This window comes from Suillus discolor (assembly GCF_016758755.1).
Source record: "Suillus discolor strain FC423 chromosome Unknown F5147scaffold_1, whole genome shotgun sequence".
NCBI classification, from domain to species: Eukaryota; Fungi; Basidiomycota; class Agaricomycetes; order Boletales; family Suillaceae; genus Suillus; species Suillus discolor.
Window position 1 is genome coordinate 1 of NW_024541248.1, and position 215,954 is coordinate 215,954.

At 46.1% G+C, this 215,954-nt stretch overlaps 63 protein-coding genes and 2 non-coding genes across 65 annotated transcripts; 36 read left to right on the plus strand and 29 right to left on the minus strand.

The window, feature by feature from the left end:
- The first annotated feature begins 989 nt into the window (after positions 1 to 989).
- F5147DRAFT_661921 (uncharacterized protein) lies at positions 990 to 2,279 on the plus strand. Its single transcript, XM_041434741.1, has 5 exons — positions 990 to 1,254; positions 1,335 to 1,475; positions 1,573 to 1,633; positions 1,688 to 1,780; positions 1,839 to 2,279. Exons 1-5 carry the CDS (start codon positions 1,141 to 1,143, stop codon positions 1,883 to 1,885), a joined length of 456 nt encoding a protein of 151 aa, XP_041299774.1. The 5' UTR covers positions 990 to 1,140; the 3' UTR covers positions 1,886 to 2,279.
- A 1,552-nt stretch (positions 2,280 to 3,831) lies between these two features.
- F5147DRAFT_661929 (uncharacterized protein) lies at positions 3,832 to 4,229 on the minus strand. Its single transcript, XM_041434742.1, has 2 exons — positions 3,923 to 4,229; positions 3,832 to 3,857 (listed from the first exon to the last, which is right to left on the minus strand). The coding sequence occupies exon 1, from the start codon at positions 4,170 to 4,172 to the stop codon at positions 3,951 to 3,953; it is 222 nt and encodes a 73-aa protein (XP_041299775.1). The 5' UTR covers positions 4,173 to 4,229; the 3' UTR covers positions 3,832 to 3,857; positions 3,923 to 3,950.
- A 237-nt stretch (positions 4,230 to 4,466) lies between these two features.
- F5147DRAFT_749560 (metallophosphoesterase domain-containing protein 1) lies at positions 4,467 to 7,293 on the plus strand (the record flags this gene model as incomplete). The annotated part of the gene is made up of 2 exons (XM_041440138.1): positions 4,467 to 5,248; positions 7,248 to 7,293. The coding sequence occupies exons 1-2, from the start codon at positions 4,488 to 4,490 to the stop codon at positions 7,291 to 7,293; spliced, it is 807 nt and encodes a 268-aa protein (XP_041299776.1). The 5' UTR covers positions 4,467 to 4,487.
- Positions 7,294 to 9,780: 2,487 nt separating this feature from the next.
- On the plus strand, positions 9,781 to 9,863 carry F5147DRAFT_t1. The gene has a single exon. It is a non-coding gene; the product is annotated as a tRNA-Val (tRNA).
- A 19-nt stretch (positions 9,864 to 9,882) lies between these two features.
- Positions 9,883 to 11,745, plus strand: F5147DRAFT_661937 (glycosyltransferase family 4 protein). Its single transcript, XM_041434743.1, has 8 exons — positions 9,883 to 9,987; positions 10,038 to 10,128; positions 10,196 to 10,563; positions 10,622 to 10,770; positions 10,823 to 10,930; positions 10,980 to 11,086; positions 11,145 to 11,313; positions 11,382 to 11,745. The coding sequence occupies exons 1-8, from the start codon at positions 9,962 to 9,964 to the stop codon at positions 11,564 to 11,566; spliced, it is 1,203 nt and encodes a 400-aa protein (XP_041299777.1). The 5' UTR covers positions 9,883 to 9,961; the 3' UTR covers positions 11,567 to 11,745.
- On the minus strand, positions 11,746 to 13,231 carry F5147DRAFT_661940 (uncharacterized protein). The gene is made up of 3 exons (XM_041434744.1): positions 13,069 to 13,231; positions 12,919 to 13,014; positions 11,746 to 12,867 (listed from the first exon to the last, which is right to left on the minus strand). Exons 1-3 carry the CDS (start codon positions 13,111 to 13,113, stop codon positions 11,965 to 11,967), a joined length of 1,044 nt encoding a protein of 347 aa, XP_041299778.1. The 5' UTR covers positions 13,114 to 13,231; the 3' UTR covers positions 11,746 to 11,964.
- Positions 13,232 to 15,411: 2,180 nt separating this feature from the next.
- Positions 15,412 to 16,065, minus strand: F5147DRAFT_562539 (uncharacterized protein; the record flags this gene model as incomplete). The annotated part of the gene is made up of 1 exon (XM_041430626.1): positions 15,412 to 16,065. A coding segment is annotated over one exon (654 nt), but the record flags the coding sequence as incomplete, so codon positions are not given.
- A 1,280-nt stretch (positions 16,066 to 17,345) lies between these two features.
- Positions 17,346 to 18,754, plus strand: F5147DRAFT_661953 (UNC-50). Its single transcript, XM_041434745.1, has 8 exons — positions 17,346 to 17,581; positions 17,641 to 17,696; positions 17,753 to 17,778; positions 17,829 to 17,894; positions 17,952 to 18,072; positions 18,128 to 18,337; positions 18,396 to 18,436; positions 18,493 to 18,754. Exons 1-8 carry the CDS (start codon positions 17,456 to 17,458, stop codon positions 18,618 to 18,620), a joined length of 774 nt encoding a protein of 257 aa, XP_041299780.1. The 5' UTR covers positions 17,346 to 17,455; the 3' UTR covers positions 18,621 to 18,754.
- On the plus strand, positions 18,755 to 21,482 carry F5147DRAFT_661957 (Metallo-dependent phosphatase-like protein). The gene is made up of 12 exons (XM_041434746.1): positions 18,755 to 18,986; positions 19,043 to 19,247; positions 19,305 to 19,330; positions 19,384 to 19,482; positions 19,533 to 19,644; positions 19,700 to 19,845; positions 19,900 to 20,039; positions 20,090 to 20,167; positions 20,219 to 20,439; positions 20,495 to 20,672; positions 20,723 to 20,842; positions 20,901 to 21,482. The coding sequence occupies exons 1-12, from the start codon at positions 18,849 to 18,851 to the stop codon at positions 21,331 to 21,333; spliced, it is 1,896 nt and encodes a 631-aa protein (XP_041299781.1). The 5' UTR covers positions 18,755 to 18,848; the 3' UTR covers positions 21,334 to 21,482.
- A 1,195-nt stretch (positions 21,483 to 22,677) lies between these two features.
- On the minus strand, positions 22,678 to 23,641 carry F5147DRAFT_646924 (uncharacterized protein; the record flags this gene model as incomplete). Its single annotated transcript, XM_041433159.1, has 6 exons — positions 22,678 to 22,741; positions 22,768 to 22,974; positions 23,069 to 23,088; positions 23,300 to 23,376; positions 23,433 to 23,570; positions 23,620 to 23,641. 6 exons carry the CDS (start codon positions 23,639 to 23,641, stop codon positions 22,678 to 22,680), a joined length of 528 nt encoding a protein of 175 aa, XP_041299782.1.
- An 8,565-nt stretch (positions 23,642 to 32,206) lies between these two features.
- On the minus strand, positions 32,207 to 32,458 carry F5147DRAFT_766324 (uncharacterized protein; the record flags this gene model as incomplete). The annotated part of the gene is made up of 2 exons (XM_041440756.1): positions 32,207 to 32,327; positions 32,376 to 32,458. The coding sequence occupies 2 exons, from the start codon at positions 32,456 to 32,458 to the stop codon at positions 32,207 to 32,209; spliced, it is 204 nt and encodes a 67-aa protein (XP_041299783.1).
- A 3,724-nt stretch (positions 32,459 to 36,182) lies between these two features.
- Positions 36,183 to 36,910, minus strand: F5147DRAFT_562698 (uncharacterized protein; the record flags this gene model as incomplete). The annotated part of the gene is made up of 2 exons (XM_041430633.1): positions 36,183 to 36,502; positions 36,556 to 36,910. 2 exons carry the CDS (start codon positions 36,908 to 36,910, stop codon positions 36,183 to 36,185), a joined length of 675 nt encoding a protein of 224 aa, XP_041299784.1.
- Positions 36,911 to 43,630: 6,720 nt separating this feature from the next.
- F5147DRAFT_785142 (uncharacterized protein) lies at positions 43,631 to 45,335 on the minus strand (the record flags this gene model as incomplete). Its single annotated transcript, XM_041442906.1, has 3 exons — positions 43,631 to 44,799; positions 44,847 to 45,027; positions 45,069 to 45,335. 3 exons carry the CDS (start codon positions 45,333 to 45,335, stop codon positions 43,820 to 43,822), a joined length of 1,428 nt encoding a protein of 475 aa, XP_041299785.1. The 3' UTR covers positions 43,631 to 43,819.
- Positions 45,336 to 47,358: 2,023 nt separating this feature from the next.
- On the minus strand, positions 47,359 to 49,560 carry F5147DRAFT_766328 (uncharacterized protein; the record flags this gene model as incomplete). Its single annotated transcript, XM_041440757.1, has 9 exons — positions 47,359 to 47,640; positions 47,687 to 48,121; positions 48,170 to 48,421; positions 48,470 to 48,673; positions 48,721 to 48,792; positions 48,841 to 49,026; positions 49,078 to 49,185; positions 49,238 to 49,345; positions 49,393 to 49,560. The coding sequence occupies 9 exons, from the start codon at positions 49,558 to 49,560 to the stop codon at positions 47,359 to 47,361; spliced, it is 1,815 nt and encodes a 604-aa protein (XP_041299786.1).
- Positions 49,561 to 50,306: 746 nt separating this feature from the next.
- F5147DRAFT_562702 (uncharacterized protein) lies at positions 50,307 to 50,582 on the plus strand (the record flags this gene model as incomplete). The annotated part of the gene is made up of 1 exon (XM_041430635.1): positions 50,307 to 50,582. A coding segment is annotated over one exon (276 nt), but the record flags the coding sequence as incomplete, so codon positions are not given.
- A 1,852-nt stretch (positions 50,583 to 52,434) lies between these two features.
- F5147DRAFT_562976 (uncharacterized protein) lies at positions 52,435 to 53,289 on the minus strand (the record flags this gene model as incomplete). Its single annotated transcript, XM_041430649.1, has 2 exons — positions 52,435 to 52,881; positions 53,152 to 53,289. Coding segments are annotated over 2 exons (585 nt in total), but the record flags the coding sequence as incomplete, so codon positions are not given.
- A 1,004-nt stretch (positions 53,290 to 54,293) lies between these two features.
- Positions 54,294 to 55,291, minus strand: F5147DRAFT_646928 (uncharacterized protein; the record flags this gene model as incomplete). The annotated part of the gene is made up of 5 exons (XM_041433160.1): positions 54,294 to 54,338; positions 54,429 to 54,578; positions 54,632 to 54,724; positions 54,777 to 55,079; positions 55,127 to 55,291. 5 exons carry the CDS (start codon positions 55,289 to 55,291, stop codon positions 54,294 to 54,296), a joined length of 756 nt encoding a protein of 251 aa, XP_041299789.1.
- A 621-nt stretch (positions 55,292 to 55,912) lies between these two features.
- On the plus strand, positions 55,913 to 56,858 carry F5147DRAFT_562352 (uncharacterized protein; the record flags this gene model as incomplete). Its single annotated transcript, XM_041430613.1, has 3 exons — positions 55,913 to 56,101; positions 56,149 to 56,453; positions 56,504 to 56,858. Coding segments are annotated over 3 exons (849 nt in total), but the record flags the coding sequence as incomplete, so codon positions are not given.
- A 2,608-nt stretch (positions 56,859 to 59,466) lies between these two features.
- On the plus strand, positions 59,467 to 61,183 carry F5147DRAFT_646930 (uncharacterized protein; the record flags this gene model as incomplete). The annotated part of the gene is made up of 8 exons (XM_041433161.1): positions 59,467 to 59,563; positions 59,616 to 59,665; positions 59,776 to 59,926; positions 59,990 to 60,234; positions 60,313 to 60,400; positions 60,452 to 60,713; positions 60,817 to 60,970; positions 61,148 to 61,183. 8 exons carry the CDS (start codon positions 59,467 to 59,469, stop codon positions 61,181 to 61,183), a joined length of 1,083 nt encoding a protein of 360 aa, XP_041299791.1.
- Positions 61,184 to 61,741: 558 nt separating this feature from the next.
- Positions 61,742 to 62,844, plus strand: F5147DRAFT_766331 (uncharacterized protein; the record flags this gene model as incomplete). Its single annotated transcript, XM_041440758.1, has 3 exons — positions 61,742 to 61,873; positions 62,388 to 62,583; positions 62,639 to 62,844. The coding sequence occupies 3 exons, from the start codon at positions 61,742 to 61,744 to the stop codon at positions 62,842 to 62,844; spliced, it is 534 nt and encodes a 177-aa protein (XP_041299792.1).
- Positions 62,845 to 62,978: 134 nt separating this feature from the next.
- F5147DRAFT_785148 (uncharacterized protein) lies at positions 62,979 to 66,355 on the plus strand (the record flags this gene model as incomplete). The annotated part of the gene is made up of 10 exons (XM_041442907.1): positions 62,979 to 63,080; positions 63,221 to 63,337; positions 63,422 to 63,562; positions 63,618 to 63,979; positions 64,033 to 64,406; positions 64,460 to 64,679; positions 64,724 to 64,840; positions 64,862 to 65,061; positions 65,110 to 65,580; positions 65,963 to 66,355. The coding sequence occupies 10 exons, from the start codon at positions 62,979 to 62,981 to the stop codon at positions 66,208 to 66,210; spliced, it is 2,352 nt and encodes a 783-aa protein (XP_041299793.1). The 3' UTR covers positions 66,211 to 66,355.
- Positions 66,356 to 66,452: 97 nt separating this feature from the next.
- On the plus strand, positions 66,453 to 68,645 carry F5147DRAFT_766334 (uncharacterized protein; the record flags this gene model as incomplete). The annotated part of the gene is made up of 5 exons (XM_041440759.1): positions 66,453 to 66,563; positions 66,619 to 66,901; positions 66,956 to 67,158; positions 67,214 to 67,291; positions 68,394 to 68,645. 5 exons carry the CDS (start codon positions 66,453 to 66,455, stop codon positions 68,643 to 68,645), a joined length of 927 nt encoding a protein of 308 aa, XP_041299794.1.
- Positions 68,646 to 70,854: 2,209 nt separating this feature from the next.
- F5147DRAFT_563009 (uncharacterized protein) lies at positions 70,855 to 73,200 on the plus strand (the record flags this gene model as incomplete). The annotated part of the gene is made up of 4 exons (XM_041430650.1): positions 70,855 to 71,457; positions 72,504 to 72,825; positions 72,890 to 72,966; positions 73,021 to 73,200. The coding sequence occupies 4 exons, from the start codon at positions 70,855 to 70,857 to the stop codon at positions 73,198 to 73,200; spliced, it is 1,182 nt and encodes a 393-aa protein (XP_041299795.1).
- Positions 73,201 to 74,075: 875 nt separating this feature from the next.
- On the plus strand, positions 74,076 to 77,562 carry F5147DRAFT_785151 (uncharacterized protein; the record flags this gene model as incomplete). The annotated part of the gene is made up of 13 exons (XM_041442908.1): positions 74,076 to 74,244; positions 74,459 to 74,799; positions 74,856 to 75,065; positions 75,123 to 75,302; positions 75,361 to 75,557; positions 75,615 to 75,825; positions 75,880 to 75,951; positions 75,991 to 76,046; positions 76,098 to 76,194; positions 76,353 to 76,442; positions 76,497 to 76,697; positions 76,758 to 77,057; positions 77,110 to 77,562. 13 exons carry the CDS (start codon positions 74,076 to 74,078, stop codon positions 77,560 to 77,562), a joined length of 2,577 nt encoding a protein of 858 aa, XP_041299796.1.
- A 1,046-nt stretch (positions 77,563 to 78,608) lies between these two features.
- Positions 78,609 to 79,605, plus strand: F5147DRAFT_766337 (uncharacterized protein; the record flags this gene model as incomplete). The annotated part of the gene is made up of 6 exons (XM_041440760.1): positions 78,609 to 78,640; positions 78,702 to 78,820; positions 78,886 to 79,004; positions 79,067 to 79,165; positions 79,207 to 79,296; positions 79,495 to 79,605. The coding sequence occupies 6 exons, from the start codon at positions 78,609 to 78,611 to the stop codon at positions 79,603 to 79,605; spliced, it is 570 nt and encodes a 189-aa protein (XP_041299797.1).
- A 296-nt stretch (positions 79,606 to 79,901) lies between these two features.
- On the plus strand, positions 79,902 to 82,921 carry F5147DRAFT_785152 (uncharacterized protein; the record flags this gene model as incomplete). Its single annotated transcript, XM_041442909.1, has 8 exons — positions 79,902 to 80,078; positions 80,142 to 80,483; positions 80,547 to 80,804; positions 80,861 to 80,995; positions 81,061 to 81,612; positions 82,175 to 82,570; positions 82,624 to 82,738; positions 82,794 to 82,921. 8 exons carry the CDS (start codon positions 79,902 to 79,904, stop codon positions 82,919 to 82,921), a joined length of 2,103 nt encoding a protein of 700 aa, XP_041299798.1.
- Positions 82,922 to 84,500: 1,579 nt separating this feature from the next.
- On the plus strand, positions 84,501 to 85,254 carry F5147DRAFT_287 (uncharacterized protein). Its single transcript, XM_041429042.1, has 3 exons — positions 84,501 to 84,745; positions 84,802 to 84,898; positions 84,955 to 85,254. The coding sequence occupies exons 1-3, from the start codon at positions 84,665 to 84,667 to the stop codon at positions 85,107 to 85,109; spliced, it is 333 nt and encodes a 110-aa protein (XP_041299799.1). The 5' UTR covers positions 84,501 to 84,664; the 3' UTR covers positions 85,110 to 85,254.
- A 2,180-nt stretch (positions 85,255 to 87,434) lies between these two features.
- Positions 87,435 to 89,290, minus strand: F5147DRAFT_766341 (uncharacterized protein; the record flags this gene model as incomplete). Its single annotated transcript, XM_041440761.1, has 9 exons — positions 87,435 to 87,558; positions 87,608 to 88,068; positions 88,137 to 88,166; positions 88,219 to 88,332; positions 88,387 to 88,518; positions 88,574 to 88,657; positions 88,708 to 88,827; positions 88,881 to 89,149; positions 89,200 to 89,290. 9 exons carry the CDS (start codon positions 89,288 to 89,290, stop codon positions 87,435 to 87,437), a joined length of 1,425 nt encoding a protein of 474 aa, XP_041299800.1.
- Positions 89,291 to 90,004: 714 nt separating this feature from the next.
- Positions 90,005 to 93,976, minus strand: F5147DRAFT_562462 (uncharacterized protein; the record flags this gene model as incomplete). The annotated part of the gene is made up of 10 exons (XM_041430618.1): positions 90,005 to 90,778; positions 90,834 to 91,163; positions 91,247 to 91,651; positions 91,700 to 92,058; positions 92,105 to 92,408; positions 92,459 to 92,675; positions 92,727 to 93,103; positions 93,154 to 93,435; positions 93,497 to 93,730; positions 93,779 to 93,976. The coding sequence occupies 10 exons, from the start codon at positions 93,974 to 93,976 to the stop codon at positions 90,005 to 90,007; spliced, it is 3,480 nt and encodes a 1,159-aa protein (XP_041299801.1).
- Positions 93,977 to 95,531: 1,555 nt separating this feature from the next.
- F5147DRAFT_563314 (uncharacterized protein) lies at positions 95,532 to 96,354 on the plus strand (the record flags this gene model as incomplete). The annotated part of the gene is made up of 3 exons (XM_041430666.1): positions 95,532 to 95,699; positions 95,753 to 95,863; positions 95,911 to 96,354. The coding sequence occupies 3 exons, from the start codon at positions 95,532 to 95,534 to the stop codon at positions 96,352 to 96,354; spliced, it is 723 nt and encodes a 240-aa protein (XP_041299802.1).
- A 5,862-nt stretch (positions 96,355 to 102,216) lies between these two features.
- Positions 102,217 to 102,615, minus strand: F5147DRAFT_766345 (uncharacterized protein; the record flags this gene model as incomplete). Its single annotated transcript, XM_041440762.1, has 2 exons — positions 102,217 to 102,357; positions 102,424 to 102,615. 2 exons carry the CDS (start codon positions 102,613 to 102,615, stop codon positions 102,217 to 102,219), a joined length of 333 nt encoding a protein of 110 aa, XP_041299803.1.
- Positions 102,616 to 102,968: 353 nt separating this feature from the next.
- On the plus strand, positions 102,969 to 106,881 carry F5147DRAFT_741483 (uncharacterized protein; the record flags this gene model as incomplete). Its single annotated transcript, XM_041439476.1, has 13 exons — positions 102,969 to 103,305; positions 103,354 to 103,529; positions 103,584 to 103,955; positions 104,115 to 104,308; positions 104,373 to 104,538; positions 104,593 to 104,715; positions 104,775 to 104,954; positions 104,979 to 105,192; positions 105,283 to 105,634; positions 105,688 to 106,115; positions 106,155 to 106,385; positions 106,439 to 106,707; positions 106,822 to 106,881. 13 exons carry the CDS (start codon positions 102,969 to 102,971, stop codon positions 106,879 to 106,881), a joined length of 3,102 nt encoding a protein of 1,033 aa, XP_041299804.1.
- A 964-nt stretch (positions 106,882 to 107,845) lies between these two features.
- Positions 107,846 to 108,325, plus strand: F5147DRAFT_552245 (uncharacterized protein; the record flags this gene model as incomplete). The annotated part of the gene is made up of 1 exon (XM_041430426.1): positions 107,846 to 108,325. A coding segment is annotated over one exon (480 nt), but the record flags the coding sequence as incomplete, so codon positions are not given.
- A 4,242-nt stretch (positions 108,326 to 112,567) lies between these two features.
- Positions 112,568 to 113,112, plus strand: F5147DRAFT_766350 (uncharacterized protein; the record flags this gene model as incomplete). The annotated part of the gene is made up of 3 exons (XM_041440763.1): positions 112,568 to 112,762; positions 112,816 to 112,912; positions 112,967 to 113,112. 3 exons carry the CDS (start codon positions 112,568 to 112,570, stop codon positions 113,110 to 113,112), a joined length of 438 nt encoding a protein of 145 aa, XP_041299806.1.
- Positions 113,113 to 114,311: 1,199 nt separating this feature from the next.
- Positions 114,312 to 115,444, plus strand: F5147DRAFT_831747 (uncharacterized protein). The gene is made up of 4 exons (XM_041443776.1): positions 114,312 to 114,702; positions 114,765 to 114,953; positions 115,005 to 115,101; positions 115,158 to 115,444. The coding sequence occupies exons 1-4, from the start codon at positions 114,475 to 114,477 to the stop codon at positions 115,310 to 115,312; spliced, it is 669 nt and encodes a 222-aa protein (XP_041299807.1). The 5' UTR covers positions 114,312 to 114,474; the 3' UTR covers positions 115,313 to 115,444.
- Positions 115,445 to 115,746: 302 nt separating this feature from the next.
- Positions 115,747 to 116,268, plus strand: F5147DRAFT_646941 (uncharacterized protein; the record flags this gene model as incomplete). Its single annotated transcript, XM_041433162.1, has 3 exons — positions 115,747 to 115,812; positions 115,861 to 115,939; positions 115,994 to 116,268. 3 exons carry the CDS (start codon positions 115,747 to 115,749, stop codon positions 116,266 to 116,268), a joined length of 420 nt encoding a protein of 139 aa, XP_041299808.1.
- An 851-nt stretch (positions 116,269 to 117,119) lies between these two features.
- Positions 117,120 to 117,847, plus strand: F5147DRAFT_661970 (uncharacterized protein). The gene has a single exon (XM_041434747.1). The coding sequence runs from the start codon at positions 117,215 to 117,217 to the stop codon at positions 117,710 to 117,712; it is 498 nt and encodes a 165-aa protein (XP_041299809.1). The 5' UTR covers positions 117,120 to 117,214; the 3' UTR covers positions 117,713 to 117,847.
- A 381-nt stretch (positions 117,848 to 118,228) lies between these two features.
- Positions 118,229 to 118,546, minus strand: F5147DRAFT_562362 (uncharacterized protein; the record flags this gene model as incomplete). Its single annotated transcript, XM_041430614.1, has 1 exon — positions 118,229 to 118,546. One exon carries the CDS (start codon positions 118,544 to 118,546, stop codon positions 118,229 to 118,231), a length of 318 nt encoding a protein of 105 aa, XP_041299810.1.
- Positions 118,547 to 120,581: 2,035 nt separating this feature from the next.
- On the plus strand, positions 120,582 to 120,917 carry F5147DRAFT_537031 (uncharacterized protein; the record flags this gene model as incomplete). Its single annotated transcript, XM_041430175.1, has 1 exon — positions 120,582 to 120,917. A coding segment is annotated over one exon (336 nt), but the record flags the coding sequence as incomplete, so codon positions are not given.
- Positions 120,918 to 121,860: 943 nt separating this feature from the next.
- F5147DRAFT_766355 (uncharacterized protein) lies at positions 121,861 to 122,750 on the plus strand (the record flags this gene model as incomplete). The annotated part of the gene is made up of 5 exons (XM_041440764.1): positions 121,861 to 121,884; positions 121,944 to 122,144; positions 122,207 to 122,395; positions 122,452 to 122,548; positions 122,605 to 122,750. 5 exons carry the CDS (start codon positions 121,861 to 121,863, stop codon positions 122,748 to 122,750), a joined length of 657 nt encoding a protein of 218 aa, XP_041299812.1.
- Positions 122,751 to 123,905: 1,155 nt separating this feature from the next.
- On the minus strand, positions 123,906 to 125,705 carry F5147DRAFT_326 (phospholipase C/P1 nuclease domain-containing protein). Its single transcript, XM_041429234.1, has 3 exons — positions 125,475 to 125,705; positions 124,964 to 125,428; positions 123,906 to 124,914 (listed from the first exon to the last, which is right to left on the minus strand). The coding sequence occupies exons 1-3, from the start codon at positions 125,551 to 125,553 to the stop codon at positions 124,238 to 124,240; spliced, it is 1,221 nt and encodes a 406-aa protein (XP_041299813.1). The 5' UTR covers positions 125,554 to 125,705; the 3' UTR covers positions 123,906 to 124,237.
- Positions 125,706 to 125,828: 123 nt separating this feature from the next.
- Positions 125,829 to 127,112, plus strand: F5147DRAFT_661981 (uncharacterized protein). Its single transcript, XM_041434748.1, has 4 exons — positions 125,829 to 125,971; positions 126,031 to 126,351; positions 126,411 to 126,561; positions 126,612 to 127,112. The coding sequence occupies exons 1-4, from the start codon at positions 125,834 to 125,836 to the stop codon at positions 127,058 to 127,060; spliced, it is 1,059 nt and encodes a 352-aa protein (XP_041299814.1). The 5' UTR covers positions 125,829 to 125,833; the 3' UTR covers positions 127,061 to 127,112.
- Positions 127,113 to 127,172: 60 nt separating this feature from the next.
- Positions 127,173 to 127,256, minus strand: F5147DRAFT_t5. Its single transcript has one exon. It is a non-coding gene; the product is annotated as a tRNA-Ala (tRNA).
- A 3,146-nt stretch (positions 127,257 to 130,402) lies between these two features.
- F5147DRAFT_661996 (uncharacterized protein) lies at positions 130,403 to 131,554 on the minus strand. Its single transcript, XM_041434749.1, has 2 exons — positions 131,114 to 131,554; positions 130,403 to 131,059 (listed from the first exon to the last, which is right to left on the minus strand). Exon 2 carries the CDS (start codon positions 131,052 to 131,054, stop codon positions 130,482 to 130,484), a length of 573 nt encoding a protein of 190 aa, XP_041299815.1. The 5' UTR covers positions 131,055 to 131,059; positions 131,114 to 131,554; the 3' UTR covers positions 130,403 to 130,481.
- A 294-nt stretch (positions 131,555 to 131,848) lies between these two features.
- F5147DRAFT_646948 (uncharacterized protein) lies at positions 131,849 to 132,215 on the plus strand (the record flags this gene model as incomplete). Its single annotated transcript, XM_041433163.1, has 2 exons — positions 131,849 to 131,995; positions 132,036 to 132,215. 2 exons carry the CDS (start codon positions 131,849 to 131,851, stop codon positions 132,213 to 132,215), a joined length of 327 nt encoding a protein of 108 aa, XP_041299816.1.
- A 2,043-nt stretch (positions 132,216 to 134,258) lies between these two features.
- On the plus strand, positions 134,259 to 137,269 carry F5147DRAFT_493 (Chs5p-Arf1p-binding proteins-domain-containing protein). The gene is made up of 12 exons (XM_041429924.1): positions 134,259 to 134,390; positions 134,443 to 134,485; positions 134,540 to 134,613; positions 134,663 to 134,811; positions 134,863 to 134,955; positions 135,011 to 135,186; positions 135,260 to 135,445; positions 135,505 to 135,722; positions 135,771 to 135,917; positions 135,964 to 136,569; positions 136,626 to 136,919; positions 136,968 to 137,269. The coding sequence occupies exons 1-12, from the start codon at positions 134,343 to 134,345 to the stop codon at positions 137,133 to 137,135; spliced, it is 2,202 nt and encodes a 733-aa protein (XP_041299817.1). The 5' UTR covers positions 134,259 to 134,342; the 3' UTR covers positions 137,136 to 137,269.
- Positions 137,270 to 137,423: 154 nt separating this feature from the next.
- On the plus strand, positions 137,424 to 140,634 carry F5147DRAFT_785194 (uncharacterized protein; the record flags this gene model as incomplete). The annotated part of the gene is made up of 6 exons (XM_041442910.1): positions 137,424 to 137,558; positions 137,615 to 137,956; positions 138,016 to 138,694; positions 139,137 to 139,761; positions 139,818 to 140,112; positions 140,169 to 140,634. 6 exons carry the CDS (start codon positions 137,424 to 137,426, stop codon positions 140,271 to 140,273), a joined length of 2,181 nt encoding a protein of 726 aa, XP_041299818.1. The 3' UTR covers positions 140,274 to 140,634.
- Positions 140,635 to 140,922: 288 nt separating this feature from the next.
- Positions 140,923 to 142,476, plus strand: F5147DRAFT_623808 (uncharacterized protein). Its single transcript, XM_041432640.1, has 3 exons — positions 140,923 to 141,113; positions 141,164 to 141,464; positions 141,516 to 142,476. Exons 1-3 carry the CDS (start codon positions 140,941 to 140,943, stop codon positions 142,311 to 142,313), a joined length of 1,272 nt encoding a protein of 423 aa, XP_041299819.1. The 5' UTR covers positions 140,923 to 140,940; the 3' UTR covers positions 142,314 to 142,476.
- A 2,155-nt stretch (positions 142,477 to 144,631) lies between these two features.
- F5147DRAFT_785200 (GH3 auxin-responsive promoter) lies at positions 144,632 to 146,722 on the plus strand (the record flags this gene model as incomplete). The annotated part of the gene is made up of 7 exons (XM_041442911.1): positions 144,632 to 145,259; positions 145,315 to 145,556; positions 145,607 to 145,753; positions 145,806 to 145,991; positions 146,042 to 146,187; positions 146,243 to 146,415; positions 146,469 to 146,722. 7 exons carry the CDS (start codon positions 144,632 to 144,634, stop codon positions 146,720 to 146,722), a joined length of 1,776 nt encoding a protein of 591 aa, XP_041299820.1.
- Positions 146,723 to 150,138: 3,416 nt separating this feature from the next.
- On the minus strand, positions 150,139 to 150,687 carry F5147DRAFT_563542 (uncharacterized protein; the record flags this gene model as incomplete). Its single annotated transcript, XM_041430683.1, has 1 exon — positions 150,139 to 150,687. The coding sequence occupies one exon, from the start codon at positions 150,685 to 150,687 to the stop codon at positions 150,139 to 150,141; it is 549 nt and encodes a 182-aa protein (XP_041299821.1).
- Positions 150,688 to 150,948: 261 nt separating this feature from the next.
- F5147DRAFT_557594 (uncharacterized protein) lies at positions 150,949 to 151,119 on the minus strand (the record flags this gene model as incomplete). The annotated part of the gene is made up of 1 exon (XM_041430533.1): positions 150,949 to 151,119. A coding segment is annotated over one exon (171 nt), but the record flags the coding sequence as incomplete, so codon positions are not given.
- Positions 151,120 to 152,118: 999 nt separating this feature from the next.
- On the minus strand, positions 152,119 to 152,379 carry F5147DRAFT_562521 (uncharacterized protein; the record flags this gene model as incomplete). The annotated part of the gene is made up of 1 exon (XM_041430624.1): positions 152,119 to 152,379. One exon carries the CDS (start codon positions 152,377 to 152,379, stop codon positions 152,119 to 152,121), a length of 261 nt encoding a protein of 86 aa, XP_041299823.1.
- A 241-nt stretch (positions 152,380 to 152,620) lies between these two features.
- On the minus strand, positions 152,621 to 152,848 carry F5147DRAFT_563369 (uncharacterized protein; the record flags this gene model as incomplete). Its single annotated transcript, XM_041430668.1, has 1 exon — positions 152,621 to 152,848. A coding segment is annotated over one exon (228 nt), but the record flags the coding sequence as incomplete, so codon positions are not given.
- Positions 152,849 to 153,993: 1,145 nt separating this feature from the next.
- Positions 153,994 to 154,689, minus strand: F5147DRAFT_646953 (uncharacterized protein; the record flags this gene model as incomplete). The annotated part of the gene is made up of 1 exon (XM_041433164.1): positions 153,994 to 154,689. One exon carries the CDS (start codon positions 154,687 to 154,689, stop codon positions 153,994 to 153,996), a length of 696 nt encoding a protein of 231 aa, XP_041299825.1.
- Positions 154,690 to 155,546: 857 nt separating this feature from the next.
- Positions 155,547 to 157,641, minus strand: F5147DRAFT_741488 (cytochrome P450; the record flags this gene model as incomplete). The annotated part of the gene is made up of 11 exons (XM_041439477.1): positions 155,547 to 155,628; positions 155,681 to 155,810; positions 155,969 to 156,081; positions 156,134 to 156,240; positions 156,285 to 156,461; positions 156,521 to 156,643; positions 156,695 to 156,810; positions 156,866 to 156,960; positions 156,994 to 157,014; positions 157,089 to 157,392; positions 157,443 to 157,641. 11 exons carry the CDS (start codon positions 157,639 to 157,641, stop codon positions 155,547 to 155,549), a joined length of 1,467 nt encoding a protein of 488 aa, XP_041299826.1.
- Positions 157,642 to 160,109: 2,468 nt separating this feature from the next.
- On the plus strand, positions 160,110 to 162,627 carry F5147DRAFT_628 (dihydroxy-acid/6-phosphogluconate dehydratase). The gene is made up of 11 exons (XM_041432730.1): positions 160,110 to 160,348; positions 160,401 to 160,477; positions 160,533 to 160,547; positions 160,597 to 160,850; positions 160,911 to 161,116; positions 161,167 to 161,361; positions 161,413 to 161,602; positions 161,662 to 161,836; positions 161,885 to 162,078; positions 162,132 to 162,225; positions 162,279 to 162,627. The coding sequence occupies exons 1-11, from the start codon at positions 160,205 to 160,207 to the stop codon at positions 162,529 to 162,531; spliced, it is 1,797 nt and encodes a 598-aa protein (XP_041299827.1). The 5' UTR covers positions 160,110 to 160,204; the 3' UTR covers positions 162,532 to 162,627.
- A 2,645-nt stretch (positions 162,628 to 165,272) lies between these two features.
- On the plus strand, positions 165,273 to 167,502 carry F5147DRAFT_756503 (GH3 auxin-responsive promoter; the record flags this gene model as incomplete). Its single annotated transcript, XM_041440346.1, has 7 exons — positions 165,273 to 165,879; positions 165,939 to 166,183; positions 166,298 to 166,396; positions 166,428 to 166,613; positions 166,664 to 166,809; positions 166,866 to 167,038; positions 167,093 to 167,502. 7 exons carry the CDS (start codon positions 165,273 to 165,275, stop codon positions 167,344 to 167,346), a joined length of 1,710 nt encoding a protein of 569 aa, XP_041299828.1. The 3' UTR covers positions 167,347 to 167,502.
- Positions 167,503 to 167,563: 61 nt separating this feature from the next.
- Positions 167,564 to 169,408, minus strand: F5147DRAFT_662035 (uncharacterized protein). Its single transcript, XM_041434750.1, has 2 exons — positions 169,219 to 169,408; positions 167,564 to 169,169 (listed from the first exon to the last, which is right to left on the minus strand). Exon 2 carries the CDS (start codon positions 169,059 to 169,061, stop codon positions 167,763 to 167,765), a length of 1,299 nt encoding a protein of 432 aa, XP_041299829.1. The 5' UTR covers positions 169,062 to 169,169; positions 169,219 to 169,408; the 3' UTR covers positions 167,564 to 167,762.
- A 29-nt stretch (positions 169,409 to 169,437) lies between these two features.
- On the minus strand, positions 169,438 to 171,428 carry F5147DRAFT_766371 (Alpha/Beta hydrolase protein; the record flags this gene model as incomplete). Its single annotated transcript, XM_041440765.1, has 8 exons — positions 169,438 to 169,524; positions 169,574 to 169,610; positions 169,668 to 169,843; positions 169,896 to 169,915; positions 169,968 to 170,243; positions 170,300 to 170,982; positions 171,055 to 171,184; positions 171,233 to 171,428. The coding sequence occupies 8 exons, from the start codon at positions 171,426 to 171,428 to the stop codon at positions 169,438 to 169,440; spliced, it is 1,605 nt and encodes a 534-aa protein (XP_041299830.1).
- A 396-nt stretch (positions 171,429 to 171,824) lies between these two features.
- Positions 171,825 to 174,637, minus strand: F5147DRAFT_623817 (guanine nucleotide binding protein, alpha subunit). The gene is made up of 13 exons (XM_041432641.1): positions 174,076 to 174,637; positions 174,011 to 174,025; positions 173,935 to 173,955; positions 173,849 to 173,874; positions 173,250 to 173,794; positions 173,150 to 173,202; positions 173,039 to 173,104; positions 172,923 to 172,987; positions 172,765 to 172,872; positions 172,537 to 172,717; positions 172,405 to 172,484; positions 172,312 to 172,345; positions 171,825 to 172,264 (listed from the first exon to the last, which is right to left on the minus strand). Exons 1-13 carry the CDS (start codon positions 174,374 to 174,376, stop codon positions 172,212 to 172,214), a joined length of 1,548 nt encoding a protein of 515 aa, XP_041299831.1. The 5' UTR covers positions 174,377 to 174,637; the 3' UTR covers positions 171,825 to 172,211.
- Positions 174,638 to 176,485: 1,848 nt separating this feature from the next.
- Positions 176,486 to 178,666, plus strand: F5147DRAFT_662047 (uncharacterized protein). The gene is made up of 7 exons (XM_041434751.1): positions 176,486 to 176,907; positions 176,959 to 177,053; positions 177,118 to 177,381; positions 177,435 to 177,668; positions 177,722 to 177,848; positions 177,901 to 178,076; positions 178,131 to 178,666. The coding sequence occupies exons 1-7, from the start codon at positions 176,553 to 176,555 to the stop codon at positions 178,296 to 178,298; spliced, it is 1,419 nt and encodes a 472-aa protein (XP_041299832.1). The 5' UTR covers positions 176,486 to 176,552; the 3' UTR covers positions 178,299 to 178,666.
- A 3,212-nt stretch (positions 178,667 to 181,878) lies between these two features.
- Positions 181,879 to 182,160, minus strand: F5147DRAFT_560863 (uncharacterized protein; the record flags this gene model as incomplete). Its single annotated transcript, XM_041430585.1, has 1 exon — positions 181,879 to 182,160. A coding segment is annotated over one exon (282 nt), but the record flags the coding sequence as incomplete, so codon positions are not given.
- Positions 182,161 to 186,268: 4,108 nt separating this feature from the next.
- Positions 186,269 to 188,174, minus strand: F5147DRAFT_646961 (uncharacterized protein; the record flags this gene model as incomplete). The annotated part of the gene is made up of 9 exons (XM_041433165.1): positions 186,269 to 186,350; positions 186,403 to 186,584; positions 186,643 to 186,698; positions 186,750 to 186,822; positions 186,878 to 187,027; positions 187,177 to 187,289; positions 187,546 to 187,677; positions 187,820 to 188,009; positions 188,079 to 188,174. The coding sequence occupies 9 exons, from the start codon at positions 188,172 to 188,174 to the stop codon at positions 186,269 to 186,271; spliced, it is 1,074 nt and encodes a 357-aa protein (XP_041299834.1).
- Positions 188,175 to 188,810: 636 nt separating this feature from the next.
- On the plus strand, positions 188,811 to 191,862 carry F5147DRAFT_741494 (uncharacterized protein; the record flags this gene model as incomplete). The annotated part of the gene is made up of 9 exons (XM_041439478.1): positions 188,811 to 189,201; positions 189,274 to 189,383; positions 189,437 to 189,727; positions 189,785 to 190,199; positions 190,224 to 190,414; positions 190,436 to 190,673; positions 190,803 to 191,035; positions 191,095 to 191,452; positions 191,510 to 191,862. The coding sequence occupies 9 exons, from the start codon at positions 188,811 to 188,813 to the stop codon at positions 191,860 to 191,862; spliced, it is 2,580 nt and encodes an 859-aa protein (XP_041299835.1).
- An 8,572-nt stretch (positions 191,863 to 200,434) lies between these two features.
- Positions 200,435 to 200,932, minus strand: F5147DRAFT_562689 (Endonuclease/exonuclease/phosphatase; the record flags this gene model as incomplete). The annotated part of the gene is made up of 1 exon (XM_041430632.1): positions 200,435 to 200,932. The coding sequence occupies one exon, from the start codon at positions 200,930 to 200,932 to the stop codon at positions 200,435 to 200,437; it is 498 nt and encodes a 165-aa protein (XP_041299836.1).
- Positions 200,933 to 215,954: the final 15,022 nt, after the last annotated feature.

Here is a 215,954-nt window from a genome sequence, read left to right on the forward strand (position 1 = left end):
GTAATTGGCAACTCGCATTCCCGACTTCCTGATCGATCAGGCCGCAGGATGATAACCACATTCTCAGGTTCCAGGAAACATAAATACAATTCTTCTACACAGCCCAACGATTGCGTATGCGTAGTACTGAGCACGTCTGTCCGAACAGATATAAAGGTGACTTGAGGTCGACAATTATAAGGAGTTTGTTAACTGATACATTGTAAGCAAGTTTGTACGTATGGTACCCTCGAGCTCTTTGGCTACTGGAATGTTCTCCGATCATACTGTGCCTCGACTTCTCATATAACTACTAAGAGTTGGAACTAGTGCATGATATGTCCGAACGACGATGACGGGCCTCCGAGGATGTCCAGGCGATGCCTATCGATGCCAGAAAGATACTCGTACCAGGTCCAGGATGCACATTGCAGGTCCAACTGGATCTTTCCGCGAGCCAAGTACTAGGATCCGGAACACCGTGACATCCGACTCAGTTCTTCCTTTTCTAGTGCCACGTAACGTTCCTCCATGATTTTGGGTACATAACTCTGAAATCTTGAGATCAGAGTGAACAATAATATTTTCATAGATTCAAAGACATCATCACGTGAGGGTACTGGTGCAGGCAAGCAGCAGAGTGCATGCATTCGTACCCTCGTTGCCAAAAAGCAATTTCACACCCGCGAGCGACGAGATTGTCTTGTAAGCTGTAAATCGAACATGTGGTGCCGAGGCAAGAAATAGATTGCACGAGTGCGCTCTGTTTGAGTTTCGAAAAAGTGCTTGACTCATTCTGAAGATTTGAAGTGGAGTCATTCTACCACCGATGACAGAGCTGAAAGTTTAGACTGCCATCATACATTGGTTCTCGGCGCTCGGCTGGGTAAACCTTGTTGTACCACATGCATTGTAACAGATTTATTCTGTACTACGTACCCCTCTGGTACTAGTTGTGCGAAGTTTTGTTCGCCGGCAATTGCCAGAGCGGCAACACCACGTGATTTTAACTTTTCTCTCATCGCGCGCGCCCAAACGAAGTCTCAGATTGCATGTTCTGATCACAAGTTTCCGTTCCCTGTTGTCACGGTGTTGGAGGCGTCTATTATGTTCCCACTAATGCACCATCATCGTGATAGGGCCCTGAGGTGATGCTCTTCAATGTGTTTGGTTGCTAGTCGACCCATCTGCCCTCAACCACCCATCTTATGGAATGGCCTCTGCGGTGGGTTGACAGCAAGGTGGTATCAATACATCTCACCAACACAACTCGTGGTTCGTCGTGCCTTGGGCTGCAGTCATCTTACGTTACCTTACTAACTTTGGATATCGACCCCATGCATCATGGTGGCTAGTCCCGCTCTATCATCCAAATGAAGTTAACTTACACATTTAGCGCTATGTGTTCGCGGCAGCAGTCGCGCGCTTGTATTTCGCACTTCTCGGGACATATTTGGGAAAGATATGATCGTTGCGACAAGATCACCGCGGTGATCGTTTGCGGATTAGAGTGAGCTACGAACTTACCTCATGTCATTTTTACCAGTTCTTTGGTAAGGACGTGCACACAAATTCTTACTATTCATTCCACAGTATTTCCGTGTGCCTCAAACTGATATGGGCAAGATCAACTGCCACTTGGATTACCGATATAGTACGAACTATTTTTGCTGCATCTGCATGTTGTGACTGATGCCTTGTCATGGAGCATCCAAGATATCGAACAGTTTTACTTCTCTCATTCGCCCTCTCGTTGGATTTACGCCAAGGGTGTATGGGTCTAATAAATACAAGCTACAAGGTAGGTGATTCTGTAAAAGTAATAGATCATGGATACTACAAGTACTCAAAACATTCAGGGATTCCTCAAATTCCGACGTACAACCTAATTTACTACCCTTTCTAAGTAGTATGGGACTCGATCTACGTTCGAGTGAATGAGCGACATGTCATTCCACTGCCCGGGGAACGAATTGTGTCGAAATTGCGAAGGGGTTGGTTGGACCAAATTCCAGTTGCCCTCACCACCGACAATATGGTGGATCTCCGTCTGAGGGTGGCCTTCATACTCTAGAATCGAGCTCATCACCGATGTGTCTGACATTGGGCTACTGTTTCTTGCCCTTGATGCAATGGCGTTTGTCCACGTCTCGTTGTTGGGAATTACAAGAGGTTCTAGGGATTTCTGAGATCCTGTCATCGACGAGCTGAAAACGCGTACCATAAGCCGTACGAGACCCCTGGTCAGTTTCATAGGCTGATGTTGACGAGTATTTCAAGGGCGGGAGCGGCTCATGCCTAGAAATTTCCCCATGTTCTCTCGATAAATCCCGCAGGAGTTCTGCAGCTGCGAAAGGAATAAGTGATCATGCAAGCAGAACGTGTACAAAGCAAGTATACCTTTCTTCAAGGTTTCGCACCTGGTCTGGGGAGTCTCCCCTGTCACTAAGCGAATCACGTCTTTGAGTTCTTGGAACCCGTCGCCCTCTTTGACCCGATACTGCCTCTGCGATGCAATTTTGTTTTGCTTCGCGGGGTGTTGGTAGCTTTGCGCACCGCAGTAGAGGTTCATAGTCGCAATCACGTGGTTGGTGAGTCTACCAGTGGGCTTAGAAGCCCACTTTTATAACATCCTCTACCCCGCCACGCAAGTTTCGTAAACTTGGTTTTTTTGGACTATCAAGCAAAGTCCGAACTTGGGTATCTCATTTCAACCTTACAGCGCGGTTCCCGATCTAGATGTCTTACTTTTTCAGGCGGCTCACCGATTTTATAACCAGTGCAAGGTTTGATTCAATTTGAATCGGACAGTGCTGATTCAATTGATGCTTAATGACAACCTGGACCATCAAGTACTTTTATGAACTACACATCAGCGCTACACGTTGTACACGTTTAAACGTGTTCGTGTTAGCACGATCCTCTCAAAACTTGCAATCCGCGTGTGTGTGTATAGCACAATTCATCCAACTCGGAGTCGGTAACACACCGAAATATGACGTCATAGGTGAGAAGCATTAATTCCAGCATAGTCACTCCTGCATTTTACTACAGCAAAAATGCATTAATGGAGTCGCCGACTCGGAAGTTACTTGGTAGAAATATCAACTGACACGTATATTGTTGATGGGAGGATCATCATGAAAAAGGGCAGTTGTGGTGACAAATGTGTCGCGTCCGAAGTTATGCAGTTGGTTGATTGGTCACCAGTTATGCACATTGGACGATCAAGTATGCACGAACGTTACTTAGATGAAGCTTCGGAGCCCTAAGACCTGATATAGATAGGTTAGCCCGGATAATTCTCAGAGTCCGCAGTACCGCTCACATTCGAACCCCGAATGTTAAGTCTTGTTTCGTCGATCGTTTGGTTATCCACATTCATTTTTGAGATACACACTTCGGGACTTTGCTTGCTCCAAACTGTTCTGAGTAAGTCGAACTTAGGCAGGCACATATGGACTTTCAAAACTCCGTGATGCTATGCCCATATTAATTAGCACGTAAGTGTCTTTGATAATTGATCCAAAGCACATGGACTTACAACCACAAACAAAACAAATCTCGAAAGCAATGTCCGATTTATTCCTGGAATAGGCAGCAGTGATCGAGCAGTCTGGTTAGAGAAGGGTCAACAATGATACGATGGCCGCCGATGGTAAATGTGATTTTGACTGAGACCTTTGGAACATTGTGATTGGTTTTGTCTCGGGAAGTTCAAGTGTGCTCTTGTAGTCAAAATTCAGTGATAGTGAGTAAGGTCAAATGTCTACTTAGCTCACGTCACAATTGGCCGATGGCGTCGCTGCCAAATTATGACGAGCAAAGCTGTGCCGTGACTAGCAAAGCTGCGCCATGACTAGCACTCACAAGTAAAGGTACTCTCGGCTCTAACAGTCAAAAAATATTAGATGCTCACCACAACGATGCAAAAAAATTGAAGGACATCAGGCAGCTCCATCACTGTGCAGTTATTTTTTGATCCTTGGGGGTCTACTTGTCCTCACTTGTCTCGTTGGGACGCAGATAACGAGGATATAGCCAACAGATAAGGGACCCCACCACGAGCACGGAAGGACCTCATGGAATTTAGGAGACAAAACAACAAGGACGTAGTTACCAACAGGGGAAGTAAATAACAACAGTGTACCTAGCGAGACGAGAAACTCGAGTGAGAAAAGGCATAGAACCATTTCGAATCCGTCTCGCTAGACATAGACTGCTATCTCCACTAAACGAGGTCAGACTTAAGCCCAAGTCGTTCATTAATTTATCAAGTTAGAGTCATCTCCATCAAATTTAATTCAGCATATTGCAATTCGAGCATTGATATGGGCTCCAGGTCAAGGAACGCAGCGCGAGCATCTGCCTGAGGACACTGTATCATGATTTTGGGACGACCAAACGATTCAACCTAATTTCAAAATTTATGTATATATCCCGCTTACTAAGCCAGCATTTCGGCGCTTTTCCTCACGGGCGTATGGATTGATCCTTATCGAACGAGCATGTCTGGCTTGGATGCAATCATTAATCGCAAGCCTCCTAGTCTATGGGAGCTGTTCAAGACGAATCCCAGCCTTTATATAGCCTCAAAGCTATATAATACTCTCAGCCAACAACTGCTACGTCCTTTGTCTTCTCCCGTCCGCACCATATGCATATCAGACACTCACAACGCCGACATATCTGCCCTGATACCACCCGGTGATATCCTCATTCACGCAGGTGATCTCACGCATTCTGGCACTCCAAGTGAGCTCCAGGTCACCTTTGACTGGCTAGTCTCCCTTCCACACGAACACAAAATCGTTATAGCCGGTAATCACGACACATACCTTCAGACAGTCGAGGGTCGTTCATGGGTCCACACATGGCGAGAGCGTGGCATCATCTATCTGGAGGATGAGGCTCACACTATCCAAGTGCGTGGTCGCACATTCAAAATCTTTGGCAGCCCATTCACTCCGCAGCACGGCAATGGCGCTTTCCAATACCCACGTACGGGTGTCACTGGCACATCCAGCCGTTGGTCTGTCATTCCAAACGACACAGACATTCTCATCACTCATGGTCCTCCTCACGGTCATCTCGATCTCTCTGGACTTGGTTGCAGAGCCCTGCTTGCACGTATATGGGAGCTCTGTAGGACACACCCGCCAGTGCTTCATGTGTTCGGACACATTCATGGCGGTCGTGGAATCGAGAATATGCCCTGGAACTCTGCTCAGTCAATATGGGAGGACATTGTGCTCAAGAAAGGGGGTTGGTTCCGCACTATGCATTTGCTATGGGCGATGCTTTGGGGTGGCCGGGATAATAGTATAAGGACGGTTGCTGTTAATGCATCTGTGGTAGGAGGTCCGCGGGACCGTGATATACGGCCTCCTGTCGTCATTGATATATAAGAAATCGAAATCCACACCCACTGACTAGTAACGTGTTCATGCCGCTAGCTCCTCTACCCACTTACAAGTTTAGGTCAACACGTCGTACACATATCCTTGTACTATCATACACTTGTACTACAGGAAAGTGTGTGCTTGTCGCTAAACTGACTCATCCCTCTATATACCCTCCACACAAAGCCTTTAACTCCTTGATCTGCGCTTCCTGGATTTCTGCCCCATACGCGATCGCTTTCGCCTCAATGTCTGCGACCTTGATTTTCGCCCCCCTCCTCTTGGATTCTTGGATGAGGTATTGCGCTGCATCGGACATATCATAGGACTTTGCGTTCCCTCGCTTTCCGGCCTTCTCCAATTTGGCTACCAGACAGTACATCCAGGGCGCAGCGAGCACCTTAAGCCCAGGCTCATCAAAGATGACTACACCATCGCTAATTGCTTCATTGTAGAGGTTGGTTTTAGTGTTGGGAGCGATGAAAAGTGCAGTGTGGTTGTTCATCCACCCTTCACCAAGCTGCATGGTCTTGGCTGCGCTTTTAATACCATCTCGCAAGACGGGATTGTTTGCAGCATCAATGCTGAAGAAATCTACATCCGCTGTAGAGGCACGGGAGCCTGTACGAGATTGTCAGTTGCATCGTCATTAGGAGATCGTAGAACGAATACGCACGAAGAAGAATCGTGTTGATAGCGCCTCCAACAGCAACGACGGTGATCTGTTTTTTCTTGCTTTTCAGGTGTGTGGCCGTTAGGCCTAAGCCACGCTTGATATCTTCAGCGGTGAGCTGCTTGTCTTCGACACCTGGAGAGTACTGTTTAATCACTCGCGAGACGCATCATGGAATATATTTCTGACCTGGCCTGTTGACAAAGTCGGTGAGGCTTGCTGTATCGCTGAAACACTGACCCATCGTGATTTGACTTGGTGGAAGAATGTAAGATGTGTTTGACGCTCCAACACTTCGGAGCGCCAAAGCTTCCACCTTCGTCACATGCGTCTAGCTGCAGTTCTCGCCTCCTCCAGGCTCCACTCGTGACCCGTCATTCCACCGGTCTCTACTCTAACACCCGGAATACGAGGGTTTACCGTATGCTCGTGTTTGGTTCCTGTAACATCAGATGTACACACATTAACAAAAGGCAAGCTTTTCCCATTGCACTCATTATCTAGCCATATTCTCGACTTGGATTTTTGTCAGATCTTCTAAAGGGCATGAAAAACTGCATAACCACCGATCCATTATTTAACAACGAAAACACAAACATGAAGCGTCGATTACAGTGTACAACATCACGATTCGGGACTAAGAATGAACAAAACGAAAACTACTGTCGACATCTAGCGTGATTTGAGGCCCTTCGCATATTTCCACATGAATTCCATGAATATTGCCCCGATGTTGACAACGTATGTGACCAGCCAGAGCGTAGTAACGGTGCGGAAGACCATGTTTTGAGAGGAACACCCTGCTATCAATATCGCTGAGGGTGAAATGCATGAGGAACCGGGGAAAGCACCAAACGACGAAACAACTAACCAAACATGAAACAATTTAGGGACAAGACAACGAAGAATACAGGCGTGACTATTGACAATAGGTAGGACCAAATGAAGTAATCGCCTTCCATGAGTTGCTGATCGTTATAATTAGGTTCGGTGTAATCCGATGGTGAGAATAAAGCTTACTTCTTGAGTCCACTGCCGATCGGTGTGTAGCCAGCGTATCATACTTGAGCCAGATATCAACATCGCAATCATGGCGAGCATGAGAGACATAAAGAGTAGACAATAGGGTGCAGGTGATGAATAGTCAAAGTATGGCACAGGAGAGCCCGTACTGACGAAAACACCACTTGTAGCGAGGAGGACAGTTGCCTTTTTTGGAGTATATCAGCGTCGGCTTGAGTTCACGCGGAGTTGGACAACTTACTGTGGTGATAGTGTTGGTCAGGATAGAGCATGACCTGCTCCTAACGGTTTCGAAGGCTATATCTGATTGCAGAGACTTCCAATGATCATCAAGATCTGGGCGTCCAAGTGCCAAAAAACAGAGTACCCTCGTTAAGAGGGACATGCGACGAAGGGTTTCGGGGAGGGGTTGTTCTTCAGCAAGTGCTCCGTGGTGAGCAGTCACATATAACTGGAAAGGCCAGCTTAGTGAAGTCATGCGGCAAGAATTCATAATTTATAAAGCGCACCTCTGCAGTGGGATAGAGTGGAACCATGGTGTCCAATGAAAGATGGAAATATTAGACCAATGCTCATACTGAGAACAGCAAGATGCGACCTATTATACGAATGAATGATGCAGGTTAAGGGACAGTTTACAGGACTTGAACGGTTGATCACGATCGAAACCGCAAATGGATGGTCTGGACGTGTGCACTAAATATAGTATCAGGAAGCCCGAAGTTAGCGCCACTGCGGCAAGTCAACCGTGCACCGTGACCGTGTTTACAGTTATACTTTTCTGCTCCCTTGGAAGCTTCATGAGATCTAGTGATCATGAGACCTGAAATGCGAAAATTGAACTTTTGCAGGCCAGCAGGATGGTCACCGTGCAGTTCGGCCGCGCTCCTCAGCTCCTTCCTGATCTCGAACTTCATCTGCAACTCGAATGAATGACTTATATTAGTCTCCTTTATTCCGAACTGGACACTGTGCAGTCAGTTGTTCTCGAATGAAATATTAATACTTACTACTACGTCAGCAACACCGTACAGCAGTGACACGTCGAAATGTCAAGACGCCACAGCTGGGTGCTTCCCGGCTTCGGACTTATTATCCCACGACTCCTCGATCGGATCTTTGGCTTTACCATTTGGTGTTCATGCTTTTCCACGCCGCCAGGCGCCTCAGATCCTTGGTTTCACCAGGTACGCCCCTTCCCTGCTTCTTTGTATAAGCTGTTGTTTTACCAGGTACGCCCCTTCCCTGCTTCTTTGTATAAGCTGTTGTTTTACCAGGTACGCTTTTACCTCCCTTCCTGGCCTCTGAACGAGGATCGAGATTCGGCACTTACTATACTCACTGCGGAAACGATATTTTAACTCCAACGTAATCAGAAGGTGTTTAGGTCCATAACCCGACGTGGTACAGACGTAAGACCTTTGCCAGACTCAAACTCGACGTGGACGGAATTCGAGCGTCTGGGAGTTGCGAGAACAATAAACGGATGCCACAAACCAAATTAGCCTACCTTTCAAATTTCAGATCCGGCTGGCCCAAACATCTCGAATCTCTCACACTTGACAGCTGCAGCAAAGAAGTGTTTCAGTATGGCAGCACCAACAAAAACACCCAACAACCATCCTTGTCGTAATGTCCCTGTCGCCATGTGTAGACTGCATCCACCGGAACAAGGACACAGGTTGGCGGACAGCCATCTGGCGCTACAATCTTCAGGTCCATCTTACCAAGGAAGGTAGAGCTCTAGCAGAGCGCGCATAAGGCAGTCAGACGAATTGCTTCCGCGGGATCAAATATTTCGTTCTTCCATATGTTAGAGCATGCACAGGCGCTAGTCACAGTTAAAACAAGAATGGATCACCTCGATAAACTCAACCATTATAGTCTGCGGTATCGCAAGCCCAGAAACTTTCTTCTGACAAAGTACACAGGGCCATCAAAACAAGAAGAAAACAAAGTCGGAAACTACGCACTGGCGATATCTAGCGCTTGTCACATACTTCCGCTTAAATTCGTCCCAATGTTAGCGACGTATGTGACCAACTAGAGCGCAGTGAGGGCGCGACAGACTGCTTTGGAAGTAAAAGCCCGCTATTGACATGGCTGGGGGGTGAAATGCATGAGAGACCAGAGGGTACCAAATGACTGAACAACCCACCAAATACTTATGAAACAATGTCGGTATGGATCCAGCGTAACATGCTCGAGCCAGAATATCAACATCGCAATCATGGCGAGCATGAACGATATGAAGAGCAGAAAATAGGGAATAGACGATGAAAAGTAAGGATAGGGATAGGTTACAGGAGTGCCCGTACTAGTGACGATAACGCCACTTGTAGCGAGCAGGACGCCCACCTTGTGGGGAGTATGTAAGTTAGCGCAGGCTTCAGCTTGTAAGGAGTCGGATAACTTACTTTGGTGATAACGTTGTCCAAGATAGAGGACGCCTCAGTCCCAACGGTTTCGAGTGCTTCCTCAAATTGTAGCGACTTCTAATGGTTTTCAAGATCAAGACGCCCCAGGACACAATGACAGAGTATCTTGTCATTAGAAGGGACACCTTGAAAACCAGTCATAAAGTGAGTCTTCTACGTTTTCCAAGCTCACCTCGGTGAAATTGAGAATGAATTGCTCATCACTGAGTAAGTATAATTACATTATGCCACGCTTATTAATACACAGTGACCATCATCCTTGTATGGTTCGATGGTCTAATGGTTATGATTTCTGTCTCACATCACGTTGTTCACAGAAGGTTCCCAGTTCGATCCTGGGTCGAGCCACTTTTTTCTCTTTTTCACAACGAAGCTCTTTTCGAGGCTCGGGTGTATTACATTTACCAGACGCGCGGCAGAACTGTTCGCTCGATCGTTGCCACGAAATGAAGCATGAGCCTCTCGCCATTGCGTATGTATTCTGTATTGAGGGAAACAAGTTCTAAATGCTACACCATTCAGGATGATATCTGATTTCTTCCACCCGAACGTGGGAGGAGTAGAAAACCACATATTCATGCTCAGTGCAAATCTTATCCGTCGTGGTCACAAGGCATGATTTTTCAAACTTCCTTTGACCTTCTCTACAATGTCGTTTATCTTGCATCCAACATTCTCAGGTCATCGTAATCACACACAGTCATCCTCCAGACCGAGTGGGCGTTCGCTGGCTTCTGCCAGGCTTGAAGGTATACTACATACCATTTCCTGCCATCGCCTCCTCCGCCACTCTTCCGAATTATTTTACGTTTTTGCCATATTTCCGCGTCATCATTGCACGCGAGCATATTCACCTTATTCATGCGCACGCGAGTCTATCGTCTCTGGGCCAGGAGGCTATTCTACATGCGCACCATCTTGGCGTCCGCACGGTGTTCACCGATCACAGTCTTTTCGGGTTTGAAGATGCAGCGAGCATATTAACCAACAAACTCCTTGCGGCGGCTCTTAAAAATGTCGACGCTGTAATCTGTGTCTCGCATACTGGGTGGGTGGTCAACTATTACAATCGATGTCGCTCTTATTTTCTCGTGACCGTGAATCAGGAGGGAAAATACAGTCCTGCGTGGACAGTTGTTTGAGATTTCTGAAGATTCCTCTGCACTTGTCGTCCGACCAAATGTTTATGTGATTCCAAATGCTTTGGTTGCGGAGCAGTTTACTCCAGCTACCAAGCCTGTGTCGTCAGAAACTAGTAAGTGCTTCCATGTCGTTGTGGCAGAAAGGGACAACTCATTTTTCTCCAGTCTATATCGTGGTTTTGTCTCGTCTGGCGTATCGTAAAGGCATCGACTTACTGGTAGCCACTGCCCCCCGAATATGTTCCGCCTTTCCTAACGTCAATTTCATCGTAGGCAAGTCGCTCCATCTCCAGTATCATCCAACCCTAATTCGCTGGCGTAGGGGGAGACGGACCCAAGCTGAATGACCTGTTACAAGTAAGAGAACGACATCTCCTCCAAGACCGCATAGAGCTCCTCGGTCCAGTTCGACATCGCGACGTGCGAGACGTAAGTAGACATGAGCGAATTCGACTCTCATGATCATGATTCATACACGTCTCTGCAGGTTCTCGTGCGAGGATCTATATTTCTGAACACCTCACTGACGGAATCGTTTGGGATCGCTATTTTGGAAGCTGCGTGCGCAGGTCTTTATGTGGTCTCGACACGAGTAGGCGGAGTCCCGGAGATTCTCCCTCATGACATGATCTCGTTTGCGAAGCCAGAGGAGGATGGTACGTGTGGGACCCTGCGCAAGTTGTATATATCATTTTAGACCGTTTTTCATTGTCATTTTTTTTAGATTTGATCCGTGCCCTGTCAGAGGCGGTTGCGATTGTTTCGAAAGGCCAGCATGACCCCATAGAAGCTCATCAGAAGGTAAAAAACTTTTACAACTGGGGAGAAGTCGCGGAACGGACCGAGATTGTGTACGATGCTGTCGTCAAGTCTGAACAGAAGGATCTCTGGACTCGGATGCAAAGGTAACTTTGCACACAGTGCTGATAGACCCTGGCTCAAATGTCATAGAACTATGGAACTGGGGCCATTTGCAGGACCGATCTACACAATCATCCTTGTGGTGGATTGCCTATTCTTCCTATTTCTGGAATGGTTGATGCCGCGACATGATCTGGACTTTGTTCAAATGCATTGGGAACACCACAATTTTAGACATGTGGTACAGTAGCTTCATATCAACTGACTAATACATATCTAATCTCTCGAGAATAAGCTGCAAAAAATGCCGAACCAAGAGACAATTAACCATAATCACTAGACACGACCAGATGAGATTGTAATGCCAATACTCTGTCCAATGGGGATGCATCATCGAAAGCAGACCAAAAGGTTGAACAAAAAGAACAAAATTGGATACTAGGATATCATACCACACGCCTCGGCCTCTTGGGCTTTCCCCCTCGCCTCCTGCTCCGCTTGGAGCCATCGTGCCCATCGTCTACATCCATCAACGCGTCGTTCACAGTAAGTTCATCTGAAGGCCGCTTCATAGGAACTTTCACGCGATCTCTCAATGAAAAGGACGATTGTCCGCCGTCAACACCCAACCGATCGATTAGAGAGCTACCGTGGTTGTTAGACGACCGATCGAAGCGATCTCCATGGAAGGAAGTCTCCTCGAAGTGCTGATTGAAACGTGAACCAGAGGGGGCCCCCCAAGGCGCTGAGCCATGACGGGGACGAGTTGAACGTGGACGTCTTGGTTCTGTATCGGGGCGAGGAGGTAGAGAGTGCGGAAGGTGACTCTGCAGAAGTCGTGCACGTTCTGGATGCATAGCCAGCGGAAGAGATTGATGCGACCCTTCACCGTTCGCGGCATGCTGACCAGAGGGCGACGACTCTGCGTTGACATGGCGCAAGGACTCGTGCGGAGGTAAATCCCGTGTTTTAGACCACTTCGAATTTTTTGAGTCATCTACATGCCATTCCTGATTATGATCCAGTGAAGGCGGACCATGGTCACGACGATCATTGCGACTGCTGCTACGTGGGTGTTCAGGAAGATCGTTTGTCTCCTTTCTTTCAGGACCGTGAGGCCGCGATTCCTGCGGCCCGTGACTACGAAGAGAGATGTCCCCGTCATGCTTGGATTGTTGTGACGGATGAACGGCATCACGTGCCGACGTCGTGGAAGAGTTCCTGGAAAGCGGAGGGGAGGTTGCATGATCATCGTGATGATGAGAATGAGGACTCTCGGGCGTCTGGTCACGTCTGCTGTTGAGGTGCGGTTTCCCCTCAAGTTCCGGAACTGGAGGTCCGAAACGAGTCTACAGTGCTAGCGTCAGTCAAACTCTAACGGCTATGCTCAGAAGACCCACTCTTGCTGCACGTGCGCCTAATCGTAATGGTGAATCTGTATTGGTAGGCGCATTCGCAGGTGGGTCTGGCACAGAGAGAGGCTTACGCGGAAGGAGCTGTGATGTAAACTTGTGAGGACTCAATTTATTTCCACACAAAAGAGAGCGTACAGGTGAAACTATGCGCTCTGTTTGCCGACGTTGATCGACAAGCATCTTCGTTGAACGCTCTCTGTCGTGGAAATCATCCAGACGAGGCTATGGATATAAATAAGGAACATGGGTCGCAATGATATGCATGTGAAACATACTAATCGATCGTGATTGTCCATCGCACCAGTAGGTGGACGAACAGGACGAGAAACCACAGGCTGCGCGTTGCTTCCAGACACATGAACGCCTCGGCGTGAAGCGGAACTCGCCGGAGGTAGGAAAGACGCAGGCGGTACTGGTGGATGCGGTGAAATTGAAGCGGAACCACCAAAGCGGTTGCCTCTGCCACCAATTGGCATACTGTTTGTTCCAGAAAGCTTTGGCGTTGGAGCACTAGGAGGCGGCCTTGACATATCAACATGACGACGAGAAGTATCGCGCTGTGAATCAAAATGTAAAAACTCGACAGAAGACATCGAAAAGGTACCAACCGAAATCCGAGTCGATGATTCAACAGGCGCACGCCTTTCATCCCGCGAGGGCGCAGCTCGGGAGACATCCTCGTGTGCTGTGCGATGAGGCTCTTTCCATTCAGAACGCGATAGTTTGGGAGAGCGATCTGTGTCCGGTTTACCTCACGTAAATGAATGAAGCGGGGTAAGTGCCTACCTGGAGATCTCCGTCGTGCAGGTATCTCGGCATCGTCCATCATTGCCCGAGGGCGTTTGGGAGCGGAGCCGTCACGATCCTCGCGATAGCGCTGACTATTCACAAGCTGTCGAGAAGGTTCAGTGGACTTGGCGATACTGGCTGGAGGGTCCTCAACATCCATCTGATCTTGGCCTCGTTTGTCCCTAGACTCATTATGAGCATAGGTATCTGTCTGAGAGTTTGAATGAAGCGCAGAACTGGAATGCGCTTGTCGAGATCCTCTGGCGTCGGAGGATCTGGTGTCTCTTGAGGCCTCCAAAGGAGACAAGCGCGGGCCCGACGGAATGCGTGCATCGTTGGTAATCAACCGAGAAGCCGGGGCACTATCACGAGTGGCAGACGGTGGCGAGCGGTACCCGACATCCGCTCTTCCACGTGAACCTTCCTGAAAACTGTCACGTTGCGGTGGCAAAGGCACCCGTTTTCGAGAGCCTGAACAAGCGAGAGATGCACGCGAATGGCAGACGACGTTGGCATGAGGAAGAGTGGATGGGTGAAGAATACGTACGTTCGATTGGGGGGGATGGGGTGGGGGGTACCAACTGCTCCTGCGGTGCTTGGGGCGACGTCTGGTGCGCCATGACTGGGTGTTCGTGAGCTCTTGCATCAGCTTTGTGGCGATCACTTGTTCGATGACGAGACCGAGTGCCATCTGCACTAAGTGACCTGGCTCGGCCGCGCGTTTCTCGCGAGGGCTTGTCAGGTAGATCTGGAATTCGTTGGTCCACTTGAGCAGAAGGCGCTTGAATGAAGCGACTGTTCTGCCTCGCTGCGGACGACAACTCATCACGCAAGGTGTCGGGGTCGTTCGAGGACGGCAATGTAGGCGGATACTGAACGTCATGACCGTGACTGACAGGCGATCTGGGTCCTAGAGAATAACAAAGGAGAAAAAAAAGAAAAAGAAGAGGATAAATATAAGGATAGGGGGAAAAGGAGGAAGAAGATAGGGATCCATGATGAGCGTCCGTGTGTCCATGCGAGGAAGAAGTCGAATACAAAAGAACGAAATATGGTACTACGCAGCTCAACTCTCGAGGTTGTGCGGGACGCAGCAAAGGCCTTGCGCCCTGTACCCCAGGAGGAGCAGATACGCCGACGAGGGATGAGGATAGGGGATGATGTAGATAACGTACTTATTGTCGACATTCTGTCGGCATCGCGAGAGCTCTCGCGACGCTCGCGTTCTTTGTGAGGAGGTTGCTCGACTTCACGGTGTTTCCCTTCGTGTGACACTGACCGATCAACAGGCGACGGAACTCGAGGTGCTACCCAAACGCGGTCTACATCTGCTATAGGTGAGCCGGGACGCACAGAGTCCTTTGTGGATGCTCTGCCCCTATTCTGGTCCCCGTTGGCTGAAGGCGACCACTGGCGACGGGAAGACAGAACGCGGTCATCTGCGCGGTGGCGCAGTGGCGGTGAAAGGGACCGTTCTCCATTGGCTCTGTTGGATGCCAAAAAAGAATCATTTTGACTACCATAGGATTGTATTGACGGTCGCTCATCCCGTCGAGCACTTTCTCCAGGGCGGTAATGGCGATCATCATAAGACAAAATGGTACCAGCATCTGACCGGCCTATACGGGAGGTCAGGGGATCATCAGTCTTGCTGATAACAACGATATCCCGGGTTTCGTCAGCAACGCGCCGATCACGAGCAGGCGGGGAGCTGCCAGGACGCGTCCAAGTCGATTCCTTGGTGCGAGAATTATAATAATAGACACCGCGGCCATTTCTTGGGTGTCTAACCTCCCAATCTGGGGGAAGTACATCCCCTGATTCAAATGTCGTGGGCTTGGAGACAACGGCAATGCCATTTTTCTTGTCCCGGTCGACGCGAGCTGCCATAGCTGTAGCTTCAATGATGGACGGATGAGAAGGATGCATAAATGGAACTGAAGACACTATTGGTTTGGGAGGAAGAGCATGAGTAAGTTTCCCAAACGACAACTGGCGATTGAGAACTGGAGATGATTCGGGAACCGTATGTGGTTCCTGGGGAGTCCTTACTGGCGTTTTGGGCCTATCATGCTCAGGAGCCTTGCCCCGAGCGTTGGCGCCAGAAACTGGTATCTCCAGATTTTTTTCCGAGTGATTGACCGTCTTTGAAGGAGACTGTGTGCGCTGAGCACCGCCCTGTGAAACGCAAGGCTGGTAGGTCAGGAATTCGTCGTCCTCGTCACCTCCAAGCGACACAGCATCTTCTGCATCCTCAGCAGCGAGACTTGGATCTTGCTCCGAAGTTCCCCGGTCTTCCTCCTCATTTCCCCAGTCTAGGACTTCTGTTTCATCTTCCACCATGGTGCGGACGAGAGGAGTGATAAACTAACGACAGAAATGCGTTCCCAAGTTGGCCGAGGAGAACCTCCTAACTCCGACCCAAAATTTAATTCCCGCCCGCTCCCTGCCGAGGTCTGAGACCCCGTGTATGTACATTGATCAAGGATTTCAGTGGCAAAATCAATCATTCCATCATGCTCTCAGGTGTCGTGGCACATGAACATTATGATTCGACCACCTGGAGGGTTTGCAGAGACTTGCCACAAAAATTGTTTAGCCTTTCGTTGAAATTGTTGATGTCAAGACTTGACGATCACAATGCGTTATTATAACGGGTATGATTTCATTTGAAGCGCAGAGATCTGAAAGCTCTTATATATACAGTCACTTCACCGCCTTGTCCAAGTCTGGGGCGTGCACAATTTAACACGTCTTTAGCCACTCGATTTAGGAAATTGAAAAGCTGCAACGTCCCATAACATGGCGGTCATTTCGCGCATTGGAAGCTGAACAACTATGACTCTGCTTCTGCAGCAATCACGAATGCAATGCAACTGTGACGCACCCCGATAAATATATGGGCCGCAATGCCCTACAACAGCCTGTTTATAGCATCACAAAGCGCGATATTGATCATGCTCTCCGCTACCACTGGCTTGCTCATAACGCAAGCTCAAGGGGTAAAGACACCGGATACGAGAGCCTTGTTCATGTCTTGGATGCTCGTTACCATCAAAAAACTTCGTTGTGATCTTGGAATCCGTGCTTGGCGCCGGGCACCGCCGAGTGCTGAGGGCCGGTGACTTAATTTGAAGCCATTCCTGAAAGGTATCATAGGTTCTGTTCCACGAGCCCACATTTTTATTCGATTGCGCTTCATCCAACTCAAGATGCTCCGACCCTTCCATTGGGCGTTTTGCCGTCGGATCAGCATCTGGACGCGTCGATTATAAGCAACTAAAATCGTTCGGAATAATGTCCTCTCAAAGAGACCCCTTCCCATGCGCAACATTCGTTCCTGCAACGGCCTCACATTCTGTAATGCCAACTACTTAGTTATTGGACTCGACGAAGATATCAATCTATGGAAGCTGCTTAGACGGTAGCAGCACAACTCAATTCACTGTTTCGGCATAGGTGCAAGACAGCAGTTTTATTTTTTGCTAGATACGTCGGTGTGTGTCGAAAAACATTAATATTGTAAACATACGCATAACTCTTGGATCGAATATTATTATTAATATTGCAGTTGGAAATGCGCTTACAAATCATCAACGAGTAGTTGTTCCGAACCCGATTCCGATCAGCCCTTGTTGGTCATCATCACCTCTCAGTCGCCGCCATTCATCAAATTCTGTTCAAAGTGTCTTCATCTCGCACTCTTTTTCGACGCCCTCGAGTTGGCACAGACATGTCCATGCCTATACTTCCCTTAACATCTCCATCATATCCTAATCACAATTTATCTGGCACTCCCATGTCTGTCTCCAATCGCGTGCCATTAATATTTCGACGGTTGCATAGGTTCCAGCAAATGGTGTGAAGTGCATGCTGTTAGGTTCTGAGTAGAGGTTCTGAGATAGATTGGCTCTGCAGGATTTTGAACTGGCCTTTTGGCAGCTGTCTTATCTCTGCCTGGCACCCAAAAGAGTGTGAGCCAACTCCCGAAATATCACACAATTATGATCCATTGACGCCTAACTAATAGTTATCGAAACGTGTACTACCACAAGCGTAGGTCAATAGATCTTGGTCTGAATCAAACATTTATGTGTTTACTGTAGAGACCAAGAACACCTGGGCAAGAGATGACCCAGCAATCTTAATTTTGCTATTTGCGAGCCTCTTTGGTGAGATCCATCTATGCAACTATTCAGAAGTTATTCACAACGTATGATGTCATTCAGTTGCTGCAGTAGCATGGTCTATTGTGTATTCGTATTCTCCACTTCAGGCTGTACGATTAGCCTTTGTGATGATACTGCGAGATTACCTCCTCGTCGGTGCACTGAGTGCGACTCTTCTTTGGTTCGTCATTCTCCTTTTCTAAGGCGTGATGCTAACTGATCATTTTCCTTCATAGGTTCTTCGCCAACCGGGCGTTGGTATCACCTTCCTCTCATTCATCACCTACAGACTCTTCAGTCGAATGGGCATATGCTTTCGACGTTCATACGAATGCATTTTTCCCCTTGTATCTGACACTCTATTTAGCGCAATTGTTCCTCCTTCCCGTAGTGTTAAAGGATAACTGGGTTTGCCTCCTTATTGGCAATACCCTATATCTTGCAGGGCAAGTCTTGGAGGTCACGCCACCTAAATTGTCCTTTGATCATTGATTTCGCCAACAGGTTTGCCCAGTATGTCTACGGAGTGTACCTCGGACTAAGCGGTATGCAAACCAACCTTCTCTTCTATCTCGCCGCTAATTTTTTTCTTCACATTCAGCTCTGCCATTCTTGATACGTTCCGAAATATTGCTGGCCCCACTATTGCCGCTATTTGCGAGCTATGTTGTCTCGTTATTGGGTTTCCACGTTGCAAAACATGTTCTGAGCGTGTACTTCGGTTCATAATACACTGCATGATACAGGAGCTGGACGATAAGCGTGAACTGTCATTGATTACTCTAGCTATTTCCGCAGTAGTGTGCTGTAGCTTGATTACAATAATAATAGACACTTTGTGTGTTACAACCTTGAAGCTGTGGGCCCAGGGGTATTTTCAAGTTCTCCAGTCACCGCCACTGAGCGTCTCTCGCACTCCCTTCTGTGCGACTGATATCTTCTTCAATCTCCGTCATCATGCACATCGCACAAGCTCATGTTGACCGTGCAATTGAACAGATCCAACACAAGAAGCCGCTTCCCGATATCGACTTCACTCAGCATGTACTTGAAGATGGGAATACAATCAGCACACAAGAGCGGGTTGTCAAAGATGTACGCTCGCGTCATCGGCTACTCATCTTAATCTGCCTGTTGAGCTCTCATTGCAGGTGCAAGCGCCAGCTATGAACGTCCCCACGGATGCCCAGTTTTTCTCCAAACAAGATCCCACCAAACCTGACGTAGCGTTCCTCAAGAACCACTTTTACCGCGAAGGCCGGGTCACCGAGGATCAGGCGATATGGATTTTGGAAAAGGCAACTGCGCTCCTTCGTGCGGAGTCCAACGTCTTGCAGGTCGACGCGCCAATCACAGGTGAGTGTGCTTGTCGTCTCCCGTAGTCACCCCATGCCAACAAACCATCTCACTTAGTGTGTGGCGATATCCATGGTCAATATGTATGCGCCCTCGATTGTTGGTCAGGATGATACATTACTGATCATCTCTCCAGTACGACCTCATGAAACTGTTCGAAGTTGGCGGCAGTCCAGCGGACACACGGTACCTTTTCCTCGGAGATTACGTTGATCGGGGTTACTTCAGTATAGAGGTGTGTCCTGCATTAATACTCGACCTTCTCCAACTCATCCCATCCCATAGTGCGTTTTGTATCTGTGGTCCCTCAAGATCTGGTATCCCGACACCCTCTTCCTTCTCCGTGGCAATCATGAATGCCGGCATCTCACAGATTATTTCACTTTCAAGCTCGAATGTATGTATCAATCACTTCATCATCTTTGAATGAATACTCCACTAACGTCACTCAGGCAAGCACAAATACTCGGAGCGCATCTACGACGCTTGCATGGAATCCTTCTGTGCACTTCCCCTTGCTGCCGTCATGAACAAGCAATTCCTATGCATCCACGGCGGTCTTTCACCAGAGTTGAACACTTTGGATGATATCAGAGCGGTACGTCCATTCGCGGATCTTCCATGACACAACGTTCATTTATATTCCTTTTAGATCGATCGGTTCCGCGAGCCTCCGACACACGGCCTGATGTGCGATATTCTATGGTCGGATCCTGTTGAAGACTTTGGGCAAGAGAAGATGAATGAAAGCTTCGTTCATAATCACGTCCGAGGTTGTTCTTACTTCTTCACGTGAGTGGTTTCAGGTGTCCGATGTATTTTGATTGATCGTCGGCATATAGTTACCAAGCTGCCTGTCAGTTCTTAGAGCGAAATAATCTTCTTTCGATCATTCGCGCACACGAAGCTCAAGATGCTGGGTATGTTTCAATTGTACAGCTGTCTATTTTACTCATGCGGTCGCTCGAAAGCTATCGTATGTACCGGAAGACAAAAAGCACGGGCTTTCCTTCTGTCATGACGATCTTTTCTGCTCCCAACTACCTCGACGTCTACAACAACAAAGCCGCCGTCTTGAAGTACGAGAGCAACGTGATGAACATTCGGCAGTTCAACTGCACGCCTCATCCGTACTGGCTACCTAACTTCATGGACGTGTTTACTTGGAGTTTACCCTTTGTGGGCGAGAAAAGTACGTTCACGGAGTCTATTTAGAGCGTCTATTCAGAACTGAGCGGCGACTCTAGTCACAGATATGCTTGTTGCTGTGCTAAACACTTGCAGTAAAGAAGAGCTCGAGGAGTCTGACGAGGAACAGGTTGTTTCACGAGTAGCCCACCCCGAAGAGGTGGTGGAGAGGCGAAAGATCATCAAAAACAAGATCCTTGCAGTTGGACGGATGGCGCGTGTGTTTGCTTTGCTCCGGTACGGGATCCTTGTCTACACGTTGTACTAGTTTGACGGATCTGTCGCAGAGAGGAGTCGGAGAAGGTTTCAGAGCTCAAGAGTATATCTGGTTCTAGCAAGTTGCCGTACGGCACGCTAGCCTTAGGTACAGAAGGCATCAAAGATGCCATTTCTGGCTTCGAGGACGCGTACGTTCAACTTTTCCCACCTGCATGCGCTCTCGGTATTCATTACATCTTCATGCAGACGGAAGTCAGATATCGAAAACGAGCGTCTGCCTCCAGAACTTTTCGATGCCGAAGAGGCAAAGGCCTACCTGGCTCAAGCACAATCTGGGTCGTTACCGACGACCCCAGCAGACACCATCGAGTCCCCTGTGTCTCCGAGTGGAGTCAACGTTGGAGTGGAGCCTTCCATGTCGTCGGGATCGCTGACGTCCTTACCCAGTCTCCCGAGCGGCGGACAGATGGGGTCTCCGCGCACCCCGTTCAAGGGCAGACATGGCCGGCAGGCTTCGCTTGGGACGACGATGACGAGTCCCTCTACGAGGCGCCGGAGTTTGGAGAGCACGATTTCGATGATCCAGGAAGCGCTAGACGGGAAAGATTTAGAGACTCATGGGCTTCCTGGAAACGGTTCGCCTTATGGAGGCGGGGGCGGTAGTTCTTCCCATAGTTGATTGGGATCGAAGCGATACTGTATATCCATAGTCATTTTTTCTAGTCGCTTTGATGGATCGCAACCTTGTGATGAAAAGAACGAGTATAAGTATGATTATTAATGGACAACTTTATTGATGGGTTAGCAGACTGAATGCCACTCTCGTCCACCGACCTGCGCTAAGCTCTTCGACTGATTAGGCTCAGGCAATCGTAATAGGTTCGAAGTCATTAACCGTCAGGCCCACTAGGCTACCTCAGGGGTTATGTCCGGCGATCTTCATTCCGGCCCAGCAAATAGCTTGTAGTCGTGTAATCTCATGACGGAGGGCATCAGTGACATCATATTCTCAAGATTCCTATATCATGACTTGCAATTGGAAGGTAAGAATGAGTGCAAATGTATGAATGGTACCGGTGCTTTCTGATGCCGTGCGCTTTTGTGAAAAGCGTGTGCACATCCTGCACTTGAGCTTGAGCGCTGACTACATACTACATATACTCTCGTCTACATTCTGACCACCTTTGTGCGGAGCTCGAGGCCATATAAAACATACTTATACAAATCTGCATGCACCAAAGCCGAGATTTCGGTACATGTCATCCGGTCGCGCGTTGACTCTTGTGCGGCGCACATCAAGATAAGCCTCTTCTCTTTATACATTCTAACAATTACGATAACACTGGAATATGATGCAGTGACGGGCTAATACGTCTCGGCACCTGTGGAATGTTTGTTGATGGCTAGGAATCGGAGTTCGAATTTTATCTAGCTATCATCAAATCCCACACCAGGATCATAGCGCACATTCCCTAGGGCCACCCTTGGCAGCACTTTGAAGATGTTCCCACGTACTGTCAGACCCTATTACTTTGTAGGAATTATATGGTCTGAGAGACCCCCTCCTCCAGGAGGCTGCTCCCTAGTTTTGCAGGGCTGAGTAGATCTCCCTTGAGAGGATAAATGCCGACGCTCGTGGAAGAGGGTGAGTGCAGTCTCCTGGATGTTTCTTATCGAGCCTCAACACGACCATCATCTTCTCCAGATGCTTGCCACCTGACAAGGGTCCCTATGTCATCATCTCCATATGTTGCCCCACAATGTTAGCGAGTGTGATTGCGATTCGCGGATGTGTTTGGGAGCCTCTGGAGTTCATATGTTTCTCAGCATGTCCAGGTCCATATGTTTTTTTCCGCGATCCTTCCAATCGAATGTTTTTCTTTCTTTTTTTTCTGCCTGAATCCGAGCCTTAGGCTCATCCATGATACAAAACAACATAATTTGATCAGACTCGCGTGGTAAGTACAATGGCAACAACTAAACATCAATGGCAAGAAACATAAGATGTGAGGTGTGTGATGATCTATGAGATGATGCTGGTATCTCGAACTGATTGCGACCGCCTCAGACAGCACATGGTATACAGTCTGAAATTATATGTCGCAGTACGCACTGCGAAGCAGCATCCCATACATACCATCTTCCTGTGGTCATGATGGAGAGCCTCCACGATGGTTTGAGAATATATCCCGTAGTGCTCTCGTTGATAGTCGACAGAGTCGAATTCCACAGGTTTGAATCATTGCAGGTCATCTGAGGAAGCGCAGCTGAGTGTGAATATAAGACTGCAGCGAGGTGCATGAGGGAGGCGTTGCTGGACCTGTAGGTGATTGCATCAATAAGTAATCTTGAGCACAAGCGTAGAGTGTGTGGCACATCCCTGGTGAAGATGTGAGAGTGTATAGATAACTCACCTCAAGCTTGGGGTGTTAGCCTATGCGAGATAAGCAAGCTGCACGTGTAGAATCCAAGTCCAAACTCACTTTTTCCTCTTTGAGCATGACGACAGCGTCATGACAATGAGTATGTCAGCACCACTTGTGTGCTGATTCTCGTCTAATTGATGGTCTATCATCCGTTCTCCGTTTCGCTTTGGAGTCACAACTTGATAGGGTGTCTTGGCTGCTGGTTGCACAGGGACCAACCGTGTCAGAACCACCACCGTGTACAGATACAGCAAACCATTTCACAGTGTAATCCTCTTCCGCAGACAAGGTACGGCCTAGAGGGAATGCCAGCAACCTGTCAAATTCAAACTTCAAGCCATATTCGCCATACTAAACATGTTGGTCACCATCTGATCCTTGATGAACTTATAGGGTGCAGAAGCCATCTCTTCGGGAGTGTCGCACCACTCGCGTGCTAGGCGCTTGAAGCCAGCGCCAGGGAGCCACTCGGGGACCTTGGCTAGTGCCACTAAAATGGTAAGGCCATCGGACGCAAATATCAAAATGCTATAGCTTACGGTATGGTGTGGAATCAGCCATGAAGACACCGGAAGAGGTGGAACGGGAGAATTTGTCGAAAGTGTGGCCTGCAAGGGTCAACAAAGGGATCGTTGTTTTCTTTCACTTCATAGCCATAAGAGATGCGCAGAATGATAGCGCCAGCAGTGCCAGCAATGTACAGGACCTTTATACCTGTACCCCGTACCGTCAACTCAAGGTCGAAACAGCCAATGGTATGGGTACGATGAACAGCCCTAGGAAGCATAAATAAATGATCAGCTATAGTTATAAATGTGAAAAAATCATACCTATTGTGCAAGACGCCGGACGCAGACAGTGCACAACACATGCGACACAGTGACCTTGGCTAGCACCCTCGACAATTCCAGGAAGATCGAGCAGTTGTATACGTGTCCCCTGGTACTCAATCACTCCATGTATCATCCAAGTATTCCGTACAAGTCAGTCATCAATGACTGAGAACAGTACAAGCTGAGTGAACAAGTCAGTATTGTTATTCAGTAGTACAATAGGCTCCTTACAGTCCTCAGAACATCTACCAGCTATAATGCAACATTCAGGACAATGATAGAGGGGATAGAGCGGGAACAAAGCGCACTCTTGATATTCATAAGTGTGCATAGTTGGATCTTGCTAGGGTCATGATTCTGACAATGGATGCTACTTGCGTGGAAGGAAAAATAAAATGGAATTGAGTGGGGCTAGTTGTTCACTTTCCATAGGGCCCATCTCGGAGATGTGTAGATGTTAGAACAAGGGCGATGAGACGAGCTGAATGATAGTAAGCTTCAAGTTGAATTTGGAGGTACATAAGGTCATGTGACAAGATACGTCGTGTCACGAATGTATCAACAGAGACACGTGTGTGCCCAATTCAAGAGCTCGTCTCGCCTTGTGAATCCTCCTCGGTACTGAGTCTTTGAGAATCGCCATGTAATGGCATGACAACATGACGTGAATCACCTGTAGAACACTGGATGTGGATCAACTTCAGGTGCCTGGGCCTGTGCTATGGCTCTTGAGGGCATCTCACGAGCCTCGTGAGATGCTCTCGAGAGGTTTAAGCAGCCAATCAAGTAATGAATAAAACTCCAACTAAAACATAAAACATTGATTATGGACTGAGTACTGATGATAACAGCATCTGGAATGGTCTGGAATAACAGCACAGCAGTCCCTACATATAATAAGACCACCATTAAGTACTATTGTAAGGCAAATGACCCACAACGCTGCACTTTGCACGAAAAGTGCAGTGCAATGGGTCATTTACTTTACATGATTCTACTAAGAAGGTTAGTCACATACAGTTGGACCGAAACTGATCTTATGCTCGCAACTTTACTATCTGCTTCAATTTATTTGTTGTCCGGCTTTCTGTCGCATACAACAACTGTAGTACAGACTGTTCACATACTGTAATATTTCAGCTACTAGTAGGGATTGGTGCAAGTATAAATCATTGTCAAAGTTACTTATTTCTAAGTACATGAGAAGATGATAAAGCGAAGGGACACTCCATCATTTCTGACATTGCCACTACACTCGCTGCACTCCAACCTCCGTGCAAGCACTATACGGCATACTTTTCTACTCCTTCAGCCAATGCAGACATGCTTGGTAAAGGAGGAAAGGATCTGTACGATTTTCTCGGCAGCTATGTCTACATGAAGAGCGGCAATTGGGATGGAAATGATGCACACCCTCTACCTTCTGCATCTTCACCTTCACCGAGCATTAGTGAGCTGACAAGGGATCTTGCTACTCTGCCAGAGTACTACATCATGCCACTGCACGAAAGTATGCCAGACAGTGTATCCAGTACGTCTGGGAGTCGACTAGTCAGGGTTGAGTGGCGCTGATCTATCAAGTAAGTATGTCATGTCTCAGTGTCTGGATCAGAACTCTATATTGATGATGTACCTATCAAGTAAGTATGCTGCATCGCAATTATTTTGGCTAGGGATTGGTGCAAGTATAGATCATTGTAAAAGTTACTTATTTCTACAACTTAAGCCTAGATGTGAACAGACACGGACAACGTCAGCAGGACACAGTTCAGCATCCTACCCTCCAGGCAGCCCGTGAATGATCAGTGGATCTCGACTTGGGCCTACAGTCAATGAATACATATGCGGGTCACAAAGGATCACCAATTTAATGTCCATAACAAATGGTTTGTATGGACCAGCGCTTCCCTGTAGCCGGCGATGAGAATGATCAATACGACCATCAGCATACCCTCTGTGATTGCGCTTGGCCTTGAGTTCTGATGATATGCAAGGAAGGCACAGAGACAGATCTTCCAGATGTCCATCCTGACAAACACGAGTTGAACACACCTCTGAGGGCAGGTGCCTGTACCTGTAGAGGAAGTAATAGTTGTAGCGGAAATAGAAAAGGAGGATAATGTATATAAATACCTGAATCAGCAATCGTCCCAGCGAGCTCGCATTACTTGGCATGCAATGAAGAAATTTGATGCTTGAGGCAAATATCAAGCCCAGAGACTTGGTATTGAACTGGGGTTGTGGAGGAGTGATAAGATGATGCCCGATGACAACTTCTGGGTGCAGGAGTGTGCAGGATGATACCAGCAGGCGAACATGCCAGTTGCTCACAGAAGGTACGAAATGGCAACTTTGAGTAAAGAAAGATGAAAAGGTTTAGAAAAACTTACTAAAATAATGAGAGAAGTGCCGCATGAGAACACCATAGCGCAGCCGTAGTGTCATCATTACTGAGATGGTCAGGGCACAGGGTATGGGTGCTGGAGAGCGCAGTTGGGCATGGTTTGATTGCGAGGATGCAAGAGATGCGCTGGGGGGTGTAAGGAAGGGCTGGAAGTATGCGGGAGAGCAGCACACTGTCTGGGCGCCAGCCTTGCAAGACTGATCTCCCGTGCTAAGCTCTGGAATGCAACAGTGAGAGTCTCAACTCTCGAGCATCTCGTCCGTCGTGGTCTTCTGCACTGCTTGTTGCGACCTGTGCTTTCTTCGGTTCTTGGTCGGGCTGATAGTCTGAGTCATTTGCCATGAAGTCGTCCTCATCGTAAGAATAATTCATGGTGTCTTTGATGTTTGTTGGTGTTTCGGATCAAACAGGCGAACTAGAACTGGGGGTATCAGTAATAGTTAGTACTTGTGGCTGCATTAGAGCAGCCATCTGGTCAAGAATGTGCTGGTGTTTAGAGTTAACGCCAGGAATATGAACAAGCGTCTGTGTTTTTTTGGCGTCCCGAGTCTTCTTGGGGCTAATAAAGTGGTGTCCGAGTCCCGTAGATATTGGCTGAGCACCACGCGTAGGGCGGATGGGTGCCATGGTGGTGGATGTAGTAGTGTTGAACAAGAAAAACAGACTTAGCGACTGAAAGCAGCATCGAAGATGCTAGTAGAGCACAGAGGCTCTGTACCTGGTATGCACGCCATAGGCTCTATCCATAGGCTCGATGAAGGGGAAGGTGGTATTGGCGAGGATCTTACGAGGTTGTATTGGAGGTATGGGGCATCCAGGGAGGGCTACGAGGATCCAGGGAGGCACTGGGGAGGAAGCAAGGTATATTTGGCACGTACTATAATTAGATCATCCCCGAGACTGGGTCTCACAGACCATATAATCCTAACATAATAATACCGTCTCACAGACCTTTAATACCACCGAAAAGTGCTGCCTGAGGTGGTTCACCGACTTAATCAAACACTGACAAACATGACATGAACCCATTTTTGAAAGAGTAAGACAGCTTCGAAAACACTAGAATTAGTAAACATTGTCAAAAATGCAGAATATTTCGATCCTAGGATATCCGACCATCCGACCCTATCCAGCATTTGCCCCGGATATGACTCAGTGTGACATCTACAAATAAACAATACCAAGCACACCACCTTGAACTATGTCACTCTTTCCCCGCCCCCACCCTTTGTGTCTCTTTCCCCGCCCTCACCCTTTGTGTCATGGTGAATGTTGGAGGTGGGCCAGTAGGAGCTGATGATGCAGCTGCTGCAGCACCTCAAGGGCTGATGGTATTGGTGTAGTCATTGAGTGCGGTGCAGGGAGGTAAGCATGTAGCGGCGCTGTTAGGTAGTGGCTTGGCTAAATGTAGTAATATTCCTGACGTTGTGCACAAGGTGGCTGACAGCGAGGACGTGTGGGAAACAGCGAGCTTAATCTTAAGAAGAAAGGGAGAATGGTTTTGGGAGGAGTCGCGCGCTCGCGTGGTTTGCGCTTGCGCCATGTAGGGCCATGTGGTTTTCACCTAGATACACTTAGATACACTTAGATGCGCTTAAGGCCACATGGTTTTCGCTTACCTCACTTGAACTTCTATTTGGAAACTCGTGTGGTTTTCTCGCGTCGCTAAGAGTAAGACTAAGACTAAGTAAGAAGAGTGAGTGTGAATGAACAAATTGAGTGAAATTTCTATGAAGTCCGAAAATACTGCCAAACACGATATAGTGGACAGTATTCCTCACACCTACTGTGCTGTGGGAACGCAACGGACAAACAACACACTTTTCCTACTATATGGGAAAGGCATCGAGAATAAAACAAAAGCAATGATAGAAATTTGATTACACTTTTGGTTACACAAATCATTACACAACTTGGCTGCTGCTTTTGAATAGAATTCTCGAGTTAAATTGCCTTTCCCTGCAGCCAAGTGTAATAAAGTGTGATACACTTTTTGTGGGTGTTATTTCTTATCAATGATGATAGAAATGACTTATTGATAAGTCCAGGCAAATTTTGCACTTGCTAAACAACCATTTGAATTTTTAACAACCATGGATGGACATATACCTATTCTGTGAGTTGCTGATATTATTGCTATGCATAAGGTGCATGATGCTAATGTCTGCACGTACCATTTAGAAACCAAGATCAAATCACCCCTGAACGCGACCGTCACTCACAACGTGAATGCGATAGACTCAATTGACTTCAGATGACATCTCCTACAAGGCGCAATCGTCGCCATGCTGCCCATGATAATCAGAATAGACCTCCACCTCCTGTACCCCAGCCTAATTTTGTGCCAGCTAATGAGCCCCAAGCAGGGCCCGTTCCACAACCTTTTGTGGAGCAACCTCCTCCCTACTTTTGATATCAACCACTACCAGTTGAGCAGTATCCTGGCTTGCCACAAAATGCAATTGCACATGTGCAGCGTGCTCATCATCATCCACCAGTGGATTATAATGCACGCTTGAATGAGCAAATGAATGCAGCTCATAATGATAGACACCGTTGACGTAATATTTGTCAGCAACAGGACAGAGATGAGATAAGACAGCAGGCACAGGCAGAACTCATGCAGCCTCCACAGGTGCTTCCAATTCCTAACCAGCACATCCAACCTGCTCCTCCCGCTCCTCCTGCATATGGCCCTATTCATTATGAGGGTGCTGTTGGTCCTCACAACCTTGATAATCCCCTGCACTACTTTGCACTCAATCATGCACCACCTATGCTTGCGCTACCAGAACCAGATTATCAGCAGTTTAATCTTCGATTTCAAAATCATATCAATGCAGAGCAAAGGGAACACGAGCACATTAGAAATGACTTGCTTCAAAGGCAAGCACAGGAGGAATTCCATCGAAATCAAGTGCAGCTACAATTGCAGCAGCAAGAGGCTGAGAGGGTCCGTAGACAGGCTCAATTGCAGCAGGAGGAGGCTCTTTACCTCCAGCAGCAAGAAGCTGAAAGGATCCAAAGACAGGCTCAATTGCAGCAGCAAGAAGCTGGAGGATCCAGAGACTGGCTCAATTACAGCAGCAGCAGGCTCTTCACCTACAGCAACAAGAAGCTGAAAGGATTCAAAGACATGCTCAATTGCAGCAGCAGGAGGCTCTTCGCTTGCAGCAACAAGAAGCTGAAAGGATCCAAAGATATGCTCAATTGCAGCAGCAGGAGGCTCTTCGCCTACAGCAGCAGCAAGCTCTTCACCTGCAGCAACAGCAAGCTGAGCAGCTCAATAGAGAAGCTCAATATGCTTTTGAAATGCAGCAGGAGGAAGAGGAACAGCATAACAGATAGGATCAGGATGGTCTCCGAGCAGCTCAACAACAAGAGGACCAGCACAATAGAGAACTGCAGGATGCTCAGCGGGTACATCAACAGGAAGAGGAGGCTCAATGCCGGCGGGAACAAAGTATTCATGAACAGGATGAGCATCTTGAAGAGGCTTTCCATGAATACAATGATCCAGCATCTCAGGAGCAGCATGCTGACGATGAAGAAAGAATAAGAACCCAGCAGCAGGAACACCGCCAGCAGCGTGAGGCAGAGGATGACCAGCATATCAATCAGGTGGTTCCTATTCCTGATGGAGCCTTACCTTATAGGGAACCAATTGACCACAACACTCTTGGTCCTCTTAATGTAGAGTGTCATAACTGTCATGCACTGCACTTTGCATCCAAAAGACTCTCCAACTCCTCTCTATGAAATCCACACTTTGGTATGTGCTGCTTGCAGGGCCAAGTCAGCCTTCCGCCCTTTTCAGAATGGCCACCTGTATCTCTGCAAGCTCATTGCTTCAAAAATCCGTGCTGAAGGCAAGATTGTCCTATGTGTGGCTTCCTTTGGAATTGCCTCTCTCCTCCTGCCAGGTGGACGCACAGCTCATTCACAATTAAAAATCCCTATTCCCATTAATGAGGACAGCTCCTGCAACATCAAGAAAGGAGATGTTGTCCACAAGCTTCTCAAGGCCACCTCTCTCATCATCTGCGATGAAATCCCTATGCTGCATCGTTATATTTTGGAATGCCTTGACCGCACATTGCGTGACCTTCTGGATGTAGATGCTGATTTTGGAGGAATGACAATGCTCTTTGGAGGAGACTTCAGACAGACCCTGCCAGTGGTGCCTCATGGATCCAGGGAGCAGATAGTGGGTGCTACCTTTTGCAGATCTTGCATATGGCCAAAGCTTCGCATCTTCCACCTCAAGACAAATATGCGGCTTGGTCAAGATCCCGCCTCTGATGAATTTGCAAAGTGGCTCTTTGAGATTGGAGCTGGCAAGGGCACAGATAGAAATGGAACCATGACCCTCCCAATTCAAATGCGATGCACCAACAATGATGTCCAGTCTCTTATCAATGCCCTATACTCTCCAGTTCTGCTCCCTGGGCATCCTCCCCCAGATGATAGCTTCTTCCTGGAACGGACCATCCTCTCTGCAAAGAATACAGATGTGGATGAAATCAATACGACCATTCTTGAATCCTTCCCCGGAGATAAAGCAGTCTTTACCAGCGCAGACTCAGTTGCTGAGAGGGACTACGACTATATTCCCATAGAGTTCCTTCACACTCTCACCCCATCAGGCTTCCCTTTGCACAAATTGGAGGTCAAAGCAGGTGTCCCTCTCATGCTCTTGCACAATTTGAACCCCACTGAAGGCCTCTATAATGGAACTTGCATGATCCTCCTGTTTTGGACCATGCACGTTCTCAGGTGTCACATTCTTGGAGATGGAGTTGATGCAGCCCACCAAGAGAATCAGAACACAGTCCTCATCCCTCGCATGACCCTGGATGCCACTTCCGAAGACAACCCAATCCCTCTCAAGTGTCGCCAATTCCCTGTTTGTCTTGCATTTGCCATGACAATCAACAAGGCGCAAGGTCAAAGTGTCAAGTGGGTTGGCCTTAATTTGCAGACTCCTGTCTTCAGTCATGGACAGCTCTATGTGGCTTTGTCTCGATGCACTCACCCAGAGAGAGTGTATGCAATATTTCCAGAGCATGAAGAAGGTTCAAACACAACCAATGTAGTATATACAGAAGTGCTTAGAGGACTCACAGATCATATCAATGATTGGTGTACTTTTATATATATAGAACTGACTGATCTTATGTACTATGTACTTTTATGTGGTGTGGTAGATTGTACTTTTAGTTTTTTGAAATGCTGCTCATAAATTTACCTCTTTTTTTCAAAATCCACTATCAATGCATGATCTTATTCAAAATGCACTATTTATTAGGATGAAGCTGAGGCCAGGAAGCAAAAAAAAAAGAGCACGAAGCACTCTTTTTTTGCTTCCTGTGCCGAAGGCAGAATGGGTGTGGACTCATCTTAAGAAGAAAGGGAGAATGGTTTCGGGAATGCTCGGGCGCTCGCATGGTTTGTGCTTGCACCGTGTAGGGCCATGTGGTTTTCGCCTAGATACACTTAGATGCGCTTAAGGCCACATGGTTTTCACTTACCTTGCTTAAACCTTTTTTTGGAAACTCGCATGGCTTTGTCACGTGTTTTTGAGCGTCGACTGAATCGCCACTGCCTGCGCACTACTCAACACAAGTATTTTCCCTATTGTAATTGTTTATGGTACATACATACAGTGAATAACAAAAATGAAAATGGTCACCGCTCGCACTCAACCATGGTGCATTGTTCTCTCACTCGTCTACTTACTCTACCCTTTCTTATATACCTACTGTACCTCTTTCTTATATCACCACCCACACAATCACTCACAAATGTCTACTTACTCTCGATCGAATTCTTTTTTATCACCTACACAATCGCCCATACACAAATGTCTACTTACTCTTTCTATATATTTCACTCATCCTCGTCTTTGATATCCACGTCCACATTCTTGTCCCCATCGTTTTTGTTTTTGTTTTTGTTTTTGTTTTTGTTTTTGTTTTCCTCCTCCTCCTCCTCCTCCTCCTCTCCATCTCTGTCCTCACCATCACCATACTCACCATCACCATACAGTGTCACCCACCTTCGGATTTTTGATGTGGCGCACTTCACAGTGGCAACCCACATGGCCTTGGTAATGTTTTCTGCCTGCTTGAAGGTGCTCATGTGTTTGTACATGTCTTGGATCATGCCCGGCTGGAAGCCTGAGCAGTTCACAAGTCTCACCACTTTCTCTTCGAAGCCAAACTGTGTGAACTGTGCAATATCCACAGTGTGGATTTGAGGGTCTATGTGAGGAATCCTGGTTTTGGCCTCCAAGCTGCTGTTGGTTGTGACAGCTTTATCGGTATTTTTGATCTTGCTTGTCTAGCCAGCGCCAGCACCCATTTTCGAGGAAGTATGCAAGTGTGGGGTTATTGAGTATATTACTGTGTACTAGCTCTCATTAGCTTGAATTTGCTTCCCTGAATGAACAATAGCTAGGAAAATTAAATGTTCTCAACCCACCAATTAGAAAATGAAATCAAATGGCAATTTAGTGTGGCAGTTAACACAAAATTGAATATTGGCAGCATGGTGGTTGAAGTAGTTAAGGTAAAAGAATCCTGACCCCTAAAACACGTTGTCATTCCATCCCCGCCACCCAAGTACACACAATTTGATCATTGCACTCATGTCGGTCTTCGAACTGAAAACAATCCTTACTCTTCTCAAGAACTCGACAGCCGTCTCTCCTCTCAAGAAAAATACCTTCGAGAAGAATTGGAGGGTTAGTGTGAGTTTATTCTCTTGAACGGCTTGAAGCATGCGCACTTGGTACCTCCTTCAACTAACCAAAAAAAAGGTAGATATACGTGTCAGCACATGGAATGAGGCACGCAGCCATATGAACAACTCACGTCTGCAGTTTCAGCTACAGTGGGAGTCTGAGATTGTCGAGTACATCCAGTTCCTGTGGGAGAAGATGAGAAGACAGTCAAAGAAAGGCGAGACCAACAAGCTGGGAGTCAACATACTGTTGCTTGAGCCTCGGTTTATACCTCCATCCTACCTGCACATCCAGAAGCGGTCAGGTGGTGGAGCCGTTGATCTGACAATACAGTACCTCAAGCCACTCAATATTGTGCACCCACTCTACTACCCACAGCTTGCATGGTGTCCGAGATGTGGGTCTGACAAGGACACGACTTGGGAGGGATGAACGAGCAAAGGACCTCAAGAACTCCACAGTATACTCTATGAAGAGATGGCTCTCAGTGCACAACTGCGGTGCAACCGCTGCAAGGAGACATCAAAGTCAAAGCCGAAAACCAGAAACAGCACCACTCACCATTCGGACTTGGTGGACTCAAGCATCGAGGGCTATTGCTTCACGATGACCAGTGCCATGTATTGGAAGTCCTGGGAGCACTGGAGAATACTGCGTGAGTCTTGTGCACCAGCAGAAGACCTTTGTCAGTTGATCTGACGTATTCAGACCTTGGCAGGGGGCATACCGATCTTTTTCTACCAATGTGCATTGACACGGGACTTGTTCAACCTGCTCGTCGAGTTACAGCCATCTTTGACATCTGCAGGTCTCGAAGAACGCATCCAACATAAGTATCGTGCTATGTCATTGATGCAGCAGCTCAACACACTTATAGAGCTGCATCTATTTGAATATAAGCGCCAAATGCTGGAATATCTTGAAGCAGTCAGCACTTATGAATCTTCAAACAGCTCAGACTCACACATGCTTGGACTCGGACATTACTTTAACCATGGCGCTGCTGGTGGCATGACCACAGGATCTGGGCTTCAAGCATTCTCAGAACCAGATGACCAGCTCGGCTACGATAACAAGTCAATCTCAAATGAAATAATAACCAAGGTCTTCATTGATTTTTCGACTTGCACCAGGCAGAATGAGAGCACACTGTATTTGAAGTCACTATCTGGTAAGTACAAGACCAAATACACAAATAGACTTATGCACTCACTGTTTGTTTGTCAGCAATATGTGGTTCTCTCAACAACACTTTCAAAGCATCAAACAAGGCCACACTTACAAACAAGGACGGGCAAAAGACAAGGGAGATCAAGGGCGGGATACTCACTGTGTTGAATGAAAGCAACAATATCATTGCTTGGGTGAGTACTTCCATCTGACTTTGAAAAAGTTGACGCTGATATGCCCTGTTTGTAAGTGTTTCTGTCAGACACGCGCGAATGCCGAGATCACAGAGCTACTGCATGGCCTCAAGCGGCGCCATGATGTCCTCAACCTCCCACAACCAAAGATGATGGTCACCGACAACTGCTGCCACATACATGGCGCGGTGGCTTCTGCCATGCCTGAGACAGAGGCTGAGCTGGATGTCTGGCATTTTAGTGCAAGGTATGTAACTTCAGCATGAGCTATACTACTCTTGCTAACAGGAACCCTCACCAAACGAAGATATGTTGCTGCAATCTTGAACACCAGCAAGAGCCCATTCTGTAGTGCCATCGCTGCCAATATTTTGGGTGCGATCCTCAAGAAACACGCAGAACATGGTCGTTGTAGAGATACAACAATTGCTGGGCACTACACAAAGTAAGTAGCCAGCAATATAAAAATTTGTTGTGGTCATGCACAGCCTAGTCTGCTATACTTGCAAGACAAGTGTGTTCGACCTGAGGGGCTTGCTGTATGGTATTAGAATAATCAGTTATATGAAAACAAAGATAGTCCGAAGCGTGGGAAACAAAGTCCGAAGGTATAATTATGAGTCTGAAGTCAAAAACGTTGGGTCCGATGTTTTCGGGTTTCGGGTTAGCGGGTTTTGTTGGGTTAGCGTCAGGAATATAGCAAATGTCGGGGATAGCGAATGGCGGGTTACTGTCAGATGTTTCAGATAAAGAAAGGATGATATTTGCGGAATTCAACTAAGAACTACTGAATATCAGATGACCTCCTCCTACTCGGAGGTAGAAAGGTAAAGTAAATAGGTAGGAGGTATGCGAAATATATAGTGTCTATGTAGAATTTCAGAGTGCTACAGGCGAAAGTAGTAGCGCTGATTTTCGGGTCCGATGTCCTATGTAATAAGACACGATGTACTGTGGACATGTAATAACGTGTTCTACAATGTTAGCAATGTGAAAACAAGTAACTGAGCACCTAGTGGGGATAAATATGACAGGACAAGACATAGAGAGGACAAGTGCGCGGGAAAACACACTACAGGGCCCGCAATATTTAAGACAGGTCTGAATGTCGTGTGAAATGTCAAGGCAATACTTAGTATTTAGCTTGTCGTGTAAGCAGATATAAAATTTCAAATGTTAAAGAGATTTTGCATGACAAGAAAAACATAAAGCATTAGCGAACATTTTGTTGCCGGCTGAATGTCATCGACAATAAGAAATATAAATATATCTTTAATGCTGGCCTATACTTCGAAATGAAACTTCACGTTTAAGACTTCAAAAAACTTTAACCATTGCATGTGACCAAATGCCTGCTCATAATACGAAGTTTGGACCACCACTTAGACGGGCGTTAAAATTTAAAATACCTCTTGACAATAAAACGTGTACATAAAACATCAAGTTTTGGCTCCAGATAAAATTAATCGCCCAACGATCGCCCACTCATCACCCACTTATGAGTACATGAGTAGATTTTCTGTCCGTTTGAAGAAAACTTGTATTATTATTTTTGCATCAGATTGAGTCCTTTGGGGTCGCAGACCCCATATTGGACATGTTTCATCATATGCTTTCCCCCATATCCATGTATTCTAATAGTACATACATATTGAGTCCTTTGGGCCGCTTTCCCCGTGTCCATGTATTCTAATAGTACAGTAAAGTAAAGTAATGACACAAAATGATCTAAGTGTCTGTGAATGCTAAGAGGATATCAGAGACGCACATTAAACGACAAAAAAGATAGCTTACCACTTGCTTTGGTAGTGAGAAAGTCAGAACATGCTGCGTCAAGATTCTTCTTGAACTTTTTTGTCGCTCCATTGAATTTCAGTCCATGTTTCCAATGCGTGTTGTTCACTGGACCATTGTTGTCGGATGAATTGCGGCGACGAGAAACACCTTGTCGGATGTTTTCAAGGCGTGTCTGGAACCAGCTTTCGCATCGAGCAGACCAGAACCCCACATCCAACCCTGACCCAGCCCAGGCCTGAGGCCTAGGCCACCAAGACAACTTCTCTATGCATCCGTTATCTAATGATTCAAATATGAGCGCACTGCGGGTCAATGTGAATAGGGAAACTTACTTGTGTATACATAATACGTCCCACAAATGAAATCGACCTCCTCTTCCAATAACTCGTCGTCAAAGTGAGTCTCGCCATTGATGGTGAGCGATTGTCCAAATGGGACAGCATCCCGTGAAATGCCAGTCAGGGCCGAGGGGAGATTATCGAAGCCAAGGCTATGTAATGCTAGCCGCCATAAGATTCCACCGTGAAGCAGAGCAGCTCGTGCACAATCTTCATTCATGAACTCGTGATGGTACTGCTCATATGTGATATAATCAGCATAAACGGCCTTGAAGGGGGGCCGGAAGTATCCGAGCGAGAATGTACGAAGTTTGCTGAGCGGGCGCCTAGCCTCAGGAGAAACTGCCATGGGCTGCAGTGTCTTGAATGCAATGCCTTTTTGCAGGAGCTTGAGGGCAATGGTCGAGATGTCGGACCCCCAGTCACGACGGAGGCACATCACAGCTGTAGCAGCGTCAGGAACCACAAGTTTCCACGGGACGAGACTTCTTGATTGACTTGGCTGGATTACGTAGAGTCGCTCCTGGCCGGGGATGTCGAGATGAGAAACTCGAATGAATGCATTCGACGTCGACAAAGAAGTCCCAGGTGCCAGGTCCCAGTGATCGGCTGGGATCTCAGACAACTGCGATGTGGGGAGAGTGACAAGATAACCCACGAAGCATGTAATAACGTGCTTTTGCACGTCTGAAATCGAGTCGACATCCTTGCCTGAATCCCCGACAATGTTACAAACGTGGTTGAACTTCTGCTTCTCGACCCAACTTTCAAAAGTGGCAGATACAGCATTGGATCTGGTGGTCCCACCATTGGATCTGGTGGTTCCACCATTGGATCTGATGGCTCCACCATTGGTGCTGGCACTGTCATTCTGCGCACCACTGGAGGTTCCACCACTGGGTCTGGAGGTTCCACCAATGGATCTGGTGCTTGATGCCGTCAGATGGAAGCCGAGGTGAAATCGTAAGTGGGTTATGAAGCGTTCAATACCCTCGGTGTAATCGGATGAGGCTGCAACCTCATGACGTCCGAAGTAAGTGCAAATATCCTGCAAGAAGCTGGATAACGAGGGAGGTGCAGGGGGAGGTGGCGGCACAGGATCTGGGATGGGGTCCGGGAAATTGAACTGGTCTTCTTCCCACACATATTACAGTGACCTATCTCCGTATAATATGAGGGAACGGACGTGCATAATATCCCATATGATACGGGCCAGTGGACCATGGGCCCATGATAAAAATATCCTCGACTATGACAGATGGGCCGGGAGGCAAATTATTCCCGATGGAGGTGGGTGGGCCCATGCAGGGAATATATAGAGTAGATGAGTGGGCCGATGTACATGAATATTAGGTAGACGGGTGGGCCAAGGTAGTTGGATATTATGCAGATGGGTGTATTAAGGTAGATGTGTATGAGATAGATGGGTAGGTACTTGTTATCACATTCACGGGTGGGCCCAGACACATATTAAATTAGACAGGTGGGCCCAGACACATATTAATTAGACGGGTGGGCCGAGGGTGGTATAAAATATAGATGGGTGGGCCCATGTGTATCATAATTGTAGACATGATGGAGCTGAGGTAGTTGTACATCAACCAAATCAGAGGAGGTAATAAATCAAACTTACCAAGTTCCCGGAGCAGCAGGTGATCTCCTGACATGGCCTTTGATGGTGCACAGGTTGTCTTGCAAAATTTGGAATCCGGGGTGCGAAGCTTGTGTTGCCCTATGAGAAGCCAAGTTCTGATTATCAACCTTTGGGTCAACCATACTCAGAGGAGGTAATAAATCAAAGTTACCGAGTTCCCGGAGCAGCAGGTGATCTCCTGACATGGCCTTTGATGGTGCACAGGTTGTCTTGCAGAATTTGGAATCCAGGGTGCGAAGCTTGTGTTGCCCTATGAGATGCCAAGTTCCAACCACCCAAATTTGGGTCAACCGTACCGACTTCTGAGTTCCGGGACCCGGGAGTTGACAAATGAATATCTGATAACCAGCACACTTCCAATCAGGTAGTATTTCATTGAGCAATGGATCATCCAAGGGGTCCCTTATTGGACTCGGTAGTCAATATAGGCAAATGATAATGAAAACATGAAAGTTGTTATTATGCTATTTTTCAAACTCGAGACCCTGAAACCCATTGTTCAACATGTCCATTTTTCACTCACTGCACAAATCACCAAGTTTCGAGTGCCGAAACCCAAAACTCGAAACCCAGTGTGCAACACGTCGATTGTTCATTTACATTACACAGATCATCGAGTTCCGAGTGCTGAGTGCTGAAACCCGAAGCCCAAAACCCGAAAATATGTATGGAACATGTCCATTTCTTACTCATTGCACATATCACTGAGTTTCGAGTGCCGAAACCCGAAACTCGAAACCCAGTGTGCATCATGTCCATTGTTCAATTATATTACACAAGTCATTGAGTTCCGAGAGCCGAGAGCCGAAATCCGAACCCCGAAAATATGTGCGCAACATGTCCATTTTTCACTCACTGCACAAATCACCGAGTTTCGAGTGCCAAAGCATGAAACTTGAAACCCAGTGTGCAACATGTTGATTTTTCATTTATATCACACAAATAACCAAGTGCCAAGTGCCAAGTGCTGAAACCCGAAGCCCGAGACCCGAAAATATGTATGCAACATTTCCATTTTTCACTTGTTGCACAAATCACTGAGTTTCAAGTGGCAAAACCCGAAACTCAAAACTGGGTGTGCAAAATGTTCATTGTTCATTTACATTACACAGATCATCGAGTTCCGAGTGCCGAGGGGCGAGACCCGAACCCTGAACCCCGAAAATATGTGCACAACATGTCCATTTTTCACTCACTGCATAAATCACCAAGTTTCGAGTGCCAAAACCTGAAACTCAATCCCCAGTGTGCAACATGTCCATTTTTCATTTACATTACATGGATCATCGAGTTCTGAGTGCCAAGGGCCGAGACCCGAAGCCCGAAACCCAAAATCATGTACACAACATGTCCATTTTTCACTTGTTGCACAAATCACCAAGTGTCGAGTGTCGAAACCTGAAACCCAGTACTTCACATGGACACGAATTGTATTTGTATGTATTATCCATTGGTGTAGGGTTCAAATAACTTGGTAATTGTATTTGTCAGTACTCGGTACTTGGTACTTGGTGATCGGTGGTCAGTGGTCGGTACTCGAGACTCGGTAGTCAATATATGCAAATGATAATGAAAAATGACAGTTGTAGTCCATGTCAAGGTGAGTGTCTTGGTAGTCTTTCCTTGTCATTCGGCAAAACATCAGCAATAATGAAAAAATGAAAGTTGTTATTATGCTTAACTTCCTTACCGAAGGTTGTAGTCCAAGTCCAGGTGAGTGTAGTGGTAGTCTTTTCTTGTCAATTGGTTATCTTGTTACTCATTATGCAGTACTCGGTACATGGTAATTGGTACTCAGTATTTGGTTTTGATACTCGGTACCCGGGAATCAGTAGTCAGCTTAATGAAGGTTGTAGTCCGAGTCTAGGTGAGTTTATTTGTAGTCTTTTCTCATCCATTGGTTACCATGTGACCGAGATATAAGCTAAAGAAATCCGAAACATCAATAATGACAAATGAAATACATGTGTGCAGTAAGTGAGTGTAAAGATAAAAGAATGAATATTAATAGCGAGACTTGCACATTATGTCGAGATATCCAACATAACAAGCCTGTGATGTGATGAGAGACCTGGAATAACACCCATATACATCCATTATAATAGCTTAAAAGCCTAGAAAGATTCATGAAGGATTGATGTAATGATAGGCAAAATGACATATGTGTGGAGAGTGACAATAGACATCTTTTATACAAAGTCACATTTATATATGATTCAGGCCGAAAATATCATTACAAATATGTAGGATAGATCGTAAACTACCCAAGGAACCCATACTGCCTACTGCCCTGAGGGTAGGGGGTGGGTAGAAGGGATATAGTGAAAATATGAGTTGACCCAGCATTAAAATCCTACCACTGCTCAACTAACCATTTTCGATGCTTTGGGTCTTTGAAGTTTCCCACACTCAATTTCTTACCCATTTCACTTCCTCATAATAATAACTTTCATTTTTCATTATCGCTGATGTTTCAGATTTCTTTAGCTTATATCTCGGTTAAATGATAACTGATGGACAAGAAAAGACTACCAATACACTCCCCTAGACTCGGACTACAACCTTCAGTAAGGAAGTTAAGCGTAATAACAACTTTCATTTTTCATTATCATTTGCCTATATTGACTACCAACCACCAACTACCAACTACCAACTACCAACTACCAACTACCAACTACCAACTACTGAGCACTGACAAATACAATTCCCAAGTTATTTCAACCCTACACCAATGGATAATACATACAAAGACAGAATTCATGTCCATTTGAAGTACCGCGTTTCGGGTTTCGGCACTCGACACTTGGTGATTTGTGCAATGAGTAGATGGGCATGTGGCATACATGTTTTCGGGCTTCGGGTTTCAGTATTCGGCCCTTGGCACTCAGAACTCGATGATCCATGTAATGTAAATGAAAAATGGACATGTTGCACACTGGGGATTGAGTTTCGGGTTTCGGCACTTGAAACTCGGTGATTTGTGCAACAAGTGAAAAATGGAAATGTTATATACATATTTTCGGGTCTCAGGCTTCGGGTCTTGGCACTGGAGGACATCTCGATCCTGGGATATCCGACCGTCCGACCTCATCCGACCGTCCGACCGCATCCGTGCCAGTATAATAATCATCGTTCCCACGCATACATAATATACTACATTCAATGTTAAAATATAATTATGTATTAAGCTCACTGTTTCCCACACGTCCTCACCTCTGCGCACGTCGGGGATATTACTACATTTGGCCAAGCCGCTACTCAACAGCGCCGCCACATGCTTACCTCCCTGCATCGCACTCAATGACTACGCCAATACCATCAGCCCTTGAGGACTTGAGGTGCTGCAGTTACTGCATCATCAGCACATCAGCTCCCTACTGGCTCATCTTCAACATTGACCATGACACAGAGGGCGCCGGCGAGGGCGGGGAAAGAGACACAAAGGGCGGGGGGCAGGGAAAGGGTGATGTAAAGTTCAAGTTCAAGGTGGCGTGCTTGGTGTTGTTTGTTTGTAGATGATGGTGGCTGGCACACTGAGTCATATCTGGGGCGGATGTTGGAAAGGGTCGGACGGTCGGATATCCTAGGATCGAAATATTCTGCGGCACTGGGCACTCGGAACTCGATGATTTGTGTGATATAAATGAAAAATCAACATGTTGCACACTGGGTTTCAAGTTTCACGCTTTGGCAGAACTCGAATCTGTTGTGATTTAGATATCACCCGAAACCTGAACACCCGAATGTCAAATTTTCAGTGCCGAACCCCGAGTGCTGGGTGCCGAGTCCCGAAACCCGGAACTCAGGATTTGACATTTGAGATGAATGAAAATTTTCAGACATGTTTGAATTAACCTATGTATATCTATAAACATTTCACTAACCCCCGAACCCCGAAAGATATTTTTGTTGTCTTACATACCGAGTTCTGAGTTCTGAGACCCCCGAACCCCGAAACCCAGCAGTCCACAATTTCAGGGTTCGGGGGTTGGTAAAATGTGTATGGATATATGAAAGGTTGATTTAAACATTTTTGAAAGATGTCTCATATCAAATGTCAAGTCCTGAGTTTTGTATATCCATAGACATTTTACCAACCCCCGAACCCCAAAATTGTGGACTGCCGGGTCTTGGGGGTCGGCACTCAGGACTTGGGAAATTTGGGGAGATCAATAAAATTTGATCTACAATAAATTTGATTTACAAACTTTTGAAAGATCTGTGTCGTCTCACATATTGAGTCCTGAGTTCCGGGACCCCCGAACCCCGAAACCTGAGACCCGGCAGTCCATAATTTCGGGGTTCAGGGGCTGGTAAAATGTCTATGGATATACAAAAGGTTGATTCAAACATGTTTGAAAGATGTCTTACCCGGAACACGGGACTCGATTTTTGAGATGAAAGACATCTTTCAAACATGTTTGAATCAACCTTTCGTATATCCATAAACATTTTACCAACCCCCGAACCCTGAAATTGTGGACTGCTGGGTCTCGGGGGTCCCAGAACTCGGGACTCAATATGTGAGACAACACAGATATCTTTCAAAAGTTTGTAAATCAAATTTATTGTAGATCAAATTTTATTGATCTCCCCAAATTTCCCAAGTCCCAAGTGCCGACCCCCGACCCCTGAGACCCAGCAGTCCACAATTTTTGGGTTCGGGAGTTGGTAAAATCTCAGGGTTCGGGGTTCGGCACTGTGAAAATTTGACATTTATATTTTTGCGAGTGTTGTGCTTCTGGTGTCTGTGTGTAGAAATAGGATATATTGCACACCAGGGTTCAGGTGTGGGGTTTTCCCACTTCAGTACTCGATTATTGGTCAATGCCACACATGGTCGATTCATGTTTTCGTGCTTACGGGTTTAGATTTCGGTGGTTGATGGTAGGTATATGCACTCATAGTGTGCATGTATCCTACATGTTTGATTCACTGGTGGCTACATCAGCTGTATGTCTTGATGAAACGTATCTAGGCTCACCCATATATGTACCCATCTATGTACAATTCCCCCACGTCAGCCCACCCATCTATGTAATATCCCCCACGTCGGCCCACCCGTCTATGTAATACATCCTATGTTGGCGTCTATATAATTATACCCCACCTCGGCCCACCTGTCTATGTAATAAATATTTTATCACACCCTCGGCCCACCCGTCTAATTAATATCCCTTATGTTGGCCCACCCGTATATGTGATATTCCACCACCTCGGCCCACCTGTCTATGTAATAAATATTTTATTGCACCCTCGGCCCACCCGTATATGTAATACTCCCCATGTCGGCCCACCCGTATATGTAATATGCCCCACGTCAGCCCACCCGTTTATGTAATATTCCCCTACCCCGGCCCACCCGTATATGTAATACACCCCTGTTGGCCCACCCGTCTATATAACAATATTTGCCTTACATCTCTCTTCAGCCCAGCTGTCTATAATATCCTACTCTACATATTACCCAGATGGGCCCACCCATCTCCATGAATGATCATATTCCCCCGGCCCATCCGTCAACATCAAGGATATATATATCATTGGCATGCATGGGCCCACCCGTCTCCATCAGAAATAATATGTTACCCGGCCCATCCGTTGTCATCGAGGATATACACAACATGGGCCCATGGTCCGCTGGCCCATCTGATACGGGATATTATGTAGGTCGGGTGGCCCGTATAATACAGAATTTGTCACTGAAGGGGCTCCTTCCCAGTCGCTGTTGGGGGTGCTGGTGGGATCCAGCTGGTCACACAAGTCCCACTCATTTCTGAATGAGTCATACAGCCTGGTAGAGTTGCTGTAGTTCCCCCAAGTTCCCGGTACCTCAGCCTTCGTGAGGCGGATGCATAATAAAAAGCCCTCAAACTTGTCTTGAGGTTGCCATTTGAATACCGTGGCCGTACTGGACTTTCCAGGAAGACTGTGATTCTTCACTGCCCATTCCTGACTCTCACGCGATTGCCGTTGAGCAGGGGATTCTTTTTCCTCCTTCTTCCAATTTTCCTCGCGGCACCGCGTAAAGAAAGTCTTCCAATCTTCTCCCGACTTTTGGCCACTGAGTCGTTGAGGGGCCGGAAAGCGAGGATCCACTTGAGGAGCCTCAGGTGCGGTTCCCCATCCAAGGGCGGGCTGAGTTGCATTGGCATCCCACCCAAGGGCACTCCCGCTCTGAGTTCCATCATCCCGCTTACCCCACGCGTCATCATTCTGACCCCAGGTGTTGTTACTTACGCGCTGCACCTCAATTGCACGTGTGACAGCTTCTTTGGGCGGGTGATAATGACGCAGCTTCACGTCGAACACAGAGTTGTTCTGCTTGCAGTGAACCCAGACCGGGATTGAGAAGTGTTCGAATATAGGGAGCTGTAGCTCCCAAGGGCAATGAGAGGATGATATAAAGACGCTGGTGCGTGGAACTTTGGCCGATATATCTCCGACAAACGAACGCAATAATTCGTGAACCCATTCGGCTGGTATGGGGCATCTGGGGTTGTCGATTAGGAGAGCCATCCAAGGATGGTTCGACCTGTGATATAGACGGCTCATGATGTGCCATGAGCACGCAGCAGCAATTACTAGACATGCGTCAGTTACATTGAGATTGAAGATAGGGTTCACGTACGTAGGAATGCATTGCGCAATCTCAGTGTGACTTTCTTAGCGAGCTTCGCGTCTGAGTGAGACCTTAGGTACCCATATTGAGAGGGAGCGCGTGGAAGCACAGTGCCCCATGGAATTAGGAGTCCAGCTCCCAAAAGCTCCTGGCACCAGAGCAACTTCTGCTCTAGTTCGCGCCATTTTTCCTAATGTCGCGATGGAGGATGTGCTTCCCCTGGCTGTCGACCTCTGTGTAAAGGGAAAACATCGAGTGGTTCAGACACTCAAATATGGGACCATCAAAGTTAGGATTCAAGGGGACGAGAGGAAACCATGGACAAGCTGCATACGCCCAGCGAGTGGTGAGGGGTGAAGTGCTGTCGTCCGGAGATGAGTCATGATCGTCCCGGGGGTCCCAGACTGGCTCGTGAGGAATATTGTTGGGAAGGAAAGATGCGTTGAGGGAGGTATAGATCTTCTCCTCACGCACAAAGATGTTGAGTTTGGCGGTCATGACATTGATTGTAGACAGTATCACAGAGGTACAAACCAATGTGTTGAGAGCGAGGAAGAGTAAGCACTATCACAGAGGTACAAACCAATGTGTTAGAATGAGGAGTAGGAGTAGGACTATCACAAAGGTACAAATTGATGAGTTAGAGATGATGGAGAGAGGAAAGAAGACAGACAGACCGAGCTTAAGTACCAGACATGACAATAAAATTGTGTAATCATTCCACTAAACAGCTGTGGCCACCAAATATCGAACTTGGGGGTAACAATAGACCAAAAAAGCGGAGACTCCACAAAGCGTTGTGTCGGTTTCAAACCACTGTGGCCACCAAATGTCGAACTGCAGGGGTAACAATAGACAGGACAAGTGGAGAATCCACAAAGTGTTGTGTTGGTTTAGGAAATGACTCCCACAACAGTACAAACTGCTGTGTTAGTTTGCGAGGATGATACTACCACAACCGTACAAACAGTTGTAGTAGCAGACTATAGTAAAGGAGTAGCTTGAGACTTTGATGAAATTTCAGATGTGCGACAAATAGTTACAAATACAATTATGTCATCATTGTAATTGTCTTTGCTGATGTCATCACTGTACTTTGGTCGTGTATACAGAGTCTTATGTCATCATTCTAATCATTTTGGCATCAAGTCAGCGAAGACAATTACAATGATGACATAATTGTATTTGTAACTATTTGTCGCACATCTGAAATTTCATCAAAGTCTCAAGCTACTCCTTTACTATAGTCTGCTACTACAACTGTTTGTACGGTTGTGGTAGTATTATCCCCTTAAGTTTCCGAGCTTGATGGTTTGTACCATTGAGCTCATCGCCCCCCGATCTCTCCGAGCCCAATAGTTTGTACTATCAAGTTCATCCTAACATTGAGCGCTCCCCACTCCCCGCCCCCCGCCGCCTCATTTTAGGTGGGCGACTTGATCTCAAATTGGAATGCTGACATAATATTATTTGCAGCTGTTTGTCTCGTCATCTCAAATTTTGCCAAGGTTCGAAGTTACTCCTTTACTATAGTCTGCTACTACAACTGTTTTGTATGGTTGTGGTAGTATTATCCCCTTAAGTTTCCAAGCTCGATGGTTTTGTACCATCGAGATCATCGTTCCCCGATCTCTTCAAGTTCGATAGTTTGTACTATCAAGCTCACTCTCAATACGCTCTACATACAACTCAGTTCCAACGTTACTCCTTTGACAGATTCATAGCCGTTTGGATGGGCAAGCTCTGCTTGCGTGTCCACCCAGTCAACTTGATGCCCGACGATGCGGAGACATGTTCGGATTTGGATAATCCTTGAGAACACCCTCCGCTAGACCATACGTAGGTGCACACGTGAACGACCAATTGGTCACCCACTTAAGCGCAAGCCTGGGTAAAGAACAATATGGCCAATCGATTGATGTACACTTGGTTCTGTTAACTTCGAGCTCATTGTTCAACTCTATACTTTCGACTTTCGTCACTCTGAGCTCGACCATTTGTACTGCTGTTGAGCTCATCATCCATGGCCCAGGGAAGGGGTCATATATACACTGTGTAAGTATCACCCAGCACACCCATTAACTCACTGCTGAAGGGGTTATACACCGCATAGGTATCACCCAGCGCAATTCGACAAGTGCCCCGTAGGACACCATATCAAACACCACCTCTGTTTCCCCACGCTGCGATCCTCTGGATCATGCGGGTCCAGCCATATGCTCGTCTCAACTCCTCCACCATACATACAGCGGAGGGGGATAGCAACACAAATCACTCTCATTAGTGAGTACATTACTATCTACACATTGCAAGAAAATGACATCTTCCCCAGAATCTCGTCGTACCATCCAATGCTACGCAACCGCGACTTTCATCCACCTGAATTCCTCTTCCGAGATTGTCAATCTCTCGACTTGATGCTTGGTCAGACCAGCGAGCCACCCTTCGTTATACAAAACTTTAGGCAACCCATCGACTTATGCCCTGGAAGTTGTCAGATTCCCGGCTGCGCATATCCGCTTCATTGGTTTTGAGCCTTGAAGGGCGAAGATATCGTCGTCCACAAGTCTTTGGTGATCAACGATGTCATCTCCCGTTCTACCGCTTGGCGCCATATCATATTTTTGACATGAAGAACAGTTTCAATGTCATTTTCCACATCGCTTTCCTCCGAACTCATACCGCCTTCTCCCAACATCTTGATCAGTCGTTGAAGCCACCGCCAGGCTGGGAGGTCTTCTTCGTTTTCATCGGCTGTTTGTTTGACGAGATTGTCGACAACCACTACCCTACGACGATATTTCTGCAAAGTCTTCAGTACCAAAATTGTCTGGAGATTGCGGGCATACATTCCTCTGACGCATTGTTTGATGAGTCGCTTTCAGTGTTTCGTCCTTCTTCGTAATCAACCTTTTCTCCACCTCTACGGGGGTCTCCAATATACCTTTCGCTGTGACCTTGGGCTGTGCAGCTGTCCAGATCATATGCAAGCGCTTGTAACGGTTGTGAAGGATTTCCCTGAAATACACCTCTGACCTCTGGAATGGCCACTTCTCTTCATCACACCTTTTCTGTATTTCTTCGAGGAGCAAATCAACAATCTTACTATTCCAGGGGGTTTTGGATCCATTTTTGAGATCAAAGGCAAGATTTTTTAGATCAGGACCTGGACCATCTTCATATTCATATGAGAAGACATCCTCGCGACTCGCTGCCTCATGGACTATGAAATCGGTATCTTGAGCGATCTTGAAAACATCTTTGAACAAACGCCGCACTTCTCCCTACTTCAATGTAAGTGGAATCAAACTCAATACTATGCTGCGGCTTACCAGAAGAAAATCTCTTTCGCAGCTCAGTTCAGCAGCCTTCTCTCGCCGAATTTCTTCATCCTCTATCTTTTTCTTCCGGGGACTGCGTTTTTTGACGAGCGGGAACTCTTTCTCGATGAGAATGCGTTTCAGTGCAGCCTCCACACCTCTTGCAATCGCATCTTCCATACTGGCACTAGGTGAGGTGTCATGTTGTTGACGTGGTGCATCTTGCTCGAATGATCGTTCTTGATGGATTTCCTGTGTGTCTGCCTAGTATTATGAGTTTACATCACATCCAACAATACACCAGACACTCACCTCCACAGGTACTGATACAAGGCGAGTCCTGCGCGATATTCCACGAATTCTCTTTAACTTCTTGATGGTATCAAGGCATGGGGTACCTGACAATGGCTTTGCAGATGGACAGGGGCTGTCATCCATTTCTGTATCCCTATCCTGTAATCTGTAACTCCTGGAAAACTGCTGTTCCATGTTGGCCAGCTCGCTTTCTTTTTCCGCCTGGGGCATTTTCAGCATGCTCATCAGCCATGAATCAATATCCTCACCCTCAATTTATCAACTTCGGACTTCAGCCTCTGCTCCATCTCGCCGAATCTCGCATGCTCACGTTCTAGAAACTACATAGTTGTCATCAACCACTTTTCATGTCAAGTTATTCACCTTACCTCTTCTTCTTTCTTTCTGTTTAACTCTTCTTCACACTGAGCTAGTTCTTGCTCAAAGCGTTTGCGACTATCCTCTAGAATTTTCTGCATGCTGGTTTCTACCACCTCGCGATTCGCGTGGCCGACCGCTTCACGACTTCTTCTCATATAATCTTCAAGCTGTTGGTGCTGCTCGACACGGCTAGCCTTTCACTGTCATCAACGGGTGTCTGCCGTTTGAACGTCCAAATGATTTACCTTGAATTCTTTGGTGAGTTGCGCTTCCCGCTCTCTCAGAGCTACTTCCCACTGTTTTCTGATATCTTCCATGCTAGACATATGTGCTTGTTGTAGGTTTTGAGCTTCCTATACGGCCATGAGCCAGATATCCGTAATGTCTAGTGAGCTTACTACGAACCCTTTCCATCTCACGCCTCATGTGGTTGATCTGTTCCATTTGACTGTACACCATTTCATGCAGTTCTGCTGAGTAATCTACTTCCTTGATACGACACTTGTCTGATACCTGGACAGACACTAAGCTCAACATTAACCTTATACACCCAGACATACCCTCTTGAACCTTTCCTCCTTATCAAACCCAGTTGGGGGCTGTCCTGTGGCATCATCTAGGTCCATCCATGATGCCTCCCTCTTGTCCATCTGAATCATCCTTGCTAGACTGAAGTCCATATGATTTGCAGTTTGAAACGCAGCAGCATTTTCCATATCGTCTTCCATGTCATCATCAAACAAGTTCACATCATGGGATGTTGGATGTCTTCCTGCTCAAGCCGTGACATGTTAATAGGGTTATTGAGTAAGAGGAGTGTAGCGTCAACGTTAGTTTCTGAGCTCCACATGCATTATCCCACTTATATGTAACCCCAACAATCAAATTGTGATATCATTGCATCCGCTTTTTGGGTGTTCTGTATTGTGAACGACATTGCACGATTCTCACTTTTGAGGCTAGGCTGCGGATGTTCGGGGGCAATAGTGCCATTTTTTACAAACAAAAAAGTCAGTTCACAAAGTCTTAAGTCGATCAGGTGGGCTTACGATACTCTGCTAGATTTATTGTCCGTGGTTGCTTCATTCCATGAAACAAATAAAGATGACGAATTCAGTTTGTAGAATGCTCCGTGCAGAGTGTGCTCGGTTTGGGGTTAGTAAAATACTATAAGATCACCGCTCTCATCGCCCACTCTCATCGCCCACTCTTATCTCTCCAGTTATCTTCAGCGCTGGTCGCATACAGCTAATTTCATTGGTCATTCCTTCATTCCTTTATCACAATGGTCAACACTTGCACGTATATCTTACCCACATCGTCGGCAAGTTATCTTGATTTTCTCCTGGTCTTTTGCTTACAGCTTAATCAGACTCTTGAATTCCATGTGTGGTGTAGGCTATATTCTGCATTGTGGAGCAGACCTCGCCAGGTTACCATGCTTACATGATGTTCTGATCGCTCGCACAATGCGAAGCGCTTTCCCATTCCCGAGAGCCTCTTAAATGACGCTACTGTACAACCTTACGTACACAACTGTCTTGTCACCCTTCATGAAGGGAGACACATCTATCAATTCTGTATTTTTTTCAAGCGGCATTGTCATCTGAGAATCAACACCCTTCTCAGCAGCGATGACAATGTATTTCAAGGTGATGCAGCTATTACTAGGGTTGGCACAAGCGCCGGCTCTGTTGTAAACATGCGAGGAAAGGACAATGCGCTAGCCAACTTTATCATGCACAAGTGAGTAGTATACAGTGATATTCAGTCCCCCGCTGATTTAGAATCTATCAGCTTTATATGAAGCATTCGATATCATGGAAAACTGCCACGCACTCTCACGCTCGTGAAGCCCTTGAGCGCTCGCATCAATCATCGGCTGGCTGACAGGTTCATAGTTTGATGCTACTAGGCTAGACCGGCAGCTGATAATGTTGAGTAAATTTCTAGTTATTAAATTGCATAAGATGAATTTCTTGAGTCACCAAATTGAGTACCGAATATTGGTACGGTACGGTATATAGTATAGATTCAGATTTAGTCAAAATTAAGTACTGAATATCGCTACAAGTCCAAGGTTGACTAGTCACGACAATACAAATCGTCGTGCCCCAGAAGCTGAAATATGTAATGGGAGGATTCAGATCTGGAATCGAACATGTCAGAACTCTATTTATATAACCCGTATTACGGCCGTACAGATAGATAGGACACTTCATGGTAACCAAATAAGGAAATAATTTGAGTTGGTCGCAAATACCTGTCAATAGACACTTAAAAAACTTAAATGACTCCTAATATACCGCGCACTTTGTCAACTCCCACACCCACCATCACTCAGCGGTTTGTACAGCTGGAGGATGGTGTCTCAGGCGATGTCACTCTATGTCACTTTACAACGACTATTCACTGAGCAGTTTGTACTGCTAGGACAACGCTACCTTTCTCCCTCACTGCATCGCCAAGCCATTTGTACTGCTGGGATGCTACCTTTCCCCCTCTACTGCCGTTTGTACTAGGACGACACTATCTTTTGTCTTCACTGCACAATAACAATGGCATCTTGTGTTACCGAGCCGTTTGTACTGCTAGGACGCTACCTCATTGCATCCTTTACGGACCCATCAAAATACCTTTGTCAGCGTAGCCAGCGACAAATCCGTCGTGCACAGTTTATTCGAACATCATGATGCACGTAAACGTAAACTAAGTAAATCGTTACAAGCTCACTTCGACTTTAGTTCGCTTTGATGGAGCAGGTGTAACATCATTCTTCCCCTCCTTCCCATCACCCAACCTCTTGGCCTTCTTCAACAACTCATCAGAGTCCTCTTCGTCCGCAAGGGCATTGATGTGCTTGTCGAACAATAAGACCACTTCGTCAAACTCGATCTTCATCTTCTTCTCACTCATAAGGTCATACCACTCCTCTGCTAGAGGAACGAGCTTTTGAAAATAGGGGGTGAATTGTTCTGCGATGCACGGTTTCATCGAATCTCCCAGGAAAAAATAGTGCTTCGCTTCAGCTTTTTGAGTGACTTCTCCCGGCGTACCATGCCATCGCTCTGGTAGCCACATCTCCATTTTGTCAGGATCATGGTCCATGACATCCTCAAGGCAGCGCTCTTCACCCATAGGTCCCTTGAACATTATGCAAATCCAGGCGAAAACATAAAACATCGATTCAAGGTTGTCGTGGTATGTATGCTTGATTTTGGGCATCTTTTGGGGAGTCGAGTGGTCCATGGCTAGCTTGAGCTCTTTTACCAACTTCATACCCTGCGAGTATTGATAATTTAGCTTGCCCATTGCCCTAAGGGCGCTGACAGACATGAAGGGTATGGTTCCCTGAAAAATTAGTCATTCATTGCTCACTGAACAAATAAGGCGCCTACTGTTCCACCAGCAGAATACATATCGTCTGATGTGATGTGTGCCACGAATTCCCAGTCTATTAGCGCTCCTCGACTGCCACATTCAGTATCTTCTATCATGGAGTTATTTAGACTGCAGTCTCTGTGCAAAACCTGGTGCTCTTCAACTGCACGCTTTTGAACTGTGGCGGTGCAATCAGATGTACTAACTAATACGACAGAGGCTCACTTACTTAGCACAATATCACGTAACACTTTGACGAGCTCTTTTCTAGTGCGAAACTCGTGTAAAGGACGAGCCCGTGGTTTCAAGACGAGATGGACGTCTGTGCGATAGACACCTTGGGTGCTATTATAGATCTTCTGGCGATACATTTGTGTATCATCGACTTTGCCCAGCTCTACCTCCACAAGACAGTGTTCCACGTATTGGGGAACACCAGGGATATTCTTCAGAGCTTTCAGCATCTCCACCTCATTCAACACTACACTCTTGTCGCCTTTCACCCAATGATCCTTAATAATAAACTCCTCGCCATCTCTCCGAGCCAGGTAGCAAATGGTTCCGCGGCCTACAAGTCCTTGATTGCAGAAGATCACCTTCAACAAGTTGTATACATTTTCATTGACGGCGATCTGTCCTATCACATCGTCAACCTCAGCGTCTGTATTCTTGAGATCTGGCGAATCAACAAGGGGAGTGCAGTCTGCCTCAGGCTCATCTGCGAACTTGTTGGGAGATGGAAGATGGTCGGGAAGCGAATGAAACTTTGTCTGTGTGTCCAGTGTGTGAGATTGTGTCAGCACTATCTGCGCATCTAGTGAAGATAGCTTGCAGGGCTTCAGGTGGGCGGCTCAATTTCTTTGCTTGGGAAGACCTTTGATGTTTCAGGCCCAAAATGCCCCAGACAACAAGCTCGTCATCTTTGGGTTGATCATGACCGTGAGGTCAAATCCAATGCAGTCACGTCGACCAAAAATGATGCATGCCATGACGTATTTGAAAGCATCGGGATTCTCATGTATATTGATTTCTGGGGTCACGATGCCGCCCGAATGGTCATGTACATGTACATGGAGTTCATGGTAATTATTGGTGAAGGAAAGAGATAGTACGAAACACCTCCACGGTTGCTCTCTGAAAATGAGCCATGCCTTTGTATCAAGTGTCTTTCCGGCAGGTATTGAAGGGGTGTACGAGGTTGTGGTGAGCTCGGCAACTACCAGTATAGTGTTCCAACGTAACTCCGTGTGCTCAGATAAGCAGACATCGGGTTTTCATTGAACATGCTCACTTTCAACAGGCACGGTAGAACTCGAACTGTACCATAGTGGAGGAAACGTGCCTAACGAAGGAAATGATCGGAGGAGGGCTTCAGTGAGGCTGTTGAGGAAGAATGGGAATGTCTTCTCGATGGCCTCGCCCTTCCTAGGAAGCGCTAAGGGCCATTGTTTCGTGGTAGTGTCGTAGAGCGGCTTGTTGGTTGAATCTACGAGGGTATCTGTTGTGGGCAAGTTTGTCGGGTCGAACAAATTGAAGATCAAAGGTAATAGATGTCCCATATCATTGGCATCTCCTTCACGGCGGGTTTCTTGGGTGATCAGGCGATTGAGCTCACAAGATGTCAGTTTGTCCATGGAGGAGATGTCGGATTGGATGACACCCAGTGGGTGTAACAAGGCAATTTTTAGCCTGAGTTCAGATGAGAGAAAATGCTTTGACATGGCGGTTGCTGAAACATCGCTGTTCTCAAAGCCGCCTAACAAGGCTACTGCTATCACAGGAAGATAATAGGAAGATAATATTAGCATATCTGAATGCAGCATGTTTGACCCAAACGTATAACTTGGATATTACTGTTCAGAAGATCACTCGGGCTTGCATCCCATGTTTGAAATAAGGTAGTAAATGACTATATGGAAGTACTGCAAGTACTGCAGAGAGTGAAGCAACATGCAGTGACTGGGAGTATATATGTAATTGTCAATTTGAAAATTTCACACCTTCACTTGTCGGTCTTTAAATAACATGTGATATACCCACGGGATAATTAGACCAAGACAAAAGTGTGTACCTAACCAGCTCAGGGCTTTGTGATCATAAACATGGTAATGATAAGGGGATTCATCTAAGTTATGGGTATAGTAGGAATGAATGAATCAACTTTTCTGTAGGAGTCAATGTATTAGGGTCGACTTTTGGAGTAGAATGTACTGACCTTGGATGTATGTTTCTTACTCTTTCCCGTAACCATCCCTGCTTCTTTCTGCCTAGCACGACCCGATGTATATTTCAGGTGCATCATGATCATATCATTAACTGGCCAGAATTCGCTATAGTTTTCCAGATTGGGGAAAGCATCGACAGCCTAATAAACCATGAGGTCATGGATGGATAAACGAAGATCGAGTGTTTACTGACTTTGTCGCAGACAGTCTTCAGGAGGGTAGGACTTTGGGAGGAGGCACACTTTGTCGTATCGAGGTGCTCTTCGATGAGGTGATGCATAGAATTCTAGAGGTGTCGATAAATAAAAGGCATACATCAGTGGGAGTGTGTTACTAACCTTAAACTTGGTGTATGCCTTTGGACTCCAATCCAAAACCTCGTGGAGCGTGTATCCTCCATGCCCAGGACGACCGGGCTCACCAGCAGGCTTTGGAATCTTCGAGTCTTCTGATAAACTTGCAGCCGAAGTTGATGAGTCACTGTCTGATAGTGAATCAAAGGAGCCCGATGAATCTGAGGGAATGGGTGTCCGAGAACGAGAACGCTCGAGAGAGACTCTCTTCGGGTACGGTGAGGAAGGATGGGTATTCTTGGGTGGGCGTGCTGCAAGCTTGAACTCAGGTGCCAGCGTGTTCTTGGGCTGCAGATGCTCTCAGTACGAGGAGCAAGACAAAGGATGGTGCTAACCTTTGGCGGGAGAATCTCATCAGTAATGAACGTAGTTGAATGACGAGGACTGCCACGAGGACTGCCAAAAAGTTCGAGCTGGTCGGTAAGCATAGGCGGGAAGGGGGGTGGAGCACCAGGCTCTGGATCGTGAAAGGGAGAGACAGCTTTCAATGTGTTGCGCATGATCTGTCAGTCAGTAAGGTGGATCAAGCTGGCGATGTGAGCGGGTCAAGCTGGCGATATTAGTGGGTCAAGCTGGCGACGTGAGCGGCTGGATCTAGAGGATTTATGAGTTGACACATTAGGGCAACATTACGTTAAAACAATAAAGACCGGGATCAACAACACGAAGTTTCGAAGCAAATTACTATGAAAGTCGTAAAGATAGGTCGTAAAGATAAGTGTCGTAATTAGAATAAAAAAACGTCAAAAGACGAAGAATCAACAAAAAGCGAGGTTGTCTAGGAAAGGCTGACATGTCGCTCATAAAAGACGAATACAAACAGCCAGAAAGCACAAAGTCGCCATGGAATCACAAAAAAGCCCCCTAGTATAAAGATTGTTGAATTGAGCTAGTGAACTTGAAAACCTGACCTGAGCACACACCGATTAAGATCACCCCAGCGCGATGTATTTTTATTCCTGGTCTCTATTCAGGGAGTCAACCCAACACTTCCAACATCAAGCCCGCCTCACAACAAGCGGGTCTGTCCACGTGCTCGCAGTATCTAATGATGGCCAAGCTCTTGCATGCGGCGGTAAATCACATGCGTTCTAATTATCGGAGCGCTAACAAAATAAACAGGCACTGAGGGCATTAAAGTCTGGGATATCAAATCTCAGAAAGAACTCACATGCTCATCTCATAACTACGAGTCCCGAGGCACAGTCAGCTGCGCTGTCTGGATTACCACAAGACTGGCCATGACAGAAACCCTTTGCTATGGAACAGGGCTTGGTTACATCATGTTTTTGCGACGTAGCCCAGTGGATGTAAGGATATCCTGTTCATCATCAAGTTCTCGCCTAATGTCGAACAGATGCTTTTTCAGGAGACTTGCACCAGGAGGCTCGGATCGGGCTTCGAAATTACATGTCTGTCATGGGATATGTCCTCTGAAGGGAGTACTCGGATTGCAGTCGGGACAAGGGACAAGATAGTTCAGGTACTTGTTCTAAACACAAACTTGCATTTCGCGGTGCGACTAGACAACACTGTGCCAAAGTCTGTAGCATTTGCAGACGATGAAGGCGTTTATGTGTTTGGACTATATGACGGCAACTTCATCAAGCTGAAGGGGGATGACGGTGCAGTAGTGAAGGAATATAGTTGCCAATCGGTGATGTGAGGCTTCACTGCAAGCTGCTGAAGTATGACTGACACACTTCCTTCAGCGGACATGCGGCAGTCAACCAGAAGAGGGGTGTGTTCGTGGTAGACAACGCAACCGACGGGTTTACGTTGTACCGACTTGTCGGTGATGAGGAGCCGGTTCGAACTTTCATCACCGCTCCTCCCAGCATATCAGTCTCAAAGCAGGTGGCATTTGGTGCCGAAGGGAGGTTGGTGGTAGGTGGAAGTGACAATGGTTTAGTATATATATTCGAGAGGAAAACGGGGAAGTTACTGGAGACTCTTCATCACTCCAATGCCGGCCTGGTGCAGACGATAGCCGTAGGTGTTGACTTTATTCGGAGATGTGATGCTGATTGTATGTTCAGACACGTGATATTAACGGGCACTGCATAGTCGTCAGTGCATCACAAGCACTAAGGCATAAGGCTACAGTCAATTTATGGGTCTATGACTATGGCATGAAGAAGGAATCCATCACCTCAAAAGAATCCTGGTCTCTGTCGTGTGCACTAACGCGCATTTTCACAATCTTGATTCACGCAAGTGCCCTATTGGTGATCTTATGTTTCTTGATAAACTATGTGAACTATGTCAGTCACCATTAACTTAGCAATATAATTCACTAACTTACATCTCCAGGACACAATGGCGTTGCCAGCAGACCTTGCCCAGCGCATGAGACATACACGGGCATTCTTCGCTAATAATCTTGAAGCAAGTGTGGGCGAAGTACCGCATGCACAAGAAAAAGTGCACGAAAAGAGCGATATCCTGATGCTGCATGAATTGGCAGAAAGGCTTATAGAGGTCATTCGAGAGGCGGAAGGAGATGTAGGTGAAGAAAGCGCCATTGATGAAAAGGACGAGATCACTGCTGAAGCCGAGAGGGTATTTTATGAGACGCTGAGGGTATGATGTGTTGATATTAGGGAAGATAGTTCAGGGGGAAAGATGTTATTCTCATATAATGATAGACATACTGTAAACTTATGAAGAATTTGTGTTGCTATCCCCCTCCGCTGTATGTATGGTGGAGGAGTTGAGACGAGCATATGGCTGGACCCGCATGATCCAGAGGATCGCAGCGTGGGGAAACAGAGGTGGTGTTTGATATGGTGTCCTACGGGGCACTTGTCGAATTGCGCTGGGTGATACCTATGCGGTGTATAACCCCTTCAGCAGTGAGTTAATGGGTGTGCTGGGTGATACTTACACAGTGTATATATGACCCCTTCCCTGGGCCATGGATGATGAGCTCAACAGCAGTACAAATGGTCGAGCTCAGAGTGACGAAAGTCGAAAGTATAGAGTTGAACAATGAGCTCGAAGTTAACAGAACCAAGTGTACATCAATCGATTGGCCATATTGTTCTTTACCCAGGCTTGCGCTTAAGTGGGTGACCAATTGGTCGTTCACGTGTGCACCTACGTATGGTCTAGCGGAGGGTGTTCTCAAGGATTATCCAAATCCGAACATGTCTCCGCATCGTCGGGCATCAAGTTGACTGGGTGGACACGCAAGCAGAGCTTGCCCATCCAAACGGCTATGAATCTGTCAAAGGAGTAACGTTGGAACTGAGTTGTATGTAGAGCGTATTGAGAGTGAGCTTGATAGTACAAACTATCGAACTTGAAGAGATCGGGGAACGATGATCTCGATGGTACAAAACCATCGAGCTTGGAAACTTAAGGGGATAATACTACCACAACCATACAAAACAGTTGTAGTAGCAGACTATAGTAAAGGAGTAACTTCGAACCTTGGCAAAATTTGAGATGACGAGACAAACAGCTGCAAATAATATTATGTCAGCATTCCAATTTGAGATCAAGTCGCCCACCTAAAATGAGGCGGCGGGGGGCGGGGAGTGGGGAGCGCTCAATGTTAGGATGAACTTGATAGTACAAACTATTGGGCTCGGAGAGATCGGGGGGCGATGAGCTCAATGGTACAAACCATCAAGCTCGGAAACTTAAGGGGATAATACTACCACAACCGTACAAACAGTTGTAGTAGCAGACTATAGTAAAGGAGTAGCTTGAGACTTTGATGAAATTTCAGATGTGCGACAAATAGTTACAAATACAATTATGTCATCATTGTAATTGTCTTCGCTGATGTCATCACTGTAACTGTGGCCACTTTGGTCGTGTATACAGAGTCTTATGTCATCATTCTAATCATTTTGGCATCAAGTCCTCGCTTTCAACTTTGATCATAGATGAGCTCAACAGTTTGTACTGTCGAGATCATTGTTCCCTATCGAGCCTGATGGTTTGTACCATTGAGCTCATCGCCCCCCGATCTCTCCGAGCCCAATAGTTTGTACTATCAAGTTCATCCTAACATTGAGCGCTCCCCACTCCCCGCCCCCCGCCGCCTCATTTTAGGTGGGCGACTTGATCTCAAATTGGAATGCTGACATAATATTATTTGCAGCTGTTTGTCTCGTCATCTCAAATTTTGCCAAGGTTCGAAGTTACTCCTTTACTATAGTCTGCTACTACAACTGTTTTGTATGGTTGTGGTAGTATTATCCCCTTAAGTTTCCAAGCTCGATGGTTTTGTACCATCGAGATCATCGTTCCCCGATCTCTTCAAGTTCGATAGTTTGTACTATCAAGCTCACTCTCAATACGCTCTACATACAACTCAGTTCCAACGTTACTCCTTTGACAGATTCATAGCCGTTTGGATGGGCAAGCTCTGCTTGCGTGTCCACCCAGTCAACTTGATGCCCGACGATGCGGAGACATGTTCGGATTTGGATAATCCTTGAGAACACCCTCCGCTAGACCATACGTAGGTGCACACGTGAACGACCAATTGGTCACCCACTTAAGCGCAAGCCTGGGTAAAGAACAATATGGCCAATTGATTGATGTACACTTGGTTCTGTTAACTTCGAGCTCATTGTTCAACTCTATACTTTCAACTTTCGTCACTCTGAGCTCGATAGTTTGTACTGTCAAGCTTACCATTCCTCATTGACATTTGAAAATGTGGAATCTTCCCAATGATACGACCGGATTGCCCGACCACTTTGTTCACGGGCACTGGAATTCCGTTGCGATTGTCTCATCAGATCTAGATCACGGTATGTATTGTTCCATTGTTCCTTGTCATGCATCCGAATAGTGACCATATAGGCAATCACCTTGTACTTCATCATTGGCAATTGTCTCCGATGCCCTTGTTTGTGAGTTGCTCCATTCTTCCCTTGTTTTTTTTTTCATTCAAGTCCCGCTATACCAGGATCTACTTCCAATCACCCAGCCACCAACCTCCCTCAATTCTCAATGCCCGTAGCCCGTAGCCCGTGCAACGCTCAAACGATGTCTTTGCGAGGAGTGCATTGAGAAAGGCGGATATGACGAGAAAGACGCACCAAAAGGAGTGCTCATGGCCAAACGTTCAATTGTGTCTCATATCTTGCGTGTAAAAATGGACCGTGCCGCAGGTAACAGTGTGATTATTGACGTAGATTTTTCTGCCACTGACCTTTCCGCATGCACCATCACAGACAACACGTCATCAGTCGCCGTCATCGCCAATGATCTTCGTCGCTTGACCCTTGCTATGGATATACCGGTCAATATTTCTTCGAGCTCGACAGTTTGTACTGTTGAGCTCAAACCTGATGCAGTACCTGTCTCGAAAAAGGGATGCAATCGACGCACCATGAAGGCGTTAGTTGTCCTTGATAACATCAAGTCCCGGATCCAGCAATGCTTTCACTTGTTGCTGCATTCTTGTCGCATTGATCACGTTGGTCGCGAGCTACATTTACTTCGTAAAGCTATGCAAAACATCACTCGGCAGACCGATATCATAATTGCATGAAAGAAGGCGATCGGATCCCAGATAGACATATTGGCAACCCAGTTCAGCAGTTACGGGCCATCCGATGATACACCCATCGAGATCAATACCGGTAAGCAAGCGTGCAGATCATCATGACAGTTCTTTGCTTATCGTTCAGTAGATACCCTTCCGCAAGATCCAGTGAACGAGTTAGATGAAATCATTCAAATCGTTCTCTTCCTTGGCGTCACATGCAGAGTTATCATAGGGGTCAGCAGGAGTAGTTGTGATCTAATTATGAAGATCATTTCCATCATACTATTTCTTGCATTCCGGAGGCCAGATAATGGCCTCAACTCCTCCCACACAAATATCCTAAAGCAGATCCCAATGACCTCAGAAAGTGCCGAGGCCAGATTCCATCTCAAGGGAAAGACTGTCCTGTATGCTGTCTGCAGTTGCCATTGCACCTATCCACCAACTTATGCACCAGGCTCGACGACTCCAGTATATCCTGAATGGTGCACTCATTGTCCTATGCTCAAGTACGCTGACAGGAGAATTATTGTTTGCTGTACAGCGACATATCCCACTAGATCACCATATCATTGATCCCTTCTCAATGTACCCTGATTTTCCGGCAAAATTGTACTCGACGGACTTCAAAACCCGCCTTGAAAATGCCAAGGTGTCATGGGTCGTTAGTCACTTTGCGCGATGGAGGGTTTCTGACCGTCACACTGTGATCCTATCCTTATCTCGCGACTGAAACTACCTAGCCAACACTACTATCAATATCTATAACTCTCCTGACTCAACTTGCATTGTTATAGCTTTCAATATAAATATATTTATTTAATCTCTTGTGTTTTTGCAGGCGGGTGAGCGGGCGATGATTGGGCGATATATTTAATCTGAAGACAAAACTTGAAGTTTTGTCATCGCATTTTGTTGCCGCCATGAACTTGATATTTTCGGCAGGGTCTAATTGTTTGATACAACTTAACATAGTGACCATGGACCAAACTTCAAGTAATTGTCCCAAGTTGAATGTCATAATAAAACTTTAAATTCAAGCACACGCTCAAAATCTGACAATATTTCTTATTTTCGGTGACATATGGTCAGTGCAAAAATAGCTGCCAAAACTTTATATTTTGAATTTTGCACAAAACACTGACAAAATTTGAAGTTATGTGCCCATATATATGTTAGTTTAAATTTCAAAAATGTTCTTTGCATTCTGGATAACATTAAAACCTGTCTTAAATATTTCTAACCCTGCTGTGACATCGGGTCCGATGCGTGGGAAATGTCAGGTCCATCGGATTAGCATCGGGTTTCATCGGATTAGCATTGGATTAGTGGATTAGCATCAGGTTTAGCGGATAACATCGGATTGAGCAGATGAGTGTCGGATAACATCAGGAAGTGATTCGAGTGTTTGACATGTATTGGAAAATAGCTGAATATGAGCCTAGCGCAAGCTCGAGTGCTACAACGTGGAGCAGAGTACTGGGATCGTGGTGAACAAGAGCAGCGCCTTGTTGCAGCTTTTGATAAATGGGCTGAAAAAGGTGTGTGGTCAGCAGCGGCTCAGAAGGTAAGTCTGCCTGCTTCATTAGGAGTGGAAATGGAGTCTCACAGCATCATATTCTGCTAGGTACATCAAGAACAACTTGAACACGTCTGAAAAGGGTGTCTCGAGCGCTCAGATCCACCTAAGTGACACCATCAAACATTATTATTAGTAATGATGTCAGGTACCTGACCTCGTTACTAAGTAGTAAGCCCTAGTAATAATCCTCTATACCACCAAATAAACCAGCAGTTCAGCAGTCCCTTGTGCGCCCTCGTCAACACTACCAAATATAGCTGCAGTGCAAAAGGCACGTGCTTCCAGCCTTCCCCGGATATCGGAGGTAATTCTCTGCCACATAATGCCGAACGTTGACTCACCGTTGTCACTGTTAGCGCACTCATCATTGTCTATGGTGAGCTCGCTATTCCCCTCATTCTTGCTCCAATTTCTCGCTTTTTTCACACTTCTCATTCACTATCACGCATGTAGTCCTCAAGGAGTGTATAGTTTATTGTATCTGATGTAAGCCTCTTAGTTCCCTCATACCTCGTTGTTGACTGCAAGTTCAACCACCATGTCTCAATGCAAATGCAAACACCTCTCTACTACAATGTCCATCAAAGAAACGTACGTTCTCCCCACAGGCTCTCTACGCACCACAAAGGCGAGTCTCACTCAGATACGAAAGGATCGTCTGGCCTTTGAAGAACAGCAGCGAGCCAATGCACAATGTGAGTCCTTGTGCCCTCTACCCTAGCTTTAGGCATTGAATGTTAAAATATGTAGTTCTAACTGCAGAAACACGCCAACTTATTTCTGAAGCTGCTATCAATGCCCGAAAAGCGGTGGTAGATGATCCTGGATTTTTGGCTGACATGGACGCCAATGACGCTGGTGAGAGTGGTTATGGGAGTGAAGCCAATGCTCCTCCTGAAGACTTAGATGTCGATGTGGATGATGGTGATGCGAGCACCTTCCAACTTATCCAATGATGAGTACTTCGACGCATCATTAGATTTGTTTTACAATTTTTGCTAGTATTCAAGGTCGCCGTCATTATCGACCGCGAGCTCCACGGTCACGTCTCCTTTGTAATCGCCAGATGCATGAAGCATGGTCCCAGCAAATGACAGACTTAGTGGATGCATATCTCACCTGGAAGAATGGTGCAGCACCTCCAGACGAAGCTTCAAGCACACCACACGGCAATGACAGCTCACATTTTCAGGTCATGACTGTAACCCTCTCAAGTAAGTACATTTTGAAATTATGATATACACTAACCTGTGGTTGGATGCAGAACTCGATATTTCACGCTCGTTCCACCAGCGCCTGAATGAGGGAGCCAACGTCTCTCTCATCAGGCAGGGATTTATTGGTTGCTCTCCTCTCCAGCCAACGGTTGCCATCTCGCTTGATTGCCTGGAGGTTTATCATCAAATACGACGTCACAAGGCATCATTCAGTGTACAGGCAATGGTTAAGGTCATTTGTGCCCTCCACAATGTATGTCTTAGCTTCTTCTGCGTGTGATTCATTTCTGAACATTCTTAGTATACATATTTTCAGACATTTCGCGATCAGTTTGCTGTAGTGTTTGATGCCTATCTGAGGATCTTGTCGCTTGTCCAGAGTCATGTTGATCGTGCTCTTGGTCGTGATATTGCTAACTGGCGTATGCTCAATTCTTGCCCAGCGTGTCATTTCAAGGTATGTCCATTTGTTTGTTAGCATACTCTGAGTACTGAATAATCAACCGTCATAGCAACTGCATGAACCTGCACTAGACCCTGTGTACCTGGGGAGTATGGATGGCAACAATTTATTAAAATGTGTCGACGGTTCAGGGCATGCTGATGAACGTAAATTCGAATCTTTATATCTCGTACCGCCGGAGGAAGTTGAAAAATTCAAAGATGATGTTCGGTTGCGGCCAGGTACACGCATAGGTCCCGATCCCACCCCAACTGCTACCTCTGATGAGTCAAAGTGCACGGAAAACTGGAAGACAGCTAACACAATCTCTGAGAACACGGTAAAAGTCTTTGACCAGACTGGCATATTCATCAGCGCTTGCCGTCATGGCTTACTGCAGACCTTGGTTGAAATGCGAAAAAGCAGAGAACTGTAAGTTCTTTCATCTACTTAATATAATTTGGAGCTAACTATATTCATCTCAGTGCTAAATATGCTCTTGCGACTACCAACAAGATTCTGGATGTCTACGGACCCCACAGTGCAACAGGCTATGACATTGGGTGCTCGTACAGTACGACAGTAGCGAGGAGCTCGATATCTGCCAAGGCAGCATCTCTTCAGCATCGTTTTTTGGTGAACTCATTTCACGGCCATGCACATAATCGCCGCTGTCAATTAGAGTTTCATCCTTTGTACCAGAAAGGACTTGGCCTTGAAGATCTTGAAACCTGTGAGCGCATCTTCTCTGCTTCGAATGCTGTTTCTCCCGTTATTCGTCATGCTGCATATTTCCACTGGCTTCAATTCATAGATCTCCACTTCGATCAGTGGGACCGAGACAAATACCTCGAGCTAAGTCAGTTCTTTTCTGTGACGTAGACCACTTGAAATTCTGATTCGCTCATTTAGGTAAATTTTTATGTGACAATTACAAGCAAGCACTTCACATTATTGATGAATTCACACTGACTGTGGAAGAGCTCAAGACTCAGCTCGGGATTTCAGATGCAGAGTTCGAGCATTGGAATGCAGAGGAGGCCGAGTACCTTGAGAACCTGAAGAGAGAACCAGACTTCGACATTCAAAGTACCGCATACGTTGAGGCACTTCAGGCATTGTCGGTTGCTGAGTAGGTTTTTTTTTTGCATAATTTCACAACTCAAAACATCTTAGGGCCATGTATGGCCGCATAACATCAGTTCAATTTCTCATGTTCACGCCAGCCGATTTCACACAGTACGAAGGCCTTCACAAAGGGCCACAGGGCGCTGCGAGAGCTGCAGAAGCTGAGTGAAATGCAGCATACAAAAGATTGGTCTTGGAAATAAATACAGTAGATGACCTGGAACGGTGCATGGGCATTGTGGAGTGCTGGATGTCAGAACATGAGGAGTATAAACGAGCGTTGGAATATCTGAACAACCGACACTTCATTCGAGTTGTTGAACAGCTTGAAGGCTTAGTTGTACAGCGGTTGTTTGAGCTGGCAAAGTCCAATCTTGCAGGCACAGGTAAATGATTCTCTTGACTTGCTACGCTATTCTGATTATTTACATCAGGTTACAAACTATGCCAGCATATCTCGAATGCAATAATGAGGCATTCATCTGCAATTCGCACTGCACTAGACAAATATAATCAGCTCGCTCTGCTTCAGCATCCGCCATGTCCGACCCTCGAGTACAGTGAGGTTGCGTCCTATGGTTGGTTGGGAGAGTTTGAGCTCCTCAAGCACTCTCGCCATGACTTACTTTCAAAACCATGGGCTTTGAAGGCAAACCGAGAAGTTGCTAGCAAGCACTTCAAAGTTGTAAGGGCTCATGAGGAGATAACTTGTCTCAACTTCGAGATTGCGTGGCTCCATGCATGGATCGATCAAGAGGATGCTCATCTTTCATCAGTTGCCGCCTCACTTCTCGCATCCAATCCACTACTCAGTCGAGAAGTTCAACATCGATATGAAGAACGCCATCGGGTGAACAATGTTCACCGTGCAAGACTACAAGTCATTTATGACCTACCAGGTTACAGTGGGTCAATTCGCACAGTTGATGAAAGCAGCATTGTTTTGGGGCTTGGGGATCTTGACAGCAGTCTGACTATTTTTGTTGATGAGGATGATACATTATATGACGAAGCAAACCGTCTAGAGACATGTATGGCTGATTAGAAATAGTTACAATGTGATGTGATTATGTAGCAATTCAATTGATGGTGCAAGCAAATTCATAGCAATCGTGTGATACTGCCGCTTTCAAGTTGAAATGATGTCATGCAGTTGATTTTGCATTTTGCATAATATTACAGGTCGAAATACAGTTACACATTGCTTCTGATCATCCCACTGCACGGGTAGACAATTCACCAAGCCCGAGAATTGGCATTGTCACCACACGAATGATGGATGTCGAGCCAGAGAAGGAGCACTGGCGAAGTATCGCAAAGGAGTGGTATGCTCAATTTGGGCCTTGTGGATACCAAGCGTCAAACCATCTTCTGATCATCCCACCGCACAGGTATACAATTCACCAAGCCCGAGCATTGGCGTTGTCACCACGCAAATGATGGATGTCAAGCCAGAGAAGGAGCGCTGGCGAAGTATTGCAAAGGAGTGGTATGCTCAAGACCTTGCGGATACCAAGCGTCAAATCATCTTCTGATCATCCTACTGCGCAGGTAGACAATTCACTGAGCCTGAGCATTGGTATTGTCACCATGCGAATGACGGATGTCGAGCCAGAGAAGGAGCGCTGGCGAAGTATTGCAAAGGAGTGGTATGCTCAAGGCCTTGCGGATACCTCTGGTATATTAAACTCCTATATGGTACGTACTTACTCTTTACTATAAATGTAAACCGAATCATTAATCACCTAACATTTCTCTTCCAAAACTCCCATCTATCATGGCTCCCCCACTCGATATCTGCGCTCAACTCAACTCATCATTGGGGGCCGGTAATCCTTTCACACAACTGTCCTGGCTTGATCTCGCAGAGACAGGCAGTACAACAGCAGTAAGTTAGACTGGTATACTTGAACTTGCTGTCTATACTCATGATTTGATTTCAGAGTTCAATTTTTATTGCATTCAGAGCACGCTATCGGTTCACTTCCTGGGCCGCTGTCCATCAAAATAAGCCCACTCAACTTGTTGACATTTTTCAATCCCCATGCCTGCGAGAGGACAACAAGCGCAGTTTTCTTGATTCCAACATTTCTCAGGCGATACAGCTCATGTCCGACATTTTCACCGGCGAAGTAGCAGCTAAAGTATCGCAAAAAGCTTTCATGGATTCAAAGTGGAATAAGGTTACTCCACCTTCGGTGCAGGTGCAAAAACGGAAGAAAAAAAGTGAGTCTTTTCCAATTATCCACATGATGCGCTATTACTCATGTATCTGTCCAGGAAAAAATATCTTTCAGTGTGGTAGTCATGCATCACTCGAATTTCCGCCTTCAAAACCCAGAGCTCCACAACCTCAAGATTTTGGTCTAGCACCACACACACGCCCTCCACCAGCTCAAGAGTTTATTGTGGTACCACGAACACGCTGTGACGCTTGGACCCGCATTGGACGGGAACGAGTGTCTTTTGATACTCATATCAAGGTCTATAGAAACTCGCTGGATCCATGTCATTCCAGTCCTACTCTAGTTCCTTCAGCCGATAGCCAACTGGCATACACCCGCACTTGGATCTGTCCTCCATCCATGTCCTTTCCGTGTCCACCTATCTCCATTGGTGCGTGTTCATTTTCTCTCGGGTTGACTAAACGCTATCAAGGGTTATTACATGTAACCGCGTATTCCGTTCCGCGCTCTCTCTCTTTACATATTACTTATCTACCTCGTTTCATCGCTACAGTTCTCGCCTACGGGTTCCAAACGCTCACACAGTAGGATAAAGTCTCGCGCGCTACATACAGTACAGTACTTCCCTTCCCTTGGACGCGACCTTTGTTTTGCGGAGTCACTTAGACGTTCCTAGTATCATTTGATCAATTTACAAGCTTTGTTCACTTCTCACTTCGAACCCGTGTGTTCTTGACCGCTCCAAGAATGCGCCTCTAAGTTTTCCTTACCTAGGCTCTGCGCAGATCCAAACCGCTCTCGGTTTCTGACTTAGCACTTTTCATACCTAGTTATACCTCGGCCTCAAACCTTGTTTATACCTAGCCGCTACTTGCGGAACCGCGCTTTACCTAGAAACCCACCGCTCTTTACCTAGGATCCTCTCGCTTTCGTTCATTTCTCATTGCGCACTTACCGGACCCGCGGTCTCACTTTCGCTCTTACCAGTGGACTCGCTTTTCCAAGGTTGACTTAGTTCTATTCCGTTCCGCATTTGCTCCCTTCGCATATTACTTGAAGGAAGTGCTTCATAGCAATCCTCTTGGGTCGAGACAGCACGCCCGCACTCAGTTGGATTTATTGGTGCTCTAGCTTTCTTGCTGGCCAGTCACCATTACTTCTTCACAACGCCCTCCTCGAACTCGTGAGCCTCTACCACGTGCAAACACTCACACAATTCATAATGCTGTGCCACAAGCACACCTTCGTTGTCAGTTGCCTGGTCAGTCAGTGCTGAGTGAAGACTCAATCTCAACTGTCTCAGATCTTTCTAGCGCTAGTTGCTCTTCGGGTAAGACATTGTTGTTCTTCAGTTTATTCAGATCAACTCATTAATATTTCAGATATAGCTACTACCACTAGCCATTCTCGCTCGGTGGCGTCAAGTAACATTACTCAGCGTCGACAACTGCCCTCAGTGCGGCTGAGGAATGTCATGGTATCTATTTGTCCAGTCGCCTCATTTTCATATAGCTGATGAGAATTTTTGATAGGCTCCTGGTGCCGATACCACTCCAGCCTCAGAACCAAACAATGTGGCTCATACTGAACGTGTGACCACAAGTATTGTTCATGTTATCCCTCTCACCGCAACATCTGTGATGCAGCCTGCTCCTGATCTCTTTGTCACAAGACTTGCAGCCCTTGGGTATGATATTAATGGGCCACCGTCTTATGCTATTGCTACTGGTCAGGCTCAATCGCATGTTCATGTTGTGACACACCGGGAGGTGATTGACAACTAAGCTTTTGACACTTAAGTTAGAGTTAGAATCTAGACTTTTGTAGTTGTTTGTATATTTGCACTGTTATATAGGAACCGGTCTTGCAATGACAGTGCTTTGTTGAATTGATGGAAAAAAATGTTCATTAAAAGGTGTCTACTGTAAGGTGTTTATACTTTGTGCTACCCTCCATCATGGTCATCCAGGTCACAAAAAAAATCAAGCATAGTCGGCCTAAACTGACTGCCGTGCAAAAAGCATCCCGTCGTGAAAAGGCTGTCAGCCTATCGAATGCAATCAATGATGCACGAGAAACCTACCAAGACGAGGCTGCTGTGATTGCTGATAAATGTAAACGGTGAGCACGTGTTCTTGTCAATGCTCTAATAACTTACCTCCTCGTGGTCACAGTATAGGAGTCTCAAATGGACGCGACTCCAGCTGAGCAATGGGGGCGGACTACACAAGCGCCAGAAACCAAACATGTGGAATGCATTCGTGAGGCAAAAGCTAAATGAAGCAAATAAAGGTATAAGTATTCATATATGTTTGAGGTTGCAATGACAATGCATCACACAGGACTCACAACAGGAGAGCGGTGGAAACTCCCCGCGTTCATAGCAGCCCATCATGCGGAGCTTATGGGGGGATATTGTCGGCTTTCGGAAGCTGCGAAAAATGCCCTTTGATGCGACATTAGTGTCTTTCGTGAGGGATGTGTCAAGATTGTGCGCTCGAATCCTAAGGCACTGCAAAAGCAAGTCAATGCAATGTTTAACTCTATGGAAAAAGAAGTAAGCACAGACACTATCGTTTTATGAAGTATGATACATTCCCCGGCATCAGTGGACAAATATCACCTCTCACACTGGAGTGGAGGGCTTCTATGTAGCTGTTCGTGGCGACGTCGAGCATTTCCATGAAGCGAAGATATTCTGCACACCTAAAGCACAATCATTTGTCAAAGAGGTCCTAAACTTAGATCCAAAACGTTTCGCACTGAAATTTGAGTCTTGGGTTACCGGAGACTTTGGTGCGTGGTCATAGGACATGACAAGACATGATACTTGATGTCGAACAGACAATCGTGCTGATGTGATGCAGCACCTTTCATCTACAAAGCTCATTAGTATGTGTCGGAAGAGTATCCAGGAGGGACTTGGTGAGTAGAATTACTATAGACAGGAAGAACATCACTGAATCAAAACAAGACGGAATTGTGCAGAAGCACAAGTTGTCGCAGAAGAAGATCAAAATGAATTATGATAACTATGAGCAAAAGATTGTGGAGACCTACGGGATAGAGCTGGAGGGCTGGACATACAAAATGTTGCAGAATCCAGGAAAGATCGGTCGACGAGAAGATCTAATGACGCTGCTCAATGCACTGGTGAATGAACAGTGTTGGTGGGTTCTACTCAACGAGGAGGACTTAGCCATGCGCAAAGAGAGTAACTGTCAGCGTGAGGAACAGGGCGAGGCAGTATACAAGCGCTGTAAGGTCACAAAGAAGACTGCCAGTGGGCCTAAAAGCAGGAGCTCATCAGTGATACTGATACTGAGAGTGATAGCAGCAGGTAGTGATGTGTATGTGGGTAAATCAGGGTATGGCATTATGCTGTAGATACATAGATCAAGTCAATAAAATGTCATTCCAATTGTTCACATACGAGCTTGTAAACCAAGTATCTGCCAATGCATGTCTTGCTCCGTCTCTGAGCCAATCTGAGTGAGACTCACCTTTGTGGTGGGTAGAGAGCCTGTGGGGAGATGGACATTGTAGGCGTTTACGTTGAGACATGGTGGCATGGTGGTTGAACTTGCGGTCAACAACGAGGTACGAAGGAATGAAGAGGCTTACATCAGATACAATAAACTATACACTCCTTGAGGACTACATGCGTGATAGTGAATGAGAAGTGTGAAAAAAGCGAGAAATTGGAGCAAGAATGAGGGGAATAGCGAGCTCACCATAGACAATGATGAGTGCGCTAACAGTGACAACGGTGAGTCAACGTTCGGCATTATGCGGCAGAGAATTACCTCCGATATCCGGGGAAGGCTGGAAGCACGTGCCTTTTGCACTGCAGCTATATTTGGTAGTGTTGACGAGGGCGCACAAGGGACTGCTGAACTGCTGGTTTATTTGGTGGTATAGAGGATTATTACTAGGGCTTACTACTTAGTAACGAGGTCAGGTACCTGACATCATTACTAATAATAATGTTTGATGGTGTCACTTAGGTGCTCAGATCAAGACATCCAGTCTGATGGCAGCCACGTTGAGGGCACCCACAAGGGCTGGAACTCATTGCAGCGTGCCCAACCGAGTGGGATCGTGATGCTGTCTGCGCTTGGTCATGACTTTGTCCTCCGTCAAAACATTAGGGTTGCTTCCAGTAGGCATCAAATGACGCCCTTTGTCAAATTCACTCACAGCTCCCATCACATCCAGCTCTCTAACCACATAGCAAGACTCTACAACGGACTGCACGAGAAGGACACACAGCTGCTTCCTCTACCAGAACTCCCAGATGTGGACTCCGGTGAGACCTTTGGACTTGTAGTGTCAGATAATACAACTACATTTGGTGGTTTGCTCGTCAAGGAAGAGACTGCAGACGCCGAACTCACACTCACACATAACTTTGAAGTTTGCACAGATAGCTTTACTGGTGGGACTATAAATTTTGCGACCGAAGCCAGCCGCAGCATCATGATTGAAGACTGGCAGATTGATCTGGTGCTCCTTGACCAACCTGCTACACAGCCGCTGCTGCCACATGCTACCAAAGTCGTACCTGCCTCTCCAAGCAAACACAAGGTCTCTTGTGTCTCATTTGATGCCAATGATGAGTCGGACAGCAGCAATACTTCAAAACAACCACGGACTTTGGTTTCAGCCAGCACCAAGACACTCAATGGCTACTTTTCTTCTGGTCATGTTGTAATGCGACCCAGAGAGCTCCACAGGCCTGTCACAGAGGTATGTTGTCATACCACCATCCTTGATCAATGGTACTCATGAAAACTTCCTCCCAAATTCTTACAGGGTCATCCAGCAGTCACCAGCGCTGGCATCAACAACTCAATCACACCTGACCAACATTACACACGAAAACTTCCTCCCAAATTCTTGGAGGATCGCCTAGTGATTCCTGGTGCTACTACAGAGGTATGTCCCATCCCATCACACCCGACCAATGTTACATGCGAAAACTTCCTCCTGAATTCTCACAGGATTGCCAGGTGATTCCTAGGGCTACCACAGAGGTATGTCCCACCACACCCAACCAATGTTACACACACAAACTTCCTCCCTAATTCTCACAGGATTGCCCCAGCGCTGGCATCAGCAACACAATTACCCGACAGGGTCACCCAGCAATCACCAGCAATCACCCAGTGATTTCTGAGGCTACCACAGAGGTATGTCCCACCACACCCGACCAATGTTACACATGCAAACTTCCTCACAGGATTGCCCCAGCACTGGCATCAGCAACACAATTACTTGGCAGGGTCACCCAGCAATCACCAGTGATCGCCCAGTGATTTCTGGGGCTACCAGAGGTATGTCCCATCACACCCGACCAATGTTACACGTGCAAACTTCCTCCCAAATTCTCACAGGATTGCCCCAGCGCTGGCATCAGCAATGCAATTACTTGGGGTCACCCAACAGTCACCAGTGATTACCCAGTGATTCCTGGGGCTACTGCAGAGGTATGTGCAATCACACCCGACCAACATTACACGCGAAAACTTCCTCCTGAATTCTCACAGGATTGCCAGGTGATTCCTGGGGCTACCACAGAGGTATGTCTCATTGCACCCAACCAATGTTACATGCACAAACTTCCTCCTGAATTCTCACAGGATTGCCCCAGCACTGGCATCAACAATGCAATTACTCAGTCTCAGCACTTATTCTCCATTGCTACAGGTATTGATCCTCACTCACTGACCTTTCAAAATTCAGATGAGTTCTACCTGTTTATGGATATGCGGGCCGAGTTCAAATGGCTGTCATGTCAAATGACTTTGAAGCACTGGGTGCTGCCAATGGAGGAGTACAACTGTTGTTTCACACAGAAAGCTGGCCGGTCAGTCATTCAGAAGAACCCACAAGCCCTCCTACATGTGCTGGGTGACATCAAGCCCAAACTGATGAACCACATCATCAGAGATGGATATACCTGTGAGTTATCGATATTTCTCTTGCATCACTCTGTATTTTCTGACATCTGGATATGAACATACAGCAAAGAGGAACAATGAGACATTTTGGTGCCACCATTGTTCTGTTGTACCTCTTGTCAAGGAGGAGCGAGGGAAAAATGTCAGTTCACTCAAGTTCAACACCAAGTTTCATGCTGAAATTTTTGCTATTTAGCCCCGAAAGGCGCAGACATGCTCATGCTGCCAAACGATCATGTACCCTGGCCCCAAAAACTCGCCACTCAACCACAAGCGGGGCTACTGTGCTGATGGCATCAAGCAGGTGTCAAAGAACAGCAGCAAAGATCTCCCTCCCTTGTCGGAAATTTCCCACCCTCATTGCAATAGCCAGTGATTGAGATAAGTCTTGAATTGGACATTACAATACACGTGACCTAATTGCAATACAGCTCAAAGTTTTGCAAATGCGACATAGATATGATAATATTTTAATAATATTGATATAGACTTCACAATTTGAGTCAGTTCCAATGCAAGCATGGCCTATTTTATGTAATATAACAGGGCGAAAACGCAATTGATTGCAAATTGATTGAAATCGCACTGCCACAGCTGATCGATCTTGTTCTGAGCCGCCAACATGCAACAAATACTATCCACACCATAATCCCTGGTCCTCCGGCCTCTAACTCCAGTACCTAGTGCCGCTACCATTCTTTATTAGACTCGTTGTCACACATAAGCACACCTCTATCGGGTTATCGATCCATCAGCTCTCAAGTGACGAACACAGCAGTAATCGATTCAGATGATTCTTGCAATGTCTGGTCCAGGATCGATTAGTTTATCTGAATGCCATCAGTAAGTGGAACAGTGAATATGTGCTCATTTATTCCTCGCTATTCTCTGTTTGCTTGCTCTTGTTATGACATTGATCGCTCATTCTCTGATTCAGGATTCTCTCAGTCGCCTCACACCTACGATCACGATCACACTGCATTTCAGCACACTCGCAAGCCGACAGGGTATCAAACAATGAGCCATCAATGTACTGCGTGGCGATTATGTAGTAAGTCATTAGTATTATCATCTGACACATAATGACTTATTATGACGCAGTCCATGGACATGTTTTTCATTAACGCATTGCAATCGCGTGTGAGTTTCATCCAACGACATCTTTTGTATTGTTCTCACTGTACTCTACCAGTACTCTACGTGTATACCATCCCGAATTCCTGCCAGCATCGCACAGCGCACCACTGCAGCATGTCTGCGTATTTGCAATATGTACCGGATGACAGACAGAAAGTCTGTGATACCTGTGGACGCAGTTTCAAGCCCAAAGGCTTCGATCATCACCAAAGAGCCTGCAAGCAACGAGCAAGAGAGTCAGAAGAAGATGGAGAGCTATGGGCTTCGATCCCGCCTGTACAAGGTCAGCAGATCAATACTAATATGATTCTGCTAATATAACTCTACTTTTTACAGTTGCTGTGCCGGCCCTGGCTGTACAAGGACAAGCCTGGAACGAGGACCATGGCTATGATCATGACAACGACTACGTCGGCCATTATAACGCTGACGTTGACATGCTATCAGGTGAGTTGCTATCAGTTGGTCAGTATACGGTGTGCTGAGATCTTGTTTAGATCGCTCTGAGCCCGAGAATGTCCCTGAACATACCAGTGTGGATGATATCCGCACTGAGTTTCATCCGCACACAAGGATCACAACGTGCATTGAAGCATTCTCTGACTTCACACGACAACATCACTATGAGCCACCCTGCCCAGATCGCCACCCTTGGCTCCCATTCAGATGCCAACTTGACTTTGAGGTTGCGGAGTTGGCGCACGAGACCGCACTCACTCATGAGCAAACGACGCGCCTCATCCAGTTGGTTCAGCGTGGTAGGACTGAAGACTTCACTCTTAAAAATTACGCCGATGTTCGGAATACATGGGAAGCAGCATCCCATCGCTTGACGCCGGTAAGTCTTATCTATGTTTGTTGTCACAAGTCATCTGATGAGTTCAGTTTGAAAAGGATACTATTACAGTACCACTTGATGGCAATGACGTGAAATATATAGTTTATTTTCGCTCCCTTTGGGATTGGGGAGTAGATCTTTTGCGACACCCTGACATTGGCCCTCATTGCATTTTCGATGCCCAGCGGCTATCGAAATTTGATGGAGACTCGTTTATTAGGTTCATCGATGAGCCATGGACCGCAGATGCATTTTGGGAATGCCAGGTACGTATTTCCGTGTCATACTATGACATACCATTGATGTGTAGGAAAATTATGTAGTCCCAGATCCCTCCAGAAGCAAAACCGTTGGCATTCATCCTGTATGCCGACAAGTCGAAGCTATCATCATTTGGGCGCGAGAAGGGATATCCCGTCATCGCTCAGCTAGTGAACCTTCCTGTCGCCATCAGAAACGGAAATGGGGTGGGTGGGGGACAAGTGGTTGGATGGCTCCCACTGGTATGTTTCAAGGCCATTCATCACAGATTTGCATCAAGAGCTAACCATCACTCCATAGGTCAAAGACGACCCGAAATACAAAGGTACCCAACAATTTGCTAACTTCAAAGTTGCTGTATGGCATGCTGCCTTCAAGAAAGTGCTTGCATCAATCATACCGCCTTCGAAACATGGCCACTGGGCAAATTGCTGGGACGATGTTGTGAGGCTCTTCTATACACTGGTGTTGATACTATCCGTGGACTACGAGGAGCAGTCAGGTTTCGTTTGTTAAGTTTATTGATATGTTATCTAACTTTTTTGGTGGTCCAGGAGTGTAATGTCCCTCACTCGAGGCATGATGAGCAACTTTCCATGCCCAATCTGTCTGATCCCCAAGGACAGATTGTCTTCTGTCATGCCCCATAACTATATTCTTCGCACATGCCAGGCAATGAATGACCTTTTGATCAAGGCAAGGGCAGAGCGCCGCAAAGGACAGCGGGAGGCAATACTCAAGGGACAGTCAATTCGCGATGTTGATGTATGATAGTGTTTGATTTGATTAGATCTATTGCAATAACCATCTCACATTTAGAACACATTTCACGAGATGAATCACAAGACTACTGATGTGCACCGCGCACTATGCTATGACCACCTTCACATTGTCCTCTGAGGTCTCTTTGGGGACCACATGTGGCCAGAGCTACAAGTACTAATCGGTCTTTTGGGACGTGACTACGCCGTAAAAGTTGACCAGAAGTAAACTTGTCAAGTTTCGCAACATAATTTGTTCTCATTTCTCACTCGTAGTTTTGATGCACTGCCACGTTGGCGCAATATGAATCATTTCGATGCTGTCATGGCTATAACGTTTACTGATGGCAGTAAATACGAAGACATTTTCAAGGTAAATGATCTTTTTATCGAAGTGCGAGTGTCTTCTACTCACAGGACTATGTACTACTGAACCAGCTAATAGTATTTGCGGCTCATGATATTCTTCCGAACACCGACGAATGTAAAATTGCTTACCTTCTCCTTTGATGTATCCATGCATACCTCGAGGTGGACCTGTATGCAGCATTGGAGGTACATACCACGAAAACGATAGCTGCAGGACGCAAAGCCCTTCAATCTTTCTCGGAACTAATGAATGTATGTCATATTAGACTTTTTGATGGCCCTTTCACTCTCAGATTGATTTGTTAGAAATACATCTGCAAGTCTGAAGCTTTACGGCCAGACAAAAACTGGTCATTCCCAAAGATCCATCTAGCTGCCCACTTATTCGACGACATCGAGGCTAAGGGAGCAACTCGCAACTACAACACAAAGCCAAATGAGAAGTGTCACAGTCCTCTAAAGGAGTCATATCAACAACGAACCAATTTCAAAAATGTAGCACCACAAGTTCGTCGTCCTATTTTCAATATCATTGGTTCTAGTTTTAATCTAGGTTATTACATACAGATTTTACGTGCAGACCATTGGTCTCTCGTTTCTGAGTTCATCCGTGGTCGAGTAGATGAACTGGCTGCATACGATGCTCGGATGGATGAAGACGAGGTTGACAAGACTGGCCCAGATACTAACATCACATCCAATTTCCATATCAGATTTGGATCGAGGCAACCGAAAAAGTCTCTTGAGGCAATCGACAAACGACATATTGACAACCCTTCCTTCAGGCGGTTTCGCACCAAGCTCAATGCATTTTTAAATGCTTTGCCCACTGTCTTGCAGCAGGTGAACATGTTACCTTCTGACGAAGTAAGTCTATCACATTGAATGTCGGTGCTTACACATGACTAATACTGAGCAGATAATAGAGTTTCGATTCCTCAAGGTTAACTATGAGTCACTAGTTGACTTCTGCCAGACCACAGACTATCTCCGTTGCAGCCCGAGATTCCACAATCTTCCCCGATATGACTGCGTCATCGTTAACACCGCGACTGGTGTGTTTTTTGCACGGCTCCTATTCCTCTTTACATGTAATGTCAATGACACATCCTATCCCATCGCCCTTGTACGTTCATACGACATGCCAATTGGGAGGTGTCTCCAGAAGGACAAACACCTGAAATTTTGGCGTGTTAGATTGCAACCGAGAGAAACTGCTAGTGAGTTCATACTAGCAGAATCAATCATCCAAGGAGTCGCTCTTGCTCCCGATCCCACTATACCTGGTAATTTTCTCATTATGGACACTGTAGACAGTGATATATTTCTGCGCATGAAGCAAATGCACCTCGCAGCCGGGCACTTAGACTAGTAACCATCATTGCGGCTTCATGCCAACTAACATTCCTTTGTTATGTTGTTCATCATAGTATAGGGACATGTACTCATACTTATTACTAGCCGCATCATGCAATGTCCATTTTCTTTTCCTCCCTCTCTGGACCCTCTGAGTCTGTGGAGCATGTCAATGTCTAATAATGGCCTGGGACGCTCATTCTTCAGCCGTCAGATTCAGCTATTGCAACCTTTGTTCCTCCCTAACGTTGACCACAGTGATGATCACAACAGCAATGACGAAGACGACGAAAACAGTACACCGGCAACGATGACGGCACTTGTCTCGACGTCTGTCCCACAGTACATAGGTTCTGTACAAAAATCCAGAACTAGAGCACGCGACCAGAGCGTCTCACCAATATCTTTGGGCTGTTGCGCAGCCCATTATCAAACTCCCCCAAAGGTCAGGGTGTCATCTGAGCATCTGTCACCAATGTTCATTGTTGACACCGTCTCCTCTTAGATAGTGATCATTGTTCCCAGCAGATGCCACACATGAAGTAGATGAACGGCTCAGGAGCAGGATCATGACAACAGCGATATCTTCTTACAATCTCCATTCAGATCACCACCCATAGTGCACCGTCTATACTCCATCTCGCATCCTCAGAAACCAATCAAACCAATCGTGTTAGGCGACCATTTTCCTCTCTGGATCCTCTCCATCCACTGTACCTTCCCCTTTCTTTCATCACACGTTCACTCAACCACTGCTTATGCCAGTCAAGGACTCCCATCGTACCATACTAGCTGCAAAGCAGCTCAATTCGCAGCCTGCGCATCGTGTGTGCGTGGGCACCAAATGCAAATCGGCGCAATCCGGTAGTGGCAACTTCTCTATGCCTTTGCATCCCATCCCATCACCACATGCAAAGCTATCTCTCCAGGAGGGCATATTATCAAGCATCGGGCACGTTTGAGGCCCATTTCCATTGAACTTCTTGCGTGTACACACCCTCACCAAACTCTTCGCCTTTGGCATTAAGCACGAGTTCGAGCTCTATTTACTCTGATAATGACATGGGTCTGTCCCAACCCGCGGAATCCTCCAGGTATGTACTTTTTCGAGCGAGTTTCCTCCCCAGTTTTCCACTTACTACTGTCGAATTACAGTGGTTTGCAAGCATTCATCGATGGAAAACAGACCAAGCAGACTACTCAGGTTCTGACGGCCACCAATGCCAGACAAACCCCAAATGGATGGGTCTGTCCCAACCCACGGAGTCCTCCAGGTATGTACTTTTATCAAGCGAGTTTCCCCCCCCCCAGTTTTCCACTTACTATTGTCAAATTACAGCAGTTTGCAAGCATTCATTGACGGCAAACAGACCAAGCAGACTACTCAAGTTCCGACGGCCATCAATGTCAGACAAACCCCTAATGGATGGGTCTGTCCCAACCCACAGAGTCCTCCAGGTATGTACTTTTATCGAGCGTGTTTCCCCCCCAGTTTTCCACTTACTACCGTCAAATTACAGCAGTTTGCAAGCATTCATCGACGGAAAACAGACCAAGCAGACTACTCAGGTTCTGACTGTCATCAATGTCCTCCAATTAATCATCCAGGCATGCAATTTGTGTGTCGCGCTTTTATCAGTAGTGCTCATTTTCTTTGCAGGAGATATCCAAACAATACACGCGCATTCTTTACCAAGGACGCCAGCATACAGACCTTGGGTGGAGACTTAGAATTGTGGCATGGATACTTGTAAGCTCGGTATTATCTCTGTGGTGACCCAACAATGTGACAGATCCAACGTCATTCACGCCACGCTGTATCCTCAATGGGGCCCTTATTATGTACTCTTCCTGCAAGCTTCCATTGTCCGGCAGGGACTCTCAAACCGTAAGAGTCAGAATGTTCGAGTCGGAACTACTGATCAATTTCTGTTTATCTTTGGCTTAGTTCAACGCTAACATGTCTAACAAACCCCAAGCGGACGGGTCTGCCCCAACACACTTAATGTCTCTTGACATCAACCGCACTCGCGCCAACAATACTGCTTTTGGCGGATGAGAGTAATATTGCAGCATCCTCGTTTCAAACCAACCGTAAGTATGAGTCCATTCTCACAATCCGAGTCTACAGCCACTCATTTGATGTCATCCAGAGGCTTATCAAGGTTCTGAATACATCATTAATTGCACAACCTGTCCTCCACACCCCAATACCACGCCCCATATGCACTGGTCCGACATGTTCCCACTGTCATCCAAACTGCATATAAATTGTAGCTGGTGTTGTGCTGTTGGTACGAGCACCACTTCGACGTTCAAGTGTCGCTGATTTTGTCTCCCCTTAGACTTGTTATCATGTCTCAATCTTGTTATGCTGATGAATCTTCATCGTCTGATGAATTGTCGTCTGATGAGAGGCCTGGACCTACGCATAGTGTTGTTCGAGGGTCAGCCTCTGATATTGTTCAACGTCAGGCTACCAGTGCAGCTGCCAGTGAACGAAGACTGCACCATTCTAGACACGAAGCAGAAGTAAGTATGAAAGTACATGATTCCCTTTTGTATCACTCACCAAAGCATTATTGATGTCTACAGGGGGTCAAGAATGCGCAGCTTGAAAACCAGGCACTGAAGGAAAGACTCCACATCGTGGAGGAACAGAATAAGATACTATCGGCCAATAAGGGTTGCCGCAAGAAGGATGATGTGGTTGCTGAAGACATTCTGGCCTTCGAAGCAGAACTCAAGGTCTGTGCAAAACGATACGGTCTCATGGTCAATATGTTCCCTCCGCCAGCAGCCCTGCTCAAAACAACACTTCCCGACCCTGCACCGTCATTCAATACGGCTGCTTGGTATGCTACTACAGGTTCGCAGGAGATTGCAGTTCTGGCAGAATTGTACGACATGCTCCCAATGAATCGGTTTTCGAACGTGGTAATACATTTATTTTTCATTATCATGCAACGTCTTACTTAGTACCATTGACATTATCTACAGTTCTCCAAGGCAGTCTGTGCTGGTCGTGCCTCCGAGCTTAACAAGCTCAGGAGTGCCACTGGTCAGATTTTCGAGCTTCCTCAGTGTTACTTCGCCATCTCATATGCTCGCGACACAGAAACTGAGATTCGCCAGCTACTTAGCACCACTGGCAAAGCCAGCGAGTCATATCCGACTCTGCCACCTATGTTGTTTCCAGGGAATATTGTCGACCGCAATCGTAAAACACTGTTTGGTAACTGGCAACTTATTGCTAAGGTGCGTCGTCATTCACTTCATTCACATTTGACATCTAATCTACACTGTATCGATAGACACTGAGCTGCTGCCTTAAGGGCAGGACATCACTCTCCAATGAGAGTAGACGACAGGGCGGTGCTCCACCCAATGCAGTTAAGTGGGGCGTCACAGCAGTAACACCTGGGGCTGTGGCTTGGGCTATTGTCGCAGTTAGTCTAGGCCTTTATTCATTGTGCTCATCTTGGCTGATTCAATCTCTGTACACTTCTAATAGAACATATTTCTATTATCACCCGACCAGGAATTTCCCCAAGAAGGCAAAGGGAAGACCTCCAGATTCAACTACGGCATGATCTTTATGTTCTTTAAAGAACTGCTGATCTGCAACTGGGAGAAGCCTCGCCTGAAGACGATCATCAAGCATATCAATACCTTCGTTTTCGAGCGCACTTCTCGCCCCTCTCATGATCTTAACAGTAGGGATTCTGCTGATGATCTTCAAGAAGAAATGTGTCTCACTCGACTTGGATTAGCAGCAGACACAGAAGATGATCTGTCTCCGTCTGACAATGAAAATGCTAGTATTGACGTCCTCGCTAAAGCTACAGGCAATATAGCGCTATGTGATTCCAATGAGGCTCCTACTCCTTTGTCAACTATCACTACGACGTCAACCCTCACTGCCAGTGTAGCAACCAACTCTTCGCTGATCACCAGTCTTCAAGTTTATCATGGACCTGGACCAGATGAGATTGTTGGAGAGGTCACAGTAGTCGAAGAGGTTGTCAAGACGAAGTCTAAGGCTGGTCGGTCCAAGAAGTCAAAGGTGTTACAGGACGGAGGTGCTGAGGCCCCAAAACGATGTGGCCGTTCGAAGGAATGTTAATACTAATACATATCCCAACTTTTCTCCTGATTATTGATACAGCTACAGTTACTCACAATTTATCTCTCTTCAAGTAGTCACTTAGATTCAGCAGTCCTGATGTCAAGTGTCTGCTCTTAAAATTTTGATGATAGCTAGTACCAATACAATGAATCAAATAAGTATACCAAGTTCACCATGAACTTCGCAATCTCTGTGCAGTGATTATGTCAGCATTGCAACACACATCGCTGGCATTTTGGTTTCTCTTTTGAACTTAGTCCACATCTCCCTTGAACTATAATGTCTACAACAACACTGCAGATTTGCCCAAGCTTGTCGAAGGTCTTGAGCATCTGTTGGAGTCTGACCTCTGTGTCTAGGCTTGGATTGCTTATACTGGTGAGCACATTGTCGCTGGTGCCAGTGAGCTGCACTTTAATTGGAAATTTGCTTGAAGGTAAACAGCTATAAAAATTTATCTACTTGCTGGTCCATCTCGTTAGTCTGACCCTTATTGTAGGATCTCCAAGAAGACCACGCTGGTGTTCTTCTCAAGGTATCTGACCCTGTCGTCGACGGCTACCACACGACTGTCAAGGCTGAGTCCACGATCACGACCTTGTCCAAGTTGCAGAATAAACACAGCCGTCTCTACACCAAAGCAATGCCTCTTGATGAGGAACTCACCAAGGAAATCGAGGCTGGTACCGTCAACTCCTGTGACAATGTCATCGATGCAAGGAAGATCTGGTGTTTTGGTCCCGATACCACTGGCCCCAACTTGCTCGTTGATGTTACCAATGGTGTGCAGTACCTTAATGAAATCAAGGACTCTGCCTTCCAGTGGGCAACCAAGGAAGGTGTCTGTGCTGAGGAGAACATGCGTGGTATCCATTTCAATGTCCTTGATGTCACTGTAAGTTCACTTCATACCTACTTGTATTACATCTTCTTATGCGAAGTTGACAGCTGCACGCTAATGCTATCCATCATGGTGGTGGACAAATCATTCCTACGTGCCATCGTGTCTGCTACGCTGCATGTTTGCTTGCTACCCCTGGTCTCCAGGAGCCGGTGTATCTCGGTACGTCCCGCTCGCCTCGTAATTTTACAGGGTGCTGATACCATTCATAGTCGAGCAAGAATGCCCATGTTCACCATCAAGGCGTACCTCCCCATCATGGAGTCCTTCGGCTTCAACAGTGATCTCCGCTCACAGACAGCTGGTCAAGCCTTCCCCCAGAGTGACATTGTGTTCAACCACTAGGAGATCATGAATGGATGTGCGTAATTGTGTGACATATGAAGACTGTTAATACTAATGAAATCCATCAGCTCCTCTTGAAGCAAGATCAAAGAGTTCATCAGGGGCATTCGTACACGCAAGGGTCTCCGCAGGACTTGCGAGTGCCAGTATAATGAATTCGTGCGACTGTTAGATGTTTCGAAATTGATCATAATGTACAACTATATATCCATTATAATGCGCAATAAAATTTATGTTGTAATTGGCAGAATACTATGGGAATAATTGACATGTGCAACGCAAACCCATCGTAATGTGCAAGCCAAAGATCACCATCATATTGAAAATTAATTGCAATGACACCCAAAAAAATTGAAAACATAGTGGAATTGGAAAATGTAATGAGCATTAGAGGTGTAAATGTAACGTTTACAGCGTCATTATAATATGTATTCCAAACCGTGGCTTCTATTGCAATGGCTTGCCAATCACGTGTGATATTGGGACTATTACAAAGCATCCTAATCGGTTGAAATCAATTTCCGAGATTTCCGACACTGGCCTCAGCCTCAAGGTCTGTTCTCTGAAGGCCGCACATTCCATCCGCACACATTTTTGTTGGCTGTTCAGCGTGTCTATGAGTACGTTTCCTTGCAGGGACTGGGAGAGATGGACTTGCTTGAAACGGAGGCCTTCACGAAGCTGCTTGTCTCACACACTGAGATCCACGAGGATGGTGCAGTGCTTTTCCGGCTGTTTCCAGACTTCATCGTGGATACATTGACCCCTCATGATCACATCATTGTCCGTGACGACAAGCAGTGGTTGAGGATCAATTTCCTGCAGCAGCTGTAGTTTCATTCGAGATTGGTGTTTGCATTGTAATTCATTTCATGCCTTTCAAGTTGTCTTCTTACAGATCGTTTACACACCTAATAGTTTACTTTGTTCAATCACAATCATCGCAAGGTCTTCGCGCTACGAATAGTACTGTCTATTGCTCGAATCTGCGCGTCCCAGTCTCGTCCTTGAGCTGAATACCTTCGTCTTAGAGGCAAAACGTTCGTCTTGAGACAAAATTCCAACGTGTCACGTGACGACAAAAGTCACGTGCTTAGCAAAAGGTCCAAACGGTCTGGCGGAGTTGCAAACTAAACTTGAAGACGGTCAGACCGTTTGTAAGTTTCCCCTTCCCATGGCGCAGCTGCCGGTTGACGTGAGATAGTTATCCTTCCGCCGTTCCTCTATAATAGGTTGCATATCCCTGTTGTCAGTATGAGCATTAGCCTTTCTTCACTCCTCTGTTTCACGCCATGGCCTCATTCTATTCTACTCAGGTACACTTTCAAAATTTAGGAATCCTTGCCGTGCGACTGAATTACGCCGATCTTTCCAGTCATGTGTGAGTGCACTTGCCGAAGAACAACCCCTCCCCGATGCCCTTCATCGCACGTCCCTCGTAATAAGGGTACTCTGTTTTTTGGCACTTGGACGCCCAAATCTTGATGATCATTGGAAGTCGCTGCAATCAGACCAAGCCTTCGAAACCGTTAGGAGCAGGTTGTGCTCCATCTTGACCAGTACTATCACCACCGTAAGCTATCCAACTCCGCACCCGTCGCGAACTGAAGCTGACGCTGACATGCGCTCATAAAGGCGAGTGTCCTCCTTGCTATAAGCGGTGTTTTCGTCAGCACGGCCTCTCCTGTGTCGTACTTTGACTATACATCGCCCGTTCCTTATTGTCTGCTCTTTATATCGCTCATGTTCGCCATGATCGCGATGCTGACGTCTGGCTCGAGCATGATACGTTGGCTGCACGCCGATCGGCACTGGACTCAAGAAGTGAGTTTTATTCTCGTCATGCTCATTCGGACACCGGCTGACCTAAATATAATCAGCAACTCAAGCAAGGCGATTACTTCGTCTTGTCCTACCTGTTGTCGATAGTCACGCCTATAGTCTTCATTGTCTGCTCCCTGAATTGCTTCATATTTGGTGAGTTGTTCCGTCATCTGGTGCTTTCCCTGGTCCCTCATGGATGTCACCCCCAGCGATGTTGATAGCAGGCTTTTCTTCCCAAAGCAGGATCTGCCGCGCCGTCACTGCGCTCTGGCTGGTCGCATACGCTGTCAATGTTGGGACAATTTTGATGGAAGCTATGTGGAAATATGCGACAAGCCTCAATCACGCTGGAGATCGCCAGTAGTTTCCAATTTACTCCTTGTTTCATCCGCGGTTTGTCTACGTTGTATATAACCTCCCTGATGTGGCACACAAATGTATTCGGATTGGATGTATGTAGTCTGTGGCTTTCGATTATGCAAATCAATTTGTCAAGACCGTTTCACAACACATCGAATCGCGTCGATGTGAAAGCTTAAGTTATAGAAGACCTTAGTATACACGCTTTGCGCAAAAGCATCCAGCAGTCAGAACGTAAGACAAGCCATTTATTATATTATTTTTAAGAAGCAACAATACAGGAAGCACTACTTTAATAGCACAACGAGGGCTGTACCTAGAAAATGAAACGTCAGATAAGAGTCAACGACGATCAGATGCTTTCCCTCAGGAAGAACAATTTGTCCATCATAAAAATCGGACATATGCTTGTATGTTGTAAAGCATCTCGGGGAGAAAGAAGGCGATTATGGCAGAATGCTCACCGGTGCTACATTATTATACAACCATCACAAGGCAATCTGTAAAAAGAGGAAAGGAAAGTCAGCAACTGACGCAGATGAACACGGAAAATGAAGATAAGAATCAGTTAGTGATGCATGTTACGAGTGATGGCTCATTGGAGACCGTCGCCGACTCGAGGATGGAAAGTATCGTCATTTGGAAAGGTAGGTCGTGACGAGTCCCCTGTGTCTCCGAGTGGAGTCAACGTTGGAGTGGAGCCTTCCATGTCGTCGGGATCGCTGACATACTTATCCAGTCTCCCGAGTGGCGGACAGATGGGGTCTCTGCGCACCCCATTCAAGGGCAGACATGGCCGGCAGGCTTCGCTTGGGACGACGATGCCGAGTCCCTCGACGAGGCGCCGGAGTTTGGAGAGCATGATTTCGATGATCCAGGAAGCACTAGATGGGAAAGATTTAGAGACTCACGGGCTTCCTGGAAATGGTTCGCCTTATGGAGGCGGGGGCGGTAGTTCCTCCCATAGTTGATTGGGATCGAAGCGATACTGTACATCCATAGTCATTTTTTTCTAGTTGCTTTGATGGATCGCAACCTTGTGATGAAAAGAACGAGTATGAGTATGGTTATTGATGGACAACTTTATTGATGGGTTAGCAGACTGAATACCTCTCTCGCCCACCGACTTGCGGCTGCGGAGCTAGGCTCTTCGACTGATCAGGCTAAGGCAATCGTAAAGGATTTAAAGTCATTATCCGTCAGGCCTACTAGGCTACCTGGTTATATCCGGCGATCTTCATTCCGGACCAGCAAATAGCTTGTAGTCGTGTAATCCCATGACGGAGGGCATCGGTGACATATTCTCAAGATTCCCGTGAACCCATTTTTGAATTCGTAGGCAAAAACTGTTAGTGCTTCGCACGTGACACGACGCGATGCGCCTAGCGGAGTCGAACTGTTGGAATACGAACCATCGTATATAGACCGTCGTGCTTCGTATTCTCCCCTCAGTCTGTTCCATTACGACTGAGGGTGAGCTCTTTGCATATCCGAGATATACCTAGACATTAACGGACGTTTATAGCTAACGCACTGTCTAGGTATATCATAATATATCAGTCTGCAGGCCATACTGTCATTATGATACATCTAAACAGTACTGTGAGCCATAAACTGTGATACATTCACATCTGTTGTCATCCACTGTCCATCTTGATGTATCAGGATATATCCTTTATGTGTAGCTTCTTAGGACCATCTAACTGGGGGTCGAATACTGCAAATGGTTGCACATTCCCGGTTCCACCGTTGCATCCGCTTCTTCCTACACCGCCAATCGAAAAAAGCATAGAATCTATGCCTAAAAATAGGGTTATATAACTTTTATCGCTCCGATCTCCTCACGGGAAATTTCGTGGTGTATATTATATATAATTATATAATACATATTTGATGGACTCATAGGCTGACATAAAAAAAATGATGCTAGAGCACAAACAGCAATGCTTGTGGGCTATAAATCCATTGGCTGGTTTCGGATGCATGTTATGTACTGAGACCGAGCACCAGAACTATCCTGTTTTACAAGTATAGATTGTATACTGAGACCTAGGCATTGGCAATATGCTAGTTGGCCAGTGTGTAAGCTATACATTTCCGGCGTGTGTATGACACTGGAACATGTCTTATTGATATGCTGCCTGGGTACTGCTTGAATTTTTTTTTGCACTGATACACCATTGGGAATCACAGAGAGCACAATGAACAGGATCATGGAAAGTGCAATGAATGTATTATTCATGTATCAAATGATTACAGGCAAGCTCGAGTATTAAGATAAAGAATGAGGCTGGAGGGAGCGGCGAAAACAAATGAAAGTATATTGAAATTACCAAATGAGTCCGGACTGAATGGTGGTCTGCCAGCGTGGGTTGGTCTTCGAAATGAGCTTTGAGACCTTCTTGCTACCAGGAAACTCAGCGAGATCAGCTTGAAAGATTTCGATGAACAACCTAATCAAAGATCAGTCTGTATAATGTTGCTGACTATATGAATACATACTTTTGCAATTCCTTTTCCTGCTCGGTGACGATTGGGGAGGATTCAATAGCCATCTTGCGCATCATTAAGAGTGAGTGGTCGACGAAGTTCCAGAACTTAATTGTACTGTTGTACCGCATTGGCATGCCTTCGACCAGTCCAAATCTGGAGTCAAGTGGGTCGTCGAGTAGAACTACACCATTTGCACTGCCGCTCATGTTTGACTCGTTGTCCTCTCCATTGGTGTCCAAATCATCCTGCTGCACTCCACTTTGATCCGTGAGCGGTCCATAGGTCATGTCAGGATCATTCTGGTCCCTCCCAGCACTGGGCGCGTGACTGCCATTGACTTGAGTGCCTGTGGGGACTTGACTTGGATTGACATCAGTCCTAGGCGCATTATCGAAATCAGCGTCAAATAGCTCCCTTTCAAGCTGTTCCACGTCAATATTGAGCTCGCATGTGACTTTGTCCCGTAAATCCTGCTTGAGCGATGGAACAAGGTAAGGGAAAATAAGTCCTTGATGGAAGCGGTTTTGTAATCACTGACACCGATGAGAAAAATCCGCAGGAGACGCCGCTGTCCTTGCATCAATTAATGTTGATATTACATTAAAGATAGTACGACTTACCAGTAGTGAAATCCTGTTCCAGTGAGTAGAATCAACCTCCATGCCAGACCCACTACGTGCAAGCGACCTGGTCACATCAGCAACACTCGTGCGCTTGACAATCGATGTGGTGAGCTACACAATCATTATAATGATTGAAGTTGTGTCAAAAAGTAGAGCGAGACTTACAGCCGTCTTGATGGCAGAACAAATATTTGTGAGCAGCTTCGTGACCACCTTGCCTAACTGAGCTCTAAGCTCAACATCGTCGAGAAGTCCGGGGGGGATTTTGAAGACGTCCCTATTCTTGACGATGAAGTCCTGAAATACGTTACGTTAGTGGTGTCATTTAGGATAGCGAATACTAGAGCCTAACCATTATATGACACTGAGTGTCAGTGACATACGCTGTGAGATTCGGTGACGACATGCAAGCAAACAAGCAGTTGTAAAGTCCATTCTATGATTCAAATTCAGCATATAACAAAATGCAAAGTACCGTATCGTTACCTCGAAGTCCTTTGATTCCAATGCATCTTTTAATTCCTGCATTCTCGTGGCCTTGTTTCCCTGACAAAGTTTGACGAGGGTGATCTTCAGGTCAACGAGCATATAGAAAATGCTGCCAGACTGCATCAAGTAAGCCAACACGACGAACAAGCCGTCCAATGAGAACTTAATACATCAATGAAAGTCATAACTTCTTCATGTGGAACCTCATGTTCATCACAACCCTTCTTCGCATGCATTTTCAAATGTTTCATACGTTGAGGTGTGAGTTTGGTGGGATCCCCATGGTCGGAAGGTTCGTTGTCCCTGCGTCGACGAACACCTATGCTGATTGGCTCATCAAGTGATGATGTCGGGCTGGAGGGAGGTTGAATTCCCAGACTAGGTATCTCTATGCCCTCATTGCCATGAGTAGAGCGAGAACTTTGGGGCCGCGAAATGTCTGCAAAGTGCACTGTTAAATTTAACCATAACTCGTCTCTCAGGACTTACTTCCGGGTTCTCCAACAGATAAATGCCTGCTGCCGCTTGGGTCTGGCGTGATACTTCTATCCCTGACAGACCTAGTGAATGAAGTTCCCATGTTTGACCGCGGCCTCAATGACTGGGCTCCTTGCGAAGGTAACCCTAAACTTTGGCCATCACCAGAGGGCAGACACAGACGATATCTGCATTGAAACATTGTCACAGCACCAAAAGTTGCTCACCATGAGTGGCTGCTTCAAGTGCGAAAGTTTGTGCTGAGATAATACTTCCGAGCTGGGTGACTGAACACGTTGTCGGCAATAGGAATTTGAACTTGTTTGGTTGTCGTTCGAGTCTTGACAAAAATTTGGGGACTCTTGATGCGTTCTGGGCAGAAGTAAAAATCATGCGGCATCATAGTATTTGTGTATGTAAGGTATCTGAAATGGTATATAGAAAAAATTGGACCATCCAACGGTGCCACCATAGCTTGCCCTTGAACATTGGAGGAAGAACTTCGAAGACAAACATGGAAATTTGTCGGGCAAGCCACCTGACCGCTGGAGGAAGAATTTTAAGGACAAACACATGAATTTGGCGAAGAATCCAAAGGGCAAGGACTAACCGGAGGAAAAATTTCAAAGACAAACACGCGAATTCAGTGGCGAAGAATCCAAAAGGCAAGGACCCACTGGACGAAGAATTTTAAAGACAAACACGCTAATTTGGCGGAGAATCCGGAAGGTAAGCACCCGACTGTTGGAGAAAGAACTTCAAAGACAAACACGCGAATTTGGCCAAGAAGATGCATTTCATGTAAGTAGTCTAATAACTATCTTCTGAACTGGTCGTGATGCCATGGATTGGCTTGAGGGTTCCATACATGCGGTGTCATCACTGGTGCAAAAGGTTGACCAGTGTGCATCGGTGGGGGATGGTGGTATTGCCATGTCAATGTCATTGGGAGCGGGTGCAATGGGTGATGGGAAGGGGGGACTCTGGATGAAGGAATGAGAGATTGCTGCCACTGGGATGGCACCATTGTGGGCGGATGCATTGATGGCGTAGGTGCCAGTGGTGATGGCACATAGGAAGATCCGCTGGCAACTGCTGTCATGAGGGGTGTTGAGAGCTGGTGACTTGAAGACACAGCTGACTGAATGATCGTGGGGTGTCGTGCATTTGCGCGTGGACGAGGTACCTTCTCTTTTGCTTTGCTGGCCGCCTTTGCTGCTGGGCGGTCGAACACTGCAGGGACTCTAGCCACATCGTCGGGCGGTGCACTTACAGATGCGGCACCTGGTGTTTCACCGGCTTTTTTCGCTGCTTTCTTCTCCCGAATTTGACAAGCTGCTGCAAGACGGACATCTGCCACATTGGGGACCCTCAGTGGTGTCTCACGGAGAGACTGAGGGATAACAGATTGAATCTGAGCGTGATTGTGAATCGAATAAGCATTGAGAAGGTAAAATGGTGAGGGTTGGTGCTGAATGACAGGCCTTGTATGCGCGGTCTTGGTTTGTTCTTGATGAACACGGCATTGACTAATATCTGTGCACTGTGCTTTAACGCAGTCGTGCTGAAGATTTACGATACAAATAATGTCCTAAAATACATCGTGCATTGTAAGGACTCTGAATTGGAGATATGTTGAAACTTACTTCGGGGCTAATGACAACATCGTGGTCTGTGAGCTCAAGAGCGGGGAGGTGAAGCAAGGGATGTAAGGCAGGTCCAAAAGTAAATATCTGAACAGCAACATGCTGCACACGCCGGCAAGAGTTTGATATCAGAATCTCGCGAACACATCCGATTTCTGAGGAAGATGTCGAGGTGTCATGAAAAATGACGTGTCCACCTAAGGATGCCTTCTCGCCATTGCCGACAACCAAAGAGATTCCATGGCAGTATTGAATGGTGGCAGGTTGTGGGATATTGAGTGCCTTTGCACAGTGCATTGCTGTCCATGGAACAGGCTTGTCTGGGAAAAACTGTCCATCTACGGCAGCGACCTTCTTGAGTTGACCGGTTCCTTTTAAGCAAGGTCAGCATTGAATCAGCATTGAAGCATCACGCTACCTGTTAAAGGAGATGTTTCCATATGAATTCCCAAAAGCTGCACCTGCTCTGGATGCTCATCGACGTAGCTTAACACCTTGTCACCCGCCCAAACCCACTTTTTCCTCGCAGTATCAAACCAGTAGCCACCCGTAGCAATGTGCTTGACGATATCTTGTCTCGCAAAGATTCTGCACGTATCCTGACTTGGTCCTTGTTGATTGCTGTGGATACATGCAAGCCGGAAGATATGATTAAAAGACTCGTATCGTTCAGTGGAAAAGAGAATTGCAGGTCCAAAGCGGCAGATGTAAGCAGGAAGATGAACCAAGAAATGAAACTTTGGTTTTGAAATAAGGATACTAGGTGCGCATTGAGCCGTGACATTGAGGAAATCTTCAATGGTTTGAGAAAGCTTAGCCTATGAGTTAATCAGCGTTGGAACAGCATCATCAGCCTGTCGTCATACCAAGTATATCTCTGTATCATCTATTTTGGTGTGCCAAATGTGCACAACAAGCTCACCGATAATGGTCCATCCATCGAGTACCGTTCTCGGCAACAGATCTTGAATGAGAAATGGCATTACCTGAGCCAAACTCTTGAAATGTTTGCCGATGAGACTGCCCTTGTAGTGACAAATGTAATCGGCATTGAGACGTGGAGAGTCGAGTCCATCCTTCACGATTGAATCAAGTTGTGTTTGAAAAAGATCCATAAGCTTCGCCTTCTCAAGAAGATAAACGGTCTGACCCCAAAAATACTTGACAACCCCCAATAGCACCGTATGAAGTATCTCCGTTGGTGTGTCTTGGTGAACATTGAATCCTGATGGAGATCAGTATGCAGCCAGCAACACGCATTCAATACTTACCCTTCACACCGAGCAAAGGATTGATTGTGTCATTGAGTGCGCTCCCTTGTAAGAGATCTTCAAGCTCCTTGTTCAAAATTGTCCTGACTTCGCTGTCGTGTTTCGGCTGGATGCCAGCCACCCGTTTGCGCAGTTTCTTTCCCATCTCAACAACTGCATCAAGAATGTAGGCGGTTGTAGTGTCTTTGACACCTGTTGAAGCGACAGACTTCTTGATTTTTTCGGAAGCGCCTGACTGGAGCGCAGTGACGAATTGAGCGCGAATTTCAGCTGCTGTTCCTGCGGGAGTGCGAAGCTGTCCCGGCTATAAACGAAGAGTTGATATTGCGAAGAGCACAAGAACATCGTACATACCACAAAAATGCTGTTGTAGCCCTCATCCGACTCCTTATACTCCTTCGTTCCACCAACTTCACATGTCCTGCAAAAGTAGTTACAATGTAACCCTGCATGACTGCACTCTTCAGCATGCATGGGGTTGTCGCCACCAAGAAAGAGACCATACGGGACGAGCATGACTTCTTCGTTGTCTTTGCAGTCCCAAGCAAAGGTCCCAGATTCGGCAGCCTTCCTATGATTGCAGGTCATATCGTACTACATCAAGTATTAGTGTATCACATACCCAATTGAGTCTTGCATAGCACTCATCATTTCCATGGGAGCTGCATGAGGAGAAGAAGTGACGAATCGAACGCAAAACTCTTTCTCCAGCATTTCGCGAGGCAAATTCGCATTTGACATATATATAGCATGGTGCTTGTTCCACTGTTTGGAGATATTCCCGGACACATCATCCATAAAAATAATGAGAGGGACAGCGTACACCATGCGACCTTGAGACTTGGCGCATAACAGATTCGGTTCGAGTTTAGCATACTTATTTGATGATGCTGTCAGTCCGCATGCAAGTTCATTGACGTCGAGTGATATCTCCCTGAATGACCTCCGAAAGCTAGTCGTCGGGATGATTTCTTGCTCGTCGCTGACAATGAACCCTTCCTATATGTTTATCAACAAGATTAGTTAAAATAAGCAAATGACGAGATCACCTCCGTTCGTTGTGCAGCACGTCCTAGTGCATGTAACACCTTCTCCGCTGTATTACTTGTTGATGTATATGATGCGAAAAAAAAACATTCGGGGATAAAATAGTCTTTCAAGCTATCTTGCAAGAGCTCGTTCACAAAGTATATCTCCCCATCGACTTTTGCTGCTGGGGGCGAAGGGAGCTCGAATAACATCTTCTCCCCATTGAAAACCTGGGACATTCCTCGTCCTCCATCTTCCGGGTAATCCTGCATTGCGAAACGAGTCAGAGGGTTGGCATAATCCTTGATAGAAAGGTTCAAGTCAGTATGAAAGATGTGCACGAGCACATAAGATTCCACATACCTTTGCAATTGCTCGTCCAACATCATTGAGATAGAATATGTTCCCCGAATGAGCAGTGACCTTTTCTGTCGGATTTCCGACAAGTGTTTGTACAGTCTCCTGGAAGCGGTTCAAGGCGTACAGTGAGGGAACATCAAGGGCACCGAGTTCCTTTGCCCAAGATAAAATTGCCTTTTTCTGCGCCTCTGAAAATGGAAGCCTCAGAGAACTGAACAGTAGTGCAGTGATGAAATGCTTAAATGAGATGTCAGTGTAAGGAATACACAAGAGCTGTCAACATACAGCTTTTGACGGCCATGGGTACGTTGGATGGTCAGGTGATACTGGATTGTTGAGGTTTACATGACCCTTAGTGTTTAATGGACCGTCATCTGATAATTGAAATAAGTCTCGTTCAAAGTGATGAATTAGTGCATTACCTTCGAGTTCAATGCCAAAATTCGATTCTGTCTCATCATCAAAACCAATCTCCTCGGTCATGGGAGCGAGCGGCATGGGAAACAGAGATTCCCCAGAAGTGAGAGCACACCGCAGTTCGTTGAATAGATCCCCTGTTTCATTCAGTTCCGAGTTGTAGAAACGGCTGCTTGATATTGCATTCCAGAGTTCAGAGATAGGTACTAGTTCTGAGTCCGAATCAACCGGTACATCATAGTCCGGTGCGGGAATACTGGAATTGTCGATATCGATGTCCATGGTACTTGAGGTGGCAAGTTCCACGTTGTCGTTGTCATTCTGACTGCCGGCACACATAAGGTTATGAAGGGGGTACTGCTCTGGAGAGTGAACTTTCGAAGGCGGGAGATTGTTGACACGACGTTTGTGCACCGCCGTTGTAGAATGTTTCTGTATGTGTTTGAAATGCATTGTACGCAATGATCCATCACCACATGTTGGACAGACATTGCACACAACTTGAGGCGGACGACGAAACTCGAAAACTATATCATACGTCAGCAGCACATTACATCAATATCAAGCACGAAACATACTTTTTCCGTCAACGAGCTTCCACAATGATGGATTCATTATACTGATGTGCTTTCGAGTGATTGCAGCATGCCGATGAAAGACTTGACACCTTGAAGTGCGAAAATCATGTGATCCAACCCGTGAATCTGATAGGACACAAAAAATATTGATTCACAGTGTCCTGTGAAGCAGCTGATGATACATAGAACGAAAAGTGTGGTGATAACCCGCTCCTGAATATATAAATCTTAGGGGTGGAAAAGATGAGGTGGAATAGCAAAGGAGATGAGTGATGAGTGATACTGCTCCTGAGCACGGAGATATGAGTAACGAAGGCTGAGTACGGAGATGTGGGTGCAAAGGTATGATAGATCGATACTAGTAAGTAGCAGATGATATGTAGAAGGGAATATGATAAAGAATCCGCTCCTGAGTATGGAGATGTTGGGCAGCAAAGGTAGGAGAGGTAGATAGGGATTATTAGCAGATGATGATATGTAGAAGGGAATATGATAAAGAACCCACCCTTGAGTATTGAGTGTTCGCCATGGGGTAGATGAAGAAGAGCTGGGCGGCGGCGGTAGGATAGTGATGGAGAGGAAAATGCTTCTTGATAGTCCGTAAACAGAGGAAATGCCATGCCAGGTATGAGTTGGTGAGAGTGGTAATGGAGAGGAAAATGCTTCTTGATAGTCCGTAAACGGAGGAAATGCCATGCCGGGTACGAGTTAGTGACAGAGCAAATGGTAAGATGGGTAATGGAGGAGCAGAATGAAGGGAATATGTTAGGGATCCCACTCATAAGCGCTGAGATGGGGGAACTTATTGAGACTCGAGTCTGGGCGCAAGCTTTAGACTTTCCAACACCAGAGTCAACACCAGCACCACTAACACTTCATATTTTACATATCCTCTGCTCCCACAGGCAGAACACAGTGCACAGACAAGGTGCAAAAATTTGAAAGCAGTGAGTCCTGCCAGTGATTCAATAAGGGGTTTGCTGAAAACACGTGACTTGTATCATTCCATTTTTCCCCAAGTTCGACTTTTGATGTCAAACACAATGCAAGAAACTCCAGACAACGGAGCACTCAGCTTTTCCGATTTTTCAACTTCCATCCTCTATCCAGATACTCTGCAAGCTGAATCTGAGGATATATTATTACAACCTCTCTCAGTCTCAGTGTGGTTTTCCGGTGCGGTTCCTCGACACCTCACTCACCCGAACATTGTATGTCCCCTAATGTTCCTTGATAAGTGCTACTTATTTCAATCGCTATTTAGCCAATTAAAATTAGTGTGTCTCTGAATGAGGAGTATCAATTATTCACAGTACCTGTGATTGAGGTAGAGTCTCAGCACTCCAGAGAGTCTTACCATTTCAATAATGTAAGTGTTTCACATTTTCCGTATTGTGACTGCTGACCTTGGGGCGTGTGAAGTGCGGTCAATATGAACATTGCCCCATGTCTGGTGGTGAATCTGATGATGCATCAATTACCTTCCTCCCCTTGCCGTCAACATTCGATCACATGGATCCTGACCACTGGGCCAGACTCTCCGGCACTATACAATCATGGCTCCTGACGTTCACGGACACAGTGACGCCTGAATGGACTTGGGGCCAGGACGCATTCTGGTACGCATTTGTCGCTGCCAATCCTGACTTCCCCAATGGCAAGTGGGCTTTCTGGGATCTGTGTATTCCTCTCGAGGGCCAGTTCATCGAGGAGTGGGTGGAGTGCAGCATCAATTTGCCCGTCGAAGATGCTGACGAAGAGCTCACTACTCCTTTGATGCACAGTGATACCCGGGACCTCATATGGGGAGAGTTCTCCAGACACATTGCGCTTTTTTACCCTTATCGTTTGATTTCTACTACATAATTTTCCTCCATAGAATATTAGGACACTCGACAAGATGGATGGGGGGCGTATTGTATCATTGCACATCTATGTTTTACCATACCAATATACAATACATTATGGCTTTATGTTCTATCCTATCCTGTGTGTGATTCAACCGCAAAGCGGGCAAGTGAGTATCACTGAGTATTACTGAGTCTTGATAATGTGCTATATTTGTTGTACCAAAGCAAGAGTGCCATCATAGATACTATATTTACCACGTACCTCCACTATACTTTCGGTATATAGATCCTATACCTTGTTTCATATGCTACCTGTTTGTTGGCGCTGTTGCTGTGCCGATACTTCGCTCCCAGCATGCAAACAGAGCTGTTTCCCATGCTGATTCCGGGTGCGTGTCGGGCTCTGGTCAATGTTTTGAACTAGACCTCTTATGGAGATTTGATGTTCAACAATTGTCAAATAACGGTATTATTTATAAGAAATATGCCATTTATGTACAGGGTTCTAGCTTTATCATACACATCTAAATCGTTTTTCGTCAATTACACAACATGTGAATTTGACAGTTGGTGGTGTAGCCCATTCAATATATCTGCTGGCTAAATCTTCCCTCATTCCGGCGGCATTGACAGACCCACTCGAATTAGGCTATCCTAGATCAGAACTAGATCTTGTTTAGCAAGGTGCCGGATTACGGAGCCTGCTGAAGTACCTGGCATCACGTTGCGTCCAGCTGGACGCAGCATCTCGAGTTCTTCTTCACACGCTCCCACTCCATCTCCTCCACGATGAACTCGAACTCATTCACCCTCGTTCTCACTTTATCTCACATTCTTTCGCCCCCACCCGCCTCTCTCTCTCATTTACTAGCCTATAACTTGAAATCTAATTTCATTCAGCGATTTTTTGGCACATCCAATATGTAAGTACTAGTCAAACTACAATCTGATTATTGTTTTTTTATCTTTAAGTGTCCCACACTCAGCAGCTCCAGCTGCTCGCGTCCCACCCCGAGCTTCGCTCTGTCCAGCCCAACTACCACAGGTCATGTTGGCATCAACAGACAGTGCCCTCGAGCGGGTGTCGATCCTCATTCGAGCCATTCGCAGTTCGTGAGTCCATCAATCGCTCGAGCCACGGGGTGGACTTTGTAGCCTCCGCATGAATCCTTAAGAGTATTTCGAATGTGTCGACTTGGAGATTACGTCGTCACGCAGATTGTGTTAATGTTGTGCCCAGATCAGAGGATGTGCACTCCGCACTCTATTTAATTCAAACGATTTGTATTACTATCATATGTGAATTATATCTCCTGGAGTCTTGGATGCCCCGCAGTTCTGCCTTGGGCCAGGCACAGCCACTTAAAGCAGGATGGACTTGCTTTTTCCGGCTTTTTCCGGGTGGCTGAACTTTAATGATGAGTGACTATACAGAACAGACAGCTGCCCAGATGCAAAATCCATCGCGATATAAGAAACTGGTCTAGTCTTTTTAACATATGGCACTGTCTTAGTCATGGACAAGTATGTGTTGCACGAGTGTGATTAACTGATCGAAACACCGTCCCGGAACACAATTCAATCACGTTTTTCACACTTGTGTCACGCAGTAAATACATAAAGAACTAAATATGATTACAACCAGCAGTAGGATAACTTTGTAAGCCAATGAGGTCAGGCAATATGAGTCAAGTCTTGGCTCTCCTTAAGGAGCGGTTAGAAAACACACAAAATATAAGAAGGACACACAAACTTTGATTTTCCCCCAGCAGACCCTCCACCATGTTCATGAGGACGCTTGGAAGACACGTCGCCAGTAGCATTTGCAGTAATGTTGCAAGTTGATGGTTTGCATATGCGACCGGTCCGTGTATGGCAAGTATGGGTATCACATTCTGTGATTGCGAAATCTGCTGCAGGAGGAGTGCAGGATGGTGTTGCTGATGCGTCTATACTAGGAGTGCTAGTGTCAGGGCAGCATGTCAGAGGGGTGGGAGACTTGGGAGCGATTGTGTGGGGAGCCTGCAATGCCAGAGTAGGTGTCCTGTTGATGAGAGTTGTAACAGGATCCGATTGCATGGATGGGGGAAGAGTTGGCAGCACCGTCGCATTGGCAGCGGGAGAAGTGGGAGCTATCGTGTGGGGAGCCTGCAATGCCAGCAAAGTACGTGTGCTGTCAACAAGAGTTGTGGTAGGTTCTGACTGCATGGATGGGGGAAGAGTCGGCAGCACCGTCGCATTGGCAGTGGGAGAAATGGGAGCTATCGTGTGGGGAGCCTGCAATGCCAGCAAAGTACATGTGCTGTCAACAAGAGTTGTGGTAGGTTCTGACTGCATGGATGGGGGAAGAGTCGGCAGCACTGTCGCATTGGCAGTGGGAGAAGTGGGAGCTATCGTGTGGGGAGCATGGGATACCAGCAAAGTGCGTGTGGTGTCGACGAGAGTTGTGGTAGAATCTGATTGCGTGGATGGGGGAAGAATTGGCAGCACCATCGCATTATCAGTGGGAGAGGCGAGGGCAGATACATGCAATGAGGACTGCGCAGATGCAAGTTGAGCGAATTCTTTGCCTGCCGGCACACTGGATGACCCGAAGTTACATAAAAAGGCGTTGAATTCTGGCCTCATCCAAAAATGCATCCTGTTTTCGTCCGGTAGGTTGGGATCTGAGTCCAAGAAGGGGCCAGAGTGGCAATTTGGGGCCGCAGATGTGTTCTCTCTGGATAATGGTAGGCTGTCTGGTACATTAGGCAGTATGAGGTTAGACATGGATAACGCCCCATGTGCGAAGTCAGAATCCCAGTCAGAGGTGTATGAGTCGTCAAAAGAGTTCCCGAATGTATCATTACTGGATAATACTGGGAAAGAAGAGGAGGGCGGTACATGGGCGGATACATCACAAGGTGCCGATATATGCTGGTGGGTGGGTGATCCATTTTGGGATATATCGAGTCTATCAGGTGAAAATCTTAAAAGACTTGGATCATCGAGGGCTACAGATACACTCTTTTGCCCTGCCCTCTTGACTGCCACTTCAGCTGCACACAAGTCAGTAACTGTAAGGCACTGGCTAAACTAAGTCAGACGCACAATATACACAGTAAAGATAGTCCCGGAATGGCTCCATAATTCCAATGTCAAACTCTGGGTAGGCCTTATTGAAATCATTCCCCAGCTTCGTGAGGCCAACATGAAAACTTCAACTACCATAAGCATGTATTGAGATATCAGACGTCAGATGAACTAACCTATAGCAATCAATTAAACCACCAGATTTGGGGGAGGGACCACCAGCAAGGAGCGTGTATGATAGGCCAGTTGCATTGTGAAGTCCTTTCAAGAATTTGTTGACGATGGCCGCAAGTTTGTCGAGATTTCTAAATGGAGGTTAGTGAGCACAGCAAGATCTGTATTCAGATCATGACTAACTGTTGGTAATTCAAGTTTCCCTCACTCCAAATGCCTTCCTTTTTGTTTTTCTCTCGCATTACCTTCTGCTGCTCGATGAACTCTTTCACCTGTGTCTTGACTTCATCTGTCTCAGCCTCATATACCTTGGCAGTCTCTTTCTTTACAAGAGCTACATGTTGCCCTAAGGTGAGCTGCTCCCCGGTAGCCTTTAGTGCCTTCAGTGCTTCTTGTACTTGAGGCTGTGCACGTTCTTTGTAGAACAGGACAGAATAAGCTTCGTGTTCTTGATAGGCGTGTGTTGACTTTTCACACTCCGAGATGCTCTCCACTATGGACTGGAACACATCGACAGCATCTGCCTTCGCCTGTCGACCGGCCCTCGTACTGCCCATGCTATTTTTGAAGCGATTATAAAGTTTCTAGTGGATATGTCAGCCAAGTGATAGGTGAGTATTTGAAACCCTCACGTTTGTGCGTGATTTTTCCGTGGCATCCATTATTTTTTTCTCCTCTTCTGTGAGAGGGCCATAAGGAGTGACGGTACTTGGTCTTGGCTCGGGAAACTCATCCAACCATGCCTCATTAAGGTTGCAGAAAAAGTTAGTATAGTTTTTGAACTTTCCTACCGATGTCTCTTTGTACTTTGAATACCACGGCTGCAGCCACTTCTCTTGTTCAGGGGTTGTCCACTTTTTTGGTGCCATCTCTACAATAAGGCATCAATAAGTACTTGGTAAAAATGACTAATAACATGCCCATAGGGCATTAACAAGCGCGTTCATCAGGAAAGGGTTTGACGTACTTCTGGTAAGAATATCTATGATGCGTCCATAAGGCATTAATGAGCGCATTCATCTCGGGCAAAAGTTAATGTACCACTGGTAAAAATGTCGTACATGCCAGAACGGGAAAAGTGATGTGAAATTTTTGGAGCCTGGTGTCTATAATTAGCTCTGATGTCTCCCGGAAGCATTTTGTAATTCGTACCTTTCGGGAACCCCTGGTGAACGTTTGAACCCTTATCCCAAGGCATGAATGGAGCTAACGAGACCCGTGTGTAGAGTCGACTACAGTAGGAAAAGCACCAATTGTAAGCTGCACGAGTGCATTGAGCGAGCGTGCCAGATTGTAGATGGGTAAACAGAGATGACGATGACGAGAGAAAAAGATTGTGGAAAGGACGATGAAGATGACACCAGAACCTGGAGATGAATTGCGTAAAATTGGGATGGCCGCTTTATGAGTCTTGAGCGAGCGTGCCAGATTGTAGATGGGTAAACAGAGATGACGAGAGAATAAGATTGCGGAAGGACGATGAATATGACACCAAGGCCAACGAGCAAAGAAAAGCCATGCGATGCGTGAATTCTACATTTGCAAAGGGCGACATAGACGAGACCGACAAAAGATGAGAAAAAGCTCGACCCTTTCAATGGTACTAAGCTCACTTGGTGGGTTTTGATCCTATAAAAGTCCGACAAAAGGTGAACAGTTGCAACAAACCTACATTGTCGTAGACTCATAATAAAATTGAATCGCTCAACAACAGACTGATATACTGAGAGTTGCTGAATGGGTGCTGAAATATGTAGATCAGGTGCTGGGACAAAATACCAAACATTGCAGAACATAATAACTAATGGCAGACTTCGGTCCTATAGTTAAAGTCCAACAAATCATGTAAAGGCAAATTTTGGTCCTATAGTAAAAGTCCGACAAATCGTGATGCCAACGTTGTCAGACTTCGTCATCCTCACTCCTCACTCATGGGCTGACCAAAGCTTTACAACACTCCTGAAGAACGTAGTGACGCCAAACGAATGCATAGGTGTTCACACTATGCAAGGTTTGTTACTGCTATGTACTCACAGTTGTACTTATGACACAACTGACATATCCTTTGGCACAGGAATAAATATGCGATTAGTCTCAGGAGGAAGGAAAAATATTGCTCCCAACTTGGAGATACGGGCATTTTACCCTGCACTGCAGTGCCACTCAGTCAGTCTTTGATGAAGAAAAAGCCCCACAAGCAAGATCGCCTGACAACCTATCTCGGAGGGGAACCTTGCGACATTATTGATGGCCTGTTCCAGGAATACTTGAAGACAAGGTCATCGGAGAAGCTTCGGGTAGCTGTAGGAGTGATCGATGAGATTTTCCTTGAGACTCGGAAGATGGAAGACGACTTGCTTATGCAGGGAGGTATTGGCAAAAGGTACGCTAAGGCCTGCCTTGCTACAAAATATGCCAAGAGTGTACTCTCTGCACTGGAGGATGTCTTATGCGATGTTCTTATGGACAGCAGTCACGACACAGACTTGCAAGAAAAATATAATGCTAACGAGTTCTTATTTCAATGACTATGGCAGTAGCAGCGCCAGCACCCATCTTATGTATATAGTACATACTCGCGTTGATAAATTCTCAGCTTCTTCACATCAACAATATCATTACAAAGTCTATTTTACCACAGATCTAGAGACAGTGGGCCATTGGGGTACTTGACGCAACGTCCATCAGGAGTCCCACAGCATCCTGAACAACCATACATCGTACGAGCGCGTCTCAGATTGAGCCATGCCCACCACATCCAGCTCTGCAAGGTCTAATTGTATAGGCCATTGTCAACTGACAATTTTGCAAGTGTATAAATCAGTATAGTAAGACTTACATCTCCGCGTGCTTGTTCGGCTAATTTCAACTGCATCTCATCATCTTCGTCCAACTGAAGCTCCTTCTTGTCCTGGTCAGGCCATAGAACATCCTGCTCGGGCCACATTTGCAACCACCCTTCTAATAACTCCACCTTGAACGTCTTAGGTGTTGGGATCGGAAGCAGCCGGAATTCAGTGAGACGGGGCATTAGCCACACGTGTTGGTCTTGGGTTGGCTGCCAACATTTTTGCATCTGCTCACCATTTTGTTAGCCCAAGCTCTCAAGTGAGCATTACATCATGCACTCGTACCTCTTCGTGGAGTGCAAGCAGAAAGGATGGGTGGATATGAATTACCAGGACATGAACTTTATCAGGTCAGTCCCTATCCACCATGATATATCATGTGTGATTCACCATGTTCTAGTATCCAACTTGATATATCGCCTGGATAGATCAAAGCTTCTCCCTGTAAAGACTACTGTATATTTGTTCAGGCGCCGCATCACTGTGTTTGGTACATTTTTTCGTACATTTAATGTTCTGCTAAACAACTAACAACATGGCAGGTGGACGTCCATCCAAAAAGCCGAAACTTTTGAGGCATACAATCAGCACCGACTCTGCAGCTGCGCACGTTCACAGGCACCAAATATTTGCTCTTCAACAAGATGGGGAATTTGCCTTGCGTACATCCTATCTCCCAGCAAACCCACTCAGTATTTCTGACTCGGTGGCTGAGTCTCCAGAATCTCCCAACAATAACTTAGCCGACCCATGGAATGAAGTGGAATTTGACCCTGTACAGAACGAGCCTACTACTACTGTCACAGAAGAAGTCATCAAAGCGAAACGAACCAGACGGGTACGTAGAAATGTTGTTTCCATCTATATAAATGGTGAGCTCATTCGGCTTGGATAGGATGAGCTTGCTTTCTGGCTGGAAGAACGGCAATCATACCTTGACGAACTTATCTGTTTGGAGGGCAGAGGTGGGGAAAGTCAGTGCCGGTGTGGTGTGTTATCTGCACAATTCAGATGCGAAGATTGTTTCTCGGTCGAGCTGGTCTGCCGTGATTGCATTGTTCAGTCACACTACCACGCACCCCTACATAGAATCAAAGTAAGTTTTTTCCCTTACTATGTATCACAAGACACTAACTTCTGGACACTCCAGCAATGGAAGGACGACTTTTTCCACACGGTCTCACTCATGTCACTGGGTCTCCATGTCCAGTTGGGTCACAGGCCAGGGGAAGAGTGTAATAGCCACAGAGCAGCCTACGACAATGATTTCGTGGTCATCGATGTACATGGGATACATGAAATAAAGCTTGACTACTGTGGGTGCGCACATGCACCATCCCGCTACAAACAGCTCCTTCGTGCACGATGGTTCCCGGCTACAACAATCGATCCCAGAACAGCAGCAACTTTTGCTGTTCTTCAACTTTTCCACCTTCTTTCATTCGAGTCCAAAGTCTCTGCCTACGAATTCTATCATTCTCTTACGCAGAGAACCGACAACATTGGTACTAAGCCAATTTGTGTAAGTACCCACCAAGTGCCTTTTTCTCATCTTTTTTCCGTCTCGTCTAGTCATCCCAATTTCATGCAATTCATCTCCATTGTGTATCGGTGCTTTTTCTACTGTAATCGACTCTACACATGGGTCTCGTTAGCTTCTGTACTTACTATTGATTTACAGGATCGTTATTCTGTGTTCCTCCGCATAGTATCAGAGTGGCGACACTTGAAGGCACTGAAACGATCAGGGTGGGGGCACAATCCTGCAGGTATCGAGGCAACACAAGAGGGGGAGCTGGCTGTATTGTGTCCAGCTTGCCCACAGCCTGGCAAGAATCTTCCGGAAGGTTGGGAGAATGCGCCACAATCTGAACAGTGAGTATTTTAATTCAAAGTGTGCGTGTCACGTGGCCACAGTCCGAGCTGAAATATGGGACAGATGGCTGTACGGCCTTTTTTTGGTGATTGATGCAAACTTCCGCCTGAAGCGCCATCTGGTGTCAACCGACAGCAAAGATCCAGGTTTAAGCCACGGGTGGGGTTACTTTGTGGAAGAAGGTAAGTATAAGGGGCACATCAATATGAATAGCGAAGTCTTACAAGAGGTGAGTGTGACACTGTTACATCGTCTCCAGCCTAGTAAGACTGATTGGGACTAGAAAAGTACATGTGTTAGTCACAATGCTGTGAACATGGCGGATACAAAGAGTTCGAAGGGGCTCGCCGCTACAGGAGTCAGTACAGTAGACTGTGCTCGCCATGATATGAAGCTTCCAAACGGTGTTGGAGATCTACAGAAAGGAGGAAGTAAGGCTAACTTCCGTCCTTTCAACTAAATGAGTTCTCATATTCCTTCCCTAGGTATCTTAACATGGATTACCTCGTATTCTCGGCCCTCGTTGCATTTTCGCAGCTTATCATCTTCAACTTCTCCTATGACATTGCCTGTCAGTGGCATAAGAAACTCTGGAGTCGCATGCCTAGCCTTCCTCTTGCGCTTCACCTTGATCATCCAAGTAAGGTGATAAATTATTTTGTCCCAAAGTTCCACTTGGACGCCCACATCAAAGTATGTCAAACTAAATTTTCATTCAATTGGACTCCTTGGGTCGGTCGAATGGATGGAGAAGCACCAGAGCGTGGATGGGCGAATATTAATCGTGTGGCTGCAAGTACGAAGGAAATGGGTCCAGGAGCTCGTCGGGACACCCTCGATGACCATTTTGGTGACTGGAATTGGAAGAAGATATCAGGTTTCGGTGAGTCAATACTCTATTTAAGTTATCGTTTATATAGTATTCTCATGACATCATCTCCAGGGTGAACAATGTTGCGCAAAATCAAGGAAGCTGTCGAGGCAGAGAAAGACCATCGTGCTGCGCTTCAAGAACTCGAGGGGTCCATTGAGTTTTCAGAGTTGGGTGCTGCGTCCATCGCTGAGTGGAAAAATGAGGTCAAGGCATGGGAGACTGACCGCACAAAGCCAAATCCTTTTGATAGTAGAGTTGTTGGTGCGTCTATTCAATCTGTATCATGGTTTGTTTCACAGTGTCACTTCTCAGAAATGACACAGCCTGCAGTTCGCCTCGCCCTGGTGCAACAGGATGCCAGGGAGCTTGAGGATGGCGCCGTCATATCACTCCATGCTGAAGTAACACCTAGTGTGCTCATTAGCACTGCCATAGATCTCGAGCACGCACAGTAAGTTCACAGTTTTGTTCTCTAATAAATATGACGTCTGACATTGATATAAGACGTCGTCTTCGGGTAGATGCAGATGCACTTGGGCTGCATGTGACCGACACCCAGAGAGCAAACATTGTGACCCGCAGGAACGCACTGCAACACCGGGTTGAAGCATGGTCTAGTGTTCAAGTTTTATATATGCCCATTGTTGCCAACTTGCATGCTACAACCCTCCCCCATCCATCCCATCTACAAAATACTGGCCATGATGACAGCGGCTTACCAAGTTCAAAGCCTGACTCCGGGAAAGCCGAGGATTTCCCACTTCTTTTCCCTTCCGATGTCTGTGATCTCACTGTTTGCAATCCGAAGCTCCTCGAACTCGAGTGGTCACTGCGGTATGCTCAAGCCAATGATGCACTCGCTGAGTGCCGTTCACATATTCGCCTTCGAACCCAGCTACTACGTTTCAAAGCTCAAAACATCCGTGGGCAAGGTGCCAACACATGAGCGCGCAAGACTGTTGACACACTAGAGGATCACTTGGCAATGTCTCACGCGAAGTACTGCTGTGCTCACAAAGCACTCCTCGCACTTTCAACACACATTGATCACATTGGTTGGCAGCGGAGGTTTCAACCGCTCAAAAAGTCAGACCTTCGACCTATGGGAGACTTTGGAGGACAAACCCAGGGTACCACTATTATGTCTTGGATTTGGCTGATGCATGGAGTTTCCGCTGATGATAGTGCTGGTCTTCAGGACTGTGAGTAGCTGTCCAAGCACGAGTCTATCAGTACTAACACATTATTTCTCTAGCTCTCCACGTTGAATGGTGCAAGGCCAGGGCGCGCCACAACCGGTGGCACGAAGAAATTCAGCTACTCATGGAGGAAATGCGGCGTGTATTGGCTTTCCTGAAGTGGTATATACAATGGTGGGAGGAATGCGCAACCCTTCGAACATTTGTAAGGGCCGAGGAGACAGAGGGGTTTGTGGCATATGCCAAGCGTCAGGGTGCTGTTTGCCGTGCGTTGTTGACGAGTTTCGAGGACAGGTGGGCTGGTGTTGCGGGGCTCGTGGAATCTGTGTATGGTGATGTGGACATTGCCGAAGACACGTCATTCGATTGTGATGAGGGACCATCACTAGAAGCTCCCCCTCTTGAAGATATTGATAATGTTGACTGATTTTGTATCTAGTATGGCTCTTATGATAAGCATTCCGCTTGCCTATGGACGGCTCAGTCTTTTATCTTATGAGAAAACTGTTGACAACACGATTGAGCTGAGGAGCCTCCGAAAATTGGTTCCGTGGCCGCATCAAACGACCCGTTCTTCAACATGTACATAACGTGTTCCGAAAACAGTGGGGGATCGAGATTGATCGAGATTGAACACTTCAATGCGATAACATGTTCCAAAAGCAGTGAGGGATCGAGATCGAAAACCAGATCGTCCACAGTCAAGAATTTCAGCCAGGGCATATACTTGGTGGTGAGGCACATATTGGCCGTTGTACGGAGGTCAACGGTGTTCTGGCGGTGATATAGCTATAGACAACCTTACAGGATTGATGTATCATAGCATGGATAGCTACATCCCTCAATGTATCGCAGTTTATGGCTTATAAGCCAATATGATATATCGTACTGCCAGTACCAGGTGCAGTCTGTTCCATTACGACTGAGGCTAATGCACTGTCTAGCTCTAATAGGTTATGAGCCCTGCTCTCTCATAAAACAAGGAGTGGAACCGTCTAGATGACAGCAGGCCAACTAGGAACAAACACGCCAGGCTATCTAGCACCCGCGGATCACCGAGGACGACATCAGCATCACCTCGACTCATATCTTCTCTCCTTCTTCGGATGTCGACGTCATTCGAACGCATAGTCATTTCCTCTTCGGGCCAAAGGTCTCGAACACGTATATATACCTGAGAAGTCGCGGATCACCCCTTTCTCCTGTCTTCCATCATCATGCCGTCTGCCACACACACCCACTCTCGGAGCTCCGGCACTAAAGGGGCTACACTTAGCCCCCCAGCCGCTGGTTCCTCTATACCAACCATCAATACCATGACCTCCCTGCAGGCTACTGTTATGGCGATCACCCTCAGCCAGATGGACTTAGACAAAATTGAAATCCTCGACCGCAGTAAGAACAATTGGAGTACCTGGTCTGACCGCATGCAGAATTATCTGCTCTTGAAACACGGAGGCAGGTATATTCTAGGCCTCGTCATGCGCCCTGATCCGTCTGCAGATCCTGCGAGTGCAGGTCACTGGGACCTCAATAATTTATGCATAATCGCTGCTCTACGCATGCGCTCAAGTTCCAAAGAGAACGAATTCCTTCGCGGTTACACCAACGCTTACCTCGCTTGGAACACCCTTAAGTCACGCCATGAACAAGTCGGGCCCATCGTGCAGATCTTACTAATCCAACAAGCTCTGGCCGTTCGATACCGACGCTCTGAGCATCTTTCCACCACTAGTACCCAACTTGGGGAACTCGTGAGACGCATATATGCTATAGGCATACCTAAGGAGGAGGATTTCCTTACCATCATGATGCTCAACACTATGTCAGAGGACCTCCCCCATGTCCGTAATCACATTGCAGATGCTCTCTCTGCCAGTACCTCCGCCACGGCATATGGCCCCTCCAACATTTGTTCACGCCTTGACGTCGAGCAACAGCTCATGGACACCGAAAAGTCCAAGAGTGGGGATATAGCCATGGCTGCCACCGGGAAGGGGAACAATACTCAACGCCGTGATCGCGTTTCCTGTGACACCTGCAGCAACTCAAGCCATCCCACCAAAGACTGTTTCGCCAAAGGAGGGGCGATGGAAGGAAAGCGCGATGAGGTTCTGGCGCGCAAACGCGCTGCACGGGAGGGAAAGAGCTCGTCAGCAGGGAGTAAGACTACTACGTCTAAGCCTATGGCAGCCACCAGGAGACCCGGTGGTCTTTGATACGACACCAATGGTCAAGCATACCTGCTCGACAGCAAAACTCACCAAGCTATCTATGTCGCATCCTCCGAGCCTGCTGATACTCCTGCTCCCTCAACTGAATTTGCAGGTCTAGCCAGTGATACTATCACTCCTGCATTCATACGCGACCTGTCAGCTGCAGATGAGGATGAGTATACCACGCTTATTGCAGCTGTCGACTCCCTCATCACCAGCCTCAATTGGCGCGCACACTCGCGTCCCATTGACTTTGCCGGCATCACCTATAAGGCTCCCAACCAATGTTCCCGCACTATCGTGGACCCCACTATTGTTCCCTTCTTCCTGGACAGTGGTGCCTCCATCCATATCAGCAATGATGAGACTGACTTCTTCAGCCTTCGCCCCATTCCTCCCTGCGCCGTTAACGGCGTGGGAGGCTCGTCAATCCAGGCCGTCGGTGTCGGCACCTTGCACCTCATTGTTGCCAGAGGTATTCATATCACGCTCGATAATGTTCTCTTCATTCCCGCAGCCACAGTGCGCCTCATATCTGTCTCGGCCCTTTGTGCCGCACACCATTGCGTGGCATCTTTCGATGCCACGAACTGTTGGGTCCAAGCTTGTAGCGGTACCCATATGCTTTCTGGCACCCTCACTTCACGCCGCCTTTACGCTCTTTCTGGCGGCCAGCTGTCTGCGGAGCACGCTTACCTGGCCCATCACGTCCCCACTCTCCAATCCTGGCACTGGCATCTCGGACATGCCAACTATCGCGCGGTCTACAACCTTGCGCGCTCAGGCAATGTTGCCGGTATGCCCATTAACCTCTCTGTCGTACCTCCTAAGTGTGATGCTTGTATCCTTGGCAAACACCTGTCGCCTCCCAAGACGGCCACACTCCCTTTGAGTGTTGGACTGGCCAGAAACCGGACCTTTCGCACCTGCGCAAGATCGGCTGTCGCGCATTCGTCCTCATCCAAAATCAACACAACCCAAAGGTTTTTAGTCGCTCTATCGAGTGTGTTCTGATAGGGTATTCCCTTGATTCAAAAGCTTATCGATGCTATCATCGACAGACTCACAAAGTTTTTGTCTCTTACCATGTATCATTCATAGAATCACACCAGTGCGGACCCGAGGCCCCATTATCACCTATCTCAGCAATGCCAGCACGTTCTGTTACCGTTGAGGAAGTTCCTGATGTCGACACTCCTCAATCTTCAACCCCAACTCCAGCACCTTTGGCACCCGTTCAACCTCAGCATTCTGCGCGCCCTCCCCAGCCTTCTGAATGTCGCTGCGCATTGGAGAACAAGCCTTACGTTTTTCCAATGCAGCGTGCCATGCTGGACTCTCTCACTGCGGCAGAGCGCATCCGTGCGCTATCTAGCACCAATGGTAATACCCATCCCACTGAGGAGGACGTACTTGCGGCCTTACTGTCTGGGGAGGAGTCTGCTAACCTAGCCAACCTCTTTGCAGCGATGCCCGATCACCTTGAACATGAGTTCGCCGATGATCCTACAACCTACGTTGAGGCAATGGCATCCGAACACGCACCTCAATGGACTGCCACCCTAAAGGAGGAGTTTGATTCCTTACGCGACCTGGGCGTCTATAAGTTGGTGCCCTGATCTTCCATCCCTCCCGGCCATAAGATTATGTGCGGCCGCCCTGTATTTAAACTTAAGCGTGACCAGCACAGTAAGCCCGTGCATTTCAAGGCATGCTATGTGTGCCAAGGGTACTCTGCCGTCTGGGGCCAGGACTACACGAAAACTTCTGCGCCAACAGCCCGCCTCGAATCCTTCCGAATCCTTACTCACCTAGGAGCCGCCTCAGACTGGGAGATCGATCAACTCGACATCAAGACAGCCTTCCTTCACGGACTTCTCGAAGCTGACGAGGTCTGTTACATGGAGCAACCGGAGGGGTTTAAAGAGGAAGGGAAGGAAGACTGGCTATGGGAACTACAGAAGGGGTTATATGGTATGAAGCAGGGGGGACTCGTATGGAACCGGACGATGAATGATGCCATGATTTCCTGGGGATTCGCGCACCTCAAATGTGAACACTGCATCTACTATCAATGGACATCTGTAGGAATTCTCCTCGTCGCGATCCACATTGACGATTTTCTCACTGTTGGGAGCTCTAAGGGTGCAATTACGCACTTCAAGGATCAACTGCGTACGAAATGGATCGTTTCAGACCTTGGAGAAGCCCGATTCTGCCTTGGCATCGCCCTCGAACGGGACCAAGCCGCACACACCATCAGCCTATCTCAAACAGTGCTCATCGACAGAGTCGTTACTCAATTCGGCTTAAAAGATGCCATCCCTGTCTCCACTCCAATGGAGGCTGGCTTACACCTCTCCCGTCGCAACCATGCTCCCTCCACTGACGATCAACGAGAGCTTATGTCTCACACACCTTACCGGTTGTTAGTGGGATCACTAATGTATCTCGCCGTTGGTACTCGCCCGGACATTGCCCATTCTGTCCAACAACTCTGCCGTCACCTCGACTGTTATGGACCCGTCCATTGGGACGCCACCAAACGAGTTGTGCGCTATCTTAAAGGTACTTGGGACTTGAAGCTCGTTCTCGGGGGAGAACATCCTGCTCATTTTCTAGGGTTCACTGACAGCGACTTCGCCAACTGTCCCGATACACAACAATCCGTCAGCGGCTATTGTTTTACCCTCGGAAGTGGCCTCATTACTTGGAGTGCTCGCCAACAGAAGACAATCTCTTTGTCTACGTGCGAGGCCGAGTACGTCGCTGCGTCTGAAGCATCTAAAGAAGTTGCATGGCTCCGTACCTTGCTTTGCAAGCTCGAATTCACTCAGCCTTCCGCCACTCCCCTCCTTTGCGACAACACCGGAGGTATCACCCTCTCCGAAGACGTGTTGTATCATTCAAAAGTAAAACACATCGACATCAGCGTGCACTCTATCCGGGAACGCGTGGCTCGCGGACAAATCAAACTTCATTATGTTAAATCTATGAATAATGCGGCCAACATCTTCACTAAAGCTCTCCCACGTAAGGATTTTGAACGTCTACGCGCATGCCTGGGTCTACAGTGAGAAATCGAGGAGGAGTTGATGCTTATCGCGTCGAGGAGGAGTGTTAGTGCTTCGCACGTGACACGACATGATGCGCCTAGCAGAGTCGAACTGTTGGAATACGAACCATTGTATATAGACTGTCGTGCTTCATATTCTCCCCTCAGTCTGTTCCATTACGACTGAGGGTGAGCTCTTTGCATATCCGAGATATACCTAGACATTAACGGACATTTATAGCTAACGCACTGTCTAGGTATATCATAATATATCAGTCTGTTCCATTACGACTGAGGCTAACGCACTGTCTAGCTCTAATAAAAACATGACGCGAACCCATTTTCGAAGCCTGAACTGCACGTCTACAAATCCTAAAATGGGTTCGTGTCATGTTTTGTCAGTGTTTACATAATTTGACAACGTTGAATTCAGTGGCCACTAGAAAATAAGTAATACACAATCCCTGTCCCTATCCTTCCGCCGTTCCTCTATAATAGGTTGCATCTCCCTGTTCTCAGTATGAGCATCAGTTTCTCTTCTCCTGTTTCACGCCATGGCCTCATTCTATTCTACTCAGGTACACTTTCAAAATTTAGGAATCCGAGTCCCTGCCATGGCCGCTGACTCAATTACGCCGACCTTTCCAGTCATACGTCACCGCTGACAATAGAGCATCTGCCGAGGAACAATCCCTCCCCGAAGCCCTTCATCGCACGTCCTTCTTGATGATGCTACTCTGCTTTTTGGCGCTTGGACGCCCAAATATCGATGACTTTTGGAAATCGCTGTAATCAGATCAAGCTCTCGAAACTGTTAGGAACAGGTCGTGCTCTATCCTGGCCAGCACTGTCACCGCAATAAGCTATTCAACTTCGCGCCCGTCGCAGACTGAAGCTGACACTGACATGCTCTTATGAAGGCAAGTGTGCTCCTCGCTATAAGCGGTGTTTTTGTCAGCACGGATTCTCCTGTGTCATCCTTCGACTACACATCGCCCGTTCCCTATTGTTTGCTCTTTACATCCCTCATGCTCACCATGATCGCGATGATGACTTCTGGCTCGAGTATGATACGTTGGCTGCACGCCGATCGACACTGGATTCGAGAAGTAAGTCTTATTCTCTCCATACTGATTACCCTGGCTGACCTAAATATGATCAGCAACTCAAGCAAGGTGGCTTCTTCGTCTTGTCCTACCTATTGTCGATAGTCACGCCTATATCCTTTGTTGCTTTGTCCCTACATTGTTTCATATTTGGTGAGTTGTTCCATCAATCGAGGCTTTCTCTGGTCCCTCATGCATTCCACCCAGCGATGATGATAGCAGGCTTTTCTTCTCAGAGCATGATCTACCGCGCCGTCACTGCGCTCTGGCTGGTCACGTACGCTGTCAACGTTGGGACAATATTGATGGAAGCTATGTGGAAGTATGCGACAAGCCTCAATCACACTGGATAACATCAGTAGTTTCCAGTTTGCTCCTTGTTTCACCCGCGTTAGCCTCCCTGATTGTTGAATGTTTGACATTTCCTTTTCTTTTTTTCCCATCATAATCGTACCAGTAGTAGCGGATAACAGGTTCGAAGTCTGCTGTTAGCGTCAGGCCTTGTTACATTTGATCTTCATTTGTGACCAGACTTCAGCAGACCTTTTTAGTCGTGCCATCCCATGATAGAGGGCAATCGGTGATCTTATATTCTCAAGACCCTGTACCACAAGACATGGATTAGATATGATAATACTAAACATCTTTATTGCTTCTGTGCTGCCTGCATTCAAGGCAAGCTTTCGTATATCTGAGGCAGATCCTCACAGGGCATATTTCAGTTTTGGTAGACAATAAGGATTGAGTCGCTGTTATATTTTTGAGTGAAATGCTAAGGTTCTGTTCCACAGGCTCTGTCCAGGTACTATCATCACAACTGACAAAGGGTGCTGACCAACGAGACAGTTTTCTGACCTTGGTTGCTTTTGACTGCACAGGTTTGCATCTTGCTGATGCATCCATCTGGATATGTGCCGCGATGCCACTCGCAGTGTTTGATGTTTCTCCAAGGTTGTCAAGAATGGCGTCGAAATCATCCCTGAAATTATATTGACCCCTCACCGGCCTCATCCGGGTCGATCAGGTCATGGCTACAATTTTAAGGTTCCGTCAGTTCAGGCACCTCTCCGCACGGAAAATTTTCCAAGTAGACCTGTATTAGCCTCGGAGCGGAGTACGAAGTAAGACTGTAAGATTCTCCGAAGGCCGAATAAATCGAACTTCGCAAAATTTACGAATGCGAGCCTATCACCGTGGGCCAAGTCACCCATCCAGATAGACGGGGCAAAATGATTGTCGAGAATGATACCAACCGTCGACAGTAGTAGGAACGCGCACCGGACCAGAAGTCAACTCCACAGCCACTCCATTACGACAGAACGCGGCACATTGTTTGGCGACCAAACCTGTAGAAAGGAAGCCATTCCCAAAAAAGACTCCAAGTGGTGGTACCGTACTACCGGTCACTAAGTGAATGTTCCGGAATCCCTTTAACAAGCATAAATGTAAAACTCGACCTGCCCTAAATCCATGGTCTACTCTTGGTATCTTTGAATCGAATACATGGATTCGGTTTGGGATGGATGATAGAAATATTGGGCTCTATCATGATGTCCTTGTGTACATCTCCTGCTGCTATGAGAATGGGTATATAATAGGTTGCATCTCCCTTCTCAGCATGAGCATTACTAGTCTCTCTTCACTCTCCTATTTCACACCATGGCCTCATTCTATTCTACTCAGGCACGCTTTCAAAACTTAGGAATCCTTGCCGTATGACTCAATCACGCCGACCTTTCCAGTTATATGACGACAGAGCATCTGCCGAAGAACAACCCCTCCCCGATGCCCTTCATCGCGCGTCCTTCTTAAAGAGGGTACTTTGTTTTTTGGCACTTGGACGCCCAGATCTTGGTGATCATTGGAAGTCGCTGCAATCAGATCAAGCCTTCGAAACCGTTAGGAGCAGGTTATGCTCCATCTTGGCCAGTACTATCACTACCGTAAGCTATCCAACTTCGCGCCCGTCGCGGACTGAAGCCGACGCTGACATGCTCTCATAAAGGCGAGTGTCCTCCTCGCTATAAGCGGTGTTTTCGTCAGCACGGGTTCTCCTGTGTCGTACTTCGACTACACATCGCCCGTTCCCTATTGTCTGCTCTTTATATCGCTCATGTTCGCCATGATCGCGATGCTGACGTCTGGCTCGAGCATGATACGTTGGCTACACACCGATCGCTACTGGACCCAAGAAGTAAGTTTGATTCTAGCCATACTGATTACCCCGGCTGACTTATACAATCAGCAACTCAAGCAAGGCGACTATTTCATCTTGTCCTACCTGTTGTCGATAGTCACGCCTATAGTCTTCATTGTCTGCTCCCTCAATTGTTTCATATTTGGTGAGTTGTTCCGTCATCTAGTGCTTTCCCTGGTCCCTCACGGATTTCACCCCCAGCGATGTTGATAGCAGGCTTTTCTTCTCAAAGCATGATCTGCCGCGCCGTCACTGCGCTCTGGCTGGTCGCATACGCCGTCAATGTTGGGACAATTATGATGGAAGCTATGTGGAAATACGCGACAAGCCTCAATCACGCTGGAGATCGCCAGTAGTTTTCCTCATTTCACCTGCGGTTTGTCTATGTTGTATACAACCTGATGTGGCACACAAATGTATTCGGATTTGATGTATGTAGTCTGGGGCTTTCAATTATGCAAATCAATTTTTCAAGACCGTTTCACAACACATCGAATCGTGTCGATGTGAAAGCTTATAGAAGACCTCAGTACACACGCTTCGCGCAAAAGCATCCGGCAGTCAGAAAGCAAGACAAGCCATTTATCATACTATTTAGCAACATTACAGGAAGTACTACTTTACATAATAGCACAACGAAGGCTGTAGTACCTAGAAAATGAAACGTCAGATAAGAGTCAACGACAATCAGATGCGTTCCCTCAGGAAGAACAATTTGTCCATCGTAAAATTCGGATATATGATTGTATGTTGTAAAGCATCTCGGGGAGAAAGGGGAGATTATGGCAGAATGCTCACCGGTGCTACATTATTATACAACCATCACAAGACAATCTGTAAAAAGAGGAAAGGAAAAGTAAGTACTAACTGATGCAGATGAACGGAAAATGAAGATGAGAATCAGTTAGTGATGCATGTTACGAGTGATGGCTCATTAGAGACCGTCGCCGACTCGAGGATGGAAAGTATCGTCATTCGGAAAGGTAGGTCGTGACGAGTCCCTTGTGTCTCCGAGTGGAGTCAACGTTGGAGTGTAGCCTTCCACGTCGTCGGGATCGCCGACTTCCTTACTCAGTCTCCCGAGCGGCGGACAGATGGGGTCTCCGCGCATCCCATTCAAGGGCAGACATGGCGGCTGGCAAGCTTCGCTTGGGACGACGACGACGAGTCCCTCGACGAGGCGCCGGAGTTTGGAGAGCATCATGATTTCGATGATCCAGGAAGCGCTAGATGGGAAAGTTTAGAGACTCGTGGGCTTCCTGGAAACGGTTCGCCTTATGAAGGCGGGGGCGGTAGTTCTTCCCATAGTTGATTGGGATCGAAGCGATACTGTATATCCATAGTCATTTTTTCTAGTCGCTTTGATGGATCGCAACCTCGTGATAAAAAGAACGAGTATGAGTATTATTATTAATGGACAACTTTATTGAGACTGCTCTCGCCCACCGACCTGCGACTACGGAGAGCTAGGCTCTTCGACTGATTAGGCTCAGGCAATCGTAAAAGGTTCGAAGTCCGTCAGGCCTATTAGGCTACCTGGTTATATCCGATCTTCATTCCGGACCAGCAAATAGCTTGTAGTCGTGTAATCTCATGACGGAGGGCATCAGTGACATCATATTCTCAGGATTCCTGACCTGGAAGATAATGACTTGGAAGGTAAGAATGAGTGCAAATGTATGGATGGTACCGCTGGTGTTTTCTGATTGCCGGGTGCTTTTGCGAAAAGCGTGTGCACGTTCTACACTTGAGGTTTCTCTATAAGCTTTCACACGTCCTATCAAGCGCACAAACTAGGTGCTTATAGGAATTCTTTGAAGGTAGCATTATGTAAGAGTCCGCGAGGCAGTCCGACATCAGTAAATTCACGAATTGCTTAATTTCCTTTTAAGCTCTTATTTTTCTCACCCAAGAGCGGACAAGAACCAGAACACCTCCTTGTCACAAGGAGCAACAAGCTGCCAAGAAGATCCCTTCCTCTTGATTTGAGCATTTTCGCACTTTTTTTCATTTGTCCTACACTTTTTGCACTTATTTTTAGAACGAGCTACATTACAATCCCCTTATGTCGCACTTATTTTTAGCTTGTTCACACTACTGTAGAGATACGACACTAGGTTCGTCACGTGCAGCCCGTGACGATGTCACGCTTAGTCTTACAGGTTCGAATGGTCAGGTGACCTGTGACCTTACCCAAATAGATTCGCCTGCGGATCGTAGTGCTTCGCCGCTCGCAACGCCGTTTGCAACCATCTGACATGCTGCTTCGTGATTCAAGCAACTTGCTTCAGTCTGTCATGGATTCGCCTCGCATAGCGCTGACTGGTAACGAGTGGAATTTGTTCAGAAGAATGATCCAGCTGGATGGACGAGGATTGCTACTGCTCAGTACAAGACTGTCAGCGTTGACCAGGCAACAAACTCCGAGTCAGAGAACGAGGCCACTGATACTACCGGAGCCGAATCCCCCTTCGACGATGCTAGCGAGCATGACCTCGATGCCAGTGACGTGCCAATGGATGCACTCCTTGATCATATGGCTTCCGGGGGTGAACACGTCCGTTCTGACTGCCGTATCGATGCAGATGGCGGACTTCTGTGTTCAAACCACTCCGAAGTCTATGATGTGGGTGACATTACTGCCAAAGATGTGGAGAGTGGCTCGAATAGTGTTCCGAAGGTTGATTACAGGTGTGGAAAGCGTAGACGCATTGCAAATTCGATGTATGATGATTTCTGGTCCCATTAGCGCATAACCTATGTTTTTTTTCCCATATGTCACAAATTAGCTTCGTCCCACCAAAAATTCATGTGACAGTCACACCAAATAGATTCGATTCGTTAAGGGCTGTGACCTGTGACGAACCTAGTGTCGTATCTCTACAGTATATACACTTTTTCACACTTGTTCACACTTGTTACCAGGAAAAAGAATTGCATTTCAACCGGACAAGAGGATTAAGTAGATAAAAGGTTAAACAAGGAGAAAAATAAGGACTAGCAAGTAGATTAATAACGAGCGCGACAAAGCAAACGGAGGCGGCAACGAGACATAACGAGCGCGACAAATGGAGGCGGCAATGAGACATAACGAGCGCGACAAATGGAGGCGGCAACGAGACATAACGAGCGCAACAAAGGAAATGGAGGCGGCAACGAGACAGCATGTAAAAAAGACCAGGGAACATAGCATGAATAACCTTGAAGGTACTAGCAGCGTCGAAGCTCCTAGTCAGTTGCAAAATAAACTACAAGAGTGAAGGACATTACCTCTAGAAAATGAACGCTCGCTCATCCCCAGATTCTTCGTCCACATCCATCCGCGCGCCGCCACGCCTCTTCGTGGCGAGGCTCTGCGCAAGCTCAGAGTTTCGGATAAGGACCGAGTCTGGCAAGTGTGTGATAGACGCCATGTAAGCCCTCGTGTGCGCACCCCAATTGGCTTCTGAAAATACCAAGGGGACGCTGCTCTGGTTGCCTGTGGATGGATTGACGTCGAGCGGGGTCTTGTTGCCTCGACCATTGCCAGAGGTGTCGATGTCTCCTAGGAGCATGTGTCCATTGACGAAAAGCCTGATGGCGCGTTCCATCTGAAATACAGGGTAAGTTAAGTCAGCTGTATGAGAGGGTAGAAAACATGTGCTGCTGCCGTGGCAAGACTAAGAGCGCCCTTCGAGTGCCCCAGCACTGTATCGTTTGTTCCCGGCAGGTTGACAGCGCCGGACGTGGCACACTTGTGCTGCACGAGAACCTGTACAATAAGGTCAGACTGGAACGAGTTGGAGACCTCTCCGTCCTCCGCGATGTCCCCAAATAAAAAGGTGAACTTGTCGAGTAAGGCCGATGCAAAATCTTTGCGGTCCTCGTCAGTCTTGAGGTCATCTTGTGAGGTCATGAAGTTGGCGAGCACGGCAAGAGCCACATTGCTAAAGGTATTGCGCCACTCTGACAGCCGCTGGAGGGTCTAGAAAAATAAATGACAGATTTAAATCACGTTTGAAAACAAAACGTACAACGGCAAGGACAGGCCCATCAGCTTCAACCGTGTGTGGAATCCAAAAGAAGCATCATCATAGTTACTGATAGATAAACAAACTCACACATCAGACGTCTTCTGAACTTCTCCATCACGTGCCTTTGTTGAGTCGATAACGATGCCAGCATTTAATACTGCTTGAATTGCTTCTCTCACCGCCAGTTTCTTCTTCTTTTTGGTTTGGACCGGCTCCCCATCCTCATCCTCACTTGCAGGATTTTCGACGCTAGCATCAGCTGCTAACCTTTTAGCTCCACCCACGCGACCCCTGCCTTTGGTGACAAGAGGCTTATCGGCGACGATTTTTGCTCCTGCCTGCCTATCATCCATAGTCGAGTCAGAGGTCTTCAAGTCCTTTGCAGCCTTCCCCACCGGGCGTGCACGAGGACGCTTAGGCTTAGGTGCGTCAACACGCATAGCATCTTGGTCAGCCTGCATCTGTGCCTGCAAAGTAGCAATACGCTGATAACTTTCTTGTACAGCTTTTTCACTTGCCTCCTTTGCCTCCCTTTCACGTTGGTCGTCAGCGGCCTTCTCAGCAGTGGTACGCTTCTTTCCACGACTATTGATTAAAATGCGCCCGGGATGCTGAGTTGCGTTCTTAGGTCGAGTCCCCATGCGCGTTGTAACTGCGTCAGGTTGAGACATTCTATCGATAGACGGTTTTGTAGGCTGATGAAAATTGAAGGCAGTGGGTTACCAAGTTGAAGGTGAGTTTCGTCACTCTAAAATTTGTAGCCAAAGCTGACTCTGAATAATATTTCTTAACGTATTGAATTGAGGGTCGATTGCAACATCCGGAGCATCAATATTCGCCAGCGCTTTTCGGCACAATGTGCTCAACAAAATGACATGTCCCGGATTGAAATACCTTAAGTACGGTGAGTATCAATGTTTACCAGAACCTTTCCGGTGATATAATGACGTCTAATAGCCTAGGGAATGTTCACCAGAACCTTTCCTGTGGTGGGGTGACCGTCATCAATGTTCACCAGAACTTTTCCGGTGGTGCGATGACATAACTGTCCATTTTAACAAACCCTTTCTGGGGTAGTGCACATTTTCGTTCCAACGGCACCTTTGCAAGGGTGATTTTTTCTTCAATATTAGCGGCTGGTTTTAAACCTTCACTAGGTCCATACGTTGCATCAACACTACTCATATGATGCGCAGAAACCGGCCTACTCACCGTGCCCTTCAGTTTTCATGCCTATCTCCAGGTTGTATGCGCTGGTTTCGAAACATCTCTGGCCGCACTCAACACATGCACGTGTCCCATCCCGTTGCACCTGCTCTGGATCTTCCCCAACCGCAACAGCTTCCATCTCCACCTCAGTCACCTCCTCCTGATTTCCTGCCACCCCCCCCTGATTTCTCGCCACCCCCTCCTGATTTCTCGCCTCCCCGATCACCACCTGGTCCAATGGCTGACGATGAGGATCCAGACTCAGAATTCACTGATGCGAGCAAGCGTTACTATCGTACGTATCACTCGCTCCTCAATGGTAAGTACCTTTCAATCTGCGCTTTTCACGTGTTCTGATTCTGACACGCTCTTAGGACGACCATGCACAGCTGACGGCGTGTTTCTGCCCCCTGGCACACCACCAACTCCTGTCCCACCGAAGTCTCCTCACGACTGGAGCCCGTATCATAACGATATTGAATTTGCAACGGCAGAGTTTGTTTTCAAACAAAGCCATATGTCTAACAAAGCTACAGACTTATTACTCGACTTAATGGCTGTGCAGCTGTTGAAACACGACGACCACCCTCCATTCGCGGATCACAAGGATTTGCACAAGGTCATCGACGCCACACAACTTGGCAATGTCACTTGGCAATGTCTCTCGATTCAATACACAGGGGAACGCCCTGAACATGATGCTCCTCCGTGGATGGACAGAGAATACGAGGTCTGGTACAGAGACCATTCGCAAATGTTCGAGGAGTAGTTATTCATAGTAAAATTTTATCTACTTGTAATCTACGACACACTTTAGTCTTCCTTGCTTTTGGCGCTTGTTGCACTTGTGGGCACTTGTGAATCACACATTTACTTGTGAGTGCTTGTGAAAGAAAAATGACAAGTGCATAAGAATAATAAGCGGCAACATGTTGAAGATTTTCGTGACAAGTGGCGAAAAAGGACGCTAAGGAGTTTGTGAATTTACTGATGGATCGAGAACAGTTCTGCACATATGTAAGAAAAGTTCTGCATGGGCCTCTGCGCACAGTGTACACCAGAACCGAAGTTTCGGTAAATGTCATCCATTTTTGGTTTAGGTCGACAGGGCGCAGGAAGATGCAGATGCTCATCGACTCATCCTATCAAGCGCCCAACTATAGGTACAAGGTAGCATTATGTAAGAGTCCGTGATGCAGTCCGATTCAATCACTGCCACTTGCTTGGCACTGCGTTCACATCACATCGTCGTCCAATTCTGAGATTGTATAAAAGTTGCATCTCCCTGTTCTCACTATGACCATTAGTCTCTCTTCACTCTTCTGTCAAAATCTCAGAATTGGACGACGATGTGATGTGAACGCAGTGCCAAGCAAGTGGCAGTGATTGAATCGGACTGCATCACGGACTCTTACATAATGCTACCTTGTACCTATAGTTGGGCGCTTGATAGGATGAGTCGATGAGCATCTGCATCTTCCTGCGCCCTGTCGACCTAAACCAAAAATGGATGACATTTACCGAAACTTCGGTTCTGGTGTACATGCGCAGATGCCCATGCAGAACTTTTCTTACATATGTGCAGAACCGTTGGAACCTCCTCTTACAAAAATAATCCTATATAATAGGTTGCATCTCAGTATGAGCATTAGTTCCTCTTCACTCTTCTACTATTTCACGCCATGGCTTCGTTCTATTCCACTCAGGTACACTTTCAAAAATTATGAATCCTTGCCCTGCGACTGAATTACGCCGTCTTTTCCAGTCATATGCGATTAATGACTTAAGATCATTTGAACCCCTCCCCGATGCCCTTCGTCCCATGTCCCTCGTAATGAGGGTGCTCTGTTTTTTGGCACTTGGACGCCCAAATCTTGATGATCATTGGAAGTCGCTGCAATCAGACCAAGCCTTCGAAACCGTTAGGAGTAGGTTGTGCTCCATCCTGACCAGCACTATCACCACCGTAAGCTATCCAACTCCGCACCCGTCGCGAACTGAAGCCGATGCTGGCATGCTCTCATCAAGGCAAGTGTCCTCCTTGCTATAAGCGGTGTTTTCGTCAGCACGGCCTCTCCTGTGGAGTACTTCGACTACACGTCGCCCGTTCCCTATTGTCTGCTCTTTATATCGCTCATGTTCTCCATGATCGCGATGTTGACGTCTGGCTCGAGCATGATACGTTGGCTGCACGCCGATTGGCACTGGACTCAAGAAGTGAGTTTTATTTTCGCCATGCTGATTCGGACACTGGCTGACCTAAATATGATCAGCAACTCAAGCAAGGCGACTACTTCGTTTTGTCGTATCTGTTGTCGATAGTCACGCCTATAGTCTTCATTGTCTGCTCCCTCAATTGTTTCATATTTGGTGAGTTGTTTCGTCATCTGGTGCTTTCCCTGGTCCCTGATGGATTTCACCCCCAGTGATGTTGATAGCGGGCTTTTCTTCTCAAAGCATGATCTGCCGCGCCGTCACTGCACTCTGGCTGGTCGCATACGCTGTCAATGTTGGGACAATTTTGATGGAAGCTATGTGGAAATATGCGACAAGCCTCAATCACGCTGGTTAACGTTTCCAGTTTGCTCCTTGTTTCACACGTGGTTTGTCTATGTTGTAATATATAGCCTCCAGCTCCGCACAAAGGTGATCATCGATCAGAATGTAGACGAGTACATGTATGTAGTCTGTGGCTTTCAATTATGCAAATCAAATTTTCAAGACCATTTTGATCACAACACATTGAATCGTACCAATGTGAAAGAACCTCAGTACACACGCGTTATGCAAAGCATCTGGCAGTCAGAAAATAAGACAAGACATTTATCATACTATTTTTAAGAAGCAACAATACAGGAAGCACTACTTTAATAGCACAACAAAGGCTGTACCTAGAAAATAAAACGTCAGATAAGAGTAACAACGATCAGATGCGTTCCCTCAGGAAGAACAATTTGTCCATCATAAAAATCGGACATATGCTTGTATGTTGTAAAGCATCTCGGGGAGAAAGAGAGGATTATGGCACAATGCTCACCGGTGCTACATCGTTATACAACCATCACAGGACAATCTGTAAAAAGAGGAAAGGAAAAGTAAGTAACTGATGCAGATGAACACGGAAGATGAAGATGAGAATCAGTTGGTGATGCATGTTACGAGTGATGGCTCATTGGAGACCGTCGCCGACTCGAGGATGGAAAGTATCATCATTTGGAAAAGTAGGTCGTGAGGCTTACCTTGACCAGCCTACGTGACACGCCGTGTGCACGATGGTGAAGGTTCATGAAAAAAATAAGCTCGCTTGCCGAGCTTGATCTTAAAGCGGAGTCTAGCGGAGACTCAAAAACATCTATACAGTTTCTGCTCGCAATTTTCTTATGCCATGACAGCATGTTCGTGGTTTACTCGCTCTCCCCTCTCCCAGTCGTATGAATCAACCGGATCAAGGTGAGCAACAAAATTTCTCGATGCTGGAGCTTTTGTGCACCTTTTTTTGTGATGATACAATCAGTTCTGCTTCCGAAAGAGACACAATCTCTTGTGGACAACCTTTTACCAAAAATTTTCAATCCTGATCAGCTTTTCTCTCGATTTACGGAAAGAACAACATGCTAACTACTGCTGTTACAGATGAATACACTGGTCGTTCGTGACGCGCTCATTGTGGAAGGGTGAGTACTGTTCACTAGAGTTTTGTACATCCGTATCTGCAGGACGAAATCAAGTTCATCCATTCTTTGAGTCTCCCGTAGTTGCGCGTTCGTTCGATCGCTCTTGTTCGCAAGAGATGCGTGTATGCTTCGTCTTGATTCATGTGCGTTGGTCCACGGGCGATGCTTTACGGGGGACAAGAAAACATCGGCTTTTCTGATTCATCTTGTGAGGTTCTGTTGAACACCTTGCTTACTGTTACGCTTTAGGTTGACTATAACTTCGGATTTTTATGTACTTCTATACGAGACATGTTTGTTGTGCCAGTGAAATATATTATGTTTTGCATATGACTGACTATCGCGGGGCGTGTTCTATAGTATGTAGTACAAGTTACGCTTAGAATTACAAGATATAAGTTCTATTCAAAGGAGTCGAGTCATCCATATCCGCGAAGAGCCAATTGAGGACAGCTGCAAGCCTGATACCACCCTGAGACATCAACTTCTCCACAATCCATGCATCCTCGATTGCCCCGGAATACTCGGGCGTGTCGAGTTCGAGGTATGGATTCTTCCTCGGCCTAGAAAGCCAGTGGACTTCAAGACTTTGATTGGATGAGTTGCAGGCATGATCATCGGTACTTCCAGAGAAGGAAACATGGTTGTATGGCGGTTCATCTAGTGCCTTCGGGAAGACGATCTGGCAGTTCAGAGCGTGAATGGGAGCTGCCCAATGGTATGGACACAAGGTTTCATCATCGGTGTTCAAACCTCCATCTGTAAGATGCGACCCCACAATCCAAGACCCTATGCGACGCCCAAAAGTCCAAGATAGCCATTGCTCCCAGTGAGTTTGCAGGGGTTGGACGGACGGTTCGGCGGGACACGTAAGCCACGAGTCGAGCTCGTCCTCGTACCTGCCCGTGATGCCTTCCCAGACAACACGACGGATATAAGGGTCGTAGATGGTGCCCCGAAGCTGACTCTCGACGTCGGGAAGTGGCAGAGGGCGAGTATAATTGGAGGGTATTGTGCGAATTCTTTTGGCTATGAGGAGGCCGTCCCACAGGGAGTGAAGGTCTGTCGCAGATGATAAGAACAAGGAAAGATAAGAGCGGGAACAACTGACTTGTCACACGACTGTCGAATGAGACTTTGATTCCGTTCCCTCCTCGGTCACGTCCTGTGAGGTGCAATGGCATGTGCATATCCCCAACGAAGTGAATGAGAAACTTGAGTGCGACCTGCGCCGCATCTTCATCGTTCTCAGTGGTCAAACCTGCTTTGCGCAGGCCCATGTAACTCTCCAGAGTATTTGTGGTGTTCCTTATGCCGCTAAGCACATTGATATTCCTTCTACCCTCCCAGCCTCTCTCTCCTGGGAAAGCGCAAGTCTCACTAGGATAGTCATCCGTTGCACCGATGTAGTGCAGAGGGCCTGTCCACCTGTACTGTGGCAAACCACGAATCCTGTCTGCCCAGGCAGCGACCGGAGCGAGATGGCAGTTCCCTTTGTAATTCAAGATGTCGCACAGGATGGGCATGACCGAAGGATGCAGATGCATCTGAGCGACTGTCGCGATGATTTCATGACCTATGAAAAGTTAGACTTTTCAGACACGACATACTGCCATACTCACCTACTGCTCCCCATGCACTGACGGATGGTATAATAGTGGACCCTGCGGCAAGAATGAGCGATACCCGTGAAAAGCGCATGGTGGGGGATGTAAAAGCAAATGGATACGGGATGTGACACTTCTTATATCCAGAAATGCCGCAGAGCGCGCAGTCAGAGGGGGACTGAATGGGGCTTCCACAGATAAGGTGACAGCTTTAGTAATAATAGTCAGGGTGTAGTGAAAGACAAGAGGTCCGAGGATAAGGAAACAATACGGAAATCAACGGAAATACAATAATAGTCTGCGACACAGCCACATGTGCTATAGCGACTCGAACCTTATCATACAGATCTCATTTGATTTCATCACAATTGAAAATGTTCAAATTCAACTTCGATGTGGAGGACGATACTGAACAAAGTACAGATGTAAATCACACAACACAAAATCATGGGCCCGCTTCTGTGCAGGCGGTCGTCCCAGACGTGTTCACAGAGCTTTTTCTCACGGACGCGGTACGTCTGATTACCGCTTATCTTCGTTCTGTAAAAACTGATCTGGGCGCAAGGATTAGTTAAACAGCCTACCGTCCAAAATTTCTTACTCTCCAATCACGATCCCACTTGCCAGCGGAGCTGAACTTTCACTTCCACGCCGTGATCTGTTCGATGCGAGGTTTCAATTGATCTCACAAAATGTCGATGACCCGGATGCATTGGAACAACCGTCTATCACTGATGCACGGTCTGCATTGCACTTTTTGGACGCACCCTCTGACCTTGTCCCTCTTGTCTACGAGGGCGGCTTGAAGACTTGGGAATGCAGTCTCGATCTTGCCAGCTATCTGGATGGTATAAGCTCACAGTTTGATGTAAGCGGCAAGCGTGTGCTAGAGGTGAGCATCCATTTCTCTGAACTCTGATAGTATGATGCAGCTCATTAATCTTTTCACAGATCGGATGTGGCACATCAATACCGTCGCTGTACATTCTTCATCGAATATTCTCCTCCCCACCTTCTCAGAATCAGACACATATCCACCTCCAGGACTATAACGCCTCCGTGTTGGAATTGGTGACTATTCCCAATATTATTCTGACCTGGTGTTCGTAAAATTTGGATATTTTCTTTCTACGCGTCTCACTCGAGATACAGATCTGTCAGAGGCAGCAGAGACGTACCGCAAATCAGAGGAGCAGGCAGACTCTCCTTTGGAGTTGGATATATCGGAAAGTCTCAAAGATGCATTCCATCAATCCTTGATGACCTACGGTGTCGAATTACGTTTTTTCTCTGGCTCATGGGATACATTCGACCTATGTGGGAGCTACAACCTGGTGCTGACATCCGAGACCATATACCGTATGGAATCTCTTCCGAGCCTTACTGCTATTATGCGCGGTGCTTGCAAGGCCGAAGGCCCCAAAGGTGTAGACGATTACCTCTGTCTTGTAGCCGCAAAAGTGCTCTACTTTGGTGTGGGTGGCGGAGTAACAGAGTTTGTGCGATGTGTACAAGGTTCGGATGAAGGAGGCACGGTTAAGACTGTATGGGAGAAAACACAAGGCGTCGAAAGGAGGGTAATGAGTATCACATGGAATTGACGATGTTATTTGATCCTTACCCGCGAAATGAAACGAAGCATGATTCATATGTCGATGAGGATAATATGACTGGGACAACGAAACTCGATATAATTGTGATAAGCAAAAAATGTGGACAAATCCGGACTCGAACCGGAGACCCCCCGCAGTCAGCGCCATGCTAAGCGGATGTGATAACCAGCTACACCATATGCCCGACGAACTTCATTCGATCTTGGGTACCTATTACCTATTACAGTGACCTAGATCTACATCGAGCATTATTCCTTTCTACATTCTAACCGTCACTGACAATTCAAAAAGAACGATTGACTTCATTCTGTCAGAACCTGGCTATTGCTAGAGACCTATTGTACGTTCTTTATTGTTGCGTGCAAAAGCTTATATCAGCCCCATTCCAGGATGTGTTCAAAATAGCTGGCTGGGTGTTCAGCTTCGAGCAAGTGCGCACATGGTTAGAGAAGTAAGGACAGCAATACCAGCACTTGCCGGTCGACTTTCATGCCACCGATCTCAACTATTGGTTCAGAGAGAGAAATATGGATTATCTGTAGGCCATCGGTACCGACTACTCTCGAGGGAGCCGGCACGCAGTCATCGTCTTAGTTCGAAGGCGCAGGGAAGATCCCAAGTTGATGGTGCCCCACTACTATCGTGTCAGAGAGTTGGATGCAGACCGTGAAGTGAAGAAGCAGGTGATGGAGGAGACTGGACTGAGTGATGAAGATCTACCTTGGGTCCACTGTTGTGGAGCCGTTCTTCATGAATTAACGTCGATGTACTGAGTCTCGACGTGAATGAAATTGTAGCAGAAGGATTGTTTGTATGTTGTTTTATATATGTAAAGTTGAGGAGATCTCTGAAAGATGTTGGCCGGTTCGGGACAAAGTCTGGGACACAGCAGGCTATCGGCATCTCTAAGCGGTGTACTGTATCCGTCACTGTGTCTCACGTTTGCTCACTGTGTGCAACAGTGCCAAAGACTTACTTGCCATGGACATCGAGAGCCTTTTTCTCCCATGTAGCAACACAGTGAGCCTGTTGCTATGCTACATATTGATCTCGGCCTGTCCTTGCAATGTGCTAGCCTCCTGACAAGTACGAAAGAACATGAGCAGCCAGCGGGGTGGGCGGGCAGAGTTGATGCGGACCATGAACATGCGGCATTCCAATATTCCCGGGATGTTGTTACGCCCCGTGGGCGGGATTAAGGATTGGCATGGATCAAGCGGGGTTCAAACTCCGCTGCAGGGAGCTGCTGTCGACTTTCAAATTTGGCCCAGACCGCCAACATTCTGGTGAAGTTGTAGGTTGAAGTTGGCGGGATACTGCAGTCGGGACGCACAACTTGGTCCTTAGGCCTCAGGCCTCAGAGTTCTTGTACCGCGCTGGAGTTTTTGCGCTTTTATCTCTCGTTGCCACTCGGGGGCGGCGTGTTGAGTCTTGACGTTTGAAGAATACCAGTCCGCGATTCTACATATCACCACTATCCAACCTTTCTGAATTCGATCGGCAAACCCACCCATCCGAACTCAAGCAGCTCTTACGAGTTGTCATTTTACTGCTCAATCGCCTGAATATCTATCCAGTTCATCACCATCGATTTCACCTTCCTAGACATGTCTTTTCACCACTCAAACACCTCTACAGCTTACCCGAGCTCACATGATCAAGTTCAGACTTAGTATGAACATCTGTATGTTGCCCCAAAGTTTAAGATAGCTATCGCTCATTTTTTTTTGAATCCTTGGTTATCGTACTTTGGGGCGAAGCCCTATGATGGACACTACATACGTACTGTTGCGGCGTTCTACTGGAGTTTGTGTGGTGTGTACTCTAAGCAATGGTTCCAGCTTGCGCGGGAACGGTGGAGGCTTTCTTCAGGCGCTCGGGTTGATGGTGGTCTCTACTTTCCTTCGTCTTCTTCTTCCGGGGGGGTCACGTCGCCGAAAATTGTCTCCATCCTCCTCGTGCGTGCAATATACGTTAGCGTGGCTCTCATTCCCTTCTTCTCGCTCAAGAGGTACCTAACAGCTATCGCTCATATAATTCCTTACCGCACTGTCGAAACCAACAGTGACTACGTAGTACTTCCTTGAGTTGTCTCGGGGCTCATTCTATTGCATATTCCGTGTCATGACTTATCATCAATCTCTGTATTTTATTCTCCTAATCTACGTCTTGTTATCTGACCAGGGACCTTATTCACAGTGTCTCGATCATCTGAAGGAACTTGGAAGAAGTTATCCTAGGTCGCTGTCAAGGGTGTTGAACACGTCCGAGATGTTTGGATGGTACTCGGGAGACCCTTCTCAACTACATTCGTGAATTGCTGGATGACGAGGAGCAGAGTCGAATGATTTGGCTGCATGTTGCGGACCTACGGTGGGCGTCGAAAAGTTTACTGTCATATTCACTGTAGCCGAAAGGATGAGAGGTCTGCGCGAGTGTCCGGCTTTAGCGTTTGTTTCGATGCCCTTGATGAATGCGATACCGAAACTATTGCCGTTCTCGTTTCCCTGCTCGACTACATAAGCTCTCCGTGAACCGTGATCCACACCTCGTTCGCGAGTCACTCGGAAGAGCACATTCGTAAAGCCATGCAGACGGAAGAAATGCGCCCACTCGTATGCAAGATACCACTCAACACTTCTGGGGAGGGCGTTACTACCACGTGTCGTTAGACGGCGCAGATATTGACTAACAATGACATTTGCACTTCCCTATTCCAGCAGAGTCATCTTCTACCAGACATAGAGATCAATCGATCACGCTATGGCCGCATTTGCGATTTTCACAGAAGAAATACGAGGACGAAGTTATTCAGCTCCTGACGCTTTCGAGTATGCATGACGAAGCTGGCCCCTTCCATCTCTCGCGGGCTCCAATGCTCGACCGATATTTAAGGTTTTTCGGAATTGTCATCCCCTCTCCTGGCTCGAAGCGCAATGGTGTTCAAAGGATCTGCCGCAGTCTTGTCTCGCAGTTTTATCTGAAGGTCACTTACAAAGGTGGTTTTTTTCTGACATTCCGATACTTCTCGAGACTCAGCATCTCACCTGCGCATATAGGAACATCTTTTCCAAACCCCAGAAGCATCTCGGTCCAGGGTTTGAATTTGTCGATTTTATGACTGTCATGGAGTCGCACGTGTATATGGCGTTCACGCTAAGCAAATCCGTTTTCCTATGATTGCAGTATATCCAACGCTTCCAGGCCATAAATTAGTTGTCATTGAGTCACCCACTTGAAATAATAGAATTTTGGGACTCCAAATGCCATTGTCGCGGCTTGAATGGATACAAATCTGCTCCTGTTAAATTTATCTTACTTTAGGTTCTAGCAATGGTAATGCATTGGGTGGTCAATAGCTAAAAAGACACAATACCGCTACGGTCTTACTATACAGTCAACGTTATGCTCAGCGGTGTTTCCTTTTCCCTCCTAACACACCTTTGGCTACTTTTTCAAAAACTCCTTCTAAATTGTCCGCTGTCTCCCAACCGTCTCCACCTGGAGTCGGTGCCCGCCTCCCATGGATACTGTAACAATAGAATTTCCCGCCAAGTACAAGGATAGCCACAAATTCATCATGGGGATCCTTCGAAGCCAAAACCTCGATGTATTCATGCAACTGGGCGCCCGCCGATTGATATGTCCCTCCCTCCTTCTTTACCTCGATACACACCAATGGAATGTCTCGGTTATCACCCACATGGACGATAATGAAGTCCGGCTCGAAGTAGGAGTCACGGGTAACTGGAGTGCCCGTGGAGTCTAAAGATAATCCTTCATCTTCAAACGGCTGATTATCGTCTCCATCATCGGGAAGAGCACTACGCCTGATTTTTGGCTGCGGCTTGACCATGAAGCAATCTGCCGCGAAAACGTGATTGGCGAGTTTATCGAGTGGCCCGTACCACGATGCTTCATAACGAGGGGGATTGAGATGCAACTCGTGCAAACGCTGCTTCCAAGCAGGAACTTTTGGCATGGTGGCTAAGAATATTGTGTTCACGGTCAGAACTCAGAACGAAGTATACATTGACTCACTGGGGGAGAAAGTTATGATATGTTGGATGACCGTTCAATAAGTAAGAAGAACACGTCTTTTAAGATACTCAGCTAGGAGCTTCCATTAGGCAGTTGTGGTCACGCAATCAGCAGCTATGGTTACAAGAAGCATTCGTGGTGGTATGTGGGACGCGATAGTTGAAAAAATGTACCACAAATGTTGGCCGCCCACTGATCGGCAAACAGGCGGGTAACTAACTTTGAGTTCCGAATGGGGCCTCGGCTTGAGGAACAATGCTAAACGATTTTCAAAACATACGATAATTATCCACCTACTAATGCGACAACCGGATCAGAGCCTGACGGTGCTCGAAAGACAATGTCCAGGCTGATATTGAAGTTGGTCACCTCCGGCTGATAGTGGCAGAACAGGTAGTGCGACAATCGGATCAGAGAACTTAAAGGGCCCACCCTGAAATTAAAGAAATCCTGAAGATTCAAGAACAATGCCCTCGGCGGTAGAAATTTCGAAGAACCTCCCAATCATGTTCGTCCGATAGATCAATGATCAATGATCTGATCATATTGAGTTACACGGTGGCAAGCACGTGACCCTTTATGGTTTGGTTTAATAGGCGCGTTGTGAGTCGCCACCTAACGTCACAGTCTAAACCAAAGTCTCCCAACTTGATCTTATATTTCTTTTCTGACAAGCCGTACGTTCATGAGGTACTTTATTGCCTATGCATGGCTTACGATATTTTCCTCTCCAGAATGGTGCTCAAAATAGCCGGCTGGGTGTTCAGCTTCGAGCAAGCGCGCGCATGGTTAAAGAAGCAAGACCACCCATACCAGCATTCGCCAGACGAGTTCCTTGCTACCGAGCTCAATTTCTGGTTCAGAGAGAAAAATCGATTATCTGTGGGCCGTCGCCACCGACTATCCTCGAGGGAGCATGCAGCCAGTCATCGTATTGGCCCGAAGGCGCAGAGAAGATCCCAAGTCGACGGTGTCCCGTTTCTATCGCGTCAGGGAGTTGGATGCGGACCGTGAAGTGAAGAAGCAGGTGTTAGAAGAGAGTGGACTGAATGATGAAGATTTGCCTTGGGTCACTGTTGCGGATCCATTTTTTGAATACTGATTGTTGTCGCTTAATCAAAATGGGGTGCCCGCTCGGGAAATGCCGGATACGAGGGAGGGCCAGAGGCATAACCTTGGAGGTCAAACATGCCAGTCTGAGCATCAAACGAGCATAAAGTGTATATTATGGCATCAAAATTGATGAAATACAGATCGATCGTCTTAGCTAGGTTGCAGGAAGTGGTAACAAATAATAATTGAGCTGACTGAGGCCCAAACGCACACCCTGGACATCCCAGCAAGTTGAGCGGTTTCCCAGTCTCTCCGTGCCAGACGATGACCTCTCCGTTAGAGTCTAAGTTAGAGTCACCGCTTGCTATCATTTGCCCATCACGTGATACACGAAGCACCTTGTCCTCAGAGCCCGCAAGTTGCAACCATCCGTCGTTTATCGGGAAACACTGTGACCGCCTTTAGCATTGGACGCGATCGAGGTGGACTTTGGAGGGATTTTTGGTGTCTTTCAGATTCTTTCTGCAGAGGTGCGTGTGTTGGGTGACTTCCAAGTTCCTGTACGCTAGATAATCCAGATTATCATACCAGAGTGTGAAAATGTCTCCACAGCTGCTGCAGAATGTGTCCCATCGCATTAAATAGATACTTGGTGCTTTTCAGCGCTCGAATTTGACCATCTATCCTGCATGTTACCTGTGTGTCGAGCAGCTACTCCAGCCTGAGCATAGTACCACCATGTCAGTCCTTAGAACGCATGCATATAGCTTACTGCAATGTTACCCCTTCATCGAGCCTCCTCCCAAGGCCTCCTGATGCGCCAGATGCAGCCGAAGTTTTCCCCTCTGACGTCTCAAACTCGTCACCAATTCTGTTGTGGAGGAGCACTACTTCCAGCACTCTGTTTATGAGTCATGACTGATATTTACTTTGAGCTTCTCCTACCAGCCTCCTGGCCCACTGGTTTAAGTTCTTCCCTTCGCCAACCTCCTCTCAAGTTCATCATCATCGGAATACTGCACCACACAAATACCGGTGCAACATGGTCGCTAGCCTCGGCGAGCCCTCACCGCAGATGCTACGCGAGCCCTGCGTTCAAAGGATTGCCATCGCGGATGGTTGTGAGCGCCACCTACCATGAGTCCCCAGAGACCAAGTGAGGTTCACACCAGTTCTTTTGCCAAAATTCTCATCCTAATTATCATGTGCCAGGCGCTGCATGATTGATTTTTGATCGAGTTATAATTATTCTCGAATGTCTTGTGCTATCTCCAGAATTAGTGCATCCTGAAATGACGGATAGTCTGATTGTAGCGCGACGAGGCCCACCTCAAAGCTATTTAGCAGTGCACCCGCATACACATCTCTATCTACGGCTCTGTTCTGCACATTTCTTGCAAGCTCCAGAAGCATCTCGGTCGAGGGTAATTCGTCGATATCATGGCTGTCTTGGAATTGCGCATGTATCATAATGGCGTTCGTAAGCAACTTCATTTTTCTATGGTTGCAACATTCCAGGTCATCGAGTCACCCACTTGAAGTAATCGAATTTCGGGACAATTCGTCTGTGCGAACCCTACATAAAGAAGTATCAGCACACTCATATACACACCACATATAGGAGTGTATTAAGGAATGTCGACATTAACAGCACCTGCACATTTGGGGGCAAGTTGTACGGTGCCGAACAGGATACAGTACCCATCGGGTAGTGTGTCAAAACGTGCAACAACAGTTGATCAAGCGGAAACGGTTACTGGTGTAGGCAATGAATCCATGTTGGGAGCGATTGTAAGGTACCCCTGGTTTTGCGGAGTCAGATTCAAGTGGATGAACCTTGACTCGGATGCTCAGAAGGCCTAGGAAGATAGTCGTTGTCCTGAAGATTTTTATTTTAAGATATACTGTAGTCGTGTTGCACTTAAGGGACTGGGTGGGTGGGTCCGCCCATCAACATCTCAATCACGATATCATGATTTTAATATGACTTGATGAAACTTTCCATCTAGAGCATGGTGGCACAGCCACAGGCGTTGTTTGGCAACAGCCTTAGGAACAAATATGGCGCGTCTTCAAAGCTTCAACGTTGCAACATCATCCTTGAAAGCTTGATATTGCGCAGGTGGCAGGCACGTCAATTGACGGCACAACTTACTTTGAATAGACGTCGATCATCATGGCGGACGCAACGGCGTCCTTCAAAGACGTCCCAGAGCTGTTCGAGGTTGGCATAATTCTCATAGCTGCGTACCAATGTCAGGCTTACTTTGTTTCAGGTTGAACTTGGAGAAGCTTTAACAGCAAGGACCGAAAGCCTTTGTCAGTCAAGCATGTTCTTGCCTTACTTATTGAAACATTGACAATGTATCATAGCGACATTCCGTGAACTTGGCCCCCCAGACCTCTGTCATATTGTGAAGAGTACAGGACGTACTGGACAACGCGATGTGAGTTCCAACATCTAGGATCTGCGGCGCTATGCTGATTATCAGTTAGATTGGCTCATATCATTTTGTGTCTGGAGTGGATGCGTCCTCTTCAGCATCCCTCGCCGCCTACATCAATTCTCTCACATACTCTATCGAGGACAACTCTGCTTGGTTTTCGAAGAGTACAGCATGGAAAGTTAGGAATGGCTGTTATTGGTTTGTTCTCATGACTGTTTACCTCCATATATGCTGAACACTTTGTTAAAGTTGTTTCAACGCGTTTTCTCGCGTCGATATCCGTGTAGATGTGAAGATCCCTGGAGGTGTCGTTGCCTATGTTGTGGACCTTCGTGGCGAGCGGTGCGTATTTTATCATAGCACGTATCGAGTCATTGATTGTGTTTGTGGACTCTAGACACGAAGCGACTCCAGAAATATGGCAAGAAACATACCTCTCTGCGCTGCTTCGGGCTATCCTCTACTCCGACGACCCGACTTACTGGCTGGAAGCTTACCGCAAGCTTGATCCTATCACTACAATCGAAGGCGAACTCCGATTTCTACAGGCCGCTGAGGCCTTGTTTATGAAGGGTGAGTGCTTCACCTTTCGCTTTGTTTGTTGTTTGTTGCTTGTTGCTTGTTCAAGAAACTGATCGCAATGTAGGCTGGCAGGTCGGGTCAGATCCTGAGATACAGGTTGCTACTGTGGTTTCTAACCACTTGACTGCTGGTGTAATGAAGTACTTCAGCAACAGTGGCCGCTGTCAGCCAGCAGCTAATTTATTCGAGAAACTAGCTGCACGAGAGCCGGAAATTGCCTCGCTCCTGGCAAGAAGTTACATTGGAATGAGTGCGCTTGTTTCTCCCTCTTTCCAAGATACTGTCTCGCCTGACATATTTTATGACAAGATGAGGAAGTAAAGGCAGTCCAGATCATGTCTGCTGCCATGAAGCATACTCCACACTCTTACACCCTTCTCCACGTACAAAGCGATTTCCTTCGTTCCAAGGGCAGGTCCGACTGGGCATTGAAACTCGCGAAAGAGGCTGTTAACTGTGCACCGAGTGAATTTGTTACTTGGGAAAAGCTCACCGAGCTATACATCGATACAAAGGACTACGAATCGGTATGCAACTTCCTTGAGTGCAGTCAATTTCACTGACCGCCACCACAGGCGCTTTTAACGCTGAACTCATGTCCAATGTTCACTTTCAATGGACGTGATGCTCACCGTGCTCTTGTACCTGCAAAGGTCCACTTGCCATTCCAGCGCCAGATCGGTGACATCCTCCCTGAAAAAACGAAAAGTGAAGATGATGTGGTTCGTGAGATTATTATATTGTCATTCCCATCTCATGTCTCTTCAGGCTGATCCTGCCCTCCTTCGCCTTCCTGCACCGGGTCTTCGTGGAACGTGGGCGAGGGCCTATTCCTTGCTCACACGTCTTGTCTCTGATATAGGCTGGGACGAATTGCTGAAGACGCGGAGTGTAGTGTTTGTTATGGAAGAAGAGTATCGGATGCAAAAGGCCCAGGCAGACATCCAAAAAGTGGCGACCAGCCACAGTGCACAAGATGTGAATGAAAATATCGCAGTGATTCACGAGGATGGCTCTGTGACCGCAGGGAATGCAACTCTCGCAGACGATGACGCGTCTACACGAGGGATGTCAAGCCCCCTCTCGGAATCGGAGAGCAAGCCTGAATTTGAGAATGGGCTGAATGTTTCCGCCATCCCGATTATCCGTGTGTCCTCAGAATCTGACACGGAACGCGAAATTGCAGAGTCCACTCGTAATGGCGTTGCGGAACAGGAAGAGCAAAGCATGACACTCGAGAAGCCAGTGCAAGCTGCTGCCGGGGAGGAGCCTGAGCCATCACAGGCGTCAAACTCCTATCAGGAGGCGTTCTCATTCACAAACAAGCGCCTGTGTGAGCGGTGGCTAGATAATCTGTTTATGGTCCTTTACGAGGTAAGAATCACTCCGCAATGGGCAACTTGCTCCTTGACAACAACATATCTTCCCAGGATTTGCGAGTGTGGACTATCTTTCGAGCAGAAGTCGCACATTTCAAAACACAGCACGTTGCGTACCGGAAAACTGGCATCGAATGGGAGATCCTCGGAGACCTAGGCATGCGCTTACACCACAAAGAGGAGGCTAAAGAAGCTTATCAGCGATGCCTGGATACTTCGCGTTACTCCCAAAAACCATGGGCGAAGCTATTAGAAATGTATGCCGACGAAGGAGACATCACACGCACAATCCAGGCTGCGATACGAGTAGCAGCATACCAGTATGCTGATTACACAGAGATGACCGTATGTGATGCCCCTCTTGCATAGGGATATAGCTCACCTTGTTCACAGTATCCAACGCTGATTGCGCGGTGCTTCTTCAAGTTGGGCCAAATTCATGGCCATGCCAAGATATCGTTTACTCTTCTGAGCATGGGTTTACCCGACCCGATCCTGAAAATCATGGATAGCTACCTTCAATATGGGAAGACTTTTAAGGTGGAGGGATATGACTTTTAATCACTATGTAGTTTTGTTCTTTATCCGTCGTACTGTTCTGATACCTACATTGTGATTCATGTGAATACTTCGCTTCGCTTGGGATCAATGTCCGCCATGGCCACATGATTGGTGGCGAAAAGTGGCAGGTTCATGATTCCCTTTCTAAGCATCCGAACGTTTAGTTGTCAATCCACAAACGTTTCTTTCCGTTTCCTCAGTCAACGCCCGCCATCCCATCATACTTATTTGAAAAGGCGTAGTATCAGAGACTTCAGTGGTTAGGAGATGTATAGTGAGCTTGACATCATGGGGGACTCTCCTATTCGACGACTGTCCACCACCAGCTCAAACAGTAGCCTGAAGCGAGAAGAGAATCTCATCAATGCCTACGAAGCGGAGGAAGAACGGATCATCAACGTATTGTCCCGCAAACTCGAGCAGGTATGCAAGGGTCAGTTCTCTCTTTGAAAGTGACTCATTCCACACGACGTATACAGCTTCGTGAGGAGAAAATCCAACTCGAAAACGCGCTCGAAGCAGAGTCGGAATCTCATGTGAATAGGCTTGGTCGGGAATTGTCTGCACTACGGCTTCAGCAGCAGCAACAACAGCAATCTGGGACGAATGGGATCACCGCTTCCCCAGATAACAGGGTGGGAGTTCCGACGTTTATGGCTGGTCGAGAACCTATGATTCCAAGTGCAGAAGTCATGCTGGAAACCATGAGACGAGAGAACGAGCAATTGCGCAACCGCCTAGTCGATACAGAAAGAGACTATGTGCGGGTATCACGGTTAAACGAAGTGTATCGTGAAGAGCTCCTTGAACACAGGAGACGGGTGAGCACCAGCTTTTGATCTGTCTTGTGTGTCTTTAACCATGCCCTCTTATATTCAAGCTCGGTCTGTCAGTCGACAACCTTGTCGGTCTGTCCTCGGCAGACCCGTATTCGCAGCCTACGCATCGGCGATCTGTATCTAATCTATCATCGCCCAGCACATCTGCGACACAGCCTTCGCAAGCAATCTATGGTGTCCCTATCCCTCGACCTTCCTCTTCGATACGGCGCCCAACGAACAATGTGTCAGAAAGCAATACACCGTTATCGCATTCTCCTTCCTCGACAGAGTCACCATTCCCATTCTCGCCTATTGTCGGAACAAATCCTACAAGTTATGTCAGTAATGGGACGCCTATGACGACGCCACCATCGTCTGCTTCGTTAACGTCAAATCCTCCATCAACGTTCACTATTCCTCATATGTTGTCCTATCCCTCAGTGCCACCACCATCACTGTCTTCTTCATACGGGTCGCCTGTGGTGTCATACATACCGCATCGCGACCACTCACTGTCACCTGTGGTCCCTCTAAGTAGGCGCGGTTCGAACGCACGAGGAAACATTGAGCGTCGCTTCGTGGACCCAGTAGGTATCAGCAATAATAGGAGTCGGAGCAGACACGGGAGCATTGAAAGGGGTGCACGCGTTGCGGAGACAGGGCGATTGATTCCTCGCTCTCGCCGTGAGAGTCAAAGCATTTCAGCCACGTCATCAGATGTATCTGCGACAGTGGAGGGTTGACTTGGACCGTTCAGATGAAAGTTTGTAGCTTCACTTTCTGATTTTTCCAGCACCGTTTTTATGCTATCATTGTTACTGGAGAGCTCATGTATGTAATAATGTTCGGTCCCGTCCAAATCGGTCGAACATTGTGCTATTATGTACCAAATGTGGAATTTGCGCCCGTGACAGGACCCCGCACACCGACGGAGACGAGCAGCATTACGAACACCAGACGTGAGTGAAAGATTTAATGGCATCACTCAGAAACCTCTGTGGCCTCTGTCCCACTTATTCTACTGGTGGTTGGGTAGCTAGGCTATCTTGATTAAAATTGATAACCATTTTATCATGCAACATTGTCTGTAGATTTGCGGGGTCCTCCCGACGTGACGCATATTCGCTTCGGATCCGCGGAAGCTTTCGAGTCACGCCGCAATATGGGCGCGGTATATAAGAACGCGTCGGGGGGCATCGCCCCTTTTTTTCAATGTCTTACCAATACCCATACACCCAAGGAAATATGACAATGCCCCCAACGCCCACAACACCATATTCATGGGAGACAACAGAACTCGACAACAACATTCCAGAGCAACTTGATCATCATCAGCCTGCTCAACGCGCTTTGAATCCACAGCAACAGCCTCAAAATGTATACGCCACGTCACAGCATATGATTGAGCTTCAAGAACACGTACCCATTGTTCCGAGTCAACGCAGAAGTGATGTCCCACAGCAACTGCATGTATCATCAGCGCCAGGACCTTCAAGAAGACAGAATGTCATGTCTGGGTCCCAAGAAATGAGACCTCACATATACGTTGACACGACGCGTCATATGGCAGCTAGCACTAGTCCCCCTTCTGGCCCATCATCTGCTAGTGGTGTGCATTCAGTGGGACCAGTGCGAGCGAAAACATCGCCCGTACACAATATGGGGCATCCATATCGTCGCCCCCAGAGTGCGAACCCAAGACGAGAGAATCAATCAAATCCACCTGTGAGACATACAAGTAGCAGTTATGCACCAGGTCCGTCGATGCCAACAGCCCAAACACCCGCTCCTGCTTCATTACACAGGTGAGTGATCATGCATTGACATCCACTCAAGGGATGTATTCCTGATCTTATTGTAGGACCGGCATCATCAGCCCATCCCACATCATCCCACCCATACCATCCAATACGACTTTTATACCCAGAGCCGATTACTTCTTTTGCAGCGAGAGTAGAGTGACCACAGCAATGTTTGAACTTCCAGGAGTGAAGAAGAGCGACCTGAAGATCGAGTTATCAAGATGCCAGAACGGTGTGAAACAGGTGTCAATCACAGGAGAATCCCGACAGCCACTTCCAGACGGTCTGATGGCGCTCAAAGAACGAAAGTATGGCAAGTTTCGCAGGATACTTCCCGTTCGTCATGATACCAAGGCGAGTAAGCTAAATTCCCCTACGTTATTGCAGCTCAAGCGCGCATTTTCTGGCAGAAGGAAGATGTCACCGTCGCTTTAGAGGACGGTGTTCTTATTCTTCGCATACACCTGGGGCCACCGCCCCAGCCTGAGGAGCCAGAAATAATTCCTATACCATGAATGAGCCTGACTTCAAGTTCTATCAAGTCCTCCATCGTGCGCCAATTGTTCCGGCAAGAGCAATACGACGTCAGATACCTTCAAGTTGTTTTCTCCGCCTTGCTAACACATCTAGCTTTCAAAATTATGCATACACTTGCACTGTCGACTTGCTTTGATCATTTTGCTGTCATCGTTCGGCCTTGAAGTTCTCAGATCCGTAACGATTGTTACATTTTGGCTTCCATAGTCTAGTATAATACACATACATATCTCACACTCACTGTAGCAACATAGTAGTATGTTTCTTGCAATGATACCATACAGCCATATCTTGATATCGATGTTTTATGTATCGCTTGATGGACAGCTTATGCGCGGCCAATCGCAATCGGCAAGAAGCACCGAATTGCCTGAAGATAGGGTGAAAAAACGTCTGTAAAGTTTTGGTGGCTTGTTCGCAGTCCTTATTATATTGTGCCTATCCTTTTTGTACATATTGGCGTGCTGCAGTAGTCGATATTTCAATATTTAGACTCGTGACCAGTCCGTCTCGAGACTCTATGATACGAGTCTAGTCAATATTAATGGTGCTGCAGCGCTTATTGTTCCGGACTGTCACATTCCAAGTGTCAATAAATGTCACGCGTCAGCTGTCACGCTCGCGTCTTGTTCTTCTACCTTCGCGATGGCAGCAGCACTTGAAAGACAGAGCCTAGTAAAGCTATGCTCGGGAGAAACATACGAGAAAGCACAGACGATTCTACGACTTGCAAAAGTCAAGACTGCGATTGGCAGTGGATATCTCGTCGCTCATTCAAGTGCACTCCCAGGAATTTGCGCGTATCTCGCGTCAGAAGAGTGCGCCGTTTTCCGGTTACCATCTTCCAGCATCTGATACTCGTCTACAGACTGAATAACAACGAAGTGTCACAAAAAGCCGCGGTAGCGAGCGCTTGCATCAGTCAAAATGATTTTACAAAAGCTTTGAGTATTGTGCGGCAAGCACTTAGCTCGACAGCGCAACAACACACGAGAGATCTTGATTACAAGTCGCTCATTGCCACATACCATGTAGCGCCGGCCGAAGAGGCCTTGGAATGGATGTGCGAAGCAGAACGCAGTATCCCCAAGGTTGACATGCTTCGTAAGCGTCATCAAGCCAGTACGGTAACTTGTGCCATATTTTATTGGATATGTCAGATCATGGAGGTCTGCATAATATATCCTTTGAATATACTCTTGCTCACGTCGTGTTTTTAGGTTCAGGGGGTGCAAGAAAAATCACTCTGCCAAAACCATGGCGTCCGTCTACCTGCGTTCAAATCTGTCATGAAGGCCCTTGACAAGGAGTGCGATGCAGTCGCTGGCCGCATCAAATCCGAGCTACAAGAAATGAATTCTTCTGGGGCGCCTTCGAAACTCCGGACTCGTTCTTCTACTTCGCCACAGAAATCTCCATCTAAATCCGCCATGAAAGCCAACTCACGGGATGTCACGCCAGCGAAGCCCCTCACATTAAAACGTGCTGTGGTCTTCTCCCACAGTATTGTCGATGATCCCGATGATACCCTATTGCCTGAGACCCCGACTAAAAGACGTCGGGTTGAGTCACCTTCTAAACCTGGCGGAAGCGTTTTAACGCCTGCAAAACGTACCAGGGGGCCACAAAGTGCCATACATTCCATAACTGCGTTTGAACAGGCTGTTAGGGGAGATTCTACACCACGCCACGAACAGCAAAAGCCTGCGTTTCCCATTGCCGTATCTATTGGCTTACACTCCTCATTGCCTGGTCCTTCTACCCCGCGGCGCTCGCGAAGCCAACCATCTAGACTAGTTGAAGAGTCGGCCGCTATGGAAGTCGATGAACAACGATTGGAGCCTGCTGGGCCTCCTGTACGCAAACGTTTCCGACCAGTGTTCCTGGACCAGCGACAGTGGTGCAGTCGAGACCCAAAACTTACCAAGATCTGGGACGCTGCCGCAGAGCATAGGACGAAGATGATGGGGTTGTATAGGCATCCATTTGAGCAGTATCGCCCTGTTGTTACCTCCTGAGTCGTCTGACCTTGGCTCATTGCCGATATCATCACAGTTCTAGATCATAATTGCCGTATTTTGCCATCCGCCCTCGTGTCTAGAAGTACATGTATCCCTCGATTTTTTATGGGTCATTTCTTGATTTTCGCGGAGAATAAAACTTGTTCTGTGCCTGTTGTTACTGTTCACCTGTACTGACGCAGAAGGATCATGCTGTGAACGATTTTTTTGATGACTATGCATTGACTCCACGCAGACCAACTCTGAATGCGTTAGCAGATGCTCATGGACTTCCGGTTGACATTGCAGAAGTCAAGTCTATTTCTCTTCAGGACTTTGGTTCTCATTCGTCACGAACATTTGAAGGGTGACGTTGTGCCGGAGTAGTTGTTGGCAGATTGCTACTGTTCCGCCATTTGCCGCGGCCGGACTTGGCAGAAGTTGAAAAGGTACCGGAGCATGCAGGCATGAGATGAATTTATGATAAATTGTTTATCAATGCAAATCCTAGGGCCTAAGTTTCCTGTATCTACCCAATAAATGCACATTAGAACTAGTTGTTCATCCGTGGCAAAGCTAGCCAAGTCTGCAGGGTGCCCTCTCCCCAAAGTTTTTGAAGACGATTTTGACCGCCTGGAAGACGTCTGATGCACTCAAGAAGCAGAATATAGTTGAGAATGATCTTAATATTAACGGACTTGAGGTTTTTCAACGAGTTAGGGCGAGTTGAGGCCGGTATGGTACAAAGTCCATTGACGAGTTCTCGGTGATTTCCATGGTGCGAGAGGGGACTATGGGGATGTCGCATCCGAGTGATTAATGTCGGCCTGGTTGACCTCCTTTGAGTTTCGCCTGGTTTTGTCATGGCACAACTCTAGTTCTGCCATGTTCTGCCGCCGGTTTCTGCCGGCAGAATTGCACGCAAATTTAGTTCTGCCCCCAACACTATCAAATTGTGCGTCAAGCTCAAGTCAAGCTTGGCTTTAACATGGCACGTGGTGACGAAGGGGCCGTACTTTCTGCGAAGATAGCTCCGTTCTTGACACTATGTTGACGATTACGAAACGACGCCTTTTGGAAAGGTCAGTTTCAACCTTTTTGCAAACTGCTGTAACTTTTGTTCTATTTGTCATTCTGCGACCTTGTCTGTCTACCAACCTTATTCTCCCTTTGCGGGGTCGTTATCAGAGCTCTCACACGAGACTTAGGGCCCGTGATGTTGGTACCTACGTCGCACATTAAATCACTCCAGAAAGTGAAGAAAAAACATGCACATATGATATTCACTGAATCAGGTTGGATTGTGATTTGAATCAGGATGCGACCGTAGCGCGCTCTGCTGCGAGCACCTGTGCGTTATAGAACTTATAAATGCTGAACTGATCTCCCTGCTGATTTTATTATTTCCCCCTATTAGAAGGATTTCTCATGACTGGCTGCTATAGACAACGTTCCCCAAACCAACGTTCGCTCGACTTTTATGATTATCCATCGGTGATTAACTAAGTTATCTAATTTGAATTCGAATTCGGATGATATAGCGAGCTGACTGTGACTTCTTCTAGCGGAATTTACAGAAGGCGTTCTCTCGACTTTTGCAGAAAGTCTGGGAATCCGAATTTCCGGCAGTCTCCGTCCGGCTGCATGCGGGTCTGTCCGGATCCGTCTGCCAGTGTGCACAACTTGTCAGTTCTTAACGTCGCGTCATACAATGAACTCATTTTCATGACTCGTTACCGTCTTGAATACATCAAATTAGTGATCTTCCAGCCTGGCCTCACCTGACTATTACAGCTTTGTGCAGCTGCAGATATAGACAAAATATCTTGAGCCGGACAGACCCAGCCGGACTCGGCCGGACGGACCCGGAAATTCGAATTCCCAGATGCCCTCGACTTTTGTGATTATTGGGAACGATGATTATTATACTGGCGCGGATGCGGTCGGACGGTCGGATATCCCAGGATCGAGATGTCCTCCCATCGGTGATTAACTAAGTCATCCAATTTGAATTTGAATTTGAATGAATGCATCGCCAGCGAGCTGACTCCTTCTAGCGTGATATACAGAAGGAGATCAACATTCACTGCCGTTGAAGTAACCTGCATTCTCCTCCAACTTGCCGTGCTTGATATCACTAACTCCATCATTTTATTCATTTTCGGACCGCCGTGGTCATGAGATCATGGATGCCAGCACAAGAAGAAAACTGGGCCGGTAGGGTATCCGCCGACGTACATAGTACTAGTATAAGTACTGTATAGTAGATTTTCTCTTCCCTTTAGGTTCAACTTGAATTCTTCAGGCTACACAGTCAACACTACTCGCGTTATATGATGTCGAGATCCAACCCCACGCCATATTGCAATAATGTTACAGATCTACAGCACTCCTTGTCCGCTGAACTCTCTCAGCGGCTCAAGGATCTCCTGAATCAAGCCCTGCTCGGGTTTATACGGCCAAATTCCATGTCTCAGTTTGCTCAACATGCTTCCGAGTTGGCTGACTTCCGCGAGGCTATAGCACAGAATTCGAATGATGATATAGAATTTCTGCGCAGCTTCCGAGAATTCGTTCCAACTACGAACTACGAACCTTACAGGCCGTTCATAGCCAAGTTTTTTGCGACCCCTTGCAAGGAGTCTGACGTAAAGAGCATGTTCGCCCCAGGACTGCCCTACTGCTTAGCCATTTCCAGCACGACATCTGGAAGAGCGCCAAAAACATTCCCGATATATCGACCTGCATCGCACCTTTTGCATCATCCCTTATATTTGTCGCTTCGCCACTCAGAGGGTAGTATCCTATCACCATCTTCTTTGAGTTTTGGGCAAGCCCTGAAAATAGATCTTGAGGATGGTCAAAGCTCCAAGATGTCGCCGGTCTGCTCGGTAACCGTCGGTTTTCTGCGAATGCAAAAGAATTGGGACGTCGAGCACGATATGGACAGACTCAACTTGTGGGGTAAGTCTGTTGTGCTATTTTCGCTTGCATCTACTGATATCTAGGCAACTTTCAGTTCCAGGGAACACGAGTCCATACGCGATTTCCTTGGTGAAGAATTATCGTGCTTTCTTCATTTTGAATGCGCTATTTGCACTCACAGACTGTCGGGTGACAACTATCCGCTTTCTCTTCGCCAGTGTATTCGTCAATTTTTTGCAATACATAGAGGACGAGTGGACTCTCCTCATCGACTGCATCACGAAAGGGATCATTCCAGACTTGGAAAACCTAGAGCACGTGCGAGAACCTTTGGAGGTTATATTTACGTTGATTTTACATTTCATTCAACTCACAGTTTGTCTCAGAATCATTTTACTCCAAACCCTGTCCGTGCTGCCGAGCTTCGCGAAATTGGACCTCCTGGTATCGAGGGCTGGGCAGTCCTTGTGTGGCCTGACTTGAAAAAGTTCATCGGGATCACTGGAGGCCCCGCTGCTGCATCCGTTCCAAAGGTATGTCAAGTGTGGAAGGTTTACTATGCAATTGGTAACTCAGCGACATAAGGTTACTCACATCCTCGGACCTTCTGTTGCCATGCAGTCTCCTTGTTATGGCAGCTCTGAATGTTATATCGCCATACCATATTTCAACGGCAACCCAAATACCGACTTCAAGGTAGTGCCCATAGATGGGGTCACCGAGTATCTGGACGTGCGTTCCAACGAGCCTTCTGAGCGTGTATTATCCGCTGTAAGAACTATTTACTGCATCTCAGCCTTGTCTGCTCATACCTGTCGCAGTGGGAGCTTGAGACTGGAGGGCATTACGAGCCCGTCTTGACGACTCGTAATGGCTTGTGGAGATACCGTATCGGCGATGTCGTCGTCGTTAAAGGCTTTTCGCCAGATGATGGATTACCTGTCATCAATTACCTTCATAGGCGAGAGTAAGTTACGACACGATTGATTTGCGGTTTGGCAGCTGAAATGCCCGCCGAGAAGTGGCTCACTTGGACTGGCGTATGGAACAACGTGTACAGAGTCGCAATTGACGGATGCGATCGTATCTGCGTCTGAACGATGGATCGGCCAAATCATAGATTTCACTGTTGTGGCCGACGAGCGAGACACGCCAGTCACTTATGGGTACTTGGTAGAAATTGGAGGCGATATAGGTTCGTGCTTGCTTCGTACTCTTCCACGCGACTGCGCTAATTTATATTCACAGGAATGGAGGCGAAAATGGCAACACAACAAGTTTTTGAAGACCTCATGAAAAACAATGAGTATCATATGGCTTTTTGGCAAGGGAGAGCGAGGAAGCCAACCGTCCGTCTCGTGAAAAAAGGCACCTTCACTGAATATCGCAGGCAGAAATGCGAGAAGACAAACGTCTCGATGGCCCAGGTGAAGGTTCCCATCGTCTTATCCGACCCATCGTTTAGGGAATGGCTCCTGCAAAAAGTTATCATGGAGTTGTAAGATAGTGACATATTGTACAAGCCGGCTGGAATGTCTCTCTTCTTACCTTTCCGCACTTGCATATAGTTACAAATTTTAGCAGTGACCGGGCAGACCACATGATGTCTGAACTGAATTTTGACTGGCGGATGATTGGCATTTGCCAGCTCGGAATTTAATGACATCACGGATCTCGGGGATCTACCGTGTATATCCCACTCTCTTCCACTTCATCTCTAGAAAATCCTTCTGGAATCCTTATATCCGAGATTCATCGATCGTCATGAGAATCATATTTCGCGTGATCCAGTAAGTGTTCGAAATCCTTGCTTTCGCCGAAGCCCATTCCCACATCAATAGGACTAAATGCGACGACACAGAGAAGTGGACCTCGGAACCCCAAACCGTAGGAGCCGCAAAGGAGACAGTTACTATTAGTAACACGACTCGGAGTAGTAAGAAGGCGTCCACGTGAACATACATGTGGGCATCTGTGTCAATACAAGCATCCGAGGCACCCACGTCAGTGCGGGTCCATCTGCGTCAACGAAAGTGCGGGAAACGACATACGCACGAAGGACGGTACTCTCGCTCGCCACCGGCAAAGGGTATCATGGCGACTGGGTAAACATTCCTTCTTAATGATCAGATTCGACTTGAATGGCCTCCTCCACTGGCAGTAGGATACAGTTTGGCATCTCAAACAGGATCAGGTCGCAGCGCTTCCACCAACTGTATTGATAATTGACGACCATCTGGTAGTAGCGGGCGAGTTCGCGCATGCAGTGAATGAATTTCAACATCTCCGAGCATGGGAGTCGAGACGTACCACGAGGGAGCAACCGGGACTTACTGAGCTGAATGTATTTGCATGGCACGTGTTTCAATTTGTGTGTTAAAATTTTCGGAAAAAACTAAGTTTACTTGGCATGCCTTTTAAGGCAATGGAAGGGCGCAATTTGCCGCCGGCATTATGAGTGACTTGGAAATTCGGAATGGGACCCGAACTTCTGAAAGGGGACACCCGGCGCCTTCCAAGACGTGCCCAAGGTTATTCCCTTATGGCAGTGAAATTTTCAATGATATACTTTGGAGTCCCACCAGTGCCATCGGAGTTCGTTCGATAAATGTGCCACTGCCTCGGGATGCGACTTACGGTGAAGACTGGGCCCTACCGTACTAGAGAAGGGGTACAATACTGCGTGTGAATGGTACCAGAAGACAGACGGGAAGTGAATCATGGGCGACACAGACATCATCGTGGCTTGTCGTTTGCTGTGGTTCAAATGAGTTTTGAAGGAAGATGAGTGGCTCAGGATCAGTTCTTGGAATGGAGGGAAATGGGCCCAACCCCTTGTGGATGTTGAGAAGGAGTGCAAATTGGCGTAGAAGAGTGCGCATACTATAGCATTTAGTATTTCAGAGACATTCCAAACAATGAGAGATTCCTTCAACAGGTCGACCGGTCAACCCGGGCCACCGTTGTAATCATGAAGTGTGCACTACATGTCTGGCTTAGGTCAATGGAGTTGTAAAACAGTGACATGTTGTACAGGCTGGCTGGAATGTCTTACCTTTCCGCACTTGTATATAGCTACAAATTTTAGCAGTAGCCGGGCAGACCACATAACACCTGAACTGAATTTTGACTGGCGGATGATTAGTGTTTGCCAGCTTGAAATTTAATGATATCATGGATGGGATAGCAATACAGATCCCAGGTATCTACCGTGTATATCCCACTCTCTTTGGGCCACTTCATCTCTAGAAAATCCTTTTGAAATCCTTAAGGAGATTTATCGACCGTCATATGAGAATCATATTTCGTGTGATCCCGTAAGTGTTCAAAACCCTTGCTTTCGCCGAAGCCCCGATAGTAGTGGCCCCGATCTGTGCAAAAGTGAGCTGGGGTGGACAGCAATTCCCACATCAGTAGGAATAAATGCGACATGGAGAAGTGGACCTCGAGGCTCGGAACCCCAAATCGTAGGAGCCGCAAAGGAAACCAATCGAGTTAAGGCTGTATGAGACAGTTACTATTAGTAACACGACTCGGAGTAGTAAGAAGGCGTCCACATGAACATACGTGTGGGCCCATCTGTGTCAATACAAGCATCCGAGGTACCCACGTCAGTGCGGGCCCATCTGCATCAAAGAAAGTGCGGGAACCACATGCGCATGACGGCAGGTGTTGGTAAGGACGGTATTCTCGCTCACCACTGGCAAAAGGTGTTATGGTGACTGGGTAAACAATCCTCCTTAATGATCAGATTCGACTTGAATGACCTCCAGCAGGATACAATTTAGCATCTCGAACAGGATCAGGTCGAAGCGCTTCCACCAACTGTATTGATAATTGACGACCATCTGGTAGCGGGCGAGTTCGCGCGCATGCAGTGAATGAATTTCAAGAATGTGTTGAGGATGTGTGCCAGAAGGAGCATGACACATGTTTCAATTTGTTTGTTATCCCCACTGGAATGATGAGTGTATCGGATATATCCTGAACATGATGTGGCCTACTATCCTTGTGTCACTGTGCAGAGTACACCGGGCACTACTGTGAATCACTTGCTTATGAATATAAGCTGCTTTACCGTTACTCTAGTTTCACATTCGGTGTGATATAGTACACATGGTGGACCCGGCTCTACCCTGTTCTCACGAGAGGAAGAGGAACCTCAGGCTGCTATGACTGAACTGAATGGAATGGAATGCCTCTAACATGTGTCGTGCTACATGTCTATGTGTGGTTGGGACCCTTGGAACCCCCAAGACCCCTGGCACCCCTCTGCCTGCTCCTCCTGTCTGCTACTCCCATCCCACTGGCAACCCCCGTTGTATGTGCCCCCCTCTAAAGTGCACCTCCGGGGGCGTGACCCTGCTCTGCTCTCAACCACTCTCATCCTCTGCACCTTGCACACTCTCACTCTCCGTACTCGCTTCTTCCATGTCTGCATCTAGCTCTTGGTCCCATACATTGGGCAAGTCTTCTTTGGCAATGCTCTCTGTCAGCGTCTCTTGAAGAGATGCGAGCGCTGTGTTGTCTTGTGGAATGAACAGGTGCAGCCTTCTCACATGGAACAATCCGCTGATGGGGAATCCTTCCAATGTGCTGATGGTGTATGAGTTCCCTATCTTGGATGTGATGCATCTTGGTGCTGACCACTGGGGTTGTAGTTTCCTTGATGACACGAGTGTCATATCTAATGTGTTAGCATAGACTTGTACTAATTGACCTGGTTCAAAGATAACTTCACCTGCACGAGACTTGAGAACCCGACGATCGAAAACCGCTTTGCATCTGTGGGCATGAGAGACTGCTTGATTTGCTCTGTCCAGATGTTGCTGTTCCACATATGCCATGTGTACTTCAACATCAACGATGGAAGGCTCACTGCTGGTGTGTGACGCAGATGTGGGTATTATATTGATGACTAGCCCCAGTAACAGCTCCTTAGGTGAATATTGGAACACGGGGATGATGCGTTCATTAAGGTGCCTAATCGTGTTGTCGAAATGGTCTGGCCACGTGTGTGATATATATGGTCCATTAGCTTGAGCTTGGTGAGGTCGCGACCCCAATGTCTGTTGTTGGTGTGTTCTTGTCTAGCCATCTCCGTTGCTTCTGCTTGCGACATGCACTCTAACCGTGGTCGTGCCCTAATAGACTTGCCATCCACGATACGCCAAAGGCGTCCTTCTTCGATGCTATACCCCAGTGCCCTATGCCGTGCCCGTCTACGATCTTGCTCTGACTTGGCGCTATCAAGGTTATGTATGGCCTCTATTACCTCCATGAACAAGGGTTCGTTTACGAAGTGTGACTTGAGCTCTGTAATCGTTGTGTCAGTATCGTCGAGATGCAGTAAGTCATTTACTAAGCCATGTGCCGATTCCCAATCTTCACTAACAGACCATGTGCTGCCGTCTCCATCTTTCCATGGTTGCCCTGACATTCGTCGACTCAAAGCATCTGCTGCCATGTTAGTAGTTCCTGCTCTGTGCCGTACAGAAGTTATCTGGTATGCTAAGATACTGTCTCTCCATCTCACATGCACTATTGATGCCTTGTCATTGAGCAGTGTGTCCCGAAGGGCGGTACAGTCCATCTCAATTTCTACTGGGAAGCCCCAAATCATTCTGCCAAAGTGATTGAAGGTGAACTTAAGTGCTGCAAACTCCAGTAGATATGGTTTGTATTGTTCTTCTGCTGGTGACATGTGTTTCGAAGTGAATCCGACTGGGTGGGTTCTGGCTATCATGTCACCTGAGGGAAGTTGAGTTGTGAAACATTGCGACAAGACAGCACCGAATCTGTCTTTACACCCATCGCTTGTAACTATGAATGGGGTGCCATCAAATTTCGGTGCCTTGAGGATGGGCTCTGATACTAATATCTGTTTGAGCCATAGGAACGCTCAAGTATGGCATGGTTCCTAGAATTGTGCAAGGTTGCGGTCTCTCAGGAATTGTCAATACTTCCTTTTTGCTCCTTTGACGTCTGCCAATGGCAAGTCTAGGTTCTGGAGTAGATCTGTGAGGGGAACTGTGATCCTAGCATAATCCTTGATAAGAGTTCGGAAATAACCTGTTAAACCTAAAAAGTGCATCAATACTAGTAGATTCTTAGGAACCGGCCACTCAGCTACTGCCGCAATCTTTGCTGTATCTGGCTTGATACCATCGCATCCCACTTGTGCTCCACCAAAAACAAGTTCTGTAAAGAAAAGCATGGTTTTAGATGGTGATAATGACAGACTTAGCTTGTGACATCGCTTGAAGAACATGCATAGTCATCCTAATAGTTCTAGAAAGTTATCACCTGCCATTGCTCCATCATCTACGTATAGTTCCAAGAGTAGCTTTAACATGATGTCATGGAGTGCTTGAGCTGTGAGATCACTGAAGCACAATGGTGCACCTTGTACTCCCATTGGCATCCGGCAGTATGCCTCATATACGCGACCTTCTGTATAAAAGCATAAGTATGGCTGGCTCTCTTTCTCTACCGGAATCATGTAAAATCCTGCTGCAAAATCGAGAACGCAAATGTACTCATGTCCCGCTAATTGTTGTTGCTTCATGTTGATATCTCCTTGCGGTGTGGGTGCTACATTAGATACCCTATTGACTTGATTAAAATTCTGGCAGATTCGCCATTTCACTTTCGACGAGTCAACAGGTTCTAGTATCCTATCTGGTGTTGAGTTTGGATCGATATTAGGGTCCAGCGGCTCACCTAATTCTATACACTGTTGATTAACGATCTGCCGGATATCATCGAGTGATAAACTGGTGCCCGAGTGAGTCTTCTGCACAAGTACCATAGACGCTACCGCTTTGACTTCGTCCAATGGTATGAATCGGGTGATCCCCACCTCTCTCATCTCATCCAGCACCGGGAACAAGTACTCTCACTGTGGTTGTGTTAGCAGGCATTGGTGGACTTTCTTGGAGAATCCTGCATCTGGAGGTATTGACAACCGGAACTTAACGAAATCTACCTGTTTCACTTCCCTTGTCGACAATGCAAATACGTCAGCGAATTCTGTAAGTAGATTCCATACTATATGGTGTTGGTCATCTGTAAGTTGTGGTACATAACGGACAGTGTTCACAATCAACTCCACCCATGGTGGATAGAATGGTCCGAGAGAGGTTAATCTAGTGAACATATCATTTGACAGGTTGGGATGCGCAATGTCTAGTACTTCACCTAAGAGTGCATTATCCTCCGTGTCCTCCATGTGCAATACATTATGCTTATCTTGCTGCGACGGTATTTCTATATTCGTGACATTAGGTGGATTCTTCGGACATTTGAGAGGGGGAATGAAACTTAGTTGCAGTTGGAAAACTTATTGCAGTTGGAAGGCATGGGAGTGGTAATGGTTGGAACAGTGCTAAGTTGCTTATTCAGTGTTGTGATCCTTGAGATGCGAACATGATGGAATTGTTGTCGTAGTCCTGCATGGCCTGAGACTGTTCAAGCAATGGCTTTCCTATCAACATACGCCAAAATCCTCTGCTAGGGAAGACTTCAAACAAAGCTTCTAACTGCAAGGGTCCCCATGAGACCTGTCCTGTCCAGACGCCTGTTGAAGGTACTAATGATCCATCAGCCATTTGTAATGTACGTTGTGAAGGACTTAGCGGAGTGAGTCATTGTGCTATTCATTGAAATGCTGCCATATTGATGGTGTTGATCATCACGCCATTGTCAACTATAGCTAAAAATCGGACTTTTTCTCCTTGTGGTCTGTGTAGGATTGGGACCGTCAAGAACGGGTTGCTTGTTCCTGTTCAAATGGGATTTCCTGAAGCATCCGCCATATAAACATCAGTAATAGGATTGCTCTGTGTAAGAGACAGTACAACCGGGGGAGAGTCTGCCATAGCGACAATAGGATCTGCCTCGTATAACTTGGAAGGAGATAATGAAACTTCTGCGCTAATATCATCAGTGCGTTCTAGGTGAGAATGAGAGAAAGGTGACGGCATAGATGTAGGAATGTTATGTACAGTAGGTAGTGTATGTGTCAGTTTTACAGGCGATTGAATGTGCATAGATGGAGTCTGTGTTTGGGGGACTGCTACTGCTCCACATTGGGTAGAGGTCCCCCGTAATTTTCTGGCTCCCACTCATATCCTGTCTCCTGTTGCGCCCACACATTGGTGTGATCCCACCAGCCTTGATCCTCTTGTACTGTGAACACAGGTGGTGTTAGTGGAGCCCTGTATTGCTGATAGTATGGGTGCATTGTCTGCATGGTGTGTGTTATCATGTATGCAGGGGTCATCGTCTGCATGGGAGAGGCTCGCCTTAACATTGCTGCTATGTGTTGGTGCCATCTTGACTCCTGAGGCCGTAATGTCTCTGTTGCAGTGCATTGCAAGCTGAGATGCATCAGTTCCATAACCATACCATAGGTATAGCATTCTCCCGATCCGACGATTGCTGTACCCAGGTGCAGTGGATATGGACGTTCTATGGATGGAATTCCTTCAGTGCCATGCATACAATGCCATGTGTTCACATCTGCCTCGTATTGACGCATTCCTGTCTCTGTGTTCTGACATTGTGGTACCATATTCAGCTTTTCCATGATTTGTGCTCTCGTAAGAGCTGCATGCGTGAATGGGCTGCCTTGCCATCCCATAATCCCTGCTCCCGTGTTCTGTATTGGTCTGCTCATTGGCGCGAGAGGTATTCCTTGAGTTAACATAGCACTTGAGTTATTTGGAGGTAATTGGGGGAATGAATTAGGATTGGTGTATGCGTGTGGTGCTCAGTAGTATGGTTGTGGAGAGCATCCGCTGTCCATGGATAGTTGTGTGAACTGGAAGGGAAGTGTATTGAGTGCCAACAAATTCTGAGCTTTCAATTGTGCAATGTCAGTGTTTCGTGTTCGGTTCATGTTCAGATCTTCCTTAGCTCTCTTCAGTTTGACCGCTGGTACACTCTCTACATTTTGAAGGAATTCCTGCCACGATGCGTAAGAACATGTCATGTGGTCCTTGAGTACATTGGGTATTCCTTCGAGTGCATACTCCACCAAGAGTCCTGTGCTGTCGCCCATACCCATGGTGATGCGCATCACTTTGTTGCCCCAAGTGACCTGTCCATAATTGCTCATGGGTTCTCCTGGTAGCCATACTCCAATGTCCTCCTCTTTCAGCACCTGCGCCATAACACACTCCTTCTGCTGTGCTCGTGAGTACTGCGGCGGTTTTGGTGGCGGCCATCTTAGCATGAATTCCCCTTGTAACTGATTGAACAAGCTACAGGCTACTGAGATGTCGTCGAACCACTGATCTGCCATGCTCCCTGGTGCGAGCTGCATTTTGAGCCGTTGTATGCATTGTACATCAGAGTAGCTGTCTGGTAGGGATAGTCGGAACTGCGCAAACCATAATGATGGCTCTTCTTTTTCCCTATAGTCACCATGGAACAATGGGATTGGGCACGGGTTGTCACCGCTCATGACTGGTGTTGTCGGGCAAGGTGTTGGGAAAGGTTTGGTGTTTATGAATGAAGATGTAGAGCTTGGTGTGGTGGAACCACTGACGTGATAGTTCGGTGTGAACCGCGCTGGACATAGGCGCGTTGTAGGACTATCCAGTTCGTTTTCCAGTGGTGACCCCACACAAGGGGACTGCTGTAGATGCGGAGGGGCTGAAATGTTGCGTGGATGGTGGGGAGTTGTTAGATCTGTTCTGCAGGCGAAGGAGTTTGAGTGTTGGTTAGTAGGAAACTTTGGGATGCAAGATGTCGTATGCAAGCAATGTCTTCTATGGTGAGTTGTTCTGATTCTGGTTCTGGTTTTTGTTTGACTACTGCTGGCAGCATTTGTTTCATCATGCAATGGGTCGTTGTCCCACTCTCATCACCAGGTGGACCTGGCTCTACCCTGTGCTCACAAGAGGAAGAGGAACCTCAGGCTGCTATGACTGAACTGAATGGAATGGAATGCCTCTAACATGTGTCATGCTACATGTCTATGTGTGGTTGGGACCCTTGGAACCCCCAAGACCCCTGGCACCCCTCTGCCTGCTCCTCCTGTCCGCTCCTCCCGTCCCACCGGCAACCCCCGTTGCAACGGTGGGAGGTGGTGTCCAAATGCTCTGAGATTTCTGATCAGTGGAGAGTTGGTGGAGAGTAGTCGCAACGCGTATAGCCGTTAGCCATTGACCAAAGAACTTAAGCTTGTTACTCAAGTTATCAGACATGATGATGATTCAAAAGACGAGGCAATGACATATGATGTACGATCACAACAATCTTTCACTTCTCAGAGAGAAAACATAACAGGGAAATGACAAGAATCTTATCTTCGTGCCTTCAGTAGTTAGCATCCTGTTGAATGAGCGCGATGGCTTTTGCCGAGCGGGCCTTAATAGAGCACTTGAAGGGCTTGGGGTGACTACGAGTGTTTATTCATACCAACACCTTACACGATAAGATGAGAGACATACCTGATCGTGACTGATGAGGGGTCAACCTCGGGGGTGATCTCAACACCGTTCTCGACGACCTTTGAGATATCAAACACGGCCAATGACATTGCAGCAGATATCCAAACGGAGGCTTCAGCGAGAAGGAGACCTGTGAAAGAAAAGGGAAGAAAAGAAATAAGCACATCAGAATACTTGTTTTTTGGACGATTTTGTGCGTTGGGCATACCTGGACAGATACTGGGGGCGTGGCAATTTAGCACTAGTATTATTCTCAAAATGAACTTCAAGCTTACCGTCTTCCAAAACTGAAGCAGATTGTGCGGGGCTCTGTCTCTGGCTTCTTTCCGTCATTGGCCAAAAAGCGTTCAGGATTGAATTGCGAGGGATTAGCATATGTCTCCGGGTTGTTGAGCATGAACCTGTTGTTATATTCCGTGAACATATCGAACACGGAACGAGGAAGATACCAACCATTGGTTGGGTATAATAAGGGAACCTTTTGGAATATAGTACCCGTCGTGGATGTCGTCCTCAGTTACACGGTGGACAAAACCTGACATAGGGATACCGCTTGGTAACTAAAGAATATGATAAACGAGATACACAGACCGGTAGGGGCAACAGAATTCCAGCGCAGTACTTCTTTGGCAAGCGCCTCGATATAAGGGAGGGAGGCGCGGTCGGCAAAGGAGGGAAGACGATCAGGACCGACAACAGCATCTATTTCAGCCTGAGCTTTCTTCTGCACATCAGGAAAAAGTGTCATAGCTAGAAAGAGCGCATATATTGCTGATACAGTCTGAGAAATCAGGCGTTAGTCTCATTGACACACGACAATTGAGATATGTAGGGACCAACTGTGTCGGAACCACCGCCGTATAGAGACAAAGCGGACCATTTTACCAGGTCATTCTCTTCCAAAGTCAGATCTTGGCCTTCCAACAGAGATGAGGTGAAAGACTTCGGGGCAATACCCGCAGCCTGCAACATTCAACTTCAATACATGATATCTGAGCTACAAATGTTGGTCACCATCTGAGCTTTGACGAAATTGTAGGGTCCGGAAACCATTTCTTCGACAGTCTCGTGCCACTCACACGCTATGCGCTTAAAGCCAGCACCAGGAAACCACTCAGGGATCTTGGCCACTCAAAATTATAAGGTTATTGAAGGAGAGTGTCTGAATGTTATATGCACACCTACGGAGTGGTATAATGTCAACCATAAAGGCACCGTGAGCAGTGGCCAGCGAGAATTGCTCAAGAGCGCGGTCCGCAATATCGACGAAGGGATCGTTGCTCTCCTTCACTTCATATCCGTATGAGATTCACAGAATGATAGCGCCAGCAGTGCTGATAAAATTCAAGATCAGGTCAATGCAAGGACGACTCAGATTTATACATACTGTCGAACATGTTCTCATAACTGATCAGGTTTCGTAAGCACACGCTTGAGGAATTTGCGAGTCTCAATGTCCTCGATTGAGCTATAGGCGTCCATTGCAGCGCGGGTGCCAATGGCGCGGTGAAAGTCCTTGCGATACCGACGAAACCGGTCGCTGTAAGGAGAAAAACCCAGCATATGCTTCCAGCCAACAAGTTCGCCAGCCATTGGCAGAACAGGACGGTCGGAGTAGATCGAGCTCTTCTTATCCAGCATGTCCATCGCAGTCTTGGAAGAATTCAACACTATGAAGTGCTGACCTAGAACCTGGATATGAGAGATATCGCCTGCATGCATGACGTGAAAAATCAAGATTAGAAAAATACGTGTGGCTCACCATACTTCTTGCCCCACTCCACGAAGGTGAGCCAGGGCCTTATTTTAGGCATGTCTAGGACATTCCCAACAAGGAGAAACCCTGGAGGACCAGGGGGATATGGTGCAGGCTTCTTTCTGAACACCTGCTTTACCAGGTAGACTCCTACACCAGCAAGACATAGTAGATTCAGCCAAGTGACATTCGTGAGTGTCGACATGGTCTACTAGTGAGGGTGAACAACCGAAGAGGTGTTGTGTGATGAGCAATCCAGTAAGGGGAGTCCCTTCTTATATGGTTGCCCACTCACAATATGGTATGCCCAGCGTGGCATTGGCCTCCGAGTTCCATCCTAGGTATTATATATGAACTGCTGGAATTGCTGATTAGAGATAGCCGATCCCATTGAAAATAACCACCAACAGGTGACTGAGTCACTGAGGGTTAACGTAGGCTAAGAAGCTGAACCGTTGATCGGCGCTGACCGACGATATTTTACCGGGATTGCCCAGCCTCCAGGACTCTATAAGGGGACTAGTCTGTGTAGAAGAACCATGGCAACACTGGGACTCCGTGCACCGTAATTAATCTAAGAATTGGCACTCTTATGGATAATACATGTATCCTGTATATTCTAGTCTAATGCTCCAGCTTCGTCTATCGCAGAAAAATAAGTACTGAGGTCATGCCAAACAGTGGTTGGGCTGGAACCGAGCGCTAGTTCAGTTCGAATGCTGGCGAGAGTGCTGCTGGGTGGGCGGGAAACTCGACATCATGACATGTGGGCTGCTTGAATAACCACCACGGACGCACCTAGGTTCGTCACAACCGTCACACGCCCAGGCTACCCCAATCCAAGAAGTAAAGGGCTGAATATTGAATATTGAATATTGAATGGTGAACCGGTGAAGGTTTAGAGTATCGATGAACTTTTGAACAGGGGTGTAATTTGCTTATATAAGCATAGTGGCAAGCATCAAGACGCTTACTTAATACTACGCGCATCAACAGCGAGACAGTGGACAGCGACCGGGTCTACTGAGCTCCCCTGATAATCAAATAATTTATGGTTCGCACAGGTTCGCAACGGTCAAAAAACCAGTCAGTCCCCGAACCTAATCTGAGAACTTATCTCTCCTGCTGGACCTTTTCGAACCGGTTCAAAGGTTTCAGAACCAACCAGACTGCGGGCAACTTTAGACCCTTCTGGTAAAGAAGGAACGGCTGTCTTTGTTTCACCTACCTAGGGGAGACCAGTAACGTGATTGCTATCTCTAACTTGAAGATATTCAATGGTACGCCGGCGTGCATCTATTCCCACTTCCATAGGTCTCATCTACTATGATATCTTCCATCAGAAGTTCCACCAGAGCTTGATCATCATTCACAATAGCATCCTTTAAACAATTTTGCGTCGCACACACTTGGCAAGTCCTTGGCCAATTTTGATGCGAAACACGTATACGTGTCTGCCTATGAAGATGTGCAAGTTCCAAGCGATCGATGTTTAATACTCCAACTTGTCGCGACACGTGCGTATTTCTGCTGATTCGTTGTCCCGAAGTAGATTTGAAAGTTTGATGTAGCAGATCCGCAAACCGATATAGATGATTGTGTTGCATTACTATTGGAACTAGCTACCGCAGCATCTTACCCACTTAAAGGAGAAAGACGCTCTGTGTACGACAGCCTGGAAATGCAAACCCCGCATCAAAAAGGATACTTGGACATACCGTAGTGTCAGCCTGTACATGTGGCAGTATGATGATCGATTGCTGGAGCTGTATGTTCGGTCCTATCACATGTCATAATGTGGCCTGGCATTTACCATTGCTTCCTCTTTCTCCCCTTAGTCTCAGCTCCCGTCCTGCATTTACGGCTCTCCCACTCATTTAGTCGTGCACGCGTGAAATCCTTTGCTGAACTTACCGAGTAAAGGTTCATCAATATTGCCGCGTCTCTCTATCAGAACGTCATGTGCAGTTTGTGCGTAATCGTTCTATCACCTTTGTGTTCAAACTTTGTTTCCCATTCAACGTGCCGTCAATCCGCATTAATTCCAGAGTGAATGCAGCGATACTCACAGATCACCGTGCACACAATCCATTGGTTGATTTTCCACCGTCTTTTACGGTTTAATGACCTCACGGGAAACTAGATACGAGTAGGACCGTATGTGCCCCCTTGCTATCCACTATCAGTCCAATTGATGTTCGCGCATAAACCATTATTTTCAAATGGCACACTAGAGCATCGTCATCCCCAAGTGAAGGCAGCCACGGGAAAAATCATCGCAGATCACAAACTCAATTGACCCAGTGGGGACTTCCATGTGAACTTAGCTAGTCGCAATTGAGTTCTTTTTGGGGAAGCGCAGGACGGACGTCTAGCGGCTTTACACATTAGAGCTCTATTTATAGACGAATAGAAAAGTGATTCAATTTGAATATGACGCGATGTACACGATACTGATTACAGAAAATGTACAGGGGATATCATATCATCTACATGTGGTCCGGTATACTGGTTGATCCACCACATTCTCAGGTAAGCACATGCATGATACATGGTCACCCCTTTTGATATCCCTGTTGTGTAGATGTCAGTGCCAGCACAATGGGACACTTCTTGGGCTCCAATGGCCCTAAGAAGTGCGTAGCAAGGCTCACGTGAGATGTTGCAGGCCGATCCCATCAAGTCATACAAGCCTTCACACTATATAATATCGCATTCCAACCGCACACCATGTTAACCCGAGTCGAGTTGATGCTAGCAGATCGAACATGCAATCGAGACTCTCAACTAGCAGGAGCCTTGCAAGGCAAACCAGATCACTGTGGTCATCCTGTACAAGATGCGAGGACAAGCCCATCATGAACCGCTATAGCAGGACTGTCACGCAACCAAAAGATCAAGGTGCAAGTCAAGTGAGTCATTTGAGTCGGTGAGGAAGGAATGTGGAGAAACTGATATTCATGGGCTATGTTGTACGCTACTGAAGGTATCAAAGATGATGCGGACTTTCAAAAAGCCATGGTCGGTGTCGCTAGTGTATGGTGAGTGCTAAGGCAATCAAATTCTCCTGCGGCCATTCCATTGACTACGGTTAAGGTATGAGGGCAATCCGTAAGGAACAACGTATGCCATAAATATATTAATATCAATGTGCTTTCAGATGCAACCGACACTTGCTTGGCTTGGGGCAGGAAATCAAGGGTTCCTTGGTCGAGGCTGGCCTCATTGGTTACCAGTTTGGTACAGTTGGTGTTAGTGATGGGATCAGCATGGGCACTGCGGGAATGTCGTACTCCCTGCAGTCGCGGGACCTTATTGCAGATCAGGTAGAGACAGCTGCTGGAGGACACTGGTTGGATGGAATGGTTGTAGTACCAAGATGTGACAAGAATATGCCAGGTGTGCTGATGGCTCGTGAGTAAGGTACTTGTTCAGATCCACTATGGGCACTGACATATTATCACACTTGTATAGTCGGACGACTCAACCGTCCAGGTTTTATGGTATATGGAGGCACAATTCGTGCTAATTCATCATGCGCGGGTCAACCTCGACTAGATCTTGTTTCCGCATTCCAGGCGTACGGAAAATACCTACAAGACGGAAAGACACCAGAAGCAGAAGCCCTCAGGTATGAAACAGTGCGACATGCATGCCCCGGCCCAGGTGCTTGTGGAGGCGTGAGTACCGCTGTACCCAATTCAGCGATATTTTATTCAAATACTGGCAGATGTACACGGCGAACACCATGGCCAGTGCAGCTGAGGTCATTGGAATGACTCTTCCTGGTTCTTCGTCGTATCCAGCTGAATCTCAAGAAAAACACGAAGAATGCAAGATCGCTGGTCCCACCATGCGAAATCTGATTGAGAAAAATATTCTGCCCCGCGACATCATGACGCGTTTGGCATTCGAGAACGCTATGGTGTGCCATGCTTTTTTTTCAATTTTTACGGTCACTCATACCAAGCCTCAGGTTCTTACCATGATCCTAGGAGGGTCGACAAATGCTGTGCTGCATCTTACTGCTATGGCACACGCCGTTGGCATCAAGCTTACCATTGATGATTTCGCCCGAGTGTCTGAATCAACACCTTTCCTCGCCAACCTCAAACCAAGCGGCAAGTATGTCATGGAGGACCTCTACAAAATTGGGGGCATACCCAGTCAGTGATTCGACTACCGTGATGATTTCTGCGTTCACGAATTTTTTTTTCAACTACAGGTGTACTTCATTTCTTGATGAAAAATAATTACATCGATGGCAACAACATGACGGTCACTGGCGCTACTTTAGGCGAGAACCTGGAGCGTTGGGTACACAAACACGGGCAACTCCCCGCTAGTCAGGACGTGATCCGTCCCCTTGACAAGCCCATTAAAGCTACCGGACACATCAGGTTCGTCATTGCCATCTCTCAATAGCCCTTTTTCTCAAATAACCCTAGAATTTTGCGTGGTAATTTGGCTCCTGGAGGTGCTGTTGCCAAGATTACCGGCAAAGAAGGACTGGGGTTTACCGGAAAAGCTCGAACCTTTAATTCAGAAGAGGCCTTTGTCTCCGCCGTGGAGTCTGGCTCGATTAAAAAGGGCGAAAAAACAGTCGTCGTTATGCGCTACGTCGGCCCTAAGGGTGGCCCTGGTAAGTGGAATGTCTTCGATCAGAACGGTAATATCAATGCACGGATTATGCAGGTATGCGAGAGATGCTGAAACTCACTAGTTTGATTATGGGCGCTGGCCTAGGTCAGGACGTCGCGTGCCTCACAGACGGACGATTCAGCGGAGGGTTTGTGATATTTCCATTCACCATGATTTGTAGACTGATGCGATATCTGTCAGATCTCATGGGTTCTGCATAGGTCACGTCGTCCCTGAGGCCCAGGTCGGTGGACCTATTGCGCTTGTGGAGGATGGTGACACCATTTCTGTCGATGCTGTGGCAAACACCATCAAATTGCATGTCTCCTCTGAGGAGATTGAACGCCGTCGGAAAGCCTGGGTTGCTCCACCAATCAAAGTCACCCAAGGAACACTCTACAAGTATGTTAAAATGGTCAAAGATGCCAGCCATGGGTGCATCACGGATGGTTAAGATCGGCTATATTGGAAAGAGAACTGATGCACAAGTCTCAGCGTCGTGACGAGAACTACTAATATAATATTGACAATACCTAAAGCACAAGTATATGAATGAAATACAGTGAGAATGCAGAGTCCAAACTAAAACATTATACATACTGACTCCCAAGTGTCGTGACGAAAACCGCCGAGGTGCAAATAATGTAAAATAATCTATTATAACTACTAATGTTTTATGTAATTCCGACTCTCGAGTCATACTGGTAGTGTGCTTTCAAGTTTTGAGCTATTGCCATAGATGTATCTGCGCCCTGTCTCTTCATGAATCCATGATAGTATTCATCCTTTTGCAAGTCCCCTCACATACCTTTGCTGACGTGGCCTGAAATTTTTCTACGTTTATGGACATTTGTCGAATTTTGTCCTGTGCCATTCTTTTCGTTTGTTCAAGTTCGTTCTTCGAGGCTCCTACCTCCAGTTTTGTCGACATTCCTCTTTGCTTTTCTGCCGTTCAGGGTGCCCAATTCCTGGCCTGCGAATTATACTCGTGCGTCTTGGGTTCAATTTTAGGCTTTGCTGACTCTTGCCATTTGTAGTTGGAAATAGATATATTTGTGCACAGCTTGGCGCGCCCCGCATGCTCGTTACAAGTATGAGGCTACGCAATCTCCCTCTCTTGCTCATATGCCCTCTCTTGCTTATCGAAAGACACCTGGGGCCGGAACCGCTGCAAGCCCATCTTCAACAGCATCGTCTCTCTCCACACCGAGAACAATCGCTTGCAATTTGCGGATACACGAGAGGCTGATTGGTGTCGGGACAAAGATTGTTGCTATGCTATGCAGAGCGGACCATCTCATTGGTCAGGTGCCGGGTGTGGTCGAGAAGCTCTCGAAGGTCTATACCGGTGAATTTTCTCAGCGGCTCAAGGATCTCCTGAATCAAGCCTTGCTCGGGTTTATACATCCAAAATCCACGTCTCAGTTTGCTCAACATGTTTCTGAGTTGGCAAACTTGCGCGAGGTCATGGCACAGGAAAATTCCAATAACGATATAGAATTTCTGCGCAGCTTCCGAGAATTCGTTCCAACTACAAATATTACAGGCCGTTAATAGCCAATTTTTTGGGACTCAATGCAATGAGTCTAACGTAACGAACGTATTCGCTCCAGGACTACCCTACTGTTTAGCCGTGTCCAATATGACATCTGGCAAATCAGTAAAGGCATTTCCAACATATCGGCCTGGCACCACCCTCTATACCTGTCGCTTCCTCATTTAGAGGGTAGCGTCTTATCGCCATCCTCTTCGGGTATCTTGCAAGTCTTGAAATTGTGTGGCGAGGACGGTCAGAACTGCAAGATTGCCGGTCTGCTTGGTAACCCTCGGTTATATGCGAATGCAAATCGAGCATGATAGGGACAGACTCGACTTATGGGGTAAGTCCATTGTGCTACTTTTCCTTGCACCTGCTGATATCTAGGCAACTTTGAATTCCGGGGGAAATAGATCCATATGTGAGGCTGTCGTGCATTCATTTTGAATGCGCTATTTGCACTCAGTGACTACCTCCGCTTCCTCTTCGCCAACGTATTTGTCAATTTCTTTGCAGTGATGCAGAACACACACGTGTCTGCCTATGAATATGTGCAACGCGGGAAGTTCCAAGCCATTTAACATCCCTACTCGTTGTGACACATACGTATTTCTGCCTGATTCCTTGTTTAGAGGTAGAACTGAAAGTATATGCAAACTAATATAGATGATCCTGTTGCATTACTGCTGAAACTAACTATTGCAGCATCCTACCCCACTTGAAAGAGAAAGATGCTCTGTCGACACCTTTCAGGTAGTCTGGCTGACACTAAATTCTTCCAGGCGTCTCGCGATGCACAAAATCGTGTGTCAGCGAGTGCACGATAGCCTAGAAAAGCAAAACCCGCATCTACTTGAACATATCTGTACATGTGGCAGTATGCTCAATACTGCGTCATGATCGATTGCTGGACCCATATGTTCAGTCCTATCTATGTCATAGAATGGCCCAACATTTAAAAGCCCTCGGCACCATTTACCATCGCTTCCTCTTTTCTCCCTTAGTCTCAGCACCCATCCTACATTTACGGAAATCCTTCGCTGAACTCACGGAGTAAAGGTTCATCAATATTGACTGCGCCTCTCTATTAGGACGTCATGCGAAGTTCGTGCGTGATCGCTCTATCCCCTTTGTATTCAAACTTTGTTTCCTACTCAACGTGCCGTCAATCCGCACCAATTCCAGAGTAAATGCAGCGATACTCACAGAACACTATGCGCACGGTGCACTCTAATGACATTGGTTAATTTCCGACCGTCTTCTTTCACGGTTTAGCGACCTCACGGGAAACTAGATACGAGTGGGAACGTACGTTTCTCCTTATTATTCACTGTCAACCCTATTAACGTTTGCGCATAAACCGCCATTTTCAAATGGTGCATTTCAGTCCCCAAATAAAGGCAGTGACGAGCAGAATCATAGCAGATCATGGGCTTGATCCATTCAGCTAGTCAATTGAGATCTTCTTTTGGGATGTCTAGCGGCTTTGCACATCGTCTTTGGATATTCCTGCTGTGTAAATGCCAGCACAACGCGACACTTCTTGGGCTCTGGCCCTGTAGTAAGGCTCACGTGAGATGTTGCAGGTCGATCCCATCAGGTGCTACAAACCTTCGACTATATAATGTCGCATTCCAACTTCACACCATATCAAACTAATGTCTCCTCCTAACACTGATCTACTAGATTTCTTGTCCGCCGAACTCACTCAGCGGGTCAAGGAGCACATGAACCAAGCCCTGCTCCAGTTTATACGACCGAATTCCGCGTCTCAGTATGCTCAACATGCTCCCGAGTTGGCAAACTTCCGCGAGGCCATCGCGCATAGCGACTCGAAGGACGATATTGATTTTCTACGCAGCTTCCGAGAATTTGTTCCCACCACAGACTATGAGCCTTACAAGCCATACATAGCAAAGTTTTTTGCGACCCAATGCAAGGAGTCTGACGTAACAGACCTGTTCGCCCCAGGACTGCCTTACTGCTTAGCCATGTCCAGCATGACATCTGGCAAATCATTAAAGATGTTTCCAACATACTGGCCCGCTCCGCACTTGTTGCACCACCCTCTATATCTGTCGCTTCCTCATTCAGAGGGTAGTACCTTATCACCATCTTCTTTGAGTTTCGGGCAAGTCCTGAAATTGCATGGTGAGGACGGTCAGAGCTCCAAGACGTTGCCGGTCTGCTCTTTAACCGTCGGTTTTCTCCGAATGCAAAAGAATTGGGACATCGAGTATGATATGGACAGACTCAACTTGTGGGGTAAGTCCGTTGTGCTACTTTCTTTCCCTTGCACCTGCTGATATCCAGGCCACTTGTAGTTCCGGGGAAAACAGACCCATACGCGATTTCCTTGGTGAAGGGCTTTCGTGCTTTCTTCCTTTTGAACGCGCTATTTGCACTCGCTGACCGTCGGGTGACAACCATTCGCTTCCTCTTCGCCAATGTATTCGTCAATCTATTGCAATACATAGAGGAGGAGTGGACTCTACTTATCGACTGCATCGAGAAAGGGATCATTCCAGATATAGAAAAATTAGACCATTTGCGAGAACCTTTGGAGGTTGTATTTGCGTTGATTATTACTTTTCATTCAACTCACAAATCCCCTCAGAAACATTTTACTCCAAACCCTACTCGTGCTGCCGAACTTCGCGAAATTGGACCTCCTGGAACCTAGGGATGGGCCGTCCGTGTGTGGCCTGACTTGAAAAAGTTCATCGGGATCACTGGAGGCTCCGCTGCTGCATCCGTTCCAAAGGCACGTCAAATGTGGAAGGTTTACTATGCAACTAACTGATCGACACAAGGTTACTCACACCCTTGGACCTTCTGTCACGATGCAGGCTCCTTGTTATGGCAGTTCAGAATGTTTTATCGCCGTACCATATTTCAACGGCAACCCTAATACCGACTTCAAGATGGTGCCCGTAGATGGGGTCACCGAGTATCTGGATGTGCGTTCCAACGAGCCTTCTGAGCGTGTATTGTCCGCTGTAAGGACCATTTACTGCATTCCGGCTTTGTGTACTCATCCCTGCCGCAGTGGGAGCTTGAGACTGGAGGGCATTATGAGCCCGTCTTGACGACCCGCAACGGCATGTGGAGATACCGCATTGGCGATGTCGTCGTCGTTAAAGGCTTTGCGCCAGACGACGGATTACCCGTCATCAATTACCTTCATAGGCGAGAGTAAGTTATCAGATGATTGATTTGCGACTTTGCAACTGAGATGCCTGCTGAGGAAGTGGCTCGCTTAATCTGGCGTATGGATCAACGTGTACAGAATCGCAACTGACGAACGCGATCGTATCTGCATCTGAACGATGGATCGGCCAGATCATAGATTTCACTGTTGTAGCTGACGACCGAATCGCTCCAGTTACTTATGGGTACTTGGTAGAGATTGAAGGGGAAATAGGTTCGTGCTTGCTTGGGAGCTCCTACGCGTGACTTGTGCTGATGATATTTACAGGAAAGGACGCGAAAAAGGCGGTACAGCATACTTTTGAAGACCTCGCGAAAAACAATGAGTATCATCTTGCGTTTTTGCAAGCGAGAAGAAGAAAGCCAACCATCCGTCTCGTGGAGAGAGGCACGTTCACAGAATATCGCAGGCAGAAATGCGACAAGACGAATATCTCGATGGGCCAAGTGAAGGTTCCCATCGTCCTATCCAACGAGACGTTTAAGGAATGGTTCCTGCAGAGAGTCGTCATGGAGCTGTAAGGTATTACACAAGAGTCTAATTCGATTTTGGTCGTTGAAATTGTTGTCGAGATGTCGAGGGTCTCTTGTACTGATAAGCATGTGTATTTCGATTTTTTTTGTTCTCCGCGGGCGGCCTCGCAACCAAGAGAACCGGATAAGCTTAGCTGCTTAAAGTCAACATTTATATCATCTGGCAAAAGCCAACGTTCAGTCCCAGGAAAGTTTCAAGCAAAAATAGAAAAGTGATAGTACACTAGGTGATGCGATTTGTAAATATAACAGTACAATGGTCAGGCGTGCGCATGTCAGAGAAATACATGTGTGCTAGGTTTATTCGGACTCGGAAGAAATATCATGCTACTTGGTACTTGGCTAGCGTAAGGCTGCGATCAGCTCCAATACCACATGTCAGATATCATGCAGCAGTGCACCGCTCAAGAAGACCGCTCTGGCTCAGACATCATATCCCAATCGCTGCCACTGTCCGGGCAGTCGTCACCAGCCGACGCGTCCGACCAGGACTCACTAGAACTCCCACTAACACTTGCAGATCGACTGATCGGGATCAGAGGGCGCTGTGTCCACGATAGCTGGGAACCAGCATCTGAGAGAGGGATTCTACGTAGCGCCGGTGAAGACGCTTCGTCACTCTCATCATCAGATTCAAACTCAAAGACACTCGAAGGAACCGAAGGCGAACGGGGCGGATCATGGATCGGTGTCGAAGGGATGGAAAAGTTATACGGGGAAGGCGAAGACCGTCGCGAGGCATCATCCACCTCCTGCAACGGGCTCCATCTCCTCCGGCTCTCCCCGAAATCAAGATATCCTCGCATAGCTTTGGAGATATCCACAGCGCTGGTGTTGGGCGAAGGCGGCACAGAACCATAAGTGGAGGAATCGCATGAAGATGAGGAAGACGACATATCAGAAGCCCACGGGTCGATGATCGTGCAATCAGGTAGGCGCGGCGCGTTCCCATCGCGCAGAGTTTCCGTGCTCGACACCTTCCTGACCCTATTATGCTTCTCATCCCATTTCACCATCTCCTCTCTCTCCGTCGCGTGTCGCGCGAACATCTCATCCCACAGCGTCGGCACCAGGTCCCTGTGCTTCAACATATTCCTAAGCGCCCACTCCGTATCAAGCATCGCGAGGTACGTGACGTCCTTCCACACGCCAACCACGCCCCGTCTCTCAGGCTTCAACACCGACCGTCGTCGGGTACCTTCGTGTCTAAATCCCTGCCCCACAAAAAGACGCATCGCGCGGTCTTTCTGGGCGTCATCCATGAGCACCGCTTGGATACGATGGAACTTGAGATCTTCAAACGCCCATTTCAGCGCAAGCTCCACAGCTTCGCAAGCATATCCCTTGCGTCGATGGCTTTCAGAGATGATGATCCCCACGTTTGCTTCTTGTGCTGCGCTCTGCGCAGGGGCAGCGGTGACATACACGAGGCCAATCGGTTCCCCTCCATTGGGGACTTCTTCTTCTCCTTCCTCTAAAGGAATGGTGAAATCGCCCGTTATTTGCACTTCGTACTTGTCCCTCAACATCACGATGGCGCATAGCAAGCAGTCTTCTGCGAAATTGATTAGGTATGGGACAGGCGCTTGCATGGGCTCTACTGCGCCCTCCATGAGCTCGTTCCACAGAACGCTGAGGAGCGCATTTTGGTAGTTGGAGAAGTCGAGTGGCGAGAGAGCCACATTTTGTGACTGAGTTAACATGACAAGGCGAGCGATAGAGCAAGGAGCGGAGCTGCTGCGGCACTGTCGTGGCCAAAAGATATATATTCACTTCAAAGGCGCCCACAGCAATCAGCGGGTGTTGCACAGCTAACAAAGATCACTGCTAAATTTGGTTTGTGAGATGTAACCAACCTACTTGGGCAGGGCGATTCGAGCATTGAAGACAGGGGTGCATTCTCACGACTGAAACACGAGGAGCGTTAAACCAATTGGAACCACGTTCTAGACGAACATTCCTAGGCATTACACGTTATACGGCGATTTGCCTCCAATGGTCCGATCAAGCTCTAGTGTCAAGTGCGATAAGTAAGGCCCATTATATAATAATACAGGTTGTCTGAAATGAACGTTCGATTTATATCCCTCCAAAGGGCACGAGGGGTGCTGCCTCCGTGACATCGAGCGTCAGCGGGATATCCATGATCCACCTCACCATCATGTCCTATGGATACCATGAGCGAACGGACCTCGACTTGAAATACATCACTCACCAAGGCAGCCTCAGGTTGGTCGTAAGGAACCATGTGCCTGAAAAGATAAGTGGTTAATTATCAAGAACACGAAAATAAGGTATAGATTTCTGACCCAGATTCATAAACAGTCACAAAAGTGACGTTTCCAGCGCCAGAACCAGCGCCACCGGCAGACCGGACAGTACCAGCGACCTTTCCAGAACGCAGCGTTACCCACTGCTCAGTCGGAGCCGTAGAGAACTCGTCCAAGAAGATGGTATCAAGTTGTTCGACCCACCGCTCGTTACCCTGCATCATACGTGAGCCTACGCCACACAAACCTGAATGATGACATATGCACCATGTAATTGCACATCATATCTGAGAACGGCATCAGAAATGCGTAGCCACGGTAGATAGAAGTTCTACTCACCCGCATTACCAGCGTAGATCAACAGCCTGACGCCATCATTGATCATATCCGTCAACAACAGAGGCGTGTTCCGCATCGAATCGCCCTGGAGCATGAACGCCTGGTTGACAGCCATGTTGCAGGACTCGAACTTGCGCTGCGGGTTCACACCGAGTGCAGCTTTCACCTCAGGATCATTCATGAAAGTCTCGATCCAGCCCATCTGGCGGTAGCACAGAGGCCCGTCTTTCTCACGATCGCATTTGATACGCGCATCGTAAGGGTTAAGACCGGATTCTGAAGGGCGAGAGGTTCAGGCATGATTCAGATCTCGTAACAGCAGCAGCACATACGTTGGATGGGAGCATAGAGCTGAGAGTTGCAATACAGCGTAGCAGGTACACAAGTCAACCGAGAGTTGAAATCACGACAAGACTTGATCAGTCTCTGGCAGGTCGGGACTTTGCTCCTCAAAGCAGTGCATTCCGCACCATCGGGGTCATCATAGATCGCGTACGGTCCTTCGCAGAGGTAATCGGGTATCGACGCCATTTGGATGTAGTTGTCCGTCATCCCGTTGCCCATCATGACAGACGCGAGGTTGATCTTGATAAGTCCCGCATCGGGCGAAAGAGGAAGGAGTTGGTTCTCTGTGTAGATGACGTTCGCGATGTGCGGGACATAAGTGCCTCCGTAGCTCTCTGCAGCGAGATGGAAAGGCTGAGTGGAGTATTCGGGGAAGCGCCCGAGGAAGAGTTCCATGAATGCATAAACATCCTTTCCAGCCACAGGGCTCGTGTCGACGGTGCTCCCGTCTTCAGAGTAGGAGAATCCGACGTTGATAGGCTGGTCGAGGAAGATCACGTTAGCGTGGGTATTCCAGCTGTGGGGGTTAAACGTCGTGTTGGCGCCTCCGTCTGCGATATTACACGGACCGAGCTCGAACAAGAGACCAGTGGAGGAGCTACATCCTGGGCCGCCATTAAGCCACATCACAAGGGGCGCATCTTCCGGAGAGGTGCGTGACTCAAAGAACCTAAAAAAAATCGAATAAGATTATGACCGAACAACAAAAAAGAAAAAAGATGGCATCAATTGAAAAACTAACCAGAAGAACAAATGTTTGTCGTCGGTGATATCGAGGTAACCGGAGTACTGCTTCACCGAAGGGTCACATAGCTTAGGCTCCGTGACCCTGAGCTTATAGTCGCTAAAATGAGGGTGTTGAACCAGCTCGTCTGCGGTGTTGTTTTAGCTTCATCGAGAAGGGAACCGGATCGACTTACAGGTTAACCCGTGTTGTTTGATGAATTGCTTTCCGTCTTCGTACCATTCATGCACTCTTTCGGTGTCTGGGAGGTGGAAGAGGCTGTTCTGAACGGGGCTAGTCCCACCGAGAACGACTTGGGTGTTCTCGGCTGGCGCTGCGAGGATCGCTGGTGCGATGAGGGCGAGCGGGAGGAGACTGAGGACCTTCTTCATATTGAAGGTGATACGATGACAGCTAGCACTGTCTTACTTCGTTCAAGTACGAGAAGTGGGACTTGTGGGATTGCGGACCGTGACCACAGCTTTGTTTGGCAGCAAACAACCGTGTAACACAACTAACATGCTGCCAATGCGTGTGACCTCCCGAGTAGCCTCGACATGATTTTCGGCCGCTCCGGATAAATTATCTTGACCTTGCATATGTTGTCCGCATGTAGCTGGAGCCGATAATCAAGGACCTGCACTTAAGAAGTTAGGCCATCAGAAAATCCACGGATGATATCATACGGTTGTGATCCCAGGAAGTTTGATGGGCGCCGTAGAAAATAATTTGATAGTCAGCTGCACTGCCCATGGCCAGGAATCTTTCGTACTGCAGCCACGAGTATATCCCACCAATTATATTGATTATTCGTAGTAAGTATCAGTCCATTTCGCACCAAGCGCCCATAGCAGATGCTACGATACGATAAATGCTTACGAACAGCTTTATGTATGTATAACAAGCGACTGAGAGTGGGTGTACAGCGTCCTGCACTAATATACCCTGCACCATGACCCCAGAAGAAAGAGAGCTACAGGCTGCGCAGAGGAGCGGGTAGAAGGGGCGAATCTAAAGTGTCCCAGAGGTATATAGTGCATTCGCAACAATAAAACCGATGACAACGGCTGATGATACAACATAGTCACAGGCATAGGTAGTTGGGTGCGGGAGGTCGCGGGAGTTCCATGCAGGTATCTCAGGTCTTGAAAAGTAGGAATGCACGATATCAGATGTTAGGTTACGAGCGCGCTTCTCCTCAGGTTATCGCGAACGAGAACATCTTGCACTGGGATCAAGTCAGCATGGAAGGTCAAAGTAAAGACGAGTACATACCGTTCTCAAGGATGTATGTCGTCGATTTCGTGTCCTGTAAATTAAGCTCGGTTACCAAGAGTGCCTATAGATAATCACGAAAGATGATCTTACAGTCACTGATGTAAGATGGAAATAGTATAGTCGCTCGGGAGAATGCTCTTTTAGCAAGCCAGCGAATTTCTTTTTCAGGTCTGATAAGACGACAGGTCAGAGAGTGAGTTGACAGCAGAGGGTATGACTTGCATTGACTAGCACTTTCAAAGTCATTCGGCCGACTCCCGTAGCTGACGATGTAATCGGCCAAGCGAATGCCTGATGCGAGCTTGGCGCGCAGGATATCGCATTTATTTAGAAAGAGGATCAGCTCCGTCTTCTTCAGCAGGGGGTTGGACACAATAGCTTTCCAAAGAAGGAAAGAATCGGCCTGCCACAAGGAATGAGTAAAAGTCAGGGGGAGGAGATAAGGCGTACCAATCTATTTACGGATGGGTCTTCTTGGAGAACCTGGTCAAAGCAGCTTATGGGTGCCAGGAAAATGATGGCATTCATATCATCAAAGTACGGAACCCACGCGGCTCTCTACAAAAAAGGCAGGTGAGTCAAGACCTCGTTGATACAGTAGTACGCACCAGTGATCTTTGGCCGCCAACATCGAACACGCGCCAATCATGGCTCATAGGTGATCCCATGGAACCTAGTTAATAATCAATCAAGATGCGGTAGAAATGTTTATCGCGGCGCAAACCTGTTTTCATAGTGAATCGATGTTCCGAGACTCCGAGAGTCTTTAGCCGCGCGCGGAGAACATCATCTGAATTTCAAATGAGCGTGAATTATAAGCTATCGAGAATCTTACCATCAGTGGGGACGTATCGGGGTGAAGTCACGCGATCCAGTGCATCAAGGAAGCTGTAAAGCGATGAGAGCGAGATACTAGGCCATTATTGGAAACGTACAAGCCAGCCATCTCTTCTGGTCTCATCTTCTCGATGTCCATCAATTTTCGGATGATAGGATCCGTCCAGAGCCGTTTCATGTCTTCTGCGCAAGCGTTTAAAACCACACCAGGGTCGTCTGGGTCGGACCAGTCGATTAAATCCGCACTGTCGCAGCTGTTTCGGCCCATGAGCCGACTGAAGGTGTTCTTCCAGCCTGCGGAAGAGTTGACGCTGATCTCTTGCTGAATAGGAAGGGATTGGGCGGGATTGGCTAATTTGGAGAGCTGGGCGTGGCCATTGGGGAGAAGCTTCTTTATCAAGGTGACTTCAACTTGTAGTAATGGAGCTAAGCGCATCTTGAGCTTCAAATGTTCTGGGTTGAGTGGTGGGTATTCCTTGAGTGGTGGATTGGGTAGAGAAGAGGGATTTGACAAGTTAGTCAAGGAGGTGGAAGGGTGGGCTGAGGAATGTGCCTTGGACATTAGGTCCAAGATTGCGTGTATAGATTGAACGACATTGAGTTGGATGACGGCTCTCCAGGAGGCACGTTCTGAGCGGAAGGCCTAGAGGGATATGAGTATGAGTAAAGAAACCGTCGGAGATTAATCCGTCGTAACCTTAGGAGAGTTCATAAGTTGGAAGTCTGTAATGTACCCAAATGAAGTTAAATTGTAGTGTGACCATAAATAGAATTGGGGCTTACTTTTCAGTGTTGTCGATTTGCCTGAAAGCTATGGGGTGAGCTGACTGGAGCGGAGAGAAAGCTACAAGTGACTCGCCTGATTCGCTCTGACCTGGTGGGGGATTGTTAATGGGATGAAGTTGAAGGGTAGTATGAGCGCACCTAGGAGTAGTATCTTGATTGCCTTTGGACCTTTCTTCTCTGAGATACGTTGTTTGTTGAGCTCGTCGTCGATTGCGTCAGACACACGCTTTGCTTCTTGTTCCGCAGCAAGACGTTCCTCGCGTTCTGCAGGTGATTCTGTAGGAGGAGGTGCGATTGCTAGAGTGAGAGGATCATCTTCTGATATTCTGGGTCGTTTTGAGGAAGGCATGATGATGGAAAGAGGAAGTGGCGGTTGAGATGTGAGGTTGGGTGACGGTAGGAGACTAAAAGGTACATGTGGATCGGCGGTATGCTCCATAAAGTTGGATCCGGACTCGTCTTGTGACTTTGATCGCAAGCTGTTCCTGTCAGAGTATGACTGCCATCAAAGAGTACTTCTTGCTTCCTAGCTCAGTGCCTCGGTCCACATGTATTTCCGTTTTCATCTTGAGCGCCTTACGAGGTATTACTCACCCATTGACGGCCGTGTGATGTTGAGTCTGGCGAGGCCATTGGGTTTAGCATGAAATGGCCCCGTTGCCCCAACGCACAGCTTAGGTGTACCGATCAGGCAAAATTGTTCAGGTCATGGACCCCAGCGGCATGAAATGATTCTTGTCTTGAATTCCGCGATTCTGTTTCCATATACCTCCGTTATGTCAAGGGTATCTGCCGAAATCTCGCCCTCCGCCGATAACATATCCAGAGTCTCCATTTCCTAATACTGCTCTCTCACCATGGGTACAACATCAAACTTGTATCCAAGTGCCGGTTCCGATAAACTTCAATCCAATGGCAATACCTCTTACTCAAAACACAGTCTTCCTACCCCGCCTAATCGATCAACCACTCCACTCACTCCAACGCTTGACGGCGTTTGTGAGCTTTGTTATCGAGAGCCTCTGTGCGAACAATGTCATCTGCCGTGCCCGCCGGGGTCGTTAGAACATCACTGCACTTCAACGGCTACAGTCCTCCGTCCAAAAAATTTCATTGTCCGCCGCTCTAGTGTCGATGGAAGTAGAACTTATGTTTGGCCCGCGACAGCGACCATCGGAGGACCTACTTCTTTTTCACTTCTGGCGGATGGCAGCAACACGATCATTGTCATGCATCCATGTCATGTCGACGTCTGGGATTACGTTTGTCAGCACCTGGCTCTTTTCATCCGTTCTCGAACCCTGTCTTACATAGGCTCTCCCTCCATTTCGATCACTCTCCCCACTGGTCGTGGTTACACCAATGACACCCTCGATTAGTATGCATTTGACTCGATCCGTTATGGTCAAATGGTATCCCGCAGGTGTCAGGGGACGATAGCGCAGGTCCAACTGTTTCCGCGAATGTTCGTCAATATAGGGCAAATCATTTGAGCCCCTCGTCTCGTTCCCTGGCCTGTTTTCAGCTTAATTGTGTTTCCATTCCTGTCGATGCAGATCTAGTCCGGCGTTAATAGCGAGTCACATGCTTATCTCGAAGTATAGGTCATGTCATGTGCAAGGACATATGATCCTGCGCACTCTGAATATCAGGAAACTCGAATACCCTCCACGCGATAATCAGATTCATGACACTGACATGAGTTCTAATTAAGGTTCATGGAATTCAAGCCACGAGGTGATAATAGCTAGCCATGTCCACCCATACACTTGCTTTGATGCTGCGCCAGTGTGCTTTTAAAACAGTACTTATGATCCTATCATCAACCATTACTCCTCCTACAACAGAATGGCGCTCCAAGTAGCGCTCATACCTGGCATGTGAACCTACGGTCTTCCACTCGGTCACCTCGGAGTCTAGGCTTACTCCACTATCTCACAGGCGAAACCCCGACGATATCAGATTACTAGCATTTCAAGTGACTGCGGGCTACTAGCTCTACACTGCATACTACGCCTCAGTTCATGACGATTCTGACGCAGCCACCCCAGTACTATGCTGATCGTGATGAACCTACACAATCATTTGGTGCAAAGGATGTGAGAGCAGGCCCGAAAATAAATACACATGGTGCACAAGTCCAAAATAAAAAGAGGCAGTGCGCACGGAAGCAAAGCTAGAAGCTTAAACGCGATGGTTTAAATGTCCTCCCGTCCACTCCGTCATGAGAAAAGCCAAGCCTTTTTCAACGCTGTGGCTTGTCACTTTTACACAAAAACTCCACTTTCACCCGATTTTGCTCCATAATTGGGGTGATAAATTTAGTTTTAGGCTTACCCTCCCCAACGAGTTGGCGCTTGGAGTGATGGGATTTTTAAAAGTGCTCGTCACTCTGACGACTCGGCTTTCCGTCTCAGACATGGTGTTTTCTTGCATTACACTACACAAGAAATTGGGGCAAAATAATATACCTTTTAGGTTTATTCCTGTCGGCAATATATATTTTAGCGCTGCGCTTGCGTTACGAAATCAATTTATCTCCAACCCCAAAGAATTTGGTGCGAAATAAATGCTCTTTCGTCACGTCAACTTTTTCTTCTTGACCACCTTCTTTCATGTCGTCCGTCCCTCCAGTTCGCTCGACGCCTTCGTCGATGGAGACTCTCACTCCCCCTATTACTCCGAAGCTTAATGCAGACTCTACCTCACAGCCCTCAAAGAAGTTTATTGACGATCCCGAGCACGTCCCTGCGGACGTTAATATTCCAGATAACTACGTGTCGTACACTCTCAAACATCAAAAGTCTCTTCCCCCACTCGGTTGGGACAACTGGTACACAGAGTTAAACTGGTTACACGTTGCAATTCTCGCAGGCACGCCTGTCATCGGTCTCGTCGGCGCGTACTACACTCACCTTCGATGGGAAACCGCCGTTTGGTCAGTGGTATACTACTACATGACCGGTCTCGGTAAGCTTTGGCATTTACCTTGGAAAGCCTGTTGTCTCATCGTGCTTCCAGGCATCACTGCAGGTTACCACCGGCTATGGGCACACCGTTCTTACAACGCGTCGAAGCCCCTTCAGTATGTTCTTGCATTCGTCGGCGCAGGCGCGGTTGAAGGCTCTATCAAATGGTGGTCACGAGGACACCGTGCTCACCATCGTTACACCGACACAGATCCTTGACCCATACAACGCACACCGCGGTCTTCTATGGTCGCACATCGGATGGATGGTTGTCAAGCCCCGTCGCAAGCCTGGTGTTGCTGATGTTAGCGACTTGACAAAGAACGAGATCGTGAGGTGGCAGCACAAATACTACCTAAGCCTTGTCGTGATCATGGGCTTCCTCTTCCCCACTGTTGTGGCTGGCCTTGGCTGGGGTGACTGGCAGGGTGGTTATATCTACGCCGCTCTTCTGCGTCTTTGCTTTGTTCATCATGTATGTTTGTTGTTGCCTTTTGTTCCGATACATCGTTGACCTCGCGCATATAGTCCACGTTTTGCGTGAATTCGCTCGCTCATTGGTTGGGTGAAACGCCATTCGATGACAAACACAGCCCTCGCGATCACCTCGTAACTGCCCTCGTCACAATTGGTGAAGGATACCACAACTTCCACCACCAGTTCCCCATGGACTACCGCAACGCCATCAAGTGGTACCAATACGACCCTACAAAGTGGTTCATTTGGTCGTGCCAGAAGCTTGGCCTCGCAAGCCATTTGAAGGTATGTCTGTTGCAGATACGCTGAGGATACTTGATTCATCCCGGATCTATTAGTCCTTCCCTGACAACGAGGTCCGCAAGGGTCAGCTTACCATGCAACTGAAGCGTCTTCGCGAGACCCAGGAAACCCTGTCATGGCCTGCTGATAACAGTGACTTGCCCGTCATTTCCTGGGAGAGCTGTACGTACTTGTCCGCGTGTGCCAGATGCATTTTCTAATACATTCCGCGTAGACCTTGAACAAGCCAAGAGTCGTCCGGTCATCTGCATTGCTGGCTTCATTCACGATGTTTCAGACTTCCTTGACGATCACCCAGGAGGCCGTCACTTGTTGACGAAACACATCGGCCGAGACGCTACTACAGCATTCTTTGGAGGTGTTTATGACCATAGTAACGCCGCACATAACGTGAGGCATATTTTAGCTGTCGCGCGATCATATCTTTACTAATACCTTCTGCAGCTCCTTGCAATGAAACGTGTCGGCGTTCTTCACGGTGGAGCTCCACATGGTCTTGAAGATAAGGTCATCCCTCCAAGCCAGCGTCTTCGCATTGCACGATACAACGAGATCGGTGGCAGCGGTTACAGCTCGGCAGCCCACTCTGACGGCGAGGGTCTCCTCGGGTAAAACGGTAATATCCTTCCCCGTCCTAGATGCAGGATAGAACTTTTAGACTTTTATTACATTCGACCCGCACCTATTGACTCTGCATATATTCTCTTGCTCGCAATACCGGCTGTGCCATAAAAAGCATATTGACGCTTTTCTCCCAAATTTTCTTCATACGATACGCACGGCTCGCTGTTACGCCTTGTCATGTTTGCAATGGTAATACGAAAGGAGAATGTACGATATACATACTTTGATGTTATGCCTTTACGGTTGGAACTGGGTTGTTATCGCACACCAAGCATGATCACATAATTGATTTTGAGCTGGAGGCGCTGCTGACTCAGCTACACAAATGTCTTTTGCCTATTATTTCCTCACTGTGGTGGTGCACAATTGAACTAAGTTGATGGTGCTATGGTAAAGTCTTAGTACCTATGTGTTGTCAGACTCATGAAACAGAAGCATGATCCCTTCAAGTTTCTGTTTCTGACTCATGAGACTAGGTTATGAATAGTCTGACTACATTGAGAGAGAATTATTTTTGATGTTGTCCCCCTCAACTTTGATGTTCATGGATCCAAAGCATAAACCAGGCTGTCATAATCAAGCACAGTTAGGCATTAATTGCTGTAGCTGTATGCTCAGGCTGGCTCCCCAAGCCTAACTTGAACATGATGGTGCACAACTATCTTCCAAGTCTGTCTTAGAAAAATTACCATTGAGTGCATACAACAGCTCATTAACCTGGCCTGCTAAGAACAAACTACACTGAATGCAGTAGCCTATATACAAACAACAAAAGACTGGTAGCTCCATTAGAATCAACTCTGAGTATTACAGGGAGAAAAAAGCAATATGTCAGAAATTTCCAAAGGTGCCTTGTAAGGGACCCCTCTTGAGGTTAATTGAGGGATTGCAAGATCATCTGACATTTTTCCAAGTCAATTGGAGAAGACTTGCAATTAGCTTGCAAGTGTCAATTGAGCCTCACTTGCAAGATTTTTGAGTCTGCTTCCAAGGTGCTTCAAATGGGCTAGGGTACGGTTGAAAAATCCCCGCGACTTTTCAACAGCTGTTTATAAACAGACTGCCTCAGACCATTTATCAACAGGTGTTTTAAACAATTTTCAACTAATAGTTATTAACCGGTTGAAAAATATTTATCAACAGCGTGAATAATGATTTCGCAGTGAAAAAATGTGAAAAATTAGAATATCCAGTCAACGGGCCTCATTTTCGACAATGGCACTTTGTTCTGGTCCATCCAAAAGTCCTCCGAGTTGTCACTGCTGTGTCCAGTGTCCTCGGCAGGCATGTCATTGGTAGTTTGTTTGACTCATGTGGTAACAGCACGAAGGTCTCTGTTGATGTCACGAAACTTCACCGTCGGTTGTCGGTCGATAGGGTTCCTTTCGTGGTCTCATCTTTTCAGCCCAGCAATGAATGTCATACTACTGTCCAATTTGAATCATGTCAACAAGTGTCTGAGCAATCTGGTTAGCACGTATCGCCCATGTGAACTTCGATCCTGTCCGTTTGTCTGGCATGGAGTTAAAATTAAGGCTGGCGGGGTTGGAAGGGGTCCGATTGTACTTTTTCGAGCCTCACAAGTTGATTCAAAATGTTCCCACACGCCCTGGATTTATTCACAATTTTCAACAGGCCTTGGGACACGATGACTTTTCAACAGTGTTATTAACAGTTATTAACAGGTATTATAAACAGCTGTTGAAAAATATTGACTTTTCAACCATACCCTAAAATGGGCTTCATCATTTGAGGGCTTGCAATGCCTTATAAGGCATGCCAAGCAAAAATAACTTTTTCCAACATCACTAGTGTTCAATGTTTATTCCATTGTGGAAACAACAAGCTTGCTGAGTGGCAAGCAAAATAATGTTGGGTCTTAGCTATGCCTGGCTGCTATGTCTTTAACAGATGTGTTTGACCCTAATGGGAATTGCCACTAGAATGATAAAGGATATGTGTGACCTGAGAGCATGCTAAGGGTGGGAAAATAGCAGATAGGTAATACATGAGGTACAGAGGTGTATGTGAGGCTATCTGAAGTGTGAAAATGCTGGCTGAAGGTACAGAAAGCACAGCAAAGTGCAGATAAGGTATAGGGAAGTCAAGGAACGAGGTTTAGAGAGAGTGAGAGCAAAGGTATATTGTGAGGTAAGGATAATCTAGGTATAGGGACCTAATAGGGGCTAAAAAGCACGTCCTACAAGGGATTACTTCAAAGGTACAGTGGCTCAAAAAAATGTCCCAATGTTTATAGCTTTTCGTATAATTGCTATATCATGTGTTGAGACGTGGGAATATGACTAAGCTATAGGGAGGTGTTGGAAAGGTCTGCCTCTCAGCTTTATTTCGGTTCCCTATACCGTGGGAAAATAATGAGATTGTGTGAAGATATGGTCATTTTAATTTGATGACTCATTGGGACACTTTTTTGACTTTGAGTTTGACTAATATAATCTCTACAATTCTAGTACTTTGTGTGACCTCCATTTGCCCTAATCACTTCTATCACTCTTCTAGACATATTCTCTATCAATTTTGGGTATTCCTCTTTGGTATTTTCATCATACTCTGCTATAACACTGACTCATAGTTAAAATAGCCCCTATGGTAGATCTTGATATGCTACAAGCAATTTCTTGAGTGATATGTAATAGGGTTGATGTCTTGGATCTATGCTGAACATGATAGAATAGTAGTATCATGGTCTTTAAGTTATTTGGTAGCCAATCTAGAAGGTTGCTCTATATGACTCAAGATCTCTTAATTACTATATTCTAATTGGACAGCCTGCTAATGTTACCAAGGTGACTAAATTGATTATTTCCATCATCTCTATAACTATCTCCACTCAAATAGTCAGTCAGACTCTCAAGACAGCTCATCTCAAAGTGGTAATTAAGAAAAAAAGATTCTTCTGTCTCCAACCTATAGAAAGAAAAGACAAGATGCTGCTTTGAAGTACAAATACTGGACTGCTGATAGCTGAAAAAGTTTATCTAGTTAGATGAGGTCAAAATAAATGGGATGAGATCATATGGCCAGGAATTTATATTAAAATAGATAGGAGAGCTATAAAGATAAAGAGAAGTCAAACAAACATGTAAGTTTCAAGAAGAAAACTTGATGGTATAGGACTGTATAAGATGAAATGGAGTGGGAACTTTCTGTGAAGCAGAGGGGAGGATTAATACAGAGCAGTAAATACTCATTTGACAGAAGTGTCTGCTAAGAAGCATACAGGAGTCGTGAGTTAATGAAGAAGATACTATTTTGTGACAAGATAATGACTCTAAGTATACTTTTAAATTGACTGCCAATGGCTTGAAGACCATGATATATATATTGATTCCTTGTTTATTGTCTGGTTGGGTGGTGCCCTATGTTGGACAGTACCTACATGTATCTACTTATGTATGTGGCAATAATCTGACATATGGTACTCTAATAGTGGTCCTAGCGGTTTGGTGAGGACTGTAAATGCCGGCTTGAGGCATATGATGGGTAACTGGCGGGGGTGTGGCCAGTATCACAAGCGGTCTCTTTCTTCACATTCTTTGGGTGGGGTGACATCTCCAAATGTGGCATGGAAGTGTTTGGTTTGCACTATGAAGGTGAGCAGTTTACAAATGGCCTTTTGGTCATTGAGTAGCTTCTTTAGTGTGAGGTCGCAGGTTCCCAGGGTCTTTCTCAGGATGTTGCATGGACGGATGAAGGCAGGGCATTCCAAGATGTAGTAATAGACTGACCCTTCCTTCTGATGGCACGAGGAGCAGATGGGGGATGGGAGTTTGGCAATGCGATGGAGGTGTTTATTGAGAGGTACATGATCTGTTCTGAGCTGGAGGAGAAGGGAGCTGTGGCAGTGAGGGAGTTCCTCTGTGATGTGGGCAAAATGATTGGATGGTGCAGAGGCATCTATGCTGCTGAGTTTTGGTTGCCAGGGGGACTTTCTCCATACTTTGTGTGCTTCCTGTCTTATCTCTTCATTGAACATTTGCTTGAGAGCAGATTTGCTGATGGGGAGTGTGATGGGAGTATGGGTGCACCCTCTGCATTTGAGTGACTCTGGGAGCAGGTTTGGGGCCAATGACTCTCCCTGTTGTAGAGACTGACATCTCTGTGGCCTTGTAGAGAGCTAATTCTCCAACACTCTAATCACTTCCAAAACATAGCGCGACTCATATCTCATTTCCACGCACTTGGCACTTCATTGGCCGATTGCGTGCGCAAGCGCTTCAGCCACGCATCGGTGCATACATCCCCAGTTCCATCGCTCATCCTCTGTCCATCCATTCCATGTCCATTTGGTTCATCGGTGTAGAGATACAACAACTGTTGGACACTACTTGAAGTAAGTAGCCAGCAATATAAAAATGTTGGTCATGCACAGCCTAGTCTGCTATACTTGCAAGACAAGTGTGTTCGACCTGAGGGGTTTGCTGTATGGTATTAGAATAATCAGTTATAACAAAAGGAAGATAGTCCGAAGCGCGGGAAACAAAGTCCAAAGGTATAATTACGAGTCCGATGTCAAAAACGTTGGGTCCGATGTTTTCAGGTTTCGGGTTAGCGGGTTTGCCTTGGGTTGTGTTGGATTAGCGTCAGGTTTGTGTTGGGAATATAGCAGATGTTGGGGATAGCGAATGGTGGGTTACTGTCAGATGTTTTGGATAAAGAAGGGATGATATTGTGGAATCCAACTAAGAACTATGAATATTGGATGACCTCCTCCTACTCGGAGGTAGAAAAGGTAAAGTAAATGGGTAGGAGGTATGCGAAATATATAGTGTCTATGTAGAAATTCGGAGTGCTATAGGCGAATGTAGTAGTGCTGATTTTCGGGTCCGATGTCCTATGTAATAAGACACGATGTACTGCGGACATGTAATAACGTGTTCTACAATGTTAGCGATGTAAAAATGAATAACTGCACACCTAGTGAGGATAGATACGACAGGACAAGACATAGGGAGGACAAGTGCGCAGGAAAATATTGGGTCCGATGCGTGGGAAACATCGGGTCTGTTGGATGAGTGCCGCCTCATGTTGATCCGGAGCATCTCTTGGTGCCTCATGCTTGATCACAGGTCAAGCCTCATGTGTCTTATCTCACCTCATGATTGACCTCATGTACTACTATCTTTGATTAGCATAGATTCCCCAGATACGAACTGAGCTTGAACCCTTATGTACAAGCATATATAAGTAGACAGATTATTGTATTAGTTCTTTACTTTAATCTACTAGGTTATCCCTTGAAACCTGTTCAACTAAGCCTCCAGCTTAGTTGTCTTTGAACCCTTGATTGCACTTCTAAGTCGCTCCCTGCATCTTAGCCGTATTTTCGCTAGCCCTTCCTCTCGACGAGGTCTGCCAACCTTACCGAGATAGACGGAGAGACCTGTAGACTTATGTCTACCTGTAAGACACCCCTCAACACACTCTATGCGATAGCACATTCGTGCTGGTGTTAAGAAGACCTATCCTAGTCATAACAAGTGGTATACATCATGGTGGTCAAATTAAACTTACAGCTGAAAAGTGGTGGTCTGAAATATCTACTTGCTCTAGTCCAATATTACTTATCACTGATTACCAGCAAGTATACTGTCTGAAATATCTCTTCTATAGACCAATATCACTTATGACATTTATCAATATTTGCTGGTGGGTAAGTTATAGAGGTAAAATGTGTTGGTGCACTTGGTTTTTCTAATTCTGTCACTCTTGTGCTTCTTGGAACTATAGAACAATTCACCTTTATCACTCCACCACTACATCATTCCATATGATATTAGTAACTGCTTGCATTTGTATATCTTCTTCTCAGCATTTGTTCCCACTTGCTAAGGTAGAACTATTCTTGCACTTTGTACCTAGAGTCTTGCTAACTTAGTCTAGACTTACTTATTATCTAGGTATATCCAATATAGTGTTTATTCCCACTTGCTGAGACTTGTTGTTTGGTCTATAGTTTATGAGCCCTGAGCTCAAATAGCTTAATAAATTAGATCAGACCATGATTACTTTCACAGGAACTTGTTAAGGACACTTAACCCTCTGATCATTTGAAATACAATACTTCTGATCATTGTTACAAACTTAGATAGAATCTTTTGTAATAGGTTTAATAAAGGAGACCAAGAGTACAGTATTGGGTAATGACAACCAGAGGTAGAACTCTGGTGAAGTGATCGAGTGAAAACTAGTCTCTCATAAAGAGCTAGATCAATAGGCACCCTCAGGTCCTAGTTAGGTATCAGGGAGAACCGAGTAGATTCAAGTTAAGGATAATACAAGGAAATAGCTAGGGTTTATATACATAAGAGAAGTGTACATAGACCAGTCCATGAGGCATTGTAGAAGTATAGGAAGAGGAAGTCAGAGATAAGAGAAGTCCCCATGGTCGACATGAGGTGAGCTAGAAGTAAGATGGGAATTAAGAAGTATAGTATATGTGTAGTCCTGCAGGTGATGATAGGAAAATGATGGGGTTACTGTAATAATCATAATATTGAACTTTTCCTTTAAACTTTTATTTTATAGTAAGAAAATTTGATCATATTGCAGAACTTCTAGGTACCAACATGTATCCTAGCTGGAGACATGTTGTTAGACTTGCTTTTGCCAGTGGAGGACTCTGGAACTACTGCAGTAGTAGGACAGATCCTAATAACATTGCCAAGTTTGTAAGCACTATACTAAGGCCAGTCACTGTTGGTGCTCCTACTACAAACAAACTTAAGGCCATGTAAGAGTGGATTAAGGAGGATATGCAAGCTAAAGTCATTATTGGCAGAAAGCTCTCAGCTGCCATACAAAATATACTTGATAAAAGCCTTGTTATATGTCAATAATGGGACATGCTTACAAAAATATTTGTGTATCTTGATGTCACCTCCCAGTTTGAATTATGTTTGCAACTCTTTTCAGAGATGCTTAAAGACACAGAAGATGCACAGAGGTATCTTGGTATTATTGAGAATAGTTATCACTGCTTCACTGAAATGTAGATCACTTTTATCAATGAAGAAGTTATTTTTATGCTCATTAACTTACCTGTCATGCCTTAGTGGGTTGTTTATAGAAGTCTTATTACTAGGCTGTATACAGTAACTCAACCAATGCTATAATATCAACCACTTCCCCCACAAAAAGTGTCACATTTGAACGAGTCTTGACTTCTTTCATAGTGGACTGGCATGGCTGCAGGCATTTTCCCATTTTTTCTCCACCAAATATCCAAAAAACATTGATTGAGAAGATACAAATTTCCCCTCATTATGCCTATCAAAATATTGAAAAAAAAGTAATTCACATATCAATGCTTTTTGTGTGTGGAACATGATGCAAAAATTGGTCATGTTCCTTCAAGGATAATGCTGTATTTTCCATCTATTGTCTTTTAAATAGCAGCTTATAATAATGTTAATTTTCTTCTGTGTTTTTCAAATTCCACTAACAAAAATTGATTTAATGGAGTAGAAGACAATGTAGAAATATGGAAATCCTGACTATGAACCAGCATCTTGTGCAGTACTCACATCAAGGAAAACCTCCCCCCTGAAATTGAGGTATTTCCATGTAATTCCATTGTTTTCGAAAGATTTCAAGTGAATTCAAGTGAATCCAGGTTTTGCAGAATTATTTAAGTCTGGTAGCTCATTTAATGAATTCCTTTGAATTCCGAGTAGTTTCTCTGAATTCCATCAAATTCACTTGTTGCTCGATGGATTATTCTGAATATTGTCCAATTCACTTGATGATTGATCAATGTCAAATTACACAAAAATCAACATTATATTGCATTAAAATGGCTTATCACAATGTATGGAGTTTGATCAGAAAAGAATATACATGAACATGGGTATCAACAGCACACGAAGACGCTAGTGCTTGAATTAGATGCAACTATGATCAAGTTGGATCAGTAATAGAGACACAAGTAACAACCTTTAATCCTTGGACATTGTGTCAACATTGAGGTAGTCGAAGTTGCTCAATGAACCAGCCGGCAGTAACATGTTCTGCGACACACTAACAGAGTATGTGTGAGTGGCAGGTGCAATATGAGGGACATGAAACGCACCTGATGGCCTTGTAAAGCTGTGCCATCAGTGCATGATACTTTTTTTTCCCACATTCAAAAATCTGAGTGAGGGTTGCTTCGTGGGCTTTGTAGACACCAATGTGGAGGGTAGCATTGAAGGATTTGACTTGCAAGCTCGATGGTGGATTGCCACTCCTCCAGTCCATCAGTATGGCATAAGTCTGTGAAAATAATGTGCTTAGCATTGTCGGTCTAGAATAAAAACACCTAAAAACCTACGATAGTTGCAACCAATGCAACCATAGCCACAGGGAGCTCCAACTCATTATTGTCATCTAAGACCGACACAAAATCTTCATGTGATCAAACTCTGATCGAGTTCTCACCATCAAACATTAACTGATGAAGGATATTGACAATGCCCTCGTTGCAGAATGGTTGGTTGCTGAGGACCTTGCCCTGGGTGTGACATAAATATCAAGAATGACATGTGACACCAACTTGAAGCACTCACATTGTTGTTAGTTGGAAAAATATACACGTGGCTTTTCAGGAGCTCTTCAACCTGGTTGGCGCAGCCCTTCTTCAGTCTGAATCGAGATATGACAATTTGATGAGCAAGCTTCTTGATACTAGTGTGGAAAGCACTGATCTGACCTTCAGGCTTCAAATAAGAGCATCAGTATTGACCAAGTGTATAAAAAACAAACACAAATGACACTGGCAAGGGCAGCTGCATAGTCAATGTCATTTTTAAGCCTCTTCAATATGGTTCTCTCTTTGTGCTCATAGGCAGCAGTACTGAGCGCTCACATAGCCATCTTTTGCTTCTTGGTAATGGTGGGGAATATATTTTTGAAGACAGCAATTTTCTTGAGTTCTAAGACAGCAGTCCTCAAAACAATCTGGATGTGTGCATTCTGAGCCTGGAGGTTGATGGAGCCATCCGCTTCATAAACTAGAACAGTAAATTCAGGCCATTTGAAAGGAGGATAAGGGTTGGATGAGTTGGATGAGGCTGGTGTAGCAACAGACTCAGAGACATTGGGAACCTCTGCATCATTTGATGGCTGCTCAAATTGTGGTCTCTACAATGCAAAAATCAGAAGTGGACAGTGAAAAACAAGTGTTAGATCACCTCAAGTTCTTGTCACGCTTCAAGTTTGCTCTTTTTCTTCTCACCAGGCTCAGGCTTGCATTTGATAGTCGAAGTCTCACGGTAGTAGGTTGATTTTGTAGACGTCAAGTTGGTGTCAAACTTGGGTTCTGATTCATCGGTGACTGTGACCAGCTGTGGTATCTTACCATCATCACCTGTACCAGAGGCCATTGACACATCACTATTGGTTTATGAATGGCATCCAGATGCAACTGAAGCTGAGCAGCTGGTGTGATGAGGACTGGGTGAAACAAAATGTGGAATCTAACATTGTAAGTGACATCAGCAGTCACAGACCGGTGTCACCAAGTAGTAAAATCTCATGGACCTCTTTCATGAGTTCCTCTTGAAGCTTCTCTGAGCTTTGAGACAGTAAGTCCAAGATATCATCGTCTTCAGGTACTTCTACATCATCCTCTGACTTTTTGAATTCAGAATCGCTGATACCATATTCACTCGCAGAGTCATCAGCATCGACTGACACACCCTTGTGAGTGGAAGTTATAGCTATTTTGAGGTGAGCAACACTTCTTGGTTGTTAAGTGGTCACATGTACTACTTCTCTCATGACCACCACCTCTGACTTATTTCTGCACTGCTGCAGGTGTTTCCGTGCTGACTTAGTTGCAGGTGCTGACTGAAGCTCGGTCATTGTTGGCATGTGCTTGCAACCATTGTTAGTTGTGTTCCAGACTGACATAGGTATGTAGTGTTAATCATATTGCACAATACGAGCTCATGCACTCGCCTTTGTGTTCCAGTGCTTTTTTCTTTGAAGACTATTGTGGTTCTTTGCAACATGTAAGTGCTTTAATCCGATTATCGCTGGATGTGCTTACTATTATCAGTGATGGTGTCAGCTATGTCTGATGATATGACCTTGCTGGCAGGCTCTGGTCTTGTCTTTTTGGCATTCTATTTTCGAGAAGCTATCTCAGATGGTGTCAAAGATAGATGGGGAGGCATTTAAAAAGGTGAGTGAGTGCTACATTTTTAAACGAGTGTACCACTATAAAATTGAATAATTCAGGAAAGACAACAAAGAATGTGGTTATTGGATGGTATACAAGCAAAAAGGTGCGCAAGTGTCTGAGGACGAAAGAATGTGGTTGTTAAGTGACTAGGTGGACAGGGAAGAAAAAAGGTTCATAGTCCTACCACCAGAATGATCACTTGTCCAGGCTGCACTAAAGACTTCGAACTTGCTGGGCATTCTCATCACCTTGCTACTACCAAAAATCTACCATGCGCAGCTTTATTTCAGCATCATTCTAATTTTTGTGTTGATATGGATGATGATCACGGCTCAACTCACTCTGATAATCATGACACCTTTGAACCTTACTCACTGACAGAATTTACAGGTGACTACTTTGGTACCTACAATGAAGAAGATTTCAAGTGGCCAGAGGTCCATCAAGTTATGGAGTCTGACTCTGGAACTCAGGAAGAGCACGAGGATGAGGATTGTGATGAACTTAGAGATGGAGATGCCATAGCTGCTCATAATGCAGAGCTTGAGCATGGATGGGAACACCCTGTGGACCCTGCATCACAGAACATTGATTTTCCTGACTCAGAGGATGTATCTCTGCAACAACAGCCATGTCATGCAGAACAACGACAAGCAGAAGCACCCCTTGGCCAACACCCCACTATTGAGGAGTTCCCACGGTGTGGTGCAGGAGCTCCATTGCATTGCACTAGCACTACAGCCTTCACCTCCTATAAAAATACACTGCCTGGCTCAGAAAATATTTGGGCTTCCTTCACATCTCATGTAGATTATGAGGTCGCAAAGTGGGCAAAGCTTTGTGGTGCTGGATCAACAGCTTTTTCAGAACTGCTGGCAATTGATGGGGTGAGTTTTCATTTACAAATTGATGGCTAATATTCTGAATGGTGTTATTGCAGCTTCGTGATGCATTAGGTCTTTCCTATCAAAACTCCCATGAACTCAATCAGATCATCGACCAAGAGCTGCCATGCAGACGACCGTATTTCAAACACAAAGAGATCATTGTTGTCAATGAGGTGTTTGATGTATACTCACACAATATTATGGAGTGTGTCAAAGCTCTCTACTCAGACCCAGATTTCTCACAACATCTCCTTCATGCTCCTGAGCGCCATTATGTTGATTCTGACAAGACTGTTAGAATGTATCACGATCTTCACACAGGCAAGTGGTGGTGGTCTACCCAGGCAAGTGATCATAAATTTGTGTTGCCCACAAGTACTTACTGTGGCCTCACAATACAGAAAGAGCTTGAGACCAAGAAACACAGAGCCACTGTCATACCCATTATCCTTTCATCGGACAAAACTCAGGTCACCATGTTCAGAAACAAATCCGCATATCCGGTCTACATGACAATAGGGAATATTCCGAAGGAAATTCGTCGAAAACCGTCTCAACGAGCATGGATCCTTCTTGCATATCTGCCAACTGCAAAACTCAAACACATTACCAACAAGGCAGTTAGATGTTGGACTTCAACTAATCTATTCCACACCTGCTTGCATCATATCTTAGAGCCATTGAGAGTCCCCAGAGAAGATGGTGTTGCCATGGCGAGTGGGGATGGAGTCATACACCGAGGACATCCTATTCTTGCCTGTTATTCTGCAGATTACCCAGAACAACTGCTGACGACAGGAATCGAATCAGGAGAGTGTCTGAAGTGCGACATTCCATGAGACGAGCTGGGACGTCCAGACATTCCTGTGAAGCTTCGAGATTTTGTAGCAATTCTTGCTGCATTGTCACTGGTTGACGAGGACTACGGCATGTGGACGAGAGCATGCCAGGAGTGTGGGATCAAGCTGGTCTTCAAACCATTTTGGGAGGACCTCCCGCATGCTAATATCTTCCAGTCAATTACACCAGATGTATTGCATCAGCTCTATTAGGGCATAATCAAACATCTGATCGAGTGGATCAAGGAAGAATACAGCAAGGCCAAGATTGATGCTTGTTGTCGCAGGCTTCCACCAAACCATAGCATTTGCCTATTTATGAAAGGTATCAGTAGCCTTTCCCATGTCAGTGGAACAGAACACAACCAAATATGCCGCTTCCTGCTCGGTGTCATCATTGATATCCGATTGCCTGGAAATCTTGACAGTGCTCGCCTTATTCATGCTGTTTGTGCCATCCTCAACTTCCTCTACCTTGCTCAGTACCCTTGCCACACTGATCAAACTCTCAACCTTCTTGATGACTCTTTGACGCACTTTCACGACAACAAGGGGATATTTGTCGATCTCAGGATTTGAGTTAATTTCAACCTTCCGAAACTTCATTTCTTCTGTCATTATGTGCATATGATCAAACTATATGGCACAACTGACAACTACAACACCGAGTACACTGAGTGCTTACATATTGATCTCGCAAAGGATGCTTACAGGGCTACCAACCATAAAGACAAGTATCCGCAAATGACCCTCTGGCTTGAAAGACACGAGAAGATGTTATGGCACAATAATTTTGTCCAATGGCGCCTTGCTGTGATCCTCCTGTACAAGACAGGTTACCGCCTGACATGGACTATTGTTGCACACTCAAGATGACTAAACACCTGACTGCAAAACATGTTTCATTGGACCGTATCATTTGTGGTTATGGTGCCATATTTTTCATGGAGGCATTAGCTTGTTATGTCATTCGCACCAATCAACCCACTTTGTCTGCAGTGCAACTCAAACAAGAAGCTGCCCACATTGTCCTTCCCTTCCAGACTGTCGCCACATTCCATAGGGTCAAATTTTACACAATCAACACCAGTGGATATCATGACCCAACAGCTACAATTGATTCGGTGCATTGTCAACCACCACGGAAGGACAACAAAGGGCATATTATCCCTGGACATTTTGACACTGTTTTAGTCAATGAAGGTGATGGTGGGACAATGGGTGCTAATGGTGCGTGTTTTTTTGTACTACTCCCTCACTACACTAATATTTGATCATGAATTTCAGGGTATCATGTTGCACAAGTCCGTGTTGTCTTCACACTGACAAGTCATGCTGCAGCTGCCTTATTTCGCACACCTGCCAAGGCACCTACCCACTTTGCTTATATGGAGTGGTTCACGCCATTCGGGCAACCCGAAGCAAACCATGGTTTGTACAAAATTTCCCACATCATTCGTAATGGAGAGCGTCTTGTGAGCATCATCGATATCTCTGATATTTGCAGGAGTGTACACCTTATTCCAAAATTCGGCCCAGTTGTACCTCATGAATGGACAAGCAGTACTGTTCTGGAGCTTTGTTCTAGCTTCTTTGTAAACTCATTCAGTGACAGGCATGCTTATCTCACTATAATCTGACTGGTGGAATTTACTCTGAGTTCATTGGAAATACAATGATTTCTGTTGAATCTGACCAGTAGATTTTACTACTTTCGAAATACAATGATTTCAGTCAAATTAGCAGAGTTTCTGGAATTCAGCTGTTTTACATGCAAGTTTGAGGATTTCAGTGGAATTCCTGTGGGAGGTTTTTCCTGATGCATTGAATCACAAATCCCAAATGAGGCAGCTCATATTGAAAAATTTGCAATTGAAACACCTTTGTACCTTATCATCATGTTTCAATATAGAAAGGGCCTAATTGTCATATCCCATGTTCCAGACCCGGACCAATCATGCAATCATCTCCGGACTTCCAGACTTCTGGATCCGGTCAGTTCCTATCTTCCATGGCTTTTCCCTTTAGCATTTCCCTTATCAGTTAGTATGCTTTATTTTCCGTTCCTCATTCATTTCCATCTTCATTTTACTAAGTTCCGATAGACTAGTGTTAGGCATTCCACATGCTCCGTCCATAGCCTCGCACTGCACAAACTGATTCTCTGTTATGTCCTTAGTAGTATATAAACCCTGTAAATTCTCTGTATTTCCTCAGTTCAAATATTATCTTAGACTCTGCTCATACCCTCCTCTGTCTGACTTGAACTCTCTTCTCATTGTCTCCGACAGTCTTAGGATCGACTCCTATTGACTTACCACCTCCGCCTCTACCTTAGGTAGTCCTCCGCTGTTTCCTTTCTAGTTTGGACATCGTCCGAATTAGTCTTATCACTTGTTCCCTAACATCCACCAGAATTCCTGCGCATTGGACTCTGGACTCCGGACATTGTCCATTAGCCCTCAGAAGTTAGGGGCATGTACTCGGGTAAGGGGCACAGCGCATGAGCTGAAGCCAAGCCCTTCAGATCTGAACCATTGAGCACATTCTTAACACTAATCAATAGTTATTAGATTTTTTGTCTTTGTCACTCTTTCATTACATTTGTCAAATCCACAAGCCCTCTAGCCTATCTTACATATTTCCATGTCAAATTTCCTACCACATTTGTGAACATTGGTGCGATTGATATCAATATATAGTATAATTAGTATTTTAATATGTTCATCAGTTTACTGATGATAATATACCAGCATAGCAAACCTAGAGTCAGTACAACCTCTCAACCACACTTGTGATACCACAAGATTACCCCAAAAGGTTGTCCATGAATGACAGGGACTGTTGAGTCCTTATATACTATGACAATGCAGCACTATTTAGAGGTGGGAGCACAACCAGTGACAATAGTTACTATTTCTGATCTCACTGGTATTAATGACTCTTATCAAATTACTTTTTCTAGTGCCATTGATACTTTTATTCAACAATGCATACATACCTCCAACAATACCTTATGATGAAGTCATATATGGTGGTCCACTTTATGAGCATATCTGTCTAGCTGTTTTCCTGGTGTTACACTGGGTAAGCACTAAATGTCCAACTTTTGTATGCATTGATGAACATCTGATTACAGCTGTTGAGATTGATTCCCTGTGGCTGCAGAGATAGCTGCTATACTTGTAGCTTATTTTCCATCACCTATCTCAATAGTCCTGTCTAATCTGATTTGCAGCGGACAGCTTCTGAATATGATGCTGAACAGATACTTTGTACTTAGAACAACTCTGATCATTATTGGTGGCCTGGGGTACATATGGTGTTTTCAGGTGATAGGACAACACTTCACTTTTTGGCTCAGCATAGGCAAGGACCACACTGTTGTCACTATGGGTCCATATGATGTTGTGTGCTATAGATAAATAATAGTGGCTGAGCACAACATGCAGTAAGCACTCAGCCAAATATAATAGTTGTGGTCTTGCATAGCCTAGTTTACTATACTTGTGAGACAAGTCCATTCGACCCGAGAGGTTTGCTGATTGGTATTAGAATAATTAGTTATACAAAGAGGAAGATAGTCTGAGAATGAGAAACAAAGTCCAAAGGTATAATTACGAGTCTGATGCCAAAGTGTTGGGTCTGATGTTTTTGGGTTTTTGGGTTAGTGTTGGGAATGTAGCAAATGTTGGGGATAGTGAATGTCGGATGTTTCGGAGTTTTTCAGATAAAGAAAGGATGATATTGCAGAATCCAGCTAAGAACTAGAACTACTAAATATCAGATTTTTTTTTTGTATCCTTGTTTTGTGTCTATTGGGGCAAAGCCCTATAGTAGACAGTACATGCGGTATGTGACTAAGTGTTCTACATATGTACCTTATGAGGGGGTGGCTGTGATAATGGTTCAGGCGTGTTATGGCGAGAACGGGGACACCAACTGAAGGCAAGTCTATGTTAGTGTGTGTGGGAGTGGGCTGCTAATGTTTGTTTCATCCATCCTTTGGTTCTGGGGGTGTGACATCCCCAAAAATCTTTTCTAGCCTTCTTGTGCATGTGACGTATTTCAGGAGTGCTCTGGTCCCATATTGGCTGCTAAGGAGGTAGTGGAGTTGGCTTGCTTGGGAGCCTGCCTCTGTCTGGAGGGCAGCTCGTTGTCTCACGTACCTGTTGCATGTCATTAGGAAGTGGTGGACTGTCTTGTCATGCTCATTACATTGTTAACAGCGTGCCGTGGGGGACTTTGCTATTTGATGGAGAAACTGGTTTAGCGGGGTGTGTCCTGAGTGCAACTGGAATAATAGGAAGCTGTGTCAACGTGGGAGGTCGTCGATGAGGTTCACAAAGTTCTTGGATGGGACAGAGGGGTCAATTGTGTGGATCCTGAGGAGACGTGGGGAGTCATTCATTATGGATCTAGCCTCCCTCTTTATCAGCGCATAGAACTGCTGCTTGGTTGCTGATTTACTGAGGGGGAGAGTGAGAGGTTCCAATGTTCTTGTGTGCAGTGAGCCTGGTAATGATCTTCCTTCAGATGTCTCCCCTCTCGTGCCCCACTTTGCATGTTCATCGGCTGCCTCATTGCCTGCTATTCTCTTGTGTCCTGGCATCCATATTATGACCAGCTTCCTTCCATCCTCTTCCAGCAGCAGGTCCCTCAAATTGTCATAAAATTTATCAACCAGATAGTGGCCGGGTTGAGATTGGAACACGCCTGTGGATCTAATGGCCACCTGGTTGTCTACTCCCAGGGCCATTGTGCCCTCTCCTCCCACCTCTTTGAGTAGTTGCACTGCTAGTATCATTCCCACTATCTCTGCTTCATACACTGTGTGCTCTTTCTCCTTCCTCAGGTAGAACCTTCTCTCATCTATGATCTGTGCTCCCCTATTAGCACTGCCGCACTGCCAACACCTCCATCCACTGCGGATCCATCTGAGTAAACACATAGTGTTTTGTTGGCCTGTTCTTCCTCCTTGACTGCGTCTTTCTTCTTTGCCACTATGCTGATGTGTGTGTCTGGGGACCACTTAGGGTAGTGTTGGATTGGCATGATCTTTTCCATCGTGAGCGGGCTGATTTGGAACTCATTTAGGAGTTTGTGCAGGAAGGAGGTGTGACACTTTCGTCCTTGAAAGTTCCTCTTTGTGCAGAATCTATATGCTGTGTTTAAACTGTTAGTGATGGGGTGAGTGTGAGGCAGTGTGACTAGTCTTAGTGTGGCCCTGAAACATATTTTTCTGATCGCTTGATGTACTGGCAGGACATTGGCGTGCAAGTCCAGAATGTCTGTGGCAGAGGATTTTAGGCTGTTGGTGATCAAGAGGGTGGCCATTCTCTGGATTTGTGCCATTTGCAAGGTGAATCCCCATGCTCCTCTGCCCCCTTCCTTCTTGCCTTTACCTTTAGAGACTAAACCTGCACACCAGATGTCTGCCGCATAAGTCATCTTCGGTATCACCACACTCTCGTAGAGCCTTCACATTAGTTGCCCATGGATTCCTCTTGTTGGGCTGATCATGTGTTTGCATGCCATAGTGTATGTGGTTCCTTTGGCGAGAGCATAAGCGGTGTGTTCTTTGAACTTGAGTTCGTCATCGATGATAACTCCTAGGAATTTGTGGGAGTGTGAGGGGTTGATGGTGTGATTATGGATCGTGATGGGTGGGCGGGGGGCGGGAACTGTCTTGTGTGGGTTGTCCTCGCTGGGGACTCTGTGCTTTGAGAGGCACAATAGGGCTGTCTTCTCCAGCTCGAACTCTGTATTGTGCTCCTTGCTCCATTCCAGTGTGCCTCCCATTTTTTCCATCATGGTCTTGAGTTTGGCATTGGATTCCTCATATGACTTGCCTCTTGCTCCCAACGCAACATCATTGATAAATCCTAGACTTATTTCCCCACTGCGAGAGTTAGCATCAGTGACACGAAGCAGGTCTGAATTGTAGAAAATAAATCCTAGTGGTGATAGTGGGCACCCCTGGTCCACTCCATCAGCTACATTGAACTCTTCTGAGTGAAAGTCATTGAAGGAGAGGACTGTTTTCCTGTTTGCCAATCTTCTTCCATACCATTCTATGTATTCCTGAGGGATTCTGGCCTTGTGCAGGTTGTGAAGGAGTTTGGTGACTACTACACTGGGGAATGCCACTTTCACATCCAGGAATAACAAGGAGATGTGGTCATTGGCTGATGCCCATGAGTCCATGATGAATTTGGTGAGAAGGTGAAGGGAGTCTGGTATTGAGCGGCCAGGGTGTCTACCAAAATGGGTAGTGGGGAGAAGACTGTGTTGTTCTGCTATATAGGTTAGATCATCCGCGATGCACGATGACAGGATCTTTGCCATTGTGTCGAGTAAGGTTATTGGACAGTATGCCTTGGGGATGCTGTAATTTGGGCGGCCTGGTTTGCGGAGTACTATGGTGGACGAGCACTTCCAGTCCTCAGGGTAGATGCCTAGTGAGAAGGTCGCTCAGAATAATGGCACCATGAATGGTACTAACAAGTCAGCACATTTAATGAAAACTATATTGCTTACACTGTTGAGTCCTGGGGCTTTGTGTGGAGAGAGGCACTTTATGGCTCTGAATACTTGTTGGTCAGTGATAGGTTCAAATTCACATACTGGAGGGGGGTATTCATAGTTGGTGTCCACAAAGTTGTTTTCTGGGGGCGGGCAAAAGAAGACTTTGTATAGTAATTGACTTTTTCGCTTGTTGTCTTGAGATCTTGTGTTGATGCCGGCTTGGGGGTCTTGAAGCATTTTGATGCAAGTGTGAACTTGATTTGCTGGATTGCCGGATGTGTATCTGTGGAAGGACCAGGTGTCAGCTAATGGGAGGGAGTCGAGCCACTCCTTCCAGTGGTGTTCCTTTACTCGTTTGATGCTTTCTGAAAATTGGTTTCTTGCCATGTGATATTCCTCATGGATTGGGTCTGTGCGTCTTGTGATGTGTGTGTGTGCTTTGCAGCCAAGTTTGTGGACTTGTTTCCATTCCCTGTCCAGATCCTTTGTCCACCACCTTTTTGCATAGGGAGAGGGTTTGGAGCGTGGGACTTGCTTCTTTACTGTCTGCAGGATGGCGTCAGTGAGAGATGTGTATGCCTCATAAAACTGATCTAGGGAGGTCAGTTCAGCAGCTTGTGGTATTTGATCAAGCTTGGCAGACAGGGCTTCGTTGAATGCATCCCATGCTACTTCCCTGTAGTTGAGGCACAGTATAGTGGAGGAGTGTTCAGGTTGAAGGTCTATTGTGCTAATGATGGGAAAATGATCAGTAACCACTGGGCGGAGTTCAAGTTGTACTTTGCATTGAGTGAACTTGTCTTCAAAGTCGGCGGAGCAGAACATGTTGTCTGGGTGGTGTAGAGAGTTGATTCTGTGTGGGCTCTACAAAGTGTTACCTTCAGAACTCAACGTGCGAGTGTAATGCTCGTCCCAAAGAGACTGCCTATAGAAATACTCCTTGATATAATGCAAGGGATATCTTGTTAAGATCGAAGATGAGAGAAGGAAAAGCTACCAAGACTGTGCTCAACATTCTGAGAATGTGTCCAAAGTACCGAAGTACTCGTTGACCTGCACCAAACCGGTTCGGTGCATGGATGACTAATGCTCTCTCACGAGCCCGATACCCTAGAAATCATTATGAACAATCTTCCTTTACTTTATGGTTCAGACTGCAGTTCAGATAGTATTTTCATTTCTCAGACAGACTCAGATAGGCTGAATATTCTTGTATATTTAATTTTGCGGTAAATTCTGCTTAGTCAGCAATAACAATGACTTAGACTGAATCCCACACATGTCAAGTAACAGTGTAAAATAGTTCTTGCATAATTTGCCTTGTGGGAACTTTCTTAACACTCTAAATACACGGCTCGCGTCATTTCTACGGTCAATAAAGTAACATCATAACAAGACACCAACAAATAACATAATCAGTCTGTTACTTAATATTCGTCACATGATACTAAGTTATATGACTCTAACAGTCAGGTGACCTATGACCCTAAACCAAATCATGACAAAGCAACCTTTTGAGATGACTAAAGCTTGATGACACAAATTATAAAGCACATGACTACAGTAAATAGTATTGGTACAATCTGACTAAGCCTATTCCCCTTAGAACGTGGGAAATAGTAACACAGCCACCATAATTTATCTATATAAGACCCCACTTTTTGCCAATAAAAGGATGCATATAGGGAACTTTTAAGCCCCACAAAATAAATTTGAGTGTGAAGTGTGATCAGTATCAACAACAGTGACAAGAGCTGTTAAGCAACTAACTGAGAGGTCATTGTAAGCAACATCCAGCAATACCTTTAGCTCATCGTCAACAACTGTGAAATATCTTGAGCTCACTGTGCTCAACAGTGAGCAAACTTTTTCTTTGATTTTCTACTGGTGAACCTCTAGTCTCTTTCTTTTCTTTTCTTTCTTCTTTCTCTCTTTCTTTTTCTGTTTCTTTCTTTGTTTCTTTCTTTTCATTTGTCTCTTTTTCTGTTCAGTTCATTCATGTCTCAGTGTTATTGTCTGAATTTGTTTCAAGATCTTTGTGTTGTCTTTACGTCCATCTAAGCACCGGCTTAGTGGGAAGACTTCAGAAGTTGATAGTGACGCTTGACCTCACTCATCTGAGTAGTGATACTGAGCCAGGGTTTTCTTTGTCTGCTAGACTTTAGTTGTTGAATAGGGGACTTGGTACTGAAATCCAAGGACGTCCGTTCCTGATTCTGTTTAATACTCATCGTGAGTTCCTTGGCAGCAGGTTCAATAGTGAGCTAAGAGTTCTACTGATCACTGATTAGTCCTGACCTTTGATTCTACCTGTTTGTGCTGAGGGGGTGATTGCTATAATTTCGCACAACTTTCTGTAGTAAATTTATTACAAGAAGCATTGTTACTGAAGGAAGGGTTTCCCTTATCAATCTATTTCTTTTTTTTATCAGTACCATACTGTTGGGCTGACTTTTCTCTGTTCTCTAAACACTGCCATACCGTTGGAGTGAATCAATTTCTTTTTGTCATCACCATACCGTTGGGCTGACTACATTCTGTTTATTTTATTTTCTATTGCGTCCATACCGTTGGATTGACTGGTATTGCTACTGACCTCACAAGAAGTACTTTTTGTCTGAACATAGCTTGGGGAAGTGTAAACAGCCACTCACGAACAACCACGTTATCAGTCATTGGTATTTGTCTGAATCGCTGACCGTGGAGATTTTTGATTTTGTAGGTGTTTATCTATAGATCATCTATCTAAGAAGACATCGTCTGAAGTGGTCTGAAGGTGGTCCGACGTCTAGAAATGAAAGTCCGAGGTTGCACTAAGCATCTGAAGAGCTTCCAGTGAACAGCGAAGGTTCTGAGGAAGTAGTACGGCATGTATGTCGAAGTATAAGACTTGCAAAGTACAACTAAGCAAAGCCTATCGGAAAACTAAGAGATAGCGAGGTGCGAAATGGCAGTGGTCAGGCCAAACAATTGTTCCGAATGAACAAAGAGATCAATTGCATGAAGTTGACTATCCAAAAGTGACTCTACTAACTATGACTTGTAGCAGGGAAAGTGAAGTGAAGTGCGAGTAGCTAGCAAGGCAGATTATATCCTACAACATGAAAGTCCGGAAACTGTGTAGGCAAAAACAGTAGCGAGATAAGCCATCCAAAATGTAATAAGACTCGAGGCAAGTTGCTACAGAGATATGCATGTAATAACATGCGAGGCATGCTGCTATATGTATAACCAATGGTTTTGACGGGCTGATGACATATGTGCCCCTAAGACATAATCAATAACAGATAACCAAGTGAAAAACGCACCAGTGAATTCAAACGGACACGGATGGGACATGGTATAGAGGATCGGAAGTGTATACAGGCCTCAGAAATGAACGGACGACCTTTGGACGACTCAGACGAACGCACAGAACTCTTGGAAGGTAAAAGGAGTGTCGAGGAGTATAATGTGAGATACTGATGGGTTTGGCAGGATACGAGCCCAACACCAATATGAGTGCTACAGTGGGTTAGGTTTCTGGTGTTGGATGCTTCCAAGGTGGTGATTGCTGGAGGTAGTACCTGGATTAGATTATATACAGCTAAGAGGTTGATTCGTGTGCCCACAGCATTGAGGTTCTCTGCCAAAAACAGGTGTGTGTTGTGTGGTAGCTCCCACATTGGATGGTATCTGTTGAAGTCACCCACCCATCCAGATTATGTTGTGGGGCTCTGCCCTGTTTTCGCCTTGAGTGAGACATTGTGAGCGCTCTTCAGATGACATGTGTCGCTTGAGGAAATGGAGAGTGTGGTCACTGTCGCATGGGTTGTAGGTATTGTATATACGCACCTTACCAAATTGTCCTGTTAGTTCGATTGCCATGACATTGAGAGACTTGATTGGGATGATGTGCCAGTTGTTATTTGATAAGTGTTTGTTGACCAGCATGATGACTTGCGTGCATGAAGTTCCTGAGTTGTGACCTGACGGGTATATAACATCCCAGTAGGACCTGAGGTTGGAGGTGTTAGCCAGGTTGACTGGGTTTAAATAGGGATCCTGAATGCATGTGAGGTCATATGATTCTGGGTCTAAGTTCTTTAGCATGTGCTCCCAGGCATTGGGAGACTTGCACAAATTCTGTTGCCATATTTTCAGATCGTCTCTGCTTGGGGCGTTGTTTGCTGAGTCCGTCATTAATTCCAGCCATTGTGGTTAATCACACTGTCAGTCAGGTAGGAGGATGGGGGAGGTGTGGGTGTTGGAGACCAATGTGGCGTGGTGTTGGGCTGGTTTGAGTTGGTGTTGGGTGTTCCTTGGTTTTGATCAAGGGGCGATTGGCATGGGCTGGCTTCGGGGAATTCTTGGCAATCTGGGCCAGAGCTGAACCAGGAGTTGGGGAGTCACCATTGAACACCTGGGCCAAGTGGGATGAGGTTTGCATTGCGTGAGTTCTTGTCTGTATGGGTTTGATGTTGTCTATTGGTGGGCTGCCACTCTTGATGGTTTCTTGCTGGGGGTGGGTACCTGGGTTCCTGTTGGTTGAAGGAGTCAGTCACTTGAGAGTTAGGAGAGGGAGCTTGGTCCATGATGCTGCTGTGGACCATTTCCCAGGTTAGTGGGTCTTCAGTTGGAAAATAAATATACTTGGCATCATTGTTGCATTTTTTATAGTTGTCCCACTTTTGTTTGAAGGTAGGGCACTCTCTGTTCCATGCAGCGTGGCCTTTTGTTTTGCAGTTGACACAATAGTGCTTGGAGGAGTTCTCCACAGAGCAGGAGGTAGTCCAGTGTTGGTCGCTGCAGGTGCTGCACGTGTCGTGTTCTTGAGTGCAGTCGGCTGCCAAGTGTGCTCCTTCAAAGGAGTGGCATTTAAGGCAGTGTGTGGGTTCTGGGAGGAGTGTATGTCCATACACTTTCTTGCCCACTATGATTAGACCCGCTTTGATGGCTTGGTTGGTGCTTGCTTTCGAAGAGAGAGTGATGGCTACATGAGCGGTTCACTGATTCGGCTGGCATCTAGCGATCGGCTTGATGAACCTTGCTTTGCTGATGGTTCTTGCCTTGAAACCTGCCTTGTTTTCGATGTCAGCAATTGCTGCTTGAGATTCTGGGATGAAGGTGATGGGAACATTCTCCAATAAACCCCTGTAGATACTCCTATATTTTCTTAGTCTGAATATCATATTAGTCCTCACTAAATCTCACATTAAGTCCTCATACTAGTTCTAGTCCTCCGACTTAGTCAATATTCATCTCAGGCCTAGGGAGGATGTTTCCTCTAGTGGTGAATAATTGTGAGATACTTATCCACCTTAGCTTGACTTAGATATCCCAACTTCTATTGTAAATTCCAGGCAAAACTGATGTAGATTGTACTAAAGCTGAAAGGTTAGTCTCTAAGTGGCTCCCAGATAATCTCCAAGTCTTCAGATGAATGGTGTAGAGATACAACAATTGCTGGGCACTACATGAAGTAAGTAACCAGGAATATAAAAATGTGTTGTGGTCGTGCACAGCCTAGTCTGCTATACTTGCAAGACAAGTGTGTTCGACCTGAGGGGTTTGCTGTATGATATTAGAATAATCAGTCATAACAAAAGGAAGATAGTCCGAAGCGCGGGAAACAAAGTCCGAAGGTATAATTACGAGTCCAATGTTAAAAACGTCGGGTCCGATGTTTTCGGGTTTCAGGTTAGTGGGTTTGCCTCGGGTTGCATCAGGTTAGCGTCGGGTTTGCCTCAGGAATACAGTGAATGTCGGGGATAGTGAATGGCGGGTTACTGTCAGATGTTTTGGATAAAGAAGGGATGATATTGTGGAATCCAACTAAGAACTACGAATATTGGATGACCTCCTCCTACTCGGAGGTAGAAAAGGTAAAGTAAATAGGTAGGAGGTATGCGAAATATATAGTGTCTATGTAGAATTTTGGAGTGCTATAGGTGAAAGTAGTAGCGCTGATTTTCGGATCCAATGTCCTATGTAATAAGACACAATGTACTGCGGACATGTAATAACATGTTCTACAATGTTAGCGATGTGAAAATGAATAACTGCGCACCTAGTGGGGATGGATATGACAGGACAAGACATAGGGAGGACAAATGCACAGGAAAATATCGGGTCCAATGCGCAAGAAACATCGGGTCTGTCGGATTAGCGTCAGGTTTAGCGGATAAACATCGGATTGAGTGGGTTAGCATCGGATTGATCGGATGAGTGTCGGATAACATCGGGAAGTGATTCGTGTGCGATGGGCATTTGACATGCGTCAGAAACTAGCTGAATACATGCTCAGTGCGAGCTCGAGTGCTACAACGGTCAATGTCTTGCAGATTGAAAGTGAAGTGTTTGTTGTGAGTAGATTATGTTGAGCTCTCAGAGAAGTCGATTAAAGGTTGCAAACAGTCCTCACTTTGTTCCTTTAGTTGTCCTGTGGTTGGAGACACATCTTTGAACCAAAGCCTGCTGCCTGTCTAGTATATTCTGTCCTTAGCAAGGTGCTGCACTAGCTTAACCTGCACTCATTATAATCTTCTAGGCATTCCTGCAGGATCCTGAAGAAGATACAATCATCTACCCACTTATCTAAGGGTTTCAGCCTTTGGTGACAGAAAATTTCTGCTCTAGCATTAGCTACATGGCCATAGGCTCCCACAGATGGTGTGGTGCTGAAGGCTGTACAGGTGTCAACATAAAAATCTGAACTCAAGATACATACTATTTCTGCTGGCCACTGCAAAGTATGTAGCAGTACTGTATGGTAGGCCTCTGCTATGTCTCAGGTGGCTGCTTCTGAGCCGGCTGGGAGGCTAGCAATAAGTTGATATATCATGAAGAACTTTCTCTATATTGAGAGGAAAGCATCAGTGTTAATGTATGAGTTTATTGAAGGGTTCAGAAATAGCATGTTTAAGGAGTGCGGTGTAGGTATACAACACAGAGTGGGGCTATACAAAGATGGCTCCAAACTGATATCTTTATGTTGTGGTCTTACACTGCCTATCTACTATACTTGTGGAACAAGTGTATTTGACCCAGGGGTCTGTGGTCTGGGAATAGTTTTGGGGGTCAGTGAGTGATCTGAGGTCAATAATCTGAGCACGGGAAACAATGTCTGAAGGTATAATTATGATGTCTGATGCAAAAGTGTTGGGTCCAATGTTTTTCGGGTTTCAGGTTATCGGGTTCGGGTTCAGTGTATCAGAAACTAATAGTAATGTGATAGTGAGTGTCAGGAAAGCGAGTGGTGTGCACAATAATAACGATGATGGATATGGACGGTGAAGGAACAATGATATTCGCAATGTCAACTAAGAATTATGAAATATCGGATTTGACCCCTAAGCATCAGAGACGATTCTCCTCTACTCAGATAATGATGATGCTATGGGGAGTCCAATATTTATATAGATGTGTAGAAATCCGGAACCCTATAGGCGAAAGTAGTAGCACAATATTTCGGGTCCAATGTCCTATGTAATAAGACATGATGTACTGTGGACTATGGGAATACATGTAATAATGCGGTCGACAATGTTAGGGATGTGAAAACAAGTAACTATGCACCTAGTGGGGCTAGTGTGATGAGACTGGACATAGGTAGGACAAGTGCGTGCAATATCTGATAGGCTGATGGGAAACCTGATGTGAAACCCAATGTCCAATGTCCAATGTCTAATGTTTTCAGGTTTGGTGCGTATTGAGCCAGATATGATAGGGAATGATTTGGGTAATGATTAGTATTTGACATGTATCAGAAAATAGACCTCTACAAAGCCACAAGGACTCCAAGTCCTACAGTGGGACAGAGACATTTTGTATGATTTTAAACTTTCTTGGCTTTTCTAGTTTGGGGATGATTGATAGTGGAGAGGACTGAAAGGGACCTATTAAGCTTTGTAATGTGTCAGCTGAAAATAGGCTGATGTAATGGCTTATGAGGAGCTCACTCTGAATAATTGATTTAAACTCATTCTAAAATTTAATAATCAATTCTTTATTTAAGAGAGAAGGGGGGTCTGTACAGCTGTGATAGCAGGGAAATCTACTTTGAAACCTAAGCATAGATCTTCTAGGATTTTTACAAAATGTTTGAGAATGTCTGCTTTCTGTAGTTTTCATAGCCAAGCATCAGCCTTGTATGGTGTCAGCAGGAGCCTCCTTCTGCACTCTAGAACATTTCTGAGCTCCATGAATTGCTGTGCTGCAGCCAGAATAGATGTGATGGATGTTGTGTCCGGGAGTATTTGTTAAAGTAGACATTACTGGGAAGATAATTGCTAGTGAGTTACTCAAGGATATAAAAAAGTCATTTAGATGTCCATCTCTAGTACTTGCTGTATAAGAGATAACAGTAGTTATGAAGATCAATGGACTTCATAGGAAGGATAAGATTGATAGCTTATGCACTAATAGCAGCTACAGATATCTGAAATTATTTTAGTACAATTTTTAGAAAGTAAGCTATAAAATAAAGAGTGAGCTTTTTATCATCAGAATTTTGAAAAGACTTACTGTAATTTCTTATACAGATAAGGCAACAAAAGAGATATATGAGGTTATGGCCATAGAAACTTGCATCCACAATCTTGGCTCAAATTTCTTCTATACCACATTTTGGCATTCCTGGAATCTGATGAAATAAAAAATAGAAGAATTCTTTAAATTCTTTAATACTCTCCCATTATTGTTTCCATGCACTCTTGTATGATACTAGATGTCTATTGGAATCAATGGTAAAGTATTTCTTGATAAGTTTTTTATTGCTCATGATAAACTTTATCAAGTTTCATGTAGCCTGCATTTCAAAAACCAACATATCATATCTAAGGAGCTTGTCTGTGATTTCCTCTGATATCTTGAGAGAATGCAGATTAACATTGTTTGCTCCAAATAGAAGATCTTATCTAAGTATATGAATACACTTCAATAAACACTATGATATATTTGTGTCATGGAGGTTATGGATGGCAACTTGTCATCAAATATGAAGTCTGATCCATCTGATATTATAAACTGGAGTCTAGGTTGTGCTATATGGCCTTGGCATATGACATAGTATAGTCAAGAATATCTCTGAATGGTGCAAAATAATGTATACATAGGCTCTATCTACACTTTCATAGTATTCATAAATGTTCTAGGGGTGATTGATTAGTAGTTAGATAAGTTAGGGTTGTATAGATGGGTCAGTAGGGTATACACCATCTTGGCTATGATTCATAACTAAACATCATATTTCTTTTTGTAGTATAATACTACATAAAGTATTGAGAGATGTATATAACTATAAATTAAGTGCCTATCTTTTTAAAATACCTAATGTACTAGTAAGACTCCTAGAGCAATATATATATAATTATGATAATCAATTCAGCTGATATGAATGTATTAATATCTTATATATCTTATATTAGATTGTAGGACTATGAAATTCTTATTGCTATTAATGCTTTTATTATTGTGAGAGTTTTTAATATTATAGATACTATCCGCAATTTATATAGTTTGGAATAGGATGATAACTAAGTAGCAGACACTCCCAGTGCATCATAATCTACATTAATTTTATCCTTCTAACTATTATTACTGTTACCTTCACCATCATCCTCTATATGAAGAAGATGGGTCATATTAGATTCTTCCTTATAGATATTGAAATATGAGAAAGGTTATCATGCCAAAAAAAAGCTCATAGAACATTCTGGTATATCATTTCTCTCATTTTCTCTATTCACCTTAATGGCTTCCCCTAAATATTCTTAAGAAAGTGTAAATAAAATTGATATCTATATCATATGTTAGTCTAGAGGCATGTCTGTTAGAAATATAAAATGAAATACTTAAGTTTATAATACATATATCTGAAGTTTTTCTAATAAACACTTCAGTCTCCTAGCAAGAAAGAATGCACTTCATCCAAGATATATAAGATAATTGAGTGATGATGAGATCAGAGAATGCAATATTGTAATGTTCTGCAATTGATGGACCTAGTAGACCAAATCCTATTTTAATTTGATAATTGAGCCTTCTGATAGAAATTATATTGACCCTTCTTACTAGACCTCCTGCCAATGCTGAGTTATATTTTATTTTGCTTCTGACTTTTTAAAGCTTATTAAAGTTCAGAAGATACAGGAAACTATAAGTAAAGTAAATAATAAGACACTTTATTAATATTTCTATAACTTATTTCTTTCTCTTTAAAAGTACCTACTATTACTATGCTGGTGCTCTTCTGGCCCTCAGCACTCCTTCTCATGCTGAAAAAGTTAATTCTTTGGGAAATACTATTAGGCACCCAGAGGTAGAACATATTTCTTAGTGTTGGCTAGTCTGGTAATAGCATACTATGCTTAGCTCAACTCCCTTATGTCAGCAAAGGTGAATGAGGATACTTTTAATACTTGGAAATTTTCTAAGGTCCATCAGGCTGTTTTAACATTTGCTTACAATTTCTAGGCTGTTAAAGATGCTGCATAGGTAGATTATATCAAAAAGATAGCTGTAATAATGATAACAAAGATTAACAATATTAGCTGGACTACTACTGTACCAATTGGTTAAGCTAAAAATACACAGTATACACTGCAGGCATTTTCCTATTTTTCTTCACCAAACATCCATAAAACATTGATTGAGAAGATTGAATTTTTCCCTCATTTTGTCTGTCAAAACATTGAAAAAAGTAATTCATGTTTCAATGATTTTCTGTGTGTGGGACATGATGCAAAAATTGATCATGTTCCTTTAAGGATAATGCTGTATTTTCCATCTATTGTCCTGTAAATAGCAGCTTACAATAATGTTAATTTTCTTCTCTATTTGAAGGACAATAGATGGAAAATACAGTATTATCCTTGAAGGAACATGATCAATTTTTGCATCATGTCCCACACACAGAAAGTCATTGAAACATGAATTACTTTTTTCAATGTTTTGACAGACAAAATGAGAGGAAAATTCTATCTTCTCAATCAATGTTTTTTGGATGTTTGGTGAAGGAAAATGGGAAAATGCCTGCAGTGAGAGTTGGGATTGTTGCCATACATTTCAAGATAGCATTCTTTGTACTAGATGTAACATTAGTGCATTGTGACAACAGTTTTGGGAATTGTAGTTACCATCTCCTCTGCATGTTTGTGTGCTTCAGTATATAATTCCTTACTCCAATACTTACGAATATGGGTCTCCTTTTGTGATGGATCAAGAACTGTCATTGGAAAGTCAGTGAGAGTAATATGTACATAAAAGAACAATGCATGCATGGCCATAATATGGGCATCAGAACTGCTCGACCTCTCATAATACTTTGCAATCTTCTCAATACCAGCATCCAGGCCCTCCACAAAATCTATATACTTGATGTGTCCAGAATGTGAGGACCATGCACTGTGCAATGACTCTAACACAGGCAATGCTAAGTGAAGCATTGGTCCTTGTTCAGACAAGAAGGACTGCTGCAACAACTCAGCATACTGTAGCTTCACATGAGCTGCAATTCAAGTTGTAATTATGATAAAAATATGCACACCGAGGATTGAGAGCAGACATTGAACATGGGTCCACTCTTCAGATGATAGCTCAAGGTCTGTAATCTTTTCTGTTTAGAAGAGTCCTTCTCTTGCAAACCGAGCCAGCCCAAAAAATAGTCAACTTCCTAGTAATCTACATCAGCAGGCACTGTTACAGTCATCCGTAACATCTACAGAAGCCCCCACTCTGCTAGACTCCCGACGCGGCGGCACACCGCTAGAACCTAGAATGACAGCGGTCTGGACCGCTGTGACACCACCCCTGGCCTAGAAGGCCTTGTACCTGATCCCCAGAGGCTGTATGCCTCATGTACACCTAGACCGGCGCATGTTGCCTCATGCTGCCTCATGTAGATCCGGAGCGCCTTAAGGCGCCTCATGACTCATTAAAGGTTAATCCTCATGTATCTTATCTCACCTCATGGTTGACCTCATGTACCTTATCTCTGACTCACCATGACTCGCATAGATCCCCAGATACAGACTGAGCTTGAACCCTTATGTACTATACATATATAAGCAGACATATCATTATAGTATTTCTTCACTTTGATATCCTAGGTCCAACCCCCCTGATTGTACCAGAACTAGCTTGTCTAATCCACTTGCTTCTTTGTACTTATGACTGCACTTCTAAGTCGCTCCCCATGCCTTAGCCATATTCTCGCTAGCCCTTCATCTTGACGAGGTCCGAGGACCTTACCGACATTGACAGAGAGACCTGTCGACCTTCGATCGACTTGTAAGACACCCTCGACATCCCACCAGATGCATTTGCGCTTGTGTCGAGAAGACCTATCCTAGGCCATAACAGGCACAACATTGAGATCCTAAATTGAACCTACATCTCACAGCTCGAATGTGCATTAAAGCATAGTGTATGTTGAGGACCACCTTACTTTCATGTCAAGAAGCAACTGTTGTGAGTGTTTGATTGGTGTGTGGCCATCTTTGTCTCGACACTGGACACTTTGAAAAAGTTCCTTTCATTGACCTGAGGAGTGCTCCTACAATGAACAATGTCAACATAACATACTATGTTCATTTGACAGATGGCAAACCTTGACACAGATAGATTGGTGTAGCACTCAAGCTCACACTAGGCTTGTATTCTGCTATTTTCCAATACATGTCAAACACCCATCACACACAAATCACTTCCCAATGTTATCCAACACTTACCTGCTCAATTCAATGTTTATCCGCTAATCCCACACTTATCAGATGTGACCCGACACTAACCTGATGCTAACCTGATGAAAATGTCCTCCCTATGTCATGTCCTGTTGTATTTATCCCCACTAGGTGCACAGTTACTTGTTTTCACATCACTAACATCATAGAATGTGTTATTACATGTCTGCAGTACCACATGTCTTATTACATAGGACATTGGACCCGAAAATTATCGCTACTACCTTTGCCTATAGCACTCTGAATTCTACATAGACACTATATATTTCACATACCTCCTACCTATTACTTTACTTTTACCTTTCTACTTCCAAGTAGGAGGAGGTCATCCTATATTAGTAGTTTTTAGCTGAATTCCGCAATATCATCCTTTCTTTATCCGAAACACTCCGAAATATCCAACAGTAATCCGACATTCACTACATTTTCAATGCTAACCTGATGCAACCTGAGGTAACCCACTAACCCAAAAACCCAAAAAAATCAGACCTGATGTTTTGACATCAGACTCGTAATTATACCTTTGGACTTTGTTTCTCACACTCAGACTATCTTCCTTTTTGTATAACTAATTATTCTAAATACCAAACAGCAAACCCCTCAGGTTGAACATACTTGTCTTGCAAGTATAGCAGACTAGGCAGTGCTAGACCACAACTTTTATATTTGGCTGAGTGCTTACTGCGTGTCATGCTCAGCCATTGTTGTTTCTCTACATCGGACTAATCCAACCTCATCTTGTTCAAGTGCAGAGTGAGTCATGGGGGCTAGCAAATTGTTAAGACTGTGCACAAAGGGTAGGACTGATTCCGAGGGGCTTGGCTTTAGCTCATGTGCTGCGTCCCTTACCCAAGTATGTACCCTTAATTTTAGACTGAAGTCTGGAGAAGGTCCAATGAAGTCCGAAGGACTTCCAAATGAGCATGGAAAACTTCGGAAGGACCATCTGGCTGAGTGTGAGAAACTTCTGGAGGAACTTCCAGAAATTACTATGAGATTCATCCACTTCACAAAGATATGTGTAAGGCTAATCAGGATGAATCCTGAATAGAAAGCAAACAGAGGAAAGGCTGCAGGGACAAAGTCCAAAGCAGAATAGGTCCAGAGGACTGTGGGAAAGTTCTGGAGGAACCTCTGGAAATTCAGAGATGTTTAGGAGCAGAGGAGCAGAGGAGCAGAGGAGTGGAGGAGTGGAGCTCCGGCCTAGGGAATTCCTCCCTAGGCCTAAGGTGGATATTCAGATGTAAGGAACTAGTATGAAGACTTAGTGTGAGATCTAGTGCGAGGACTAATATGATATTCAGACTGAGGAAATACAGGAGTATCTACAGGGGTTTATATACTGGAGTCAAGTCCAAGTGGATCAATAAACAGATGGGTAAGGCTATGTACGAGCATGTGGAAATGTATTAGTAAGTAAGACAGATTATAGGGAAATGAACTCAGAGATGAAACTCATACAAGGATCAATAAGCAAAATGGAAACAGAGATAACCAAAGACCAGAGACAGGTGATTACCATAAGGGGATGGGCACTGTTTTAAGGTCTGGGTTCAGATATGAAGCATAGGTCTGATCTGGAGATCCTGAGAAGTGGATATCAGATCAGGTGTCCAGATATTGGATCCAGATGTGTGGATATGCAAAGGTACAGGGATCCAGGTGTATAGACATCTGGACAGATAATGGACATGGACAGGGGGTCCAGAGGTCTGGATGAGGTGTGGGAACATTATTGAATGTAGGTCCGGAATACAGGATATGACGCAAATCATCATTAGGTTGGGTTGCATCATAGTGTCTTGACTTGCTGTGTGTGGACAACAGGGCCTGAGTTGTGAGGTTGATAATATGGGCCAAGCACCTGAATATACATGTGAGAATTGGTAATAATAAACAAGACCTAGAAACTCTTACTGAAGGTACTGTTTTTATGATCAAATGTCTTCATGGTATGTGCCTCGATGTGGACTGCGAAATGTTCCATCATAGTATTGTTGTTAGCTGCATTATCACATATAATATAACCAATCTGAAACTTCATTGGTACTACACTGTTATGAAGCTAGAATTTTACTTACCTTATGTGCAATCCCAACATGTTTAACTAATTTGAACAGTGCTTGACTAAGATGGACACCATTGTGAGCATTGTTCAGTCGAGCAAAGCTAAGAAGGGCACTTTGAATAGTCTAAACACTAGCTGCTATGTCTTTGATCCAGTGACCAGTGAGGGTGAAATAGCCATCAACATTTGATACTTGCCAGACATAACATGTCAGATTGATCTGTCCCTTCACAGCATCACTCTTGTTATGGCTCACATTAGAAATAATGACAAAAAAATCAACAACTGACTTACAAGTAGCTGTCGGCGAAGGCTGGTGAGATTACATTTGAAGAGGTTGATAATGGCTTGGCGTGTCTTTTGTCGACTAGGTAGTGTGACACGGTTGGTAGCTCGTGCTGCTATATCAATTATATATTTGAAGGACTTGTGGTTGAGTGTCAATAGGCTGCAGTGAACTGATAAGTGTCTGATTGTAAGAATACAAATCAAAAACATACCTAGTCAGTTTCAATCAGCCATTCAATGGTGGCCTCGCAGAAGATTGCATCTGAGTATGGGATAATCTTTTCCTTTGGTTGTAGCTCACAGAGGTGAGTGTCGAGTCACGCTTGAGAGTCAGCAGCAACATCTAGTTTGCAGTGCTTGGTGTCTCTTGGTAACATTGAGACAAATTTCTCAGCTTCAGCCCATGTAAGATATTCATTCTGTGAATGTATAGTCAGTGGCATGTTTTCTCAGGTTGGCAATACTTACCCTATGTGAAGCATCCATGTGGCATCACATAGTTGTCACCTTATTGACAAAAGCAATAGGTTTCTTCATTTTCTTGCTATCATGTAGTCAGTACAATGTGTGTGAGATGGAAATAGAAATTTACCTGCACAGTCAACAATTCCAGTGCTTCTTGCCTTTGTCAACATAAGGCTTGGAAAAAAAACTTGGTAATATCTCAATTTTGCTGCTCTTGATGTGGGGTTTCAGAGGCCTCTGAGTTGTTGATGCTCATGACTTGAACATTCTTGAGGAAGCTGTCAGCATCAACTTTGTCAGAATTTGCATGCAGTGGGTTGACTACATATATTAAATAAATATCAGTATTATGTCTTTGTTTTGTTTGGTAGGAAACTTACCAGTTGATGGGCTTGCATCATTCAAAGTGTTGTATTCAGTCTCGTTTGTATGTTCAGAAGGATCAGGGCTATGTGCTTGTTTTTTGCCTATGATGATGTAGGTATTGGTCAGTATTTAGACAAAAAAATAGCATAAACATACCTTTTGTAAGTCGCCTTTTTTGTATGCTGCTTGGCAGCTCAATATTGTTGTTGTCATCATTAACCTCAACAATGGTGACTTTGTGGCTATGAGAACTTGAAGGAGATGTGGTATTTGGGAGATTCAGAGGTATTGTTACAGAAACTACAGAAGGAGCATTGGCAGCACAGCTTGCATTGTGAGCCTGCCTGTGTGAAGCTAATTCTTGATCAGCAGCATTGTCTGCATAAATTATCTTCGCTGATGGCACAGGAACATGTTTAGGGCATGCTGTACTAGTAGGTGGCCCCTCGCCATCGGAATAGACGCACAGCACCATATGCGGATGACCTGTTGAAAATTCAAAAACTCAAATTAGTTTATCCCAGACAGAGGCACATAAACTATTGCAGTTTCATGGCCATTGCCAACTGAAAAAAATATACCTGAAAGCTGTGGCCTGAAGGTCCAGCTCAGGCCTGGACACAACTTGAGCCAGGCCCTAAGCCTTCATAAGCCATCTACAAAGCCTGGCTAGGCCTAGCCTAAGTGGGCCCAGCTAGGCCTGGCTCATGGCCTGAAGCTGGGCCTTGAACATTACTACTGTATAATTTTGACCTTAGGTTCATGGGAATTTCTGCATTGCATTACCCAATGGTTTTGTGACAGGTTCATCTCTTGAGGACAGCTGTGACAAACTTACAATAAGTTCACAAGGTTCATATGTAGTTAGTGTTGTTGGCAGATTACTGCCGTTCTGCCATTCGCCGTGGCAAAACTTGGCAAAACCTGGCAGTTGGCAGAAGGTCTGGGGCAGAACTTGGCAGAAGTTGAAAAGGTACCGGAGCACACGTCACTGAGATGAATCTATCATGATTCAAATATTCAAATATTCATATATGATAAATTGTATAGTTGTCAATGCAAATCTTAATTGTATCTACACTCAGTCAGAAAAATGCTGCAATCTTTCAGTTGCAACCTTCGACACAATTTCCAAAATCCGTGCAAACCTTTGCTTTCACAGCCATCAGAAGACACTCGCTAGTGGGAAGTCTGTCCATCGCCGTCACGCACATGCACACTCCAGACGAGCCTTGTATCAACCTCAATATGGCACATAACCTCAGAAACACATTTGCATTCGAGCCACCACCTACGATCCAAAGTGACTTGAGATATTTGAAGGTAATATGTACAACTTCAATGAGCTGGAGCGAGTTGAGGCTGGTATGGTGCCAAAGTTCATTGATGAGGAGCTCTCAGTGATTGATCATGGTGTGAGAGGCGAAGAGAGTGGTTGGGATGTTGCATTGTTAATGTCAACGAATGGTTTTTTGTAGTTAATGAATAATTTACCTTATGCCTGGTTTTGCCATGGCACAACCCTAGTTCTGCCGGTTCTGCCGGCAGAACTGCCTGTGAATAGTTCTGCCCACAGCACTATATGTAGTAGGATAATATATATACTTTCTACACAAATATAGTTCAAAAATGACAATGAGGAGGGAAAAAAAGTGGTTAAGTGAATGTTTTCATAAAAAAACATATCTAAAAACAAACATGTCATATGTTATGTCACAAAATTAGGTTCATTGACCAAAAACAGCTGTGACTGTCACAAAAAATAGGTTCAGTTGTGACAAACCTAAGGTTGAAATTATACAGTATTGTGAGGTAAGGATAATCTAGGTATAGGGCCCTAATAGGGGCTAAAAAGTGCATACTACAAGGGACTACTTTGAAGGTAAACCTAATAAGAGAGGTATACAGTACAAGGGAAGTGTATAAGTAATACTTAGAAGTAGTCAACTTATACTGTCTAGACTCTCACTCGGAGGAGGGAGGAATAGGAAAGATAGTAAATATGTAAGAACATGTAATAAGGCTGTAATACATTTTATAAGCCTCAAGGTAAGGAAATTTACATACCAATGGAGTTTGGATGGACTATGAATAGATGAAGGACCTTCCTAATGCATTTATGAGGTATTCAAAGTGCGGGAATGTATACGCAATGCGGCCAATACACAGGAAAGTGTGAACAAGCGGACGCACAAAGTGTGGGAAAAGCAGGTTCAGTGTTGGACAAGATTATTTGCTAGACAAAGAATAGATGAGGATAGGAAAATTCATAGTGCTCTATACTCCTTGACATATATATGAAAATGACCTACATATTTGCTGCCCAGAGAGGTTCTAAGTGTCACACCATTAGTCTTAATTAATATGTATAGCAAGTGTGCCTCATATGATATTACATTTTGGGTAGCTTATCTTACTACTATTTTCATCTATTTAATTCTGGACATTCACACTGTAGGATATAAGCTGGCTCACTAACTACCTTACACTTCACTTCACTTCCCTTGCTATGAGTTATAGTTAGTAGAGTCACTTTCAGATAGTTGTACTTTACGCAATTAATCTTTGTCATTCAGAACAATTGGTTTGGCTTAACCACTCCTATTTTACATCTTGCTGTCTCTAAGTCTTTTCAATAGGCTTCACATAGTTGTACTTTGATACTCTTACTAGTCTTATATTTTGACATACTTTAACATACCTGCTGTACTAACTCTCAGAAACCTTACTGTTTTGTTGCAAGCTCTTTAGAACCTCTGTGCATTATCGGACCTTTATTTCTTAACTTCAGATCACCTTTGCTTATATTGGACAAGTACTTTGGTACTTCAGATACATTCTCAGAACTTTGGACACACCTTAGGTGACTTCTTCTTTGCTCATTCTTGATCTTAACAGACCTTCCTTACATTTATATTTTAAGAGGTAGTTCTATAGGCAGTCTCTTTGGGACTGGGCTAGATAGGGCAGCTGAGAAGAGATGATCTGGTACATAATGCAATGATATGTGTCATATAATACCACCTATTATAAGGAAATGCCAGGTATATGGAAGGAGGAGTAGTGCCTAGACCCTATCTTCATAAACCTAGAAGGATGCAATCTGAGTATTATCTAAGGGTGGATCAATGAGATCAAGATAGGTAGAGCAAGGGGTATGGAGCTTATGACAAAGGTTTGTGAGACTATTGGAGTCAACAAAGATTTGCCAGTCTATTCCCTAGGAGAGACAGTGGACAGTGAAAAACCCTCAGGGTGCATTAGGATACTGAAGCTTCCACAGATATAATCTAAT

What these genes read in the sequence shown, in the direction of transcription:
- F5147DRAFT_661921 (XM_041434741.1), top strand. Translation starts at nt 1,141, where the DNA reads ATGTGTTTGGTTGCTAGTCGACCCATCTGCCCTCAACCACCCATCTTA. An exon ending in ACAAGATCACCGCGGTGATC is followed by an intron (nt 1,476 to 1,572) that starts GTTTGCGGATTA and finishes TTCATTCCACAG; the next exon opens with TATTTCCGTGTGCCTCAAAC. An exon ending in TAATAAATACAAGCTACAAG is followed by an intron (nt 1,781 to 1,838) that starts GTAGGTGATTCT and finishes CAAAACATTCAG; the next exon opens with GGATTCCTCAAATTCCGACG.
- F5147DRAFT_661929 (XM_041434742.1), bottom strand. Translation starts at nt 4,172, where the DNA reads ATGGTTCTATGCCTTTTCTCACTCGAGTTTCTCGTCTCGCTAGGTACA.
- F5147DRAFT_661937 (XM_041434743.1), top strand. Translation starts at nt 9,962, where the DNA reads ATGAAGCATGAGCCTCTCGCCATTGC. An exon ending in TAACGTCAATTTCATCGTAG is followed by an intron (nt 10,931 to 10,979) that starts GCAAGTCGCTCC and finishes TCGCTGGCGTAG; the next exon opens with GGGGAGACGGACCCAAGCTG. An exon ending in TGCGAAGCCAGAGGAGGATG is followed by an intron (nt 11,314 to 11,381) that starts GTACGTGTGGGA and finishes CATTTTTTTTAG; the next exon opens with ATTTGATCCGTGCCCTGTCA.
- F5147DRAFT_661940 (XM_041434744.1), bottom strand. Translation starts at nt 13,113, where the DNA reads ATGCTTGTCGATCAACGTCGGCAAACAGAGCGCATAGTTTCACCT. An exon ending in CAGAGCGCATAGTTTCACCT is followed by an intron (nt 13,015 to 13,068) that starts GTACGCTCTCTT and finishes TTTACATCACAG; the next exon opens with CTCCTTCCGCGTAAGCCTCT. An exon ending in TAGGCGCACGTGCAGCAAGA is followed by an intron (nt 12,868 to 12,918) that starts GTGGGTCTTCTG and finishes CTAGCACTGTAG; the next exon opens with ACTCGTTTCGGACCTCCAGT.
- F5147DRAFT_661953 (XM_041434745.1), top strand. Translation starts at nt 17,456, where the DNA reads ATGTCCATGCCTATACTTCCCTTAACATCTCCATCATATCCTAATCAC. An exon ending in TGCATAGGTTCCAGCAAATG is followed by an intron (nt 17,582 to 17,640) that starts GTGTGAAGTGCA and finishes TTGGCTCTGCAG; the next exon opens with GATTTTGAACTGGCCTTTTG. An exon ending in AGTGTACCTCGGACTAAGCG is followed by an intron (nt 18,437 to 18,492) that starts GTATGCAAACCA and finishes CTTCACATTCAG; the next exon opens with CTCTGCCATTCTTGATACGT.
- F5147DRAFT_661957 (XM_041434746.1), top strand. Translation starts at nt 18,849, where the DNA reads ATGCACATCGCACAAGCTCATGTTGACCGTGCAATTGAACAGATCCAA. An exon ending in GGTCGACGCGCCAATCACAG is followed by an intron (nt 19,248 to 19,304) that starts GTGAGTGTGCTT and finishes CATCTCACTTAG; the next exon opens with TGTGTGGCGATATCCATGGT. An exon ending in CACGAAGCTCAAGATGCTGG is followed by an intron (nt 20,168 to 20,218) that starts GTATGTTTCAAT and finishes GTCGCTCGAAAG; the next exon opens with CTATCGTATGTACCGGAAGA.
- F5147DRAFT_287 (XM_041429042.1), top strand. Translation starts at nt 84,665, where the DNA reads ATGTTCGCCATGATCGCGATGCTGACGTCTGGCTCGAGCATGATACGT. An exon ending in ATCGGCACTGGACTCAAGAA is followed by an intron (nt 84,746 to 84,801) that starts GTGAGTTTTATT and finishes AAATATAATCAG; the next exon opens with CAACTCAAGCAAGGCGATTA. An exon ending in CCTGAATTGCTTCATATTTG is followed by an intron (nt 84,899 to 84,954) that starts GTGAGTTGTTCC and finishes TGTCACCCCCAG; the next exon opens with CGATGTTGATAGCAGGCTTT.
- F5147DRAFT_831747 (XM_041443776.1), top strand. Translation starts at nt 114,475, where the DNA reads ATGACTCAATCACGCCGACCTTTCCAGTTATATGACGACAGAGCATCT. An exon ending in TGGCCAGTACTATCACTACC is followed by an intron (nt 114,703 to 114,764) that starts GTAAGCTATCCA and finishes GCTCTCATAAAG; the next exon opens with GCGAGTGTCCTCCTCGCTAT. An exon ending in CCTCAATTGTTTCATATTTG is followed by an intron (nt 115,102 to 115,157) that starts GTGAGTTGTTCC and finishes TTTCACCCCCAG; the next exon opens with CGATGTTGATAGCAGGCTTT.
- F5147DRAFT_661970 (XM_041434747.1), top strand. Translation starts at nt 117,215, where the DNA reads ATGCTGCTTCGTGATTCAAGCAACTTGCTTCAGTCTGTCATGGATTCG.
- F5147DRAFT_326 (XM_041429234.1), bottom strand. Translation starts at nt 125,553, where the DNA reads ATGCGCTTTTCACGGGTATCGCTCATTCTTGCCGCAGGGTCCACTATT. An exon ending in CAGTGCATGGGGAGCAGTAG is followed by an intron (nt 125,429 to 125,474) that starts GTGAGTATGGCA and finishes AACTTTTCATAG; the next exon opens with GTCATGAAATCATCGCGACA. An exon ending in ATTCGACAGTCGTGTGACAA is followed by an intron (nt 124,915 to 124,963) that starts GTCAGTTGTTCC and finishes CATCTGCGACAG; the next exon opens with ACCTTCACTCCCTGTGGGAC.
- F5147DRAFT_661981 (XM_041434748.1), top strand. Translation starts at nt 125,834, where the DNA reads ATGTTCAAATTCAACTTCGATGTGGAGGACGATACTGAACAAAGTACA. An exon ending in AGCTTTTTCTCACGGACGCG is followed by an intron (nt 125,972 to 126,030) that starts GTACGTCTGATT and finishes CGCAAGGATTAG; the next exon opens with TTAAACAGCCTACCGTCCAA. An exon ending in CAATATTATTCTGACCTGGT is followed by an intron (nt 126,562 to 126,611) that starts GTTCGTAAAATT and finishes CTCGAGATACAG; the next exon opens with ATCTGTCAGAGGCAGCAGAG.
- F5147DRAFT_661996 (XM_041434749.1), bottom strand. Translation starts at nt 131,054, where the DNA reads ATGCCAAAAGTTCCTGCTTGGAAGCAGCGTTTGCACGAGTTGCATCTC.
- F5147DRAFT_493 (XM_041429924.1), top strand. Translation starts at nt 134,343, where the DNA reads ATGGCGGACGCAACGGCGTCCTTCAAAGACGTCCCAGAGCTGTTCGAG. An exon ending in GACGTACTGGACAACGCGAT is followed by an intron (nt 134,614 to 134,662) that starts GTGAGTTCCAAC and finishes ATTATCAGTTAG; the next exon opens with ATTGGCTCATATCATTTTGT. An exon ending in TGAGGCCTTGTTTATGAAGG is followed by an intron (nt 135,187 to 135,259) that starts GTGAGTGCTTCA and finishes ATCGCAATGTAG; the next exon opens with GCTGGCAGGTCGGGTCAGAT.
- F5147DRAFT_623808 (XM_041432640.1), top strand. Translation starts at nt 140,941, where the DNA reads ATGGCAGCAGCACTTGAAAGACAGAGCCTAGTAAAGCTATGCTCGGGA. An exon ending in GCGTATCTCGCGTCAGAAGA is followed by an intron (nt 141,114 to 141,163) that starts GTGCGCCGTTTT and finishes ACTCGTCTACAG; the next exon opens with ACTGAATAACAACGAAGTGT. An exon ending in GGATATGTCAGATCATGGAG is followed by an intron (nt 141,465 to 141,515) that starts GTCTGCATAATA and finishes TCGTGTTTTTAG; the next exon opens with GTTCAGGGGGTGCAAGAAAA.
- F5147DRAFT_628 (XM_041432730.1), top strand. Translation starts at nt 160,205, where the DNA reads ATGCAATCGAGACTCTCAACTAGCAGGAGCCTTGCAAGGCAAACCAGA. An exon ending in AAGATCAAGGTGCAAGTCAA is followed by an intron (nt 160,349 to 160,400) that starts GTGAGTCATTTG and finishes TGATATTCATGG; the next exon opens with GCTATGTTGTACGCTACTGA. An exon ending in GCCCAGGTGCTTGTGGAGGC is followed by an intron (nt 161,117 to 161,166) that starts GTGAGTACCGCT and finishes AAATACTGGCAG; the next exon opens with ATGTACACGGCGAACACCAT.
- F5147DRAFT_662035 (XM_041434750.1), bottom strand. Translation starts at nt 169,061, where the DNA reads ATGTTAACTCAGTCACAAAATGTGGCTCTCTCGCCACTCGACTTCTCC.
- F5147DRAFT_623817 (XM_041432641.1), bottom strand. Translation starts at nt 174,376, where the DNA reads ATGGAGCATACCGCCGATCCACATGTACCTTTTAGTCTCCTACCGTCA. An exon ending in TCGATTCACTATGAAAACAG is followed by an intron (nt 172,988 to 173,038) that starts GTTTGCGCCGCG and finishes ATTATTAACTAG; the next exon opens with GTTCCATGGGATCACCTATG. An exon ending in GACATACATCCTTGAGAACG is followed by an intron (nt 172,265 to 172,311) that starts GTATGTACTCGT and finishes ACTTGATCCCAG; the next exon opens with TGCAAGATGTTCTCGTTCGC.
- F5147DRAFT_662047 (XM_041434751.1), top strand. Translation starts at nt 176,553, where the DNA reads ATGTCGTCCGTCCCTCCAGTTCGCTCGACGCCTTCGTCGATGGAGACT. An exon ending in CATTCGTCGGCGCAGGCGCG is followed by an intron (nt 177,054 to 177,117) that starts GTTGAAGGCTCT and finishes ACACCGACACAG; the next exon opens with ATCCTTGACCCATACAACGC. An exon ending in GTCTTTGCTTTGTTCATCAT is followed by an intron (nt 177,382 to 177,434) that starts GTATGTTTGTTG and finishes TCGCGCATATAG; the next exon opens with TCCACGTTTTGCGTGAATTC.